Here is a 288358-nt window from a genome sequence, read left to right as displayed (position 1 = left end):
TGTCATGCAGGTAGGTAAATAATTTGTTATGTGGCAATTCTCACACTTGTCATGCACTCCTGTAATCATGAAAGACTCTGCTACATTCCTTAATGTGCCTATACCTGCAGGCAGCAACCTCTGTCAGTCTTCAAAAGGTGCTCCAGCACTGATCATCTTGATAGGTCATCTTCACACCAGACCACTGAGGCTCAAGCTCTCCTGGGAAAGCCCTAAAAGGGGCCTGGATAGGTGTCACTTTGAGTCCTTAATTTGAGTTCCTGCCTGCCTTTATCTCCTTGTGCAACTCTGATCTTGTGTAGATAGACCTCTGATGACCTGATGGGCATTGTGATGGGCTTGAGAGCATCTGATCAGGGTAGGTTTGGACTCCTCTTCCGCTGTTTCTCTGTGTACTTTTGTGGGTGTACAAACAAACTTTTTGTCACATAGTATGATACGTTTTACCATCCTGGTCTCTGTTTGGAGGCTCTGTCTCCCTTCTGATCAGGTACATGCTAAATTATCCAGAGGGAAAAATGTCACAAGTGGTATTTTCATTGTATTCTTCTACTTTAAGCCCTACCTTTTGTGAACTCATTCATAGGATCCCAGGGAATGTCTCTCCCCTGAGGTGTTTTTTTTTTTTAGAGGTGGATAATCAGTGAGATTTTGTGGTACATTCATGAATAGATAAATCTTTTCAGGTAATTTTGGAGGACTAGTTTATGGAAGCTTTCTCCAGAGCTTTGCTGAGGTTAAGGCAGATCATAAGAATAGTTAAAGAAATCCACCTTTTCTCATTTACCACCTAAGAGCACAAGTCTTGAGGGTATTGTTTTGTTATTTCATTTAACAAGGAATGAGTATGCATAAGCAGATCAGTCCACTAGACAACTGTCAGCTGGCAATGTCCTGTAGCTATGACAGAAAAGGTCACCAGCCTCTTTCTGCTAAGCTCCACAGTCAGGAAAGACCAGGTCTGATAAGTATGGGAAATCAAAAACCTTTGGAGGCACTGTGTTGACTTGAAAAATAAATACCATTTATCTGGAGAATAACAAATCCTTTAATCTGTTTTTAATCTCCTTGTTTTAAAAACTATTTCTTAAAAACTTTAAATCAACTTATTGCTTCATCAGTCTCTGGGTTCAGTATTTGGCAGGATCAGAGTCATTTTGTATATCAAATCTGGTGCAAGTTACACTGCTCCCATCTCCTGGCTAAGGTGTTGTGGCAGATAGCTGTATTAAAGGCTCACATTACTAGATCTCGATCTTGCTTTTTTTCCCCAAGAAATTTAACTCCCTTCAAAATCTCCCCTCATGACTTATGTCTTCTAATTGGTTTTTCTTTACTAATACTGGTGGTTTTTTTGCTTCTTAAGGGTAAAATATGCCTCTCAGAAATAACTGACCTGACTGCCTTCTCTGGCAAAAATATACTGGAAATCCTCTGGATTTTCTCTATCAAAGTTTCTTTGGACTATTCTGTGATGAATTAAGTGTAGGAGTGAAAAGAGCTGTCTTTCTATCATGGAAATCTTATTTTGACACTACACTATTGCATGTGATACTAATTTACACATCTTTTACCCCTTTTTTCCTTCCTTAGAGAATATGTACAGCTCCACTTTTTTCTTTTTTTTTTCTTTCTTACCAGGAGATAAATACTAATTAAACACATTTTCCTAGCTTCAGTCCATGCCAGTTTGATGACAGAGAAAAGTGAAGGAAGAAAGTTAAGGCAAGCTGCTTTTTTAGTTTTACTAGGGTGGCCGGTTACGCTTCAAGAATCATCAGAGGTACTATTTCATGGTACAATAATTTTCATCTAATGCCAGTGAAGTGATGCAGGTGGTGCCATCTGCCTGTGCTTTGGCACAAATATAATTCACCAAATGGATTGAGGAGGAGTCATAAAATGTCCACTGGCTCAGATGATTCCTGCACATAGGCAGTCTTTCTATGTTGACATAGTTTTACAGAAGATATGAGATAAACAGAAAAGCAAAATATTTCCATGGACTGAATAAAATTGATGTAAAATTGTAGGGCTAGGTCATCCCATGAGCATTGTAATTGCCTCAGGGACTAGGTGTGTAGCCCTCAGGGTGAGCAAACAACAAAATCATACAGGTATGCAGTCACTGCTCCTCCTGCTCCATGTGCCCAACAAGCAGCATTCAAAAGATGGGAATAAGGAAGAATGGTATTTAGATACTTGGCATGAATCATTTTGGCAAACTGTTTTCTTGGTACTTGCAATCCATCATCTTATTGTAGTCTTGAATGTTAAACCTGGGCCTAGCTCCAATATCTCTACCGAGGACAGTGCAGTCAGAAGCACCTCCCCTAAAGTATGTTATGAATGCTAATCAATATAGATAAGGTTATATTGCTACCAACTCAGTAATGACCGATCAGTTTTTAAAATAATAATTGATCCCATTAAAGACAGAACGCATGTAAATGAGTAATTGCAGTGTAACCAGTCTGAAACATTGGCCAAAGAGTGTGTGTGTTCACGTGCCCTCCTAGGCACCAGCTGGTGTGAGCGGTTGTCTACCGTCTCAGATCAGTCCATAGCTCAGTTGCTAGTTTGCTTATGTTCAGCTTCATTTGATTTCACAAGGTTCAAATGTTATAAGGTCTTTGGACCTTGGGATTGTGTAACTCTTTACAGTTTCAGATAGGGTAGTAAATTATTGTTCACAGCATCAAAAAAATCCACTCCCTTATAAAAAGGTAATCTGTGGCACTCTTTTTCTGCATAGCTTTTCATACTGTGACAGAGCATATATTTGAAAGAGAGAAGAATGGAGAAGTCCAGGAAAAAATTTACTGATCTCATAGACAAGGCAATAGCTACTGCTAACACAATGGATCGTGATGAGCTGCTTTTTTCTTACAAGGGAATTCTCTACCCTGTCACTTTTTGCAGTACTGAAGTTTTCAGAGCCATGGAGTCCTTCGAAGCCAGAAGTGATGATGTTATTTTGGCAGGATACCCTAAATCTGGTGAATATGACTTACTTTCTTCATAAATAAAGTTACATAATGACAAATAAGTAGGTTTATGCTAAATATATATATATGTTATATAACATGTAATATTATTTATTTTACTGAATAATAGTACTTAAAATTTTCACAGAACTCTGTAGAATTAATTTTGTTCTCAAAAACACAATGAAGTTAATTATGAAGATTTTATTTAGAGAGTTTTTCAAATGACTGAGAAAATGACATCTGATTTTATTTTCTATATCATGTAAAGACTTTATTATATTTACTTTTTGTAATTACAAAGTCAAATGCACAATTTGAGAGAATTAAAGTACTATTCTCACACCAGAGATAACCAGATGTCTTGATATTGTAGAATCTACTCTCACATTTGTATTTACAAAGTTAATAGCTTTCTATTTTCACCCAGAGTGGAGTTTTTACTACCCTCAGATGCCATGCTGCATATTCTTTGTTTCACATAGATGTCAAGAATACCAGAAATCCGTAAGCATAAAAGATATTTTTGTGTATCATTTGTGAGCACATTGATCTTTGGCTATTGGGAAATCAAGAGGAGATCTTTACTAGGGTTGTGAGTTTACGCTGTATCTTTGCACCTTCTGCCTGACAGCAGCCTATACTGATCCATATCAGATTTGAATTACATGCATCTCATAGCCATCTTAATGTAGCTGTTTCCTCCAGCAATTGAATTCATACTGTCATACAATAGATAGTCACAGGTGACAGGATTGCAGAGGTTTTGGTTTTTTGTCATATTTTCTTTTTGAAGAACAAAGTTATTAAGACTGTGGTGATCAAGATGTAGGAACCCAGTGGCCAGAAGTCAGGAAGTGATTAGCTAAAGATAGGATTTCTCTAAGGGCTCTTTTTAATGTTTTAAATAAAAATATAAAAAATGTGTATAGGAAACAACACCTTAGAGAATTTTTGTCTATCATTAAGGAAATTGGGTACATACAGAACACTTTCAGATCTAGTTCTGCTTCCGTGCTGATGTTCTGTAACTCATGTTTCCTCCCAACATAATCCTGTGGACCACTTCAGAAAATGCGCATCCTATTCTAGGTTTTGCATTACAGATTTACCACTCCAGTCTCTTTTATATTTGTAACTGTAAGAAATTATTGCATTGATGAATGCTTTCCTTTTTGAATCTTAGTGATTCTCCTCCTTTAATAGTTAATTTACAATGGACAAGTTAATTTAGGGTGTACTGAGCCATTTAAGTTGGAGAAATATATCTTTATAAAGAGCAAAGATGGGACCTTGAGAGTCAGTCATCCAGAGCTGTGATTCTATCACAGGAATGGAGACCAGTCAACTTACATGGTAATACTACCTACCTCTTGGCTTTGCTGGTAAATCATAGAATCATAGAATGGGAGGGTTGGAAGGGACTTCCAGATATCATCTAGTTCAACTCTCCTGCAGAAGAAGGTTCACCTAGATCAGGTTACATAGGAACATGTCCAGATAGATCTTGAAGACCTCCAAGGAAGGAGACTCCACAACCCCTCTGGGCAGCCTGTGCCACTGCTCCGTCACCCTCACGGTGAAATAGTTTTTTCTTATGTTTAAGTGGAACTTTTTGTGTTCCAGCTTCATCCCATTGCCCCTTGTCCTGTTACTAGCTACTATAGAAACTCAACCTTTACAAATTTATAAATATTAATAAGATCTCCCCTCAATCTCCTCTTCTCCAGACTAAATCTATTTCTGTTTATCCTAAAAGATTTACAAAAAAATCTATATTTTCCTCTTTTCAGGCACAAACTGGGTAGGTCAAATCTTAAATGATCTGATAGCCATATTTCAAATGAAAACACAGAATAAAGAAAGCAATGTGAATGATGAACTAGAAGAATTCCCCTACCTCGAAATTGGAGATATTGATAAATATAAGGTGAGTACAAAATACGTATGAAAATTGTCAACATTTTGTGCTTCAAGTACTGGATATATGGTTTGTGAAGTATTCCACTGTTTGATAAGAACTCTCTCACTTCTCTTTATATGGCATCTGGTCAGGATGAATCTCATCTGCATTACCCAATGCTGAGCGATAAATGAACACTTCAGAGGTCTTGAGAGGAACATATATTCATTAGTTATACAAGAACTGAAGAAATTCAATGTAGCATATTTTATAGTTCAGAAGACTTTAATGAAATGTCAAACACTCAAATGCTGACGCTTATCTCTCCTACTAGTTCTTCCTCCTCACTTCTTCTCTCTCTGAGATCATCCTGCTTTCAAATACCCCTAGTTGCAGAGTCTGCATCTTTAGGTCTAACCCCATGTCTAATAGAACGTTAAATTCATTATCACCGTGGAAAATTAGCAATGGATAATCTTTTCCCAGTAACATTCTTGGGGCTTTTTGAAGATTAGAGCTACCTAGAGCTGCCCACTAAGGTCCCAGGATAACATTCACTTCTACCACCCAATAACTCCTGATAAGTTTAACAAGGCAGTATTTTATCATAGGCTGATGGAAAGAATATGTGTACTAACTAAACTGTCCACGTTCCTCCTTCCAATTCTTAAAGAGAATGGAAAATTTACCTTCTCCAAGATTTATGTGTACTCATCTGCTTCCTGAAAATCTTCCCAGGTCTATCTTCAAAAATAAAGCCAAGGTGAGTGCTCATTTTAATATCTTGAAAGCAAACACTCCAGCATATTTTTTTTAATTATTTTTAAAAGCAATTTAGTGCTTTTCAGACAGATTTCAGAATCACTTATCCTTAATGCTTAAGCTGACTGTTTCTATATGCCTGTTTAACGCATGTCATTTAATAACACTCAACTGCCATTCACCTCAATCTCAGTTCATCCTTATTGATACCTTTGTGTTAGTCTCCACAAGCAACATAGGAGGCATGGAGAAAATCCTCCAACAATAAAGTGTATTTTGACACAATTTCATACAGGAGGCATTTTATGATGTTATCACAAGTGAGGGTGCTTTAGCATGTCAATTTTTTAGAGATAATTTGTATTTCTGTGATTTTTTCCCTACTACCTAAATGATGAATGATGCTTGTATTTCACAAAACATATCTACATTCAGCGTAATTGGTTTGCTTTGTCTGTAAAAGAGATTTTAATAATGATAAGTAATCATGTTCACAAAGTACTGAAAAAAGTGAAATACTTCAATATATAAGTGAACATAAGTGAATCTTACTTCAATACAAGTGAATTGCTTAAAATAGTAGAAAAGATATTAAAAGCAGTAGAAAATATATTAGAAATTCACCAAACTGCAATTATAAAGCAGATTTTTGTTTTCTTCTTATTCTAGTCTGTTATGTCTTTCTCTAAAAATAAAATATTTTATTTTTTTCTAGATATTGTTGCTGGTTCGCAATCCAAAAGACGTAGCTACATCTTTCTATCACTTTTGCAATGCTATGTCTCCTCTTCCCTCCTATGAGACCTGGGATGATTTCTTTATAGCTTTCATGACAAAGAAAAGTATGGTACATTTTTTTTGTCTATGTCAATTATTCAATGCTATGACTTGGCCTAAAAACCTTGCACTTTGTAAATCAGCTTCAGTAAAATTTTTTTGTTTCACAGTGCAAATGCAGAGATTGAAGATAGAAAGTTAGAAATTTAAACTAAAGTTTACAGTGCGTGTCTTACTGCTTTCACAAAGTGACACTTCCACAAACTGCTTTAACTTGTGCAAACTGATATTTTCTCTGGAAGAAGCAGTTTCTCCTTATCTCAGTCTTGGATCTGCTTTATCTCTCCTCTCCAATGTCCATGATCTTGTGCCAAAGCACATATCTGAACACCTACATGCCAGATTAGACCAGAGGAAAGATCTGGAGTAAGTTTAGTGCTTTAAAAAAGAAAGAACATAATCCCACTAACTCAAAACTACATAAATTCTTCAGTTTGACATATCACCTGACCAGAAGAAGAGAGGGTTAAACAAGATTTTAAACTGGATTAAGGGAGTTTGCAAGATGGTTGGAGTAGTGATAGCTCTTCAGTGTACTCACATCTGTCTTGAAATACTGAGAAGTTTTATCATACAGAAATTGTGTCATATGCCTGAGACATGTGTATGTCAGAATATCCTGCAGCAAAACCTCCAATTCACACAGAAGGGTGTAAACTCTAGTATAGACATGATTAATATTGCCTGTGGCTGAGAGATCAACATAAAGAATAAAAATTTTAATTTATGCTTCATTTTAAGATTATTTTGTTTTATTTAGTGCCCTGGGGATCCTACTTTGAATACCTTTCTGAATGGAACAAATATGCTGCTGATGAAAATGTTATGACAATAACTTATGAAGAGCTGAAAGAGGTGAAACTACCAATAGTTAAAAATATTTTATACTTCAAGGAGCATTTGTTTCTGAACCAATTAATCATTATATTCATATAATGCATTCAAACTGCATGATAATATATGAGATAGATTCTTGTTTTAAAGGAACAAAAGGTGAAATTAAAACTTAAAGCCTAAAAGTGAAAATGATTTCTATTTTCTCTTTAGCTGTGACATAAGTTCAAATTACTGTAAATCAAAATCCTGTAATTTTTTGGGGGAGAGCTTTTATATATTCAACAGTGCAGATTTTATGCAACTTTGAATCATGTACAATATTTTGTGGTCTATGAGAAGACAGTTAATATCTACTCTGAAATACTTATGGAGAAGAGAAACATGATTTACCACTCCAGTCCTACTCAACTCTATGAATATTCTATATATGTAACGAGCAGAGAGATGTATAGAAATGCAAACACCTTTGGAAAAGCAGTGTAATTTGTTCAAGTGTCATGTGATATGTTACATATCTATTTTCAGAATCCGGTCCTGGGTGTGGAAAATATAGCTGCTTTCTTTGGGATTTCCCTGACTGATGAAGAGCTTCAGAGTGTGGCAGAGAGGAGCAGCTTCAAGTCAATGAAGAAGAACTCACAGAAGACTCATGGGGCATTTGGCAATGTCCTCTTTCGCAAAGGTAGGAAGCTCCATAGAAATGTCAGACTTTGAAGAATTTGGGCCACTCATCCTTTGCTTCTTTTTTGTGCACATATTAGCACTACAGATTAATATCAAGTAGATTGTCACTGTTGTGCTTGATAAAACTAGTCAAGGAGCACTGATGAGGAAGAGACTGAGCAAAGATCCAGCATCAGACTGCAATCAGTAAAGAAGGAGCAACTGTACACACCAAATTTGGGAGGCCTACAGATGACTGGCAGGAAGGAGAAACTGTATTGTGTCAGAACTCCTCTCCATCTCTATAACCAAGATCACTGATTCTTCATCCATTAGAGGCAACCTGAGCAGACATAACTAGGCCAAACTCAGTCTGAGTGGCACGATCACACTTTTTAGCAGGGTGTAGGATCTCCTGAAGGGGCCACTGCCAAACCCCTGTTCACACTCACAGGTTAAAAGCAAGAATCAGGTACATAGAGAAGGGGAAACAAAAGGTAACTACTTTTGCAGTGTACTGTAGGTGATGCAGACATGAGAGAGACCACCTGTCTGTCAGAATCTGTTTCTGCATTTTACATTAAAGAACTCATCAGATAAAAAACCCAAGCTGCTAAGAGAACAAAGACCTAGCTCTGCTTCCTGCCAGATGATTCTTAATCAAGCCATCCAAATCTTCTACTGTGTAAATTGTAACTGACTAGAGTAGAGAGCAGCAGGGAAATAGGACTTTAGGCTATTTTTTTTACATAGTCACCTGATGAAGGGTATGTTCTTTTGCATTAAAGCAGTTTCACAGATCTGTAGCTCCATCGACTAAACAAAATTAGTGTAAAAATGAGTGAAGTTTTATCTTAAAAAATGGATCAACTCCATTTGGTTTACAATGGAACAAGAATGACACATTGATAGAATAAAAAATAATAAATCTATTTTTTTAAGACTTTCTTTGCTTCTTTGAAGGTGGTGTAAATGACTGGAAGAATCTTTTCAGCGAAGATCAGAATGAGAAAATGGACAAAACATTTGAAGAACATGTAGGAGGAACTAAACTGGGAACTAAGTTGAAGTATGAAGTGTACTGTAAAGCCTGAAGAGTAATGACATGTGGTTAGAGCTAGAGCTTTCCAATGTACTCTCAGATCATCTGACTGCTAGATACTAGGAAATAAGATCAAATGATCCAGACACTTTAGAATTGCTGTAATAATCACATTTCAGCAGCTCTTACATGACAAAGATGAATAGCTGGCTTTTGTTTTAAATGTGAGATCATAGGGTTGCTTTGACTGCACTCATTTGCTGAATAAAACAACAACTAACTATATTCAGATACATTTATTGACCTTATTTTAGTACCTGTCACCAGGAAAGAAATGCCCCTTTTTCTAGCCAAACTCAGTCTTTCTGTGCTACTTATAATTATTTAGTAGGTAGATTTTTTTTTTGTTTATTTCAAAAATGTTTCAAATTAGGCAAAGTCTTCATAGAAAAGACCACTAGCAAAAACTAGACCTGATGCAACTACAATAAATGACAAAGGATATCTTCCCCATACATGACTTCAGCACAAACTGGATTAAAGCTAGATGGCAGAGAATGAAAAGTGTCCTGATTTCTGCTGGGATAGAGTGAATTTTCTTCCCAGTAGTTGCTGCAGGGCTATGTTTTGAGTTTAAGCTGAGAACAAAGTTGATAACAGAAATATTTTGGTTGTTGCTGAACAGTGCTTGCACAGCATTAAGGCCTTTTCTGCTCTCAGCCTGCCTTGCCAGTAAATGGACTGGGAAGGCTCAAGGAATTGTGAGGGAACATGACCAGGACAGATGACCTGAACTAGCGAAAGGGATATTCCATACCAGAAATGTCATGCCCAGTACAGAAACTGGGGGAGTTGGCTGGGAAGGACAGATAACTGCTTGGGCATTGGTCATCAGGTGGTGAGCAATTGTGTTAGGCAACACTTGGATTTGGTGTTTATTTTTGCTCTCCTTAGGTTTTATTTCCCTCTCGCTGTTATATTCCTATTCATTACAATTATGATTATTAGAATATATTGTTATTGCTAATATTATTATATTTAATTTCATTTTAGTTATTAAACTGTTCTTGATTAAACACATAAGTTTTCCTTTCTTTTCCTGATTCTTCTCCCCATCTCAGCAGAGAGGGGATGTAAGGATATGACCAGATGGCTGCGTGGTGCTCAGCTGTTGATTGGGACTAAACCATAACAAAAGTGAATAAGGACCAGCATTCTTAGGGATTTTAATCTCTCTGAATGCCGAATTTCAAGATGGATTTCAGATCATAGGCTGGTGTTAACACACAAAATCACAGAATCATAGAATCCTTTCATCTGGAAGAGATCTTTAAGGTCAAGTCCCAGCTCTGTCAATCACCAGACTATTTCCCTAAGTGCAACATCCAGCCATCTCTTAAACACCTCCAGGGATGGAGACTCCACCACCTCCCTGGGCAGGCCATTCCAATGCCTGACAACCCTTTCAATAAAGAAATACCTCCTCATATTCAGCCTGAATCTACCCTGGCCCAACTTGAGGCCGTTTCCTCTTCTTCTATTGCTTGTTACTAGGGAGAACAGACTGACCCCTGCCTCACTACAGCTTCCTTTCAGGTAGTTATAGAGAGCAATAAGGTCTTCCCTGAGCTTTCTTTTCTCCAGGATAAACAGCCTCAGATCCCTCAGCCGTTCTTCATATGAGATGTGCTCCAACTAGCTTGGTAGCCTGCCTCTGTATTCTTTCCAGCACCTCAATGTTCTTGTAGAGAGGGGCCCAAAATCAGACACAATATTCAAGGTACAGTCTCACCTAAGCCGAGCACAGGGGAATAATCACTTCCCTGCTCCTGCTGACAACACTGTTTCTGATACAGGCCAGGATGCCATTGGCTTTCTTGGCCACCTGGGCACATGACTGGCTCATGTTCAGCTGTCTGTAAACCAACACTGCCAGTTCCCTCTCTGCCTGGTAAAAAAGCCATTCAGAGGCACTGCTTTTATAGAATCAGAGAACAGCTCAGGTTGGAATAGACCTCCAAAGATCAAGCTTTCATGGGAAAAGAGGACTAGATAACATTGAATTTTGAAAACCTCCAATGATGAGGACTCCAACACATCTCTGCAGAGGTTGATATAGTGAATGATTGTTCTCACTGTAAAGAATTTATTTCTCATTTAAAGATGAAACCTATCCAGATGAAGCACATAGCTGTTCCCTATTGTCTTCTCCATGTGCCTCCTTGTAAATAAACAGCATCTATTGTCTTTGTAGCTACGCTTTAATTGCTGGAATACGGTGATGAGATCCTCCCTGGTTGTTCACATCTCTGTGGCCCTCCTTTGGATCCCCTCTGGTCTGTCTGAATCTTGAATTGTGGTGACCAGAACTGGACACAATACTCCAGCTGCAGCCTAAGAAGGGCTGAGTTATAGGGTCATAGAATTGTATAATAGTTTAGGTTGCAAAATGCCTTTAAGATCATTGAGTACAACTGTTAGCACTGACATGTCAACCACTAAATCATCCCCCTAAATGACATATCTAAAAATATCTCCAGGGATGATGACTCAACCATTTCCTTGGGCAACCTATTCCAATGCTTGAAATTTCTTTGGTGAAGAAATTTCTCCTAATAACTGATCTAAACCTTTCCTGGTACAATTTGTGGCCATCCTCTTGTCCTGTCACTTTTCCTTGGGAGAAGACACTAGCCTTCACCTTGCCACAACCTTCTTTCAGGTAGTTGTAGAGAGCAAAAAGTTATCCTCTCAGCCTTCCTTTCTTCTAGCCCTGCCAGTCACACTATTTCTTCCGTTATTGGCCATCTTGGACATCTGGGCACACTGCTGGCTCATATTCACCTGGCTGTTGACCAATACCTCCAGGTCAGCTTTTCTCTGGGCAAGTTTCCAGCCACGCATCCCCAAGCTTGTGGTGTTGCATGAGGTTATTATAACCTGAGTGCAGGACCTGACACAGCATAGTTAGATCTGATACAATTCACAGAATCACAGAATCTAAAGGGTTGCAGGGGACCTCAAAATATCTAGAATTGGCCTCAGCCCATCAATCTAGCCTGTCCATATTGCTCTATAGAGCCTTCCTACCTTCAAGTAGACCATCAGTCCCACTCAACTTGGTTTTGTCAGCAAATTTACTGAGGATGCTCTTGATCTTCTTATGTGTATCATTGATAAAGATATTACACACAACAAACTCCAGCACTGAGCCCACGTGACCGGCCACCACTGGATTAAACTCCATTCACCACTACTCTCCAGGCTCTGCCATCCCTCTAGTTTTCACCAATTGAAGAGTACACCCATCTAAACCATGATCAGCCACTTTCTCCAGAAGAATGCTACAGGAAACAATGTCACAATTTCACTGAAGTCTAGGTAGAAAATATCCATAGAGTTTTGGCAGATCACCTTGTTTTGGAAGCAGATCAGCTTAGTCAAGCAGAACGCTGCTTTCATAAGCCAATGCTGACTGGCCTGACCACTCGAGTGTCCCTTATGTATTGTGTACTGGCACTCGAGTAGATCTGCTCCATAATCTTCCCCAGCATCAAGGTCAGATAGACAGGCTTGTAGTTCCCTGGATCCTGTCTTTGGTTTCATTTAGCATTTTGAATGCTATAAGTTACTGCTGCAATAGATTCCTGTTCCTTGTATTGGCTTCAGCAAAGACTCTATGCCACTATTGTCAGCCTCCAGACCTGTAATTTAAGAAGGACTTAACAGTGTACAGAGTTAATCAGTGACTTGTACCTTCATTCCTGAGTGAGCACAATACCTGTTAATATGTTACATAAAGTTAAATAAAGCTTTTCTGCATTGTGGAATGACAGCTTGGATCTTTTTGCCTGAAAAGCGTTCCACAGGGATACAAACATGAGTGGAAATAACAAAAGATTCACCAAAATAACAGAAAATGCTTTTTCACAGAATGAAAAGACTCCCTCTGAAGGTGCTCTGTTTTCCTACAGAGGTATTTTATACCCCTCTACACTTAGCAGCCTAGAACCTTTGGAAGCTCTGAAGTCCTTTCAAACTAGGAGCGATGATGTGATTCTGGTAGGCTATCCTAAATCAAGTGAGTGTTGTTTTCTTGACAAGTAGGCAAGTACACAATGCTGCAATCCAGAAGTTTGTGCCATCATTCAACACAGCAACAGTACCTGAGAAAAGCCTATAGTGACATCAGACATCATAGCATTAGGAACTGCAGGTTGTAAGGCATCTCTGGAGGTTAAATAATACAATCTCCTGCTCAAAGCAAGGGAAAGATCTAACCTTCAAAGTTAGGTTTGGTTGCTCAAGGCTTTACCCAGAAGAGTTAAAAACTTTGGAGGTGTAGTTTCACCACCCACTAGGAATCTATTGCAGTGTTTTCCCATTGTAGTGGATATTGGGGGATTGGTTTTGGCTTTTTGTTTATTTGTTTGTTTCCTTTTATACAGGCAGGCATCCTCTTGTCATTTGCAATATGCCCCATTTGTTATTTTCTGTGCAATTTCCAGAACTGTTTATGTGTCTTCATTAGAACCTTCAGTAGTAGAAGACTGCAGTGAGATTCTCCCATGCTTTTTGGATTTCTCCTCACTTTGGTGCAGGGTTGGACTTCCCATCTCACAAACACTTAAATAATGAACAGCTCTATGTTTCCTGGAGTGGTTTGTTCCCTTTGGCCTCTCTGGGGATAGTTAGGTAAGTTGGAAGTGGGAAGACCATGACTTTTGAATGGAAGGATCAGGAGAACAAAGCCCCTGCTGACCCTATTCCTAAACTATTGAAGCTGTATTTATTAAAAAATAAATACATTTCTCTTAAATAGATATGAGTTCCACACCCACTTTGCTGGTGTAGATGTCCTTGCTACATCTGTGCAAACCATACCCTGCAGCCTCTCATTACAACCACTCTTTTGGTATACCAGAAAAGCTAAGGAAGTTTCAACTCTGTCTGGCAAAGGGAATTTGGTGCCTTGGAAGACAGATTTCTCTTGATCTTCGACTCAACAAGGGGAAAGGGCTTCTAAACCAACATTTCTCACAGAAATTACAGCAACATGACTTGGAGAGATAAGCTGACACTCTCCTGCCCATTAATAGGCTAAGATTGGATTTGATCATGGGGATGTAACATAATGGTTGCACAGAAAGACCTCTGAAAAGCAGTCAAAACCTTAGATGGGAACTAAATACTCTTAGTCTGTGAAGACCATTGCTCCTTCACTAAAAAAAAAAATAAAATCAGAAATTGATGAATTACATTTCCTTTTGACTAAGTTGTTTTTCAAAATTGTTTTGCATTTGTTTCTACAGATATAGTCATCAGTCTTTTCTGCTTTGTGATATCTTATAGCTTCCCTACTGATGTTGCCCAACCCCACTTAAAGGATTTTCCTCTCCAGACTTCTCAGTCTATGTATGCTTATGGATATATAAGCTAGAAACTTTGATTATACTAAAACAGCACCTTCCTAAGACACACAACTCTTAATACTTTTTCTTGCTTCAATTTTAATTTTATTTACAGTCCATTTAGCTATCTATTTATAGTAAAATATTTGTTTTATATTTGTTTCCAATCCCATGAAAGAGAATGAAAAAATTGTCTTCCAGAAGATCAACAGGAGCGTCACATCCTGCCCAACTTGTGATAAGGTGAGTCTTCCTTTTGCCTTAAACTAAAACTACTGCTATTAATAGTTTTATTGCACAGATTAGTTTTCCATTTCTTGTATAAAATGTCTTATCTGAGATGTAGACTTTTGAGGGGTAATTACACATTTCTGAATGTGAAGTTCTAAAGAGCTATTTACAGAGACCGTAGACACATATTCTCTTGCAGCTGCAACTATAATAATTCTTAAGTTATTGCTGCTTTCAGCTCATCTCTGCAAAAGACAACTGATCCCTCAGATTTACTTGGGGAGCTGCTCTCTGGACTCTTTTATGCCAAACAATCCAGAGTCTTTAACTGTGAAAGGACCTTGAGTTATCCCAAACTTAGAGATGAGTCTACCTGGACTTCTTCTGTACAGTATACACATCATAATCACCCAGAGGTCTGTAAACTTCTAAAGTTTACTTCTAAAATTTTGTTAAACTTTTATTAAACTTCTAAAGTTGCACTTATGAGGACAATCAACATGTAAATACAGAAACTCATTTTCTTCTGAGTGTGAACATAATATAACAGACCTTTAAAGCAAATCTGCTTTCTTCTCACAGTTTTTTGTCTCAGGCCAGCAACATTTCATGGCATTTTGGGTTGCAGTAGGCTCCATGCAGGCTGAATATTCCTGAGAAATTTGAGCTAGTGTTGGCCCCAAAGGCTAGGCTTACTTCTCTCTTCTGACTGTAGTTGTCTGCTCCTTCTTTTGCATGAGCTCTTTTGTTTGTCTAACACCCCCAGCTTTTTGAAGTAGCATGAAACACACACTTTTAGTGGCAGAAAGCTGTCAGATTGTCCCAGCTGTCTTACACAACCTCACCCCTGGTGCCTCTGGGTCTCTAAGAAAGAATTTTTCTGTTGCTTCAGAGGCTTGGCTTTGTCATTTTCAGCTTCTTTCAGGCATCGCCTCATTATCTGCCCTTCCCACAGGCTTCCTGCCTGCTGGGTCAGGCGCCCACACTCCAGATGGCTTTCCCAACTTAGGGTTCTCCACCCAGAGAAGAGCAGGCACAGGAAGAGCAAATGAGTACCTGGGCAGCCACTGTAAAGGAACAAGGCAGACACTGTGCACACACTGACAGCATCTCTCTTCCTTGTACATGAAGAGGGGCAGCAATGCTAACTGATTGTAGATATGCTAGAAGTTATAGTGTTCTAAGCTAGGAGGGGAAACGACATGTTTCTGTAAAGGGAACTTTAGATCTAAAATCCAATGGCAAACATTTAAAGTTTATTGCATTCCCCCTGGTTGTTTTAGCAAGAAATACATTCATTATTTGAAAAATAATGAATTTATATCTTTACTATCAAGAAATGGCTTGATGGCAAAGATGTACATTCCTTTTTTTAATAGCATTGATGACTTTAGTAAATGTTATATTTATATATTTTCTGAGTATTTAACAGTTTTTATTACTAGTCACTCAGTTGCATAGTTAAGTTTTTTTTTTTTTCAGATAAGATCCAGAAGACTAGAAGTTCATCCATCTTTTGCTTCTACTTTTAAAAGTACTCCAGGGATGGCTACATCACAGCTTTATGAATGGGAGTGGTACTTTCCTTTTTCTAGAAAGATACTTTGATTAATAACATGTACAGGCAAAAATAGCTGTAGCTAAAGTGATTCTAGATTTTTGACAATGAACATGAATTTAGAATTTGGCCTTGTGTTTGGCACATATTCCATTTTTTGACACAGTTAGTTATGTCTTTCCACCAGAGAAATAGTTACGCAAACATTTTAGCCCTGAATTCTCCCAGGTTCTGAAATAATTCTCATGTATTATTTTTGATGTTCCAAAGAGACAGATGTGATGTGGTTCCACAGGAAACTTCTCTTAGCAAATGTCTAAACCAATGTTTAATGACAGGAGCTGTTTTTGTTCAATTGTTGGTGAGTTTGGCTTCTTTCCAGCTAATGAAGCACATGTTGACTGCTGCAGCTGGAACCTGGTGGAGCTGTGAGGGGACACCAATGTATCCTCTTCAGTGGTTCCTGTGCCCCTTGCTACCTCTCACCAACTTTCTGATGACTGGTAAGAAGCAGATCTGGGCTGCCTGAGCAGTCTTTGTTTGTCAGAGAATTGCTCTGATTGGACTCCAAGGGAAAAAGGAAATCTGTACTGAAACATCAGGACAGGTTGGACATAGTCCTCTAACTTCTTGTTTTCTAGGCCTTATTTGTTGCAGGCATAATTGGTAACAACCTGTGCAAAGCACAACATCACAGTAATCAGAGTGATTGTCTAAAGACTTGTTTTTATTAATAGGATAAAAAACCCAAAACCACAATAAACCCTGGTATCAAAAGAAAAAATTTCAAAAAGCTAAAATTGCTTTATGATATGAACAGTTTCATTTATTTCTCTTACTTGCACCATGGAGAAAATTTCAGCTACTTAATTTTGAGGGTTTGTTATTTACTGTTTCTAAATATTTCAAAGACAAGACACGTTGAGTACAATATTCTGCAAAAAATGAAACAAGAAAACTGTGGCTTGGCCTTTTTTGAGGAGAAAAAAGGATAACATGACAGTGAGAAAGACTGTTAAAATGAAAAAACACTACGTTAAAAAATACAGAGATCAAAGGTTCTGACAGAATATGTACTTACAGTTAATTATATCACAGACATGAATGCTAAAACATTGAAAGAATTAATTTAGAAGGTTCTTCCAGAACTGTAATATAATAAAGCACCTCTGACTATGTCTGTGCTATACAGAATATCTTCCATCTTATTCCTCCATCAGCAGTTTACTATAAAGAAGACTAAATACAGTCAAGGAGTTGGGAGCAATCCAGAGTTCAATCTGTTACCCATCCCATCTAGTGCCTGGACATTATATTTCAATGCTCCTCTGTTCCTTAATCCTTACTTCGTAATCCAGGTCCCATAGCTGAATATAAACCCAGGGTCATGAAAGGTAGTGGTGAAGAAGAAACTCTTTTTATTTTACATAATGAGTTTTTACATTCACTGTTACTGAATACTGTTTTCTCTTCAACAGTGAGTTAAGAATTGTGTCTTAACTGGGCAGATGAATAAAATAGGCATTTCAGTAACAAATATCTAAAGTCAATAAGCTATGAGGAATTGAAGAAGGTTCAGTTAATGTTATTTAAAGTAAAGCATTTTTCAACTTTTAGTCAATGTATTACTGAAATCATCTACAACAGGTCATAATGAACCATTGAGATCAGTTCAATGATGCTTCAAAATAGAAACAGTCAGGAAATTGCTGTTCCTGTAAGTGAAATTAAAAGAATATATATTTATGCAATACAGTTGCTGCCTTTTATTGAAACTTGGAATATCAAAAAATGTTTTTGGTAAAAAAAGGAAAATTGTACATAGAATTTTCTCCTTACTCAAAAAGGCCTTTCTTCTTGGAAAATATTTTGGCAGGAGCTCTTACCATATACATTGAAATGCATTTTGAAAGACTAAAAAATGAGTTTGGATATGATAGAATTCTAATTAAATGCTTTTGCAAAGAATTTTGCCAACTTCAAACAAACATGCTATAGAATCTAGGATTCACAAAGCACTTCTGTATTAGCAAGTCACATGTCCAGTGCTTTCTATAATGATCCTCAGCACCTAAAGTATCCATAAAAGTGTAAATCCCCAGTCTTTTGTCAGAATCAGGAGAAATCTTAGAGGTTTACTTCCATTCCTAAGTTATCTGCACAATGTTGGCCATGTATGAATAAAGTCAGTGGCCTCATTTTCAAAATTACAGACCATTTCTTTTCCATGGGTATTAGTAGACGGTGATAGCACGAAATAGCTGGAAAATCAAACCAGCTAATGTCATAATAACAATAAAGATCTAAATGTTGTCTTCAAAATGTCTGAAATAGAGAGTCATGTAAGGGATGTTAGTCTGCTGTTAGACAGCCTGATTTCTTAGCTCAATACCTCCTTGTCCACTGGGGTCAGTTCCCTGGGATGAGTGCTTTATCTTCATGGCCCTGCACCTTCCCAGCATGCTCACTCGTACAAATACAGATGCATGTAATCAACCTACCAGTGTTTCCTAGAAGCTAGTGATAGTGCAATGTGTCTTATGTGCATAATTTTGTATGGGCAAAATAACTTTGTATGAGGAGAAATCTCTACCTGCTGGTTGACTACCTATTTTCCCTCAGATTTCCTTAATGGAGCTGGGACCCAAAAACGTCTCACAGTAAGTCCACTCAGGGAAAAATGTGAAGTCTACAGAAATATTGTAACTCTACCAAAGGTATAGTCAAATTATAATTCTGTACAAATGTTGTATCAGAATCAGATGCCAGGAATGAGAAGCGTGGCTGAATTCCCTGAGTCTCCTTGACTGAGGGAGAATGAAGCAGCTGCAAAGAGCAGTTTCAAAGTTGTGAAAGAGAAACCTTCAGATATCAAAAAATATGTAGGATTTTTTTTTTTTTTTCCAGAGAAGGTGAGCTGACAACTCTTTTTAATTAGTAGCAGGGGCAGCACTGAGGTTACAAATTAGACATCTAGGCATCTTTCTAATGGAGAGAGGTGAGTGCTTGCAGCGGAAAGATCGCTGCTCTACTGCTAGACATCTGTCTTGGTGTATTATTTTCAGGGAGGATTCATTCTTCCCTGAGACTGTTTTACCCACTGAGAAGTCTCATTCAAAAAGAAAATAATTTAATTTTCATATATTTAAGAATAATCTGTTGAAGAGTTATGTTATGAGAAAATGGGCTGTTTTTAAATACAAAGTGTTGTGAACCAGAGCTTATCAGCCGAGCACTACTGATCAATTACTGCATGTTCCTAGGTTTTCCTCACTGAGGCTAAGGAAATGAGTGATCTGCTGTATTTGAGCTCATCACATTGAGCTGGAATCTTACAATTTCATCCACTGGTAAATATGACACAAAGTTTCTGTGAAGAAAAAAAATCACTTGGATTTTTATAATGTGGTGACAAATTCCATCAACTTTATGAATGTTATGCTTGCCTTTAGAAGAAGCTGTATATGGCTTACTGGACATGAAGAAGGATTTAATATCTTGAATTGAGTTTAAGCAAGATTTAAAGTACAAGAATGTAACATTTTTCATCCTGTAAACTGCAGCTCAGGTGCTGCCTAACCCCAGAGGTGAAATGATTCCATTTTTGTCTTAAAGGTCTCTGGACACCTAAATGCTGCTTCAAGATATGTCCAAGAACTCTTCTGTCTTAACAGGCTCTAATCCCTGGGGCTTGAAACTATATACAACTCATTTGAACTTCACAGTTAGATATCATCTTTCCCTCATACTCAGCACTTTTAGAATATGAGGGCTCTTTATGAGCCTCCATCTGGGCCTCTCCAGATGGAAACAGATGAAAATGCTAATCATTTAAAAAAATCTTTTGCAAAACATGTAGTCTTGATTCTCCAGAACAGAATTCTGTACAATAAAATACTTGCTAATACTGGTCTGCCTACACAAGCCCAGAAGAATGATCTTGGTTTTACTAAAGTTTTATTTTTAGCCTGTCACTTTTAAAATGCTTTCTTCACCTCAGAATTACTTGCAGGCTGAATGGCACACAACAGCTCTTCTAGTAATTGTAGCCTAGCTCAAAATTCTTGGCATTAGTCTGAAGAGAAATGTGCCAACCTGGGAAGCAGGGTCTTCTGGTGGCCTGAGGGGAAACATTGGCAGGAGGCTAAGGCATTGTTGAGAAGGCATTTGAAAGCTAATGGCCTAAGAAATAGTCTATATGTGCTGGTTAATATAGCACAGCATAATTATCTGTGTTCCATGTAGAAAGATTCAGGAGGGAAAAAAAAAAGGAAATTCTGATTTCTAGTAGCTTCTCTTCCCTGAACCTAAATTTACAGACTTTCTGCAGAAACTTAATTTAAAGGCCACTTCTATCTTTATAGTATTATACAGCACAAGAAGTGCTGGGCAGTTCCATACAAGAGATCTAGTTTCATCCTGTTTAAAGATTATCTGAGTAATATACACTGGTGCAACATCATAAGCCCTCTCTATAGTTATTGGAAAGAAATAAATCCCCCTGAGTAGCAAAGATTGAGTCTGATTTTAGATGGGTGGAATCACCTTTTTGTCTCAATTGGTGCTGCAACAACTGTGTTCCTACTGGAGATGTTGCAGATGCGGATGAAGATTGGGATGAGTTGTGTCAAACTGTGCCTAGCACAGCACTTCATTTGTCCTGTCTTCATCTAACTATGAATGAGTGATTTTGAAGTGAGTGGGTTTAAGCTACTGAGGTGAAAAGGAAACCAATCAATTCCCAAATGTATAAGAGGGCAGATCACAAACAATTTTGTTGTCAGGAGACCAGGAGTCGAAGCTGTATCTAATGGAGAAAAGGCTACATTGTAAAGGCTACACTCCCTATATATCCTTGTTTTTTGATCTTCCTGTGTGCCTTTTACAGTAGCTTACCTCTGAGAACAGATAAATAAGCAAATCCTATCATTCATGGGCTTATTCTTAACTTCTCTGACAGTACACATCTGTCTTGCAGCAGCACAGCATCACTTTTTCACCAGCATTCCCTGGGATATTTTCAGCTTACCATGAGAGATGTTCTTGTCTAGTTTTCTGCCTTTTGGGTGAGACAAAAGGAATAGGTGAAATATCTTTCAGCAAATGGTCAACAACAGCTCTCAGCTGCACACTAGATCAGGGGAAGTCACACAGTTCAGCTTGTATGATATACATATATACATTCATGGACCAAAAAGATGGTCAAAGACAAATAAATTCATCTGAAGAATCAGCTGAAATATATTACTTCAAGAATATTTCTTTTGAAATGTGAGTTTTTACACCACTGCAAAGCAACCCCTTGTAAACAGTCTTTAAAAACATGTAGTGCAAAGCCTACACATTGCACTTTGTCTATGCTTTCTTCTACTTTAGAGGCATTTAATCTGTACAACCTCAGAAAGTCTGTTTGTCAGATGTGCCCACACTTCTAACTAACAGAGGGCATGAGGACCTTACAGGCATTGTGTTCTGAGAAGAAGGGCTTGCTCCCTGCTTTAGCCACAGAAAATCTCTGGTGTTATATCATTACTAAGCCATGGACAAAATAACTTACCCCAAGGACATATATCTTCCTGGACATCACTGAATAGTGTTTGGCAAGAGGTTGAATTGCTCTAGAGCTTGTGCAGAAGCCAGCTTGGTAACTTAATGTTACACAGTTGAAAATGTCATTTGAGAGTCCAAGCTGGAATTGAAGGCCTGGGAAGACCCTTCTAGCCTCACATAGCTGTTTCAGTCTGTTTTGCAAGCCTAGACAAGCACAGATAGGATAATGATGCTACATAGTCTTTATCCAGAAGAACTGTGACGTTAACATTTTAAAATCAGTTTTAAAAATACCTCTGGTATTATGGCTTTCCAGTTTTTCCACATGGATTTGGTTTTCTTGCTGCTATAACTAAGTTTATCAGTTGAGAGCTTTCATGGCATTAATAAATCCATTTATTAGCAGAGATGGATGGAGTATTTAGGCAATGCAATTTTAATTTTATCCCAGTTTTAAAAGCCAACGGTACTGACTGAATACAGAAAGTATTAATAGAATTTAATTGGGATGAAACTAAACAGAGTCCCTAAACTAAACAGGAGAGTTATAGGAGCTATTGTATTGACTGTTATTTAAAAAGTAAGCCCTACTGAATTCTGCTACAAGATCAGAATTTCCTATCAAATGTTTGTAGAAAGAAAAATCTTTAGGATTTTTTAAGTTAGACAAAAGGGTAGATATTGAATCTAGTGGATATGACTCATTTCTACCTTAGTCGAAATGCAGAAAAAATTCATTTGTGTCTCAGGCATCTGCATTGTTCAGAAATGCAGAGACTTTCAGCATAGCTTCCAGATCCTACGGTGAGCTGCTAGCATTTTGATTTCTGTAAAGCTTTGCCTTTGCTGTACTCCAGTAGTAGCAAAATAACCATATATAACTGTTGATGCTTTTAAGAGACATTCTTGTGTTCTCAAATCTTTTGCTGCAATGTTTCAAAAAACACACCAGAGGGCAAGAATTACTAACAGATTTTCAGAGCCTGGCTAGTGGGAATGGATATGCAGAGTACTGCATGTCCCTTGCCAAGGTGTAAGCTGTGTTTTGAGTGATGCTGATAGGGCTGGTTGTGTTGTTTTGAATGGACAGGTCTCACCCAACCTGATGCTCTTGGTTCCTTCTGTACTGCTGCACTGGAGATCAATCCTTCTCCTCCTCCTCCTGACTAAACTCAAACTAGACTGTACCTCCCAAAGTCAACAAATACTTCTTCCTTTATTTAGCACAAGGGTAATCCATACGAAATGTTATAAATGCTAAATACAAAAAAATGGTATGACAAATGTAGTTCCAAGGCAAACAAAGTCACATGATTATGAAAAGTCTTGTTAGATATGTCTTGATAAACAACCAGGCAGCTTTAAATACCCTTACCAGGAGAAAAGAAATAAGAAGTACATTTTCCCATTGGAAGTTTTGTCAAGTGTAGCAATCACAGGCTGTACTATTTTTACTTACTTCACTAAGTATTTAACATACCTTTTTGCAAATATTTTATTTTTTTTTTCCTCCAAGATAGCTGTGAATGGACAGCATAATTGCTCACACTTTTGGGCACTCTGCAAAAACAAATATTGGAAAGGCTTTTGTATATATTCTCCTATTGTCTTATGCAATGCAATGCAACATGAGAGTAATATTTCCTGTGCCAAAAGAACTGAAAGGACTCTTCTGTGCTATTATTATCACCAAGAGTGTCTGATTCTGTTGTAGCAATGCAAAACGTAAAATATCAGCCATTATTGGTCTGATTTTTCAGTCTCATACTCAAGGATACATGTGAGGAAATATCGTGGCCATGTCTGGTTATCTCATGTAGCATTAAATGACAGAAAATGCAGCGCTTTATAAATCCACAGTACCTAAGCCAGTGGTTTTCTAGGGGAGAAAAGAGTTTCCTCAAAGTCAGACTTGTTCCTTTGGTGGCTGGTTGCTGCCACCCTAGAGATGGAGCTTGTCATTTGTGTAGCGTGTTCAGCCAAGAGCTGAGAAAATATCATGGATATTGTCTCATCTCCAGATGTTCTGCGTGGCAAATCCTTGACACAGCTCAAATGAAGCCCTTTGAGACCAAAGTATGACAATCTAAAGGAATGCTGCCAAATGTACAAAAATGTTTAATGTATTTTACACAAATACGAACATCTGCAATGCTCAAGGAAGATTTCATGGGGCTCTGTATATATTGTTACATGCAATTAGCTTCACAGCATGGGTGCATTGTTATCCCATTTTATGGCTAGGGAGATTGACACAGAAAAGATAAGCAATTAGGCCTTGGGAAACAAAAATATTTTTACGCCCCAGAGGGAAGTAGAACCCAAGCAAGTTAAGCAGTAAACCTGTCTGTCTCTTATTTTCCATAACATCACTTTGTGTAACTACTGTTTCTAATTTGGAGGAGATAGCAAAAAATAGTTCATGGCTGAAAAAGAGTGTTATACTTTATAGCAATAAAATGAGAAGGCAAACACATTTCTTCTCAGATCCCCTTCTCATAGGCACCTAATGGACATTATAATTCCAAGAACAGAAGGCATAAATTTATGTAATTCATTAATCCCTTCAAAAAGGAAGAGTATTTTTTTTTTAAGGCTGTGTGTTTTCTGTCAGAAGGGTGTTTCTCTCTTTTGCTTTCTAGTTTCTGATTCTGTATGATACACTTTAAAATATATTTTTAACTTTTCTCTACAACCACTGGAATGAAACTTTAAATCTCTTTAGGAAAGGAGCTAGGGTTTTCTGAAAAATGCGATTTCTATGAGGCTCATTATAACCACCTGGCTCAGTATCACAGAATCATGGGTTGGAAAAGACCTTTAAAATCAAGTCCAGCCACTAACCTAACACTGCCATAAACCATATCCTCAGCACCTCATCTCCATGGATGGCGACACCACCACCTCCCTGGGCAGCGCATTCCAATGCTTAACAACCCTCTTGGTGAAAATGTTCTTCCTAATATCCAATCTAAACTTCCCCTGGTGCCACCTGAGGCCATTTCTTCTTGTCCAATCATTCATCACTGGGAAGAAGAGAGCAACCCCCACCCCACTACAGCCTCCTTTCAGGTAGCTGTAGAGCCCCTCAGCCTCCTTTTCTCCAGACTGAACATCCTCAGTTGCCTCAGATGCTCCTCATAAGACTTAATCTTAATCCCTTTAAGACTTGTTTTCACTTTTTCTTCCCTTGGTTAGCAGAATAAAGATTTAAAATATCCATCTCACTTTATGAGCATCATGGAAAGTGAGAGTGAACAGAATCTTTCTGCTGCTCTTAGATCACATGGCTCTTAATGTTTCCAGCTAGGATGTCTGATGCAGGTCTTTGAGTTGTAGTCCACTGACTGACCAAGCTGGAGACATCTCACGTATACATAGCAGTCTCCCCTATCCCTGGCACACACTGCAATGCTCAGGGGGCAGTGATGACTGGAAGAAAAGTTTCCCTCTGAGATATCTTGGCAATCCTGTTCAGCAGGTCCAAGGCCTCCCAGCACCACCATTTTGATGTAGCCTGCTTGATTCTACGGATGCTATTGATGCTGTTTATATTTCGAAGTGGCATAATAAAAAAGGATATAAAATTTGTTTGGAAACTTTTGTCACCTGAAACTGTATAAAACTGAATGAAGAGTTGTGTTAGTCTTCTTGCATGGGAAGGAATGGTCCCATGGATGTGTCAAGACGTTTTATTGGTTGAAAGTGAGTGGGGTATCTGTGTGTTTCACATAGCTATATTAAATTTTTGCTTTGCTGCAAGGATGAAAAGCAATGAGGCAGTGCTGTGGGGGTTTTTGTCTGAATCCAGATCCTTCTCCACACATTTGTGTGCCTCTCTGACACTGCAGAATTGCCATGATGTGCCAACATAACCCCTAGGTCATTCTCAGTCCCACCACTGGCAACCAGAAACATCTCAAGCTGGTTGAGAGAAGGTGGTTACAAACCTAGAACAACTTTCTGAAGCCAGTGGTCAAAGAGCATGAGGCAAAAAAAAACCCCTTCTGAAGGGCTGAGCCCTGTTTTGGATGTGAGTTAGTGTATTCTATTCACAGTGTTAGCAGAGTGAGTAAATGCTCTGAGCACAGGTGAGTTTCACAAAAAAATGTCTTCTAACAGGTAGACATGGTTGCTCCTGTGAAATTTAGGTGAATAATAAAAGAGTAGATGCTAGATTCACAATCCATTTGAAAGAACACTACCCGATTTCTATATACTACAATATTATCAGAAGTTACTGATTAAATAAACTATGAAAGACATCAGTTCTTTAGGAGAAATTTTGTGGGGGGAAAAAAGTGTTTGCCATTCCAAAAAACTCCAACAGAATCAGAGGAAATGGCTCCTAACAATTGGAGATAGCGTGTTACACTAAGATTTTCCTTCTATGGAGGAGAAAGAGGCAGAATATGGTGAGGTAAATACCTGCAGCCCCACTGGGAAAAGATGGTGCCTTGCAGAGCAACTTTCCATCTCTTTCAGAAAAAAAAATGCTTGCTGTGGGATCTCTGTGACTGTATGATTTTGCATATAGGCCATAGTTGTCCTGCCTTAACCATTTTCAGGATACTAGCTGGCTGTTAATCCCAGGAAATGAAGGCAGCAAGCTGTGTGGTGGCTCCTGACTGTGTTTGTGGTGATTTTTGGACAAAGAGTAGGGAGACTGCTGGTTTTTGCCTGCTCTGGGCAGATTCCTGGTGGTTTGCATGACATGACATGGCAGCACTATGGAGACTGCAGGAACAGGCAGAAGGAAAACTGTAGAAATGTATGCTCAGGGCTGGCGTGGTGCAAACATTGGGTTCACTGCACCAAGAGCTGTGGTTGCGGATTCAGCAGTGCTTGTGCACTGAAAGACAGAGGAGACTATCTGGTTAGTGGCATCTTGCTTTTTGTGAAGCTTCTTCTTACTGTCCAGTGTCTGAAATACATAGTGGTAGCAAAATTGTGACTGAGTACAAAGTGAATCTCAGTGTAGTTTACTTTGTAAACTACATGATAAACCAAGTGAGACATAATCCAAATACTTCATTTCACATTACTGAAGACTGGATACTCTTTCAGGTTTGACAGCCTTTGAAATAAGATATTATAAGACCTGGATTCAGGCCTTTATACAATGCCATTTGGAAGGCTAGACCTTGAGAATGCTGTTTGAAAAGCTTCCCCTAAGCCAGGAACCCAAATGATGCTTTCAGCTGAGACATGGAAACATCCCAGCAGTGTCACAAAGCTGCTCTGCCCCTGGCCCTACTTAAAGCCTGCACTGCTTCAACAGAGACTGCCATACAAATGTTCACATTAAAGAGACTCCCCTGCCTGCTCACCACCCTCTACCTCCCCGCAGATCCAAAACCCTATAAATACAGTGGTGTGATTGCATTAATGATCTTGGCAGTGTTATTTACCGTTGTGCAATAATGAGAAAATATTCAAAACCTGACAAATCAAAAGCACAGGCTGTTATTGCTTTAAGGATCTGAGCACTAGGTGTCACTGCAGTCCGAGGAAAGGACAGCACCTCGCGGGCAACAGCAATGTCCAAGGAAAAAGTAACTTTTATTTTCACATTTGAGAAAAAGTAGGTTTTGATGGTGGCAGAGAAAAAAAAGAAAAAAAAAAAAACAATCATGTTACAAAGACAGATGTAAGTGTAAATAATAACAATTTTTTTATCTGGATAGAATCTTTTACTCAGAAGGGAAACATAATTTGTACAGCAACTTGCAGTCTGTTCCAATGGATCATCTTTTTAAGCACATACTGTTAGCACATATCCTCACCTTGTTTTAGCTGAAGATTCCTATCTTGAAAAAGTCTACTGAATCTGCTCAACATTATTTCCCTAATTAGCAGCATTTTCTGGTAACTGATATAATACAATTTAAGACAAGTGGGGCTCGAGAGATTAGGGGACACCAATGTTAAGTACAGAGCATGCTAATACAGAAATAAGGCTATGAGTAGACATCCATATCTCTCTAGCACCTCAAATGACCTCATTCACTCATCTTAAACATTTTAGCTTTTTCTCCCTATTCCTTTCCATCTGCATTCCCAATATCCTTATCTCCTCTACTATTCCAGTTGAAAAATGTTCTGAAATAATTGCAGATGTTTTGAGTTGGGAAAATGAGAGCAACAAGTAAGGAATACAAATTTATACTCAGACCAAATGAATCCTTGTATTTCTTCATGTCTGGATTTCATCATTTGCTGATTTGTAATGTAGAAGAGCAGTGTGAACGAGAAACAAAGTTTTGGCAATGTTGGTTTTTCTTTTTTTTCTTTTCTTTCCCTGTCTTTTGACAAATGATGGCTTCTGTCAAAATAACTCCCCATAAAAGCTTACATAGCTCTCTTGTGAGTTCTTGCTATGCCAATTAAGTTCAAATGAAATGTAGTGGCTTTTAATTTCTTTTTTTATTTATTAAATGTTTGGAGACAGCCTCTGGCTACCATTAGAAACTTGCAAATAAAACAAACAGCTTATTGATCTGCGTCAGCTCAGCTCAGGGTACCCTCCAGGATAAACCAGATATGTTCACCATCATGTCTTCAGGCAAGCGCCTGAGCAAACAGATGAGCATGAGTCCTGCCTGAAAAATCAACAGGTTCTGATACTCTGGCAGACCAGTTGAGGAAATTAAATTCACAGGTAGATAGATCTCCTTCTGATGAGCAGGTAGGAGGCATTTCTAGGCTGAAAGGCTGCTAAGAAGGACAGGTAAAAGAATAGCCCTGCTGATCTTATGCAATGAAAGAGAGGGGGGTCAGGAGGCAGTTTGATATCTGCTGTGGGTTCTCCCAGTAGTGGGCTCAAAGCAGAGTTCTGCAATCACTCACTGATAGGAACTTTCCACTAAAAGAGGTGGGTAATTACACATTCACAAAGGTTTCTTGCAGGGGTGAAGCTCAAAAGCTGGGGCTGTTGGTTTTGCAGTTGCAAGGAAAGGCCACAGATTGAAGGCACCAAGCCAGCTGTTCTTGATCCATCTTTGAGTAGAAGGGTTGAACTAGAGGCATCTTGAGGTCCCCTTCCCACTTCAGCTGTGCAGAGAATGTTTTCCATTTCTCATTCCTACATTCATAAGTTACATTACAGAGACAAGACAGAGAAGTGGTGATTCTATTTTATACCTTTGCAGAGGAGAAAAACAGTGAGTTCAAAGAGGTTACAATAGGATCAAAGCACTCTAAGAAAAGGATGTGACCTCATGGTGGCCTACCAAATTTTCTTTAGTTTACTTTAGAAACTTCAGCTCTTTTCACCCAGTTACTTCAAGGCCGAAATTACTCTGTTAAGAATGGGTGTTAACAGGTTAAAGAGCTGCAGATTGATAAATGTAGATCACCTCTGTCAAATCTGATGAGAGGCACTTATATGCCACAAGGGCTGCCAGCAGAACAATCTATCAACTCTGTAGGTGTCCAGACCACAGCTGAGGTAAGCTGGCAGATGACAGGCAATTATCCATAAACTATGAGATAAATTGGAAAGTTTTGGATTGTTATATGTTTTAGGGTTTAATAACTGCGTACATAATTATTAAGAGAGAATATCATATCATTAATGTGAATGCAGCTTAAAATAATGTTTTCAAAAATTGCCTGTGCAACTTGAAACTGAGCATTTTGCTGAATTCTCCTTCTGACATAATTACTGTAGAGTGTAAGTATGCTACTGTCTTCTGACTAAGTGATAGCAAGGTCTATTGTTTCTATGTCCATCCTTATACTCTTAGTATGTTTGGTGCCATCCCATCATTCTCCTTCTGGTTTCTGTCCTGTACTTCCTCTCCTCTCATCTTATTTTCTTTCACCTGGTTATGTTGATGTCTTTTGCATAAACTTCATGTGCTTTCCTCATGCATGTGCATGCATCATGGAAAAGCTTTGAAAAATTCTTGTTAAGTGTTTCCTCTGTTACTCTGTGTTCTTAGGCCCTTGCTAACAATTCAAGATATAAAGCATTCACTGTCATGGACATAATCCTCAGTTCACAGATAATCCACAGAAATACTGATGTTTTCACACTGATACTTTGTATTCCATAGTTTACTTGTCTGCAAAATTTGAACTTGATTGTGAGAGGCTTGTGGGATCATACAGCATGATTTCTGTTTTCTGGGTTTGATTACCAGGACAGACTGGAGAGTTGGGTGGGGAGAAACCTGATGAAATTCAACAAAGGCAAGTGTAGAGTCTTGCATCTGGGAAAGAATAACCCCACATACCAGTACAGGTTGATGAATGAACTCTTAGAGAGTAGTGTAAGGGAAAGGGAACTGGGAGTCTTCGTGGACAGCACGATGACCATGAGCCAGTAATGTGCCCTTGTGGCCAAGAAGGCCAATGGCATCCTGGGATGTATTAGCAGAGCTGTGGGCAGTAGGTCAAAAGAGGTTCTCCTACTCCTCTACTCTGCCCTCGTGAGACCACATCTGGAATATTGGGTCCAGTTCTGGGCCCTTCAGTACAAGGACAGGGAGCCGCTGGAGAGAGTTCAGCACAGGGCCACAAAGATGATGGGAGTGGAGCATCTGCCTTATGACAAAAGGCTGAGGAAGCTGTGGCTCTTCAGCTTGGAGAAGAGGAGACTGAGGGCTGCCCCATTAATGTTTAAAAATATGTAAAGGTCGGATGTCAGGAGGATGGAGCCGGGCTGTTTTCAATGATGGTCAATGATAGGACAAGGAGCAATGGGCACAAGCTGAAAGATAAGAGATTCCAATGAAACACACAAAAAAAATTTCTTCACTGTGAGGGTAATGGAGCACTGGAACAGGCTGCCCAGATGAGTTATTGAGTCTCCTTCTCTGGGGACATTCAAAACCCACCTGGACGAGTTCCTGTGTGACCTACCCTGGTGATCCTGCCCCGGCAGGGAGATTGGACTAGATGATCTTTTGAGGCCTCTTCCAGCCCTTGAGGGTCTGCAGTTCTGTTATTTCCTACAAGAATTATTGTACATGCATTTTTAAAAAATAGTCTCACAGGAGAATATTCAACTGACTTTACTAATTCCTTTTCTCTGAGGAATCATACCAGTAAAATGCAATCACTTTAGTGTTAATTTAAGGAAAGACTGAAATGTTGAAGGGAAATAGACAAAGGCATAAGCTTATGTATTTCTTTATGATTATAGAAGAGTCTTGAACTATTTTTTTCAGTTCTAATCTTCTGGAATTTTAAATAGTTTCATGAATTTGAATATGCCCACAAAGAAAAAAAATCTCCTTTTAGTTGCTCACAGAAATGCAATTTATCCTTACAGATTTCATCGGAGCTTCATATTTCAACTCAAATTATCGGCACTAGAATCTGTAGGACAGAAATAGGAATGCCATGGGTTTTTTCAAAGACTGATTGGTTTTCTGCTGAGTTCACTAGATGTACAAAGAAATATGCCAAACATCTCTGTATTTTAACCACAAATTTGCATTTTATCATTGCCTTATTCCAATTTGCTTATTTCTTTTTCTTAGTAGAGGTCAAATGACAATTCTTCACTTGTAAGGAAAGCGTACTTACCATCAGAATCCTTTAAAAGCTATCAAAAGAGAGAATTATAATGATAGTTAAAAAATACCTGCTTTGGTTAGAGAATGGTCTATCACTTGTTAACAGCACATACATTGAATTATGAACCAAAACAAATAACAAAGAAAACAATATTTTGAAGGTTCATTTGAATTTGACAGCAATTTTCTATGCATGCCAACAAATGCGGCTCTTGTAGTGTTGCCAGTTCACATAACTTAAGCTTTAAAATGTCAAAAGTGGGTGTTTTGCTGTGAGCTTGAGATTGGCCCATTTGCAAGTCTTAGGCTGAAATATCACCATCAAGTTGCAAAGGTCCACTGTGTGCACAAGTGCAAATTGTACAGTTTCTTCAGGATCACATAACAACCAGTTGAGAATAGAAGTTGGTATCAGATGACTCGGTTTCAAATCAAAGTAAACCAACAGTGAACACTTAAAAATTCCTAAATGGAGAATACTTAGTATTATATTTTATATTACATTTTATATTATTGAAAGCAGGAGTGTTAAAATCACTGGGTATGGCACTCATCATGAACAACATAGAAGCCTTGCATTAAAGAGTTAAAAAACCTCAAGACTGATTGCTTCATAAATGTGCATATGATCTATCTCTTTTCCCTCTGCAAGTCAGACTGAAGAGAAGAGGGAAGTCTGCACAGGGGTTTCTCTCTCCTTTAGTATAAAGATACCCATCAACCCTTCAGGTGGAAGGTCCATTACTAGAGCATGACAACAGCTAATGCACCTATACATTGAATGTTGTGTTATTAATGGCCTTGCTAATAGCTGGTGACAGTGAGAGAGTGAATTTCCACAGTTCACAGCCCTTTGTAAGACTTCTTCTGGAACACTTCTCTCCACTATCATCACCCAGACTCCCCCTCTGACCTCTTTATCAGTCAGTGAGTGGTACCAGAGGTTTAAGACACATAATCACAGCAGTGTGCCATGGGTGCTCTGCAGAATGGCATAATGCAGAGGGAAAAAATAGAGAGGAAAAAAAAAAGCAGCATTGTTTTAAAAAATACAAGTTCCTGTTAGTACCTTATGAAGTACTGATGATGCCATTTAACTTCACCTTCTCCTTTTGTGCTTAATAACTTCACACGAATTTCCATGTTTCATCTTCATATTCATAGCTATGCGACCTGATCTAAAATTCACCATGGTCAGTGAAGCCTTGGAAAAAGTCTGTATATATATGTTAGAGCTCTGTCTCCCTTGGCTCCTAGTCATGAAACTGGAATCTGAACCTGGCTTATCTACATAGCTGAAGAATTTAAAAGTAATACTAAAAGAAAATACTACTATATTTGATGCCACTTCTGCCTCACTTTCAAGAGAAAGAGAAGTAGCTGCTCATTTCAGTACATCTGCAAGTAAGGGTAAAATCAACAGCTACAGATTACAGTTCATTTCAAACATGCTTTGTGATCAGCAGACTTTAGAAAATGGAAATGTTTCCCTCCTGTCTTTTTGCTCCACAGACCAAGCAGTTGAGTGAGTTCCTGTTGTTTTGTACAGATGATGTTACACAGCTGTTGCTGAAGCACAGTACTGGCTCTTGAATTGCACTTGGTATCTGCAGAAGCACCTGGAGTCTTCTGTGGCCTTCGAAGTCTTGCACTTTTCCTTTAAAATGTATTTAATTGTGGTGTTGCTGCTGGTGGCTGTAACAGGAAGGGTAGTTGTAAAGTACTGCATCATGTGAGACAACAGAGGCATCAAATCTAACTGCTCCATCTCTTGAAGTTTTCAAAGCTTATTTGAGACACTTTGTTTACTGTTTGCACTATTAATGGTTACTGTACTTCCATAGAAAGCCTAAGTTGTAAGGTGGGCAAAATCATCTTGAATATCTTCTCTCTAACAAGGGACAACACAAGAACAATCCAAGTACTTGACTGGCAGTTTCTAGTAACTCAGAATCCGAGATTGTATTTCAGTTGTATAAAAAGGTTTAAAATACTCCTTTTTAATTTTTTTTTCATGAACATCAAGGAGTTTGTATTGCATAGCAATGTCCATGATTAAAAGATCAGTGAAGCTGTTTTCATGTCCATTTTACAGTAGAAGGAACTCCAATCTTTCTGTTATTCTTTGGGGTTTTTTCAGCCGATTAGAAAAACACTATAATTAATCACCTAGGGTATATTCATTTTAAAAAATAAGTTCTTAAAGGAATCTCTTATTTGGTTTGTTTCCTTAACAAAAAATATGTATATAATCCTCATTCAAACTAAGAGAAGCTCTTCTGTTAGCATCATGCAAAGAACTACGTTGGTTTGCACAATACTGCTGAAGGCTGGTCAGATAAGAAGAATTTATATAACTTTTTCTCTCTTGTTCCATGTTGCTTAATAATACCAATGGTAACTTTATTGTGAGTCCTGGGAACTAGAAGATACTTTTTTTCTTACTTTTCTCTCCCAGAAGTCCCAACTCTTAAGAGTCAAGTCAGTAGATGATGCACTTGTATTAAAGGCACACAGACTTTAGAAGTTGTTCTAGAAGCACTGAGGCCAATACTACCTGACTCCCCAATAACATGTCATACCATTGAAGATGATTCTGATATTTCAGCAGTTGGAGGATCTCCTGGCTCTTTCTCCATCTTAGCATCTATTTGTGGCCACCTGCTTTAATGAAATGTGGAGGATCTTAATTTTCTCAGATATGTCTGTTTCTATCAAATTGATCAATGTATTCAAAGGAAAAGGGGCAAGATGAGTGATGAGACACAACAAAACATATGCAGATCATGCTAAACATCTGAGTTCTGTATTACATAAGAGAGAAAACCAGCTATCATGTTATATTTTTAAAGAGTTTGTATTTCTGCAGATTTTGCATGGTTAGCGTACAAACTCCCTGGCAGGGAGAAGCCCAAGGCAAATAGTGATTTTCAAGCTTACCTTCTCAGCAGCTTCATGGGAAGACATGGGCAGCTGTTCTGAGCCAGCCTCTGCTTTGCCACAGACTAGACCTTGCCAGGTGCTTCACATGCTGGCCTCACTCCAGCAAAGCACTTAAGCACATGCTTAACTTTCAACACATCAATTACTCATAGAGAAATCAGGCCTGGAGAAGCTGCTGCTGCAGAGATAGCGGTGAAAGGAAATGGGGAGGTGGTGACCTTATTGCCTCTCTTTCCCAATGGATCTGTCTGCAGACATCCTTCAGGGCCTGGGGTAAAATGATCACAGAGGCTAATAGGTCAATGACCTGTTACTCTGTTGTTAGCCTAGCCCCGACCTTTGCAAAAGAGAGGGGAAGGGAGAGGGGAAGATCTGTACAGTTTGTCAGATGTTATCACACTTGATAAGACAAAGCTTCGCTTTCGGGAATTTTTCTTTCCTAGTTTGCTATGAAAAATGATGGCAACTCAGAGATCTGTGGTGGCAAAGAGGAAGCTCACAGTCTTTTGTTCTTGCTCTGCTATTCACATCTGTGACAGGTTTTTCTTTCTCCCTTAAGCTATTCCAATTTCTGGCTCTGCATGTGTCAAAATAAGTTTCCAAAGCAAATCACAAATGCATGGGGTAATTAGAGCTGTCATTTTGATGTAGGAGGAAAGCACTCGCCTCCACAAGAAGAATACACCTCCTGGTCAACAAGCATATTGTAGTGATAATGAGGAGTATGGCATTTAAGTCTTTGGGGTTTTTGTTGTGTTTAGTTTTTGGGATTTGTTTGTTTGGTTGTTTTTTTTCCACTTGAGCAATGAGATAAAGAGGAGAATTGCCTTATGTAGCTGTCCTACAAGCCCTTCCCTACTAAAAAACTCCATGCTGTTGAGGGGTAGACAACTATGCACAACTGCTAAAACACACAAAAGTGACCCTCGAGTCACCTCCTCAGAAATGTAGACATCTAGCTGAATTTAAAGAAGTCTTTAAAATGTGTACTCAAAAACAACATTGAGAAAAACTTAAATACAGGAAATTGAAGGAAAGGACTATACCTTTCAGATCTCCATCAGCATAAAATAAGTTCTTCTAAATGTTTGGAGGAGTATCTTTAAAAAATAGTAACAAACAGGAATGCGGCCCAGATCCTCACTCTTCCAGAGAGACCCTCAGGGACACATTTCAAGCTCACTTCACAAGATCGACACAATAACGACATTCTCACCAGGAATCTCCTCTCAGCTGTTCTCATAGTTTGTTCTTAATGTGAGCATTTTGTAATAATGACAACATATATGGAGATAATTATTTCAAAGGCTCCTTCTTTTCTTTGTGAGTGTTTGAGTGCACACAAAAAGAGATTCTTTTCCAAGCAAACTGCCTTGCTTTAATTCCATATTCCTGTGCCGTGCATGTCTTCCTGATCTTAGTAATATTACAGCTTGCTCCTCAATCTTCTCTAGGACACCTGCAGTACCTTAATCAGAGGAAATTTCAATCAGAAGGGAGTCAAAGCTGAGTTTTAGATGAGGAAAAAGTTAAAATAATTGGAAAGGTATCTAAAATGTGTAGTGCAGAATGGGGAAAAAGAATGGGTTTTCTAATCAAGATGCAGGGCACTTGTACTCAAATTTGCTCTCTTATGGCTGTTCGAACCACTTTTGGTGAGTCATTTGTTTTCAGTGCCTGTGGGTTCCACGGAGAGAATCACTATGATTCCTTGCTCCCATCTTTCATGCATATTTTGCAATATGACATTTTTTTTAGTGTGCAAGGAGGTTCTACTTTGAAATGCCAAGCACAGAGAGAGGGCTACTCTGAGAAGGGCAGTTCAGTGAAGCAGTTTTTTGGTGCCTTTGTTTCATCTGGGATCGAGTTAATGTTCTTCTTAGTAGCTGGTACAGGGCTATGTTCTAGATTTATGCTGAAAAGAATGTTGAAAACACAGGAAGGTTATGGTTATTGTCTGTGGAGCATCAAGGCCTTCTCTGCTTCTCACACAGCAAGTAAGGCTGGGGATGCACAAGAAGCTGGGAAGGACCAGGGCTAGGACAGTTGACCCAAACTAGTCAAAAGGATATTCAGTACCATAGGATGTTATGGCCCCTATATCAACTGTGGAGAGCTGACTGGGAAGGGCAGATTGTTGCTCTGCCATCTATCAGTGAGTGGTGAGCAACTGCATTGGGCATCATTTGGTTTTGTTGTTTTAAAATTTTTCCTTGGGTTTTATTTCCCTCTCTCTGTAATTCCTGTTCATTACAATTATTATTGTTGTTGCTATATTTAATTTCACTTTAGTTATTAAACCATTCTTATCTCAGCTTGTGAGTTTTACTTTTTTTTCCCTGATCCTCCTCCCCATCCCACCAGAGAGGGGGCAGTGAGCGAGTGGTTGAGTGCTTCTCAGTTTCTGGCTAGGGTTAAACCATGACAGCTAGTGACATCAGTTTAAGGACTCTTGCCTGTCTCATCTGCTCATTCCTACCTGTGTACTACAATTCACTGCCTTGTCAGTTGTTCCACTCTGAATTTTTCTGGAAGATGCTGAAAGAACATCAGGAAACTTACTTGGTTAAAAATAATTCTCTCCTAACCAACATAATTTCTCATGAGGGTCAATGCACCGATAAGTACAGTGTGGTCCCATCAACAGATCCTAGCACAAGCAAGTGGTCTGTGAGATATAGCACAGAGATGGGAACAAGATTTTGGAATTTCTTAAGTTAGTTTATCCAGTGTTTCATTTCACTGTAGCCTAAGTAAAACTTTTTAGGCTGGAGAATCATGAAGTGTGGTTGTATGAGTCTCTGCTTCAACTCCATCATGAAACTTTGCCCTGCTGCAGGATTTCAAACACCATAGTAGCGCTTTGCAAACATTAAGTGCTGTTGTCCCTACAACACACCTGGCAGGCAGATACAGTATCCTCTTATCAGATGGGCAAAATGAGCTACACAGTGTTCACCACTGGCCTAGCTATGCAACATGAGCCAATGCAAGAGGCAGCAAGAAGCAGAAAGTCCTAATAGCTGGACTGATATTTTAACTACTAGGCTTCTGCTGGAAACCAGTGGCCGCTGTCAGAAACAGCCAATACAAAGAAGCTTCAAGCAGCAATAAGAATGGGGTGAGGAGTAACAATGATATGACTTACAGATGGCTTTCATTAAATGGAGTTTTTATTGGATTAAAGACACAATTTAGAGTCTACAGCAGAATTGCTTGAAATACTTTAATCTAATCTTGAAGAGGATTTTTGCCCAAATCAAACATTTTGCTGGGAATTTTTTGACTCCACTGAAATTTCCTGGGGGATTCTTGGTTTTAAGCAACAACAACAAAAAAATCATTTTGAAATGGCCATGTTTGTTAGTATTACTCCTGAAGATGAGAGATATTTTATAGAAAATATAGAACAAATGTTCTTTTTGTCAGCTCTTGTCAGTAGAAACATTGTCATGGATTATGATGAGTGACTGACTAGGCTTCAAATACAGTAAAAAACAAAATGATTTTCTATGTTAAAGCACTAACAACAAAATATCTGTTCCATTGATGACACTACCATTGATTAAGCCTTCCTGAAAAAAAAAAAATCTTCTTTCATGTTATATGGTGTTTATCTTCAACCTTTAAAAATATCTCTTTTTGTGATAGTAAAATTTATCATCAGGGTTTTTGGGAGGAGAGGCTTAATAGCCAAAGAATAATGGCATTAAGTCAAGTGTTAGCATTTTCACATATAGCCCATATAGCCATATCCTAATAAAACCTCTTCAAGGCACAAATTGCCTTGATTTAAAACACGCAATCCAAATAAAATTAGATAAATGCTTATACCTCTACTTCCTGCTATATTCTCAGATGCTTTTGTGACAAATTCACGTAGGTAATCTCACAGACAGACACAGAAGTTATGAGTGAACAAGATAAGTAAAAGTTTGCCTTTGAACAGTCAAAAGCAGTAAAAGAATTGCCTTAGTAGGTTTTTGAGCCTACCTATGACTGCGTCAAAAACCAAAACAACTGAATATTTTAGCTGTGCTTTCCTTCTAGTTTTCAACTGATTAAAGTCAGCTGTAGAGTTCAGGCTTCAGTAAAATACAGACCCCAAATCCACCTAGGCTGAGTCCTAGAGATTCAGAGACCAGAGAAAGCTCAATTACAGTTTGTAAAAATAATTTTTTTTATAAGCATGGAAAATGATATTCATATTTTCATAAATAATGGGAACAAGTAGTGAGGGAGGGTAAATTAAGAAATGGGACTTCTGAATCTTTTGGGGGACTGTTGTCTTTATTTTTTGTTCCTTTGGTTTAGAATTGCAAGCTCCATCAGACCAAAACCAAATGTTTTCCAAATCTCCAAAAACCTTCTGGTGTGAAACAACTTCAAGTTTCAATGAGAGTGTGGTTAGCAATAAACTATAAATCATTACACATAGACATTTCTAACTGGCAAGTGGTAAACACATGAGGGCTGTTTCTCCATACTTTTGGCTTATTTGAATACATTTTTGAAGTTTTTCATAGGGAAACAAGATTGATATAATATTACTATATTTCTCAGCCCTTTCAATCATTCTGATCCCTACTGACTAACTCTAGGCCAAGCTGATGGAGGCTTAGAAAGACTGTGGTCTTAAATACCCTGTAAATGGCACTATGCAGGTATTGGAGAGGGGCTCAGATGGAGGCACAGAAGAGCTGCAGTGGGAGACTGACTGCACCACCTGACACCAGAGACACTGAAGAAGTGAGACCAATGGTACACGTACTGACAGCAGGGAAAGCTGTGGCTGGAGCTCACCTCTTACTGGCCGTGCTATGTTTCATCTGCAGAATTGAGACCAGAGGCAGTCTGCTCCTCACTGAACAATTCAGTATTTTATCATTGGTGATACCTGTGAAAGAACCTCTGTTCACTCTCAGCTCTCCTATTGTTTTGCTTTTCACTTTGCTCTCCTTTAGCTTCCTCTTAAGAACAAAGTTAAAAACAGGAGCTGAGCAAATACCCCTGAGTATGAAGGGATTTGGGCAGCCAGGAGATTTTGTAAATGTGATTGTATTGCTTTCTCCTTTACCTGCCAGAAATTTTGTATTCCACTGTGTTTTGACTCACAAAGTAAAAAATTAAGCATGCCCAGTGTCTGCAGCAGTCACTGCTCTGATAGTATCATGGAAGCCCCTAGGGAGGCTGAACTCTTCTCTGGGATTCACTGATTCCTCATGGGGACTTAAAGACTCCTGGAAAAATGTTCTTCATAATATTCCTCTCTTTTAATCTCCTGAGATAACATTTCAATCACAAGCAGGAAAAGACTTGTCTTCCAGCAGTGGATCTATGACTCATAGTGGCAGGAATAGACAAAAGTTAATGCATGAAAAGCAGTAACTATATGAGCTCTAAATGAGTCCCTGAGGATACTTCCATTAGGACCCATGAAAGTCAGAGTTCTCTCGTAATACCTGGTAAATCAATAATTCAGATACAGCCTATACATCTATGTCACCAACACTCCTGATTAAAACTGTCTTTGTTGCCACCTGCTGTATTGTGTGAACAGGACAGCACTCAGCACTGGTTAGACATCTGAGCCAGTCTTATTCAACATTTTCATCAAAAACCTGGATGAGGGGACAGGGTGTTCTCTCAGCAAGTTCCCTGATGACACCAAACTGGGAGGACTAGCTGATTCTCCAGAAGGCTGTGCTGTCATTCAGCAGGATCTCGACTGGCTTGAGAGTTGGTCAGAGAGGAACCTCATGAGGTTCAACAAGGGCAAGTGCAGAGTCCTGAACCTGGGGAAGAACAACCCCGTGCACCAGTACAGGCTGGGGGTTGACCTGATAGAGAGCGACTCTTTAAAGAGGAACCTGGGTTTTGAGAATAAACTAACCATAAGCCAGCAATGTGCCCTCTTGCCCAAGAAGGCCAATGGCATCCTGGGATGCATCAAGAAGAGTGTGGCCAGCAGGTCGAGGGAGGTTCTGGTCCCCATCTACTCTGCCCTGGTGAGGCCTCATTTAGAGTCCTGTGTCCAGTTCTGGGCTCTCCAGTTCAAGAGGGACAGGGAAGTTCTAGTGCAGTGGAAGACCACTATGATGACCAGGGGACTGGAGCATGTCCTCTGTGAGTAAAGGCTGTGAGACCTGGGACTGTTTAGCCTGGAGAAGAGAAGATTGAGGTGGAACCTTATCAACACTTTTAAGTACCTAAGGGGTGGATGTCAAGAAGATGAGGTGACACTTTTTTTTCTGTAGCGTCCAGTGACGGGACAAGGGGTAATGGGCATAAGCTGGAATGCAGGAAGTTCCATTTAAACATGAAGAAACACTTCTTTCCTGTGAGGATGAGAGCCCTGGCACAGGCTGCCCAGACAGGGTGTGGAGTCTCCTTCTCAGGAGGATTTCAAAATCCACATGGATGCTTTCCTGTGTGACCTGATCTTGGTAGACTTGCTTGAGCAGGGGATTTGGACAAGATGATCTTTAGAGGTCCCTTCCAACCCCTACTATTCTGTGATTCTGTGAAAAAGATGGCTATATATACTGATATATAATAAAATGAAGGTAAAGAGATGGGCAAGAGGGAAGGGATACTCCCTGGGAGTATTTGACGGGAACTCTGTATGGGGAGACAGAGAAGAAATTAGCCAGCTGTAATTGGTGTTGCACAATTAATGTGATTTGAATTTTGTTAATAAAAGAGGTCTCCCCACACAGGAAGTTCCTATCTCGGCCTGGTGATGTAGGACTAAGTGGTAATTGATATATGAAATGCCAAGCCCACAAATCTCTAATTACACCAGAGTAGATGCTCTTTGGGGCTTGTAATTACAGGGAGTTGGTGAACATACAGATTTCATCTTTGACAGAGTAAAGGACTTTCTGCTCTCTAGCCAACTGGGCCGCCTAAGCTCAGTGCCAAGTTGGACATACCTTCCAGAGCATTTGCAAAACAGTGTTCTGTTCTACCATAGACTCTTTCACTCTCTGGGTTTCTGAAAATGAACTAATAAAATATTTGCAATGGCACCTGCAGCAGTGAGGCATCTCGGAGAGAAAAGCCAAGTCCTGCCTCCCAAACATAGGAAAGCACAGTCAAAAAAAACCAATAGCTCAGAGCTGCGTAGGAGGGTAATAGGAAAGGTTTCATAACAGCTGAGGCACAAAGGATGGCTCAAAGACAGATGATATTCCTGGGCACTGCCCTGACTGAGGGAATAAGTTTGCTCTCTGAAGACATCCTAATGGTGTGGGCTTGGCACTGATGTACTGAACCATGGGGCAAACAGGGTTTCCCAGGCACTTTGTAGAGGGTCAGCATGCAGCCAGGGAACATTTGTGTAGCCTAGACCTATTGTAACCACATGTGGAAAGCCAGACCTGTCCTCTGTTTCTCTCTTCAGATTATCTCTGCACTTTTCCCCTCTGATTTGTAGTACGGGGATCAACAACACCAAGTCTGGCCTCAGTGATCTATGCTGACTGCCAAGGTGGCAGATGATCAGCTATCCGATATTTAGTTAGACTCTCCACATGAAATATGTGAAACCTGTAGGCAAAAGAGTTCTAATACTCTTTGGCCAAATTCTGCTCTCAGTTACACTAGAGGAATGTGACTGGAGTCAATATGATTTACAGGAATTAAGGACAGCATATGGCTTGGTTTTTATTTGAGGTGACATTTAGATTCTAGTTGCAGCTAATAAGGCTGGCCACAGACAAATCTCAAAGAAAAGTAACACTGTTGTTTGTTTTTCTTCCCTAACTCCAGTGTCAGCCCCAGTCTAACAAAGCACCCTATAATATTTGCTTAGGCACTGAATTTGTTAGCCTAACTTATTTTTACTGTTTATCCCACATTTCTGTAAAAATGTGTAAAAAAAACCCCAAAACTGTTAATGCCAAATGTTCTCAAATACTCTTTTTCACAGACATAGTGTACACTAGGAAGGGCTTGCAAGTATAGCTATGCTGGAATTTTTATATCAATAAACCCCTGAGGGGTGGTGCAACTCCTGGCAGTGCACTGGTTCCAGGGATGAAATAACACGTGCTGGCAACTCAAGCAGTTTTTGCCAACAGAGCTGCAAGACTTTTTTTTTTTTTTTTCCTGAGACAGAATACTAGTAAAAACTTCTTGTGAGAAACCAAACAGGGGCAAAGGTATGTATTACTGCTCTGCTCATGTCAGCTGCATCAAACCCGAGTCCCACGTCTAGCAAAACGTTTCCTCAATCCTGGCCCTCATGGCTGCCAAAAGATCCTTCTTTCCCTCTGTGCTCATCTGACAGTTCAATGAACTGGTGGTTAGGATGAGAGAGGGTCTCCTGTACCTCCAGACATCTCAAAACACCACCTTTTTGGGTGGCCTCAGGGGCAGAGCTTTTTCTTGCAGCTGATGTGCATCTGTGAAAAGCACGGCTTTTAAAAAGGTTGCTGTTTTCTGACACAAGCACCTGCATAATCGTATTTCAATGAAGAATTTCTGATCAACTCTTGTGAGCTCAGGAAAGGCCAAATGACCTAAGGGTTACAAGGTGTCAGTTACGGATAGTGTTTCACATTCTTTCTTAGAAAAACAGTTATGAAACTACTGGATTTTCTTTCCCTACATTTTTTCTGTATCTCTTCCAATGCAAAATACTTTTTTCTCCCAATCATTTACTAAATATTTAGTGTAATTCACATCCATGTATCTCAAGGAGGCCAGTGTTTACACTTCAAAAGCAAGAATCTTTCTTCTCATGCCATACTCTCTCAGTAGAAATAAATACAAAGCACAGAACCTGCACAAATCTTCGCTGAGGCACAAAATTTTAAACACCTTATGGATTAATGTTTATGGAGGCTGTCAGAGATTTAAAACCACAATGAGAAAGAAAGGTTTTCTTCAGCTCTGAGACATGAACCTTTTGCCTAATGTCAACTCTCCACTGAAAAAGTCTTGGCATGTTGTTTGTCTAAGCAGACAGGTCCTTATTCAATTGTTCATGGTGTCTTTCCACTTAGTTCTTCCAATAAATTTGTCTCTTTGCCACTCTCTTTACATTTACCTCAGTGTGCCTCAGAGACATGCAGAACCAGCAGCTCAATACTAACTCAACCTAAGGGGAAATGCTAGCAACAAAGACCAGCCTGCCAAAACTCATAAAACTTGTTACATTTTGCCTCACTTTAAAACAAAAAAATAATATTGTCTTTTCTCTAAAGTGGTAAAGCAGCATATGCCCAAATGAGTTCTTGACATTGCACTACAAGATTTTTTAAGGGTTTTGAAGAAACCTTGGCACTTACCAACACATTCTTCAAAAGGTATGATTGTTAATCAGCTTAGTAGTCAGTAAAATAATAAAAATAAAAAAGATGGCATGAGGTGCAAGCAGTGACTTTTGGTAAGGCACTTGGACATCCACAAAAATCATAGTCTCTGAAATACGGATAAATCCAGAAGGAAATAACTGATTGGAAGCAGAAAGGTAGTCACATCCACTGTTGTGATAGCTTCCTGTTTCACTGCTGCCAGCATATCTGTGAGAATGCACCTGTATTTACCATTTAGGACAAAAAAAGCTAATGAAACATGAAAAGAAATTAGCACTTCCTTTGAACTGTGATATTGTTTTTCTTGAAGGTTCTAACTGAGATTCTTGCATTATTTGTGTTTTTTTTTCATCCGTATGAAGTGAGCTTGATGAGAAAAGATGGCTCTCAATGGACTAAAAGCCACTTTTACTCATGGTAATGCCTAATTTGCCCAGGTCAAGTATAGCAATTTTTGCACAGGCTATAGCATGCCTATAATGTCACTTCCCCAACCTGCTCCTCTGCTTACCCTCAGAAGTATTCAAAACCTGTCTAAGGCTATGTGCTGCGGATCTACACCTCCCATAAGGGCCTGTTGGGCAGCTGTTCCTGCTTTCCCCCAATTGTATGATACTCCCCATCCTCTTGATTCCATTTCCAGTACTTCACATCTGCAGATGGGGCTGGTCTTTGCAGTCATGAATTACGTTTTTCTACCAAGCACAGATGATTTGTTCTCATTTTCCATGGACAGTCATTGAGGGCACAAAGGAGTAAATATGCTTTTCTTCTCCATGTGTCCATTATAAGGAGGAGGTAGAAAGGAAGAGGAGGAGTGAGGGACAGTGAGCCTATGTCTGTTTGTTTTCTACTTCCTAATTTCTTAAAAGGCATAAATGCCTGTGTTGGTGCCACAGTAATCACCCTGGAGACCAAAGCCCTCTGTTTATGTGTGTGACAGTGAGGGAAGGGATAAAGATGCTACCTTGTATGTTTGGGAGGATTTGCCTACATCCTGTCCTGAGTTGATCTCTGTCCGTGGTGACAGTGTGGCTCTGGCCTTGGGGCCATTCAGGCTTTGGGATCTGGCCTCGGTGTGGTGAAGGCTTTGCAAACACCTTGTGCCCATGGGCAGTTGGCTTGGGACCATGGAGCTTGCTTTACACAGGGCTGAGAAAAAGGCATGAGAATGTAATGGTTTTTGGTTTATGAATCTGAAACAGCAAGCTGGTACACAATACAAATGTCAATGCTGGGGACTGGAAATAAGAAATTTTCATGTACTTTACCTAACTTTTTATTCCGTGTTCAGAACTGTGTGAAATTTTGACTTCTCTTGTGAAAGTATTTCCATTTAACCCCACAACAGACCTCTTCCTATTTTCTGGAGAAGCAGTGCATATGGGATGCTGAAACAGCACATCTCTGACACCTGCCCTAGATCTTCCCAGTAAGAATTCCTACATCTTCATATTCAAACTCTTTGCTCTTTTTTTAAAAATTTTTATTGCAAGTATAAAGAACTTCCTCTGAAATATGATGATCCACACAGCAAACAAGTAGTGATATAAAAATAGTAATAACAACAACTACAAAAACAACAACAGATAAGCATAATCTACTTTTGTGCCAACTGATTTTGAAGCTATTTTGTGACTCACCCTTTCTGGCTTTATTTTGTGGTTTTATTTTCTATTATATGTCACTTCAGCTACTCCACTGGCTCTCAGAAATGCATTTTACAGCCAGTACTACACATCATGTAATAGCTGTTTTCCTATTTGATTTTCACGGTTGGTGCAAATCTAGTTACAAGCATTGGGGATGAATTTATTCCTCCCTAGACGGAGCTCCTCCCGCTGACATTCTCCACGCTATGGTTTGTTTCCAAGGCTCAGAGAATTGTGCAGAATCCTATGCTTGTTTCCAGATGATGAGACAGTAGACTGAGTTTTTCAGCAACATTTCCAAAAGGCTATTTTTTTTCTCTTTTTCTTTCTTCCTTCTTGCCTACATCCTTCTTGCCATCCCAGATGCTTCTTTAATTCAGAAGCCAGCTGTTTTTTCATGGTTTGATCCTGATCCCAAATACACTGTCCCAAGTCCTACATTTAGGTGAAAAAGGAGTGCCCCTGGCCACAGAGTTCTGAGGATCCATGAGAGTGATTTAACACATTATGGTCAGCAGTGAGTCAGCAGTGTTGCATCTCTCTGCATTGCAACAAGCAGCCTTCTCCTGAGAAGCCTGAAGAGTGTGCTGGTGTTTGGTGGAGAGAGCATAGCAGAAGTGTAGCTCTGACAGATGGGAGAAGAATTAGGCATTGCTCTGCTCTCACCCCACAAGAGGCTAGTGCATAGTTTTTCTGTTGTTGCCCTGAAGGATTAAGCCTTCTTCCTCATACTGACTGCTCACTGAAGTGTGATAAAACTCCATGTAGCAGGCTCCAATCAAGAAAAATACAACATGCTGAAACTGAAAAGTCTAATTGAAATATGATACTTTTCAAAGATATCTGTGATTCCCAAAGACAACCAGCTACACGTGGGCCACAATTTTGACCCGACTTCTCCATTCTGTTGTCCTCTTTCTAAAAGGTCAGTTTGATGACTTCATTTTTAATGATCAAACAATGTATAGGTCTTGGTGTTTTGAGATGACCCATCTATGTACTTCTCAAAAAACAGGATTTGGGTCCCTGGCTCACATATACGTTTTTAAAAATTCTGCCCCTTGTGTCATGTGGGGTTGCTCTTTGTGGGCTTTTCATTCATATTTACATTAAAGCCAAGGCCACGCACACAGAGCCACCAGGATGATCAGGGGACTGAAGCATCAGGGCACGGGAGAATCTTTCTTATGAGGAAAGGCTGCAGGAACTGGGGCTGTTTAGTCTAGAAAAGAGGAGACTGAGGGGGGATCTCATGAATATTTACAAATATCTAAATAGTGGATGTCAGGAGGTTGGGGCATCCCTGTTTTCTATTGTATCTAGTAACAGGACAAGTGGTAATGGAAAGAAGCTGGAACACAAAAAGTTTCATTTAAACATAAGGAAAACCTATTTTACTGTGAGGGTGATGGAGCAGTGGAACAGGCTGCCCAGAGGGGTTGTGGAGTCTCCTTCTCTGCTGGACACGTTCTGCACGTTCTAGGTGGACTTGCTTCTGCAGGGGGATTGGACTACATGAGCTCTAAAGGTTCCTTCCAATGATAAAATAATTTTATGATTCTAAAGCCACAGAAGGCTTTCCATTGATGTTGGTTGGTTGTGATTTAGTACCTTTGTTTATTAGAAGCTAAGTTATAATGCTTTACAAATAAATAAAAAAACACCCAACCAAACTTTTTTGTTATTATTTGCTACAGGCCCTATCAGTCTCTGTCATTGACCAGGACTTCATGATGGCCAGTAATGTAGAAATCTGGGAAAGGCAGTCCCTAGACACATAGCCAACAAATAACTGTTCTTCGCTTGTTTGCATGTTTATAAGTGCTTGTATATTCTCTAAGTATTGCAAGAACTCCTTGCTTGTCTTCTAGTATTATGTACCATTATTTTTTCAAACCTTAATTAAGCTTCTTACATACCTCAATGGAGGCTGAAGAATGCATTTGCTGCTTGACAAACAACAAACTTGAAAAGCAGGTGGGAGTCCATAGGAGACTATGGAATCCATAGGAGAAAAAATAATATCTTTCTACAGATTGCATTAAGCTCGAGTTGCTTTCTACAACAGTTCTAGAAAGATTTGGAGGTAGAGTAGAAACTCTAGGTCTTGTTACAAAAGCAGAAGTGTAGCATCTCAGGAAAAATGGGTACAATTCCTAATGTAGCAAGTCTGGACGTTGACCCCAACAAGTGACTCAGGAGATATCTGGCCATGGGGGCTGAAGGCTGTGCTCAGGATAAATCCACCTCTGACAAAATACACCAAGTCATGTAAATTTGCCTTCAGCAGTGTCTAAAGGCACAGATTGCATTGTGGTGAATGGACTCATGAGTCTTGGAAATGTCTCCTTTTTAAATGAGAGAGCAACATTTTTAAGGAATACTAACATGACTCATAGCTCTCCCCCAGCTATAATGAGGAAAACACATTTCTTTCACTTTTTAAATCTCTTCTTGAATGAGATTGGAAGTTCTTGGAGGCAGATAGGCTTCTTATCAGAATGTTGGTGGCTGGAAGATCTATCTGTTAAAATCATTGTCATTATAAAGCACCGTTTTCAGTTGCTTAAACATTGACAGTTTTTTATCACTCAATCTTATATTTTCACTGAAACATACTTATTTTAGGCTGAATTATCTTCTGGTATGGCAGGCAAAAAAAGGGCAGAAGAAATTTTAAGTGGCATAGTGACTTGGAAGAGGACTGGGAAGATGATTCTGGAGAGGTGAGACTAATTGCATTGACAAAGTAATAGGAATAGGTCTGATGAGGGGAAAATGAGACTACGTACATGGAGAGGTTAACTTTGACGTATGAAAGAGGCTTGAGTCACAATCACAAGATAAAAAGCTCCTGCTGGCCCTGACAGAGACATCAACATTGCTAAGCTTCACCAGCTCCCAGCTGAGAGGAAAGGTCTGTGAAGCCCATGCTGGTAAAATACCCTGCTCTGGTTACTGCAGCAAACTGCAATCTTCTAACTCTGTGTGAGATGCTGTTAGTTTTAGACTGATGGAGGTCTGCGTGGCACAGTGAAGGGCCTCAAATGTGCCCTGACCTGGGCAATGCTGTATGATAGTTTCCTCTTTTCCCATTTAAAAAGCCATGCATGCACACAGGTATGCACATCAATAATTCAATTGTTTAAAACAAAATTTTTGAAAGGGAGACTTTCCAGATTCTTGTGACTCTGAGTGCTCAGTTCTGACCTGGAGAAGCTGTGACTAGTTTGTTGGCTGCATGCGTTGAACATCATAGGATCTGGAAAAGTTAGTAGTAGGTCTCTCAACTAGAGCACCCAAGCCTGTCTGTAATGAAGATCTACCTCTGTCTTGGTCCACTGTGCGTGCAGCTACTGCTTCAACAGCATTGCTTCATCCCAAGCCCTGGCTGATGCTGCATGTGACTGCCAGGGTGTGACAGACCTGCAAGGTCAGGGCTGGATGCCTGCGAAAGTTGTTGCTTATGTGTCTCCCGACAGACAAGTGCCACTCTGCAGCCTTCCTAAAGGCCTTTCACACCCGAAGATGAAAAGCAAGCACAGATAGCTTCAGGCTCCCAGGTGGCACCACTGAACCCTGGGGATCTCTGCAGGCTGGCTGCGAGCTGTGGCTCTAAGGGGAAAAGTGGGGGGGGACTCCTCCATTGACAAAATTGCAGCAAAAGTTTCTTTGAGGCAGCAGAGGGAAGGAGAGCCTTTGGCGATTCACAGTAAGGAAATAATAAAACACCTCTACTATTTTGCTTCTAAAAGATAACCCAGAAAAGCGTAACATTGCGTGAAGGAAGGTGTCCCCTGGGATTACTGTCGGCGTGGCAGCGGCCCCGCAGCGACCCGCATGTCCCCGGAGTATCCCCCGCAGTGCCAGAGGGTCTGTCAGCCCCCAGCGATGCCCGTCTGTGCGCAACCTCTGCCCCTAAAGCACTGCTCCCCGGATTTTGGCTCCTCCAGAAATCCAAATGCCTTGGCCCTTGCTCCTGCCCCGGTGCGATGCCCGGCGGGCAGGGAGGCGAGAGTCGAGGTGCAGTGAGAGAGGGTCGGGGTACACCGGACTGGAGATCGGGGCGCCACCTCCCCCAAGGCTGCCGGTATTTGTACTTGTTGATCCATCAGGAGGTGGGGGGGGGCAGTACGCCCTGCGGGGGGGAAGCCGCAGTCCCCTCCACGAGCACCGCGGAGGGTTAATCAGAGAGGATCCGTGGGTCTGGGAGGAGAAAGCGGAGGCCGGGCTGGGAAGGGGGGAGGATAAGAGGAAAAGAGGAAGAGCGGCGGGGTGAGGTCGCACACCGGCAACCTCCGCAGCCGGCGCAGTGCTTTCCCGCGATTCCCCGCCGGCGGCGGACACCGGAGGGGTGGTGTGGGAGGGTCAGTCCTTCCCGTCCCAGTCGTTCCCTCCCGCTTCCCACGCCGCGGGGCAGACGAGTCTGGAGTGGGGGGGAAAGCAAGCGACCCCCCGGGCCCGGCAGCAGCCCGACCGAGGCGGAGGGACGGGCGGCGCCCCGGGGAAGGCGACGGGGTCCGGAGGATCCCCCTGGTAGTGCCTGCGCGGCGGGCGGGCGCGGGCGGAGTAGAGGCTGGGCAGCATCTCCGAGCTGAAGCTGACTGTCCAGGAGCGGAGAGAGGCAGAAACTGTCGCCTCTCTGCTATACTCCCGTTCCCAAATATCAAGGGGTGGGGAGAAAAGCAAAGAGAGGTCCGAAGCTGGGACCTCCCAGCAGGAGAGATTGAAAAGGAGCCAAAGCAGGCGTCGGAGAGTGAAGCGACATCGACAGTGAGAGTCCCCCTCCTCCGCTTCCCGGAGCCGCTGCGTGCCCACTGCCGCCGCCGCCTCAGGATGTGGGTGCCGCTGCTGCTGCTGCTGCCGGAGCTGCTCCCCGCCGTGCCGGCCCAGAAGCTCTCCGCCCTGACGGTAAGGCAACCCCGCCGCTTGGGCGATGTGCGCCGGGCGCCTGGCGGGTCAGTCCCCTGGAGCGCACCTGAGAGGGCTGCTGCCCTCGCCGCCGGGCCCGCAACCCTGTAGCAGCCGAGCGACGGGCTGCTCCCCGCCGGGGCGGAGGATGGAGCCCTCGCCGAGGCGGGGGGCTCCGGCAGCGCGGGGAGGGTAGCAGCTGCCCCAGCGCCCCGGCCGCGCGTCCCGCCGGGGAGGGCACGGCCGGCCGCAGCGCGCGGCTTCGGGACGACGTTCATGTCCCTGATAATGCTTTTTTAACTCGGTGAGGGATAATGCTGCAGTGGGGTCCGCTTCGGCAGCCGTCTTGGTTTGAGTGTTTTGCCTTTCTTTTTAAGACTACGCAAAACAAGCGTCTTCGGCTATTCCAGGCTCCATGATGCTAAACATGGAACTTTGAGTAGAGATGGGTGAGCCAATTCATTAGGCTTGCTAAATAAGCCATAACCACTTCTCTAGCCAAGACCTGAGGTTTGCAGCTAATAGCTCAGTTCAGTCTACTTGTAGAGCTTGCAGTGTTTGCAAAGCTATAATTAATGCAATCTGTAGAAATAAAAACGTTTTCCTTGAATGTGTTTTTAAACAAGTGCTTGAGTAAACATAACGGGCACCAGTACCCTTTTCAAGCTGTTTTTAAGTGTTTTGGTGAGGGCTGTGCCCTTTAGAATTTATTATGCTAAAGTTCCAAGCAGTTGCAAAGTGAAATAGACCCTGTTTTTGCCTCTGTCTTTCAGAAAATTTCCACAAAATACCTAGAGTTGGGTTTTTTCCTTTTTTTTTTTTTAAAAAAAAAATCCTTTTGAGTAAAGGGGGGATAAGGACAACTCAAGGAGAAATGGCAGTGGGGGATGGCTGAGCTCTTCATACCTGAAATTCTTCAGAAAAAGTTTTGCCTTCTTGTCTAGGTTTGGTGTAGTGTTTTTTTTGTTTGTTTGGGGTTTTTTTTTGTTTGTTTGTTTTTTACAATAATTTGTAGATTAGAAGCTGCTAATTGAAAACCTTAAAGGAATGAGTTTGCTCCATGATTTTTTTTAGCATGTAGAATCTGAAAGGATGACACAGATAAAGTCAAGTGATTCTCATAGTTTTCAAGAACCTCATTTGAAGCACTATTAGACTGTCAGGTGATATATACTATCCTAGTTAACAGGTTAACATTGCAATTGAATTTCAAGTTCACTTTCACAAATGTGTAAACAGACTGTACAAGAGATTATATGTTATATTCTTTTTTCTAGATATAAAAAAGTTCTAAATATTAGCATGGAAGTAAACTGTAAATGATTCCAAAACTTAATTTGTCCAAGTGTAAGATAAGAGTGATTGTGACTGTTCTATAATCTTTATACAGGACTCAAATGATGCCAAAGCATTTTAGTAGATGTATATAAATCACTACTGAATGTAACTGTCATTCAGTGAGTGGTTGCTTGCCACACAAAAGGCAAGAAAAATCCAAGGACGCTTGGGCAAACTCTTTAAAAATTAAATGTCATAGGCTTATGTAGGTGTGTTTGACTTCAGTGTTAGCCGAGAGATGTCTGAAGTCCCTCTGTTCCCCCTTTCACCAATCCACAGTGTGTATTATTCATTTCTGAACCTTATAGTAGTGTGCATCTTTACAAACCGTGACCAGAAAAGTAAATCCTGATGGAATCCTCACTCTCTGCTACCAAAAAAGTAATGACTTTGGAGACTTTATGCTTTTGGACTGAATTAAACTTGAACATTTTGGTAGGCATAGCTGGCCTTATTACTGAAAGTAGTGAGCCCATGCCAGTTTTTCTGTTGCCCCTGTGCCTGTTACAGAGATGGCTAGCCTATGTGAATGCTAGATTACATTAGAAATCCTTCCATAAAATGGGTAATGAACACGCAGGCACCCTTAGGAAGCGATCAGCACACACACTCGTGTAACTAAACTTTGAATGAGATAGGTTTATTTCTACTATTTGTGTACTTCCCTATCTAAACAACAAAAACACAGTGCTATTACATCAACACGTATCACAGCATTAAATCATTCTTTACTCGTACAGTCATTTTGCTTATAACTCACAGGCTGTATAACCCCTTCCCACATGTACTTTTCTTGAATATTCATGGTCAGTATTTGCATGATTATAAGGATAAAAAATCTCAGGCTGTGTAGAAAGACTGAGAAAATGTATGACACTTTTCACCTGCTGTGCCAGTGTATTACCATTCTTTTCTACTCATCAGCTGAAGATTTTATTTGTGGTTAGAAGAATAACAAAGAAAGTCTGGTGTTTTCATTAATAGCCAGAGGCCATGAGGATAGAATATGTTTCACTGTGGACCTGAGTTTCATGAAAACCGTGGGATGTTTACGGGAAGAGATACCACTGTCATGGGTCTATGCAGCTTGCCAGGTGATGATAATATCAGGGGCATGGTATCCTTAACCACAGTGGTAAATCCGCCGTAAGATGAACCTTAGAAACAACATGATAATAGAACTAAAGTTCCCTCTAGCAAAACTAACTCTAAAATTAAGGTCATTTTCCGAAAGACGACTCCATAGACCAGAGCCTTTTTCCTTGCCTGAATATTGAACGTCTCTGGGTTCCAAGTGACTAAATGGATGATGGCCGGGCAAGAAAGGGGGTATCGGCATCTCAGTTTTTCATGTGTTTGAACACATTAGTTCAGAAGCAAAGCAAGTGTTACTTTCAGAGAAGACTTTTAGTGGTTTACAGAGCTGGATCCATAGTTTACAGAGTTGGATCCCTGTTTAATTAGGAATAATATTTTTGCATTTCCCTTGGGCAGAAATACCCAGAAGAACCATCCATGTCTATGGTTCAGGTGAATATGTAAATTTCAGGTGTTGGAAGCTTGTAATAGTCCAATAGCAAGAAATTACAGAGTTTTCACACAAACACCTCCAAGAGACTTTTGATTGCCTAACAGTCATATGTGACTGCAGGTCTGCAAGGACTGATGAGCATATGGGTTCCTGCAAACTTGATAAGTAGCCATCAGAACAATTTCTGGCAGATGGATACATCAGAGAAATCAGCAGGTTGCTGAGATGCATCAGGCAGTCTAAAGTTCAGTTCCCTGGTCCTCATAACTATATCTAATATGAGTAGTGTTGTAACATGTCCCTTTCTACCCAAACTAGACCCAGCCAGAACTCACTTGGGTCCCTGTCTGTGTGTCAAGGTAAAGATGGAACAAGACAGGTGGATTGATGCACACCTGAATTGTTACAGGGGAGCCAGGATGTGCACCATGGTCCAAGTTCTTGTGGGTTCACTGGTTTAGAAATAGTCCAAAGATACTTGATTTGTAACCAATCTTGGCCTCTTATCATCAAAAAATGCTCTTTGCTAAAGTTATTCATGGACTCTTGTCCCCTGAGCAGGAGCATATTGAAATAATAGACAAAGTGAAGGGAAACATAGTATTCCATTTCTGAATTTCTAACTGAGCTATGGGACGCATGGGGGAGGAGGGCATTATTTGGTATTACATTTATTGTTATTTCAAATAAACAAACATTGGCAACAGAACAATGGCTTTCATTCTGGGAAGGTAGGCAAAAAGCTGTCTCATAAGAAACCATGAGATCTGGAGGGACTGTAGCCAATTTGGCTGCTCTTGTTTTTTCCTCCCCTTGTGTCAAATACTAATGCAAAACATTCATACATTCCAGAAAATATCTTAAGTAGGCTTGTCCTTTTACCTTGTTTATGGAAAGGCAGGTAATGGTCTGCAATTTTGGTAGTACGTTGTTGGAACACTTTTGCAACACTGTGTTTTCATTCATTCATTCATTTCATTTCATTTTTTTTTTCCTGGATGTATGAAACTGAGGATAGCTGAGCCATATTGGCATATTGTATTTTGAGGATATAGATATTTTTGTTTTGAAGCACAGTGTTTAGAAGAAAGCTCATTTTGTTTCTTGAATAAGTAAATTTATGATTGCTGCACTTATCACTACACTTTGGCTTTTTTGTTCTGTATTTTTGCAACCATCAGCTTAACTTTTATCTCAGTTGTGGTGTTGTGTGTACATGTACTTGTATAAACAACAAGACACAAGTGTTTCTTATTTTAAAATCTTGATGACTTATAACATACCACAAACTATTTAATTTTATTATTTCCAAGTCTTGCTGAACCATTTGTCCTTCTCAATACAATACTGATCTTAGATCTTACAAAGGAAGAAAGTTTGCTTGAAATTACTTCTTGAAATGAACACCTTTGCCTGTTAAAAGTTCCTTTCATCAGAAGCTGAATATTTCAGGGAACAATTGTTTTCTTTTTCTCCCTTGGCATATGCTTTGTGAGTATTCAATAGCATTTAATATGCTGAATGTCTTCCACAACACTCACCAATATAAGATGGACCACTAAGGTAGTTCACTGAGGGGAAGCTAAATGCAATCAAAGCTTCCAACTTAAGAACCCATTTGGATGGCGCCTGCAAATCCAAACATTTGGAAAAGTTACTCTAATTGTGACTGAAAAACCAAAACCATAAATAAAACTGTAAGTGGCTCCAGATCCTAACAGCATTGTTACTGCAAATGGGCATTAGTACAACCAAGGCCTCATCAGCTCTGAAAATAAAACCCTTTCAACAATGTATCCTTGCAGTAAACTCTCAAGACACTCCTCACTAAAGATTCAAAACCAAAACCTATGAAGTTATTATTGGAAGAATTAGTAAAACCTTTGATCAGGGGTTAATTTACTAAATGCGTTCAACATAAACTGTACCTTATCACGTGAAAGACATAGTGAAGATGGCAGGTTGACTGCTCACTCATATGATTTTAAAACTTCTTGAAGTGTAGAAGTGAATGTGGGTTGGGAGAGAACAGCAAGACAGAGGAAACAAAAAGAAGTAGATTATGTGTATTTTGGCCAGTTGTGATGCCCATTGAATACCTCGAGGAACAGCTGTGTGTATTCCTTGACAGTTGGCAAACCTCAAATTCTGGTTCCTTTAGAGAAGCCTCCAAAGGTTTAGCTGCTGTCCAAAACTTGTCTGATCTTTATTGGTTTGGAAATTGGGTTATCTATCTTTTCAAAATCTGGCTTTCTCAGGACTTTGCTAGTGTTTCCATTTCTTCAGCCAGACCAGCCTCACCACAGGCTCAGCCATTTTCACAGTATTTTGGTACTTCCATTTCCTGTCAGTCCTGAGACCAGGAAGTGCAGAGGTGCATGAAAATTAAAAACGGAGTAAGAAAGAGTTGGAATCAAAGGCAATTTGAATGGCAAATGAAAGTCTGGGTTTGTTTCAGGATGGCATTTTTTATCAGAACAAATTCATTTGTTGGGAAATTCTCAGAGTGAATGAAGGTTACATTTTGCAAAGCACTTGGGTTCCCAAACATTTTATATTTTCTTTAGGGTGAAAACTCAAATGTTTCTTAAGTTTCTGGTTGATTCAATATTGTGTTTTGAGGTAGATTTCTAAGTTCAGATGGTAGATTCATGATAAAGGTAATTGCACAGTGAAAAGTTGGAATGCTTTCTTCAGAAATGATACAGTTAAAATAATTTTTGACTGTGTAAATACTGTCCTCCCCTCCTCTACTCCTCTACTGTCTTCTACAGCAACATTCTGGTGATACCAGTCATTTTGGTCTCAATAGCCCCATGTAGTCTCATAAGGTACATTTCTGTTGACATACCTTTGTCCACTTCTGGTTATTAATTGATAATCACTGCCTTCATATATATCTACAGTAGTAGATAAAACACTTTCTAGTGCAGTATCGGCTTTGATCCTGAAAAGAGGAAGTACTTCAATATGGGTTTACAATATGCTGACATTACACAGAATAATTTATACCAAAGGAAAAGAAGGGGTATCTTAAGGTATAGCAAGAAATTGGCCTTAAGCACTAAGCAGAGAAGAGCAAGTGTAACATAAATAAGTGCATTTTTTCCTCCGCTTTTTTGATCTTTGCCTCGTTGCCCCATCTACTTAGGAAAATTGATCTGAATTACAGCCATTCACATAGAGCAATGGTGTGCACGGGATGCAAGAATACAGACTTTGGTTACAGGGAGGTAAAAGCTACCCAAAAGCGTAGGAACTGGTATTTAGATTGCTGTGGTAACACTTAATTATCTGAGGGTTTCTTAATATGACTTTACTGTATTATGAATGACCTTCAAAGAAGCAAAGTAAATGTAGCGTCATGTCTTACCACAGAATCCATGAAGTAAGTTTGTGCGGAGTCAGAAGTTTCAGCCAGTCCTTGCAGAAGAAATTGCCTTGATGAGTTAGTAACTGCCCTTCAGTGATTTTTTTTCCCCCCTTTCTAATTTATTAGCTTTTAAAAATGACCACGAAGTATTTCATCAGCTGCTGAAAATCCAGGCTAATAGAGAATGTGTCCTAGAATTCTCATCAGGACAGAAAGAGAAAACATTTCCTGAAGGCAATCCTTTCCAGCTCTCTCCCTGGCTTGCTCATTGTACTGCTAGAAAACTGGCTCAAGAACCTTTACCTCATGCCTATCCAAACCCTAGCTTTTTTACTTCATTTACTTTAGGGTACTTGTTCTGTCATCTTCTGAATCACTGAGTAAAGATCTTTTTTTCTTTTGTGTTACCTTAAATTTGTTCTGAGGATGTAATAGTACACTTTCCTGTCCTGTAGGTGTTCATTTTTAAACTGTATACAAATTACCTGTCATACATGAGCTATAAATCTTTGACTCTCTGTCCTAGAGCACCTAAACACTACTTACATGAAAACAAAGAAAAATTCCATTGGTCTGGAATGCTTTTTATTTACACCATGGCTGCACACTATATTTTACAGATTTTTGGGACACAATTGCTGTCATAAAGTGCTCATAGGCTTTTGTTTGGGCCAGATTTATCACACATTTACCAATATTCTGACCTGATATCAATATTCTGGCACTATACTCTCAGTAGAAAAGCAGTGTAAATGCTCAGGACAGGTCTGCACATTTTCGGAAACAAAAGTAATGTCAGATAATGAATCATTTTAATGGTAATCAGAGCTTGCTATGTTCTGTGTAGCAAGCTGTATCAGAGAAAACCTGCGGATTGCAGGCGTGTGTGGATGTCAGGGAGGGAAGGCAATGACTCAGTTTCATTGGCTTTCTCATGCTCTGACCTGGAGTTAGGTGGAGGAGTGGTGGAGTTTAGTCTGAGTAAAAGTCTGCCATTGAGTCTCATTTTTACTTTGAAGGAGGGAGAGAAGGGAGGGTGACGTTTTGTTGGACATACAAACCATCTAATCACATTTTAACCATAAAATGACTGTGCAAACAGAAATTCTGTTAAACCTGACCACATCCTAAAGTATCATAGAACACAAAGTGTGTGAGCTGCCTGGGATCTAGATAATGCAATTCAGAGAACCGATTCCCAAACCTTTTTGTTTTCTAGATGATGCTCTTTTCAGTGACATCTTTCTGATCATGGTGGAGCTTAAGGTCTGGGACCTTTTTTTGGAGAATATGGAAATGTCTCCTTGGCAGTGTATCAGAAAGGCAGGGATATTAAAATGTGGGAATCTCTTCTCAGCGAGGCTGATATGTGTGTGCTGGCTGCAGTGCTCTTCTTGCCTTATCCTGATTTTCTATAGGCATCCAAATACATTAGATTGCAATTTGGGACCACGAGATGAACCTGATAGTCTTCAAGAGAGTTACTAACAGAGGCAAGTGAACATGGTTTCCACAATGACTGTGGTTCAGTTACCTCAATTGATGTATTTGCCCTCATGTCCATCTGTGTAGGTGAATAATTATTTAGTGCATTTAATCACAGAGTTTTACTCAGTTCTCATTCACTTCAGCACCCACATTAATGTTACTTAGTGCAGCAAAAGGGATGTCAGTGAAGATGACCTGATAAGTTTATATTAGTCAAGTAATTTGTAAGTTTATATTTTTCATGTGCTGTGGTCACTGTATGTCACCTTTTTATACCAGTAGTGCTGAACAGCACTACTCAAGGACAGAGAGTAGTTATTATGTGGAGTGATGTGCCTGCTAGGGTGAATCTTAACTGTGCCAAATATAACATTTTAAAGCAAAAATTTCTATCAAATAAATAAAATCAAAGAAGTGAAACCAGGTCCCAAGTATGTTGGGTCGTAGTGGAGGATAGCACATATTCTAAAGATACCCTTGTCCCCACAAGAGTGTACAGGAATGAAAAAGACTGGCAACAACGAAACTGAAGAAGGCTTTGAATTGACCGTATGTTTATTTGTTCAGTAAATTATCTCTGGTCTGTAGAATGCATTAATTTTTAGAGGCAGCAAAAAAGCAGAATAGGGGGGTATGTGTCTTTACAGAACATTCTTCGTTTCTCCTGTCCATTCCGTTGGAAATACAGTGCCGACGGCATCCCTTGCACAGCATCCTCAGGGGCAGGGAGGCCACCTGTCTACTTGTCTGACACTTTAGGGATCCACCACCGGAGGGAGCGCAAGAGCAGCACCGTCTACTCTGTCCTCTCTGGGAAAGGCTGAAACTGTAGGGGAATCTCCTGTTTCTCTACTTGCTGCATAAATCTGGAGGTGAGGAGTGTGAAATTGAGGACCTTAGTTTTTCAGCGCTTGTCACTCTGTTGCCCATCAAATGGGGAAAAAAAATCTGGAGCGGAACAAAAAAAAATCTCATCAGAAACTATTGAAAGGTAGAAAAGAGTTCTGTAAAAACAGAGTGTCTTTAATGACGTGGCTTATCTTGATATTAATTAACCATTAGCACTCACAATAGCTCAGAGCAATCTGGTTTGGACAAGAGCAAAAACGTGACCGAATATGAGCTACTCTTCACTGGGGGTCCAGGAGGGATTCAGCCTGCAGAAAGCATGTGGACTGTTCATTTCAGTGTATGTATCCATATTGTTTCTTTTTGCAGCATTTATTACAGGAGTTCTGTGAGCAAGACAAAACAAAGTGGACAACTTATTTTCCACACTGTATTTAATGGGATTATGTTTCAGATCATGTCCTCCTGGGAAGGTAGTTTTAAAGCATGTCAAATTTTTGATGAATTTCAGCCTAAGTGGATTTAGTTGCAATTCTGAACTTTGAACAGGAGGTTTTATCTTTCCATCTTGTTTCCTTCTTGAAAGGTTCCATAAATTACATTTCTGAGAGAAAGGGAAAGATTTTTTGAAAGAAGTGTTCATTTGGTAAATTACTCTTCTGTTTAAGTTTCCCCTTTCCAGGTGCTGAATGTCTCCCAGAGCAAAAGTTCTGTCATTGCTTGATGATGGACTTCCATTAGCTTGCAATAAAATTACAAGGCAATATTCATGTACTGATAATTGATTTCTTTCTGAAGGAAGAATGGCAAAAAGCAGGGCTCAAATATCTTATTTATCTGTATGTAGTGCAGTTATTTTCTCCAGTGCCAAATGGATATCGGTGCTTACATTCACTAGACTTAAGACCAGAGAGGTGCAAAGCCATGAGAGAATCAGGGTTGGCAAAGCCGAATCTAAGATGAAATATCTGTCAGAGATTTATGCATCGGGGTGACTGACAGTGAACCCACAGAAGCACAGGAGATACAAGACTGTTGATTCGATAGAGTAACTGTTAAGATAATCATAGCTTCCCAGTACATGTAGTATTGAGGTGAAAACAAAGAGAAGAGCTAGCAGAAACCCTATTGGTAGCAGCTAGCCCAGAGGAGCTTAAAGCTGACATCCTTTGTGACTCATAGTTTTGACTAGGCTGCCTCTGGCCTGTGTAGACTTTGCTCCAACCTTCTCCTTCCCTGTACAGTTAATCTTTCCTTAGTTCATCTTCTTCCTCAGTGTTTGTGTGACTTGCCTATTTATAAACTATAAGGTCTTTGGCTTTGTACCATGTTTTGGGCAAAAGAGCCTCATTCTTGGTTGGCCTTCTTAGTCTATCATCTTTGTCAACTTCAGTAAGAAATAAGAGTAAATCTTGAATGGCACCTGCTTACAGATGGGGCTGAACACAAATAATGGAGTATATACAAACAGTGAATCAGACAGTTGTGGCCACAGTCTGGTTCTTTACACCTCTGCATAGTATCCAAGCTGGCTACTTTGTATAGACTGCCCTGGGTTTGGTGGGCTGCCTTTTTTTTTTGAGCCTAGTCTACCTTTTGTAAGGAGCTGGAGCAATCAGTTCAGCACTACAAGAAGAGATGAGTAAAAGGGTCTTTGCCCTATTTTTGTCATGCTGCCAGCCACAGGGTTCTGTACAGTGCAGAGGGCCAAGTGTCATCTCCTTGGTATTTCCTGACTTGTGAGAGCTTAGTGTTTCAACCTTATCATTGCCCTAAAGCTGAGGTTCTCAGGCTGTGGTATGTGTTTCCTTTCATGGTGCAAAACTCTTTCTCCCCTAAAAAGAAAAAAAAAAAAGCCCTGAACCAATTCAGCCTAATCTTTTCTGCAAAGAATAAAGGGAATGTTTAGAGGTCACTTCCTATTTTTGCATATAGCTCTGCATGAGCTGGAAGCTTCTCTAACCACTGCCTTTCCCTACCTTTTCTTGAGGAAGAAAAGGAGATGAGTCTGGATAAAAGATGCTTCCATTCTCTGGATGCAGACCAAAGAGCTGGAGCTGTTCTTGCTGCTACGTTCACCACTTCTTGAATGTACTCTTTTTCTATAGCAGTAGTAGTGCCAAGAACCCTCTGGGAAACCTGGCCCAAAGGCTCTCTTGACAACCTCAAAGAGATGTCAAGCATTATCAAAAGAGCACAGATCTTCTTCCTATAAGCAACTTGGTGCTTCCAAATCCTATCTACTAGTTGCAATAAATTCCCTAGATTGCCATCTCCTATCTTAAGTGTACCCCTTTCAGTCATATATGTGTATACAGGGATGGGCTGTATCCAATCCCATGCAGGGTTTTTCTTCCTTTTGTTTTACAGTGATGGTTGGAAAACCCCTATAAAAGCCTAAAGTTCTCTTGTAGAGGGGTGCTTTTTTTTTTTTTTGGTATGTGTTTGGTTTTGGTTTTCCCTCTAAAGTTTATGCAATTTGATCTGCCCACTTTGATCTGAAATTTGTTTGTTTGTGTGTTTAGGTCTAAGAAAGGATGATGTATATGAGTTTAGTCTTAGTTTTCATTTGACAAGATTTCTAAGTTAGGTTTGACTGTGTTTACAATGTCACAGGACAACTGTGTTTGGTAGTTGATAAATTTATTTTATCTGAAGACTGGAAAGAACACCATCTCCCTTCAAATCTCAGATCAGGTCCACTTCAGGAACTGCCTCAGGCAATAGTTGGTTTTGTTTTAGTAGCTCTCTTGGCTGTTTTCCTAAATGATGACAGGAGAGAGCTTTTACTGCTTGAATTTCTTATTATGGCACAAGCAATCAAAGTTACACAGTTTCTGTCCTAGACACAAAAGTAAATTATTTCTTTAAAATTGCTGTCCTGAGCCTTCTCTGTACATCTGAGGATGAGGAAACTCCAGAGTGGAATTCCTTTTACAGCCATGTCAGGAAATCACACTCATTTAAAACAAGTAAGAAGCAGCCAGAAGTGTTCAATGAAATTAGGTGGTTACAAATAAGACTAATCACATGTAAAAACTCACTATTTCCACCTGACAGCAATTAAAGCAATGTCAGAGATGCAATGAAATTCCCTCAAGGGATCTTCGTATAAATGAGCTAAACATTAGAAGGAGTGTGCATGATGGATGGGAGAGCTTGAGAGAAATGACAAGTCTATCAAAGCTGAAGGGGGGTCACAGTTCATATTCTACAGCCATTTTGTGGTATGCAGGATGTCTCTCAGGAAGAGCCCTGTGGTTATTTGCTGTCAGCAACAGCAAAGCAGGTGTGCATGTGTGTCTGAGAGAGGCAGACATAGATGCTTTCTATTTCTCATACCTGATGTTTCTTGTTTGAATGTAGGCTAGCACCTTTTAAAACTTTTTGATTGTTTTTTAAATGTTTCTGTTTTTTCTAGAACACTATCATTTAGTGGAGTGACATTTAGAAACTGTTAACGAAGTATAATTGGAGCTGATTACTTAATTTTGTATCAGTTCTTTGTGACTGTCAAACAGCCTGAAGGCTGTGTATGTCATATGCACACATTCTGTGTCCTCCATTGTTGAAAAAGTGGTAGGATGTGTGCCAGGTGTCTGCAAGAGGATTCAAATAATGGGTGATGGGAAGTAAGACTGTTTGCCCCCCTAGTAAAACGTTTTGAGAGATCAGAGGTGATTCTGCCTCAGTCTTTTCCGATAAAGAAGGGGAGTCACAACTGCAGCTTCTGTTGTGGCCCTCAGTAATTTTAATTTGCTTTTGTATAGCCTCATGTGACTTGGAGACCAGAAGTGCCTGAGACAGACATTCAACAGAATCAAATTTCAAGCTCTCCCATCATATGTCATAGATAGAGGAACTGTGGGTGCAGCTGTACCTGGGTGCCAGAGGGTTTGTATAATGGTAATTCAAATATTCCACACTTTATAATGGATGTGTCCAGTCTTCTCCACTACATCCTTTTGAATCCAGTGGGAGTTTGAGGAGGGCAAAATTGGACCTGTCTGTCTTCTTGACTCTGGAAACAAGGGAAACTTTATTTGTTCTCCTGAAAGGAATGAAGGAGAATAAACTTGACTATGGGCATCCCCTGTAAGGGCAAGACTATATAGAGGAGCTTGGAGATGATTGTAGTAACTGCAACTGATACTGTCCATGAGTGTGTTTGGAGTGTGACTTTCAGGTTTTTTTTTCCTTCCCCAAACAGTATGTTTGTTCTAAAATAAAATGGACTATAGATAAAATTGATTCATTTTTATGAAGTTATTTTCTTACAAGCAAGCTAAAAGGCAATTTCTAAAGGTTTCATATTCCATCAGAGTCACATGGATTATCTGCATATACAAATTGTTAAATTAGAGCTAAGGCCATGTGTGTGGGTTGTTCTTCATCAAAATCATTAAGAAAAGCCCCTGGAACAGGGAGTGCCAAGATACCTGTTATTCATTCTGACAGCATTATATAGGCAAGACTATTCAGTGTATGTTGGTTTCACAATACATTTTGTTTTCCAAGCTCACTTCTCCCCATCAGTCCTGCTGTCCCCTTGTGGCCTGGAATCCTGCCCAAACTTTATTGCAATACCTAAGGTGAGGCTCCTGCTGCTTACCTGTTGCTACCTTAGCTGAGAATCTGCCTTGTTCTCTAGAAGTGTTAAAACTCCTTCTGCAGATTGCATATGAAAAGATGCAATGTGGGAGTTTGTATTTTCCACAGGCAACCTCTGTCTTAGTAACTGCATGATGCATGAAACTAGTTAGTGTTATTTCAGTTAATGTGGCCAGTTACTCCCTCATCCATTAATGTGAAGCTGTGAATGGTGCTAGGAAATGAAAGGTTGGTCTTTCAGAGTACAGGTCACTTGCATTGTTGTTGCAGCATGTTGATCAAGGTTTTAAGATTTTTCTAGCCCACAGATCTCTGCTGTTTACTATTATACTTTCTCAAATAGCTATTGACGACATGCTGTCTCTCAGACTTTTTTCTTCATCACACTTTCCATGTCAAAGGTGAACACCATTTCATTTTCCAAATTGCATTAAGATCTGTGCCATGGGAATTCATTTAATTATTATGGTGTTGTTCAAATACGCTGTAACTTGAACACTTGGCAGATTTAGCCTGATGGACTGTGATTCCAGATGTTATCCTTCTTCTGCTCATCACCTAATAAAATACATACTGAATACATAATTACCCTGGGGATAGTTTACCAGCAGCACTCAGCTTCACTGTGGACACTTCCATTACCCTGCAGAGGGTGGTGGATCTGTCTGGTGGAGAAGTGCAGTTCCACTGTCCATAATAGGTTATTTGGGAAGTTGTCTGGGGACTCCTTCCTCCTAGAAAGTATATGTATAGTAGGGCTTGGGAGCTAGTCCTGAAGCTCTGGTAATAGCCGGATCTGTGATAGTGTATCTACAATGTGTCTCAGAACCAGAGGAGACAGGTTTGGTTCTGCTTTATTCCTAGGTGACTGGTAAATCACTGCTGCATTTCTGATTGATGGGTGAGTCTAAAAAAAAGCCCACATGCAAAGCACAGTTTGAGTTGCTCACTTCTTTCTGTTTATTTACCTTCATCTCCATAAAGTTTAGTTCTTTAGGAGACAGTGGAAATGGTGAGAAGGATGATTCTCTTGCCTACTAAAAGAATGTTTGTGAAAGGCCAAAAAGGATATCAACTATAAGATGGGCTGCAAAAATAAGGAGAGGTGTTTACATATATCCAAATGTAGATGCATAAATAATAAAAGTATGGAAAAAAGAGAAGTTTTTTAAAATCAATATCATATACAAGATAGCCATCTAGCTCCAGGCAGCATTGAGAAAATGCTTTCTTCTTGCCCAAGTCATGTGCATGCACGTACTGACTCCTTTGGTTTGCTTTTTTTTGTTGTTGTTGTTTTGTATTAAACTGATTTCCTTCTTTTATGGATAGATGGCTTTTCCTTATCTGAGATTTAAAAAAAATAATTGTTATCAATATAAAAACCAAACAAGTGAAACCTCTGCTAGCCAATCTGATTAGCTGAATGACAAAATGTTTTCTTTTGTGATAAGAATTATGTAAGCAAAGCCTGAAGTGATTAAAAATGGTATTAGCATAAAGAGAGAAGGATTAGAGAAATTCAGGCAATTTTTTACAAGTTTTTTTTAAAAGGCATTTTGCTTATGAAATGCTGCATTTTTAAAGAGAACATTTCTTAACAAACAGCTCTTCTGTTTAAAAGTTTTCTGTAAACTTTCTGGACTTTATTGAAATCCTAGTTTATAATGTCTTGAAGGGTAGAAGTAGACATTATATTGTGCTCTAGAAATGTGTAGTAATGCAAAGGAGCTGAAAGAAGATAAAAGTTCAGGAAATTTAGAAAATGTTAAGTGGAAGATGGTTTTAATGGGAAGTAACACCAAGCAGCTGTATTACTTCATACACAGTGTAACATGGATGCAACAACAGGCTACTATAGTTATGTGTATAGTTCTATGGTGTATCAGTAATAGGATATCAGCTAAACAGGTACTAATACAGTTTTTAAAGTTTCATGAATTGAATCTACTTCTGGGAAACTTTTCTAACCTGAAAGGAGTTCTTCAAAATTTTCAAATCCTTCAAGTCCTCTGACTGAGCTCCTTGTTAGCGATCACACCTTGTTATTTCAATATTGAAGATGATAAAGCAGTACTCAGTGCTGCTTTTTTTTCTTCAATTACCCTTTCGTCTTTTGAGAATTATACCATTTTTAATATGATGACATTTATGATAAAATATTTGGTATATATCAAAGACACGGCTCATTTAAAAAAATAGTGTATCAAGCCCTCTGTTCATAAATCCATAGCTTCTACACAGGGTGGCAAAAATGTCCTAGGATTTTGCAGATTTTACAGAGTATTTTTGAGCCTTGAAATGGCTTACAAATCCAAGCTTTATTCATGAAACGGTTGAAGGCATAATAAATGTGCCAATACAAGAGAATCAGGTACATCTCAAGTATGGACAAAAGTCACGTTTGGATTTTTAATTGTTATTTAACATGTTAAGACTGAGAAATGATGGGTCAAAGTGTTGATTGTTACTTGTTGTAGTGGTTTTGTCTGGGAAAGGTTTTGGTAGTGGAGGGCTACACAGGTGGCTTCTTTAAACAAAGAGCTGCCAGAAGCTTCCCCTAGAGCTGACAGGGCTAATGCCAAAAAATTCTAATATGGACCTGCAGCTGACCCTGGCTTGGCCAATTAGTGACTGAGGTAACACCTCTGTGAATAATGTATTTGAGAAGGGGAAGAAGTTGTTGTGCAGTTGCTAAATGGCAGCAGCAACAGGGAGTGAGAATGTGAAAACATATCCACAGACACCAAGGTCAGTGGAGAAGGAGGGGGAAGAAGTGCTCAGGGACTGGAAGAGAGATTCCCCTGTGACCTGTGTTGAGAACCATGGTGAGGCAGCTGTGCCCCTGCAGTCCATGAAGGACCATGGGAGAGCAGAGATCCACTCACAGCCCATGGAGGAACCCACACCAGAGCGGGTGGATGCCTGAAGGAGGCTGTGACTGCATGGGAAGCTCACCCTGGAGCAAGCTCCTGGCAGGACCTGGGAGCTCGTGGGGAGAGAGGAGTCCAGGCCAGAGCAGGTTTGCTGTCAGGACTTGTGATCCTGTGAGGGACTCAGGCTGGAGCAGTTGGTGCCTGAAGGACTGTTCTCCTGGTGTATGACCTACATTGGGGCAGGGTGTGAGGAGCTGCTCCTGTGGGAGGCCCCATGCTGGAGCAGTTCATGAGGAGCTGCAGCCCATGGGGAAGGACTCACACTGGAGAAGTTCATGGAGGACTGTCTCCCACGGGAGAGACCCCACAGTGTAGCAGTGGGAAGTGTGAAGAGGCCTCCCCATGAGAGGCAGCAGTAGCAAAGTCCATCTGCAATCAATTGACCACAAGCCCTATCCCCTGCGCTGCTGGTGGGGGAAGGAAGGAGAGTTCTGGGAAGAAGGAGGGATGGGAAGAGGTGTTTTAAGGATTGGTTTTACTTCTCATTTCCCTGCTCTGTTTTGATTGTTCATTAATAAATCAAGCTTTTTTCTCCCCAAATTGAGCCTGTTTTGCCCATAACACTAATTGCAGAGTGATCTTCCTGTCCTTATCTCGACTCACAAACCTCTCATTATATTTCTGTCTCCACTGTCTAGTTTAGGAGGGGGAGTGGTAGAATGTCTTGGTGGGGATCTGGCACTCAGACAGGACTAAACCATCACACTTTTGCTAACTTTGTTTATCAGGTATAATAACATCTCCACAGCTTCAGATTTACCCTTGGAGAAATAGGTAAAATACAAAAAAAACCCCCTTTGAAACTACCATCAAAGAAAAACTCTTATAAAAGAAAAGTATTTATTTTATTCTCATTGTTTTTCTTTTTTAAAAAATAGGTTTCATACTTCTAGTCTTCTTTGCATTACAGGTAAGATCAACTGTAGGAGTTTAAAGATGTGATTTGGGGAATGTCTCCAAAGATCCATTCTTCAAACATGCCTTTGAAAAATCCCAAACTATTTCACTTTCATGTTTTAAAAGGCATCTTTGGTGTTATATAGAAAATTATTTTTGAGGTTACTTCTTTTATTGGGTAAGCCAGTTTCTTCAGCTAAAGTCATATAAATATATCACTTGCATGATCTTAGTGTCACAATGACTTTACCCATATCAAAATCTTTAGTGTCAAAATAGTCTAATTTTACCACTGGCTTCTCTAATTACCTTAATTATCCAACGTCAAAACATCCCCACAACCCAGTCTAAATATATTTGGATCCAACAAATTAGCACATGTTAAGGATTTTTTATCATATTATTCAATTAAAAATGAATTCCCCTTCCTCAGTCCAAAGCAAATCATTACATATCCCTCTCAGGGGACCAATTCCTTTCTACTTGAACCACTACAACTGCCAAAAGCCTCTTAATATGGTAAAAAATGTAAAAGGCAAGCAGTCTACATCAAAGTGTCAGATGCTATGAGGACCGGGGAGTAGGAGTGATGGGGGCTCCACATGGGCAGCCAGAGCCTGTCCCAACTCCCAGCCAGGAGCAGGGCAGCATTAGGGGCCTGAGACAGCCCCAGCCCCGAGCTTTGGGTATCTTCCTGGAAATGGGCTGGTGTCAATGTGGAAAATCACTCGTAAGTTGAGGTCTGGGTCTGGATGAGCAGAGCCTGTGGGAGGCTGCAATGTGGTGGGAGCAGTGGGTCAGGCAGAGGCCAAGCAGCAAGAGTTTAAGCTGAAAAGTAGCTTTCATGACTTGGGGCAAGCCGCAGCTGGGATGTCCCCTCTTCAGCAGTGCCTGGAAGTCTCTCCACAGCTACATCATAGGAGAGGAGCTGCCCCCATCTGTACTCTCTCTCCATTGACACTGAGCACAGGCAGACAAACCTTTATTAAATGCATCCTCTCAGGACTTGTACAGGGAGATAGAACGTCATGATTGAGTGCTACAATTCAGAATGTACCCTAAAAATAGCTGTGTAATCTACCAAGTAATTCTTCCAATGAAAAAGCAACTAGATTTGTGATCTGGGAAAGGTGACTGAAACCAGCCTAAAGCAAGGAAAGGCCAAGCTAGTGTTTCCAGTGTTACAGGACAGAAATTGTGTTGCTTAGTAGCAGTGTAAGAATCCTAGTAAACCACCTCTGCATTCTAGTTGGCATTACGCAGCATTGTACTTTGTATAACACAGATTTTGTAGCTTTAAGTTGCTATTAAATACAAAGGAAATAGGGAAAATATACCTCTGATTTGCTCACATATGTTATGGTGAAGTTGCTTTATTATTCACAAGTGAAGACTTTTCCCTTGGAGAAGAATAATTACAAACAAGAAGTTAACACATTACTAAGCTTAAAGACCTCTTAAAGATCATCCCCAAAGTCATGAAAACAGAGACAAGACTGAAAGGAGAATCTAAGGACAACCATGGAAAAATGCAAACATCTGTATAGAGGACTGTCTCAGATAGACTATGGAAACAGTATGTGTCCAGCAGTCTTACAGCTAATCACCCAGTATGTCTAGGGAGCACTAGTCGTTGTAGGTTCCCACACCATATTGAATGTCTTTTGCAAGAGAGTAGTTACTAGACTGTTGACCACTTATGTTAACATATCCAACATGATAGGCAGCAGATAAAGTTCCCCATCCACTATCTCCTTGAGTGTGAGCTGAAACAAGCTATAACAGGAAATTAGAAAATTGTTTTCCACATTGCTTTCCCAGCTTTCCATACTGTGTAACCAAGAAGTGCAAGTAAACCTCGTGAAAGCAATGCCTCATGAAGGCTGCTACAGACAGAAGCTGTGGAGGTGACGTTCTCTGCCTGTCGATGTGCATGCTTGTGTATGTGTGTACAGGTGAGGGAAGCAGGATGGGTGATTTGTAACTGTTTCTCCTCTGTACAGCCAAGTATTGTGAAACAATCCTCAGCTGTAGGGGACCACATAGCTCAGCATAGCTGTGTAATCATGGCACAGTGACCAAGCTGCAATGGCTTTCAGAGCCATGCAATATTGAGTAAGCATATCAATCTACATCAGCACTAATGTGGCAGTACAGTTTTGCAACAGGTAGTACAGAAATGCCATCGACTACTATGCTTGTAATCATTAGACACATTTTTCAATGTTTTGAAATTTCAGAAGACTAAACTGAATATGCAAGTTGCAGGTAACAGCCATGTGACTTGGCTTCTAACGTTTAGCCCAGAAATGCCTTAGTGAAATCAGTTTCTATTATCTTGCAAGGTCTGGTCAGAAATAGCTGTAGGTCCACAAGAACTTTCCTCTCATGTTGACAAAAGATCAAATTTCATGCCTTGTATTTGCAATTATGAAACAAAGGGTGCTTGCCAGCATCAACTTTTCTAAGGCAACAAGAAAACACTGAAAGGCACTTTCTACTCCTACAAGAAAGAAAAAAAAGAAACCAGTATCCATTTCTCATTTATCCATTTCTCATTTCTTGCTCTGTCTACAAATTATATTTTTACTTTTGCATACTTACTTCACCGTATTTAGGATTTTTTTTTTTTTTACACTGAAAGTGTCTGCAAAGGTTTGCAGACTTTTCATTCATGGTTAATCTCTTTGTTCAGTTTGAATTAACAAAATGACAGAAAGAAATCTTACACTTGAAATTTTTTTTTTGCAAACTGACTTTTGGTGCAGAAGGCTTGTTTGACCTCCTTTGAAGTCTTGGGGAGAGGCATTAGCTCATGAAAGCATTAAAGGTTTTATACAGAAGCTACTTGGTAGGCATATATGTGGGGACAAAATTGTATCAGTAAGACCTGTCTGCCTTCACAGTAAATGTATTAACCTTGAGTGATCCATCTAGTTTCTCACTGAGTTTCTCTCTAAGTCATGCAGATTTAGTCACCTCCTTGAGATAGTCTTTTTTTGTTAACATATGTAGTTAAAGCATACTTTTTTATCAACACATATTTTTTGGTGACATGCCAAGTGGAGTGATGTTATGGATTTAATGGGGAAGGGAAGAGAAAAACCTATTTTCCATTTGCACCAGTTCAATTTCATGGAGATCTACTGCAGTTGTGCAAGTAGCTAGCCCTCTCCCTGATCTTTTTATAGCTGCTGGTGCCAGGGAATCTGGTATAGGAGCCTGGAAGGGATCTGGGTGAGCCGTTGTTAGAGCTGAGGTGCAGGGAAGTGGCTAGTCTATCAATGTATATTTGCCTCAATCCTGTGTAGAGTGTTGTCTCTCACTGTTTTGAACAGTTCTACTGCTGATAGAACAGACTGGGATTTCTCAGGTAGGCTTTCAATGGGTTGTTTCTCTGTGCCTGGCAGCTTGTATCTGTTAAGGGAGCAGCTTCTTTTGGTGCTAACATCATTGGGTAGTGCTTGTTACCTAAACAATCAAGGCACTATTTGATATGTTTGGATTTGAAGTGTTAATGCTAGAAACAAAATCTACTGGAGAGACTGTATTTAATGAAGACTCTTCTTAAGGTGATGCCTCTTTTAAAGTTGACTTTAAAAATAGTTATTTGCCTAATAGGAAAGGAATGGTGCCCTCCCTGAAATTGCTAGAGTTGGAAGTGACCTGGGTACTGCAGCTCTGAATCAGAGTAGTCTCCTGTTATTCTCATACTCTGCATGCTTTCCATAGGGGCTGCTTATGATCACTAGCAAACTCTACTTCAGGAAACATTTTAACTCATCAGCTCAAGGTGGCAGTAGAGAGGGAATTAGGAGGGTCAAAAAAGCATAATGTTTCTGTCCCGTAGGGGCTTTAAAAATATAGGTTTGAAGGCCTCAGTCCTTCCTTCGATGTCATAACTGTACAAGCATTGAGTAGTTATTCGAGCGTGAGGCTACTGCCTAAAGCTTTCTGTCTTTTTGCTACCTAAAGGGAAAGCCTTCCACAGAGTGAGGTTTTGGAGAGGACAGCGCCCTCAGCTAAACCATTGGAGCCACCTCCATGCTCTGTCCTGTTTTACATCTAACATCTTCAGGGCAAAGATCTCAAATCTCAAAGTGTATATGTGTGAGGTAACTTTCTCAAGCATGAGAATGAAAGTCCTGGAAGTGCCCATGAAAGTCCTGGAAGTGCTCTTATGAGGTGGTCTGTGTACCCCTGTATGGCAACAGTGTTGTCAAGGTCAGCTGTTGGTCTAGTTTAACGTGGTGGAGAGAGCTATTAAATCCTATTTGTGGGATGTGGAGGAGGCATGTGAATTAGTTGGAAAGAAGAGCTGAGGAACATCTTTTCCTCTCAGGGACTTCCAAACTAAATGGTTCTGTCAAGCTGTTTTGTCCTAGAGCAGAAAAAGCTTACAGCCATCTGGTAGCAACAACTGAGAATTGCTCTACTTCTTTGTCCAGAGGAAATTGAAATTTTTCAGCCTTATGTTTTTTGTTTTGGTAATCTGAGGTTAAACCTTTACTGCCCAAATAGTCTGCCCTCAGGACACACAATGGAATGGAGATTTGTTAGGCAGGTAATTGTGTCTCTCAATTTGAGCAACCACCTGGGAAATCTGAATATGGTGGTGAGGTGAAAAAGGCTGTGAAATAGAACTTTAGGATGGAGTTGGTACCAGCTTGCATGCCATAATGTACCCTTGGCACTCAGGGCTTCATAGTAGCTCTCAGAAAATGTAATTTTCCTGTACTATCTTTGTAAGGTTCATTCCACTACTTCGTGGTTGGAGGACCAAATGTTACCTCCCTTTCTAGGGATGGTGGGAATGGGAGCATGTGGAAAATGTTGAAAAGATGTACCCTAAACCACATAGTGGAATCAATAGAAAAAGGAAGAGTTACAGCTCAAGCCATTATATCCCCTGTGTATGTTTCTGTGAATTCACCCAAAATTGCTGTGGATGTAGTGCCAAGATACTTAGCTACTGCTGTATTTTGAAGTTACATAGTCCTTGCTGAATACTGGGGCGTCCTCAGTGAATTTGCAGCACATCTCCCAGAAGAGAACTGTGGGGAATTCTGCTAAGTACCAGCCCTTCTACATCTCTCAAGCTCTCCACCTTTTATTCTACTGTTGTGATTAAAAAATCTATTAATAATAATGTAATAATAATAATAATATGAGGAAAATTATTCCCTGTTATAGCAGTGAATCTCAAATTGAAGTGGTTGCACAGTTACAACTTGGAAGAATTTGATCTATAGTATTTACAGATGGGATCACAGTGATAGCCTAGTAACATCTACTATTTATTTTGCCTTCTGTGAGATGGTGCTGTGTTTAGTGATGATAAGCAGCAATTTTCAGTGATTCTTGATGTACCCATATTATTCAGCTAGTAGTCAAACAGTTCATCTACAAGGATGAAATTACAATAGTGAAAACACCCTAGAAGATCCTATATCAAATAGAAACTTCACCATAGGAAAAAATGTACAGTATTCTGTGTCTGCAGGTGAAACATACACCTTTCCTGAAAGGAAAAGATGGATGACACTGTATGGTCTGTATTTATGTTAGGATTAGGAGAATAATGTCTGTTCAAGGTTGTGTTACAAATGAGTCTTTGCAAAAGTTACTACCCTCTAGTTTTCTCATCTGTTAATAACAGAGGAGACCCACCGCCAACTGGCTCCTGAAAGAATGAAAATCTTACCTATTTGAGAAGACACCTTTGTTAACAGCACTTTACTGAGTCCTGTGAATTGGATTGAGTTCACCAGTTCACAAAAATGCTAAGATTGAGGAGCTTTTCTGTGGAGCTTTTCTATTACTTCAATCTAAAAGAGTAAAGCACAGGATAAAGTAGTAAATTGTTTCTTGATCTTAGGCTGCTAGGAAAATTCCTGAAGTTGAGCATATTCATCATGAATTCTATTACCTACCCTAAAACACAAAACCTGAAATGCTATAATATAGTTAAATAACTTTCAACTTCCCTGATAGGCTATCCTGATAGGTTCATGAAAATCCCAGGTGATGCCTGATAACAAGTTGCACAATAAACACAAAGAGGATTTTATTGTGAGGTTTTTAGAAGAGCAACCAAAAGTAGTTGAGTTTCTATGCGAAGTTCAGAGAAGGTTTAAATATCAAAGTGAAATGATGCAAAGTTCATTGTGTTAAGGTCTAGTTTTCTGCAGGTGCAGTATGTGTTACAACATATTTTCCCTATTAAATATAATAAATAACCATTAGTTTGGCCAAAAAACTCTAGCCATTGATCTCACCAGGAAACTTTAAATGCTTAATCTTGGAAAGAAATATCCTTGAGTTACCAGTGATGAAAAAGGGATGCTTAATTATCTTTGTTTATCCCAATTAATATGTCCTTGGAACACAGTGACCATTCTGGCTAATGATTTACACTTTAGAGAGTAAGATGGGTTTAAAACACTAGCTGCAAATCTCTGTGTCCAATGGATAATTGTACTTCCATTGAGACAATTGCAGAGTATAGGGAAAGCTGTCAACTTCAGAGGAAAATAACTCTTTGGACCTGAGTGTTTTAAGCACTGCTGATCTGAATTATGTAACTTGCAAGAAAAAGCAATAGCTGCATATGCTGATGTAGTTTACAATAGCTTGGAACAGAGTCCCAGTGTACATTTTCAAAGTGTATTGCATTCTTTCACTTCGATGAGCAATCTTACTTTCGGAAAAGAGGAAATACTAATTAGTTGTGAACATGTGTTGATCTAGTAACTGCAGTTACTAACATCCAACATGGTACTTCAATTTTGTGGTTTTTTATTGTCAGTACTACTTGCTGAAGAGGAGGATCTGGAAAGTACTGTGAACTGAAACTATGTATAGTGTTAAGAAAACTCTTTTAGATGACTGGATTGTCATAGCTCAGAGTGAAAGGGGAAACAAAGGCATATTCTGCATATTCCTGATATTTCTGAATTTTCAGCTTGGTTGGCAGCATATGCCACCTCTGAGAGAAAATGTCTGTGGTTGGAGTCAGCAGACCTTTAGCTTAATTTGAAAGCAGTTTCTCAAACTTGGGATTCTTGACCTAGACTCTAGGAAGGAAACCTCTTTCCCACAATTAGCTGAATAGCTGACATATTTTTGTTTGGACACTGACTCCCAAGTATGAGAAGAAAAGTTCATTGTATTACTGGATTAATTACTTATACAACCAATTTTAATACACACATTTAAAAAATGCACACTTTCAAATTCAGACAAATATTAGACTATTAGAGAATGAAGTATGTACACATTCATAGATAGATGAATCACTTCTAATTCATACTAGTGAGTACGTAAATCCATCTGATAAACAGCCTTTCTTTTTAAAAGCTGAATCTTGTTTGCATTTTGAAATTTTCTAACTTTAGCTTCAAGTTGGATCTTTGCCTTTGCTGGATGTTAAGGCAGAACCTTTAAATAAGAACGGTATTTTTCTTGTTTACCACTTTCTGTAAAGTTTGTTTGCATTTCAAATGATTTCAGAATATGCAGGTTCTGCTTTCCGATGTGTAAATGATCAATGACTTGCCCTATGAAAGGAAATGAAATTGCTACTGTTAATGACATTAACAGAATTCAGTCCCTCTCAAAAATATTTCAGCAAGGAAACAGATGATGTTGATGGATAATCATGATAGAAATAGAGTTCTAACTTCAAGCAGGAACTTGTTGTGAACCTATAATCATTTTTTTTCATTGGAAATGTTTGGGTTCCTGCACAGATGTCCCTGCTGCTTCACTTTGGAGTGAGTTCTTCTAATTACCACACTTTTGCTGATGTAGGAAGTTAATGTTCACATGTGAGTCATGGAAAATGGAAATTAAAATTTCCTGTTAACCTGTTTCTTTTCCATGGTTCTCTTGTTCTAGACCAGTACTCATTACTGTTAATGTTCCACAATTTAATTTACCAGTTACCACAAAGCTTGTAAAATCCAAAGTAGATGTTGATCTATTCAGTGTGATATATTAGTTAAAATCACAGCAAATTGTGAATAGCTACAATTTATGTAGACAAAGGTCTGAATCAAAATCTTGGATCTAAAACACACTGAGCTTGAGGAGGATTTGGATTCAGATCTAAACTCTGTGGTTTGGGTTTTTCTTTAGTCACATGGTGTTACAAACATCTATTTCATGTGTCTAAACTGTCCCAGCTGTGCAGAGCTTGAACATGTTTGACTTATTTTTACACAGATGTAAGTCAGGAGTAACTTTGCTAGAGTCAATGCAACTGATGCCAGTAGATAATGTGTGAGGAAAGGTCTGTGCATTCCACAGGACGTCTCTGTATTCTAGTAACATAGAAATGGCATGTATTCTTTGCATCAGTTTTGGGAAAAAGTCTATCTGCAAGGCTTTGCACGTGCATGAACATCGTGCAGATATGCTATCAAACCCAAACTACAAAGGAGCTGGAATGACAGCTCTCGACAATGGCCGTTTGAGAACTTTCTTTTAAGGTAGGCTTCAGTGCCACTGCTTTCTTAACTCATGAATTTCTTCCAGGCTCTGCTACCACCAATGTCTTCTCTTGACACTTTTTGTCCGTGTCATGCTGCCAGGGCACTGAATTTGTGATTGTGCCCTTTGCCTCTCACTTTTAAGGCTATTGCTCCTCAGGAATTAGGAACAAACATTATACAAGTATTTGAGGTGAAGAGAATATTAGAACTGGATCAAATATTGATTTCCGTTCCAACTTTCCCTGTTGAAATACATAAAATTTTCAACTGAACCTGAGCTGTAAAGAAATCCAAGGTTTTCTTTAGGTTGGACAAAGCTTGCAAAAATCATATAGTTTTGTGTTGGTCATTCCCCTTCCCTCCATCTTCATTATTCTTGCTGGCATAACTGGTTACAGTTTAAACGATGGCTGTTCCTGTGACATTTTTTTGTTCTGACCAGAATCAGGAACTCCTTGGAAGCATTGCTGCAAAATCCTATTGTTAAGTGTTCCTGTACGGTTTTCCAGACTTGCTGAATCTAACCTTTGTAGGTTTTCAGATTCACACTGGATGAAAATAAATTACCATTCCTTTACTAATGTCTTTACTTGGATGCAATTGCATTTTTCTATTTCATCAAAGAAGGGGTCTTGATTTATCTGTCCCAGTGAAAGTGGTCTGACTTGCACTATTTTACACCAGCAATGAGAAACTGCCTAACAGATTTTTATTTTCCAAAGATTGTATGTGGTCTCTTCACAGCTGCAATTCCCTTAGAAGTAGATGGTCAAACTTCTCATTGGGTGCTGTTCATTCTTACCTCTTCTAGCCAAGAACAATATAAACCAGGGTGAATCAAGGGTAAGATCCAAGCAGTTACCACTTCAATAATACTTTAGCAGTAAAATGTAGTCCACTAAGGGAGCAAGAGAGAAAACAATGAGGCCCATGAAACATTGCATACTCTATCAGATAGAAGAAACTGGTATTTCAGATAGCTCTGGGCCAGTAATAAAACAGAATGCAAGAAGATGATTAGCTTTACAAGCTCTTCTTCAGCAAAGGTCTTGGCTAATAGAAATCCTGACACCTCCTTTTAAGCTGCCATTGAAGTTTGTAACTTTGAGGCCGGCAAGGATGAGCAATCAGGGACTGCTCTCTCCCCCCACCTTCCCTTGACAACAGCAGTATTTCAAAGCTTGCAGACAGTGTGAGTCCTTTAAGGAACAGCAGGGATCTTCTTTTTTCTGTACAGAAAATGCATGACAAGTTAAAGCCTTTGGGAAACATATGCAAATTTTGTAGCAGTTATCAGTTTTTTTAAACTCTTAAAAGCAACTTAAACAGATGATAAAACGACCAAGTCAATTTTGTCTATATTTTTTTTTTTTTTATGATATCCATGGTATGTTGTATACCATTCATCAGAGGTGGATCATATTCAAACTGATGACCTGTTTATACTGTACCATAACACAAGTATATTTAAAAAGCAATCATCTTGCATATTACACAGAAACAAAAGGAGAACAGAACTGGGGAAAACTCAAAGGTAAAAGGCAATCCGTGGGGTGACTGGGGAAATTCATACAAGCCTAAAACTTTAAAGATAGGCAGTTTTATAGTGATTAGATAACAGTGTGTATTCTCGCACATCAACAGCTAAGACAATCCAAGTAGGGCTTAAAGGTTTAAATTAGAAGATTGTTCGTTGCTGGGAATCGTGTTTCCCCAGACTTATCATTCACTCTTTCCACTGGAATTTTATATATGCTTAACAGTAGATAACTTCTGGAATTCATCTCCTTACTGTTGGCAGCACCAGGACACCTGCTCCTTTATCTGGAGATCAAGATTCAGCATAAAACCTCATATTTGTCTGTGCTACTTCTGCAGGGATTGTTAAATATAATCTTAAAATTCTCTGGTTAAATGTATTCAAAGTATTTTTCTCTTCTTGAGTAACTCTCTGCCATTGCCAAATTCAAAGTTTTATTATTTTTGGGGTGCAACTTTACTATAGGCAAAGGAGACTATCGTAATTAGATTCTTTTGTAGGGTTTTGTCATCTTGGAGTGTCTTGATTGACACAGTTTTTAGGCATAGAAATAGGAAGAATGTTTAGCAACTGACAGAAATGCTTTATGAAGCTGTATATGCAATACAGCTACTAAATGAAAAAAAATAATGCATTTTTCTATTGTTTCTTCGGATGTTTTATGCACATAAAGGCATGATATGTTTCATTTCCATCTGTACAAGGCTGCTACGCTTTTGAGCTAGGGAGAAAGGAATAGTATGGCAAATGGAGCTTGCTGTGCCTCTTCGTATTTCCTAAAGTTTAGGACAGGGAATGTTGTTGCAAAAAGCAAAGCTTTGACTGGACTTACTTAAGCAGTTAGAGTGAGCTGTTCTTTATCATATTAATTTCCGTTGACTCATGTCTTTTCACCTCCCAAAACCAATCATGGTTGGTTAAGATTATATCCAAATCAGTCATAAGTTACCAATGAATCAGTAAGAGAATATTTTGGACTGGTATACAAAAACATCTCTTGCGCTGTATTTAGTTAGCTTGGATCCTCTTGTGGTTCAACAATGTTTTTAAGGAACAAAATATTCTCAACTTCAGGCAGTGTCTAGTTTCTTTAATAAAACTTTTAGTTCAATGAGGGCAAAGTGTTTAGCCAATTTACAGCTTCGTTCCTCTTAGAGCAGCTAAGACATACATCTTGCATTTTCTATGTTCAAGAGTTCTCCATCATTTATCTTGATTATCTGATATATGTTGAGATATTAAAAGCATGGTATGCAGCAGATAAATTGTGATATCAAGTCCTTGTCAGACTAATCATCTCTACTTTCCCAAATGGGAAATGAAAAGATTGAAGTATTTCAGTATGGAAGCTATGCTAAGGAGCATATCCTTCTTGGTTGGAGAGTGTTTTATTTTTTGTCAGGGAAACTTGTAATTTGGGTGAAATATTGCTGTTGAGAAGTGCTATGGCATAGCTTTAAGACAAAATAATGTTTTTCTTAAATATCAGTAAGGAACAATGTTGAGAAAAATCTTGACAAATATATCTTTGCCTTAACAGTATCAGATTGCTATAGAAACATTAATTTATTATCTTTTGATAGATATCTTAACAACTCTGTCATTGTTAATGTAGCCATCTGAAAACTGAGGTGTTCCTAGAGCTAAAATACCCACAAGCAGATAAAACACTATGCTGCGCTGTCATAGGAAGTCCAAGTAATCCATGCTCAGCAATAAAAAAATCCAAAAGAGCTACAGTGAAAGTTAAGTCTGTGGCCTTGTTCAGAGCCTGATCTCCTGGCTTTGGCAGTTACTTAATGTTTTGCTCTTATATAGCGTTTTTCATTCAAGGTTTATAAAATCCTTTATGAAAACAAATAATAATAGTCTGATTTTTGGGTGAAGACTAAAGCATCAAGACATAAAATGGCCCATGTGTAATTTATTCAGTTCATTGTAGGTAGAAATATTCCAAATATTGCTTTTGCTTTTAGGTAGAACTGATTCTTTTGAGTAAGGAATGTTGAGGGTATATACCTCTTAGAAACTAAATTTATTCTTCTTATTCTAGGCTTGGAAGTGGAGAAGAAATGTGTGAGACCTTGAATTCATGACTTGCACTGAAAGAGCTAAAAACCCAATCAGTACCATACTGTTTTTCAAAACCTGAAAGAATTAATGGCATGCAGAGCCAAAATGGCTCAGCCCATGCTTTTCTCTTGGAATATCATCCTAGATCCCATTAAGAATGACCTTCAGCAAAGATTTTTTTAAAGGAAACAATGAAGTTCATAATTTAGTTTACAAAACATTCACAAATGTTTTTAACAGGAAAATCTACATGCCAGTTTTAAAAGATTCATCCAGTTTCTCTTGCTATGTCCTTACTTTGTTAATGAGCCGTGCCTTTTTAAGCCATGGCTAAATCTTTTTGTAGGACATAATGTTTGGAAGGATGGTGCGTGTGGTTAAGAAACAGGAATGAGTTTCTGGAGTCTCGGGTTTAATTCCCAGCATTGCCACAGACTTCCTCTGTGACTTTGGACAATCCACCACATCACTGTTTCTAAATTCACTGGCTGTAAACTGATGCTAGTTGAGTTTCTTTTCTTTAGAAACTTGAGTTGTGAGAACATATATTTAGGTATCAATTGCAGCTGCAGAAGACTTAGGTTTTAAAACTTACTAAAATGTGTGAATACAAAAGAATTATTTAAAGGTTTGGCAATTTTCTATGGATTGTCATGATAATGGGAAAATGCCACAAAGTAACTGGAGTAATTTTTATCAGCAATCTGTGATACCTTGACACCTTATTCTGTCAGATAGCTTTGCAGCTGAACGTACTTCCTTACCTGGGAGCTTGAGTTCAAGCCAATGGCAGCAAGTCTGTGGCAAATATGTCAGAGAGAGCTAATGATGCAGCTCTGAATAAGTTGTGTCTGGAGCTGTGGTGTAGGTTGCAGTGGTGGACTTCGGGGAATTTTAATAAACCAGAAAGGCTTAGCCCTCAGGTGCTGTATTAGGTGGCTAGGGATATTAGCCTAGTGAATGACATCCAAAAGGTCAAATGGTAGACTGTGCAATGACAGAACATAGTCCAGGTACCAAAGACAATTTGTACTAGATCTGATGATGGACAAACTTAATTAGAAGACTTCTCCAGTAGTAAATATGAGCACAATGAATTAATGTAAAACCTTTCTCTACTGTTTTCTGAACAGTTAAACAGTGAGTTACATTTGCCAAGGCACCTGAAAAATGCCCTAGTCCAAGCTGTTCATCTTGTCCAGGCTGTCTTCATGGCTGAATAAGTTTATACTGACATTTGTAATTTATCCATATTGCTTTTTAATGTGGTCAAGCATTGTCCAGAGAAAGCATCCGTAGCCTGTAGTGGGCAGCTTGTAATTCTGCTTAGATGCTTGGCCAGTCGCTCAGTATGAGGAAGGGAGGTTGAAAGAGGAACTGCCCTTAGGCCAACCATCTAGTGCTCTTTTTCCTCAGGCAACAGTACAAGGGGAGGTGGGAATACCTCCTGTGGCATCTACTCTTCCTCCTCTCTGTTTAAGAAAGAGAGTAAAGTTTCTAAAAAAATGGCTTTGCTATTTCTTTCTCTCATATCAATTAGATTTTGTTAAAATTTGCCATTTTGGTGCTGGTTTTCCAGACTACTACACACAACAGAGAAACAAAGCTATGGCCGTGTTTGCTCTGCTTGAGCTCACAAGCACAAAAAGACAAAATATTATTTGCAAGAGTCTCAGACTCCAAGAAAGATAACAGCTTATGCCCAGGGGAGGAGGATGATGTGGAATTAGTGCCATGGAATTAGTGGGATCTGTGCGAAAATCTTTCAAGGAGCTATTTTCTGCAGTGAAATAGGAGAATATCTCATAGGTGTTACCCCTGTTCATGTTTTATTGGTCAGTTTCACTGCATATAACAATATCTCTAACATGGAGTAATTATATGCTTCTGAGAAAAGTAACATGAGAGTATAAGAGTCTCTGATTTTTGTAGTATGACTAGAAGCCACAAATACAAAATATTGCATCAGAAACATCGGACTCCGGAAATCTTCTCTCTTGGGTTATAAAAATAAGATGTTTAGATAAGTCCTTGGTAAAAGCTTAAACATACCAGGCCTCAATTCTTCCACTTTGTGGGGTGAGAGAAAATCTGATTAAAGTGAAGTATCTGTTATTTAGAGCCCTGGGGTTTTTTAACCTGTTGTATTTTTCCATGTGTTTGGAAGAGTTTTGCCACTAATATAGAGTGGCTAGGCTTTCTTAAGTATGCAAGAATTGGTTCTGATTGCATCCCATTTAAAAAAACCCATCTTTGATATGTGTGGTTTTTATCAAAGGATCTCAATTAACTGATACAGAATGTGAGAGATTCTTAGGGTTTTTCTTTTGCAAAGGTCCTCATAACAATTAGAAATACATGACTTGATAATAACTTTTCTCCTTTGAAAACAAGGGTTTAAATTGAAGGAAAAATGTTTTTGCCTAACATACATACAAAGATACAAGAGTTCTATTAAACCCCAAAGTTGGAAGGAAGTAGAACTGCCAGTGGCTTGAGAAAACCACAGGCAGGTTCTTGAGTCCCTATGGAAAGTTGGTTTTTTTCCCATTAGACAGGCTTGTTAAACCCTTGTATATTCCAAATGTGTGTTGTTTTAACTGTTTGCTTTTAGCATGATTTCTTCTTTTAAAGACATCAGTCCCTAGCAACATGCTGTTTTAAAATCAACAGTTTAACAAGAGAAAAATCTGCCTCCCAGACTCAGCTGCCTTCCTTCCTTTCAAAATACTTTGTTCTGAAGAAGCTGATGGCAGTGATAAATGTAAGGGAGTTAGAGCTCTGCAGTTATTGTCAGCAAGTTAGCTTTATGGCTTGGGGATTAGACCTTTGATGTCTTATCAAGTTTCTGCCCTGCGTGAATCAGTTGCTTACTTGATTTAAATTATAAAAAGAAATCCTGTGTTGTGATATTGTCTCATACTGTGTCTTCGTCATTTGAGATGCCCTCTGTGTTCTTTAGTTCCCCAGGAAGACAAGGCAACCAGCCATATGGAGGGTGGCCAGTTGCCTGCTGATCATGATAGGCATTGGAGTTGCATAGAAACTCAGATATAGAAAAGCCCTGTTTAGCTGAGCCTTTCTGTCCCCCCCACAAAGGCAGATTGTTCCCTACAAGTCTGTAGCACAACATACTGTTCCACTTTAGCTTTTGAGGAGTTCTCCCTTATTCCTTTAATAAATGATTTTCTTTTCTCTGAGGTAAGAGCTTCTTATCAAGTTGTCTTTTTGACATCCTACAGTGTAATTGCTGCTGGACCTCTATGGATAGCTAGTGGCTTCTTGGGCACATGGTGGGGAGAGAGCAGAGGTGAGCTGGGAAGAAGGTCTTCCTTTCATGATTGTAGGGAACAATGAGGATGGCAGTCTTACCCTGAAGATGGCTGTTTGAGACCATCTAGAAGCGAATTTTCAGGGTTTTATACATCTATGTGCTGTACCAGTGGATAAGGAGTTTTCTGGCCTTTGTGACAGAGGCTTGACCTAATACTTCTGGAGTTATGTGTCATTTGCTCTTAAGTTTTATTGTTTTAAGCTACCTTGGATACTTTCAGGATGTGTTTATTTTCTTTAATCCTAAAATGAAATGTTCAAACACGGAAATACTGATCTGACTTAGATCGTATTTGCATTTTTAAATATATTTTCAACATTTTAGAAGACAAAATATTTTCTGTGTGAGTAGCCTTTGAAGAAGATTAAAAAGAAAAATGTGTGTATTTTCCCAAATCGTAGCTATAGTTATCAAAGACACCAACCAGGCACATTAGCGTGTGTGAGGAAACTGGGTAACAGGACAATTGTGCTAGCCCACTCGTATTCTGAAAGTTGGGTCAGCTCTTGTGAAAAGCTTAAGTAAACTAGAGGATAATTCAATATATAGACAATGCATCCCACTGTTTCTCTGTTTATTTTCTCCCTGTGTGACTTCTGGCAACTCAGAAGAAACACTATGACAGCAACCCGCCAAAGAAAAGATTATGAATAACAATACCACAAGAATGAAGGGCATAAAGTTACCAGTGACTTGGGAAAAATGCAGAACACTGGATACATGACGTACCTATAAACTGTAGTTTGCAGTATGTGCAGGACAGAATACCTTCAGGTTAAAAACCCTTTCATTTTGAGTTTTAGTATAAATTGATGGTAGATAGTTTTGTCACTGGTAACCCAAGGTCTGTTTATCTGTAGGTGTTTTTTGACACTTGAACCTCTGATGCTGGTAATACTCTGAAACCAGAAGGAGTAATGCCACTGGATACAGTGAAAGAAAAACTAGATATTTACTGAAGAAAGAAAAAAGCTGAGATCTCTCTAATTAGCAGTTGTGCACACATATAAAGGACACTACTTTCCTGATAAGTGTCTATTTTTTCTTTACCACATTTTTATCGGTGAACCCTTCAGCACTGTACTTAAGACCATCATGCCTTCTATCCCAATCTACAATTCAATTTTCAGGCAGCACATAAATCAAGCTGATACCCTAATTTTGGATACCATTTTACTTTTTTGGTGGTGCAAAACAAAAAACTCCATGTGTTTATGTTAAATTGGAGTTCAAAATAAATATAATAAAAATCACAGAAAGATTTTCTGATCTCTTAAAAGCCAGGAAAATTATTTTTTGGAAGGAAAAAACCGTTGCATGTCTTTGCTGTGGAGCTCTTTTATTGCTTCTGAAGATGTACAGTATTAAATATGCAAGTTTTTTTCACCTATAGTGAATATACTAGTCTCAGTTTGTGAAAATGACTGAAATATGGAGGACACATAATCTTGGGAATGAATGTAATGAGATAGTAGGTGTTTTAGTGTCACTGATAGTGTTTAGCATATCTTGAAAATGAAGACTTTTATTTCTTTTTTAGCTATATGAGACCAATGCCAACAAATCATTTGTACATTGTTTCTCATGCTTAGACTTTGCAGCTTCTGGCATGACTCATTTGGAATGAGTGCTTTATGCCTTCAAAGAACTATACTGTAGCAGTATTCAAATAAATCAGTGAAAGATCCTTCTGAAAGGGTAGCTCACCAAGGCTGAAGGTTACTCAATAGGAGCTCAAAGCTGCTTCTATTGAAGCTGTATACTTATTTTAGGAGAGATGGAACCAGATCCTAGAATTAAGCTATTCAGGAGAATAGCCATTGAAGAGGTATGATTGCACTACCTTGAGGTTTCTTTTCAAGACAAAAACAAATGGAGGGAAAAAGGAGAAGATTTGGACCTCGTGTTTTTGTAATGCTTTCTAATGTGCAATACTCTGAATGCTTAAACAGCACAGAATGCTCTTTTGCTATAACTGCCCCTATGCCTCCAGAGACCAAAGCAATTCAGTCATTTTTTTTTAATCAAAACTACAATGAATAGAAGAAAAGCCTGAACAGTTGACACTTTTGAACCCCTTACCTCCATTTCCTCCCAGCTCCAAACCCTTTTCTAAACTGGTTTTGGTTCCCTGTCTCATAAGCCCCTAAAATAATTCATCCATGGTAGATTTGAAATACTAAAATACAACTAAACCACCAGATCGTCTGAAAACTCCTTAAGTTCGTGAGCTGTTGGGAGGACCATTTTTGTGATATGGTAATAATGAAGCTTGAGATTGCATGTGTAAATTGACATCCATTCTTTCTTCAAAGCGGGAAGCATCACAGAGCTTGCTTCAATTTCGGCTCAGTCCTTCCTAGTATACATGGTTGCATAACTGAGGTGTTTTGCCTTGTTTAGTCATTTGTGAAGCAGCAGTAAAAATAAGTGATGGATGTGCTTACATTCAGCCCTGCCTTCCCTCCATCAGTGCAGCAAAGTAGAGCTGCCTTTAAAAAAACCCAACTGTTAAAGCAATAAACATTTAAAAAGTAACACACCAAAAGCAAAACATATCAATCAAAGCCCAACCCTGTTTAATAGTCAGTTTTCTATTCTGGGCATAAAAAGATGATACTGTAATTTTGGCAGTAAGTCTCCAAGAATTCTACTACACTCTGGGCACTGAGGGAGTAAAGCACAACACTATTCCTAATTGATAGTAATTTGGAACTGACTTCAGGGTTATTTTTTTAATAACTCTTAGGTCAGTACCCAAAGGTGACAATTCCTAGTTTCTCTAGTCTATATACAACTAGCTCCACATTATGAAATCAAGATCATGGCTTGCTGCCCTGGAAAGTGCTGCAGTATTGTGTCTGGAATAGTATGTTTTGTATGAACAGGGATAAATTGACTTTCAAGAACAAATGTTCATTTTTGAAGTATCTGAGAACCTCATTGAAATCAGTAGTCTGCTTGCTTGTCTGGTCCTGAAATATAAAGGAAAGATTCTTATTTACACTAAGAACCTTTACCATTGAGAAGAGACACAGAAATGTTTTGAGGAGGTTCTTTGTAAGTAAAAACACCCTTGCCTACTGTAATAGCAGGAATGGGCATATTTGAACCCATCAGAATAGTATCTGATTAGTCCTGTGTGTGATGGCTTTCTGTGGAAATTTTTCCATGCAAGCAAGCCTAACATTGATGGTGATGTCCTATATGACTGGAAAAATAAAGAGGTCACAATTCAGAGTAAGCAGCTCTTAGCTTGTCCTTGAATAGTCATGAAGGATTGTTTTGCTTCAGTGGGAAAGTGCAAGGTGAACTAATCTGTCAAAGATGGGGTAAGTACAGCAGTTATACAGACTTGTCATTTTGAAAGTATCTTCTGATATTGTCCCAAATAATAATAAGGAGAACTTGGATTTTCCATACATTTCAGTATTGGTTGAATGCTTTTCCATGGCATTGGGATGAGAGTAGAGTTTGTTCTGTAAATGTACCTTCTGTTTCATTCCTTGGCAGAAGAGTGATGAAAAAATATTGAAAACCAGTAATGTTTTAATAAACCAGTGTATCTGAGACAGACTAGCTGGTTAGAGTTCTCTCTAAGGCAGACTATAGTATGTTGACATTTAAACATAATTGCCTTTGTCTGAGATAGATATGATAATACAACTTTACAAATTATAGCCTGCATATGTGGATGTGTATACACAATGGGGTGTGTGTGTATTTATATATGTACACATATCTATGTATATATATACACACATACATATGTATTACTATTGTCTAACTCACTTTTTTTGTTGTAGACAAGCCTGGAAAGAATAAAGTATTCCTAGCTTGGAGATTTCTACATCTGTCCTTTAGGCAGAAACAGCATGGCTACATAAATCACTATAAATCAGCACAATTTTCAACAGCACAAAGCTCTAAGCACAGAGCCACTTTGGAGCACACTGCTCCATAGTTTCTTTGTAGACCTCCCATGCCAGGAGCAGGGAACTCAGACCAATCTATTCAACAGCTTACAGTAACCAGATGCAGGATAAAGAAATTGCCTTTCAAAGCTGTAGTCTGCACTAGACTTTTCCAAGCAAAACAGTCCTGTCTAGCATCCATCTTTTCTCTTCTGCTTGTTTATCAGGCATTTTTGGCCCTCATTTCCCCAAGATGAGGTGTTATTCTCCTGTTTTGCAAGAGGTTTTGAATTTAACTTTAGATTCTGAATTAGTAGTTTTCACTTGATCAGAGGGAAAGTCTGTACATAAGTTATAAAGTGTCCACAAAAAGTAACAGAAAAAAACCCCTGTTGTCAGTCTGTTTGAATACCTAGTGTCAGTGGAGGGTATATAGGTCCAATTGAAATTGAAGGGGTTTATAAATTGAAAGAAGGTTGAAAACCTCTGATGAACAATCGAAATCCGTGAGTTTGAAGATCTTTCTTTTATCTTAGTGCTTGGACTCCAACTTAATTTCACAGAAGAGGATGTAGTTTCTCTCCACAGACAGGAAAGAAGCAGTTTCTGAGGCTTCAGCTACAGTAGAAAAACTTATATTAAGCAAAGTTTAAATAGGTTTAGCATAGTTAAACTTTGTTTGCAGCCTGTTTGTATTAAGGATAGCTCTACAAGACTACAAGTAAACTTTCTTAAAGTTAAGCTGGTCCAAACAAAAACACAAAAATGAACAAAAAAATTTGGGGAACATTCTCATATCTTGCTCAGGTGAAACAGACAGTGGCCTCTGACCTGAGCAAGGACAATCCACAGCTGTGCACTGTATTGTGAACTTTAGAGTTTAGCATTTCCCATTATGGTTTATAAGGCAGGATGCCAGATTCAATAACTAAGTCTTTACAAGTCAGCCAAAGTACACCTGTCATAAACTTCTCTTCCAACGCAGAGAGATGTCTGTGCTCCCCATGACCAGACTGTAACACTAGTTGGGACTCTTCTACTTTCTTGCACTGACAATTTGGCTTGCAGATGTATCCAGTTGTTGACTCCATGCACCATATTCTCCCAGTATACTCTGCTTAGGTGGAAAGAGTTGCTCTGCACTATAGATATGCATTGGAAATGCATAACTATGTGTGTGACGGTTTCATCTGAAGACCTAGCAGACTTAGCTCTAGCAGTGATGTGGTGTCAGAATGCAGACTAGAGGGAAGGATACTGAATCCCTGCATCATAGTGTAAGATAAAGACACATGTTATGCCATAGTGGTGAACAAGTTAATGGACATGTTATCTGATAAATGATTTAATAGCACAGTAAAGAAACCATTGAATCCCTACTCTTGAAGTATTGGAAAAAATTCCTCATGAACTGCAACATATTGCTTGTGGCTGAAGAAATAAGCATCCTGAGCATCCACAGGCCAAATGGGGGAACAATGATAAAAACAAAGCTGAAAGGTCATGTGGTTCAACAAGGAAAAGTGCAGAGTCCTGCATTTGGGGAGGAATAACCCCATGCACCAGTACAGTCTGGGGACTGACCTGCTGGAGAGCAGCTCTGCAGAGAGACACCTGGGAGTCCTGGTTGATAATAAACTAAACCTGAGCCAGCAATGTGCCCTCGTAGCCAAGAAGGCCAATGACATCCTGGGATGCATCAAGAAGAATGTGGCCAGCAGGTCTAGGGACGTTCTGCTTCCCCTCTACTATGGCCTAGTGAGGCCTCATCTGGAGTGCTGTGTCCAGTTTTGGGCTCCTCAGCTGAAGAGGGACAGAGAATGTCTGGAGAGAGTCCAGCACAGGGCCACCAAGATGATCAGGGGAACGGAGCATCTTCTGTATGAGGAAAGGCTGTGGGAACTGAGGCTGTTCAGTCTAGAGAAGAGGAGACTGAGGGGGGGAATCTCATTAATATTTATAAGTATTTAAATGGTGGGTGTCAGGAGGTTGGGACATCCCTTTTTTCTGTTTTATCTAGCAACAGGACAAGAGGTAATGGGATGAAGCTGGAACACAAAAAGTTCCATTCAAACGTAAGAAAAAACTTTCACTGTGAGGGTAAGGGAGCCCTGGCATAGGCTGGCCTGGGAGGGTGTGGAGTCTCCTCTGGAGGTTTTCAAGACTCACCTGGATGTGTTCCTGTGTGATGTGATATAGGTGGACCTGCTTCTGCAGGGGAGTTGGACTAGATGATCTCTAAAGGTGTCATAAAGTATAATGTTTTGGAAAGGCTGAAATAAGTGGGAGGCTGTAAAATATTTTACTGGTTATTGAAGTGTAAAGCAGAAGATAAGTTAAAGCAACTCCAGTTGAGGAGTCATGGCTGTTAATCTGCAGCAAAAGATCAAATCTGTAGTTGAAAACAATTTTATGAAACTTGACTAGGCTGATTTCCATGCCATTAGGGGCAGGAACACCTCTATATTAAAAGTGACTTGCTTTTTGATAGGGCTTAACCATAATTATTTAGTGTTGTTGTTCAAAATAGTTCCACCTCAGATTGATCAACTATCTTTGGTGTAATCTCAGTTGCTACCAGCATTTGTCAGAAATGCTGCTTTAAGCTTGCCTTTCAGTTAATTACATGTTTGTACAAAACCAGATTTATTTGCTAAATGAACTTAAAGACAGAAATAGATGAGCCAGTGTTCAGGGTGAGTCACGTTCTGGTCCATCTAGAAAAATCTTTCTCTCTCTAAACTGTCATATTTTAATAAAGGAATATTTTTACGGAAAAGTACATCTAAGATGTGCATCAGTATGGTCTCAGTTTTTGTATTACTGACTATTCTTGTTCCTCTTTAAACAAATAGCAGTATCCCACGAGAAATCCCATACACTTGCTTGTTTCAGCATTTCTATTAGTTCTGATGTATTTATCCATTCCTTTGGCTACAAGTGAGCAAGCAATGCTGATTGGGGCTTTTATCATCTTATGCTGCTGTAGTAAAGAATGGTAATGGAATATTTTCCAAATGTCATTCACATACTTTCTATTTTTATTTTTAAAGCACGTTTGCTAGTCTGTCGTGTATACTATCTTTTCTTGCAGTTGTTGCCTTTTTGTCCTCCCTCCTCTTAAATCCCTCAGTTACACTAGGTTGGTCGAAATTGTTTAAATGTACAACCAAAATTCTCTAGTGAGGTTTGGCTAACCAACAAGCTATTCAAGTGGTTTGGTCTCCTGGTATGTCTTCATCCTCTGCTTTTCCAGGTTGCTTGAATATCCTTGAACCCATAATTTACCCTAATGTCCTCTAAGGCTTTGAAATAATAAAATACTCAAATAAAACTCTTTGGATAAATGCCCTTTAAAATATAGCTTTATCTGTGAACTATCATGCTCTCAAGGGAGTAGATTTTGTTCCTCAGATGATTAAGGGGATTTTCTGTCCACTATGTTACTGTGGTTTTTCCACTGTGATCAGGCATAGCCATCTTAACTCCTGCAACAACTCAAAACAGAAAAGATGTGGAAGGTCTGGGAGAAAAATGGGACAGAAGCTAGACTGGTGCTGTCTGTGTTTTTTGTTGGGGTTTTTTTGTTGCTTTTTTTTTCCTCTGGTGCCTGGGTTTAGTTCCCTGATCTACCACATGATTTTCTGTGGGTCATGAAGCCTTCCTGTGCTTTTGAAAAATAATTCTCTGCTCAACAGAGATGTTGCTGAGGATAAATTAAGGGTGGCAGAGTGCCTAGCCATTACAGAGGGGTAGTCTTACACACAGAGAAAGGCTGTACTCAGGTCTGTACCTCACAAAATAGAACAAGGGAGATTGCCTGACTTGCCATCAACAAATCCACTGGGGCAGTTGGAGGCAGAGCAGGGGATTGGATCTTGTTTTTCTGCCAGAGGCCTCATGTGATCCATTTTGCCTTTTCACAGTCTTTTTCACAGTCATAGCTAAGCCTAAACCCAGAGTCCTACCAGACAGGAAAGGGTGACTTGGAGGACCTCACCAGGGTCCCCTGTGCTGCAGGTCATCAGGGCACCTGATCAGGCCCTGAAGACCAACATAACCTGGAGATTGGTCAGAGTGATGCTGTTGCTCAATTTACAGGTAAAGGAAGATGGCTTCATTTTTTTTTTTCCCCACTCAGGTCAGCTAATAATTAGTTTCTGTCTGCAAGAATGATCTGCAAAATAGCACCAAAGGGGAAAAAGAACATCTCCACTTTTGGAACTCTATAACTAAATTCCAAAAAGAAAGGTTTAAGGGTTTTGTGTAATTTGTGAGTATTTTGTGAGTAATCTGCTTCTGAAGCTAATTATTGTTAAAAATGAAAAATTGCTAAAAGATGTCAGGAAAGGGAATCTTTCCTTTTTATGTCATTGCACCAACAAAATTTAAAAAATCTAATCAAAGTATAACCACATGATTATTATTTTAAAGTGACACTTGTGAGATTGTCACTCCATTTTCAGGCATATTCTCCAGAAAGACGTCTGTATTTCCTCATCTTAAGTGACAGGAAATGCAAATAGACCACAGTGTAAGTATGAAGATTATGGAGACTTATGAATCTCTTTTATATTTTTTAATGATAAAATGCAGGGAAACTAAATGTAGCAAGTGTTTCCTCAATTTTTTAGCTTATACTGACATTTCCTGCTCAAATACCACTCTGTCCTCTTTTTTTATTCTTGAAATTTTCCTTCCAGTAGTATCAGTTTCTAATCTAAAGTTTAAAATTTTCTTTATCTGAAGTTTATGGTGATGAAGTAGCACGAATAAAGCCAGTGCTTTAGCTGGATGAAGATCTTTTCTCCTAATGCTTAAGAGAATTATTAAGTTCTGGTAGCTCTATGCCTTGCTTAATGTCATGTGTATTCAGAAACAGGAAAAGGACAGAGAAACCCATCTGAGAGCTTACTGAGTTCATCTCCTCCCTAGTCTTCGCTTTTAAGAAGCTTAGAAGATAAATTACTAGCTTTGGTTTTGGCTGGCATGCAGCAGCATCAGAACTGATTAGTGTTTTGGCAGCTTGTTTCCAGGTGAGCAGCTCCTGCTTTTTACAGTGCCAAGCATGATGACAAACTCATGAGCCTTGGCTGTAGTTTTGGGAGTGGAGGGATGAACAGTTAGACCAGGTTCAGTGTGGCTTCCTGGAAGAGCTAGAAAGAGGAACATCTGTTGAAATTTGTAATGGCAACAACCTAAATTAATTATTTCAGCTGATACCCACTTAGTGTCTTCTGGAGGAAACGAGATGGAATTTCTAGGAAAGGAGAAGGTAAGGGGCAATGGGCAGAACTGACAGGGTTTGAGTAGCAGGGGCCTTGCAGGGCTCTCTAGTGTGAGAGGAGAACAAGAACTGCTCTACACCAGTCCAGAAAAAAATATTGTAGCCCACAGGTGGCTTACACAGGTGCAAGGACACCCCCCAGAGACTGTGGCCACAGGCAACCCATATTGGTATAGGGACAACCCTGAGGCTTTTCAGTCATGGGCAACCCATGCCAAGGCTCATGGTCCATGGTCAGTTTTTATTCTTTGATGACAAATTAAATACAGTGATATGGTTCAAGATACTTGCACACAGCACACAGCCTGGTTCAGGTTTTGTTTTTTCTGCTTATCCATGGTGGGGCACTTTGGAATGCCAACTGAGACTCACAGAATCATTGAATTATTCAGATTGGAGAAGATCTTTTAATATTGAGTCCAACAATTAAACCTAACACTGCCAAGTCCACCATTGAACTATGTTCCTTAGCACCTCATCTACATGTCTTTTAAATAGCTCTGGGGATGGTGAGCAGGCTGAGTAGCCTGTTCCAATGCTTGACAACCCTTTCGGTAAAGAAACTTTGTCTAGTATCCAATCTAAACCTCCCATGGTGCAACTTGAGGCTGTTTCCTCTTTTTCTGTCACTTGTAGCTTGGGAGAAGAGACTAAGCCTCACCTCACTACAGCCTGCTTTCAGGTAGGTGGAGAGAGTGATAAGGTCTTCCTTCAGCTTCATCTTCTCCAGCCTAAACAATCCCTGTTCCCTCAACTGCTCCTCAGAAGACGTTTTTCTCTAGACCCTTCACCAGATCTGTTGCCCACCTCTTGAACACTCTCCAGCACCTCAATGTCCTTCTTGTAGTAAGGTGCCCAAAACTGAACACAGTACTTGAGGTGCAGCTTCACTGGTGCTGAGTACAGAGGGACAACCACTTGCCTGGTCCTGCTGGTCACACTATTTCTCATACAAGCCAGGATGCCTTTGGCCTTCTTGGCCACCTGGGCACACTGCTGGCTCATGTTCAGCCACCTGTCGATTAACACCCCCAGGTCCTGTCCCCACAGGACAGCTTTCCCGCCACTCTGCCCCAAGCCTGTAGTGTTGCATGGGATTATTGTTGCCCAAATGTAGGACTCCTTCAATGAGTGTTATAACAATGGTCTCTGGAAAAACTGCAAGCATATAACACTTCCCTCTTCAATCTCGGTGTGTGTTTTTATAGACAAGCATATGCATAAATACATATATTTCTATAAAATATATATGAATTTTTTGTTGAGGAGTCTTTGGATTTTGAGTATGAGGATTGCAAGAATAAGTGAACTATTATGTTGTATAATGTGCTTCATAAGATTCTCCTACCTTGCTCACTTTCTCTTCAGACCTCTTGCACTGAGACCATCAGACACATTATAATTTTAGATGAATATTAATGATGAAAGTATTATTTGGATCTTAGAGGAGACGTTTTGGCTTGTTATTGTAGAATAGTTAATACATAGCTAATAAAATAGGTAACTTTCCATTGCTGTCTCTTTTACTATGAAGAATGTTTCTGCCATCAGTATTTTTGCTCTGAAGACTCCAAGCTGCTGTGTTCAGCTTCATGGTGGCTGATGGTGATTCAGAGATTTCCTAATTGTGATAGTGGATTTAGTGTATGCTACAGAAATGTTACAGTCACTACCATTTCAAAGCAGCAGCTGAATAGCCCCAGATATGATGAATCAGCTAGCATTGGAATAGGCTAAAAGGACAGAGCATTCTTTTCAATTTTGAGTAATATGTGTATGTCTTCCCTGGGAAAGGGGATTACAGAGCAGTTTTTGCATGGGAATAGCATTCCTACAGCATTATTTTTTTTTCTAGTTTTTGAGAGTGGATCAAGACAAAGACAGAGAATGCAGCCTGGATTGTGCAGGTTCCCCTCAGAAATCACTTTGTGCATCTGATGGAAGAACTTTTCTGTCCCGATGTGAATTTCAACGAGCAAAATGCAAAGACCCTCAGCTGGAAATAGCCTACCGGGGCAACTGCAAAGGTGAGCAAATCAAAGTTTCTCTTGACCATAATGAAAAATAGTAGACTTGAAATAAGTTTTGAAAATGACAGTGTATTGAAAATGGGGAGTGCTATACTTGAAGAGTTTTCTAAAAGCAAGTAGGCTAAAATCCGATTAATTCTGTAACAATATGATACATAAAGCTAAATTAATCTTTATCCATCGGCAAAAATATTTACCTGATAATAAGTCACTATTAATGAAATTGCAAGTTTAGGTCCTTGTTTTGAAAGACTGTAGTATCGTCAGCCTCAGAGTAACTCTTGAGATTGTTATCTCCTGAGATGGTTAAATTCAGTCTTATGTTTCCTACAATTCCTGCAGTAATTTAGTTACTGGGGTGAAAAAAGGGAGAAAAAAAAGAATGGTTTTTAGTGCTTAGAGCCCTCACAGGCCATTCCTACCCACATCATTCACTGTTTTACTTCTCTGTTTAAAGAAACTAAAACATGTGACCCTACAACTTCAGTTCCAATATTTCCAAGTATTCAGTTAAATATTTTCATTTTTAGATAGCCTGATGTAGAGAATACAGTTGATTGAAGAAGTTTAGGGTTATTCCCAACATAATGTTCTTCCTTCTAAAATGTAAGAATAGCAATGGTCATGACGATTTACTTTCTGTTTCTCTCTATCCGAAAGAGAGGGGTGGAGGGGAAGAAAGCTGCAGGGACCACACTGATTCAACCTCTAGGAGGCAATTTTCCACATCATCTCTCTCCATTAGCTCCAACAAATCTCTGAAGCATCAAGACTGCTTCAAAGAGACATTCCGTCTCATCTTCTGCTTAGATGAAACACTATGCTAATTCATCAGCACTTTCATAATAAGCCATTGTATTAGTTGATGGATCTATTTACTTTTGTGAACAAGGATAACATAATGAAGTTACCTGAGCCAAAGCTTTTGTTACACTCATGAATGACAGAGAATTATTGTGCACTTTGTTCATTTTATACATTAGAACATTATACACTTTAAGGGAAATTAGTTTTGCGTGGGGTTTTTAAATTGTTTTTATCTCTTACCATATTGACAATGTCATCTGCAAGAAATTTTTTCCATAAAGATCTGTTGAATTAACGAGCTGAAGGTGTTCTTGACAATACTGGCAAATTTTTCTTCAGTCAACTACTATTAGGAGAAGTGGTCATTTACTGTTTGTTTTTTAATGAATAGTATGTCAGTACAATAGCAGACTTGGAACCAGACACCTTAGGCATCCTAAATATTGCATTCGTCATACCCTCATCAATTAGTTGCTTTTAATCTTTCAATTTAATGAATACAAACCTCACTCTAACGTTTAGATATTTTTTTCCTTTGATTTGCCAATAATATACATGGTCAATATCAGCAATGGACCAGTGCTGTTTCAAATGTTATATTTTCATAACATTTCTTTTTTACTCAAAGCAGTCTTAAATTTTGAAGTGACCAATGTGTTTATTCCTACCAATGGCTGCAATCATCAGAAGTATTTCAAGCTGTAAAAACAAGTTTTAGAAAAGAAAAAGATGATTCTTTGGCCTAGCTGAAATTTCAGTTTGAGCATTGCTACAACTACTTTTGGTTAGTCCCATCAAACATTCTTCTGAAAGATCTAAGAAAGTTCTCATATTAGAACCTCTTTTGAGCTGGTTGATTTTGAGTAGTGAAATTTGTTGTTGCAGGTGCTGCTTGATCAATGTGTAAAGAGTATTTTTATTAGTGCTAACCAAAAAGTGGTGATTCCGTTTCAGGGCACCTTTCAAGGTTTCAGAACTTACTTTCTTTCCATATTGGAATGCAGGCAAATCCTTTTGGAAGTGTCCATCTGTTCCCCTAAAAACCAGACACACATGCTCCCCTCTCAAAACATTGGTTTTGAAGCAGGTTTTGAGGTTGCTAATGCAGGAGAAAGGGAAACATGCATGTTTGCATAAGGAAGCTATGAAGGGAGAAAATATAATTCCTGGTAGAGGATTCATAACTTTAAATCTGTATCTGATCTTCATCCAACATTGATCAGAAAAGGCAGTCTTAATTCTATGTCTATCTTGTCCTGCCTTGTGTGAAAATCCGTGTTTACTTCGCAATAATCTTGTCTGAAAATTAAATACTTGAAGGTATCATTTTACTCTGTTGAAATCATGGTAACCAGCTTGTTGTTTGGTTCAGTCTATTTGCTAGAAACATAAACACCTTGTCAGTTTGTTGACAACTTTTAGAATAATTTTGAGTCCATTGCTTCCTGCTTATATATTCAGAACTGTGAATTACTTGGGCATCCATAAGGGAGATTGAACTACCATCAGGCTCATAGCTGCTTTATCCGTGTCTTTTTTTCCTAAGGAAGCAAAATTTAGTTTGGCTATCTTTTCTCCTTCTCACCTGTTCTCAACATTTGTCTCATCTATTTGGTTTTTGATCATTGAAATATTAAAATGACAAAGGGATAGTTTACTTTAAATGTACTTACTTTCAAGTTTCATTCACAGCAACATTGCTCTGTCCAGGTAATTCTTTAGCATTATGAAGGAAATCATTTTTAGATTCTGGATCTTAAAAACTAAATGACAGAAAGCTGGTAGAATTGGAACAATTTTATTTTCTCTCACTCCTGCCTTTCAAATTCCTGATCACTGCATCAGAGATCAAAACAGCTTAAAAAAACCTGAGAATGAATTAATCCTGAACATTCCCCTCAGTTCTGAAAAACAACTCACTTTTTACAAAACAAGCATCAAGATAGACTGTTCTGATAATGGGGTTTTCTGAAGACATGACAAAGTTTTATAATCCATTGCTAAGCTTGGAAATGCTATAAGAAATTACACTCTTGTAAAATGTTCAGTCTGCTTTTGCAGTTTCAAAGGTCTCAAATAATCTGTATACACTGTAAATTAATGTCTAATTTTTTTTTATACTTTTCCAAACAAAATCTGAATTGAGGTGCTGGAGATTTGCCTTGATACAGCATTTATCATGCAGTAAGATTATAAATCTAATAAATTGTGTTAGGGGCACCGTCAAAATATCATCTGTGCTGAGGATCCACTACACACACACACACAAATACTTCACAATAAATCTGATGAAGTATAGCCAAAGAAACAGAGATAGAGGAAGTGGAAAAGCAGCATGACTACTTTAAAACTGGTCATAAAGACACAGAGGCTGTATCTACCCTAACTCAAGCAGTACCAGGACACAGGACAACTGCCTTCTCAGGTAAACTGATCGAGTGCTCCCTGTTGCACTTTGAACAGGGCTCAGCTAGTGCTTTCTTGAGGGCTGTAACTACATGGGTCAGGGATAGGTGGGCCAGAGACTGTTCCTAGTAAACAGCATGCATAGAGTGACCTTCTTTAAGGCACTGAAGGCTGCTCCATCTGTGAGCTGACCCTGTCTACTCTTAAAGGATTGCCTTGATACGTGCTAGTGTATTCCTATGATTAATACAAGCTTGGGCAGGAGTCCTTTAGGACTCAGCCTTCTGCCTTCCACTACAGCTGGTGAGGATGGGACTGGAGAGCTTTGGATACCACAGAGGAAGGCTTTGTAACTTACAAGACCACAGTGGTTTAGCCCTGGCTGGGTGTCAGGCACCCATCAAGTCATAATATCCTCTTCCTAAACTGGACAGGGCAGATAGAAATATAACAAGAGGTTTGTGTGACAAGATAAGGACAGAGAGATCATTCAGCAATTAACATCACGGGCAAAACAGACTCAACTTGGGAAGAAAAGGCTTGATTTATCAATAAACTATAAGAACAAGGAGATGAGAAATAAAACCAAATCTTAAAACACCTCCCCTCACCCCTCCCTCCTCCAGGACTCTCCTTCCCTCCCCGCCAGTGGCGCAGGGGATGGGTGTGGCGGTCAGTTCATTACAGATGGCCTTTGCTGCTGCTTCTTCTCAGGGGGAGACCTCTTCACACTTCCACTGTGGAGTCCCTCCCACAGGACACAGTTCTTCATGAACTTCTTCAGCTTGGGTCCTTCTCATGGGCTACAGTTCCTCACAAACTGCTCCATCATGGGGACTCCCCTGGGGGCAGCTCCTCACACCCTGCCCCAGCGTGGGCCATCCACTGGGAGAACAGTCCTTCAGGTACTGACTGCTCCAGCCTGAGTCCCTCACAGGATCACAAGTCCTGACAGCAAACCTGCTCTGACGTGGGCTCCTCTCTCCCCATGGACTTCCAGATCCTGCCAGGATCTTGCTGTGATGTGGGCTTCCCACAGAGCCACAGCCTCCTTCAAGCATTCACGCTCTGGTGTGGGGTCCTTCACAGGCTGCGAGTGGGTCTCTGCTCCCCCATGGACCTCCATAGACTGCAGGGGCACAGCTGCGTCACCATGGTCTTCACCACATATCACAAGAGAGTCTTTCAGGGCCTAAGCACCCTCCTCTCCCTCCTTCTCCACTGACCTTGGTGTCTGCAGAGATATTTTCACATTCTCACTCCCTGTTGCTGCTGCCATTTAGCAACTGCACAACAACTTCTTCCCCTTCTCAAAACAGGTTAGAGGAATATTTTATTTGCGATTAATGGAGGGGGTTTTTTGAGTTCAGAAAGTTGAACAACTGTTCTCATTGAACAGCTTTTCATCTCCCATCTCAGCAACTTCAGGTCTCAAGTGAGAAAGTCTGTTAGCTGATTGCATCTCATTCAAAGCAAACAATATCTGTTTGCAAAAGTATGTCAATTTTTCTCACTAATGGGCTGTTAAGTGAACAGTGAGTAGTGGCCAGCAACAGTTTGGTTCATAGTTTCGCTAACAGCATGAGGGTGAGTTGGAACAGGTGCCACAGTAGTTCATCTGGAGTAGTTAGAACTTTAAGCACTCAAGCTCTTTATATGAATGTTTCCTGAGATTTAAGGCAGCTTGTCAGGAGGAAGCTGAAGAGCACGTGCAATCCTGTGACTGAATTTTGGATGACTGTGGCTATTGTTTCACCTGTACTACAAAGCCTGTATGTCCCGTGGAGATGTTCCTGTTTGTTAGAATTAGCTAAGAGGAGTTTTGTTGGTTTAACTCAAGTTTGCCCTGAAAGCAGTCTGCAAGCTTTGCAAGATAATCCGGTCAAATACCTTTTTTAATATCTTTTTTTTTTTTTTCCCTTTTAATGTTTGTAAAATAGCAGTAAGGATACTTCTTCCCTTGGTCAGTTTGATTTTAAGTGAAGATAGCAGGATTATAACTAGGGCACTGGAGACTAATATTCTGAATGTATTAAGTGGCTCTTGGTATTCAGATATTGTGATCAATAGAAAAACAAATTCACATGCACAATCCTGCCAATGTACCTCTGCCTCAAGATTGAGTTCTTGAAAAGACTCATTTGAGGCACTTGGATTTCACGACTGCTTTATCAATACTTCACGAGAATAAGACTTCTCTAATGGCTAGAGGTTTGATATAAACTGTTGATTGCTATAAAATTTCACTGTCAGCTATCATCACATTTCCTTACTTCACTGTCAGCATGTAACAGCAATCTGGGTTTACAGGCAAGTGTTAAACTAGACTTGGGGGACATCTCTCAGCAGACAGTAGTCAAAATGTCAATGTAAGGAACTTTACACAGCATATTTAATTCATGAGTGACTTGTCATTTAGTCTTGCTGGCAGTCAGAGTACGTATTCAGCATTTCCAGAGGTGGCCCCAGCAAGCCCTTGCTACTTCGTGAGCACAGCAAAAACTGTCACACACAGTAGTGTCATTGTTATCCTCCAACTATGGAGATCCCCTTTCTCCATTGGAAACACTAGATAGCTCTTACTTAGCTTAATTCATTTACGGTATCTTAAAGAGCCTGACTGTTTAAAAATGCCATTCTTTTATAGGCTATCATAGACATAACAAAAGGTACTATCTTCATTCTCACAATTCACATAAAGAACTGAAGCACATCAAAATATGAATGGAATTTCTCATAAAGAGATATTTTACTATTTGCTACTTACTTTCCTCAGAAACATTCAGTATTTGTTTCATTAAAATGGGGCTTTCAGCAACAGTGAAAAGTTTCACTCATTTGAGCTACTAGTATGAGTTTATGAATGACTTAGAATCACGCTTAAAGAGTTTGAAATTATATGAATTAAGTATCCTTTTTGTCCTTGGATAAACATACTGATTGGATTTTCCCTTTGTGAAGAGAAAGGACACATAACTCAGCCCTAGTTTGTTTGGGGCCTTAAATTAAGCTTGGACCCATAATTCATGAATCTAAGCATCATTTGGGGAAATGTTATGGTTAGCTCTTAGCTAAAGAATGGGGTTGGAAATGCTGGACATTGTTTCTGAATGCACACCTTATCCCATATTCCCATGGAGGCGACCGTCGAGCTCAGGTTTGCCTATGAGCTCAAGATGTGCTTGCAGTGCCTGAGCACATCCCTCTGGTCAGCACGTGAGCAGGAACATTGGCTTGGCCAGTCCACCTGTTTCCTGGAAGGCAGCCCTGTGGGCTGTGTTTTGGAGGTAGAACATGCTCCCCAGATGTCTCATTTGGAAACAGAAAGATGTAGTGAGTAGGTCTGGTTTTTTTCTGAAGTGAAATGAGTGAAAGTGGGACTGGACCAAGGTGTCAGTCTTTAAAATAATCCCAAACACACAGAGGGCTTGCACAGTCTGCAGATTGAAACCAGAACAATTTTCAGTTTTACTCACTTTTCCCTTTTCTCCTCACCCTTTTATTTCTCATCTTTTATGTCAAAAAACAAAAAACTAAAAAAACCCAAAAAAAGAGGTGTGCAGCATTTTTTATTATTAGGGAAAAATATATTAAAATGAGAATGTATTGAGAAGTGATATCAGTTTGGACTTTTTTGAAAATAAGCCTTCTGGGGATAAAAAAAAATGTTTATAGGGCAGATTTTAACATTAAAACATTTTTGGCTAGAAGCTGCCTCCTCCTTTTTCAGATGTATTTTCTCATTGTAGACACCATATTTAACCTGTAAGGTGACTGCAAGTTTCCAGACTGTAATACTGGCAATCCTGATATAAACCCTGTCCAGACCCAATCTTATTTTTATTTTGGATCTTGATTTATATGTCAAGCTATATTATATCAAGCTACTATTGTGGCTTGGCACACCTCGATGAACAAAAGGTGCCTTCATACAGAAGTTATACTTTATGTAGTTTCCGAAAGCAAGAGGAGTTTGCTTCTGTTACACTTTCTAATAGGTATTATGGATGAAGTTTTAAGCATGTTTAGAATATTTTGAGAGGAATATGACAAGTAACACTAAAATATTATCCTCAATTTGCTGAAGCTATGATTTATCTTTTTAAAATACTCATTTTTTTCTAAGCAGAATTTGCCCAAATCAGATGACACAGAAAAAAAGACACATAAGAGCATTCTTAGGCAGAAAAAAGGCATTTTTAGAATCAAATATGCACTACTGCACTTATATGACACTAATATTTTTTGTTTTGTTTTGTGGAGGTTTTATTTCTGCTCATTTGTTTTCAGTTTAAGCTTCAGATTTAATATAGAATGACCATCTTAAGGCGAGCTAAGTAGAAATGACTAGTGCTAAAGCAATAATACTGCACTGAAGACCAGAAACCACAAATAGTTGTAAACCTTCTCGAATTTTCGGTGCAAGAATCATGAAATGGCCCATATTAGACTTCTTCAAACTATCAAATCTCTGTTCCGCTCAGAAAGCCTAGTCTGGCCTTTGGTATGTAAAAAACAGTTTTGAGAATTAGGAAGGTTTAGTTTTTCTTGCAAATATTTGATTCAGTTCTAGTCAGAACATATCTCACCAACTGTGACTGTTAGCAAGTTGAGAGAAATATTGTTGTGCTAAGAAAGAATCCAGCAAAGCATTCCTTATTTTATCTTAAAGCTTAACTATCTAAACTGCTGGGTGGTTGCAAAATGTGAAGAAAGAACAACAAAAAACCCCAACAAAAAAACCAACAAAGAAATCCTACACTGCCTGCCTCTGTTAGATGCCAGTAGAGGAGGGTTTAGGCTTAGATTGCTCTGCTGTTTTCTTTGAATCCAGAATGCAAGCAATAAAAATAAATAGTGTAAGAGTCGTCCAGCCCTTGTCACGAAGCAGCAAGTCTGTTTTATGGCTGTGTCAGGCTACTTCTCTGTGCTGACATCCTTTCCAACCCAGGAGTCTAATAATCTCTGCACCTTTGAAACTGAAACTTTGAGCATGTATAGCTTGCTATGTGTTTCCTGTCACTGGAGTCCACAGCTATTTGTGTGCTTCATTGGTAGACACGATTAGTTCTTTGGAATATACATTGACCTAGGTCAAATATCACAGAAGATTTTCATGTTATGAGTAGTTTATGGGATAGAAACCAAATGGTGTCTTGTGCTCTGAATAAAATATTTTTGTGCTAAAATAGCTACAAATTAAGACCATTTGACTTTTATTGTATCACTACCAGTTAGCAAAAGGGTATAGCAGTGTGAAGGAAACGCAGAAGTAGAAAATAGATTCTGGCTCATTGTTAGGACAATTCAATAAAGTGCTCAGATGAATGGCTAACTTTAAAAGCTTGTTACACTGTTATATTTCCAGATTTAAAGGCAAGTAAGTGTACATAGGTACTCTGACATAATGCAGGAATAATAAGGGAAACCTACAGAGAAACAGTGAGAGGTGTTTGAAGTATGTGTGTCTATACTAGGTCTGCTTGTTCACATCTATGTGACTTTAGAAAAGCTTTTTCTTTAGCATAAAAACAGCTATGTATCTGTGGAATGCTCTCAAGGGAACTTTTTAGTTTAACACTTAATAAGTAGTTTTAACAAAGTGGTAGATGGTTTCTCATTGATTCAGCAGGATATTCCATCTATAATAAAATAAGCAAATAAACTGTGAAGTGCATTTTATGCGTAAATACATAACAAGCTTGTGTCACAAACAGTAATCCCTCTGAAAGCAAACAAAGTCTGCTCAGTGCATTGGGACTGGGAAAGGTACTTTTATTACTGAAATAAATAGCAAACCAAGAAATACCGGATGAACTGAACCGAAACCTTTGTAGGAGATTTATCTATTCTTTTGGCAAGCTGTTTACTTTTCCATGAGAGAATCTGGGTTAGATCTCCCTGTGGAGCCCCAAAATTGCTGTAAATTCAATTGTATTAAATGTCACTTTCGAGATGGTGTTTATACCCTTGATGAGTTTGTGTCATTGTTTTAAAGATAAACTTCTACTTTGCAGTAATAAACTTCTCTCTGTATGATATATTATTCAAGGATTAGCCAGCAGAGTTGAAGCTGATGGATGTTTTATTTTTTTTTTTTCCAAAGCTCAGTGTCTTCCTTACAGTACTTTTGGAAATAAGGCATAAAATGAATTTAGTTCCAATTCTGTCCTGTGTTGTTTATGAAACTAACTCTGTGTCCAGAATTTTCTTGAGTGCTGCAATTACCTTTTGACTTCAGTGCTATCTCAGGAAGACATGTGTTGCCAGGCATCACTGTGACAGAATCTGATTCTGGGTCCTGCAGTGGTTTTACAAACACCACTTGCAAGCATTGCCTGGAACATATAGAAGCTTCACACAGAATTAAGATGACTTTATATTTCATCTGTGCCTTCTGGACACTGGTCTCCTCTGTAATCCACAATTGCCACCAGGGCCAGTCAGAAAGACCTTCCTAAGCAGCCACAACTCTAGATCTCAATTCTGTGTAATTCTCTCCATTCCCATGTTCACATTGTTGTCTTCAGTTATACACCCTGAGGTGTATTTGCCTCCTTAAACCTCTGTCCTCTTTTGCAGTCCTGGTACTAAGTCACAATAGTACGATCAACACCCTGGCCAATATTTTGTGCTAAAATGCATTGACCCCTGTACCAACCCATTTTGAGAGCTAATACAATCCAAGTAAGCTAATTGAAGGTAAACACATGCATGTTCAGGCTCAGTTTCCATGCTAGGAGGCTTTCCCTGCCCACTCCCCCCCCCCTCCAGGTTTTTAGAATTTAAAAGCCCATTTACCTGGAGTTGAGAGACTGAAGTATAACTGAATTAGTCATTGACATAATGCAAAGTTACAGCTGGTCATACGTAACTGTAAAATTGTTTTTTCTCCTCGTCTGAGTATAGGAAAAGAAGGCCTCATTTTACCCAGCTTTGGTCTTAGAACCAAATCTTTTTTCCCCAGGTCATATACCAAATTCTGGCTTGAATCTGCTGCCTCCCTTATTAATACTGAAGTTAGGGACAGAAATAAAATGTAGTGGGAAATCTTATCAGAAACCAGTAAGAATTTCAAGCCCCTTACTTTTGTGCTAGATGATTCTAGAAGTTTAAACAAAAACAGATTTAAAAATACCCAAAAAACAACCCACAAATTTTTTTTAAAAAGAGATAGAATTCCAATATAACAACAGTGAAACAGGGCTGACTTGTTCTGGTGATGCACAACACTGCACAGTGCTTTTCATCTACATCTTGTACACTCCTCTGCTCTCCTGTTGTTTTTCACCAGTGTGATGCCATCCACCCCGGAAGAGTCTAGTTTGCTTTTGTCAGGATCCATGATGTTTGAAATCAGAGCTATAGGCTGATTAATCAGCACAGAGGTACCAGTCCCACCAGCATTCATTCTCAGTTTTCATTTCAAAGTAATCAGTGTTTTTCCTGATCTGAATTATTTCTTTTCCAGTTAAAGGGGAAAGTTGAATCTCTGTGTGAGAGACTTCACTGATGTTTCCTTAGATGTCAATATTGCTATAAAGCTCCTTGTGGCAAGTCATTTAAGCCTAGATGCATCTTACTAATTTGAGATTAATGTGAGTCATCTTCATGTACTCAGGGGTGGCCATACACAAGAGCTTGTCAGAGTGTACTCACAAGGCTTTGCACAGTGAGTCCCATTTTGGCTTTGCTGAGTTAATGTGAGCAATTGCCAGTTGGAAAGTTGATTTCCCTTTGGATTAGAATCTCACCCATCACTGATTTTTGACTGTTAGGAGCTGCAAGGTTTACCTACATCTATCTCTTGTTTGAGACTTTGATGTGAGCTCATGTTTGCAGCCTTTCTCCCAGTCATGGTAAGAATTAATTTTCTCATCCTTTTACAGCTGTTATTCTTTACACTTGAATTCTTCTTTTCTTTCAGAAAATTTGTTTGAAATTGCACAGTAGATTTAGAAGGTATAGCAACTAGGACACAGTGGCAGTTGCTCAGATGGTATAATCTTACAAGTTTATTATAAAAAAATATTATAACTCCATTTGACTATGGTGGTGTTTCATTTGGAAGGAATTTAGCTCCTCTGAATTAATAATCTAGTGTTCATTAGTATTCTGAAGAAGAATATTTTTACATGTCTTCTTTTTATCCTGACCACCCTATTACATTTCTTCTATCAGGTTTGGACTGCGTTTCTGTCATAGTTATTCCCCTGTGGTAATACCTCGGTGAAATAAAAAAACAGATCTGGGAATAATATTTTGACTATACACAGTTTCAGATGCTTAACTTGATAAGATATCTTCCTCATGGGTTTATTTTGGGTATACTGAAGCACAGTAATTCCCAACAGCTCTAAAATGTTTCCATGGTTATATAATACAAAATAACATTTCAAATGTGAATTTTATATTCTACTAAATTTGGTCATTGTTGATTTTAAAGACTATTAGATCATCCACAAATAGGAGATATTTAGAGCTTCAAGCGATTTAGGAACAGTGGTAGACAGTTTTGGAGAACTACTCTTTCTCCTTTGCATGTTTTTATGATAATTCAAATATTGGAGATAATTTACAACCCTGCTGGTACTATACCAGAGACCTTATGTGATGGAATTTATATCACTTTTCCTTTTAGACATTTAAACCACATGTCATTCTAGAGAAATGAGGACAGAGGTCCAACAAAGGAGTGATTTATTTTCAGTTAAAATACTAGCTACATTAAAAACACATGTTACTAAGTACTCTATAACCAAACCATGCTCTGAAGAAGGCTTACAATACTAAAGCTTGCTTAAAATGTTTCTTTTTAAAAAAACAAAACAAAACAAAAAAAACTTTGGCAGCACATACATTAAGAGACTTTACCTGAGCTTCACAGTACACTGGCTAGAATTTTTCTTTTGAGGAAACAGGTTATTAAAGTACAAATTAATTCAATTCCTTATTATTTTTCTCACATTTCTGGATGATTGAACTTTTCTGTCCATTTTAGGTAACATTGCATCTCTGTGAATATTCCTCCTGAAACAACATAATACAATTAAGGTTATTAAGAGTGAAACATAGTTTTTCAAAGTGAAACAACTTGTATTTTGGGCATCTTACAAGGTGAACTCTCATAATGCTCCTATTAGAAGAGCAAACTAATGCACAATAGTAAGATATGTGCATCCAAGATCAGAAGAAAAAATCAATATGAAGATTAGAAATAAGGAACCCTAATTTTGTTTTCAGAATGCAGATGCTGAGGAGCAGTTTCTGTCCTCATTATGCTACACTTCCACATGAGATTCCCTAGGATTAAAAGGGAGTTTTTTATGCTAATACTTCCAGATGAGTTGTCCAAAGCTCAGTGGAAAGGACCTGTAAAGGACTCATCCTGTACAAGGGTGTACCAACCTTCCATTCTGGTTCTGTGCATGTATGTTTGGATGATATTGGCACAGAGAGGATGCTAGAGGACTGGGAACTTAGCTGGCTCACCTGAATGGTCCTGTGGACTGTTAGATGCCAATCAATTGATGGAGTGAAAGTGTTGTTGTTTCACTTGATCAGATTCTGTTCAATGTGCAACTTTAAGACTGTCCCGGTTCTTTCTAAGAACTGCACAAACATTAACAAATCACCACAACACCCCTGTCTGACAAGTAATTACTGAGCAGTTTTAGCCCCAAAAGGGAAGTAGCCAGTTACAGTCAAAGACTCTTAAACCAAATAGGGATCAGAAGCAGCAAATTCCTTGCTTGTATGCTTGAGATCGTCCTCCTTCAGATGTTACAGCCACATCTTGAAATCATTAATACGACCTTAAGCTTGCCTGGTATTCTCATTTCTCCTGAAATTGCTTAGCTCAAGCAGATTCTGAAGTATTGATTCTGTGTCAGCAGTATGCAAAAATTTGTAGTGGCATTAAATAAAAAAAAAGATACAACAGCTGATGTTATATATCTTTTCTCAGCCCTTGGCTGCCTAATTGAAATAAAGAGTACATAGTAGACAATATAATTTGTTAGATAATAGAAACTCTATTGAATTAAAGCTATTTAGTTTGCTGCCTTATCTTCGATGGAGACCAGTACCAGCTAATGCAGGAGATGATGCAAGAAACCACATAGTGGACAAAAAAAGGATCATGTGCCAATTACAGGAAATTTTTACATAATGTGAATTAATCATGTTCAGAGTTATTATTAAATCTCCTCCCCAATAAGATTTTATGCTGTATGGTATATTTTATTTTTTTACCTGCCTGGCAGGCACACCTGTAGTCACATCTGAAATCACTGCCTAACCTCAGCAAATGGTGTGTAAAGTCAAAATGGAATACTGCCTGTTTTGCTTTTCCTGAAGCACTGGAAAGCTGGTACTATCACCAGCACTGAAAGAATATTGTGGGGCACAGTGTGGCAGCTATTGCTGTGTTCAATGATAGTGCCCTTTGGCTGCAGTTGAAGCAGCAAGACTTTATCTCCAAGCATTTCTCCATCTCTTGTCCTAGAAATTATTGTCTTCCATTGGTATTTCCTAAAAATAATGCAAACGATTGTACATTTTCACTGATGATAATTCTGATTCTCTTTACATGGATCTCAGGGCCTTCTCCCTTTTTCTTAATTTAGATTCTCACCTATCTCTCTTCATATTGCATCATCCAACTGACTTGTTTTCTATTTTTCCTTAGATGTTTCCAGATGTGTGGCTGAGAGGAAGTACACCCAGGAGCAAGCTCGCAAGGAATTTCAACAAGTGTTTATCCCAGAATGCAATGACGATGGCACATACAGTCAGGTTGAAAATTTTTCATTCAGTATCTTATGTGGCTGGAAAGTCAGAGTATGTGTGTTTGCAGAGGTTGAAGAAGAGACACATGTAACAAAGGGAAATGCAATTTCAAAATAAAATGTAGTTTGTGCTAATAATGATGTTACAAATAGAAGGAAAATTCATGTTTTGTGCCGAATCCATGTTCTTTTTTTTCAGAGTTGGCCAGAAAAAGACTCAAACATTGCCATTGTTCTTGTGGTACACTAGCTGTTCTTCTAGGCTGAGGCAGCTGAGTCGTTCTTGTAGCCCCCTGAATACTCATCAGATGGTAAAATGCTTGGAATTTCTGATCCATTCCTGATTTGAACCAGAAATCTTGTGAACAGAGTCCATATCTTAGTGCTAAAGCATGAATCATACAGGAATCTTCCCTGTTCTCAGCTGAATTTCTGCACAAGCATATGGTCCAAGACTAATATATTTAGGTTAGATCATGGAATTCAGAAGGGACTCAGTTAGAAACTTATCCTGTGATATATATTCCAATCAAGGTTGCCTCTGTACTGCATTTCAGTTCCAACGTTGTGCAGAAGACAATCCTTCTCACTTTAACTATGGTGCGGGAAGTGATATTGGCTGTTAGGAAATATAATGCAATTGATTTCTAAGAGGAATTCCAAGAGTTTCCTTTCTGACAGCTTGGGATATGAATAATGCTGGCAGAAGCACACTGTCCTGCTCCTTCAGTGGGTGGAACAATATGTTCTCTATGTGGAAAAAACTTGATATTGCTTGCTTCAGGAACAGTTTATGTGTCCCTTGAGGAACTTTGTTGTGAGTTTTTCATAACACCTGCACCTCACTCTTCTGAAATAGGGTGTAAACAACCACATATTTCAATAGTTTTGTCCGTCTTTGGATTCTGAAGGACCTACCACACTTTGCTTGAAAGAAACTCTTCTATCTGCTAAGGAATCATATGTAGGACTGAGATTAGGTTCATTATGGTTTACTGTTCTAGGTTTTGTCAATACAGTTTGCTGGACTAGTCTTTCATACTTATATGTCATGAACACTGTGGAATAACACACATATGTCTGACAAACATGGTTCATGTCTTTTCTGACAGGTTCAGTGCCACAGTTACACCGGATACTGCTGGTGTGTCACTCCCAATGGTCGTCCTATCAGTGGTACTGCTGTGGCTCACAAAACTCCCCGATGCCCAGGTAAGACTTGTCTGTCTGGACACGTTATGGTGTTGTCTCATGAACAGCAGAATTTATCTGTGGCATCTGATTAGACTTAAAGGAAAAAAGTGGAAGAGTGTTTCAGCCCAGAAACAGGTTCTGGTGGAAGCTGTGGATGCTGCATCCTTGGGGATTTGCAAAACTCAACTGGACACGGCTCTGAGAAAGTTGGTCTAGCTTTTAAGCCAGCCCTGCATGAGGTCTGAGGTCACTGCTACTCTAACCCTCCCTGTGATTCTAGGATCCATCTACTTCATTTGTACTATCATCTAGCTATTGAAGGGGGTATCTGCAGTGTTTTTTTGTACAATAATTATGCGTCAAAGTATGAAACCACATAACAAGCTTGCTGAGGTAGCCCTTTCTTTATGTTGAAACTTTCTTACGTATAAACTCATTGCAAAAAAATTCAAAATTCTAAGTATTTTGAATATAGAAAAAAACCTAAATGTGCCTTCCACAAATCTGGAGTGTGAGTGTCCTGATTTGTAACAGCCCAATGAAAGAACTTCCACAGCAAATCCCATGATTGACTAAATGCAAAGGAGAAATAAAAATTAAATAAAGCACGGAGAACATAATAGAATAATTGTCTGTAGAAATTAATTGGCAACTCATTGCCATGTGTACTGTTTTCTTGTCTTTCATCAAGACAATTAACATTGTCACTGTTTTTTTAGGAATTTGTTACTGACCCTATTTCATTGATGCTGGTAATAAACACAAGTCCTCAGTGCATGAACAGTTGCCAGTATTGCTATTCACCTTACTTGAGGCTGATAGAATTGAACAGAATTAGTTCAAAAAATACTGAATCTCTATGTATTACATTTCTGTCTGTGCCACAGCACTATTCTCTGTCAGAGGGCAGAAGGAAGAGCTTGAAAAGCTAATTTGGCAATGTAAGTGAAGCTGCAAAAAAAGTGAATTAGCACCTTGGAGGAAATTCACTTGGTCTGATATACTTCAATTGTCCAAGCACAATATTGATATTTTTAGTAAATAGGTGAAGGAAGAAAAAACTGAGAAGGTGTCAACAAAGATTTGAAAAAATTAATTCACTTTTAAGGTCTGTTCTATTTAAATGATTTGCAGAATCTTCTGTGCATCTTGCCTATAAGTGAGCTTTATCCAGAAAGAGTACTCTTCAGAGCAATCCTTTTGTTTCATTCAGAAATGTCACTATGGAATGAGAGTCAATTGTGAAAGTAGTATAAAACATTCGGTAGCCTTAAAATATATAAAATATACATTCATTTTAGCATAATTATTGTTTATAACTATGACAGATCTTCAGAAGATAAATGGTTAGGACAGCATGCTTGTGTTTCAATATATTCTTGAGTAGAGGTGCTTTTGCATGTACATAGCCAAGGCTTTTCTGAAAGTGTGCTTTCATTGCTTTCTCTGCAATACCGATTTTTAGTTTCCTCCTCTTCACTGACATCAGTGAAAAGGAGTTACACTGATACTGAAAGTTCAACAAGTAATTGCTTGACAAATATGTCACAACACATAGCATTATTTTTGGTTCAAAATCTTGCTTAGTTACTGAATTTTCACTTTTTCTATTTGTATTCAGTATTATTGAGGAGAAAGGTTATAATTCCAAATTAATTAATAGATTAATACAAGAATTATTCAAGATCTTCAGGAATCAAACTCTAGTTCCTCTTAAGGGTATATACCTGGCAGATATACTGACAGACTGCTTTTCAGTTCATATTTGGAGAGATGGAAAGCTAGTTTTACAGAAATGCTAAGGAGAAGGTGCTAGTAACTTCTGATTTTAATTTAGTAGCTCAGAGATAAATGGCTTGTTTCAGGTCTCAGAGTAGTACCCAGTCTGGTTATGCTCCATGAAAGATCATTGGGTAATTTTCCAATTTTTATGGGACCTATCGGGATTGTCTCTGTACATTTCCTCCTCTGCTGATATCAGTGCTCTCTCATTTTACTGCTCACCAATTCTCCTTTGTCACCCAGGAAAGAATTTCAGCTATAGCAGGACTTGCAAATAGATTTGAAATGCTAGGCGATTTTGCAGTGGTAGTGGCTAAGGACTCAGCCTTAAGAGGTCTGGAGAAACCTTTTCATTCCGCAGAGAAAGCAAATACAGATTTTCTCAGAAAGTTATGGGGTCTAGTGAGGCAAAACTTTGCTCTTATATGGCAGAATGAAAGCCTGCAGCACAACTGCATCATTCATCTATTTCCTAGTATATATTCAAACTTGCCATCTGTTTAGGATAATAAAGGGGTTTTTTTTTCCCCAGAAGGATTGTTGATGTTTTCCAGATCAGCATTGATTCCTTTTTATACCTTTTCTTTAGTACCAGTGTGTATGTGACTTAAAACATTAGATTATACTGAAGTTGAGTATACATGCTCTTGTTTTAACAATATTTTGGGATACCATTTCTTCTACCACTGTTGTCCCTCATCAGTCTAATACACTGTGTTGTTGCTAGCCTCGTTGCAGGCATTGCCTTGCTATTTTTTGATATTGCAGGCAAATCCCCTGCAGCAGTGACATCCTAACACCAGCATGTTTGTGTATTTTCATGTTCTTCTGTGTATTGTCCAGGTATGATGATATAGCTATTTCAAAGACATTTGTGAAAATTTCTCAGTTTGCATGTACTAGACCTTTCTCCCAGGATCCCTTTTGCCACCTTTTCTCTTTAGAGGAGAATGTATACAGACAGTAAAGATGTTACATGCTTTTGTAATGATTTTCTCATAGGAAGTGTGATACCATAGAAGGTGTGAAAATTCCTCTTTTTAATGAAAATGTTCAGTTTTTCAGTTCTAGGTTAGTTCTTCAGTAACTACAGTCTAATCAACTGTGTTGTTCCTAAACTATGGGATAATTTCTTCCCTTTCATTTTTTCTCAGTAGAGCCAGCTTTGACTTTGCTGAATATCCAGAAATAGGCAAGAAGAACATGGCAGCCTGGAAGAACTTGGATTTTAATAGAGTAAATATGGAATAGAATTTAGGATAAGCAGTTAGGAATTTGGTTTCCCGATTCCATATCCTATCCCATGCTTCACATTTACCTACTCTAGGTGGTCCTGTTCTGGCAGGGGGAGTGGACTAGATGATCTTTTGAGATCTCTTCCAGCCCTTAAGATTCTGTGATTCTGTGATATTGTGAAGCATAATGTTATGCTTCCTAAATCTGCCTCGTGTCCCAAGACAGAAAAGTGTCACGTGTATTTTTAATGTATTGACAATAGCTATATGAATAATTTTTTGCTTACTGTGTTGTTCTGGTTGCTCTTATTGAAACTGTCTTTTTCACTAGCGACACAAGTTATGGAAGGATGAAGTTTATAAGCAGTATTTAAAAATACAGGACTTGCCTGCTGTTTTATGTAAATCCTTTGCTTAAATTGCTACTTCTTTACCTGAAAGAGGCTCTTCCGTCTTTTCCAGTTATTCCCACACCAACACTTGGTACTGCTAAAACACACATGATAAATCTCAGAATGCCTTTCCACTCAATGGAAAGAATCTCCACTGTTGCAGGAGCAGTGGTGAAAAGAAGAGTAAATCAAACACATTCCCTTGACAGCATGAAAAAGAAAGTTCCTTAAAAATGATGAATGTCCCCCAATGCTCTCACTAAGGAACACCAGACACAAAAAAGACATTTTTACAACTCACTGACTCTTGTTATCAGCACTGCAGGGAACTGCAGAAATTCCATAGGCATGGAGCCCTGGGAAATGGGGCAGAAATTGAGAAACAGGTGTTTAATTATTATTGAAAAGTACAATGTTTGTCTATTGTAGGGTTTTTAATGCCCTATCAACTATCTAGGCTTCTGCCAGTGAGATCTGAAAGGTATAGAGACATGTTTTATTATTCTGTGAAGTAGTTTTATTACCTTACAATTAAGATGGTGGGATTATCTTTTAAGGCCAAAATACAGGTACCTTTAAAAATTCGTAACTCTTCCTCTCTGTGTAGTTTTACCATCAGGTAATAAGAAAAGGAATATATTTGGGAAAGCATTAATCTTTTAAAATTATCATTGTATTGCTTTTGTTACCTAGTAAAAATAACCACCCTTAAATCGTCTAGATTTTCTGTCCCTATACATAGTATTTTCCCCACACATACACAGTCAAATATATCCATACAGACATAAAGAACAGCATGGGAAGTTTACTTTCCTGTTTCTTGATATCTGCATTCAATGATTACATGCATATAATGATTACATATCAAATATTCTTTAGTAGGAGATCAGAAATAATTTTCTAAATGAAATAATAGTAGATTTTAACCTTGTCTTTTAAAACCCAGTCACATATGATCAGTACCTGAGAAAATGGGCACGTTAAAATCACAAACCGTAAAACTCATATCACAGTCTCTGAAAGATTTATTGAGCTTCAGAACTTGAGTGAAACTGAGTGGAATTGTGGGGTCTGCAAACCAAGGCATGAGTATTTCTGCTCTTTTTAAGTTTTAAATTCACCTGAATAATAAATGGATAGATGTCTAATCAAATGTAGAAGCTAGTACGGTACTAAATTCTTGTTAAAATAATGCTAATGAGTCTACTACTTGTCCTTGTCCTCTTCCATTCCTTAAGTATACTTATGTGGTGATTTAGTTGCTTACAGTGCACTGAAAACTTGAAAGCTGATTATATTGCCTAACTGTTAGAGAAGTTATAAGTTGTTATTTCTGTTTTTTGCCTAGCTGAAAATATGAGCATTCATCACGAGTGGAGGTACTTCTACCATAAATAGATTCAGAAAATGATAGAAAAACTGATACAAGCTCTTCACCTCCAAATTGGAGACAAGAAACATTTCTGCTGTATAAATTGAAAATTTCAGACGAAACTATGTAAAAAGCACAGATTTCCCTTTGTAAGAAATGTTGTGAATATTTGTATTAGCTTCCCAAGACTACTAAAAATACTAGTTAGCTCAGAGAACCTAATTTTCCTAGCATTCATCTAATTCAATATGCAATTAGATGCAGTGTGATAAAGTTAGCTTTTGTGAATCCTCCATCATCAATTTTCCATAAAAATTTAGGGTAAAAATGAAAATCATAGAGAAAATAATTCAGTTATTTCTGAATATCATAGTAATTATTTCTCACCATCTCAAATACAGTTGGGGTAGTCTGAAAACATCTTTGTGTTAATGAAATCTGGAAAGATTTTTCTGATTTTGGTTTAAGATGTGGAATATTACATATATTTCACCAGTGTGTTAAATTTCTTAGGTACAAATTGATTTTTAAGTTCCATTTACAATAAAGTTTCTGAACATGGACTTGCTGAAGGGATTTGCATGAAGTATGTAAAGCAAAGAAGAGCAGATTTTAATCTGAGACAAGACTAGGCTAGAGGCTAAAGAAGCCTCTCAGAGTAGCTGAGGTGCTTGGACAAGACACTGTGTGTAAAAGGGTGCTACCCTGCACAAATGGACCATAAGGGAATAGTGCCAGGGCAATGCATCTTACTACAGGATGTGTCCTCACTGAGTAAGTGGAGAAGGGAAATGTTGACATGCACTTGAACATGTTATTGCACTTGTGTCTATGTAGTGCTTAATGTTATCTCTTTCTCAGGTCCTGCAGTGGCCAAGATGTCTGACAGCAAATTGATCGCACGCAAATGCAGAAGTCAGGCAAAGATAAAATCTTTGGTTTTCAAGGGAAGAACTTGCTATTATTTGTTGCTGTAATGCACAAAAAAAAGAAATCATTAAAGCTGAAATGTGTCTCTTAGAAACCATATTAAAGGTGAAAATAATATTTCTCTGGTTAATTCCTTTTTCCACTTACAGGTTCAGTGAGTGAGAAGTTGCCACAACGAGAAGGTGCTGGAAAAGCAGGTAAATATCTTAGTTGGCCTTTATATAGAAATTAAAATAGCTGTGGAATATACCACTGTGATTTTAAATTATCAATAAATATGAATCGTGCATTATAGCTCTGTACAGAATATGTATACATGTGTACATGCTATTCATTTTCTGTCTGTGTTGTAGATATATAGTAAACTTAGCAGTGTAAATGTATATATATGTATGCATGTCTTTATTGATATAAGCATAGATTTTTTTTTTTTAGTATCAGCCATACTGAGTTTGCTCTTCTCTACTATTTGGAAGATATTTTTTTTTCCCATAGCTGTGCTCCAAAATATTTTCCCATACTGTTTGCTTGCCCTGGAAAACAGATTATTCTATCTGTTTGATAAAGACTGCATTCTTCAGTCCCAAAATCTCAGGAACTGGAGTCCTCACTTTATTTCCATGGCAATCAGTGCCTGAGTCATCTTGGACCCAGCACTTTATATTGTGATTAATTCATCTGATGGCTTACATTTATGGCCAGATGATTGTTGTTGTTAGAGATAGATCATGTTGTATATCTTGTTGGCAGGGTAAAGTAGATTTAAATGAAGGAGACATCCATGCTTTAAACAAAATGAAAGCTTACACTCTGCAAACACTTAGAAGAATTTTAAATTCATCTGAAAATAACATACAAAATATTGCTGTCAGTCACACTGGTGTAAATTAATTTTAAAGAAGTTATTCGTATTCCTGGTAATGCTAACAACTGTTAGGTCCACTGTGAATATAATTGAAGTATTTTTTTACAGGAATTTTTGCAGCACTAATATTCCTAACGTTTAAATAACGTATTGCGCTACCAGGTTAAGAGAATCAGTTCTTCTTTACAGGCTAATAATTACAAATTACTGGAAAATTGTTCCTTCATGTGTTTCCAGACAAATTGTGGGTTCCATTAATGTTAAGTTACCCATTTGCTTTAGGTCATGGTTTTCATTTTCAGCTTTGAACTGAATGAACTATCCCATATATAAAAGTTGTCTGGAATCTTTTACTTTTGTTTGTGACTGTGGTGACTGAGCTGCTGAACCTTGAATGAACAGAGAACAAAGTACTTAAATTAACATAATTTATAAAGTGTCTCTTCACATCACATATATTTATGTCTAAAGTGACACAGATGAATTTTACTCATGATGCTCTTATTCTCTAGCACAAGCCTACAGCACAAAGGGCCACTGACCTGGGCCCCAGGTGGTCCCTATTGGGCTCTTAGGTGCTGCTAACTTCCTCTCCCCACCCTTCTTCCATCCAGTCACTGCCTTAGGCTTGAAGTAAAGTCATGTTGTCAGAGATACCACAACCTTTTAGAGACCGTAACAGAGCAGTGAACAGTGTTAGCTGTTAAAGAACTGTGCTTCAGCTTTGCAGTCAGTGTAGTAAAAAGTATTTTGTAGCTCAGCTTGAAAGGGCTGTTTGTCTTTCCCCTGCATGTTCCTGTGGACTAAGCAGGAGTGCCTGGATGGGAATACCTGCTTATACTGTAATCCAGCAAGCTTAGGCAGGTTTATGATGTTTTTACTGCTGTAGAGGACAGGCTCTAGACCTTCAAGTGTGGTATTGAGGACTCCACTCAAGAGGCAGCATAGACTTAAGACTCTTCTTCCAAGATGTCTCACAGAGACTCACAGAAGATGACCTGTTGGGCCATACCTGTTGCATTTGTGCACCATGATTTCTCCAGGTATTCCAATACTGAATGAAAATTTCCAGCTGCAGATTTTGGAGGTCAGTAACACTGTTTGCACATTAAACCAAACAGGAATAAAACTTAAAAGGTAATTCCTAATGTATCTTCCCTGGCCTCACAGTTCCCTCCTCTATCCAAGGAAAATATTCAAAGTATCTGGAAAGCTCAAGGTGTCAGAGATGGGAACACATTCCTTTTTTTTTTTTTTTTTTTTTTTTCTGATTCTTAGCTTATTGCAGGACTATGTTCTTGGTAACAGAACCTTATCAGCAAACAGAATGGTTTCTGTTTAAATGTGTGCACTCATGGATGAGTATGCATGTGCCAGCCAGGAAGACTTATGCAATTAACCTCTGAGATATCTGATTAACACAAAGATGAACTGCTCTACAGTTGTGACTCTATTGTTGTTTTGAACCATAAAATGCCATGTGCCTCTTCATTCTTAACAGAAAAGGTTTTCATGATATGAATATGTACCTGACAGAGTGAAGAGAAAATTAGTGTGAATGTCTTCCAGGAGATTAAGGGCAGTTGAGGAACAGTTGTAACTCCTTCAGTTCTGGAGTGAAGTTAATACCTTTGAGATTATACAGATTCCCTATGACAAGTGTTTTTTTTCATTGATGACCAAAAAAACAAGCTTGCTTTTTCTTTTGAGTGGAGGGCACTTGAGGCCAGTCTTATGACTCAATCATTAAACATTAGTCATTTAAAAAAAAACCCAAACAAACCTCTTTTAAATGTTTCTTGAACAAAGTTCAAGAAGTTACTTTTGACTGTGCTGATAATCACTAAAATTGCAGCATTATATCTGAATTTCAGGTATAAACATAAGATCAAATGTGTCACAAACTGAAATTGTGTGACAAAAGGTGATTAGAAAAATGACATTTAAACCTCAAGCCAAGTTTCTGGCTGGACTCTTGATGATACTTACCTACTGTAAGCTACCCTCTGAAATTCTGAGTTTTCTGAATCACATACTGGTTGATAATATAACGAGTCATGATTTTCAGTACACTAGGATACTTGATGGCCTCACTGAAATTAATCAATGGTCTTATTCCACCACCCAGAGGACACCACAAAAATATCAGCAAAACTAATGAGAAGTGACAATCTGTTATGGCCTCGGAGGAACGTGTCCTGTCATTGCATTGACATGAGGAAAAAGCATACTTAAAAAAAGTCTCCTTGCTCTCTCGTTAAAACATGCTGCTATGAAAGCAAGTTTATGTTGCTGCTGATTTGATTTTGTGAAAAGCATGGAATTTAGTGTTGCATGGCATAGAAGATGCTGTTTATTGCAGGGCACCTTGGTCTTGGAGTCAGCTCCATACTACAGGAAACAGCCATGACTGGAAAATATGTGCTAGCAAAGTCTACTAAATCATATTTACAGAATATATGCAGTAATTTTAAATAATGAAAACATAATAAGGTAAAGATGAGTCTTTGAGTACCGCTCTTTCTCACAGAATGCTAACTTAAATGATTTTTATATTGAATTTTTCTTTTGTAGCACTACTTGCACTGTTCTACTGAACTTAAAATTACTCACGTCCTTTTAGCATTTCTATAATTTTTCCTCCCTCTTTTCTTGCAGTAATGGTTGATAGTGGTTGGCTGACCCAAGGATAAGAATGATGCACACAATATTCTGGTTCTTTAATCTGTGAATCTTACTGTGCCAAAAGAAACTTTCCTTTCATTTTAAGGTGTCAACATGTCTGCAGTCACTCATTTGACCCAGAGTGCTTTTGTTTTCACAGGTCTTACCCCTTCTATACATGTATCTAATTACTTTTCTGATGATACTGATTTGATTTGTTCAGTTATAATCTATATATGTTAATGTGCAGCATTATAAAGGAGACTTGCTGTCCAGAGAGCAATCTGACCACTTCAGGCCTCATCAAAGGCCCTGTGGTCATTTCTTCAGCCATAACCTCAAAATCCATCCATTTATTATCTGTAATCTGTAGTTATATCTCTGTTGTGTAGTACCTATAAATAACGTTTTGATTATTGTTTGTTTACCGGCCGGGGCTATGTGCAAATCATTAGTATCAATCATGTATGTACACTTATTTAGCTTACTCTCATAATTGTAGTCTCCTTGCAAATCTTTTCCATTCTGAATTCAGATGATGCCTCAGCTCCCGCGCTGGAGACTCAGCCTCAAGGTGATGAAGAAGGTAAGCAATGACAGGAACTTAACAGTTCAGTATTAAACTATGCAATATAAACCATATGCCACAATGTCAAATGCTGTCTCAAGAGTTAGGGCAACTGCTGGGGCAGTGTGAAAGAATCCAAGAAACTGAAAGCTTCTGTACCTTTTTCTGGATAAAAAGAGCAAGTAGAACAGAGTCTTTACTTAAAACCAACAAATTTCAAGTCACAGTTTTGAGATGAGACTGTAGCTATGTAGTCTGACATCAGCAATTTTAATTGTCACTGCTCAGGGCAGAGACAGGTTTTAAACTTGAGCCAGGATGCCAGTTAAAACTGTATGGCCAAATAAAGAAATTAAAAGGTAAATGCAGCCCCTTAGCATATTGCCTAGTAATATTAAGATTGATGTTTTTTGAGGCTTATTTGCCTGTAGAGGAATTTGGTCCTCTGTAAATGGAAAGCTCAAGTCCTACACAGAATCGTACTCTTCCATTGTAACTACCTTATCACTCACTACAAATCTCACAGAATGTGATCTGATGTCGTTATATATTTTGGGTCCACACTGGGAGATTTTTATTCTGCTTAAACACAATTTTAGTCTGAAAGCATTTCTTTCAACATTTTGTGTGAACAGGGTACAGAAGGAACTATTTAAACCTTTCTACGAATAAAGGTTTAAACTGTCCTAGTGCCAACCAATATGCCCTTTTTGGTTTTAGATATAACCACTTATCACTTACTATTTAGAGACTACTAACTTCTAAAAAATTATAATATTTACTACCTTTTTTCTGTTGTGTTGTTTTTTGTGGTTTTTTAAATTTTTCTTTGTTTTTTTTTTTTTCACCCTAGATATAGCTTCTCGTTATCCTACGTTATGGACTGAGCAAGTAAAGAGTAGACAAAACAAAACCAATAAAAGCTCAGGTAAGGAACTTATGTTGTCCTTACTTTGCAAACCTTCTGTGAGGAAATGCATTAAGCCTTGTTAAACCTAAGCCATTTAAGTGATAGCCATTTTAATAATCCTTATGCTTCCACTTTCATCAGGTGTTAACAACTTAATGATATGCATTGTGATGATTTTGTAGGCTCAATCATCATACGTTTCTTTTATATGGAAATATTTTTGGCCAGATTTACTAGGTGTAAATTGATGTTATTTCACACTGTGAGGGTGATGGGGCAGTGGAACAGGCTGCCCAGAGGAGTTGTGGAGTCTCCTTCCTTGGAGGTGTTCAAGACCCGCCTGGACATGTTCCTATGTGACCTGATCTAGGTGAACCTGCTTCTGCAGGGGGGTTGGACTAGATGATCTCTGGAAATCCCTTCCAACCCTACCATTCTATGATTCTGTGATAAAGGCTCTGGCTCACATCTGTTTTAATCTCTTAGTGGATCTGACCTTTGTTTTTTGTATCCTCTTTAATTCTCTACCTTCTTGTTATCTACATGGGGGTTTTTTGGGAGGGAGTTGTTTATGATGATGATGCTCAGATAATTATAGTGAGAATTACGCAAATTTCATTGTAAATCTTAGGACTCTCAAACCTGAGAAGAAGCAAACTTCCATTACAAACCAGTTGTCAGTTAACAGGAAATTGGAAAGACAGTGTTACCTGCTTTTTGCTCCTCGCAAACTGATCACCAGTTGAGTGGGATTGAATTATGGTGCCTTTTAATAATGGTTGAATTTTGACTTTCTTTTTTTCACCACTCTTCAAAATTGAGCTTTGTAAACCTGGACTAAAAATTTAGATGGATGTCCTGATACTGAAGGCCCTAAAACATTCAGATACATTCAGTGGTTAGTTAGACTATAAGCTTTGATGCCTTCCTCACTGTTCCTTCGTTTCAGTGGAATAGAATTTAGATAATTTTTTTGAGCTTCCTGGTTTCTTTTTCTCTGTAATAATGTTTAATTTGAAAGGAAACGTTAACAATCTAGGATATGATTCAGTAGACCTCCAAAAAGCACTTCAAGTTCTGTGAAAACTGAGATTGTGCTTTACTTTAAGTACTGTGTTTAAGTATTTTACTGAATTGAGACTGAAAAGGATCTAAAAAGATAAGGAATCATCATAAGAAAGACCAACATATCCTTATGACATATTCCTTTCTGTAAGCTATTTTTAACATCAAAGCAGCAATTATTAATACTTTTTCCTCTCTTTGATTCTGTAGTGGACAGCTAAGGGAAGTATCTTAAACTGAGTGTAGACAACCGTTTGAAGAAAACAGTTTCTGTGATGGAGATTTATTCTGTAATTTCTTTGGTCAGTGTTAGCAAGAACTGAATACCTTTGGAACTTCTATCATGTAAAATACCTGTATAGAAATATGTCACTTTTAGGAGTGTTTTACAGTGTAAGACACTAGATCTAAAGCAAGAATTCTTTAGTTTGCAGTGCGGCTGCTGGATGCCAAAGCTTCAACACATACATACAGAAATTAGAAAAACACCAAGGAAAAAGTGAATTTATTACTGGAAACTTGTAACCTCCAGTCTATCTAAAGACACATTTACAAAGAAAGAGAAAGCAGAAGCGTAGTCTACCTGTCTTGTGGTTGCTAGCCCATGGTGCATCAAAAACATGTTGGATTTCATGGCAACAGGACTTACTCACAACTGTACTTTGTACAGGAGATGTCTGGAGGGCTGGCAGATGTGGTACCATACCTGAACTAGTAGCAGTAAGTCAGTAGATGCTACATAGCCAGCCTTACTTCAATTTGTAGGCACACCTATTGTACCAGAAACGACCCCTGCAGTCTTTGCTGCTACTTGTCTAGTATAAGAAATGTGACACAGGAATCAAGGTGATCTAGGTGCAAAAGAGAGTGCCTTCACCAGTTGTGCTAGGCAGTACATCTCTGTTACAGACTCCAAAGTATAATGCATGTCAGTGACTATATATTTAGAAGTTGTTTTAATGGCTGACCCCTGATATTCAGAACACAGATCTTTTAAGCTCTTGACAAAAACAATACCTCTGAGAGTGGTTCCAAGGCTTTTGTGAACTGCCACAGAGAAGGAATTCTGAGCTGTGACATGTACAGAATATGAAGGACCTTGTGAATGAATCCACTGGATTGTAAACTAACCACCTCTGGGCATCCAGGCTTCAAAATTAGGGCTAAATACAGATGTCTTCTTTACTTAATTTGCTTAGCAAACTCTGATTCAGACTTGGTCATACAAACAGGAGAAAGCTTATTGAAGTGTATTTGTCTGAGTAAAATTAGAAGAATTTGTGTCTGAATATACAGACACAAATATATTTTGTGTTTATAAAACAAAAGATGAAACACAATTTATTCATAATGAGCTATATTTTCCTTTGTTGTTCTATAGTAACTCAAGTGCTTTCAAAGAAATTCTTTAAGTGCAAATAATACTGTGACCTAGTCCTGCCAGTAGAAAATAACTAAAGAAAAATAATAGTGCTAAAAACTTCAGGCTAACTCCAAATATGCTACTTAAAAGCTGACTATTTTAATTGGTATGGCTTTTATTTTTTCTAATTTTCACTTGAGTAAATGTCCTCATATGTCCTGATCAACTCATCCTGGACATAAACAGAATTGTCAATATCCTTAGGAGAATGTTTTTGAGAGTTAAAGATTACAAATGAATACATTAAATGTATTGTACTCATCCTGAAATGTTTTGCTTTTACTACTCTGCAAATGACTTGCCAGTTGCAATTAACCAGTAAAATCAACAGAAGCTTTTAGGCTTGGGAAGACAGAAAATAACAGCTCAGGAAATTCTGGTTTATATTAGTTGTCCAGTGCTTTCATTTGATTAAATCAGCATCAATTAATTTAGCACAGCGTAATGGCATTTAGGAGACGTACAGATGCAAGGCATGAAATTACTGAGTTAAATATCCGTGCTCTGTAATGACTTCTAGTACATATTATTGTTTCGGTTCAGAGAAATATGCCTTTGCTCTCACTAAAGACATTTGTAGAGTGGTATTTAATGTATTAACTTTTCATGACAAAATGTTTTTGCTGGCAAAAAAAGCCATCAACATTGGGACATGTAACAATAGCTTGATTTAGAGTGATGAATTTTACTAGAGACATCTCAATTTAAGATCTTTTTTGTATATTGAAGATGATTTTCAGAATTTTTTAAAAAGACTTTTTTATTTCCAGAATTAGGAAAGAAGTATGTGACTGTTTGATAAAGTGACAGTGTTTGCTGAGTTTGTGTTTTATACATATGCCTTGGTGCCTTTGTGGGCATTTCTCGAGTATTTTGTTTCTTCTGGATTTCTTTTTACCTCCACATTCCTAATTTCTTCCTCCAGTTCAGAGAAAATATCATAGGTTTGCCACATCAGATTGACACAAATAAGAATTATAGCAACAGCTAACAAAAATAAACAGAAATGCATTGAAAATACTGAACATGAAACTGTAGGGCTTCTGATTAAGACATCAAAACGTGGCAGTCTACAAGCTGCTGTGTGTATGTGAACTTATGTCTAAAGTCCTGCTGTAGTCTGCGGAGATGCAGTCGTTGTGGTCAGTGGATCCTAGAGAGCAGCCCACCTCAGCGTAAAACTGACACCTGCACTTGGCCGACTGACTAGATCTCTAGCCTATAAGAATGTTTTCTATGCTTTAGATGAACTTCATCACACCACAGCGTCTGTTTTACGTAGCTTTCAGGTAGTTTTATTTTAGAGCTTTTGTATTTTGTAAAGACCAGAGGACAGCAGTTTTTTCCTTGAAGATATTGGAAATTTTAGACTATGTCCTCTGCAGTTGCCAGTTACTGTGGCCTCAGGGCTAGGTGCAATCTTGATGTTGCACCTTGATGCAACCTCAATGGAGAACTCTACATGATACTGCAGATATTTTCCCATCATCTAACAGGGGAAACAGTTCCCCGAGGAGAGCTCAGCTTGGACTCTTAGATTCTCCTTCCTACATCTACTTTATCAGCAGTGTATATCCCTATGAGATTCTTGGGAACCAAGTGTGACTTTTTTCAGAGGTTGTATGCCCTTCTTTTAAGTTTGAGTATAGGCAAAGGAAGGGTAATTTAATCCTTTTTGCTACAGCCAGTAAAGTTTAGGATTCAATTTGTTAGCTAGAATTTAAGAGTGAATTTTTTCTTAATAGTCTATGTGGAAGCACTTCCTTGAAAGATAAATAGGATGAGCTTATCTGATGATATTGTTAATGTTCAAAAAAATATTGTTAAAGAACTGAGTAATTTCTAAGTACAAGCTGTCCACCACACAAATGAGAATAAATAATAGTTTAAAATGTCATTGACTTTACAAATGCGGCATGTGAAAAGTCATTCATAACCTGGAACGTATTTATATATGTACATAAGGTTTTTAGGGATTCTGTTGATAATATAATTCAAGTAAAAAGAACCAGAGTTAAATAACATATAATTGGCCAAGACACACTACAGTTTCGCATATTTACTATTCAGTTCTCTTCTCCTATTGTTAATATTTTGTATTCTGTTTCTTTAAAGATAAAATAGTATGGCATTATTAGCACTAATTATTCATATCTTATTTGACCAGTTCTGTAGTTTATTTAATAAGGATTGTAAACTGACTGAAAAATTGGTGTTTGTTTTGTTGATGAACTGATATGATTGGCAAAATGGAAGACAAGAAGAAATAGTGACATATTGTTGTGCTTTACTGAACTTGACTTTGATTCATGTGTTAAATTTTAAACACATGAAATGTATGGGTAGAAATTTAGATCCCATACAGTGTTTGAACTACCAGTGACTATATGCCACTAGTTCAACCAGTAGTTTGTATTTCATCTGGAACAGACATAGACACATGATGTAGTGCTTGTGACAGCTTTGTATTTTCTGACAGCTTTATTATGATATGCCTTTAGCAGTTGCTAGAGGAGAAGCCATACATGATCCTGCACAAATTAAGGTCGGCCCAGAGGAAACCTTATTCTGACATAAAGTCTGCTGACTAAAGGGTCAGGCTGTCAAAGTTCTTAACATGACTGTACAAAAAGTCATGTGATTACAAAATTTTTCATCCAGAACAAAGAATGCTAAATCAGAATTCATTGTCTCCTCAAACTATGGCTTTAGTGACTTCAAGAGTGCCCAGATGTAATGTAGAATCATCTTTTTTTTTTTTTTTTTTTTTTTTTTTTGCTTCGTGCACAAATGAAAGGAACAAGTAGCTTTTTATTTAATTTACTGACACAACAGTATAGTGTTTTATTGCTGCCATTTTACTACGGACCATCAGTTTCGTGGCTTTAAAAATCTGTTACAAGATTTTAGCAATTTACCCCAGAGGGCTCAATCCAACAGGTGTTTAATTCTCAAAACACCATCTGGGAGGATGCTGAAGTGCACATACAGTAATGTAATAGAGACAAGCTGCAAATGCAAATGATTAGTATAATGTCTACTGTGAACACATTCTTAATAGATTAAAATAGGAAATTTGAAGTGATAATGTAACTAGTAATTATGTGTCTATCTGTACCAAAAAGCTGCTTGCATTTATCTGTATAGTCTGAATGTGCTGGCAAAGTCTGACAGTGAGACTGACTGATGTGACAGAGTGACATTCTAAGATTTAAATGCAGTTTTTATTGCCTTGTCATCCGATTGCTTTAAAGCAGTTGCACAGATTTTTCTCACATGGAAACTATGTTGCTTGATAGTGAGGTTTCTGTTTTGTGAGCTTGCTTTGTTTTGTTTCTCAGAGACAGTTGTTCCAGTGAGATGCCTGTGCACTGATCATTCCCTTAAAGTCACTTTCTTACGAAGGACCAAGACAAACCTTGCTCCACTGCTCTTGTTCATTCCAAACTGAACCTGAAAAATCTCCTGCTATGCCTGTGCTGGCAAAGCTCAGCCCTGAAGTTAAAAAAGCCTGCATGAAAAACAAAAATAACATTTTCTTTCAAAGAAAAGAAATGCAAGAGTTTGTATGTGTGCCCGATCACATCAATTCTAATAGCCATTCCTTTCTAAGCATAGGAAAATTAATAATTTGTGGGAAAATGAGTAATAGCTCAATGACTTTCTATTTATTTTCCATAATTGTTGCATTTTCAGGATGTTGCTTTTAATATTGACTGAAAAGAAATTACATGCAGTTGAAGATGTGTGAGCTAGCAAGAAAAATACAAGATAAAGTTACATGTTCCCAGTTACATATTTCTTATAAATTAATTAGAAGTTTTCTAGAACTAATTTGAATGAGGCTTATTTCCCAATATGAAGATTAGAAGTAAGAAATCAGTTGTAACAGAAAGAAGTAAAGATGTCTATCATAACAAACTGAGGAAGGAACATAGGCAAGAGGAGGAAGAAAGTGTTTTAAAAGCTTGTTCCCTCTATTTTTTCAGTAGGGATTCCTACTAAGTCGTGTGTTGGCCCACAGAAACCTGGCCAGTCTTCCATTCTCAAATTTGCTTGGGTTTAGCATAAAAGAAGGCGCAGGTAGAGCAGAACATACATGTGTGTCCAAAGAGTCGTATTCATTCACTCTGAATGCGTTACACCTATATTGCACATTCAGAAACTGAGTTAAAAGGAATATATAAAGTAGATTTGCATAGGAAAATAGCCTGAATAGGAGAGGCTCATTAATTGCAAACCACTGAATTACATAAGAAAATCAGTGTTTTTTTCACTATTATTGCTTCATTTCAGCTCTAATGGCAATGTTTCCTCCAACAATTGTTGACAAATCAGCCACACTCATCATTCCCAAACTTATGTTACCATTATCTGTAGCTGGCAAAACCAAGAGCATAGGAATAAGTTGCTGAAATATAGACATCTCTTGTCTTTGTAGGATATCTACTATCTTCATGAAATCTCTAATGTTCTGTCATGTAAGTTTGAGGTCCAGTGTAGGTTTTCAGGTCCAGAATAACTGAAATGGCATTGAGCTGAATCCTAAGAACCTCAATTCAAGCCACGAAAGGAAGGAAGGTGGCGGAACTATTGATTTTAAATCAGTCTTCTATCATATAAATTGACTATTAAGTTCACACATACTCTGTTAAAGGCAGCTCAGCCTATTACAGACAGGCAGTCAGTCTCTGACAAACTTTGGACAAGTTCAAATACAGATACTAGTATTGTGAGTTTTACAGCTTGGGATCATCTGCAAGTCAACTCTCCACACAAGAAAAAGTACTTGCTTTTTCTCATAACATCCACAGCTGAAGTCTGAATATTTTATTGTGGCCACAGATATGGCTTTTGGGCCTGGTGAAATCTGTGGATAGTCAAAGACAACAGCTAGTAGAATATCTGTGAAAAACTATTTCACTGTGAGGGTGAGGGAGCACTGGAACAATCTGCCCAGAGGGGTTGTAGAGTCTCTTTCCTTGGAGGTCTTCAAGACCCGCCTGGACATGTTCCTATGTGACCTAATCTAGGTGAACCTGCTTCTGCGGGGGGGTTGGACTAGATGATCTCTAAAGGTCCCTTCCAACCCCTACTGTTCTATGATTCTATGAAGGTGTGCATGAAAGACAAAGAGAAAAGCATTGTGAGGAAGCAAAGTAAGAAACATTGATACAAAGGAGGACTCGAAGCTTCTAAGCACAGGCTTACAGCCTTCTCAGATTCTTTGGATTGGTTCTGGCTGCTAACTCACTAAGTGTTCCCTTTAGAGTTCCTGAATGAGCTGAATTATTTGGAGTGAACTGTAATCTGTGATTTGTATTTAACTATAAAAACAGCATTGTTAAGAATCCACTGGGGAGCGAGATATGTCAGAATGTCTTATTATATTCCCCACTGTTTATTTTTAAATATTTTGAAAAGCAGGATGTATTCTTATCTTCTTTTTTTTTCTTTTTAGTCAAGAATCAGAATAGTTTTAGAGTATTATGCTTTTATAATACTGCAGCTAAAAAACTAGTGGCTTTGAAACTACTGATTTTTCACACAGTTAGGGCCAATCAGTTAATGATTGACTTAGTTCCAAATGGAGAACTTTGTCTTAGTTTCCAGTAGCAATTTTAAATGCTATCTTATTCTTGATTTAGCTGTTACACAAAGAGAGTACCACTCACCCTCTTCACCTGCGAAGAAAATTACTCTTCAGACTCTTTAGTCCTCTTTTGCTGCCTTGCCTTGCTTTGCCTTTATTAGTAAAGGAAAATTACAGTTTATTTTCAGTTCTTTCAGTGTCTTCCAAGAAGATAAAGCTTTCCAGACCTCTCAACAGTGCTTGTCTATTACGATATATTCTTAATTTTCGGGCTGCTGGATCATGCTTATTATAGTACTGTCCTATCTTTAATAATCTTTTGCACAAACATTTTAATTTATCTTCATTTTTATTTTACATATTAGTTCATTTTTAAAGATCAAGCACTGACATCTCCACTTTTTTTCCTCCCACTAGAGGGGAAGATCCTCCCATCCTAAACCATTAAAAGTAAAGGTCTGTTTTACATCCAAATGGTGTTCTTTACACTCAGGATGTTCCAAGGTTTTATTGGACCCCCACTGTGGGGAGAAAAAAAAATAATAAAAAGATCTGGTTTATGCAAGGTTGATAATTTCTATTTTACTGCATGTGTTAAAACTTGATGCCAAAAGATAGTAATCTTTCCTGACCATTTTTAATTATATTACATTACTTTCTGCAGCAAGTAAATGACACATAGTTCTGCTGGAAGTTGTCCTTTAATTTTTAGACATGCACTCCCCCATCTACTCACAGCTTGCCATAGTTCACCAGACATGAGATTGCATTATCATAAATCATCAATAAGCTTCATACATCGTAAGAGGGATGCCAGGCTAACAGTCTATTTTAATGACAGATGCAAAAGAAGTTGGGTAAATCAATGCACAGAAACACATTAGACTGGATCATATCTAAAGACATAATCTTTCTGGCAAATTGATAGATCTGTCGGTTGAATCAGTCCAGATCTGTCTATGCTATGCTATGGTTGCTGGGTGTTATACAGAAGATAGGTCTTACATATTTTGCAGGCCATTAGAAGTCCAGCAAGGTTCACAGTAAGAGCTGCCAAGCCTTCCATCATCATCCCAATTACCTGATGGAATGAAACTTCCATGTTCCATGCAGAGATGCATTCCCTTCCCTGACCTCCCCAATCAAAATCCCTAGAAGCAATGAACACAGACAATAACCGTTGCATATATTCATCAGTACAATAAAAGTAAAGTTTTTCATGATTCTGATGCACTTTCTTGGGCAAGAGGTCTAGGTTGAGTGTGATCATATAGAATTAGGCATCTAAATTTGCAAACTTATATCCATACAATTGTTATGGCTTTTTTTTTTTTCTGAAATATTTGGAATCCAATACTAATGTTGAGGTGAAGCCAGTAAGAAAATCTATTACAAAATGAAAGAAATACAATGTCAGAGAGGTCTGAAACTCTTATTTTCAAAACATCAGCATATTGGTGGTTATGCTCTTGAGCAAGATTAAATCCTGTTTGGAATTTAAGTGGTGAAGAAAGATATTCCATTACCCCAAGGATACCCATAAAACTCTATTTCCTACATTTTGCAAGATTAAGAACTCTTTATGTGTTTATCTGCAAGCTGATAAAAAGCTCTCGAAAATGCTAATGATAAGAAAACCAAAATTTTAAGTTTTACTCTTTGTGCTGACCAAAGTCATCCAGTGAGCTATTCTGGCAAGATTATTCTAGTTTTGTAGGACAGACTAGACTGTTCTGAGGAAAGCAATTTTCTGTTTCTTCCATGAAGAATAAGTCAAATGACCAACTGTTTGCCTTTCCAATAATTGAGTAAGAAGTATTTTTAGAAAAAGCCAAAACCAATTATGGCAAAATATTACCTTGTTAACATCTTATGTGGAATTCTACTGCTTGATCCGGCTGTGTTCTGCACAAAAAACTCTGTTCCCTTAACTGCTTTTAATGGAAATATGGACTATGGAAGGACTGGTAGCCATGTAACATGAATCAAACCGAATGACTGAGTTTTACCTCAGTTTCCTGACGTGTAGATTTTTGACAGTCTGAATTAATTTCTAGATGTCCCCTGGTAGATCAGGTTATGGATAGTCACAGGGGTTTAAATTTGAAGGGATTTTTTAATGGGGTGATTTATCACATATGACTTACGACTCTTTTATTTGACAAATGATGTATTTTTGAACAAGCTTCCTAAAAGGACTGACAGCTCGTGCTACAGTTCATGCATAGCCTAATTATTTTCCAGGATATTCTTGACTTTTTTCTTAAGTCTTGAAAAAATTGCTATGTGATACAGGAGCTTTTTGAGGCTTCATCGGTAATTGTTGGTGTTCACTCTTTATTACAAAACCAAGACAAATTAACTCCTACAAGGACTTCTGTGGAGGAGTGGAGTTCACCCCAAAACGTATCCACTAGCCATATGACTGCAATGCAGCTATTGGATCAGTCCAAGCCTTTATGGCAGCATCTGCTTTTATGGACTGTTAAAAGTCCCAGGTTAATGCTGTCATCCGTGGCTCCTTTCCCCTAGCCTGCCCTTAATGCAATACGCTGACTTTTGTGTTTGGGACTGATGTAGAGTCTCCTTTCCATGAAAAGCCACACCAAGGGTCATAATTGGAACAAGAGAACTTTTTCTAGTCAAATGCCATTGCTGAAGTACGTTAAACCACTTTGAGATCTTTTCAACTGCAAGAGGCTGTATATACCCAAAGTATTGTATTATTACTGGCTTGCATTCTGCTTCACTCCACCCTGTCCGTCATGCTCTGTCCTCTCTCATAGCAGACTGTTCCAGATAAATGCTAGACACTATGTTTTCCCTGCACTTTGCACTGACTAGAAATAACATTAACTCTTTTTGCCATAATGTGCTAGAGATCTATGTTACTGGAGAAGAAGCAGTGGTTGAAGAGACAGGCCACTGCTTTTCATTAAGCTATCTTTAATACTTGTTTTAGTTTAAGAACAGCAGGCCAAATATCTACACTCAACCACAAATAAAACTGTGTTCAAATAAGATTAAGACTGTAAATTAGATTTCAGATCTTGGATTCTCTTGGTGCATTACAAAACATGAGAAAAAAGAGAGGGCAAAGCCTAATATACCAAACTGGTTTAATATGCAGCCTTCTATGGAAAGCACTGACTTCTCAGGGAACTTTTTTGAAAATACATGCTTTTTCAGAAAAAAAACCTCAAACAAACAATAATGTAAAAATCTTTAAAAAGCTGATTAGTTTGGGCTCAGAACTCAAAATCTTGATTAGTCATTGTAGGCTTTCTATATAACACAGGGGCAGGGGGTGTGATTAGTTGCAGAGGTCCATGACCATCCCACTCTGTCATGATGCAGTTCACCTTTCTTTCAGAACAGTGCTGTGCCCAGTTATTGTGGCTGAAGAGGAGGTAGGGACCTTTTTCTGTTGGTTTACTTACCTGTTTGGTTTGGGGAGCAGAAATGTAAGTAACTTCTGATTGTGGATTCTTTCTGGTGTTCCTAAAATTCCCATCATGTAGCTAAAACCATAATCTCAATACCCTTATTGCCTGAAGGTAATGAAAGAATCATTGTTCTCTTTGCTCTCCTGTTTAAATAAAAGCTACATCCTGCATAGCTAAGGGGACTTGTTTTAGTGTTCTGGCAGTTTCTGATGACTTTTAAAAAGCAATTTAAGATAAATTTTAGGACATGATTTTTAGTTCCCTTGAGTGGATACAACAGAGAAACAGCAAAGACAAAAATATCAGTATAAATGTTAGTCATTTCTCCCTCTTTCCCTACCAGCATCCCAAGTATGAAACAATGGCTTCTGATGTAGTCATACATCCTGTAGCTCATCACTTTAACTAAACAGTCTAATGTAATAACAGCAGATGACTTTAGGAAGAGGTGGTTTAGTTGTATGTTTCCTCTACATGGGGACAGGACTGGTGAAGGTGTTATTGCCTGTCTTGGAAACACAGTACACACTCATTTATTTAAGTAGCTACTGTGTGGTATATCAGTCTGCTGGACTGGTGATAATAGCACAGTCCACCCCAATCCTACTGCAGTTGCATAGCTGGAATTCTTCTTGATTTTAATGGATTGGTTTTTTTCCCTGTTCTGTTTCCAGTCCTTTCTTTGCAGTCTGCTTTCTCTTCTGCCAATAGCTGATCTTCACTTCATGTTTTTGCCAGGGCATCATTCTTCCATCTCAAATGCTGCTTTGAGCTTTCTTTATAACACCAATTTCTCATCTGTCCGTTCTTCCACCTTCTCTTTTTGTCTGTTACAGACAAAGGCATAAACTGGGAAAGTTATGAGGAGAATAAAGGCTGTAGATGATGCTATGAATTTGCAGGCTGTATTCTGAAAATGCAGTGATGCCAAAACCAAGCTGCAAGTTCTTAGGAGCAACCAATTGAACAGTACAATGGGTAGGAGAGAGAATGTGATTCCTAGATTAGGTAAGCATGGAAAGGTATCATTACCTTTCCATGTAGAATTTCAGAGACCATTTCAGGGATACCTTGTCCAGTTGTGATATCCATACTGCAGGATACTGAAGGTTACCAGACTGAGGGAGCCACTAGGTGTTTGATCCTAAAGTGTGGAGTGTATGTTTGGCATTAAACCAGTGCTTTTCTAAGTAAGAATGTTTCCATAGTCAAGGCTGTGAGGTTTGTTTTTTGGAAATTCATTTGTATTTTTTGAAACAAAGCTCAATGCAAGTGTTATTACATCAACACTGTTAGTCTGAATGACCAGTGCTTAGAGTCTTGGTTTATATTCTGTGCCAATTTTACTTCCTCAGGATGTCATTGGGGAGACTTAAGCAGCCTACACAGTACTGTATGCGAAAGCATCTGACGTCAGCCAGTGCAAGGAGACAGCGTGGTTTCATTGCTTACATTCAGGGCACTAAGCCAGGAACTCCAGGGCTCTAACCCTGGCTCTGCTTCTGGGAGGGCTGCTGCAATCTGGATTAAATGAATGCAAGAGAAGTAAAAGCTTCAGCAGAGAGATGGATGATATAGCGCCTAGCGCAGGACTATTGAATATGATATGAAGCTTTACAGACTTATATAGTACAGAAGGTGGAAGAGAAGAAAAAGATGTACTGACCAGTTGAAAGAATTGCACTTCTCTAAATAAATAGGCACAATCTAAACCCTTTCTCTCAGTTTCAGTTTTGCATCTAGACCTCCTGCCTTTTTTTTTGTTTGTTAGTTTCTTTGTTTCAGTCATGTAAATTGTGACATTAGATTTTCACTACTTCTCCTTGCAACTGATTTGCAACAAAGATTCCTCTCCTTTCTGCCAACTAGAACTTCTATTGCAAGATTGTAATATATATGTAAAACACAAGCAAAAAGACAATGCCCACACCTTTGGTACAAGGGAGCACCTATGTCCTCACGTCCATGTTCTCATGCATATATGAGGAAAAATTTTTAGAATTCATTGGTACTTGCTGTGGGACTGTACTGTAGTTATTCACAAGCATGACCCATGGCAGTCAGGTTTGTAGATACACAGGCTTTTCCTCTCTTCTTTAGCCCCTGTTTGTTCCTCCGGATTGATGAAAACAAGTCCCTTGTGGACTTCATTAATTATGCCAGTGGTTGATTGGTTTGGCCCAGAATGCTTTATAACAATAGACAGATTTAATCAGCAACAGCTCCAGTTGCAACAGCTTCACAACCTCCTGGGAGCATTACGGACAGAGTTTCCTTTTGCCTTATTTTCAAGTCATCAAACAACCTTTAATCTTCCCAAATTAAAAAGAAAACAAGGCATAAAATGTATAATATGTAGAAAGAACAACAGAACTCTTCACATAAGTGATAATAAAAACGTTTCCTTATTAGGTGACTAAATGCCAACATTGCTGTTTCCTGTGATGCTCATTATCTAGAAAAGTTAAATATTTAGAATCTCTTTTATTTGAACAGTGCTGCCAAAACCAGCGGGTCTAAAAGACTTGAAAATATATGTGAGAAACAAGCTAAGTAAACACTTTGAAAAATAACAATTTCTGAAAGATGTTTTTTACCATAACCCATAATGGATTATGGGGAAGTATTTATTCAAGGCTTATTCCTTTGATACAGACAATTTGTGTGGTACATTAAACACTTAAATAATCTTCTGAGAACTTAAAGTAACTATGGGTTGTAAAGGATGAAGGATCATTAGTCACACTTTTAAACTCTAATTCTATTGGTTCAAAAGCTCTTTGACTTTGCTATTATATGTCATTGAAGAAACCTTTAAAATTGTTCTGGATGTGCTAGGGGCTAACTTTTCTGTTGATGATCTCTACTATGTACAGTGGAGTGATTCCAGTTTCCAGGAGCAGAAATTGTAGCCTGAGATTTTCAGTGGAATAAGGATGTTTCACTATCACAACATAGCTGGCAATATCTGCACTTCAGATAACTATTTCAATTTGAAAACAGAGATGAAAGTGGGATGGAATTAGCATTTTTATTTCAGTTCAGTTTGCCTTTATTTTTCTCCAAAATTCAATGGTAAAGCCAGACCAAAGATTGGCTTTGCTTTTGAAACCAAAGCACAAGCTGAGCTGTTTAACCATGTCCACATGAGGAAAAAAAAAAAAAACCAAACAACTAAACTACAGAAAACTATTAAAACTTGTTGGAGCTGAAAGAAATATTCTTATTGGCTTTTACTCTTCTTTGGCTCATCTTTGTTGCACACAAAACTTGGCCAAAATCAGTGAGCAGTCTTCTATGTGAATCTTGCTTCACTCTGGTTACAAGTACTGACTTCCTATGTGCAATGTAAGTAGTGTATTTGGGATATAATGTCCTGGGGTAGAAAAGACCTATACAGTATTTAATGTAAGATGACCCTTCAGATTTGTTCAGGGTTAATGCAGTGCAGTTACCTTTTGACCAGGCTTTGTGTTGTGTTCATGTTATTTGTTGAATCTCATAGTGAGGACAACAGTTAATACATTCCGGGAGCAGTGTGACTCAACAGATGATAGCACTTTACAGAATTTGTTTCTAGCTCTGTTAAAAGACTTTTCATTGCACAACCCAGTTCTTGTAATTAGAGACATCAGCAATAATATGCATTCTCATTTTCCACCTGCTTCTTGCTTTCTCTGTTACAAGATGAGGAAAGAGCAAGTCGGTATAAATGTGGCCCCTTTTTAATTCATCTGTCATTAATAAGCTTTTAAGGGTCCAATTATATTTTCAGTATTAGTACAGTTGCTAAATATTGGTGTTTTTAAAATCAAGTAGGTTTGAAGGTTACATGCATATCTGAGAACCTTGGAGGTGGAATCATTCTGATTAGATACAGAAGAGGCAATGACAATAATGGTAACACAAACTTTTGCATTTATGACTGTCAAAGTAACACTCCCTAAACACTGAGGAAGAAAAAATAATTTCTATTTCAACAGCCTGTTTAATCTCTGTATTTCTACTTATTTCTGCTCAATGTCAGAGGGCCAAAACCTTATCATCAAATCTGCTATAAACTAGACAGAGATACATATTATATTGACTATTTTGTAAGATACTCTGAGACATGGACAACTGCCTAAATGCAAAATAATAATATCTTTTTTTCTTTTTCCCCTTTAGTATATCTGCATATTTTTCAACCATTCCTCCTGGCTCCTGCTGGCTTCTGTGACAGTTGTCAGGGTTCTGTCTGTAAGATGATTGGAAATGAGTCGTTACCTAGAAAATAAAGTGTAGGCAGAGTGCAGCCACCTTAGACAGGACTTAAGCAACAAGCAGCCTCTGAGGTTAAATTTACTTGGATGCCTAAGGTCAAGTACACAGAGTCATATCCAGGCACTGATGTAAGTCTCATTTTCCCAAATGGTGAACAGAAACAACTCCTGTTTCACTGAGGGGAGTTGCTGCATTGATAAACATTCCTGTAAACTGGCTGGCTTGTTTAAGTGCCAAAATATGAATTTAGGCACCCTAGTTTGCACATTTTGTTTTGTCATTTTTAGTAGAGCTATTCAAACAAATACTTACCCTCAGCTCACCTGGCAAAGACTTTCATTTTCACAGCTTTGTGGAAAAAGTGAAAAGGCTTTATTTTCACTTCAAATATTTCTTTAAAAATGAGAGATTTTTCCACTGGCAGAAGACTTGACATTTGCCAGTCAATAGACTCGTAGAGCAAGAATGGTAGCTTTGCGCAATGTTGTTTAATGAATGAGTCTTTAGATTGCTATAATAAACTAGCCAGTTAGTCACTGTGTTTGGGAAAATTCAGTGATTTTCATTTGCTGTAATTTTGTCTGGTGGCTTTTTTTGTTTGGTTGATTTTGCAGTTTGAATGCTATGGTACTGCTCTGCTTTGGCAGGGTGAGGCAGCTATACCTAGCAATAACAGGAACTGATATTTCCTCTTACGTAGGAAAACCAATTTTCATTCAGTTTGGCAAATAACTGCTTTCAGATGTAACCTTGCAGGACAGGGCAGACTTTTGGGCAGTATCTTCTCTCATTTTAGGGGAGTCAATTTAACAAAATCACACAAGAACACCTGAAGATGATAATCCATCCTATCTCCTGCCTTGTAATTGTGTGAATGTCCTCAACTCTTGAGCACAAGGGAATGGGAGACCTCATCTACTCTTGGTTCACTACTTTCTCACAATTTGTAGATGGTATAATAAATGCTTGACTCAGGATGTTCAGGATAAACATTTTGGCTTTAATGCAAAATGCATCTTTGAAGTAACTGAGGTTTATAATCTAATCATAGAATCTTTATGGTTGGAAATACCTTTAATATCATTGAGTTGAACTGCTAACCTCACACTGCCAAACCCATCACTAAACTAAACCATATCACTCAGCAACTCACCTGTGCCTCTTTTAAATATCTCTAGAATGATGCCTCCACCAGCTCCCTGGGCAGCCTGTGTTTCTCTGTCATTTATCTACAGCAGGACTAAATGATAACAATTAAACATATGGAGACAGGTTCTGTCACACTTGTAAATGAAGACTAGCTTCTCTGGGAATTTTCATTAAGTCAGTAGTTAGATCTCATGCTACTGTTTTATTCAATCTAAATGAGAATGGGAAAATATGTAATTACATTTTGTTTAAAAGAGGTAGCTAGTTTGATCCCATCTGATCTGTATGACACAGTGTGAGAACTAAGTGAATGAGAAAAAGGATTATGAGAATTCAGTAATTTAAACTAGTTATAATTCTGTGGGAGGAGAAATTTGAATACTTACATGATATTTCTCATCTCTTTAACCAAGATTTTGGGCTGAAAATTAAGCAAACAAACAAACAAAAAAAGCACTATTATAGCATGCTTTTGTGGCAAAACAGTTTTTTCTTTTACAGTGTTGTGGTTACAGTCTTCCTCACAGTACTCCTACTATTTCAAATGCTAAGGAAAATGAAGAATAGCAGAAGTGTTGCTCAAAAATCTTCCCTAAACCAGAAACTATTTAAAAAATTCCAGTGGACAAGTGACTTTGGATTTTTGTTAAAGAGCATGTAATCTTATTTTCATTTGAGATCTTTGTCTTGTAGGCTCCCAAACTTGTGCCTATTGGTAGAGCCAGAATTTGTATATTGCAGAAATCTTGATTTGGCATAGTGCTATTTGGCTGCTAAAATTTAGAGTAAAAGTTGAGAAAACTGTGATATATAAAGGTAGATTAGATGGGCTGTGATCTTATTCTTTTCAGGCAGAGCTAAGTGGGAGCTGGTGGTCTCTGCGGTTTGGGTATTTGTTTCAATGGCCTCCGTGAATTTCCAGTTGATCCCCTTTGTGTATTGCAATGTCTTTGCATACGAAACCACACAGATAAATAAGAGCATCTGTCTGTGATTTGTCCTGCTTTGATCAGTGGAGTAAAGTACATGAATTAATCTTTAGGTCTGTGTTGAAGCCAGGAATTTTGTATTTAGCCACAATCACCTACCCAAGCTTTATACATTGACAGCACTCTGTACATGAACACAAAGGGCCTTAAATGTCTGATTCCCACAAGTTTTCACAAAGAAGAAAAAATATAGGTAAATATGTTGCTAACTTTCTCCAGGCCTTGAGAACCTGATGCATATTGGAACCAAATGTACATGAAAACATGTGGTACCAGATGAGTATTAATATTGTAATTTAGTCCTAGGTTTTCTTTGCCATCTAGATGTTAGGACTAAGGTTGAATGTTTATTACTGTTACCTGTTCCTTATAATCAGTACATGGTTCATGAGCAAGTATTACATGTAACTGGAAACATACATGCATGTGAATATATTCGGATGAGACCTGATAAATTGTGCATTTAATTTAGGGACTATTTTTCCTTGGATTTCTACTGAGAGAAGATTGAGTCACTGTCACAGTTAAATCTGGCTGGCAGCTGAACGCCACATCTTAAACCCATAGTACCACCTCATCTATTTCTTCAGAGAAAGAATCTGTCATGCTAGAGAAGGTCTAAATGAAAGCTGGAAACTCTGAAAGAATGTGAAGCCACGGTGTTACGCCTATCCTTCATTAGAATGAAATAATTTAGGAACTTTTTGTTATTTGTATTAGCTGTGTTTATAACAGGAACAGGCATGATGGATTCTGGATGGTGAAATTGGTCAGCTACAGGTACAAAACTTGCTAGTTTACCTTGAAGATGCATGATTTCTGGAGTTAAAAATAACAGGGCTACAGCTGTAATGGATCATTTTGCCATCCAGTCAATTTAACTTCTCTGTAAGGAAAGCATAGCTTGCATAGAAATGATCCCACTGCCTTTCTAAAGTGAACATTTTGGTCATATGTGGAAATACAGTTTGGTGTAGTGAAAGTGGAAATCCAGTGAAACTTGAAGAATATGAAAAGGGGCTGAAAATATAAAACCACACTGTAATCAGTTTCCTTGGGGCCTGTTAACTTCACTGGTTCAAGGAGTGTTCATCCTAAGCAAATGGATCAAATTCCTGTCCCCACGAGATGTGAATTTGTTGGAGGGTTGTCTGAGTGCCAATAGGATGACTATTTACCCATTCTAATTATTAAGACTTTGAAATAAACTACCACAAAGTTTGTGTAAATCAATATTTGAACTATTGAAAAGGGGTGCCTAAATTAGACTTAGTTTACTGGATCAGACAGATGATTTACATAACTTTAGCACAAATTGTCATACAATTTAAATCTCTGTATAATGAAATTTGGACATGAATATATTCTGTCTGTATATTGTTTCAGAAACATGGGAGAACTGAAATATTAGCTGTCTCTAATGTTACACTGCACTCCTCCAGACCATGACTATCACTTTTCCAAGTATTTTTGTTCACAGGTTTCTTGTTACCAGCTTTCTATAGAGGATATTGAGCTTCAAGCCCTAATAAAAGATCTCTTTTCCTGTAGAAACCAGGCTATCTAAATTGTTCTTTCACAGTCCATTATGGTAATGAGAAAAGGAGGGAAAAAAAACCAACTGAGAGGAGAATTTCTTGGAATGGATTCTGTTTGTCATATATGCATTGTGGGGATAAGGAAATTGGAGGAAAATGCTGGTATAGTGGCAGGAAATGTTAAAGTAGCATGCAGATGCCTTTGTAATTTTCTGCAGATTTGGCAACTTATTTCTGCAGAACATGCTGAAATTTAGATCTAAATAAATTGATTTACATTTAAGCAAAAAAAAAAAAAAAAGTAATAATGAAATTCCACACGTTGGGAAAAGCTGTGATAAGACACAGCACAACAACTGACAGAATTTCTGAAACAAGAAGCTAAAACATATCCTGTTATGTGACTAACAAGATAATTACCATAACTCAGATAAGATGGTGCTTGGTGGTTTAGATGTGTTACAGGCAAATGCACAGTTACATAGTTTGTTTGAGATGACTTTTCCAGAAAAGCCACCTCCTTTCTCCTCTAGGACATCCCCTAGTAAACACTAAATAACTGTTTAGGTAACCCACAAGATATTAATAAACGGAGTCTTTCCTGAATAAGGAGTTACAGTGTTATACTCTACTTTTGAGGTATTTTTCTATTCATGTACATTATCTTGATTCATTGAAATCCAGACTGTTTTCTGAGGGATGACTGTCAATGAAATTTGAATATTTTATACAAAACATGAAACTTATCCACAGTTTGTGTTTTTCTCATTGGCAGAAGATTCAGCATTTCAACTGGTTATTTGTAATGGGCTGTGAAGTCATCTTAAACCAGAACAGGAAAAGAGTATTTAGTAACCACTATTTAAAGTAAAAAAAGAAGAAATGGAATAGCAATATGACCTAGGAAGAGCAGCATACTTTACATTTAAACAAAGTTTTAAAACTAATTCTTAGTGATGAACAAGAGTTTTATTTCATAATTCAAAAATTGCTTTTTCAGAGTAAGTAGATGGTTAATGAGTGGTGTATAGGCTCTGGGCAAAAAGGTATATTCAATTATATGATTGAAATTTATATGTTCAATCAGTAATGTTTATGAACCTGGAATAAAATATAGTTTTAGATAGGAACTGCAGGGAGGTTTATCAACTTGAAATTAAGGATCTCAACTGAGCTATCGTGTGGCTGGCTAACATAGTAGACTATGTGGAAAGCATTTTTCAGCCATGTCTCACTATTTATTGAACTAAGATGCTTGGAAAAGTGTCTCCTTTTTCCAGCAAAACAAAATTCAAGGAAATTTTGTTATTATTTAAGTAAATTAACAGTAATGTTAGCATATTTCCTGAAAAGAAGAAGCTGGAGTTTCAGTGCTTTTCCCAGAAGGAATGTTATTGTAGTAACACATTCTATAGAAATGTTGATGCATTTTAATGATTAAGGTATTTATCCTACCTTTACAGTGGCATAGATCTTTTTCCATACTGTTCACTTTATGAACTTCTGGCATCCATCTATTATGGTTCCAGATCATAGTTGTTGGCAGATTGCTTGGACAAACTGTCAGGCATTTTCTAAGTTAATGACATTTATCAGAGGTTCTCCTGGCAAATGAATGCTTGTTGACCATGACTCCTCTGACAATACAAAGGCAATTATTTGCAGGGGGATGATAACTCTGTGATAAGAGCTCTTAGTCATCAGAGAGCCACAGTTATATCTTTCCAGTACTCCTGTTTTAAATAATTGAAAGAAAAGTTTGAAAGGGAATGAATGGTTTTTTCAGAGAGGAAATTACATGGAGAGTTAATAGTCTGGGAAATGCAGGATTGTAGGTAAGCACTTTTTAGAGCACTTTTGCTTGATTTTATATAGGAACCATGTTCCAATGTGGAAAACAAACAGGTAAGTAGTAATGATGGCAAAAATGGTCATATTAAAAGCATATAAAAGCATTGGACTCTACAGAATTTACTCTCTTAGGCAGCCACTAGGCAGATTCTCTGATAGCTAACCTGAAGCTATTGTGTAAGGCAGGAAAATAATAAACTATTTTACACTTCTGGTGAGCAAAATGAATTAATTGTGTTCACCAGATTTCTGATAAGACTCAGTCATTTGGAACATAGAGAACTGACAGACATAGGGTCCATCACACTAATTTATTTTTCCAATTTGTCAAAAATAATCTATATTTTATCTGACAATTTAAGACTAAGAAATTCCTCATCTTGTTACAGTTTCTCATCTGTAGGGGAAGAGTAGGATATTAAATGTCCCAAGATGGAGAATGCCCTTTCTGAAAATGGCATAGCTTCTTTCTTTTTGTAGTTTTGGTTTTTTTCTGTCTTGAATGCCCATGATGATGTTGCTCCTTAGAGGCAGTCTTTTTGTCACCAGAACCCTCCCAGTTACAGGACTTTTACCGTGGCATTTGATATAAATCCTGATTTTTTTGGCTATTTTTCAGGGACTTCTGCCATTAAGAACATTCTTTTTTTTTATCTTTAAACCTTTCTTTTATTACCATCACTGGCTGTCCTCTTTCCGGTCTCACTTGCAATGTTAAGTGCCACCAGTCTTTTGACTGTTCTTCCTAAAGCCATAAACCACATTTGGAATCTTCCTTTGACATCACTCCTATAATACAGCTTTACTGTATCTCTGAGACTTTAAAACAGACATAAAGGAGAAAGAACAGAACAATCCTGATCTAATGTAAATTTCTAGCTTGAGCAGCAGCTTGAGAAAACCCAATCTCCCCAAGTCAGGCAGCAGAGTAAAGAAGATTCTGCTCCTAAACTACCAGAATGCACTGGCTTGTAACTCCAGTGGTTTTTAGTCAGCATTGCAGTCCTTTGCTGGTTGTTTCAATTAGTGGGAAACAGAGCTTCCCAGAAATTAGGTGGTCTAGCTTATGTTCACAGATGAAATAGTCCATATCTCTTCTGCACTGGGAATTATCCATCACACCGTCTCCATGCTGTTCCATTTTGTCTGTCTGGATGACCTGGCTATGCAGTCTCTATTCACCAGTGCATTTTCTAAATAAAACTGAGACCATGGAAATGTATTACTCTTCTGGGTTTATAAGAGATAATAATATCTGCATATCTGCCAGATTGTGTTGCTAGTTACAAGAATGTAACATGAGGGAAGGTCACAGTAGCTAGTGGAACAGTCCCAAAGTTTATCAGCATAAAAGACAAAAGAATGTAGTGAAGTTTAAAAGAGGAATAATGATTTCCTCCCTCTCACTGCAGCTGTTTTACCTTGTTTGCTCCTTTTTGGTTGATTATATACAAAACATGAAAAATGAGCAACTAAACTAACTGATGTATTTTCCAGGGTTGTTCTACCTTGCAACTTGATAATTGTCATAATCCAGATTCACTGAGGGAGAGATTTATTTTGGTTACTCTAAGAGGATTTTGGTGACCAATTTCTAATTTCTGAAACCATAGCTATTTCTGTGAAGGTTTTAACATGCAAATAATGGTTTATTTTCCTATTTTAACAGGAGCCTTTGTGTCCTCACTAAACTGATTCTTTAAATAGAGTTTATTATGTAAACACTGGTGCTTTGAAAGCTATTCAATCTCTGATTATGTCAATGGGTAGATCAAGACAAAAACATGCAAACTTTTTATCTAGCCTTAACAACAGGACAAAAAAAATCAACCAAAGAACTGAAAAAATCCACTCCATCTGTGCCTTGTAATCAAGTTAGCAAGTGATATGCTTGTTTTTTAAACCTTTTACATGAGTTAGAACAAAACACAGTGTTTTGGAAACCAGGGCATCGTGGAAATGAAATTGTGTACCATTTAAAGTATGAAAGTGTTTATCTTTCTGCTGGCTTTTTCTCTACAACATCCCTCTGCATTTGCAAGAATCTGGCAAGATGCAGTAGCATTCTGGATATAACTAGTGACTTGCTTTCAGTTTTTGCCTACAATTTTCAAAACATTTTCTGAACTCTATGGGTAAGAATTAATGAGATTAGCCTGAAGCTGAAAGTTATTACAAACACACTAGAAAATCCATTCAGAATTCAACTTTCTCTTCTACAGGTTGAATAGTGAAAAATCAAGAAGTAAATTGTGAGAGAGATTCAGAGAATAGGTGTGTCACTAGTCTTTAACCCACTTGAAAGGGGAGCAAATATTACCCACAGATTTTTGGTTTTTTGTAACATTCAAATGACTTTTATTAACTGAAGAGAACCTTTTATTGATTAAAATTCTAGTACCTCAGTTTTTTCCTGTTGGTAATTTGTGTGGTTTTAGAGTGCTTAACATTCTTGTTTTTCAAATATTTTTCTTCATTGGGTTAGTTTGGGAATTACACAGAGTCTGTTTTATTAACCATCTAAATTTAACATGGTAGGAGGCTGAGAAATAATGACTTGAATAAATAAAATGTCTCATTTATTTTCTCTGTGCAGTGCCACATATACCAGTTTAGTAGAGATCAAAAATCCTCAGCAGAGGTGGTGTTTACTAATTAGTGTGAACTGGCTGGTATTTTCAAGCCCTGAGGTTTCTGCTATTTGTCCCCAAGTTCCTAAAAAGGCTAGGAATATGTAGACATGTAAACTTTTCTCGCATGTAGATGACATCTGAGATACATTGTTAATGCTGAGATAGAAACTTATTACTTTTTCTTATGGATCTTTGGTCTCCAGAGCAAATGATACATCACCAATACCACAATCACCAGAAAAGAAGGCAGAAGACTGTTTACTCTGTTTAGAAGTTGTACCAAAACTGGAAAGAGAAAAATACAAACATCTAGATCAATATCTAGATTAATAAATTATACAAAAAATCTTAAGAAGTTGGATTTTTTCTTGTTCTCTCTGAAAAGAATTGATATTTTAGAGACTGTGGAATGGGTGAGGATTTTTTTTAAGTAACAGAGAAAGTATATCTCTTCAATACCTAGGAAAAGATATATCAATGTACCTATTCTCTATATATCTATAGATATATCTATTCTAGGAAAGTGAATGTCAAGATGCTATTAGGACTATGTGTGAAGCAGCTGCATGAAAAAGGAAACTAAATTTCCTAGCAGGTTACAGCTTTAGCTAATGTAGCCAACATTTGAGCCAATGTAGCAAGCCTCTCAAAGACAGTCCCTATATGCAATCAAAGAAAGATATAAAAACTGTTTGATAAATCTAGTAGGCCCTTTCTATATAGCTTCTTCAGTATTTTTTTTTCCTTCCAAAAGCATCATCATGTGACCAAGAACTTCAGTCAGCCCTGGAGGAAGCTAAACAGCCCCAGAAAGACAATGTGTTCATTCCAGAGTGTGCTCAGGGTGGCCTCTACAAACCAGTGCAGTGCCATCCTTCTACAGGCTACTGCTGGTGTGTTCTGGTGGATACGGGACGTCCCATTCCTGGTACATCAACCAGGTAAGGGAATATACATTTGGTGCTCAAAAGTTGTAGTGAGAAGATGCCTTAATGGGCATGTATTAGCATGTAGATTTCTATTGATTGTTTGAATTATGTCATATAGGTTCCTTCCACTATGAACTGAAATATTTCTGAGACATCAAAAGTTAAGGCCACACACTCTTTTACTGCAATGTCACAGGCATTTTGCTCCCCTAGTCCTCTTTTTTACTTCTATTTTGTGCTAGGGAGACAAAGCTTAGAGTAGATAATAAATAAGGGCAGAGTAAACCTCACACTCAGCCTGAATATGGAAGAACCAAGTAAGATGGTCTATGACAGAAACCACATCCAACCTCAGAAACGTTCAGTTATTTTTCCAGCAACCTCCTCAGCTGTTTAATGTGACTGACTTTGATGGAACAACTGCTTGGGAACCCATAGAGAGGAAATATCATTTCAGTGTGTTATTAATAGGAGCTTGCAGTTCAGTTCTCTCAGCTGTGCCGGATACATGTTAAAGTGTTGTGAGCCACATAGAGCAGATATAGGCAAGGCAAATATCAGGTTCTAACGGATGTTATTTAGGCTGGTTGTTGAGGTTTGGCCCTTGTAAGAATACTATAAAAGCTCATACAAAGCTGGCAGGCAGTATGAGTATCTTGATGCAATCATAAATGTTTTCAAGCTTAAGAAAAAAAAATGTTCTTTATCATTTCCATAAGGTTTGTAAAGAAACATTAAGAGCCACTTGCTGAAAAGTATTATATTCTTGGGGAATGCTTTTACATATTCTACAAGTGCCAATTTACTGATAGCTCTTTATACCATGGTCTATATGATGCCAATTACAGTATTAGCTGAAGTTAAACTAACTTACTGTAACTTATAGTTACTATTCTGCTGTTTCTGGCAAGTTGAGATGCATAAACTGCCAAAAAAGCCTAATCAAAATTTGGTCCTGAAACTGCAGGATGAGTATACCTATTGTGTGAGGACTTAGGGATGTCCTGTAGAGATGGAAAGAGTGAACATGTGAGTCTTTCCTAGTTTAAAGAAACAGGGTCTCATGCAAACTGGTGTGTGCTATCTTCCAGCTTTCCCTTGCAAAATACGAATTAGAAGAGTGGCTGTTAAAACTCTGCTACAGGAACTGATAGCATGAATACTTCTCGTAGGAAGAATGATGTGTTGCATTCTGAAATCTTTGGCAAATCTGGATCGAGTCACTAGGGGATAGGAGTGAAAGGACAGACAGAATAGCTTAACATTTTGCGTGTTGTTTGTTTTGAATATGTTAATGAGGATGAAATTTGTCATATCATCAGGCTCTGAATACCACAATAAATAGCAATTGCTTTAAATTAGACCTCCCAAATAAAGGGAAGTTGTTTATAGTTACTCACTTTCTAATGTCCTGTCATCTGAAAAAAGGTAAATCATTTATCAGTGAAGGTGTTTAAGAAAAAAAAAATCTCATTCCAGAATTAAAATAAAGATATGTGAATGAAGAATCACTCTAGGATATTTATGACAGTAAAACTCAAGAAATAGGTAAAGTTGTGGTCTATATCTGGCTTTTATGAAAGCCGAAAAGAAACATTCGACTAAAAGGACGTAATGCATTTAAAAGGTAAAAACAACTGTTCCCCCAAAAATCTATCAATATGGTCCTCACCAGCTGTCTCCCAATGCCTCTTGGACATAACATCATGATTCTTAGCTTTTTAACTCAGCATGGCCATGAATCTGTGTTCTCACATGTGGCTTTTTAGGAAGTAGGATCTATGGTTCTATGATTCTATGTTTCTATGATGATTCTTTCATTACATGTACGTTCATACAATGATGCTTGTCATAAAACAGTGCATTCTGGTCCCAAAACTATAATTATTTATATACACAATTTCGATATATTCAATACATTGACACATAAGGATTAATACTCCACTAAATGAGTAGTCAAAATTTCTTTGCCTAGCATTTAATTAGAATAATTCCGCTTACCCCTTCTCTGCCTTTTTTCTTTGGGTCTGGTTTAGGCTTAATGCTGGGGCCTGTTTTAACATATTTATCAGTAATCTGAATGAGGGCATTGGGTGCACCCTAAATAAGTTTGTAGATGACACGAAGCTGGGCAGGAGTACAGACCTGCTTGAGGACAGGAAGGCTCTTCAGAGGGATCTGAACAGGCTGGAGTGATGGACTGAGATCAATAGCATGAGGTTTAACAAGGCCAAGTGCTGCATCCTGCACTTGGGCCACAGCAACCCCAGGCAACACTACAGGCAGAGTGGCTTGAGAGCTGTCTTGTGGAAAAGGACCTGGACGTGTTAATTGACAGCTGCCTGAACATGAGCCAGCAATGTGCCCAGGTGGCCAGGAAGGCCAATGGCATCTTGGCCTCTATCAGAAATTGTGTGGCCAGCAGAATCAGGGAAGTGATTGTCCTCTTGTACTTGGCACTGATGAGGCTGCACCTCTACTGTGTCCAGTTATGGGCCTCTCTCTATAGGAAGGGCATTGAAGTGCTAGAGTGTGTCCAGAGAAAGGCAACAAAGCTGTTGAAGGGTTTGAAGCACAAGTCTTATGAGGAGCAGGTGAAGGAGCTGGGGATGTTTAGCCTAGAGAAGAGGAGGCTGAGAGGAAATATGATCACTCTCTACAACTACTTCAAGAGGAGCTGTAGTGAGGTGAAGGTTGATCTCGAGAAAGAACACGAGGAAATGCAGTAGGGGAGGTTTAGATTGGACATTAGGAAGAACTTTTCCACTGAGAAGGTTATTAGGCATTGGAATGGGCTGCCCAGGGAGGTGGTGGAGTCATCATCCCTGCAGATATTCAAAAGATGCATAGATGAAGTACTGAGGAATATGGTTCAGTTTAGTGGTGGGCTTGGCAGCATTAGGTTAGTGGCTGGACTTGATGTCCTTAAAGTCCTTTTCCACTGGTAATGATTCTATGATTCTATAGGCAAAGTAACCCCCAATCCATTTGCTCTAAACTTAAAAAAGAACATAAATCTACTGCTTCGTGAGGCTACCCACACTTTAGAATCCCTTCAAAAGCCTCCATCCTCTACTGATTTGTATGCTTCAGTAAATGTCAGTGCTTCCCAGCAGACTGATCAGAAGTATAAAGAAGCCTTCATAAGCCCTTGCCGACTTTAAATATTCATTGACTCCTAGGGATTCTTTCCCGTTTAAAATTCAAAAGAGTAACTTAGGATGTCTTTTGACTACATTTTTTTAACCTGACAGTGCTCCATTCTGACATATTATCTCTTTCCCACCCTCTCCCCATGAAAACTGAGGCAAGTGTGTTTTTCTTATCAGTTCTTAGAATGGTTGTTCTTATATGGTAAATTTCTAATGATTCATTTTCTTTCTCCAGTTGCTTTGAAAAATTAAAGTTGGAGTTTTCACAGCATTTTAATACCTATTGGGCTTTAACAGGTTTAGTTTGCATATGATGAATTATATGTGTATTTAACAAAAATATAAGCCAAAAGAGTAGAAGAGTAGAGGCCAAAAAAGAAAGTGTAGGCACAGAGCAGAAACAGTAATGAAAGAGGATGAGGGGAATGCAGAGCCAGGTATCACATTAATCAGGGACCAGGCTGGTTGCCAGGTACTGCATTAGTGAGTAGTGCTCCGAGATTTCCCTTTCACTCTTTTCTGAGCTGATTGAAGTGGTCATCCGTCAGGTATCTGAATCCAACCCATGCTATCAACGCACCTTCTATTCCTGCTGGTTATTAAGGAGAAAAAAAAGTGCCTGTAGCTCTCCCACGTCCATGAAAACAACATTATACCTTCTTGCAGCAGCCAAAATTTGATGGGCCAGTGAGCAATTTCATTAGGCAATATACAAATAAATTAAGCACTCAAAGGAAAAATGTTGTGGGTTTTTTTTTTTTCTTTCATTCTGATTGATAATTAAGGTCAAAATACTTAGGTATTGTCTGAGCTGGACCTAGGACATAACCACAATTAATGCTTTTAAAAACAGTGTTGTGTTCAAAAAATTTTGACTAATATATTTTAGTTAGATATTTTAGTATGCTCCTCAGTAAATGTCATTTTGGAGAACTTAGGAGAATTTAAGAAAAATGAACAGTTATATAAAATCTGAAAGAACCTAGATTCAGGGAACAGGTATGTGTGTGAACACATTCATGTGTAGAGACAAGTCACAGTAATAATTCCATTTAAATGAGAATTTAAACTTTTCCTGAAATTCTATGTGCCACATTCAAGTAGCTTCAGGCTAGGTTAGGAGAATGAGAAAGAAAAAATTCTCAGAGATTCTGTCAAACCAAGTGAAAAACCACCATGCATCAATAGTGGGGCATACAAAACAGAAGAGAGATTCATCCACAGATGCTCCCATGCCATCCAGTCTTCCATAAAAGATATTGCTAGTGATGTTGTGAAAGTGTAGTTGCTTGTTACCAAGCTACTAACAAAGTGGCTTAAGCTGAACTCGGAAAGCAGAGAGGAACCAGATTATTCAAGTAGCAGATAGGGATTCAATCTTTTTCACAATACATTTCAAGCAGTTCCTTCTGGAAATCCTCTCAGTTGTTCACTCTTGTTCAGAATATTAGCTGTTCTTAGTTAGCCCTTCTCATATAAACTAACTTTTTTTTTTGGAGAAAATACAGTAGCACATGGCTTTAGAGTAGCAGTAGTAACTAACTACAGTACCTGCCTTGCTATGATTTTGAAATTGCTTCTCCGATGTTTCTCAATGTGAGTACTGTGTCAGAAGTCAAAATTTGTCACATTGTTTATGGATTTTTGGTCTAGTAGGTGAGAGACTGATTTTGGTTTTGATTTGATGTTTTTATAAAAAATATTTTTTATTATGTATTATCTTATAGCAATTCCCTACAGTTTCCTCCTTTGTTTTTCATCCCTGTAGAATGGGCTTTGGAATACATCATGATTTTTTAGTTTAGTATCAGGCCCAGGAGAATAAAGATGTGCTTACTTCTTTGAAATAAGCAGCAAATGCATTGCCTCTTTTGAATGAAGCACAAGTTCATTCCCTGAATAAAATAAGGCACAAGTTTAAGTTGGACTACAGACTTTGAAATAAATTGATTATAAAGCAAATTAACCTTGTCTGGTTTTCTTCACCCCCTGTTTGTCCGTTAGGTATGAACAACCCAAGTGTGATAACGGTGCCAGAGCTCACCCAACAAAAACAAAGGATTTGTACAAAGGACGCCAGCTTCAAGGTCAGTGAAATAGTTACATTTGGTTTCATTTATTCCAATGCTTTGTTTGTTCATTGCAATAAACTAAAATGCAAATTTTTACTCTATATCAAAACAATGTATCTTTTAGATATGGCTATATTGATTTGCCAGTGATGGAAGTCTTTCACTTTGGAGCAAAGTATGTAAATACGGGTCTTGGGATGTTGTCAGAGAAAGTAAGGCTCGTATTTCTCACTAGTTTAAAGGCAGTCCATTTTACTCACTGGAATTATTCCTTGCCGTTGTCACACTGGACAAGTCAGGTAATATGTCCAGAATAACTTGGCATGTACTTCATAGTCTTTGTTCTAGCAAAATCTGTGAGAAGTTACCAAATATCTTCAAATCAGTCTAACAAATGTATCATGTACTTGTTTTTCTCCAAAAGTACCCCTGTCAGTTTACCTCAGAATAACATTATTTAATTCTTCACTGTTGTAGGAACAAACCTTGGTGTTTTATTAGAAGCTACATGCAAGTCTGTAGACTTGCTTAATTTTTGAACCAGCCGTTTAATATATTTGAATAACCTGAGGCGTAGCGGTTTAGTGATACTGCACATATTATGAGGCAATTATGAATCTCTGTCAGCTGTTGTAGAAAAAACCAGAAACAATTAAATAATATGGGCAGGTTTTTTGTGTCATGAAATATATTTTAGTTTAGCCATCCAGAGTGAAAAGTCTGACAATAAATCTGAAGAAAACATGCCTATTAGTGTTGAAATAGTTGCTGAATGAAGCACACATTAATACTGTATGTCATGAAAAAAATTTAATTATAAGATATAATAAAAAAGTAAGAAATGAGTGATATTTTATTATACCATATATAATGATATGTTATGTTCTACATAGAGAGAAGTCAATCATAGGATTAACTGCAATTACTGTGGCTGTAAAAATGCCAAGTATAACGCCAAAAATACCTAGCGAGCTGTGATAGGATAAACAGACAGGAACAGAACACACAAGCCAGACAAGGAAACAGTCATACCATTTAGATAGCTCTAGTATATTTTTTTTTCTGGATTTTGTCTGATGATCCTGGTAATCTGTGTTCAGGAAAAGGGGTACATAGAAGTTAGTTAGCATTAATGTATCAGGGAAAGCAGTTACTTTCCAAGAGAAGGCAGCTAGCAGTGCCAGGTCCAGAAGCAATATTGTTCCTCCGAGACCAAGAGGAAGAGAAACTGCTTTCCTCTGTGACAATTTGGTATCAGAAAGATAGGTATGAGCTACCCTGAATGAATGTCACCTAGGAGCTGTAAAATGTTTTCCAAATGCAAAAACACTGAGGGAGGCAACAGCCTTCTAAAGGACTAGTAAGAGGGCAGAAAGTCTGGTTAGTTTTTTAGGTAGATCTTGATTACTTTATGAAAGAGACAGTGAGATCGGGTTGAATGAGTGAGATGTTTGATACACATTATGGCTTATCACTTAATATACTAAACATGTACATATACTCAGAGAGGAAAAGCTGATTTACACTAAAAATTCACCTTGACTCATGAATTTCAAAGCTCTTACCAAATTGTCTCCATTTCTCTTCCTTCAAATGGAGTGTCTGACTTGCAGTTTGGCTGTTCACAGAGTCCAGAGTTCTCTTAGGCTTACTCTTGTCTTTCCTTCAATGATGCTGTTAATTACCCAAGTCTTCAACTGGCAAATTTCTGTCTTATCATATAAACACTACATTAACTAAAACTGCTGTTAGTTTACTTCATTTATTTAGATAATTTTTTAAAAAAGGGAGAGGGAAAGAGGACCTTGCACACATGTGGATAGTTGTTAACAAGTAAAATAGCACAAATATTAGCACATAAAATAGCACAAATAGCTAATACAAACAAATTTTTAGGAGAAATGAATAACCATTACAAAAAATTTCTCTATTATAAGAAGTGTTGCAAAGTCATGTTTGGCTTTGTGTCATCTAAGTTTAAACACAGTATCTGATTGCTGAGTGGTGCCAGGACTGAATGACAAATGTAGGTGAGTTGTGTACTTACTTTCAAGGAATAATCCATTTTTGAAAGGGCAATGTCTCCTAATTTGCAGCTTATATCCCCAAAAATGCAGTAGCCCTGGGTGAAACCACTGTGATTGCCTGCTATGTAAAATCGGGAAGATTCTAAACCAATTACTTTAACTCCTATGATCGATCCTAAATAGGACAAAACCCATTGGTGCATCTTCAGGTGGATTAAGTTGCTAGAGTTCTGCAGCTGTGCTGATCTATACTACCTGCAATTGTGAACCCCTTACATGTTAGGCCAAATATTTTTAGCAATATTTTTTTTAAAAAAATCAAGATGCAGTTTTTGGCAAACACTGATATCTTGTTGAGGCAAAATTGTACAAGGTAAGGGCTATTTGGAGTCTATGACAAAATTCCTGCTGATTTAAAATGAGCTAAGAATATAGCCTCACGTCCTAAGGGTAATTTAATGTAAAGTATCTGAAATTGAAGGCTAATCTAATGTTTGTAAGAACAATCCAAGCCACCTGTATCTGTTGGACTAAGCTGGGAATTATATAATAATAATTTTCCCATTAGTTTTTTAGTCATTTTTTAAAGACAAACCATTTTTCTGAGGTTTTGAACATTCTCAGAAACTAGATATTCTGAGATAATGAAAATCAACCCGAAAAGGAGCCTAGAGAATATCAAATACTGGGGAAACAGAAGTGGTTTTTATTTTTGCCATGGACAGAGATTTTAACTGTTCACATTCGGAACTTTTATTCTCCTCTGTGTTATACACTAAAATGGAAGCCCTGTGATGAACCAACATATTCTGTAAAGAGTAGTAAACAGTTTATTTGAGATATTTAGATAACTGATATGTTAAACAGAAATTCAATTTTCTACACAGTAGCATGTAAAAGAATATGTCATGAAGACTAGTTAAATTAAACCTTTAGTGTGGTTGAATGAAATGTAGATGTCTCTGTACTTTCACAGAATCACAGAATGGTAGGGGTTGGAAGGGACCTTTAGAGATCATCTAGTCCAACCCCCCTGCAGAAGCAGGTTCACTTAGATCACGTTACACAAAAATGTATCCAGAAGGCCCTTGAAAATCTCTTGAGAAGGCAACTCCACACCCTCCCTGGGCAACCTGTGCCAGGGCTTCCTCACTCTCAGAGTGAAATAGTGTCCGTGTGTTTAAATGGGACACAAAAAAGCATAAAAGGCACACAATCTTGAGAGAGTAACAGAATGTCAAGATGAATTTTCAGACCTTACTGGGCTTCTATGGTTTTGTTGCTTTAAATCAAACCATTAATTTCATTTACATTTCATTTAATTAAGTTTGAGTTTCTCCTTTCCTTCAACACAGTTTGTTTTTTGAAGTCCCCATAGTCATAATACTTCCTCTTATACAAAAGGATCAGTTTGGAGGGGAAACTCCAGTTTGGAAATGACAAGAAACTTATAAACTTTAACAGTAACACAGTCTACTGATTTGGACAAATGTTCAGCTTCATTAAGTACATCTACTAGGAGTCCCGAAAGTCTCCCTTTTCTATTTTCTCAAAATGGTATAGCTCCTCACTGCTGAATATTTCCTTTTACTGAGATGCTGATCTCAATTAACCCAGCTGGAATCCAGTAGAATAAATCAATTGCATTGAAGTTACTGTAGATTTCTACTGGTGAAATACAATCAGCATATCTCTCTTATTTTTGTCTTTTCTGGCAATCCAGCCTTCTGAAAAGCCTCACTTCAGATGCTTTTCGTTAAAATTTTTTCTCCTAGAGCATTTCTTAAAAAAGATGAGTATTTCTGGTTTTTTTCAGCATTGAGTTAATAAGCATCAGAAATATTTCAGTTTTTAATACCTAGGGCTTATTCAGTGACACAAGAAGATTTCAAGATTCAAAATCTTAGTTTGGACAAGAGTATAGTCCATTGCCCCCTCCTCCTCACAACCCAAAACTAAAAAACAGTGCTTTCTATATAGAGGCCTAACCTCTGTTGGTCATTATGTAGTTGTTGTGATAGTCTACTGTTAAGTCAATGCTCAGAATGTTAACATCTCACTTAATTGAAATGTCTTGATGCATGTCCTTTGTATAATCAACTTAGAAAGAAAATACCCTAACACTCTTCCTTAAATGTGTTCGTGTTGAACTACAGGTTGTTTTCTGATTTCACAGCCTACTAGTGACTCTGTTCTCCACTGTTGTTTTGTGCTAGAGATCTTCACAATCTTAGTCTAACCTTGGCATTTCTCCTGAAAATCATACGAGAGCTATTTAACTCATTTGTTTATTTCACATTTGTGTTACCTAAAAGAGAAAAAGGTATTCTAACTGTCCGATTTCTTCCTATTATAATAGTTTTATTTACTATGTTTCTGATGCGACAGTCCAACGTTGACCCTGAATACTTTATGTTTTGTGGAGAAAAACTGATTTATGGGTGAATTATGTGTGGATAAGCACCGTTTACTTTTAGTTGTTGGCAGTGCATCTTCTTTTTCCAAAGCTAAAAAGAAATAATCAGAAACATACAAACCATGATGATGCAGGATCCATAGCCAAACCAGCCATCATAGAAAGTCTCTTACTTCAAAGACATTTTTTAAAAAAAGAAGGTGATAGAGGCTTAGCTGTGTTTCCTTTTGAGATATGTTCCATTATACTTTTCCATTTGTTTGCTTTTGACTATGATCACATTAGATTCCATAAGGTACCAGACTATTTCTGAGTTAAAGTGATGAGATACCAACACTGATCTACCTCATCTTGCTTACCATTGTTTCATACAGTTCTTCGTGTCATCTGTGTAGTCCAATACCAGCACCAAGTACCAAATCATCTTATCTTACTAAGCATTCTTTAATGTTTGAATGACTGAAACTAAGGGTTCCATTAATTGAGTGTTTATGATCATAATGCAGATATTATACATATGACTATCTTCCCATGAGCTTCAAATTATTAGGTCAATTGGCATGTAACTTTCTGCCCTGAGCTGTGATTTAAGAGGATTATAGTTTTATGATGTAACCAGCTTTTTGGCTGCATGAGCTAATATTTAAAGTGTCGCTTTCTGCTAGTGAATCTTAAAGCTGTTTTGAATGAGCCTTTAGCTACGTCCTGAGCCTTATATTGCTTTATTTACCAAAAGATACTTGGCAAAAAAGCTCTACATGCAGCAGAGCTACTATCACCAGAAATATTGGTGCAAAGCTGGTGTGAATCTTCATGACAGTGATAGCAGAACTGAATAGCTGTGTTATGAGGATGGAGGAGAGGGTGGGCTGAAGCCTGGCAGGGCCTGCAAGGAGGAGAGAAGAGGTGAACCTCAACAGCAAGGTGTAGATGGGGTACTGGAGGGCCAAACTGGCCCCTCCTCAGTCCGGTAATGCTGGGGAACGCAGACCAATGGTTACTTTCCCTTCCGAAGCTGTAGCTATCTCCTCTAATGCGTGGAGCTGCAGGAGGAAGCCTGAGTTTCCAGCCCTCTGCTTTCATGAGCAGTTTTATGGCTTTCAAGTACTGTAGGCCTCATATAGGTTAGTGACAGCTCAGTGAAGGGATCTTTCCGCATGTTACCTCCACTACAGTTATCCTGTGCTGGCAACCTGAAACCGGGGCAGTGGGGAATGCTGAGCAGGTGAAGATGTGGTCAGCGAAGAGGAGATCTGTATGTCTGCAGTGCAGCAAGGTTAATGCAATGACAGCATGCTTGGTGGATGTGAAGAGGGGTGCATGCAGCACACAGTCTGAGACTACAAGCAGTGGCTCCATCAGAGTGCCTGTACTGTATCACAAAAGCTTATTTGCTTACTGAGTAGTGATGGCCTGAGGGAGGTCATTGGGCTAGGGCAGTTCTTCTCACAGCTGCATAGGTCTGCTGGTCAAACCTGCATATAAAGAGGAAGGTCTGAAACAGTGAGTCCTGAGTCCACTGCTATTGCTTCAGAGCAACTGAACTGCCAAAGAGGTCTGTATCTCTTTAACCTAAAACAATTTGCTTGAGCTTTTGGATTTAGTATCTTCAGTATTATTACCCTATTGTCTATCTACATGATCACATTATAGTCTCCCAGCAGGTAGTTTTGCAGGCAGGCCTGCAAGTTATTTTTCAAGGCTCTGCAGGTCACATTTATTTCATATAGATCCTCTTCTGTCCATCTCCCCATTCTATCTGTAATTAGTAATAGTCTGGCCACAGTTCTTCATATTGTTAAATTTTTACCTCAATTTGTAGTCATTTTTTAACAAAACAATACCTTCCTCTTAAAGCAGAAATATTAGTATCTGAAACAAAAAACCAAAACTGCTCAAGCACATAGCTTAAGAGCTGCTGTAACTTCCACTTATATGTGAATTTGTCTAAAAAAAAATTACAGTGAAAGCATTTGAGCTACTAGTAAAGTGGCAATGAAATATGTTGCAACTAGCAAAAGATAAAAGCTGGCTAATTAAACATGATGCTGCTGGCTTAGTAATAGCATTTCATTTATTGCTCTATTTAATATTAACCTATAATTTAATGTTTATTTTAAAGGGCTATGTTAGGACCAATAAATACTGGCTTAATTTGCTTCTCAGCATTAAAAAAAAATGTGAGAGACTATGCCAAAGAACATGAATTCTGTTTCTCACTTCAGTCGTTGCTGCCCTCTCTTTCCAGTCAAATCCCTTGTTAAGTAGAGCAGCCTTGCCTACTGTGGTGCTCTGTGCCATTAGGTCCTACTCTTGACCAGTAAGACACCTCTAGGGGACTTAGAAAGAAAGAATGTTGTCCTGTGTCTGGCTGGTTTCCCAGAAGGTTGTCACCCAGCAGATTTTCAGTCACTGTTTCTGCACTAGCACTCTCCAAATCGGTTTCTGATTGTGGGTTTTTGCCTTCCGGGCCAGAAAATGGTTAAGGGAGAGAACACTTTCCCCTAGAAATGCTTTTGATAAATCTGAGTGGACATAAGAAAAGTTCCACTAACCTTCGTGAAGCTGGGTTGGCTTAACTGTCTATGGTATAAATATGTAGGCAAGTGCTGCTTCCTGCACTTGGTGATTTTGCCATTGGTTCTGATAAAGATGGACCCTTTTCTTCTGTCTTTACTCAAGAAATTATTATAGTGGAGTGAATGTATATATACATACACAAATATATATACTTAAATACACATGCATTAAAAAATATTTGTTTTCCCCTCAGTGAGAAGTAATAAACTAAGTGAAACTTGTTCTTCTGTAAAACTTCAGAAAGGCTGTAAAAAAGACATTTCAGAAAAATATTTAAATTCCTATCTTAAATTTTTCTATACTTTTAAAGCCATTCGTTTAATCTGTATTTTATTAATATATTAATGGTATTCTAAATATAGCAATTAAAAAGCTTTGCTTGAACATATTTCTTTTTCTTTTAAAAAACAAAAGAGCATCATGGATAACAATCTTGTTATCATGAGTAACTCACAATGCTGATTTAGGTGCTTTTTGTTTGGGTTTTTTTTCCTTTAATTTTGCTAAAAAATTTCTAACCACCCTGTAAACCAGTGTTTATATCTAGCAGTTCCTTACCCCCACATGGTGTAATTTTGCTTGGATTTCTTGGAACTGTTTATAAGAAGGAGTGCACCCATTAACAATGATCAAAACAGTGAACTTCCTAACTAAAAGTAAATTAAATCTTTAAGGATGGTGAAAGTTGGGACAGACTTTATAATACCATGGCAGATTAGCCTGTAACAGGAAGATGTAATACATTGTCCTCCTGGATGAAACTCAGACTGCATTACTAGTCAAAAAACACTCTGGGGAGTAGGAAAATCTATCATAGGATTGCAGTCATCACACCAAAGAGGGTAAAAGAATCCTCCAGGCATTCATTCTTACTCATTCAGGCAAATGGTCATTTTTCTAATGTCAAAAGGTACAATAGAGATTTTTTTTTTTTTTAAATAAATATTCAGTTAATTTGTATCCTTATGCTAGAATTATGTCTGAGTGTCTCACTGGTATGTGGTTTAGGCTGAATCTCTTTCTGGAAGACCCTGTCTCCATTGATGGCAGAAAGATCAGCTATGACTAACATCAGTACTGGAATATATTTTGATAGGCCAAGTTAGATGACGTAATTGCCACCTTACCTGAACAGAGCATGTGAGACTTGGATTAGATGATCTCTAGCAGTTCCTTCCAACCCTTACCATGAAGAGACAGAGTGTACCCTCAGCAAGTTCGGTGATGGCTCCAAACTGGGAGGACTGGCTGATTCCCCAGAAAGCTGTGCTGCCATTCAGTGGGATCTCGACCAGCTTGAGAGTTGGGCAGAAAGGAACCTCATGAGGTTCAACAAGGACAAGTGCAGAGTCCTGCATCTGGGAAGGAACAACCCCACACACCAGTACAGGCTGGGGGTTGACTGCTGGAGAGCAGCTCTACAGAGAGAGAGACCTGAGAGTCCTGATTGATAATAAGCTAAATATGAGGCAGCAATGTGCCCTTGTGGCCAAGAAGGCCAATGGCATCCTGGGATGCATCAAGAAGTGTGTGGCCAGCAGGTTGAGGGAGGTTCTTCTCCCCCTCTCCTCTACCCTGGTGAGGCCTCATCTGGAGTCCTGTGTCCAGTTCTGGGCTCCCCAGCTCAAGAGGGACAGAGAACTTTTGGAGAGAGTCCAGCACAGGGCCACCAAGATGATCAGGGGAATGGAGCATCTTTCATATGAGGAAAGGCTGTGGGAACTGGGGCTGTTTAGTCTGGAGAAGAGGAAACTGAGGGGAGATCTTATTAATATTTACAAATATCTAAATGGTGGGTATCAGGAAGTTGGGACATGCCTTTTTTCTATTTTATCTGACAACAGGACAAGGGGTAATGAGATGAAGCTGGAACAAAAAAATTCCATTTAAACATAAGAAAAAGCTATTTTCCTGTGAAGGTGAGGAGCCCTGGCACAGGCAGCCCAGGGAGGTTGTGGAGTCTCCTTTGGAGGTCTTCAAGACCCTCCTGGACACTTTCCTATGTGACCTGATCTAAGTTGACCTGCTTCTGTAGGGGAATTGGACTAGATGATCTCTAAAGATCCCTTCCAACCCCTACCATTCTATGATTCCATGATTAATTTATTGAACTAACACATCTCTCCTAATATGAAAAGTTGTGGTAATCCACAAGCAGTAAGATACATCCTGGCTTAGTCTTTGCTGTGGTCGTCGGTATTCAGCTGAGATTGGATCACATAGCAACATTTTTTCTTGTGCTATTACATTCTGCTTTTACCAGGAAAAGAACTCTGACAATACTAAAAGGGTCCGAAAGCATCTACTTGGAAAAATGTCATTTTTTTCAGATGTTCCTTTATCTCATGTAAGACAAGTATTTGGAGTATTACCTATACTGTGGGTATCAGGCCAGGAGGGGGAGAGGAATGACTAATGACTCCCTGAAACCAATTTACTCTAATGAAATCTTAAATGTGGTTCTCCTTAAATGAGCACTCCATGTAGACTGCTCAGCCCTGCTTCCTGATGACAAGGCCTGAGCCTCTGTGCCTGGGCTGATACTCTGTACTTCAAGACATTTCTGTTGGTCAGCATTCATCTACTCAAAAGCGCACAGCATTGATCCCTCCCGGGGATAAACAAAGATGCTCTAGTATTGGGAGCTGAGAGTCCTTCCTTTCCACTGAACTTTATCTTTACTCTCCTTTTATCTCTATTCATTTTTCTAATGTTTTGACAGAGAGATTAGCCAAACATGAAATCCAAAAGAAAGTGGAAAATTACAGCTTTGTTTCTTTTAGCAAGGGCTCTGCAAAAAAAAAATATATTAAGAAAATCAACATACTTATTGTATTTTAAAAGAAGTCTGAAGTTTACAGTGAAAATACCTCAGATCCTTTTAAAACAGCTGCCTGTAAGTACATGACTATAGATACTGAGGTATTGTCTATGTCCAGTATAAAAGCAAACATAAACAGAGTGAAACTTTGATCACATTGGAACCTAAAAGGGATTAAAATATTTCCCCTTATTGAACAAACATTCATGCTATATTCCTACAGCACTAAGCTTCAAGACATGCATTTAAAAAAAAATCTTGAAATAATTTCTGGTACAGCAAAGATATGGGAGAGGTATCTCATAGCTTGGGGCAACCAGATTACAGTACTTGGGTGAGGACTAGAAAAAAACATCACAAGAAGAGGAGAAGATTTGTATAGAATAAGCTAAATGTTTTTTGCCAGTATGTCTGCAATCATTATCATCTCACAGTCTGAAATATGGCAGGAAAAGCTCATATGACTGAATGGAATATGCAAAAACCCTTTAATCTGCCAGGACTGTAATCATAATGAAAAATAACACCTGAACCTTATCATGACCATGAGTAGGAGTCGTATAATAGGACATTGTTTTGTCTAAGACTTATGGAATAGGCCTTCTCCTTTTTCATCTGATAGAGTATAAACTGAATAAAAACATGCCATTGATTTGTAAGTCTGTTCCTTGCAAAATGAATATCTTGTTTTCTTGCGTTTTCATACTTGGCTACAAGTTCCTGATTATCTGGCAGAAACACCTCTGATGTTTAATTTGAGGAAAGAGAAAAAGAAATATTTTCTTTTCCAAATGAATGCATATCTGCAGCTATATTTTCAAGAGGGAACAACAATAGTTAGGCATTTATTCTTTGTGTTTTGTCGTTTGGAGGAGTGTTCCAGTTTTCAAATAAAATGAGCACTTAGTTCCCAGTGAGTTCAGTGGGCAACTTTGAAAATAACTTATACTGATAATAAACCACCCTGGTAATTCTATCTTTTGTATCAAACAGTGACTTTTTGAAATCTAGGCAAAGTTAGGAGGTTAGGGCTTGTGTAAAATTAAGTCAGTGCAAGACTTCTCACTTTCTAACATTTTGAGTAAGCTGTTGTACAATACAGATATAACATCAGTTATATCATCAGGCTGTTGAGCAATGACTGAAAGTGTAAAGAAATTAGTTCAGCTCACTTCTCAAGGAAAACGAACAAGATGTAGTAAAAATTGTTCATACTCAGATTTCACATCAGGAGATATATGTTTTTCCAAAGAAAATATTTTTGTTTTAGCCTACTGCATTAATCTTTCTGTTTCATTAATTTTGAGAGAAAGGATGTCTCTGACAATCAGAGAACCTATTCGATGCTCATATTTTCTAGATACTAGATGAAAACCAGTGCAACTGATCACCATTGTAAGAGGCAAAATCAGTGTCACATGCTCTCACTGAAGTTGCTTTTCTTTTAGAAAGTAAAATATCAATACTAAGCAGAATTTCCAGGTGAGGTGCAAAGGTAGTGCCAGATTATGTCTTCCTAGTCGTGTGAGATCAAAGACATGATTGATTGCATGTGCTGTGTCTTGGTAAAGAAGTGCTGCAACCTTGGTGCAGCCACAGATAGAGGACAGTACACCTGCTACTGTTGATACGGAGAACCTGAGACAAGAGATGAGCTTTGGAAGTGTCAATGCTTAGTATAAATAATTGATTGTGTCACAATAACTTATGTAGTCTGGGATCCCAGTGTACTGGGCACAGTGCAAACACAGAATAAAAAGATGATGCCTGGAAAATTTGCAGTCTAGCTGATTGCAAAGCTGCTTGGACAATGAATGGACAGATGCCATCTGCTGAAGAGGCAGTGAAAATTCCTGCCAATTCCTCAAAGTGCTTCAGTCTGCCAACATGTGTCACCTCTGCTTCACACCAGATGAGCTTAAGCCAGCTGGCTTTCCTCCAGGTCCCTTTTTGCATGAGGTATTTAGACAGTGAAGAATGCATTTCTCTGGGCTCAGTGAAGAGATATAGAGCAAATAATCTTTTTCACAAAGGTGACAGTGGATATCTCAGTGGATTTGAAATGTATGAAGCTAGTGCTCTGATTCAATACAACTTCTAGGCTTTCACAACTGAGAGCCTTCGAGGAGGAAATAAAGTTACTCCATACAAACACCTGGGAATTCTTTCAAAAGACTTAGAATGCTTCACAAGATTCAGAAATTTGCTTCTCTGTAGCTCAGTGGGAGTGCTACTGTTCATAGATTCCTGATGTTAGCATATGGCAAAAATCCAGGGATTATTTTGAGAGATAAATTATTCACAAATTTTGTCCTTTATGCTTGTGAAGTTCTTGAATTAGTCTGCTATCTAGAAATGTTTTCTGGTAAAACCTCTTGCTCTGTAAACCATCCACAAGAAATTCATTGTAAATATTCCTAAAATACAATTCATGACCCATTGAACCCTGATCCTGCAAACACTTACCCACATTCTTCTTGTGATTAGTTCCATTAAAATCAAAGGAACTTTTACATGTGGTTGTAAAGTTAAGCCCTGGCATAAGTGTTTGTAGGACAAAGGTTTAGGTTGATTCCATAACCCTTGATATTCTATGATGTGCTCTATAGTCTCTGCCAAATGACATGCAGGCACTCTGAACCTGTGAGAAGTCAGATTTTTTCAGTCCCAGGGTATTACTCCTATTCCTTAACTGGAGAGTTACAAAATCCATCCTTATGAATCTGATTTTTGGGTTCTTTGAGCACATAATCCAGATTTGCTGGTAGTAATTGAACTTGAAATTAGCTTTAGAACACTGTTAAATGCAAAGCAAGTTTTTTTTTAACCAAATCCATTTAAGAATCAGAGTGAATATTCGTGGGTTTTTGTAATGACTTATTCATCACTAGAGCCTCTTTTGTGCTGTAAACTTTATAACAGGGAAAAGTATTGGTAAGCAAATTGTTCCTAGGTTTTGTAGCCATTCACACTTATAACAGAAACTGTTTACTAGATCTAGGCAGATTTGTTCACAGAAAATAAACCAGGAGTTTGAAAAAATGAACTAACTCTTTAAGTGAAACAGAATCTTAGAGAGCTAGCTCTCTAGGAGGAACACATAGGTATTGGCTGGCACATTCAGCTATGCAATTAGCTGTATTATATCTACTGTATATCTCGTGGTGAAAAGAATATATTGTATTTTGAATTTAATATATAAATTGCGTTTGGCATTCAATTCTACCATCTCATGATTATTCCTATGTGTTTCCCATTTTCAATGCTTTGAGCAGGAGAGCATCGTAAAAACCTCAGTTAGTCATGTGTGTATACATATATGTGGGCATCTAAATAATCACCAGTGACTAAAAAAAGTTACTCCTTCACTTATGCTAGAGATTTCCATCTCCTTAATTTCAGTTCAGAGAAGTAATATCTAAGTGGTCATAAAACAAGATCTCCAAACCACTGAAAAGAGAAGATTCCTGTTTTCCATAAAGATACATAGCACATGTTTCCACCCCCAGAAATTTTCCGGTATATCTGGTACCCAATCCTTTAGGCTTTGAGAGCAGATAGTAAATTGAAAGTTTTTTAGAGAGGTATTTCAGTAGTTGGAATTTTTATCTCTCGCTGAGATCTGTGTTGCTGAATTCATAGTGTTAAAAAAAGAGCTAGAAAGATACAAGAAAATAGTCCTAACAAAATGGTTTAAAACTCTCTAAAATAATTAAGCAAAAGACTTTTTAACTATTTTTTTTCGCCAAGTAACATGTACTTGTACAGGGGTTGTGAAAGTGCATTGGGGTATAGTTTCTGCTGGCATTTGTTTGGGGTGATGTGTTCTTGTAATTTACAGCACAGGAATAATGCATTCCTGATTTATGTAGATTAAAAGCTTTTCTATGATAGCTTATGTAGCTCTTAATATAAATCTATGTTTATACTAACATGCATATGTTTACACACAGAGTTCCTCTTATGCCTCTCACCCTCCTATGAAAAGGTCTTAAACAGGTTCTGTTTGTGAATATATTGAAGCCAACTCAGTAAAGAGTTTTCTCATGTATTGAACCGAGCTGAACCTGTTCTGTGAGCTGTATCTTATTTGTGCTGTTTTTGATGAACTGTTATGACGTACTTTAGAGAAAAAATCTACGATTTTCCTTAGCCCCACTCAAATTGACTGTACTATTCAAATTTAAGAAAACCAGCTTTGCTATAAAAATTTTAAAATTTTTAAACTATTGTCATTTAATTAAGAATAAGAAAAATAAGCAAATACATATTATGTCAATGATTCCTTTAACATTAATTGATATAATCCAGACTGTTATATAGGTAACTACTTGAAAGTAGCTTTGATATTGACTTAGTAAATAGTAGTTTATTGACGTGATTGCCAGTTACTTGCTCTAAAGAAGATTTTCGTTTTATTTACTCTGTAAAACTGTGGTTCAAATTTTTCTTCTAATTAATTGATTTGAAATGAAAATAATCTCACTATAACCAGTTCTGTTAGGATTTGAAATAGTACAAATGGCACTGGTAACCAGGACAGTATACCTACCAGTCCCTACAAATAGCTCAGTATAAAGTAGAGAACTCCAGTATTTTTATTTGTATTTCTATTGCTTTTTATTTTGCAGAAGTCAAAAAAAAGCAAGTGATGTTCAGTAGTAAGGGTTGTTAGAAGATTTCAAGGAGTGTCATTGTTACAACCGAGGCATCTCTCACAAATACTAACTTTTATTGCAGAGTGATGCTGAGACCTGAGGTTTAGATATTCTTCATCTCTCCAAATATCTGAACAGAGATTTGTTCCTCTGCTTCTGCTCTTGTGCTTCGGAGCTAGTTAGCTCAGACACTGGACTCCAGAGGGTCTGCATTGGTGAGGCTGATGTGACACCAGCTGTGTGCAACCCTTTGCTGAGACGAGTTGGGACAATCAACTCCTTCCACATGTGTCAGAGGGCATCTTGCTCAGGCATGAGTCTGGTCTGGGGGTGAGATGAGATGAATGAGCTCTTTCTTTTCCCTGTCAGTGAGACCTAGCAGGGGTTTTGAACTATTCCCCTTCCAGAAGTGGGATGAACTGCCCTGGCTAGCCCACCTTCCCTGTAGGCACATGTACATGCCTGCATTGTTTGCTTAGAGATTGTTGTGACACATTCCTCTGGGGCAGAAGGTTTACTCTATACTGTTTTAGTAAGATCTACAGCCTCAGGCAGTCAGGTTTACTGCACAAATGATGGGACTCCTTCAGCATATCCATACTCTCCATTTGTCAATGATTTCCATGCATCTTAAAGCTACTGAGTGGTAGGTTACCATGTACAGCATTAGAAACGGCCACATTTTTTCACCCCGTTATATCTGCTCTGCATACTTTTAGGTTTCTTGTGCAGATTTATTAACAAATTGGAGTCTACTTAAGCATGACAGAAATTATTACTTTCCAGCCCTTATAGCTGTGTCTCAACATCTTTTGTCTTTAAAAAGCAGGAAGATTTCTTCTGAAACAATATGATTGATGATTCTTATGCTTTACATAAATGAAAAGACTACTTTTTGTATACAGTATGTGGGGTTTTTTTCCCCCCTGGCAAGCCAGGACACTGTTAATTAAGAACTTTTGGTAAATATCTCTCTTCCTTCTTGATTATTTAGTGGAATCCAAGTTTTCCTATCTGCTTGTGTAAAGCATACTCCTGTGTAATTAGAGCACCAGCTGGGCCTTTAGAGATTTGAATTATCTAAGCTATGTAAACAGCACCTACAGAGTGTTCATGCTCTAGATGTCATTAACAGTGCCATATCGATTTGAACCAAAGTCATGGATAAAAATAATTCATATTAGATGTACAATCCCAATGTCAGATTTTGAAAGGAAATACATTTTTCTGACTGAACTTAGTCTAATTCCTACTGAATCAAATGAAACTAGTCTCTCATTAAAAAAAAAAAGACTTTATTTCCTGAATAACATTGTTACGATCTTTTAAACGAAACCCTGGTACATTCTTGTTGCAAAATAAGCTAAGTTTATTTTTTTGCAAACACTAAAATGCCAATATTTTATGAGCTGTTTGAAATCATGTTCTCTTTTCTGACTGTACATTTTTTTTGACACAATGCTGATTTCATTCTTTGTCTGCTGTGTTTCTTTTTCCCTTGTTCTTTCTTCTTAATTAAAAAAACCAAAGCAATTGGCCAAAACATCTGTCTCTCACATGTTTACAAGCCCATGTCATTAATTCTGTGAGCTGTGCACGATTTAGACACAGAATTTTCTGCACTAGATCTGTTTGTCAATAGGAAATGGGGATTACAAAAAAAACACTCATTTGAAGTTCCTATAAAAAATCTGGTTTCTTAGGACAGATATTTTGACCCCTGTACTAAAAAGGTGCATAGTTCTTTTGAAGTCAAGCTCATGGTTCAAGGCATGTATCACACAACCGTATTGCAAACTTGGCAACTGAATCAAGGGAAGAGATTAATGTGCAAGAGCAGTGGCTAAGCATATAAGGTCCCAGAATCAGGTTTTCATTTGCAGCTCCCTATATGGCTTGGTAAAAAACAAGACACATTTCTGTGGTGCTTGCATTTCCAATGTTTAGAAAAACAAGGCTCACTGTTTATAATAAGTTGGTTTTACTTTTGAAGTTCATTAATTTCTTTGACATAGGCAGGTGGCTTGGTGAAACTGGGGTTATTTGGGAAAGTGGGTCTCTTCTGGGAGAGTAAAAATTGTATGGTTTGTTCTACAGTGAAACCTTGTTTTGTCAAATTCCTCAGCTGCTTGGATGTTAAGATTGGAGACCTAGCTAGGCATTCGGGTGAATGCTTTGTTGTTGTTAGCTCTCATTTCTATCTGGCTGTGGGGTATCTTATGAGTAGACTTCACTTGACAATCGCTTTGTGTGGAAAGCTGTGGGGGAAGAAGGAATGTGAACAGATACATACTGCTCTGATTTTTTACCGTTCACCCAAGGAAATCTGCACTGGGAAGCAGATCACAAAACTCTAGTTTATGTGAGAGGAGAGGCATGCTTTTCTTATCATAAAACTGTTACCTGAATCAGCCTATTAAACCTGAATTCCTTGTTCAAAATCAAACTTGGACTTCTGAAGGAAGAGTGAAAAAAATTCACATTAGACCCACTGGATCTTACTGTAATTGTAATGTTATACCATTTTATTAATTCAGGAAGATAGGGCTGATATGAAGAAATTGATCTTGTGGTGTACAGTGAAATGTCTTGATGCTGAATTTTTTTCTTCTCCTACAATAATTTCTGAAATTGTTCAAGTGTGCAGAAAGAGAAGGCTACCATGTATGCCTTATAACTCAGATGGCACTCGTAAGTGAGCTTGTTTTCAGTCCTAATACTATAGGATACATTTATTTTATAAATATATTTTATATTAAAGTAAGCATTCATACCATGTGAATAGGCTCAAGCCAAGTTTCTCCTCACAGATTTGTTTTCTCTCTGTTTAGCTTCAGGACTTTCACTTAGTAACATTTGTAATTTGGAGAAAATTAGGAATTAAACTCCTGTCTTCAATGGCAAAAAAATCATTCCCCAACCTCTCTACCCTCAGTTGCCTTCTTTTTGATTTGTCTCTGTTTACAGATAAAACAGAATGCTGTAATACAGCACAGAAAAAGTGAGGCATTCTATACTCATTATATTTTCAGTGGAGACTACAGATAAATGCATATCATAAAAGAGCAATTTATGCTTAAAACTTGCTTTGATAGCTAGCTGGTTATATTCTTTTGCAGTGTTTCCTGGTAACCGTTTCAAAACAGATCAGTGGTATTAATGGAATCTCACAAATACTTGAGAGATGAAAAGTGATCCTTTCATGCAAAAAAACCCCCTCAAAACCAGAAAAACTAAAGGTCACTAAAAATTAATGCAAGTTCCAAGCATCCTCTCCTCTTTTCTTAATAGATGTTTCTACCTTTATACATCCATGAAATTCGTAGATCATATTGATTCTGCTCCAGCAGATCATAGGCATCAGAATGACCCAAGATCAACTTAATATTACCAATAATTCTGAGTGCTATACTAACTCGTCATTAAGCATAAAGTTTGGTAATGCCTTTGAAAGTAGTATGTGAGAACCATAAATTCCATTTCAATTTAAAATTTAGACAATTGAATTAAAACATTTTCATGAGAAAGAAAAAGGTAACTGAAATGAAGCTTTTACTCTGTAATATGAATGGAAATAAAACTCCTGAGATAGAACCACTGAAGTATCCTATGCTTTTTGTTGCCCCATGAATGACCTTTCCTTTTTTTTCCCCTCTCTTTCCTGTGATGTCTGAATATTTGATTCCCTCCAGCTCCTCTATATTTTCCACTGTGCTCTGAATTCAGTTTTACCCCACTGAAAGTTGTATCATCTACACTCTTTACGTCTCCTAAGTGAACCATTTATCTTGAGGAATGACAAGTTAAATACTCAATTTTAAATAGAATAGATTTAAAGTTACAACATAAAGTCCAACAGGCTTAATGAGTTTCTATATCAAACGACAAGCTTCTCTTGTGTATATGTACTGCTGAAAAAAAAATTAAACAGTGGCTTATAGTATGGCAGAATGATAAAGTGCTGCTTAAGCATCAGTTCCCCCAACTCTGTTTGGTTAAGGCAGAAAGCCTTGAGTCCAAAACATGCAAGGCGAAAACTTATTTACTGAAATTTCAATTCTTCAGTGTATGAAGTGCAGTGGCTTTGATGCAGCAAAGCACTGAAACCCATATTTATTTTTAATCTCATGAATTTATTTGATAGGCACTCTTGTTGACCCACTTGCCAGATTTTTTGAAAGACATTGGTTACATTTCTCTGCATCATGGAGGATTAAGTCCTAACTTAAAGAACATGCTGTCCAGTCTGATGCAATTCTTATTTTTTCTGAAGAAATGTTTTAATGTAGCAATAGAAATGGTTTCTGACACTCTTTTTTTCTGAAGAGTTTGCTCACAACAAGAAGAATTCTTCGTGGACAGACAATAGCTTGATGATTAGAGCACTCAGCTGAAGAGGAGGGGACCTAGGTTGAATTCCCTGATCCAAACCAGACAGAGCAGGCAATTGAACCTGACTTTCTAGTGTCAGAGATTAGGGTACTCCTCTGGGATAACAGCAAGCCAGGTTTCAACTCCCTGCCCTGTCTGGTTTGGATCAGGGAGTTGAACTTTACTCTCCCCCATCTTGGTGCCCTTATCACCAAGCTATTTGGCCAAGAAGGGGTGGGGTGTTTTGTTCTTAAAAAAAAAAAAAAAAGTCTTACTCTGCATCAGAGTAAAATCTAAATCACGTGGTGGAATTGTTCCCTCACCAGATGTAGAGAGAAATACTTCGTGGTCACATACCAAGAGCTCCAGAAGCAATAGGAAGATAAGAAAATCCTCTGTCTTTGCAAATGTGGGTAGATTGAGCCATGTTATCCACATGGCTTGGGTAGAAGCAGGGAAAACAAAACCACACAATGCCTACTCATGTGAACAGCAGAGCTGTGTCAGTGAACTACAGTTTTGTTTAGAAGAGAGTGGGTGACGAAGATTAATATCCTGTTAGTGTCAGTGCTGTCAGAGGTCTGTGTCAGAGCACAGACTGTCCATCTGAGTTAGCTTGAAACTTCAAGCAGCACTTTTGACCACTGTGTCCCTGCCTCTCTTCTCTCTCTTGATTTCTAGCCGATTCCCTCTAATTTCCATACTTCTCCTTTCACTACTTTTACCATATATTCATGTGCTTCTGTTTCCCATAAATAAATTGTTCTGGCTTAAGCTTTGGTCTTTGTGATGGCACACACAGTTGAACCCTGCTGAAAAGCCTTCTGTGAGGGTGCCTGTATCAGTTGACAGAAATGGATGGGTTTTCACTGTTTCTCTTGTCCTTGTAATCCACACATACATATTGAATTTCTTAATGTAATCCTAAGTATTTCTAAAGCTTTAAAGATTTTTTTTTCTTTCTCGTTACCTTCTGCTGATTTTAACTAGCAGTAGACTACCTATTGATTTTTTACAATCTAGCGTGTAAATGCTTTTATATCCATCTGCAGAGATCTTAGTTTAGTCATCTGAAGTTCATGGACTGAAAGTCTGTGTCTGTTGGAATTTGCAGTGTTTGGTATCTCTTAAGTATGGAGCATGGACCTCTAATTTTGAATAAGAGTGCTTTGCATTCATTCAGTTGAGATGGAAAATGACCGCCACTTACTAAATCAACATTGGAGTGTGCATATTTATACCAAAGAAGTATTCACAGGAGAGTTAGAATGGAAATGTGGAGTGTATGAATTATAATCAGAGTCATTATTTCAGTTCCATTCACCAACAGGCAAGCAGTGTTTCAAAATTCATGGCTGGATATCAAGTTATTATACATGCACAAGAGAGACTCAGTTTTCCCGAGTATGAACATTTAGGATGCTGCTGTTATACATTCAGATTGTATATTGCCCCATTCCCTGCAATGCCCAGGGCATAAAAATATAATGTGGTGCCTTGTTTCCATCCCTCTCCATTTACACAACCTCAGACAGCCTAATGCAAGAGGACCTCCTTCATATGTTTTGAGATTTTGTGGCCTGCTTCAGAAATAGGACACATATGCTCCTCTAATTTTGTATACATGCTCAGTCTTGCAGCAGTCCATGTAATCTCAGCCTATGTATAAACTAGGGTCATGTTTTTTTGCACATCAAGACTGATTACTGGAGGGATATAATAGGTATTTCTCTATCTCTTTGTTTCCTCCTGAGTCCCATGGTCTTCAATTTCCAGCAGTCTCTCAGCCCTATTGTATATAACCTGTTAATTCCAAGTGACTGACTGTGGGTAACCTGATTAGCATTAAGCTCTACAACCTCTGCTGCAGTTGACAGAGTGGGCTTCTGCACAAATGCCTTGGCATGACTGCAGGATATTTCCAGCTGCATTCCTGACCAAGTGCAGGACATGCAGGAAACAAGGGAAATGGACAACACTGTACACATTTAAATTAGCATAAAGTGTAGTGGTCCTGTGAGGAAACTGTCCTTATAATCCATAATGGAGTGCTATCATGTAATTGGATCTGTCTGCCATAAAACAACCCGAAACATTTTGTAATCAAACCACATGCTGTAAACTATTTTACATGAAGTTAGCTGCATTGCATCCTTCCTGGCAGATACTTTAGAACTATAATTATATTCATCTCCATCTTTAATTTACTCCATTGTGCTTCTGTCATTGCAGGATCTTTGCTACCAAGTGCTATGTGTTCATTTCCTCAGTGCTTATTGTAAATTGCAAATTAAGAGTGACATAATTTAACTCTGATTTGCCCTGCTTTCTGTGGGATGAAGGCAAGCTCATCATTACTTGAACATTAGTTTATTGTGGTTTAATGAGGTACACAGTATTATATTTGCCTTGGGGGATCCATTCCAGATAGAGGTCAGTTTGAAAAGAAAGTTGGTTTGGAAACCTGCTGTGGCAACAGAGACTCTGTCAACCCTGGGGAAGTGAGCTGGATAATGATTAATTAGGAGTAGACCTTCATTTTTTTAATTAAATGAATAATGTCTAATTAAGACCCGAGCCTTCATTCTGTCATAGTATGCCCACTTCCTGCAGCAGGAAATAAGGATGTTTCATCTTGCATAATATTTTACCTTGTAGAAGTTTCACACTGAGCCATTGTAAGGCTGTATTTATACTTTTGTATTAGTAGTTTTCCAGCTTTTTTTATTTAGCAAAGGATGAGACAGATTTGAAATGGTATTTGCAGAAGAAATCTGTCATGTTTCATGGAAATTGTCCAGCAAGGTAACACAACTGCAAATCCCAAATTAAATACTACACAGAGAAATAGATTTTCATGATGCCAGGTTTCCAAACCCTGGTTCATTCCATAGTGTTCAAGTAATGCTGTAATGGGTCTTGCTGACTTTTGTTTCACTTCAATTACTTCCAGGATTTCGATTTTATAAACTCTTTTAATCACTGCTGCAAAATTCATTCTGAGTTAAAATTCAGAATATAGCTCCAAGAAATAGCCATGCCTGCCTCCCTTTATTTTCAACAGCCCTTTGTATTAGAAATCTAATTTTGACATCTTTCATTTGCCAGTTATGGGCAGGAGAAAAAAAAATATCAGATAACAAATTATGTCCTAATTCAAATTTGATACTTGTAGGTATCTGTATAAACAAAATAAAGCCTAGGTAAAGGTTCCAATACTTCATCTGACTGCTTGCTATACAGCTGGATCTTCCATCTCCTTTCTGCTTCTCCCTTCCCCTGTCTCCTTTTCCAGATCATCTTCGCAATTCAATAATATGCTTTGTGCCCTTGTAGCAACAACTTATCTTTGTAATGGGTGGTTCTGCCGTTGCTTTCATTTCCAGAATAGAGAGATACCAAGTCACTACATCTGTAGGTCTCTCCATTTTTTCACTGCAGGCTGATGTTGCTCTATACCGTCTACATTTGGATTTTAAAAAAAGCCAAAGGCACAATGTTTGAAAGGTGCATTTGAAAACATTCAATATGCATGTAACACTCTTTGAGGGACTGAAAAGTATCTTTAAGGAATGCTGGCCTTACATCTCCATCCATCCTATGTTTTGACGGTGTAAGAACCACAGACTGGCTTCTGACCACATGTCTGCTGACTACATGACTGCTCTTCTCTCTGAAAAGCTGGTACCATTCTGTGGACAGACATTCTTGGAAAAAATAGCTCTCCCGTAAATCTGTGCTGCTGGGATGACAATTTCTAACTCATCTCTGAATTTCCTTCATCTTTTTACTTTTTTAATGACTATTGGTTCTTAGTATCTGAACAGAGACCTTTTTTATGGCTTTAGCTTAGAGTGAATTCTGTTAGGATTTTCACTTGATGCTTCCAATTGTAAAAGTCTGAGTAAGAGATATCCAGAAAGGTTAAAATCAACATCAGTTTGTAGAAAGGACTTTTTTTTTTTTTTAAACACATTTTTCCAACGAACAGACTGCTTAAATCAATTAAGTAATGTAAAAAACATCCCCACTAAGCAAGTCCCCGTAGTTCAATTTTTCCAGGAGGAGACCAGAATTATGAACCTTATTTCTGAGGTCACTTCCATAATTGCAACAACATACATTTTTTTATAGTAGCTTTTAGATTTTAATGGATATTTAAATATAGGTAGTTGAATATGATTATTTCATACCCACCTCCTGAGATGGAACATAACAGCATGATGAAAATACAACCAAACTGAAAGTAATAAATGTCTGCTAAAAAGGACTGCAATTTGAGTCCCTAAGTAATATTATTTGTTAATTGTTAAGAATCTCAGAGTGATAATGTGGAAATTCTGACACCTGCCATACTATCCAAAACTGGATTCCAAAATATTTCAATGTAATAAGCTATTATTACTGCATTACTGTGTTACTGCAGTCAGAACTAACAGCTGTATATATCGTGGTCAGGCAGTCATGAAACATAGTATGTAGAGCAGAAGTACAGCCTTTTGAAAATCAGATACAGTTGCTTTTCTGGACCTTTTCTTGGCCCCTTTCAAACCATGAAACTCTTCTCTCTGTGTCCTCATTAGTGGTCTGATTGGCTTGTGTTGCTGTGACAACATTTCGGTCAAATACATTGTGTTTTTCACGCTGGAGCTGAGCCCACGTGGCTATGTTGCAGATCATGTTAAATGAAAGGCAATGAGCCTCTAAAGCTTAGTAGTTTGCATTGGCACGGGCTGAATTTCAGATTCTTCTCAATATACTGAAATGTCTTTGGCCTTCAAAACTAGGGGAGAACTGTATAGACAGTGACTACCTAAGAAAAACATCAGCAGCCTTGTGTCATTAGGCAGTGAAGAAGCAAAACCTTATCATCTGAGTTTTCAGACCTTTTTGTTGTTCCCAGTCAAAATTTGAAAGGTAAGAGTCTAGAAAAAGATGTTTAAAAAAGGCAAATGAGATTCTTCTGAGGTTCTGCATTGAGTTTTGGATGGCATCTGAGAGGATTACAGTATTCTAGCTGATTCATCCTTGCCTGCTCTCACAGTGACACCTGAACTGTTAGCAAGAAATCTGCTTCTCAAAAGCCTATCAAAACTCTCACGGAGGAGAAAACCAAACTGAAAAGTGGTAATCAAAAGTCAGTAATTTCACATTGCTCGTATTATGCTAATGATGTTTTGATTCTCCTTTTCTTGCTTAATAGTAACATGACAAGAACTGAAATAGATGTACTGAGCAGTTTTTCCTATCAACGAATGCCCTAGCCTAACTTTGTCACTCACTTTGCCTGCAAAACCTGTTTATAGGATCATATGTGTTTCTGCTACAAACATTATCCCTTCTTTCTAACACATTTACCCAAAGAATAACAGAATAGTTTGAGCCCAAATGAACTTATAAAACAGATATATATATAGAGAGAATTAATTACAAGCAGTTTTACACTACCTGGGACTGTAAGTTAGCTGTCTGGGCTTCCTCAGTAGTTAATGGGGAAGAAGAGATACATTTGAAGGGAGATCCTATCATACACTAAGAAAAAGTCTATGGTAGTTGGTAGAATGCCTTCTCAATGAGTTCCTTTATACTGAGCTTAAATAACTGTTATGGGTGAGACATCTCATTTCAGCAAGCTCAAGTTCAACAAATCCCACTCAATGCACTTTGGTATGATATGAATGCTTGGGATTGAAGGGTAGGGCCTTGAGAGCCCATCCTTTGTTAAGTCTTGCTTTAATCCACTCCCTACCCACCCCCCCCCCCCCCACCCCCGAAATTGGAACAGAAGGCTCATTTTAAATAGTAAGTGAAAATAAAGTTAAAAATACGTGGAGAACTGAAATCTGCTTCCTGCCTTTCTCCAGAAATAATACTTCTTCCCTGTAAGACATAGAGATCTGGGACTAAAAAGCAATGCTTCTCCTTCAGCTAACATCTGTTCTATGCTGCTTTATTGTTTCTGAAATTTGAGTAAGCACATCTAAAAGAGAATTTTTCTCTTGAGTTTAACAAAATTCTTTTAATTGGGAAGAATATTTGGGAGAAAAAAAGAAAAAAAAAACAAGAAAAAAAAAAGCTTAATACCTGAGGGATGTTAAGGAGGAGAGATGATAATGTCCTCAACCCCTCTAGGATAGAGACTAAGAGGTAGATAATTACTGTTTGTGACAGATTACCAGAAGGTGCAGTGAGGGAAGAACTGCAATGAGCCATAAAACCACTGATCCTGTTGAGGCCAGGATTTTTAGTCTCCAGCAGAGTTACAATTTTCAGCTCCCAGACTCGTCATTTGAAAGGGTTTTTCTTTTGGAATGAGGCTCAGCAAGTACTCCAAAAAAATGACAAAGGGCCCTCAGCATACCTAGACAAACATCAATTTGTGATTTATGTAGATCAATAGAAATAAACTCATGAACTGTACATCTATGTGTGTATGGAATAAAAGTCCAAGAAAAAGTATTTTTCTTGTATTTTGGGCTCCCCCAGGATAACCAGTAGCACCGATAGACTGTAAATTCTTTTCTCCTGCATGCAGTTGTATTTCAGTGGTCAAAACTGCCAAAGAAACATAAGTAGTTCTAATCATTCTCATCTTTGGCAGATCAAAACTTATTTGTAATCTTCAGAAGTATTTTAGAGGTCATTGTATTTGAGTGTACTGCTAAGCCTGATTTTCGTATTAAGAAACAGGGAATAAAATAGAACCTTTAGGTTTGCTAATTAGAAGTTGTCATGAGTTTAGGTGCTTGAGTGACTAAGGCAGTTTCTTCTCTTGCAGGAAGATTAAACTCCCTTTAATTTTTTCTATCATATTCACATTTCTAAAGAAATGAACAAAATACTTCTCTAGCTCTGACTTCAGATGTGCTGTAAAAGATAATCTTCCAAGATTGACAGTAGTAGATTATTATCAACCAAGCAGGGAGCTCCAAGGCATTTGGGTGCATATTTTAGACAACTACCCTACAGATTTGACTGCAAAAATACATCCTCAGTGCTAAAGGTAGATATGTTTAGAGAGAGGAACACACGTACATATGAGATACATAATGTATAATGGCAATTCTTTGATCACCCCTATAATATAGCTGAAATGAGGTGTTTGTATATTCCCATCACTTGTGGTATGTATTTGTTGGTCTAAGGTTTACTCTGAGTAAAACTATCCTTAAAACAAACACTCAGCTCTATGTTACATCTCTGAACCTGTAGGTTAATTCCCTGTGGTTTCAACTTCAACCCTTTAACAGAAAATTATTATTTATGTAAGCTAACAAATCCACACAGGACAAGCAGCTGCAGAAGAAACTGAAGCACATAAACCATAGTGAGAAGCACAGACTCCCATAAGAGACTAGTCTTTCCCTTTCTGTATTTAGTCCAGTAAGAGTGAATTATTCATTACAATCAAGCTGAAGCTCCCCCAGTCTTGCCATTTCATCCACAAGCTTGTTGAAAATTAAAGCTCAGCATGAAGCCTCCAGAGAATTATTCAGAGTTAATAACACCTGCAAAGAACAGAGATTTCACTGTGAGGTAAATTGCTGTGTGATTGCCCACACATCAGCAAAAATTATAATTGGAAGAAACTGAATATTTTCTGTGTGTTTAACTGGTGAGGATTTTGTGGGGTGTCAGTTTACGTTAAGTAGTAGAGTTATAATTTAGAATGTTTCACAGCAACGGATTGTGTTTGTTTTAACAGTGAGATTTTTTTCTTTGAGATTTTGATAGTTGTCAGCTGCTATTGCAATACACATTGAGAAACCTTTCATAATCTTAGGGAAAACTGTCAGAGACAGGCTTTAGAGTATGGATTTTTTTTTTTTTTTTGCTGTGATCTCTTGTGAATTTAGGAGTTGATACTTTACCTATCTGTATCTCATAAAGAGGCAAGCTGACATGATGTCTCTACATCTGTAGCATATGAACAATCAGCAGCTCCCTGGACTGCAGTGGAAACTACCTAAAGCATATATTTTTCTTTCTTCCAGATATTTCAAGAATATACTCAAAACTAATATGAAAAATTCAGCTGGAGCTTTTAAATCAAATTGGATACTAATATTAATGTCTGTCCAAAAAAGGACAGAGAAAAAAAAAACTGGCAAATTGTGTTGTCTCCATATTGCACTGCATTGTTATACACTGAGGTGTTGTTGTCTGCATTTTCCACAAGCCCTGTATTAATTCACAAATCATGTTTGTAGACAGGTTCAGGCTTTTGCCTGAAGACAGTGACACGGTCCCAGCACAATATAGATAAAGCTTGTATCATTCAAAATAGTTCTACATGGAGAGCTTCAGACAGACCTCTTTTAGCTTGTCCTTTGATGAGAACCAAGTCTGGTCCACAAGTCAAGTACTCTTGCTAGCAAGAGGTAGTGCTGAGCTCAGTAGATGCTCAAAGGCTTAGTTGCTTGTTTCAGGCACATTGCCATGCTAACATGGCTGGATGTGCCTTCTGCATGGGAACTGTTTGGGCAAATATGCTTTAGTGACTTGTGAAGTTACATGGCTTCATTTACAATTCAAAGTGTACAGTTTACTTACACAATTGCGATGTCTGAGCCTTACTTGCTAGCAAGCCCATGGCTGCAGAGAATACACTTTTGAATTATGCACTGAACACTGCCAGGAACATGTTGGTATAGTCCTCTGTCTCTCACTTTTAATCTCTTGCCACATCTGATTGCCTTACAGAGAAAGCTTAAGTGCTTATCTCACTGAGCTCAAACTTAGGTCACTCATACCTATTGGGTCTTTTTTAATTTCTTTTTTGGTTTTGTCCACTTGTAACAAACAGGAAAAAAAAGCCTGGTTAAAGGCTAAGGGAAGAACTTGTATAAGTTCAAAAGGATGTTTTTCTATTCCTGTTCAATGCTACAGATGCATACCTGAATTTAGATGCTTGTCTTTCTATTCAGTTACGAACTTGTTCAAAATTTATGGGCATTTATGTACAGGGAATCACATCTATCTCTCAAGTTTGAACTACTGTAGAAATGTAAATGTTGTAGAAAACAGAAACAAGAAAATAAAAAAGCCCCTGTTTTTTCTAGGTTGTCCTGGGGCCAAGAAGAATGAGTTCCTGACTAGTGTTTTGGATGCATTGTCCACAGATATGGTACACGCAGTCTCTGATCCATCATTGTCTTCTAGTCGGTGGGTTTCAGATCCTTTTTTCGTCTTTTTTAAAGGGATTCTGTCAGCGGTGAATGAAGTGTTGAGGGCTTTGAGAAGCAATTCTTCTGCCTTCACAAAGGGTAAATTTCCAAGAACCTATCTAGGAGAGTTTACTTTGAACTTACCACTGCAGACTATGTCAACTAAGCAGAGAGGCACTAGGTATCTGAATTATCAGCAGCAGCACAGCTTAACTGTAGCTGCTGATACATCCATGTCTCAGTCTTTATTCTCCTCTCTTGATCAATGTGCTCTCTTCCTAATTCATATTTTGCCTAGTTGCTTGTAAAACAAACCAATGTTATCAGCAGTCACAGGGAGAATTAAAAATGCATAAATCCTGTCAGACTTTGGCTGTTTGTAGGTAAGGTGCTTGCCATATGAAGAGAGAGTGGCATTTATTGTTACAACTTACCCCAGAATTCAATATATTTAGGTGTTTTATCTTGAAGAGAGCCCGTCATGAGTCATAATTAGTGTTGCTGACTGTTGACCTATTTATATATGGTTATATTATGCATTTTAATGTGTTTGCCATGTATGGAAATGTCTTTTTCACTTTTATTTCTCTGTGGTATAGTGCTGACCTCCACACAGTTTCAGAGAGTTAACTACATGCAGATTTGAGCCCTTAGTTTAAAATTCAGGATACAGTGGCCAAATTGAAAAAAGAACAAATCACTTCAAGAGGCAGTGAGGTTTATGTAACGAAGCCTCTGATGGTGATTTAATTATTCTGACATAAAGGGATAAACTGAGAATTATGTATCAGAATTAAGACTGAACTCTTCTTTTCTGTTTCAGGGTTTCAGAGCCTGATCCAAATCATACTCTGGAAGAGAGAGTGGTCCACTGGTATTTCAAACAGCTAGATAAAAATTCCAGTGGTGACATTGGCAAGAAAGAAATCAAGCCATTTAAGAGATTCCTAAGAAAGAAATCAAAACCCAAAAAATGTGTGAAGAAGTTTGTGGAATACTGTGATGTGAACAATGATAAGTCCTTGTCAGTTCAAGAATTAATGGGCTGCTTGGGAGTAACAAAAGAAGAAGGTAAAGCAGAAACAAAGAAACGCCATAGTAAGAATCTTTTCTAACTATCATCTTTATTACTGGATTCTTGATGAAGTCTGATATTTGTATGTGCCAGAAGTATACAAAATAAAAAAATACACCTGTCTGTAGCTAAGGCAGCTGTTACTTTGGGCAGATGGCTTCCATGTAAGGCACATCATCACTTTGCTCCAATAGAATCATAAACATCTTGTTGATTCTGACCACTTACAGTGTTACAGTAGGAAACCTAAGAGGATACATTAACATTACGAGTCATTGAAAAGACAGTTTAATGTTATTACAGTAACATTCTGAATGAGTGAAAGTATCACAGCTGTACTTTTTGGATTCCTGCTGGGAAGGAAGCACATTGTTGAGCTTTCTAATGACTTCTCATTTATCAAATGTGGTTTAGAGATACAGTGAAGAATGTTTCTACCAAACAGGTGGAAAAACTGGTGGTACACAGCCACCTTACCTTTCTGACAAACTGATAGAAAGGGGAAAAATTAACTAAATAGCTACAAGAGTAGGACCTCATACTTTAAAAAACTGTAAAACATGCTAACAAGCTAATTGCTTTGTTTGGTTGGGACCTTAAAATTAAGCCAAGGCAAGTCAAACAAAGGTGTTACAGGAAATGAAAAGCAAGTCAAGTGGGGAATGCAGTCAGAAATAAAATGATTTCCACAAAATTGGTTGCATTCAAGTCTAGAAAAGTAATATTGCAGAAAGATGGAATAGCTCTGCATAGTACTAATATAGTAAATTGTCTATGTTTCATAGAAATAGATATCTCAAAACGAATGTATTGAATCCAGGATTTTTCTTCTGCATTTTTTGTGGATCTAATGAAAATAGCTCACAACTTTCACTTAGATGATGGAGGTAAAAAGTATATATATGAAGCATATATATGAAGGTTGATGACTGTTGTCTTCATGCTGTACATGTGGAAACTGAAATGTAACAACTTCTTTTTCATTTACACTATTTGGCAGACTAGTGCCATTATAGTCATTTCCTATGTTAACATCTGTTTCGAGACACTTTTGTCCTGCTACAGCTGGCACTCCTTGATCTCCCATTGGAGATGAAATTTGGGTCCAAAGTCATTGCCCCAGGGACATAAAGGAAAACTATAACAAGTTTCAAAGCAAACCTCAGTTTTTCCTATGCCTATACCAGTGAAAAAAACAAGATTATGATAAACTGCTTGTATTGGAGAAGAAAATTGTAAGATACATGAAGGTCACACAGAGATTTAGCTAAAGTAAGATATATGTTCACTACAACTGGAGATTTTTAACAGAGCTTCTCGAGAAAATGTAGTCAACAATGAGAACACTCATTTTTTTGAAAGGAAAAAATACCTCAGAACTTTTCCATTAAATAAATAATGGCATCCAGTTGGAAAAAAACTCCAAAAAACAAACCAACCAATTCATTTGGTTGCTTTAAGTAAAATTTGCTCTTGTTAGAATATCAACATTCTATTTCCCATGCTTGAAAATTCAAATTTTCTTTCTCATAATCTTTTAACTTGAACAAAAGGAATCAATTATCACTTCATTACAGCTAGAATTGTATTTCTAGGAATAGGTGATACCCTGTCACCTGAGATATGAGGGCTCAGTTAAGGAGGTGGCTCTGTATCATCCTGTGTGAGCCCCAGATATCTTGTGAGAACTGTTTGAAGCCATACAAAAGCCAGAGAGCTGCAAAACATACTTTCTCAGGAGAATACTAGTTGCTGCAGTATTTTTCAAGGTCCAAATTCATTCCCCCTTGTCCCAGTACAGCTTGATGGACTGAAAAACTGAAATGGAAAACTAAGACAGTGAGTTCCTTCCAAGCCTCCCAAGTTTGGTTGTAAAATTGAATGGGCCAGCGGACTCGTGTAACTAGGGTTTGGGTTTTGTTTTGGTTTGGTTTTTTTTTCCAGATTTAGAGCACTATGTTGAACTTTACCATTAAGAAACTTAAAAAGCAGAGATATTCTTGTTTTACAGATTAAATGTGAACAATGGCTTTGACTCATAGAGCTGTTGCTGTGTAGTACACTTAAGCAAAGTGAATGCTTTCCAGGCAGTCTGCTTGACCATGCTTTTTTCCCACTGGGGATAACAGGCTACATTTACTACTAAAGATTTAGTAAGTTTTAAATACTTGACACAAACTACATTCAATCTGTCCTAAGCAAATGTCACATATTAACTGGTAAGAAATACTGTGGCTCAACTTTCATATGTCTCCATGAAAGAAACATCTCCACTGAGAAAAGGAAAAAGTGGACGTTTCAATGGAAGATTTGAAACATTGTATCTCATTTATTGAAAGCTATGCAGCTGACCTGCTCTAAAAAATAACTTCAGAATGAGGGCTTCAGTTTTTGGGGATGCTGCATATAACTTGCAGACTATATTTATAATATTTTCTTTTCTCTCTCTCAGCAGCTCCTAAAACCAACACTGAGAGCATTTCATCCAGTAGGCAGGTGAGTACTGAGGAGAGCAGGATCTCTGTTTCTGCATTGCCCAGCTGAACTTCTTGGGGTTTTAGCAGTAACCATTGCAGCTTCAAACTGTATTCATCTACCATTCTGCAGACTTGCCAGGAAAAGTAGAATAGCATCCTGATTAATAAATTTTGACTTAAGTTCTAAAGAAGGCTGAATCCATCATCTACGGATGCAGAGTAAATATGCATAAATGCAAAGTGGATTAGGCCTACATGTGATTGTTCCTAGTAAAGTGTAAATAGCATATTGGTTAGTGATAATTAGAGGAGTGTAACTGAGCCCTTGTATGAGTCTTCGTCATTCCCGTACACTTTTAAAGGTCCATTGCTTTATCTTCATTTACTTTTTGATTTAACTGAATTACCTTAGCTGTTCTGCATGTCACACTATAGACACAAACTTATATCAATTGGAATTACTCTTTGTGAACAAACCTATGGATTTCCCCAGCCCTATGAAAATCTCTACATTTCACAAACCCCACTGTATTGTTATACTGTGACTTGAAACGTCTTTTAAAATATTAATGTAAAGAAAAGAGCTGTCACTTTCAAATGCCTTTGCTGGCTGAGGAAAATGATGCTGAAGAACTAGGATTTGCCTCAGTCTGTTGATGTACGTTAAAAGTAAAATTGTTTAGGTCTGCAGAATGATTGTACCAAATAAAATGGCAAGTGCCTTGACAACATAATCCATGGTTTGTTTTTACATCAATTTTCTGCAAAGACTTGATTTTGTTTTTTCGAAATAACACCAGTGTATATAATTTGTGGAATTTTGGGCACTCAAGGCATTCAGAGATACAAAAGGCAGAGAACCAAAGTTTTTAAATAAAGGAAAGATACACATTGAAAAGGAAGGACTTGAGTGACAGCTCGGGAAAAAATGGTTTAAAAAGGATTTATCATTTCTCTGTGTCTGCTTTTATAATCATTAATCTTGAAGATTTGGTTTTCTGGATACCTTCCTAGCCTTTTTTGCATGGATCTGAAGAAGGACTTGTGAGTCTGATGATTATTTTCATGGTCTAGTAAAAGAATCATCTTCATACAATTCTTGTCTAGAATAATTCAATGATTAATTTCCACAAAAGCATTAGTAACAAAACTAACATAAACATATTTTGAGAAAGCTCAGGTGACCCTGTAGCTGTAAATAAAGGAATTTGGCTAAAAATATCCCAAACTCATAGATACAATTAATGTCTTCCCGTCTATCAGAAAGCAAGATTAATTTGATAAAAAACTGAACCTAGGTTGAACCTTCCCCCAAGCCATGAGAAATCTTCCTCTGGTTGTTGCTAGTCAATTTGTTACTTCCTTTATCTCTGATTTGTTTGATGTTAGGTTCACGCTTCCTAAGGCAAGCTCAACATTGGTTGTGGCTTCTACCAGAGGCCTCCTAACTACCTTTGATGGAATAGAAAATATTCTCACAGCTAGAGGGATGTGATAAGTTTCTATTTATTTAAACAAATGTTTGTGGTCTTAACTTTTCAAGTTCCCCTCGCAAATCACTTATGGTTTAAACAAGACAGCATGAAAACAATTATCCTGTCAGAACTCAAAAACATTCAAAGGGGTTATTTTAATTATTTAATGGCAATTACTGGCACATGTGCATCGCACTTGAAGCGTGGCAAGCCCTTTCCCCTTTCTTGTAATCTGATCCTGACTTGCAGAATCTGTAATAAAAGTGTCCTAGAGTTTTTTAATTTTGTTCAATAATTTTGCTGACTCAGCATCAATTATTTTAAAAGCTATTGCTGACAAATGATGTCCTTGAATTAAGCCTGGCTCAGCAAACCATCTGTTGACAGTTTCATGCTCAAACTATACAAGGCTGCGAATGCAGAAGGTGGCTTTCATCACTGAATTTTTCACTTGAAAGGAAGTTATTGGAAAGCAACTGTGCTGGGTGGGAGCCACGCAAAGGAAATCTCTCTTCTATAAAGGAATGATCAGCTCTCCACCACTCAGGAGACAGGCACTCAAGAGCATATTTTATACTAGATTATTGTGGCAGATATGTATGTTTACATGTGCCTAGGCATGTATTCCTTAATATTTTTTTAATGTATATACACATCTGTATGCACATACAAGCTTACTGAAAGAAAGCAGATCTAGATATATATACTAATATGCCAACTGAGATGCAGCTGTGATTACTCTAACAAAGGCTAAATATATGATGGATCTGACAGAACTGGTAGTAACCAGGTATATTCCCCTTGTTCAGCTCCACTTTGTCCAACAAACATACAGGTACATGCACAAACACTGTCAATGAGACCCAGAGGGTCGTTTGCAGCCTAGCAGGTTTACAAGGAAACTATAGATTTTTCATAAGAAATTGGCTAGCAGCCCATTCCACATATATCACATGCCATAGAAAGGTATATTGCACCAGGGACTTGCCCAGGCAGTTGCTAAAACTGTGCATTTGACAGGTATAGATTTAAAGAGACTGTAGTTAAGAAATAATAAAAGTGTTGCTCATGTCCTTGTTCATAGATGCCATGAAGGACTACAGAGCTGTGATTTTTTTCATTCCCCATATACATTTCTGCAGAATTCTTGTTCTGATAGTGACATGTGGACACTTACAAAAAATAGAGATCAATGTTTATACTTGATTGCTTGAAAACATCACTAATACTGCAAATTTTTCCAACTTTCTTTCAGCAGCTTTCTAAGAAGCAAGGGTGAACCGCTTACTGACCCAAGGCAGATCTCTTTGACATGTGGGAGATTTCCTCACCAAAAGGCAATAAAAACAACTGTAGTATTTGCACTTTGTACTTAAAAATGTAAATTCACTTTGTAGAAATGAAATATTTAAACAGACTTTTTTTAATCTGTGAAAATGTAATGGCTAGTTTTGAAAAATTATCACATACAATGTATGTGTATTCCTTTGTTGTCTGAAATATGTAAAACATGTTGGAGATGTAAAAGTTTGCATTTAAACCATTTTTTAAAAAATAGCTTTTTGGCAAACAGTAGCATAGAAACTTGATTCTATGTATTTTGATTTCAATAGTGTGCCTTGTTTTCCTTAATCAATTCTGTCATTTAAGTAGAGTTACGCTGAAAAGTCTACTGTATTCTCAGTTTTGTCCAAGCAGTGTTAGGTGATTCAGGTTTGCAGGACTGAGGGAAGTGTGTCAATTTCTGTTTACTTGGTTCTGTAGTTTTTTAACTGAACAGATTTTTCATCGGTGGCAATATTTTATATCATTTTGGTTTTATTGTCATTATTATGCTTTCCAAAGATTATACAATGAAAACGCAACCACTAGTGCATTTCAAATCAGTCATTCTACAGTTGGGATACTTGTAGAAAAATGTATCCTTCTATAATTTTTTTAAGTGTCTTCCAATATATGTTTTGGTAGGATTTTTCACCATGTGTTTTCACTTGTTTTGTATAGTGCAGCAAACCAAAAAGGAGTAAGCTGTAAGATTGTAATGTTGCTCCAGTGCAAAAGTGGAACAGAGTTTATATGGGTCAGAATTGTAATTGTTACTATTAAGAGACAGAGAAGGCTAAACAGATTGTTCAACCTTTTCTTCCCTTACGCCTGACCATCCCATCAATGCTTTGGTTTTCCTCGGGGGTCCACAAGAGGTAAAGCAAAAGAAATTCTGAACATCAGGAGGGACTATTCACATCGCCCCTGCCTCAGGCTTTTTCCTTGCCATCTGAAAGAAGTTCTCACAAGTCTTCATACCTTCTCGTCCTCCCTGTATTTTTTTGTATGTGTGCCTGAGGAGGATTAAAACTTGCGGATGTGAATTTAGAGCATGGGACCCAAGTACAAAAGATTCAGCTCTTTAAAAACTGTGAGTTACAAGCAGCTGTGTAGCAGCTGATGCAGTGGTAGACAGACTGCTGGCATCTAGGAGATGATATGAAAAGGCAGGAATGTTGCAACAAGCAGCGATTTAATTCTGCTTTGTTTAAATAATTCGTGGGATCTGACATGTGGCTATCTAATCATAATAGCACCCTGGCTTGAGTTTGTACCTGGAAAAACTTCTTTTTTTGCAAATAAAAATGTTTCATTTCAATTTCAACGTATGCTAAAGTGCTAGGAAACACTGAATACAGTGGAGTTGTACCCCAGAAATTGTGTACTCCAAGCTTTGGCAGCAGGAGGAACCAAGATGCAACTGTGTGTTATCTTGTATTTTTGTTTTAAAAAGTATTTGTTATCCTTTTATACTGTTAAACTTAAAATTTAATCTTCTTTGTAGATTAAAGATCAGTATATTATCAAACTATGCCAATGTTTTTTCTTCTACAGCACAGATAGGTGTGTTTGGAAGCAGCTGCACACAAAGGTGTCTTCACCATTGCATTGACTTTACAAGAAACCTCATGATTTCACACTATGCCCATCTTCTTTTCTTCCGTTGCCTCTGTATTGAATTCTCTCCTAAGGTCATTCATGCCTTATTCACATCATTGCTTTCTCAAAATAGTGTTTCTGAGGCCAGATCCTTTGTTGCTATTATCTCCATATAACTTCAGCTTGCCTCTTCTCAGCAAAGTTCAATGTGAAAAAGCTAAAAAACACACCTTTTCCCCCTCATCATGAGTGTGAGCTGCTGAGCAACTGTCAACCTAACTGGAAACAATGAAAGGCAAACTCCGAGAATATGCAGCACCTGGTTAGATGGGCACAGGATGGAGAATAGAAACATTTTGTAAGAAGCATCTAATTCCACCCCTTCAAAGTTGTTTTAACCTTTGGAGACAACACAGATGTAGGCAATTAAATATTTTACCACCTCCATGATTTGAAATGGCAGCCCATTTAAACTGTGAGGATGTGTGGGAAGGCAAATTTGGACTTATCCCTTGATCTGTGCTAAATAGCCTTAAACACTTATCAAAACACAAATAGGCATTTTCTTAGGTATCCAGAGACTTCTACAACACAGAGTCATTTAATGACTCTACAATGACTGAAACATCAGGTATTTAATCTTTGTACATATTTTCATGTCAACACATGTATGGTTCATTTAAATCTGTAGCCATTACACCATTTGGCTATAAGCAGTACTGAGTTCTTATAGTTCCAGTTAGAGTCCAGATTCCTAGTTGGAACATACTAGAAAATCTGCTCAATTCATCTTCACTGTATCTCCTATATATCCACAAGACAGACTGTAACGAAGCATGGCCTTGATACTGAAAATGCATACATGTAGATAGGTTTTAGGCTCACAATGCAGTACTAGTGATTAATTAGTGAGACACTAATTAATTGTTTCTAATTTTTATCCTGTACATGTGCAACAATTTAGTTTCAATTTTCATTCCATTCATATTGAAAGCACAACTTATATTCTGCTTCTCATTGACCAATATTTGTTATAGTTCCAGTTATTACTGAACAATGTTTTTTAGATCTTTTTTAAGTTTTAAAAATGTGTACGTGTTCAATGATTTGTCCAGCCTGTTACCATGTCCATTAGTTAACAGATCACACAGTGAGAAGTTTTCCATGTTCTGTCAATATTTTGAATAACTTTCTCATCTTGTTCTCAGCCCTCAATTTAGGCCAACTTCATAGTACCAGTTTTACCAAAATCATTTAATTCTCATTCTCCCAGTCTAACAAAATACCTGCTTTCAGATACTAATTTTGCAGAACTTGGACCTAGATAATTGCTTGGAATGACAATTTTTCTTGCTAACATCATTTCAGGTAGTAAGAGATGAAAAAAACCATCAGTTCATATGAGTGCAAGGGAGCAGACTTAAACAAAATACTTACTGCATAAATCAAGGAATACACTGTACTCTTGTCTTCTAGACCAAGCTTTTGCTCCTCATAAGTGCCATACGCTAATAGAGAAAGCAGGCATTCCTACACAGCTGGAAAGAGAAAGAAAAATATGGATTGCATCATTAAAGACATTTAAGTGTGCCTCAGATTAATAGATTGAATTAATATTTTCTTTTTACAGTAGTTCTAAGATATGGATTAATAGAGGTTAAGAAATCTTTCCTGGCAAAGATAATTTAGTTGTCCATTTAAAATATTTACATGAGCCTATTGTATAACTAGGTTGTAGAAACCAGTGTGAAACAGTCTTTAATGGAGAAGGTGAAAAGTTTATTACCTTTATGTTAATGTCGAAAAAGTTCAGACCAATACGTTTTTCTAGAATATGCAATGAGGAGGAAGACAGGAAGAGAAGTCTCTGCTGTCTAGATTAACAATAAAAATAATGTAATATTTTGCCTTTCCTATGTTCACCTTCCCTATTTTGTCATACGCTTTGTCTTTTGACTAATGTCACTGCTGGAATATAAAGCCTATTGGAAAGAAGGATAGTAGAATGAGAGTGCATTCTCTCCATGTGAACAATATTTTACAGAAAATACAGTCTTCTGAGGTGTTCTTTCTCTAGAGGCTCTTGTTACTCTTTAATAGGATTGCTTAGTTCTTAACAAATACAAAACTTTTCTTTTCATAGGCATAGAATCCATTCTTGGCTAAATGAGTATTTTATGAAGAAAGTCTACATGACTGTAAGTAGAAGACTGCAATTTTGGTTTAGATTACAAATAAAAGTTCCTAGAGATTTTTTAAAGCCCACTCAGTACCTGAAGAACATCCATGAAGATGCCTGTATCTGTTCTTAGTCAGTTAGGATAAAAAAAGGGAAAAAAAAAAGAGTTGAATGAACTTTTTGAGAAACATTAAGAAACATCATTTTCACAAAACCATAACCAATTGTTTTCATGTGATTGAGGGTTTCCATGAAACTTCACTTTTTAAAGTACTTTTCGGTTTAGTGGTTATTTTTATGTTGAAATGTGTTTTCCTTTATATAAAAAGCATGAAGTGTCAACACTAAAAAGAGACATTTTAACAACAGTTTTATCCCCAAATTAGATACTGTGAAAGGTAGAAGCGTTCTCACTCTTCCACCATCTTTTTTTTTCTTTTTTAAATCGTATGTGTTGGAAAGAAGGCAGGCTTTCGAACAAAAAGTTCTCATGTTTCATCTTAGTCTCATTTTACAGTCTTTGAGTATCTTTCTATTCCTGTATGAGGCTAAGAAATGCTTCATTTTCATTTAGCAGGACTGGGGTTTGATAAAATGAAGCATTTAGAACTGTATGCAAATAGAATATGAAGAAAGCTGGAATATGGGTGAAGATATTTATGCTAGTTTGTATCTATGCGGTACAGTGGAAGCAGTGTGAATTAGTGACCTGCAGAATTATACATGACACTTTTCTACCTTTCAAAACAAGCCTGCCATGGAACTGAATGCAAACAACCTCAAAGGTAAGTAACATCCTAGCACATGACTATCTTTTACTAGTCATTTCACTGAAAGGCTGATGCATGCCAAACACCACTTTGACCACTAGCTGAGGAGCAGCTCTGGCTCCGTTGGTGTGTAGCTCCCCAGCTTGCATTCAGTCTTCTGAGATCCCAGTCTGGGATGCCAGTGGGACCAAGACCCAGAAAAAAAAAGAACACAAGAAAAAAACATGAAGACAGATACTGCAAATTACAGGATATTACTCCATAGCTCAGATTGTTTACCCTGGTAGGCTGTGATCCACTGAACACTTCCTGTATCAACAATGACAAACCCTAAGTTCTTGCTTCTTAATCTGTCAAATCTGTACTCTGAATGACAGAATGTCATGCTTCAACTGAGTCAATGCATGTCTCAGCTAAGGAGTATTTGAGAAATACTGTGACTTCTCAACAGATGCATCTACTTAGTTAACTCCCAGCTAGTAATTCCTCATTCTGCTCAGCACCATATGATGGAGCAGTGTCTGCACGCATCAGCTTTTTAATGCTCTGCAGATGGAAGGTGTGCTTCTCTCAGGGTGTAATATATTCTTTTGTGTTGAATGTTCAGCATTGAGGGACAAAGCTTGTTCTCTAGCCCATCTCTTACTGTTATCCCAGAAGCCTGAATTGTATTGTTACTGCTTTATATAGATTTCAAGAAACATTTTACAATACAAATTAGATGAAGGATGAGGTGCTGAAGTGGAAGAAAAAAAAAAAAAAAGAGTATGTTTAAAAAAGTCTAATCAAAGAAGGGCGAAGGTAAAAAATAAGCAGAGGAACAGGATGAGGAGAGGAATTAAAGTAGGATCATGGAGAGACCACCGGGGAACTCAGGAGGGTGGCCATAGCTCTGTGTTAAAGCCACATGTGGGAATGAAGGAGGAGCAAAGACTCAAAACAAGTAAGGAAGGAGAGATAGCAGGCAGAAATGAGAGGAGAGGGTGAAAGAGAAGAAAGAAGAAAGAGGAATTGAAACAAAGCAAGGATAGAAATGATAAATACAGAAAAAAGTGCCCTTAAAAATTCCATGAGGGAGAAGGGAATGTCTGAGGTACTTAGGAGAGAAAAAGAAGGGACATAGGTCAAAAGGACACCCCAAATTTCATCTTCCTGGACACAGCATCTCTCTCACCCAGCATCACTTTCTGACCTTTAGGAGAGGTCCAGCCTGACCTTGGACTTCTTCCCTGTCCATACATGACGTCTGAATTTTGTCCTCTGAATCCCAGTGGCTCCAGTGCTTTGTTCCAAGAGACATTTGCTTTCATGGCCAATCCCAAGGCTTCCTTTAGATCCAGGAAGTCTAAGCAACATTTAACGAAAATGTGAAAGCAGAAACCAGCATATTTCTAAATTAAGAGCAGATTTGAGCAGGATGAGGAAATCTGAACCACAACAAAGATAAATTTCCTTTTGTATTTCTTATTCAGTAAAGATGCAAGCAAAGTGTAATTAGATTTTTGTGTATGTATGTGTGTTTTATTTCATTCATTATACCAATAGATCTACAGGCTTGAGTGATACTGTACAGTTTAATGTTTTCTTGAATTAACACATTAATGGCAAACGATTACAAGAGAGAGCTGGCTTCTTGTTGTCTGTTCTTTTGTGGTTGCCTTCCTGTTCATTACTTGAATGGCTAAAAAATAGTTATTTGAATACTTCTCAAATCTTTAAAGGTTTACATCTGTGTATGAGAGAGAAAAGAGAAACAGAGTGCATTAAATACGTTCAAGAAAAATCTGAGGCCTATGGAAAATATCATAGATTCAGATAAGAACTGTTTTCAAGGTAACAAATGTGATAACCTGAAGACAATGAAGTTTGGCTTAATTAGCCTTGAGTACTCATCAGGAAAATTACTTGGAAAATAACTAATGACATTAAATGCCTCACATTTCAGATTTTCAGTAGCGTAATAGAGAAGGTAACGGTTCATCACATGCTGTCCTAATTCAAATAGCAAACTGATATAAGCTGGGGCAGCTCTCAGGAGAGGCTGGGAAGGGTCTTCACCTGGGCACAGCTGGGTGAGAGCCAGCTATATGCCCATGTGCAGCTTGAAGGGTGGGGGAGGGGGACCAGGAGAAAAGGAGGAGGCTGACACTGAGAGTGCTCATCTGACCTGTCTTACAATCTGAGCCTGTAGCACCTCTTAAAGCCTAGAGATGACTGTCCAGAACATACGTCCTGAGAGTAAGCAGCATAGTCAGTCCATATTGTGGTACTCGAGACCATTTTTGTCTGTCAGGATTTCATGTCAAGATAGGCAGTATGGCTAAAAAATTAAAACAAAAGATAACTGGCACAGATTTACTGGTGGCTTGCAATGTACATGGAATAGGGCGTGGGATGTTTGTGGGGGGGGTGGGTCATATGTGTGAAAGAAAGATGATTATAAATTCTGGAACATCTGCTCCATTTTACCTTTTTAAAATAGAAATAAAAGTTGATTATCTCCTAAAATCTATGGCATGTGAGTTCCTGGGGCTCAGCGAACTCTCACAGTGAGAAATATGGACCAGTATGCCACGTCTGGTTAATCAGAAACGTTGAGCATTGCATTTAACTAAAAGCTAAAAATACAAATGAATACTAAACCACAGAAATTCAATTATAGAATCATAGAAACATAGAATGGTAGGGGCTGGAAGGAACCTTTAGAGATCATCTAGTCCAACCGCCCTGCAGAAGAAGGTCCACCTAGATCAGATTACAAAGGAACATGTCCAGGTGGGTTTTGAAGACCTCCAGAGGAGACTCCACACCCTCCCTGGGCAGCCTGTGCCAGGGCTCCCTCACCCTCACAGTAAAATAGTTTTTCCTTATATTTAAATGGAATTTTTTGTGTTCCAAACTCTTTCCATTACCCCTTCTCCTGTCGCTAGATACAATAGAAAAAAGGGATGTCCCAACTTCCTGACACCCATCATTTATATATTTGTAAATATTAATGAGATCTCCCCACAGTCTCCTCTTCTCTAGACTAAACAGCCTCAGTTCCCGCAGCCTTTCCTCATAAGGAAGATGTTTCAGTCCCTTAATCATCGCATACTCACAACCTCCCACTTTTTTTTCTTTTAATTTAGCAATGTCACTTTTGATGGATTTTGCTTAATACATTTGTCACTATATCCTTAACCATAGAAATGAAACAGTAAGTTTCAGAGATATTTTCCCTTATAGGTCATGCTTTAGTTTGCGTTGTTAACATACAGGTCTTGTCATAGGGAAGAAGGCAGTGATGGATACTTTAGCAGCCTTTGTTGTTTGCAACTGTTAGCGAATCTTTTATTTTATTATTTTAGGTATTTTTTTTTCTTTTGAGCCTGAAACAATCTTTCACACAATGAAGCACCACACTTGTACCAGTTGCTCTCTCTATTGAATAGTGTTGCCAATCACAGAAACACACGGAATCACAGAATCTCAAGGGTTGGAAGGGACCTCAAAAGATCATCTAATCCAACTCCCCTGCCAGAGCAGGACCACCTAGAGTAGGTCACACAGGAACTCATCCAGATGGGTTTTGAATGTCTTCAGAGGAAGAGAATCCACAAGCCATCCAGGCAGCCTGTTCCAGTGCTCCCTCACCCTCACAGTGAAGAAATTCTTCCTTGTATTTCTTTTGAACCTCTTATATTCCAGCTTCTACCCATTGTTCCTTGTCTTATCAATTTCCCCTCGAAATTAGAAAACACAGTTGAGAGAGATTTAACATGACAGATCATGCAGCATCAGTATACTGGTGACAGTGCTTTGCTGGTAGTATTTTAACATTTTGCTTTTCATGCATTTAGATTATAATTAGCTTCCATCATCATTCTATTAATTACTACTTTTAAAATAAGAAACAATAAACCAAAAAAACCCTCCATCAATTTTAGGAAAAGCAAAACTAAATCTTTTACCAATGTTTCCATAAGCATAATTTAGCTTGTGCTGATCTACTACATCATTCTGTTGTGCTTACAGGATCTCACAAAAGTTCCCCATTGCCTGAGTGCCTGCCATAAATCCAAATGAATTGACTGTTTTTGTCCTAAGCTCCACGTGATTGCAATATAGCACAAAACTGAGATAACTGGATGTGGCTGACAGCCTTTGTTTTGAGCATAGCAAGAAGTGGAATACAAATGATCCAGGTGGAAGTGCAAAGCCAAAGCTACATGTGGAAACTTGTTAAATGCATTCTTGTGCTGTTCTTAAGCTTACCTTTTGCTTTTTTAAGCATTTAAGCATTTAATAGATAGTGAAATATGATACATTTGCTACAGGAAAATGCCTACAGATGTTTCTGCATATAAAGATAACGCCCTCTGCCTAACATCCTTTGTGAATTGCCTCCAATAAACACTCAGTGCTGCGGTTAATAGCGAAACTTATGTTTATGCAGACAACCTAACACAGGCAGATTTCTGTTCCCACATAAAGATCCCTACCTTTCTCTAAAATGCTGTGCAGACCATCTGTGCTCTGCTTCCCTGGAAACATTAAGCCAGTATTCAAGACCACTCTAATGAGCACAATGTAGATTTAAAGACTGAGATAGATTTGAGAGGGGAATGGAAGCATCACTTTACCGTGTTGCATTTCTGTAAGAGTCGACATACAAATATTCACAGGTAGTGAGTTAGGTGCTCTGAAATACTCTGAGGTCCCTGGGACCAGGAACTGTCAGTACAAGTGCAGGCTGTGAGCTAACCTGTTTACAAAATGCTGTTACCATTTCCCCTTCCATCTCAGCCTACAGTGCTGCAATTGTGTTACTCTGACAGTCCATTCACTGTGGAGTTCCTGCTTATGTGCTTTGCCTTAAAAACCTGTCATGAGAGTACTACTAAATAATCATCTGGTTAGGCGCCAAGTTTAAATGTGGTGCTTGTGTCCATTTTAAAGCAGGACTCAGCACCATCACTTCAGATCATGGCTTTGTGGGCTCAGACAGTGAGTGAGACTCTGGACAAGCCCCAGCATGAGCCATTCCAACAGATAGTGCCAGACTCAGAGCAGCCTTTCCATCAGGCTTAATAAGTATGGACATGAACAAAGAGATGCAACAGATGGGACCTAAATTATATTGCAGAAATACTGAAGGACTGGTTTCCATGAGTAGGGAAGAGAAATGGTCGTTTCAAGTTCTAAGTTAGGGCAATAATTAGTTCAACTTTAATTCACACTAAGACCTCAGACAAGGGCACCATTTGCCCCAGGGGTGATGGCATGTATCTGTGATATTGACTAACTTTCTGAGTAATGAGGAGTATATGAAATCAAGACAGAGATTTCAAGAACAAGGTAATGCTGGTTTTATGGATCAGATATGATTTTGTAAGTTTGATTTTATCTTTTCTCGTGGGGAAGCTAGGATCCAAGTATCTAATGTGTAATCCAGTCACCTGTACTGATGCAGTGGGTCAAGCTGTCATCAGAAGCAAAAATATTGATCTATGTATTGTGAAAAGTAAAAAAAAAAAAGTTTTTGTGAGGAATCTTAAGAAAGCTGAGTCAGGAGCAAGTGCCTTAAATCTAAAATTTAAGGGTCAATCAGCAATTTAGATTTGTCTACGATATCTCATGGTAGTTAAGATCTGTCCTGCTGAATTGAGCCACAGAAGTTATATGTAGTGCTTATGTCCTAGTTGAGTTTCATCATCTTTGTACAAGTCTTCTGAGAACCTGTTTCCAGTAACAGAACAAGGTTGGCAACCACAGCTATACACACAAGCGTTTCCAGGAGCAAGGCAAATCTGCAGTTTGCATCACAAAGGAGACTGCATGTGTTCTAGAAAGCCTTGGGCACTGATTATGAAGAAAAAATATTAATATGGGTTGCTTTATAACCGTTTTCATGTTTAATTTAGCTAGTTACTCTGAAAACATTTTAATTATGAAATGCTCAGAAAAGCAGAGATACTGAATGCTTACCATAAAGCTTTTTGACTGCATAGAGTTGTGGTGAAGTTTGTTGTGAAGAGAAAATTTGTTCCCAGAAAGCTAGGCACAAGTTCTTGTCAAGTTTTTCAAAGTTGTTGCCACGAGAAGACACACACACAAAAATCTAGAAAATAAAAATGAAGGATCATTAACTTATGTCTCAGCTGACCTGAAGCACGTTTTATTTGTCTGACAAGTATATGCACCACATGAGAGACTTGTATTTGATTATATATTCCTCATGTGGACTGGGAACAACTAAAATACAAGTATATAGCAGCAAGTTACAGGTAACTTTCCAGGTGAGCAAGTAGACTGAAACCTGAGATGTCGTTGCTAAACAGTAGAAGTTATTTCAACTGGGATTATCAGTGCATAGAACACATGTAAAAAGATAACTGAAGCAGAGGCATTGCAGTGAAAATGCATTTTCTTGCAGGTTTAGAAGTTACTCCTACTAATTCCATTGCACAGGGCAACGGACTGACATCCTCAGTGCTTATCTATTATCCTTCTAATTTAAGACTATAATCTACATTTCCAAGCATATAGAAACTCCCACCTGCTGTGGACACTAAAGCCATGGAGGATGGAACCTAGTATAATTAAGTCCAACACCACCATCACCACACAGGGAACACACTAGACTTGAGTCTAACGTCCTTGCACCAGAAAGTGTGAAAGCATGTTATATACTTATAGCTTTATGGTAAACAAGTTACAGTAAGAAAGTCCATATACTTCACTAGATTAGTAGCTCATATATGGATTCAGGCAGTACAATTCTTAATGGAAAATTTGTGAATGGAATTTAATCTAGTTGAAAAAATGCTATTTTTTCATAATCTTCTAATGCAGGCATTTTTTGCAATTTCTTTGTTAGTTCAATATCAATTTATTTTCTATTTCATAGAATCATAGAATCATAGACTGGTAGGAGTTGGAAGGGACCTTTAGAGATCACCTAGTCCAACCCTCCTGCAGAAGCAGGTTTGTCTACACTTGTCTTCTCTTTCAGGAGCTAACTGCCCTATTAACTTGCTAATTCAGGGAACGGGACAAGAGACTCCTCAAATAATAGTTCCTAACTTCTTTTTTCAGTTTGTAAATGTTTTTTCTTTTTTTCATGAGGTGTGTTCACTACTTGAGTCAATACAAAGTACCATCAAAAACTTTTTGACTATGTTTCATGGATTTCTTAGAAACAATCCATAGACCATAAGCACATACAGCTCACAGTTTGAGACTAACATTTTAGATAGAGAGTATTTGGTAGTATGAATAATACTACACAAGAATCCACTACAACTCATTTTCAGCTGCTAATGCTTATTCTTGCACATTGGAAAAGAAACAGTTCTGCCATAAGGTCTACTGGAAAATCTGATCTGTCCTAGTTTGAAAATTAACTCATACTACAGTCTGATAAATTTGCTGGTTTGTGTTTTGGTATCTGTAGCAGCACCACTGATTGCCCAGATTACAGTGTTTTTGTATGTAATTTTGAATCTATCTCTGTTCACATATAATGAGATGAAGGATTAGTCACAGCTCTGGAGACCAACCACTTCATCAAATAACATCAATGCAGAACCCAAAGAGAGATGTGCAAAGCAAATATAGCCAGGTTCCCCTATATTTCTTTATATTTGCTGAAAGTTTGTAATAGCCCAATGTTTAGGTAGTAATTACATAGGCAGGATGTGGGGGAAAATTTCCACATGTTTCTGTGGGGACAGAATTGAACTTCTTAAATCAAAGTTGTTATATCCCTGAAGATGTTCACTGACTCAGCCAGAATGCTGAGCCTGGAGCAGTAGTAACTGAGCTAGGGTCTATGTAGATCTCTGTGGCAGAAAGTCAGACTGTGGATTAGGTTGTTCTTTTCGCTCTCATGGCTTGTGAATTTCAAAATATCTGTGTAATACAGAGGAAGAAAGGTTAAGTACCTTTAAAGCCACATGTTTAAAATGAATTCTTCAACATAACTTTTACTTAGAAGTGAGATTAACCTGTAGGACTTGGAGCTGTCAAACTTTACTGATGTTTGTTTACCAGAGGGAAATACTCTCTCAAACACTTAGTTTCAGGCATGATACTTTGCATTTCAAGTCTGTTTCATCCCTTTTTAAGGTGAATAAAGATTAAAAGTTTGCACAATATTATGACACTTGGTTGTTACCAAAGCCCAAGGGTGGTTTTTTTGCTTGTTAGATGAAAACTAGAAATGAGAAAAACAAATACTAGCTGTTTTTGTTGACTGATACCATGAATCTTAAGTTTTCTTCTTGTTTTAACTGCCTTTGTGTAATAAGACGTAACTGTGTTGGGATAAAATGTTTGAGAAACTGGTTTGTGACATCACTGAGTGCCAGAGATGGAGTTGACTGAAGAAATCCTGCTTGTTCCCCTGCAACATGTTAATAAGTAGTCAGATTTGCCTGAGACACCACTACCCTGCAACTCAGCAAATCAAACAGAAATTTTACTGAAGCACTTGCTAGATGAGACACTCTGGGAAGAGCTTGCATATTTAAACAGTCAAGATCTTACATTTGGACTCATCCATGTGTGTCTAGATGGGAATCTCACCCCACATCTTACATTAACTTGTTTATGCATTTCCCAGGAATGCAAAGAGGTCCTGATGTTTGGTGGAGAAGTTTAAACAAGTTTCACAAAGCTAATTATATAAATAGATGTGGAACTAGATTTATACTGAAAGAAGGCTTATTAAAAAAAAAAAAAAGGAGTATTTCTGTGAGCAGTGGATAGGGACTGTTTTCTAATGATTTGCCATTTGGGATTGAATTGTTTGATATCTATTAAGGTATCACTTTAAAGAGACTTGTGGAAACAGTATCTTGAAGATTCTCATTCCTTCGTCCTGAAATTGTCTGAGGAGTTGAAGATTTATTAGGAATATACATAAATATATCACATTTGCTTAGGAGACTTGGCTAAAAATGCACATGGAGAAACAAAACATTTCAAACTTAGATACTTTAAAACACCTAAAGACATGCTGTGATGCTCAGATTTTCTAAGCATTTCTACAAAGTGCATAATTGAATGCTCTTTAAAAAAAATCAGGTTTCTTCTTGTGGTGCCTAGAACCACAAATATGAATTCTTTGTCCCAAAGCATAGCTAGCATTCACTGATTGATTTTATAGCAAAATATCAAAGCTCAGCTAGCCCTAGAGTGCTGATAATAGCATCTTTCAAAGCTTTCCTCCAGATGAAGCATCTGTTCCTCCACTGCTGTCCCAATGTCTATAAAATACAATATCACTGGCTCACAAAGGATTTTTATTGTGTAAAATGAAACCAGAAGTCTGTTGTGGTTTAGATTATGGTTTCATTTATTAATATACAGAACAATTTCACAAATAGGACTAATAAATGAGACCTGGCTTGTGCACTGTATCTGAGATTACTATTGTTAGTGCTGTAGGGGGACAGGAAGATAGCAGTTCTTCAGAGTTCAATCTGTGTTCAAACTGCTTAGGATCTTATTTTAAAACGTAAGAATTGCAGAGATGTTTGTAATGATTACTTAGCAACTCTGGAAGCCATTTGTTATTCTAAAGAAAAACTTTATTATTCATCTTTTACTACGAACAATCATATATTATCCAGGTGGCTCCATATTTTTCATAATCAACATTAACATACAATGTCTTCTCAGTTAACTGAAAAATAAAAATCAATTTCTTTTCTCTTCTTCTCTTTTCCTTCCCCATCATCTGACATATAATAGTCCATTTAGGTTAATAAAACATTCTTTCCTAGATTTTTTCAATACAACATCTAAACAGATCCCTGGAACAGGCTGCCCAGGGAGGATGTGGAGTCTCCTTCCTTGAAGGTCTTCAAGACCCATCTGGATATGTTCCTGTGCAACCTGATCTAGGTGGACCTGCTTCTGCAGAAGGGTTGGACTAGATGATCTCTAAAGGTCCCTTCCAAACCCTGCCATGCTATGATTCTATGATTCTACATGGGTTTTTTACCCCTAAAAAAAGAAAATCTGTTACTAGTATATGTTTAATGTTAAACCTGCAAAGATGAATGTTTCCTATGTGTGTACTTTCTATATACATCACCTGAAGAGACATCCTTATATCCAGCTCTTTGATGGAATATCCCATTCCTCTCCCATGGCAGAAGTGGGACCATGGTACAGGGCTGCCTTGGAGAGGTTTTAGTCATCTTAGAAGTATTATGCTGTTACTATCATAGAAAAAAGGAGCATCAGAATGATTATCTGTTTGAGGCTTAAGGATTTCAGGACTGACAGGAGATAAATGAACAACTTTCATCTCGTGAGAATCCATGAGATTTTAACAAGAACTTGAACATAGCTCTTCTACCTGGCCTTGTAGAGAACTGAGTTTCAGCTTGTGCGTTACATGCCTTAATCTTGTGCTAATTGTTTTGCTCAGTAGAGAAAATGGTCATTGGTTCCAATTGGAGTGAGATCTAGCTTCAAACCTTGCCTGTGTTAATTATGAAATGAACTCATCAGGGAGTTGGCTGGATTTGTTTTTCAGCTACAGCACCTCACAAGCAGCTTCCATATTTACTTCTGGTACACAAACATCTAACTGTAAACAGTTGTAGTTAAAAATCTCTTCTCACATCTTGTTAGGCTAGTGGAAATTACTGGTTTCCTACCATGCTACAGGTCTGAAAAATCAATGGTCATTTAGACTATATTAGTATTTCCAGAGCATCGCTGCCATGACTATCTTCCCTAGTAGCTGACATATTTGCCAAACCAAACTGAAGGGCATCTGCTCAGCTAGGTTATAAGAAACTTCAACTCACTACTACTATCATTTTGGTTTAAGGTACTTAGGCAGTGACATGAGAAACTTTTTCACTTGAAATGATCTGTCTTCTACATGCTGGAAGGCTAAGGCTTACTGTGAATTACCTCTTACTGAGCTAGGTTTGCTTTAGTCTTAATTAAAGCACTTCATCACCCTGCTGTATCAAATTTAATTTGTGAAGAAGAAATCTCATTTCTTGATGACCGCTAAGGAGAGATCCTATGCCTGGTAACTGTTTCAGTGACACTACTATTCCAGTGGAGAGAGAAGTCTCTAAATAGCAAGTACTAATTTCCTCTAAATGACAAGATCTGCACTTCATGATTGTCCCTTCAGTAAGGACTATCTGAGAACATACTTTAACAGAGTATGAAGAGAGGCTGGATGGCAGTAGCAATTTCAAGTCAAATCATGGCATGAAATTTGTGATCTTGACAAGTACATGTCAATTTGGACTGAAAAGCAAAGTATTTTACACCACTTTGGAATAAACCTACTTTAGTGCTTGAGCTAATGATGATTTTCTTGCTACAAACAAGTGATACTTTTGTGTCTTCTCTTTTTCCAAGCTTAATTCTATCACTGAGCACTAAGGACAATTTATCCCACAGAGCTGCCAGGTTTCAAAGAGTAAAAGGGCAACAAGCTTGACCCAGAGGAAGGAGAGAACCAGGTGTAGTTCATAGTGAGACCTGGTTTGTATGTGTTAGGTATGTCTGGCTAGACCGCAAACAAAATTTGATCCCTCAATATCCCCCAAGATGGAAAAGGTGGGCCTTGTCTGCATTACACACAAGGTGCTGTTCTTATGATTTTGTAATATAATTAACCAAGTGTACTCAAGATTTCTGGCACAATTTAAGTGGAATCTGCTAGGAAGTGAGTCCACCTCACTCACAAATTTTGCCCAGTCTTAAGGCAACTGAGTGCACGTAAGCTGAGTGCATTTAAAAAAATAAGCCCTGCAGCAAATCAGAAGAATTCAGTGAAAAGAATAACTACGTTCTGTACAGAAGCAAAGAATAAGCAAGCATTGAATTTGCCCAAAGAATGTCTGACACCATAAAATGAAAGCCTGGTTTTCTTTTGTCCACTTTAACTTCCTCCCCACCTGCGTATGTTTCTTACATTTCAATAATTAAGCACAGCTAGAAAATATCACTTTCATTCTTGAACAAATTATAATTATTAGATTTTGTATGTGGTTTACTTAATTCCTGCAAATAAATTTGCTTAGGGAGCAGTACACAAAGGAAAATTAATTTGTAACCATACTCTGCCTTAGAGAGAACACAGTATAATTATTTTTTTCCCAGCCAAAACAAACTTCAGGAAATTTCATGCTATCTTTCTTCTGTTGGGACAGAAGGATGATGAAGAAAATTATTCTTTCTGAGATCACCATACGTTCTTTCCATATTTTATGTTAAACAGTTTCCCTAAATCTTCTGTTGCTCTTGTGCTTATAATCTGCTAAGGCAATTTTTTTGAAAGACAGTAAATTAACTGCTCAGGAGCTTGTTTGCATTTGTGCTGCGAAGAGCATAGCATTTTCTCAAAGAAAAGAAGATGTCAATCGTGTTGGTATTATATTGATGGTAATCTTTTCCTATTGTGTATTTGCTACATGATCATCTACAATACATTTAGAGAGGGATTCATTCACAGTGTGGGATTTTTATGAATAATCTACTTAGAATTGTTCTGTTGTTATGGAGATACAATATATTTATATGAAGAACAGAGATCCAGTCTAATCTGAGAACTACTACTTTTTCACTTGTCTCTTAGGCTTGAGACAACCACCATAGAAATCAAAACCCATAGTGAATCAAATACAGATTTTGAGTACGAGAGAAATATTGTTCCATGTTTGCTCTCAAAGGAGAAAAGACAGTCACTTGCAAATACTGATCAGCTGAAGTAAAACCAGGTTTAATTTAACTGGGATGACATTGAACTCCTACTCTGCAAGTGTGCCAGAATATGTAACTGCATACCTAAGCAGGAATAAATCTCTGTTGTAGCATTCTAGGTTCTTTAATTCTTTACTCGTGTAACAATCAACAGATGATATATTTTATTATAATTATTAGGACTAGAGGAATACACTCTAGCCAAAAGAAAAGCCAATTAGGTAGTATTGTTATTAGTACTATCTGATTATGTGATCTGCAGAAATAATGGGTAAATTCTAAATATCTGGGATGAAAAATATTGAAACTTGAAGGCATGAAGTTAGCATCTAAATTAAAAGCCTGATTTTCTTTTTTTTGTAGAATGCCAAACTACTAAATGAAGCCAAACCCAGTAGTGTGCCAGTAGGCTAACAATCTACCACCATGAAAACAATTTCAGATAGATTTATGGTCCCTCTGTCTGAACCTTTCTCTTTGAAGATGCCTAACTTAACTGCACCATGGGTGGCAGGAGTGCGGGAAAGGGAAAAGCTGCTGTCACTTTCTTAGTCTCTCCTTCAAGGCAATAGCACAACACTGTTAGCCTCTGATGGCTTTCTTCGTAATAGGAAGAGTCAGACAATCTGGCTCCTCTTATTCTACTCAGAGCACTGGCTTCTTAGGGAGTTGTTTTTCCCTGCTTGAAATGTTACAAATAACAATATGGGACGTTATTTTATAATCTGCAAGTTTTCTGGGAGTGGAGGTGATATAAAAAGTCTTTCTGACTGGAAATTGAATTGTTTTCCCTTTTGCTATTGTAACTGTTAGAACAAAAGAAAGGAGAAATCACACTAGGGAAAAAAATAAAGTAAAAGATGAAGAAAATAATACCACAAACATTTTACTGAACAAGAAAAAAACCACAAAAACTTTTGGAGTCCTTGAGGTATAATTTGGTATTTTGTCTTTCTGCTGGAAACCCCAAAATAAAATAACTAAACAATTTTTTCATGATAAATGTTGGACAAAATACCCTTAGTAGCAGAATGATTACACTCAAGCTTTTTTACTAGTTCTGCTTCACATTTTAAAGGTATAGCCAAGCCCCTCATCTTTATTTCATACTTGTCAGGAACACAGGCACTCGAGGGAGAGATATTCTTGAGTATACTCTTTCCTTGGCAGTCATTCAAAACTGGTAGGAGGAAAACAGGCATCCTGCAGTGAGCCAGCATTGTCCTCTGCTTTCCACATCTGGCAGAAATCCCTGCTGCTACTCCCACCCCATCCTATTCTACCTCCCAGTGAAACCTATGTGGAGGGTTTGCTTTTTATCATTGCTGTAATTAATTATATATACTTCTTCCTCCTTCTGCCCAGATTTGTCCTTCCAACACCTGCCTAGTACTCTGAAAGTGCTGTCTGTGCCCATCCTTGTATGCCATCAGGGTAACTGCAATTATATTCTCTCATGAAGTAACAAAAGCAAGAGTCTTGAGTGTACATTGCACTGAGCCACTGAGAAAAAGTTCAGTAATAAAATTGTTTTATTAGCATGTTTATCATGGTTTATAGGATTCTTGACCAAATAAATTTTCTGAATGACCAAGAAACATTGTAGTAAATCTATCTAAAGGGTGAAATTCTGGACTTTCTCGTATTAAAAATTTGTGGTTTTTTTCGCACAGCTGTTCTGTAATGTTTAGAAGTTTGTTTTTCTTAAATTAAACACAGAGTAGGTAGAGTACCTACAGATCTGCTCTAATTTGCACTAGCTGCTTTTTTTTTTTTCTTGCTTTTGCCTAACTCCCTATAAATGAATCTGACATCCTCTAAAAGTCTGATGTCTGCAAGTTATGCTCTGGGTGGTTGGCTAGACAATTTCATTTGTGTGGGATCTCCTTGAACCTGCACCCTGCCTCAGCATGTTCAGGAAAGGTTTTGAGAACTGCTTTTTGTCACCACATTTAGGAAATCCACACATGAAAAACAGGTTTCTCTTCTCCTTTCATAGAGCATATATGATTGTGTCTGACTCCTCATCTTGAGGTGAAGCCCTGGGAAGTAATCTACGCTAGTGCCAAAAGAGATTAATGAACTGAGTAATCAACAATATTGCTAACAAAAATAACATCATGGTCACTTCAAACACTGACTTCTACATAAGCTGGAAATCTTCCCTTTTCAGGCTAATCGAAGAATTATAAAGTACTCAAATGAAAATAAAAATATGGAAGAAGACAAATAGCATGGGAAACAATTTTATTTTGTAGGAAAAAAAAAGAGATTTTTTTAAAACTTTCTTATCCTTATTTGAGCCAACTGGGGAAAAGTCCACTGAGAGAGGAAAAAGAGAAGTTTATTAAGTCATTAAAGGCATACTTTCTGGTTTTTAATGAAAAAACTTTATTAAAACTGAACTTAATTTCAATGCAGCAGCAAAATCTACTCAGAACTTTACAAAAATCAGACTTTTTTGAGTTTTCATTTTTTCAAGCAAAGCGTATTATAGCTTGCTTCTACTTACCTTAAGACAGACCTTTTTTGGTTGCTTGTTATTTGTTATGATTTATTTGTTTGTAAATTTGCAATGACTTTATCACCATGTTTAGACACTAGGGCAGGTTGTAAGTGATTTCATGACTTTAGGTAAAGCAATTGGATGAGTACAACTTTAATGTTGCTGTATGTGGCAGCAGCCTGGAAAAACACCGAACTTAGATAATGCTCCAGAATTTATCAACATTTAAATATACTTTAAGTCAGGTTATGGATTCAACGTAATGCATGATGCACTGATGCAAACGCTTCTTCAGTTAATTGAGGTCCTAGAGGTGACCTTTATATATTGGCAGTTACTGAGCCTGGAAAATTAGTCCCAACTTTGGCTTAAAAATGAAAAACAAAATATTGTTAAGGATGTCATTTCTCACTCTATTCTTCAGTTTCAAGCAAACGTGTTTTTTTTTCCTTTGGTGCTATTATGACAACACTGCTCTTTCTCAGTCTTTCCAAACAAGATACACATGCTGGTAACTTTGGATATCAAATGGATATCAGTGCAGGTTCTACTGTGTGATTTTAGCTGTTTCCATTGACAGTTATCTCAGGGGAAGTAATGGAAAACTGAGAATGACAACTGTTGTATAACAAACATTATAATCTTGGGAGAATGACTGGAGAAGAACATAATGAACAAGAGCAATATTACCTCAGCTTCTTTAAAAGGATTCCTTTCGTCATGAGTAACCAAAATATATTAAGCCAATATAAGAGGTGAGAATAGTTTATCTTTCCAAGTAGACAGAATATGCAACTAGAGATGAGATTTAGGTTTGTTTCATAAATATAAAAGGAACAGAATGACTAAGACGTATGTACAAAGTATTTCCATTTTTACCTTCCTGAATTTGAGTTTTCGCATTTATTGAAAAAATTCTGTCTACCGACATCCTTCCTCCTTCCCATCTTCCTCAAAATCATACAACAATGCCAGACACTAGTATCATGTAGAGACTGAAAAAACCTGGAAATACTATGGTTCAGGTTGATTAACCTGTTGAGTAACCTGTTACTCTGACCTCTCACATGCTGGCACTGTTACAGCCTTGCTGAACAGGACATTTATGTACATTCCATAAAGGGAATTTGATTCCTATAAGCACCAGAGCAGTGCTTTAAATTAGAAATATTTATATATTGTATAAAAGTACCATTTACATACATATAAATGTTTTCTATAAGTTTCCCTCTGTTCTGCTGCCTGTGCAGTGGATAAAACCAGCTTTCCAAAGAGTAACACACATGTAGTCATGCAAAACCATATAATTTTTCATGTATGCACAGAAGGACATGACTTGGTCGTATGGCCAAGACATGATAGTAATCAATTCTGAGTGAAATGTGATTGACACTTTCAATGTCCTTTGGGTATTTATTTTTTCCAAATGGATTTCCTACTTTTTCTTCAGTAAAAGCAAGCTGACAACAGCACATCTATCTAGTCAAAATATGTTGATTCAAATTTGAACAATATGAGAAGGATGAATGTTAGGTCTTTTGATCTGTAGCATAAACCTAAACCCCTTGAACTACCAAGCAGTTGGCAGCAGCAATATGCCAATACTTAAGATGTGGAGCAAAGCTGAACAACACATCGTGGGGGTTTTGTTGAGCAACAAAAGAATAAGTGGTAAAAAAAAATAATAGTTTCTACTCATGCCTCTTGTAAAGTCTTTCTAGCTCATTCTGTTTTGATTTGTTTTAGTAATTTTGTAAATGGGATTTTTATTAAAATGAATTAAAAGAATTTTCAGTAATAATTTAACCAATTTAACTTTGTAAACTCTTGAGGAGGGCCCCCATTGGAGCCTTCTTATAAGTAGGAAGACAGCATTAAAAAAACCCAAACAACAAAAAACAGAATTAAAAGAAATAGTAAATAAATTTTTATGGATGAAAGGGACTGAGGAAAAAATTACCTGAAGTTTAATGGTATTTTTTAGAAAAGAACAAAGAAAGGCTGCGGGAACTGGGGCTGTTTAGTCTAGAAAAGAGGAGACTGAGAGGAGATCTTGGTAACATTTACAGATATCTGAATGATGGGTGTCAGGAGGCTGGGACATCCCTTTTTTCTATTGTAGCTACCAACAAGACAAATGGTAATGGAAGGAAGCTGGAACACAAAAAGTTCCACTTAAATGGAAGAAAAAACTGTTTTACTATGAGGATGATGGAGTAGAGGCACAGGCTGCCCAGAGGGGTTGTGGAGTCTCCTTCCTTGGAAGTCTTCAAGACCTGCCTGGACATGTTCCTATGCGACCTGATCTAGGTGGACCTGCTTCTGCAGGGGGGTTGGACTAGATGATCTCTAAAGGTCCCTTCCAACAGCTGCCATTCTATGATTCTATGATATGCATAATAGTTTTGATTTTTTTTCAAAGTGGAGAGGCTAGCAGAAAGTGTCCTGTTTGAACTATTTTGGGGAAAGCGAAAAAAAAATAAAGTGATCTGAAGCACATGAAGCAAAAGCATCTGTTTGTATAGAAAAACAAACTTCCTATTAAAAGTAAAAATTATCTAGTGTGATCAGGTTTCTAGTTGCTGCCACAGAGGTGTGGTACAGCTACCTTGGTCTTCTCTGGTGAACATGAGGACTGCAACACAAGGAATGGAGCCTGTATCGAATATACCATTTTATGCTCTGGGAGACCTAATCTGGCCAGCAATGATGAAAGCAGATGAAACATCAGAAATAATACATCAAGCTGACATTTTCCAACAATAATATACAAATTCGCTATGTTTTTATGGCTCAAATTAAACACTGAAGCTTTCAGTATTTTTTTTTAAACTCTTTCAACCTTCAGCATAACTCTTGGAGCTAAAAGGCCCTAGAAATGAACACAGACACTAAGGACTTTTTGAATACTTTCTCATGAAGGTCAGTGTCAGTCCTTTGAAATCTCCATCACAGACTGGAAGGCTATGAATGGCATACTTAGCAATCTCCATATGGAATAACAAAATGCTCTTGAAACAGCCCTGCTCTTCTTTACATGACAGAATGGTTGTAACCAAGAAAAAATGTCTCTGAGCCCTTCTTTAAACAATATGCGCTACAGTCAGGATCATCTGTCTGTTTCTACTACCTTCTGCTACTTTAAACTGTTCCAGAAGTAAACCTCAGTCAACTCTGTTTGCAAATAGACCTGCAAGGTAAAGGGTTTGTTTTAATTGGCAATGTTGTCCTTGATACAGAAAAGACAATGTGAATGGGATACCAAGACACAACAGACCCACCACAGAGCATGTTACAGCCGCCTTGGCATTCACTGCCCTTGCTGCTGCTACCACTGGCATTCCAGATATTTTCCCCCATGTTTTTACCCTCTCTCTTTTTTTTTTTTTTTTTGGAAAGACTCCTTCACAAATACAAAACAATTTATGAATAAGGACACCCACAAATATTTACCAGGGCTGATAAACAATGGAAAACTCAGTGAACCATTGCAGCTCATTTTTATGAAGATGAAAAGCTGTTCATGCTTGCCAGGTCTAGGAGCCTCAGGCCATCACCATTAAAGTTACAAAGGCATCATCAGAATAAAAGAGACTTGAAAACTGAGAGCTCTGGACTTTGTCTCACAGCAAAATGCACCTTTTTAAAAGTAAATATATGTCTTTCAAACTGCATTAGTCAATCATATATGAATTTCAGGGTGGGCATTTATAATCTTGGTATAACAGGCAAATATGAGCCTCTGGGTGAGCTGTTTCTAAAAGGACCTTTAGCTTCTTGCCTGTGAAGATTCAGAGGTTGTATTATCTGTGTTTCTGATATAGATGCAGTTTGTAGGAAAGTAAGAGTATGTATGAGTATTCAAAGCTTTGAAAAGTCTTTTCAGAACCAGAGAAGGTGGATAAAAGAGTTTGAGCTGAATGCACATAAAATTACCTTGCAAGGAAGTAAACCGTATGATATTCTTAGACAATCCAAGAGAAGATAGAGAAGAAATTTAACTGTCAGGGGGTTAAAAAATGCCCAGCACTACCTTCTTGAATCTGTCAGGGTCAGGGCCTTGCAGGGTCACAGTGACTGCCCACTGGAGGACTGTCAGAGTATCAGAAACAAATAAAAAATATTGTAAAATATCTTATCTTAGTAGCTGATCTGTATGGACAATTGCCTAAGTTCAAATAAATCCAGGTAAATTTTTGTGCATCTATTGGCTCATGTTTGGACTTTAGACTGAACTTAAGATATATTCACATATGGTGTTGACCAAGTATCAAGTCATGAAAGCCTGAATTAATGCAGGTCTCTTAACACCATTTTTCATTAGGTCACTAGTAAAGACGTGGTCACCGCTATTGAGTGTCTCACTGGAAGTGTCTGACCAAGGAAATCAAGCAACAGCAACTATCAGCTATGTGCAGGAAGTCTGGTGAAATCTTAGGCACTACTATGGTGCTGGGGTGATTGACAGAATAGCTTTGTCTTGACCATGTAATTTCAAGGAAACTCTAGACAGATAAATGAAGCCATTGCCTGTATGATGTAGGGCTCTGACCTATCATGTGAGATGACATAGTTTACATGCATTTCTGTGCAAACTCGGGCAAGGAAATTATAGGCATTTAGAGAAGCAGTCGTTTCTAAAGCCAAATATTTTTCAGAGCTGGTAGGCACAATTACTGTATGGTAGCAAAGGAGCTGGCACTTGCCAAAAGCTATTCTTCAACTGACTGCTGTGTTAACAGGCTGCCAACTGGGTTAATGGGACCAGGAGCTGGAGGACTTGAAAGCTTTTTGGCCAGTCTTTCTGCAGCAATCTGTAAAGTTAGAATTGTCTCTGCCTTTGGCATAGCAGTAGTCATGCTACCACAAATCTTCCACTACCTGTTAACATCTATTTTAAAATGCCACAAGGGCTTCAGAATTTGTTTTGGGATTTTTTATGATTTGCATAATCATTTGACAACTTGCAAAATAGCAAATAAATACTGGTAAATTGTAAAAGGAGAAATAGGAAATGTTGTTTAAAGGGTGGATCTGATGATCCTTTGAGGTTTCTTCCAACCTGGACTGTTCAATGCTTGTTTCTAATGGGAAACAGAAAATTCGTGTCAAAAGAAGCCTGCAAAGACCTAAGGAAGAGGGTGCTTGAAAAAGAATAAAAAAATACTGTAAAAAGTCACAAACACACTTGCTCTGCTGTGCTGGTACATTTGGACCCTGAGGGAGAAAGCAGGTTTTGAAAAATTGATTCTTAAAGGTGTGAAATGGAGATCTTAGTAATTCATACAGTACTAGAGCAGCATATGAGACCCAGACAGCTTAAATACTACACTGACAACATGGTTTTCCCATGACCTAGAGACTCTACGCTGAAGTTAAAAATTTCATGCTGCTGCCCTGGGCATTTCTAGCTCGAGCTGTCAAAGGGACATAGAAGGACACCTCCATCTGATGTGCCTGGCATTGACCAGACCATCCATTGCAATACAGACAGGCTTGGAGTCAACAGGGGTGAAGTCGTCCTGACTTGTGTGTGAGAGACCTGGAAAGTCACTGTTTGAAGCTCACTTTAAACAAATAATATAAAATGTTTTTAAAGAGTTTTCCTTTGATTTCAACATCTCAACAGTACTTAATGAGTCAGAAGAACTGTTATGTTTTTTTTTATTTCTGAATAATCAGTTAGTCATTTCTCTCTTTAGTTTGTGTGTGTCTTTCAAACTACAAGGAGAGAAGGTTTGTTATTCTCAGGTTTTTTTTTTCAATAGGGAATATATGAACTTAGAACCATGAGAAAAATACCCAGCATAAAGCATCAGTGTAGTACCTTAAATTACTTATAGCTCATTAAATGAAAGTGATTAAACTGTAAATTGACTGCAAGGTGGATAGAATTGTATATATTTAGAGACTATGAGACTAGAAAAAAATGAAACATGACACTGATATTTTGTTCACACACTTAAAACATCACTGTGAAGGAAAACATTGTTCTTTCCTTCTGCCAATGAAAGGATCAGAAATGATAGACTTTACCTATAACAGGAAAAATTCAAGTTTGACATCATGTGGTGATTTGACCCTGACTGAATGCCAGGTGCCCACTACGCCGCTCTATCACTCCCCTCCTCAGCAAGCCAGGGAGGGGAGAAAATAAGATTGAAGCTTAGTGGGTTGAGATAAAAACAGTTTAATAAGGAGAAAACAAATTCACATACATGAGAAGCAAAGCAAAGCAAATAAATCTGCTTCTCTCTACTTCCCATCAGCAGTGGTGTCAGGTCTCTTCCTGAGAAGCAGGGCTTTGGTGCACATAACAGTTGCTTTGAAAGGCAAAAGTGAATCACACCTCCCCTTCCTGCTTCTCTGCCCGAGTTTAAATTGCTGAGTTGACGTCATATGCTATGGAATATCTCCTTGGTCAGCCTGGGTCAGCTCTCTTGGCCATGGTCTCTCCCAGGATGGTGCCCACTCACAGCTATTGGTGAAAATGGGGGAAGGAATGCTGGAGGGACGGCCTTGATTCTGTGCAAGCAGTAGCCACAACACTGATGTGCTATCAATACACATTTTTAGTTACAAACAGAAGGCGCAGCACTACAAGAGCTGCTGTCTAAAATCACCACCATCCCAGACCCACTACACACCACAAAAACCTCTCCAATAGCAGGGACAGTGAAGTACTAAAGATTGCAAGAGAGGCTAGTGCTTAGAATCTTAGAGTAGACTGTACACATTGTAGAAAAGAATCAAACATGGGTGCATGGATGACTCTCATCTGGGCAAGGGGATGAAGTAAATATCATATCATAGATCCTTTTATCTTTAATATTTCAGACTATTAGAGTTTAATTTTTGAGGGCTATAGAGATTTTTAATATCCTCCCTGCCCTTCCTTGAACAAACATGTCTATGTCCGCCCCTAGTCTCCTGCTTCTGGAATTTAGTGCGTATTGATATATGTTCCAGTTCCAAGATGACGTTGCTGACCTTCTCTCCAGAACAACATCTATATCACAGAATCACACAGAATCACGGAACCTTAAGGGTTGGGACCTCAAAAGATCATCCAGTCCAGGACCTCCCAGAGTAGGTCACACAGGAACTCATCCTGGTGGGTTTTTAATGTCTCCAGAGAAGGATATGTCATCATTGCAGAACTCTTCAAGAGCTTATGTAAACAAAGGGTTTTTTTTCTGCCAATATTTCTTTTTCTTTCCTAGTATAGTGCTGCCATTAGAGTGCTGGTCTAGATATAGCAGCAGCTAGGTCTGGAGCTTTAACATCTTTTCTATTCTTGTTTTCTCTGAGCATATTGACATGATGTAGCATGCAGTGCAACCTGGCATTACATCTGTTACAGAGCTCTTATCAGAGGAGCTGAAGCATCAGTAGTAATGAAGGAGAAAATTCAAAGGCAGATGATCTTAGTTCATACTAACAGCTGCTACAATCAGGTTCTTTTTACTTGCCACTAGAGTTGTAGTTGGTCCTTTCTGAATAGAGAAAATATTTTATTCTGTGCCTCCCCTCACAAAAAAAAAGAGACCCAACACAAACTAAACCAATAACCAAAACCCACAACCAACAAACCTGGCACAAAACCACAAAATACAAACCAACGAAACAAAAACCCCAGAATAAGGCCAAAGCCATTCTTGGATACATTTAGGACAAATAGGAGTGCCTCATATTTATTCTCCCTTTCTTTGCCCAGTCATAACTTTTCAGAGGGTATTTTAATGCCTGGCCTGTATGTTTTGGGAACACACAGTGTAATTGCCTGGGAAATTTTCATCCAGAATTAAGGGAACTGTGCCAGCACTGTGACTGTACACAAAGAAAGTCTGGCTTTTTTAACCAATTTGACTCTTGTTAGGAGGCAGTGAGAGGCAGAATTCCCCGTTAGTTTGGGAACTGTGGCATATCCATCACAATCAGCTCTCTGATCCTAAAATTGTTGTGAATTAATCAGGTTGCATTAATTTCCTCCTCCAAGCCTTTCACCGAGCCTTTCTCCCACAGAGAATCCACATGTACATATATGAACTTTTAAAGAAATATATACAGGACTTGGAAAAAATTGATTGTATTTTGAATCCTGCAGATGACAGAAACTCATTCAGCTTTTAAAATCTGTGAACTTTGCCACAATTTTTCATGTGGCTCACAATTTTAACCACTGTCATCATCTTCTAATCTGGAGCCTGTATGACTGCTTATATGGCAAAGCTTGCTTCTTCTGGGGACATATGAGAAATGTCACTTTGGTATTTTTCTAATTAGTATCATGAAAGAAGTACCTTGGATAAATTTAAACCACAAATACCAGGTACTGTAGGTGTTGACTTTTAATACTTTCATTAATAGCTCCCTTGAACACCAACTTGACATTTCTATTTCCAGTGAAGACTTTGTGTATTGCCAGTCATCTTTTATCTATCAAGAGTTGCTCACCTACTTACACTGTTGTCATAAATCCTAAGTAAAAATTCCTCTTCCACTTTGCATCTCCTCCTTATTTGCATCTAATTAGTCCCTCCCCTCAAATAACTTGTCATTTCCTCCCATTTTACCTTCTTTCTACTTTCAAAAAGTCTATGTTTCATAACACTAAAAGGCAGGCTGCTAATGCAACATTCTTTGCATACTCAAGTGATTTGCACATTACAAGACTTGAAAGATTGTTTTGGATGAAATGCAAGGCCACAGAAGACAATGAGAGTTTTGCTATTGATTTCAAGGGTCAAAAATAGTATTGTTTGTCCAAAGCATGTTTATTTCCCTCTTAATTGTGTAAATGATGTGTCTTCTTAAAGATTAATAATCTTAAATTAACTATATTGGTCTCTGAATGTTGTTTTTTGTCATGATACACTGAAGAAGGCATAAGATATGCCTCTCTTTCACTTCCTCTCATATTTTCCCTTCCTGACTTCTCCTGCTAGTTTTCCAGCACAATATATTAAGTTCTTTTACTATAATTGTATAATTTCACTGCATTTCCCTGAATAGTTCTGGTGCAACTGCAAAGGATGGCAGTTACCTTTTTGACTGTTGTTTTTTATGACTTTGAAGACAAATGAAATTTTGGGGCACAAGGGCAGACTATCTGTACATTTGTTCCAAAATTTACAGGAAAGATAACTCTCCCACACATATAGCCTAGGGTTCCCAGTTTTAAATATAGGCTCTGCATTACACAGCAGCACTTTCAGATGAATTCAGCATGTTATTGTCTGCAAAAATCTGTTCCTTGACATCTGTACATGAAAACATAAGTGAATTAACAGAAAGGCAGTGCATCCATGAAATGACAGTGGAAAGATCATCTGATGGGAAAGGACAAGGCATGTTCTTTTTTCTTCTTTCCTCTCTAGTTTATGTGGTGGTTTGTATCATTCAGAAACCACTCCAATAAATACATCAATAACAGGAAACTGTGGATAGAGGTGATGTGAACATGGGTCCCAGTGGTTCACATTGCAGAGACAAACATATATATGCCTAGTGTTAGATTATAAAGTATTTTAGACCAAATTAAATCCCCTTCTTTCTCTCCTGCATTTATTATTATCAGGTCTTTGACACAACTTGACCTACTGTCCATGGTCTGTATCTGCCTTTGTTTACCCCTGGGCTCACAGTCACCTTTGTTTCATTTCAAGATAGCATTGAAACAGAAATGCTGAGATAATCAGGGCTAATAAATACTTTGCTTCCTCTCAACATCCCTGTGTATTAATAAGAAAAAATTATAGTATTCTTGGGACATTTGGCTAGGCTATTACTAAGAGCAGATTTTGTAATATGGACTATCTTGTCCTAATGCAGTATTTTTCCTGTAGCAATTTTAAACCATTTAATACAGTTAAATACATTTTTATGCAACAGGAAGAGTGAGACACAAAGTCCAAGGCTGAAGAACAAATCAATGGAAGTAACAAGAGAATCAGGAGCAGTGAGAGAATAGGCCACATATTTCCTAACACAGCAGCAAGGATCTTTATGCGCAGCTTTAGAAGCAGTTCAGTTATATTGGTGGAGACAGTTTAAGCTGCTCCCTGCTACAGATATACATCTCTGTGACTTTCTTGACATTTTAAATGTTAGAAATGTTTAGACTCTATTTTAAAGACTAAGAAGTGTAAGTTTGCATCTCAATGTCAATTCCATATAGCCGCAGCTATTAAAATATAGCACATTTTTCATTACTTGACTACTTTTATAGAGAATCAAGCAATTAAAGAACTATTTTGCAATCTGTCCTACATCTTCAGCAATAATCACTTCTCTCTGTTCACATCTCTTGCACGTTGCAAAGAAAGAGTTTGAAATGCTTTTTTGCACTGAGGAATGCAATCAGAACTTCAACAGTATCCAAATGATTGTGGAATAAAGAGGATTTTATTTCAAAAGAGAAAAAAAAAAGTGAAATAATCCAGGAATAGGTTATTATGCAATATCTATGTGATTCACTTTTCTCATACAAACTTTGGACTAAAATAGTTAAACCAGAATTCAGACTTTATGTAGGTCAACTCCCAGGCTTCTACACTCAAAATATAACATATTCTGAAATAAAATAGACTGAAAAGATTTCAGTCTTCATACATTTCACTCTTACTTTACATACATTTCACTCTTAATTTATTCTAACGGATTACCTATTTGTAATTAAGACATCACTTAGACACTTCTGAAAATATCTTTTAACTCAAGAGTAAATACAGTCATCTAACAGAAATATACAGCTGCTGTTTTGTATGCTTGGAAATCAGTTCTGCTTTTGCCTGGCTGATTCAGGAATCCTGTGGGACGGCCTTCTTTACAAAACGTGGTTTGTGAGTTCTCTTCCTTAGTGACTATATTAGCTCCAGAGGTGTGCTCAGGAGAGCAAACAACTCCGCTTTTCCAAACCTCCTAATCTGACTTGTTCTGTGTTTTGGGCAAGTGGCCATGTAGGCTTTTATTTTATTAGACTTTGTTTATCTATTATTAACTGTTAGCTATAGATGAGCACAGCACTGTGGTTTGGGATTGTTGCTTTGTTGTTTTTTTAATATAAACAGCCTTTTGAACATCATGCTCTGCCTTCAGTGGGCTGGGGGTACAGAAGAAAATTAAACAAAACAAAAAATCAAAACAAAGAAACCACACCAATGAACAAATAAATAATGAAACACATGACGTTTTCTGTGTGGAACTAGCTGCAGACAAGTTCATTAATTAAATCATTCAACAAGAAAAAATTTAGTAGTGGTAAAATTTAGGCTAGTGGTAGTTTCTCACATTATTTGTCTTCCTTTATTTAAAGTATATAATCATTCTCAGGCACTCTTTCTCTCAGACTAGGGATTTTTTGAATAATGTATTCCAAATGACATGAAGTTAACTTTGGAAAACTAGCCTGGATCAGCCTGTGAGGCAGACATCCCTCCTAATCTGACTCCAAGGAAAATAGAGAATTCAGCAGGGCCTTCAGCTACCAGGACACAAACATAGACATTTAACAGGAGCCAGAATGTCAAACACCTTCATGGAGTAAACTGTTATGTCAAATTAAGTATTTACTGTCCCTCAGGTATCAGTACAGTACTTGCCACTGGCAGTTAAATACCAGTGGCAATGACAACCTATCCTGGAGGCTTACTCTGAAGCAACTGAGTGTGTAGGATTTCCACATCAGTTGCCAACCAAAACATGAAGGAAAAAGAGTCTGCTTGTATGGTTAAGAAAAAGGGAGAATCTAAACCAGCCTAGAAAAAAACCCAAACCCCAAATAGAAAATAACAATAATCTGGATGAACTGTGCATTGATGCAGGCAAGTTGTACTTAGCAAATGACTGAATGGCTGAAGGCTGTGGGAAGCTCGGGTTTGGTGGGGAGATAATTCAAGTTGAAAACCGGAGGTTTTCTATCACTCATCCCTAAGAATTTTGCCCCAAACCAATGGTAGCTATTGAGGTTTGGAGGCATTGGACACATGCAAGGACATAGTTCTGTGAGGAAACATCCTGTCATATGCAGGCCTGAGAGAAGCAAGAATCCCTGAGACTTTCATGAACAAATGATTAGGTTAACAAAAAGGTTAGACCCTTCAGAATGGTTTCAGGTAAGGGTTCAATTCTGCAGACTAAAGATGGAAAGCAAACCTTGTATTCTCCCCTATGAGAAAGTCTCAACAGCTCTTTCTTAATTTTCTTTGGGAGCTGGCATTTCCTTTAGCATGAAAGAAGCCAGAAATTCTGGAAGAGTCATTGCTGGAGCTCGGGGGTCCATGGAGATAGATTCCATGGAGATAGATGCCAGCTGCTGGGCCTCACAGACTCTGGCTGGTGCCCAAAGTATTCATTTTCCCCTGGAGTCTCTATGTCCTTCCACGAGGTTCCCTCAGTATTTTTGCACCACTTTGGATCCTCTGTCTAGCTCCTTAGGGGAGGCTTTACAGCATAAAAAAAGGTCAGCTTTACCTTGGCCAGACTCATAGTCTGTGAAGGGAGAGGCTTAAACACACCCTCCAAGGGCATATAGGATCTTGCAGGCCTGAGCACGCTGGTCAGGTTGGCATACCAATAAAGATGCTCGGCAAACTCTCTGCAGCCTATATCTGCGAGGAGAAGGGAGCACATCAAGGGAGCACAGCTCATTTAGAACACAAAGAAATGGGTTCAAGTTGCACCAGGAGAGGTTTAGATTGGACATTAAGAAGAACTTTTTCAAGAAGAGAGTTATTAAGCATTGGAATGGGCTGCCCAGGGAGGTGGTGGAGACACCATCCCTAGAGATATTAAAAAGTTGCATAGATGAGGTGCTGAGGGATATGGTTTAGTATAGTGACAGGCTTGGCAGTGTGAGGTTAGTGGTAGGACTTGATGATCTTAAAGGTCTTCTCCAGCCTTAAGGATTCTGTGATAAGAAGTGCTCTTAATTTCTTTGTCATAATTGCCACTTTTTTCCCCTGGTACCAGACTAATTCCTCAGTGCCCACTATGACTGAAGCTCAGATGGCTGTGGAGAGATGTCTGCAATGTCCAGCTGTGTACAAGCCCAGTGGGACTTGTAGGAACTTCCTCCCTTTTGCAAAGGACTTCTTCAGATGTGAGCTTTGAAATTTTGTTACCCTTCTTTCAAAGCTCACTGCAAGATGATTCTGCTGTAAAGTCCCATGCACTAGCTACCTCCAGCCTACAGAGAAGACAATGAATCTGACCGCAGCCTTGTTCTTTATCTGTATCTTCCTAAGATACTCCCTGCAGCTGATGATATTCGTGTTATTTACAGAGACAGGTTCAGTTCTGTATCTTTTGTAAGAATATGTGGAAAGAGAGGTTAACGACCTAATGCTGAAACATCTGCAGCTTTTTAGTGGTTTTACCTTTAGATTATTCAGCTCAGAGGTTTACAAAACAATAGATAGCTTGTCAGTTCTATTTGTGCTCTTATTCTCTCTGAGTCTTTACAGCCTTTCTTTAACTCTGTATTTGTTTTCTTACTGGTTTCTGCATATTGTTGTCATTGTTACATTGGCAGAAAGGTAATTTTTCCTGGCAATGTACCCTTTTATTTGGGGGCTTATGCTTGTGTTGTCTTCTGAAAAGATTTTCCATTCTGCCTAGCAATTTTGAGCTCTTTCAAAACTCTTTTTTTCATTTTCATCAAGAAAAGACAATTCTGTTGTGTAACTTTCCTGATCAGTGTACTGAAAAAAACAAGAATATACATAATTTTTTAGATATGTGCATACATATATACACACATAAATATATTTTAATATATATTATACAAATACATATATGTATGTAAACTCCTTATATGAGATATACAGACAATCAAGCTAGTGAAGTATCATGGGAAAGGTAATCTGCAGCTTATTTTGTGCAGGCCAAAAATTGCTGCCTTCAGTCCATTACTACAAAGATGTGCTGACAGCATGATTGTAAATGTCCTGGGCCTTTTTTTTCAGTCAGGGACTAGCACAGAACAACTATGTAATCTCCTAAACCAGAACTGCTCATTTTCCTTGAAGGTCACTCCTTTTTGAAAGAGCTCAGGGAAAAAGGTTGAATGTAGCAGTAACTCCCAGCTGGGGCTATGTAGTATGGGAAGGACTGGAGGAAAACTGGTTTGAGTGGAGTGAACTGAGAGCTGTCAGTGGGATGAGGTGATCTGTGTAGCTAATATAGATGCAGATAGATATGGAAGCATGCCCATCATCAAAATTGTATCTGCAGAGAAATAGGATGAGTAGATGGCACTACAAAAGTGACAGACAAAATTGACTTTTCATTCCAGTTTCATGGGAAATGGGTCAGAGCTAATGCTTCCAAGTCCTAGAAAAGATTACAATTTAAATACTTTAATAAGAGCTTTGATTTTCTCCAGAGTCTGAGCCACTCAGCTCCCATTGAAAACCCTAGCCAAGAATGAATGGACTTTTTTTTTAGCAAGACTGAGCATTCAGACACTACAATGACAATTGGAAGAAATCCTAATAACATTGGGGTGGAGAGGGGGAGGGGAAAGTGGTTTTCAGAAGTTGCTATTTAGTACCTCTGACAAAACAAACCATATCTACACTACTCACCCGAAACAACAAAATTCCTATGATTCATGCTCTTCCACTCTATACTCAGTCATGGGTGGCTTTTTTACACAAAATAGCAGAAAAACATTAACGAGCACAGCTTCGAAATTCCAGTAGACCTTGTACTCCCTAACTTCTGAGTCACTTTAGAAACACCCGAATATTGTTGTAAGCAGAGTTATAAGAATAATATTCTTCATTTACAGTTTGAGCTTGAGGTATGAAACACCCTAATAAAGTTCTTGTGACTCCTCATGTATGAGCTTATTCATAAAGGGAGAAGAATCAAGGCCTAAGAGTAAAGGAAGTCATAAATCAGGTCTCTCCACTTCCAATATCTCTGTGACTGTAAATGTTGTTTTCTTCTATAATCAGATTTTGAAAAAAATTGGTAAAATACGTTCACAACTGCTGATTGAAAAAGCATCTTATGGTGATATAAATGAGTCCATACGATGTACAGAATAAAATTATGAGTGCAATGAGTTTTTGTGGTGAATTTAAAGGCACAAGCCATGACTCCACTCCTGCTTGGTTCTTCAAAGCTCCCACAGTGCTCTGGAAAAGAGTACATCAGCTTCAGGTTCCCTGGATTTTTTTCCTGACTGATCTACTGACTTTTTGTTTGGTACTATTGCATCTCATTGCACATTGGTTTCTCAGCTGGCAAAAAAGGATGAAGATATGTGTCTCCCCTTGTAAAGCCACTGAGAACGCACTCTTGTAAAATATCAATATTATTACTGAATTCCATTCATGTAAGGATAATTGCAGAACTGGGGTTACAGATTCTTTGTGGAGTATTTAGATAACCATTAAAACCTGAACTGGTGCTGGCTGCTGCTGCCTTTATCTGCAGACAGATTGACTGTGTTTGCAAAGATTAGTATTGCCTGTGTGGGTTTGGACCCACTTTCAGCAAGGCCCTTCACAACCCACAAAATAACTGATTATCAGACATCTGCATGCTGACTTGTTGTCTTGTGATATATTATTAGAGATTGGTTCTTAAGGGAGGGGTGCAATGTGGTAACATTTAAACAACATTTCTGATATTGCCCTGTATATTCACCACAGAGACAAGACTAATAATTTTGTCACAGGTCATACCTTATTTTATGTATTCCTTATAGTATTGAGGCATGCAGCTCTGTGATTACAGTAAAATTGTTGCTGTCAACCTTCAAAGCCAGAGTTCCTTATTATTTGCAGAGAAAAGCTTACTAATATGAAATTAAAAGCTCAGAAGTTGGAAACGGTGAACATATCCCACTGCTTACATTGTTCATTCTGGTTTTAAGAAAGCTGGGAACTACTCCAAGGGGTCTCGGGAGCTTTTGGTGTGATCCTCAGCCCATCACTCAAGTTTCAGAGGTACACAAGCACCTAACACTCACTGGAATCCATCAGAGAATGAGTTGCCTAATCCGGTTTGAAAATCTGGGCTTCATTTCTTTTCTGCAAAGTGAAGACTGTGTACTGTTCATGTTTCATACAGTTCAGGAGAGTATTGAGATATGAAGCCTAGCAGTGCAGCAATCCTCTGGGAATAGAATATACGTGCAAAGAATAGAAATCCAGAAATTATGAACTGGCAAAAATGTCTTCACCGGTATATGATGGTAACTATGAAAGTCACTGTCTCCAGGGTGAGGAACAACCATGTGAGGAGACAGAGATTTTGTGTTTCCCCAAGTATGAATGAGAGATGCCCCAGGTCCTGTGTTGTTGGAGTACAAGCCAGTGTCAGTAGGATCTAACTCTTGGCCACATACTGTTCACAAATAATCTTTCTTCTGACATTTTCATCTGTTTCTTTACCAGTTGTGTATTAGACTTGAATCCTCTTTTTGTTATTGTCATTTTATGGACAGTGTATCTTTCACTCAATTTCTCCTCTACATTTCTGATTCCATAAAACTCTAACCAAAACCAAAGACAAGTATGTCTTCCAGTATAGTATGATGTATCGTGTATCATATCATTATCTTTTGGGTTTTCCTAACTAGCGAAATAATAATTCTTATCACTGGCACAGCAATTACTTCTTCAGAGCCCTTCATAAACATTGGCTAGTTCAGTGGTTCCCAAACTATGGAACATACACTGGGAGTGGTCTGCAGAGATCTGTTGCCTCATGCTGTTGGCTACCCATTTTTACAACTGCTGCACTGCATTAAAGACAGTTACATATATGTTTAATTCAGTGGCACAGGGTAGTAGACAGGAACTAGGTGGGGCCACCTGACAAATTGCACATCCTGTTGATAACTTTATACCTGGACCCATTTAGCCTGGACATGTCATGACTGTTGCTTACCCACCACAGTAAACCCAAATTGGTTCTCACATGAGCAAGTGTTCCAATAGTTTCCAAAGGTTTCCAAAGATTTCAGGGATCTTGTGTGACCAGGCAAATGTAGAGAAATGGTCTCTAAGACAACAAACAGGAGGCTTTTACTGCAGATTCCATCTTCAGATGAAACTGGGATAAGAAGAAATGGATTAAATCTCAAATCTCTCCAAGTCTTCAGGACACAAAATTTCTGCAGAGTTTATTTCTGCAGATATTTATTTAATTCATTGAGGACTCCATGAAACTTAGTCATCTTCCTGCAGACCTGGACATTTCTCTTTAGGTATCTAATCTCAAGTTAGAGCAGATGTGAGAGATTACAGCTTTGTCATACAATGGTCATACTTCACTGGTACTTAAGAACCTTTTCATTGGTCCTTTGCAAAACTGTGTTGCTTTAATTTGCAGCACGAAATAGCCTTTCTATAGCCTTGTTGTATATCCTCAAGATGAAAAGAATATGGCAACTTGAAACTATAAAATTAAACTGGAACTCTCAAGAGAAAAGAGCTGTTTTGTAAGGTTATTAATCCTTCCTGTTTCCACTCTGTCCAAAAAAACCACAATTTCAGTTTCAGTCACAGCATTTCAGCACTTCTTTCCCAGCCAAAATTTCAAAGTACTCAAATGCAAGAAAGGAAAATAATCAGAGGTAATGTCAAACTTGTATCCTACCTTTCCCTCTAACCCTTTTTCAGCTTTTCATACAGATCATACCCCTCCCATCCCCTTTTTCTTAGACTAAAGATTTTTTTGCAAATTAAATTTGATTCAGTAGTTCTAAGCTTTTATGCTTTGGGGGGAGAATAGATATCAAAAAGTGTAACTATTTATTTAAAAAAAAGTATTTCATAAAAATACACCCAGAAAATAAGATACAATTGGATGTTGCACTTAGGAAAATGGTCTAGTGATTGATAAGACTGGGACAAAGACTAAACTCGATGATCTTAGAGGTCTCTTCCAGATGAAACTATTCTATGATTCTATTAAACAGTTTAACAGAAACATTTTTATAGATAATATTTAAATAAATTCAAGGAAATGTGTATGGATTCAGTTAGCTCAAATCAGAAATATCATTCAATGTGTGGCTATAGTAGAAAGTCATTCAGTACAGACATTTTCAGAAAACATTTTGAAAAGATGTAAAAATCATAGTAGATAAGTGCAGTAGACAGCTTGAGGAAAGGTGTAAACAGAGGAGGGCTGAGTCTTTTTATCTTCAGTCATTGGACTTTAGTTTGTAGCAATTCTAAGCCTTGCAACTTTAAATTAATTCAAGTCTTTCAGCCTTGCATTTTGGTACTTTTAAATGGTGGTATTAGGAGCTCAGGGCTTCCAGAAATGTACTTTACAATACCATGTTGACAAATTTGTTCTAGCTGTCTAGTCCTATGTGTGAAAGGACTTTTTGTGAAATGTGTTAATTTTTTTCACTCTGGTTTACAAAAAATCCTTCAGAAATAAAGAGGATGACAGCTGAGGGCAAGTGTTTTCTTTCCTCATTTGTCTTACTATATTGTTGTTTATGAGAGGATAGTAGAGATCTTCTTCTGTAGAAACAGGAATACAAAGGAGAGGAGAAGGAACAAATAAACAGCAATAAGCAATCTACAGTATACAAACCAAACTGAAGTGCCACATAAACTAAGTAAATGGCAGAAATTCAAAAGTAACATTTCTCTTTAAAAAAATAAATAGTTTGTCTGAAAAGTGAGAGACCTTAAAGGGGTGGATGTGGGTTATAGACTCATTCTACAGCTGAGTGACACTAGATTTGGAGTCTGATGGACGTCGGACTTGGGACACCCTTCCTGCCCAGGTTAAGGTGGTGAGTTATCTCTGAAACAGAAGTTCTCCATGTCTCTTACTGGTCGCATTTGTTAATATGGTTGTTCGGTTGGCGAGACACGAGGCAGCAGCGAGGCTTGGTTTTTGCAACTGAGCGGCCAGCTGCAGTGAGCAAGGGGTTCCTGGAGCAGGAAAAGCAGAGCAGCAGTGAGGAGACCCACCAGGAGCCAGTAGCTCAGGTGGGGGGCCGGTCCTACCAGGAGGTGGAGTCGAGGCAATTGTGGGGGATTTAAATGGCCCTCGGGAAGTGCAGAGAGGTAGTTGGTGCAGGCAGGAGGAGCAGGGAACAACTCACTACTTGCACTGAGAACTAGAATCTAGGGCAGTGCTCCAGTCTCAAGCTGACAAGACGGTGAGCACTCACTTGAGAGATAAAGATAGGGCTAAGAATGAGAATATCCTGTGGAAGATCGATGCATCCACCCAGGTGGAGCTGGGTAGCAAGGATGCTTCAGTGCGGGTGGACTGCAGGGGCTGTTTAGGCTCATCTCCTGGTAAGGTAAGTATGTGTGATAGGTACCTGGAAGTCCAAGAGCTGCAGTATCAGGTAAAAGAACTGCAAGAAACTATTTAGCAGACTCTGAGGTAGTAGAGGAGCAGAGGAAGAGACTGACAGACGGTTCCCACAACCAAGCATCAGCCTCCACTGAAAATGAAATGCCTTGGATCCTGGTCACACAAAAAAGCAGGGATCTGCTTCACAGACCTTCCCTCAGTCTGCCAATCTAAACCAAATTTGAGGGAAGATTTAAGAAAAGCAGGCAAACAAGGTGAGGGGGTAGACTTGCTTTCTGCTTGAGAGAGCAATTACAGTTAATTGAGCTCTGCCTGGGTGGGGATGAGGAGTGGATTTAATGCTTATGGGTGAGAATTAAGGAGTGGGTAGTGTGGATGACAGTATTATGGGAGTTTACTACAGGCCATCTGATCAAGAAGAGGAAGTGGATGAGACCTTCTACAAATAGCTGAGAGCTGCCTCACCATCACAATCCCTTGTCCTCATGGGGGATTTCAATCTCTGATATTTACTGGCAAAGCCACACAGCCAAGTGCACACAGTCCAGGAGGTTCCTTTACAATGTCGATGACAACGTCCTGTCACAAGTGGTCGAGGAGCCAACAAGGAGAGGCTTACTGCTGGAGAAGCTCTGACTGGGGATGTGAAGGTTGGAAGCAGCCTTGACTGTAGTGACTGTGAGATTATAGAGTTCAGGATGCTCTGTGGAAGAAGCAGGGCACCAAGCAGAGTTGTGACCCTGGACTTAGGTGAGCTAACTTTGACCTCTTTAATAGCCTGCTTGGAAGAATCTCTTGGGATAGGATTCTAGATGGTAGGAGTGCCCAGTTGATCCTCAGCCATCACTTCCTCCAAGTCCAAGATCGGTGTGTCCCCACAAGTACAAAATCAGGAAAAGGGGGCAAAAGGCTTACATGGATGAAAAAAAGAACTTCTGAAACTACTCAAGGAGAAGAAAGAAATCTATATAATGTGGAAAAAGGGCCTGGTTGGTTTCCTATGCTTGGAAAGAGTATAGGAACATCACCAGAGCAGGCAGGGTCAAAACCAGGAAGGCTAAAGCCCTTTTGGAATTTAAATCTGGCAAAGGACATAAAGGAAAACAAAGAGGGCTTTTTCAAATATATCGTCAGCAAAAGGAAGATTAGGGACAATGTGAACAAGGAGGGTGTCCTGGTGATGGAGGATACAGATACTGAGTGCCTTCTTTGCCTCATTCTTCACTGCCAAGCCCAGCCTTTGGGAAGCCCCAACCCTTGGGGATAGTGAGATAGTCTGGAATGGAAGACTTTCCCTTGGCAGATGAGGATGAAGTTAGAGACTTGTTGGGCAAGCTAAGCACCCATAAGTCTACAGGACCAGATGGGATGCACTCATGAGTGCTGAGGGAGCTGGCTGATGTTATTGCTAAGGCACTTCCCATTGTTTTCAATCACGGAGAACTGATGAGGGGCCTGTGGACTGGAGGAAGGTCAATGTCACTCCGCTCCTAAAAAAAGGCAAGAAAGAGGACTCAGAAAACTATAGGCTAGACAGCCTCTCCTACATCCCTGGAAAGACAATAGGACAACTCATCCTGGATGACATCTCTAAACACATGAAGGAAAAGATGGTCATTAGGTGGAATTAACGTGGAATCCAAGGAGAAATCCTGCTTGACTAACCTGATAGCCTTCTGTGAGAGTGTAACTGGCTGGATAGATGAGGGGAGAGCAGCAAATGTCATCTACCTTGACTTCAGCAAGGTGTTTGACACTGTCTCCCAAACACCTTCATCAAAAAGCTCAGGTAGTGTGGTTTGGATGAGTGGACAGTGAGGTGGATTGAGAGCTGGCTAAATGACAGAGCCCAGAGGGTGGTGACCGTCAAGGGAGCTGGGTCAATTGAAAGCCTGTGGCCAGTGGGGTTCCACAGGGATCAGTTCTGGGGCCATTCTTGTTCAATGTCTTCAACAGTGACCTGGATGAGGGGACAGAGTGTACCCTCAGCAAGTTTGCTGATGACACCAAACTGGGAGGACTGGTTGATTCCCCAGAAGACTGTGCTGCCATTCAGCGGGATCTCAACTGGCTTGAGAGTTGGGCAGAGAGGAATCTCATGAGGTTCAATAAGGGCAAGTGCAGAGTCCTGTACCTCGGGAGGAACATCCCCATGCACCAGTACAGGCTGGGGGTTGTCTTGCTGGAGAGCAGCTCTGAGGAGAGAGACCTGGGAGTCCTGATTGATATCAGATTAACGTGAGCAGCAATGTGCCCTCATGGCCAAGACAGACAATGGCATCATGGGATACATCAAGAAGAGTGTGGCCAGCAGGTCAAAGCAGGTTTTCCTCCCTCTCTCCTCTGCCCTGGTGAGGCCTCATCTGGAGTACTGTGTCCAGTTCTGGTCTTCCCAGCTCAAGAGGGACAGGGAACTTCTGGAGACAATCCAGAGTAGGAGAATCAAGATGATCAGGAGACTTGAGCACCTTTCTTATGGCTGTGGGATCTGGGGCTGTTCAGCCTGGAGAAGAGGAGACTGATGGGGGACTTCATTAATACTTACAAGTACTTAAAAGAGAATAGGGCAACACCCTTTTCTGTAGTGTCCAGTGATAGGACAAGGGGTAATGGACAAAAGCTGGAACACAAAAAGTTTCACTTAAACTTCAGGAAAAACTTCTTTCTGATGTGAGTGATGGAACATGGGAAGAAGTTACCCAGGGAGAGTGTGGAGTCTCCTTCTCTGTATAGTTTCAAAACTTGCTTGGACACATTTCTGAGTGATCTGATCTAAGTGGACCTGCTTGAGCAGGGATGCTGGACTAGATGATCTCTAAAGTTCAATCTTCCAACTCCTACCATTCTATGATTCTGTTAAGTAAGTAGACAACTGAGCTTAAAATACTCTAGTGGGTTTGTGTGGCCAGGTTTTGGTAGTAGGGGGATACAGGGGTGGCTTCTTTAAACAAAAAGCTGCTAAAAACTTCCTCTTCTGTATCTGATAGGGCCAGTGCCAGTCATCTCTAAGATGGACCTACTGCTGACCAAGGCTGAGTCAATTAGCAATGTAGGTAATGCCTCTGTGTTTAATACATTTGAGAAGGGGAAGAAGTTGCTGCACAGATGCTGAACTGCAGCAGCAATGGAAGGGAATGAGAAAGGGGGAACAACATCTCCACAGACATCAAGGTCAATGCAGAAGGAGGGGGAGGAGGTGCCCAGGTGAGGCAGACTGTCCCTCTGCAGTCCATGGAAGCCTGTGGTGGAGCAGAGATCCACCTGCAGCCTGGGGAGGACTCCATGCCAGAGCAAGTGGATGCCTAAAGGAGGCTGTGAGTCTGTGGGAAACCCACAATCAAGTTCCTGTCAGGACCCTGGGAACCCATGAAGAGAGGAGCATATGCTGGACCAGATAGCTGGCTGGACTTATAACCCCATGGAGGGGGGTCATGTTGGAACAGTCTGTCCTGAAGGACTGTTTTCCCCATGGATGATCCATGTTGGAGCAGTATGTGAAGAGCTGCAGAGTTCACGAAGAAGGAAGAGGAAGGACCCATGCTGGAAAAAGTTCACGGAGGACCGTTTCCTATGGGAGACATCTAACACTGTAGCAGTGGAAAACGAGGGGGCCTCTCCCTGAGAGGATGCCTTGGCAGAGACCATCTGTAATAAACTGACCATAACCCTCATTCCTGGTCCCCCTGTGCTGCTGGGGCAGGAGGAAGTAGAGACCTGGGAGGAAGGGAGAGGTGGGGGGAAGTGTTTTAAGATACAGTTTTTATGTCTCATTTCCCTATTTTGTTTTATTTGTGTGTTAAAACCATTCCTCAACAAGTTGAGTGTACTTTACAAGTGATGGCAATTGCTGATTGATCTTCCTGTCCTTATCTTGAATCTCAAACCTTTTGTTATATTTCTCTCTCCCTGGTCCAGTTTAGGAAGGGGAGTGATAGAACAACTTAGTGGGCGCCTGGCACCCAACCAGGGCTAAACCATCACAAGCACTCAGTGCTAATTACTTTTTCTGATTGCTATCAGGGAGCATAATAGTAATGTAATCATTACAAAGCTTTATTGCAACAGCAGTATTGAGAGAATAAGAATCCAAAAATGCTAAATTTGATGCAGAGTACTTAGAGTGCCATAGGCCAGCAACAAGTGGAAGTAATATATCCATTTGGCATAACATGGATGTAGGACTCTAGGGACCTAAACAGCATGTTCAAGTTGTCAGTATTGTTGTAGACATTCATGTTACACACTGGTTTTAGTTCCATGACAACATTTATGTGCTTGAAATGCACAAGTGAAAGGAATTAAGTTCCATAGATAGGTGAAAATCTACATTTTCCTGGCTTCCAGGCATTCAAATTTTCAATCTAAGTCATAACTTACTAGCAACAACTGCTTAAAAAAAGTGTAGCACAGTGTATCTCAGATATCCCAGGATAGGCATGCGTTAAAGATGTACTATTTCCCCAACCAGCATATTTATCACGTGATCTCTAGTCTGTTAAAAGTCAGTCATCTTTTGGGAATAACCAAACAGCATACTAGAATCTAAAAGTACCTTTAAATGACCTGGGTGCATGCTAATTCACTTTCATTCAAAGTCTTTGGAACATTTCAAATATACCAAAGCCTAGATCAATTCCTTTGCAGTGAATTTTAGCTTCTGGATGTGGTGAAAATGAAGAGGTTTCCTATGAAATGTTCTTATCTGTTTTAGGACTTATGTGCTAATGGATTTAAGTTTTTAAAGAGATGTTCAACTGTTAAGAATAGACACCATAAAGTGCTAGCTTCAGCAGGCTTCACTTGACTAAAAGTGTGTATTTGGCAGTCCGTTGTCATCTCTGCTGCAACCATATTACTAGAGGCATCTCTCAAGATTAACATTACAGCTATGAGAAGCTGTTCAAGCAGCAAATACTGTCATTTTGTCAGTCAGCCCAACTGTGCATTTTCCTTTCATCTCCTTTGCAGCTGTCTTTGAAAACAAAACCTAATACCTCTTTCATGATTCACAGAAATGGATTATCTCTCCTGTGAAAATGCTTCATTGGTGTTTTGTATTAATCAGTCAATGATATCTCCTGTTCCCAGAGCTATAGCCAGCTTAGCAGCCTTTGGGAGTTCTAAGAGAACAGTGTTTTTCATCTATTGCTTTTAAAGCTCTCTATAAATGAGACAAGTGTCCTTTGGGTGTATCATGTCTTATAAGAAAAATGGTGAGGTGGAAGCTATGAACATTGGCAACTGATAGCCTTCTAAATTATCAAAAGGAAAAAGTCACAGTGAACAATAATCTTGTTGTAGGTATTCATAAAAATATACTTCTCATAAGTATTGAAGCAGAATTCAAAAGAAACAACACTCACAGTATATCAATGTGGTTTTGTTTCAATACTGAAGGTATAAAAAAACCTCTATGCAAGTTTAGTTCATATGCTTAACGATGAGAACCTATTCTACACATATAATCAGGACAGATTACAGGAAAATCTCAGAAAGTGACTAATGTTTATGTCTGCAAAAGGTTAGAAAAGACTGCAAGCTCGTTTTTATTTCCGAAGAATTTACTTCTCTACATGACTTATTGTGGTATACTTAAACAAATGGGCTGGACTATTTGTGGTTTCATCAGAGATGGTAGTGTTGTTCATTCTTGTCTGGAAGGGCTAACAGAGTGACTACAAATACCACCACTATTCATCTCTATAGTTATTTTTTTCACAGGTAGATATGGAGTTTGTTTCTGAGAGGACTCAAAAATCAGCTTCAGATTGATTGCTCACACTGTATGAGATTGTGCAAGACACATATTAGTCATATAAAATTACACATTCTGTGATCTTGTGTCTTGGCCAGCTTTCTCCCCTTCTCTACAGTTGTAGAGAAACTGAGAAACTATACAAATAAATAAAAAAATCTGTGTTAATTAACTTATGTGAAAATAAAAGCAGGTAAGAATCTGTAACAGAAGCCATTGAAAAACGGAGAGGCAATATGAAGAAAAAATGCAGGAAATAAAAAGTTATTTCCATTTTACAGAGACTAAAATTCAGGCATCTATTATTACACATTAGATAGCAAACTGAAAGTTTAAGGAATATAAATGTAAAGTTTTAAATTTTTCTCACTTTCTTCCGGTTCTATAGACCTATGTTTGGCCAATTTCCACCTAGTATGCAGAAACACTATTTGTGTACTCACATTTTATATACTTCTGCATTTTCATTTTTTTCTTCTGTCATTTGCAACCACAAAAACATGATGAAGAATAATAAAAATCTTAAAATCCCCACTCTTCACAAGTGGGGATTTTTAAAAATATTTTGCTTGCCAAGTGACTTATTAGCTATCTCTTTGTAAAATTATATCTTAGAAACTCTAAGACTTTAAGAAGACATGCTTACCCATGCTTTAACTGACCTCTTAATGATTAATTTTAGAACTATGTCAAACACAGGAATAAAACCATCTTTATTTCAGCTCAATATACTCTTATTTATGCAGTTAAGGAGCATGTTATTCTTTACCCATAGTCTTGCAATATGATTCATTTGCCATCATGTCTTGCAGTTGATCAAAGCCAGGGCTTTATGAGACCTTTTACATATTGATATAATTCTGAGATGCATTATTTGCTCTTAATGCATTATTTAAATGCAATATATTTAAAAACTGTTATGGTTTCCTTGTACATAGCTTATAAGGAATTCCTTCTTTCTTATCAGTACTACCAGTTGTATTTTGTCACCTGAAATTTTTCAGAAATTATTTCACAGGCTTCTCCAGCAAAGCAATACAAATGGAAAACAATTTAGTTCCAGGTCATCCTGTCTGAACCCCCACAGAAACCTGTTCACTCAGAGATGACTTCCTGTGAGTCGTTATATTTCAATTGCTACTCAGTTACTTAGTTTTCTGTTATAGTTTCCTTGTTTGTGGGGTTTTTTTTTTTTTTTTTTTTGGTTTTTTTGGAGAAGATGGAACGCATTTGCATGTCAAATGTTTTACAAAAGTTTGGCAATATTGTATAAATCCTTTAAATTTTATCCATCAAAATTTATTATGGTGAAAACACAAAGTCTCTTGTAAAAATCCAATTTTCCATACTGGTCATCTTAACTGAATTCTATTATATCACCTTCTCTTAAACTTTGTTAATTAAGTCTTTATCAGTTGTTTAGATAGTTGGATTAATGTGTGCAAAGACCGGATTCTATTTATCTTTTATGAATATTTGCACAACAGTAGGGTTTTTCTCTTCTATTGGAAATTCCCTACTCTTTCCAAACTTACTGGAAAATGATATTCACAATTTTAAGATATTCAAACAGCTCTCTTTAAAGTCTTGAATGCAATTTAACCTTTATTTACTGAATGAAATGTCAAGTTTTAGCAGTTTTTGTTTAGTATCTTCTGTCAAAGTGGAAACTATTTCATCAAACTGAGCTATTAGGGATTTGCCAAGAATAATTCATGCCTAGTTTCATTCTCAATCACAGTAATAGAACAGAAAAGACATTGAAGGTCCTGAACATCCTCCTTTTGATGATTTTTTTGACCATCCTATGAGGATTCTAAGGAAAATTTGTGTTGACTCTAACCTGTACACAAAATCAGATGGATAGCTGTTTCAGACAACTGTTAACAATGGTCTGAAGACAGTGAAAGAACATATCTAGCTGCACGTTGCCTTGGTTATAAGTTTGCTCAGTATTTTCTTGACTAACTGACCATCAGGAAGGAAAAGAGAACATTCTGACTAAATTTACAGTTGAAGGCTAGAATAGTAGGAAGAGAAATAAAAGTGATCTTAGCACACTGAAGAAATAGTCTGAAAAAAAGACTGGATGAAATTCAGTAGTAACAAATATAAGAAAAAATCAGTCACACGTATAAAGGACGAGGAAAAAAAAAACCAAAACAAAACAAAGACAAAACCTAGGATGGTAGCCATTTTTTAGGAGCTCATTTCAGCATTTGGGTGAATCATAGGTTGAACACAAGTCAGAAATGTTCTGATGTTGTGGAAAGGCTAACGTCACTTTGGGATGTATAAACAAGACAAGACATATGAAATAATCCTTGTGCTCTGCTTAGTGCTGTTAAAGAACCAGCTGGAGTTCAGTTTTGAGCAATACATTTTGAGATCGGAAAATATTGGAGGTAAGCCAAACAAGAATGACAAAAATTATCAGAGGTTTAGAAAACATGACTTATGATAAGTGAATGGCCATAGTAACAGTGCTTCAAATGCATGGAGGAATTTTGTGAGGATGAAAGGAATAATTAATTCTTGGTGACTCTGGTAGACTGGACAATAAAATGTGGAGCAAAAATTAAAAGATATTAGTAAAGGCTAAATGGGAAAAAACCCTATATGGGATAGAACATCAAAATACTATAATAGATGGCAAAGACAATAGTTTTCAATGCTGGAGAGTTGTAAAAGTACATTAGTTAAACAGCTGTCATGAAAGACAAAGGTATTTTTGGGATGATGAAATGGACTAGATAACCTCTTAAAATCACATCAAGACTTTTAAAATTATATTTTCTATGATATATCTAAAGTATTGATAGACCCTCTGTTTTTCTTCTGTGTACTGTATGTGGAAAAATGTTTAAATTCTCATTTTAATGTTCTGTTCAAGATTTATCTAATAGCATATTTCCTGAAAGGTGGATGGTTTGTTTTTTTTTTTTTTTCCATATTACAATGAACAGTTCTACCACTAAAAACTAGAAAACTACTTTAAAGCCTTTAGTTCCAATTTTAAGTCTTAATTTCTGGTTTACATGAATTTCTGCTGATTTACCTAATTTTCCAATAGTTATATATATTTTAAACAGCTGCCTTAATTTTTCACTCTCAATCAGGCTGATTTTCTAATCAATGTAGCCTTCCATTTCAATTATAGATTGCAGCTTCTTGACTAATGGTTGAAAATATTCTTAAGCAATACCTAATTATTATTCATACTTCTCTACTTAAAATTATTCCTATGAAGTGATCTTGTTCAAACTTTTATTTGGTATTTTTGAAACTGTTAGTGTTAAAGCCTCACATATGAGGTGACTGAGGACTGGAGAAAGGTCAATGATACTCCAATCTTCAGAAAGAGCAAGAAGAATGACTTGGGAAACTACAGGCCGGTCAGCCTCACCTCCATCCCTCAAAAGGTGATGAAACAACTCATTCTCAGTGTTGTTACTAAAAATATGAAGGATAAGATGGTTATCAGGGAGAGTCAACACAGCTTCACAGAGGAGAAATCCTGTTTGACCAACCTGATGCCTTCTATGAGTGCATAACCAGCTGGCTAGATGAGGGGAGAGTGGATGTCATCTACCTTGACTTCAGCAAGGCTTTTGACACTGTCTCCTATAACATTCTCATCAGAAAGGTCAAGCAGTGTGGCTTGGATGAGTGGACAGTGAGGTGGATTGAGAGCTGGCTGAATGACAGAGCCCAGAGGGTGGTGATCAACAGCACAGAATAGAGTTAGAGGCCTTTGGCCAGTGGAATTCCACAGGGATAGCTTTTGGAGTCAGTCTTGTTCGACGTTTTCATCAATGACCTGGATGAGGGGACAGAGTGTACCCTCAGCAAGTTCACTGCTGACACCAAACTGGGAGGACTGGCTGATTCCCCAGAAGGCTGTGCTGCCATTCAGCAGGATCTCAACTGAATTGAGAATTAGACAGATAGAAACCTCATGAGGTTCAACAAGCACAAGTGCAGAGTCCTGCATCTGGGAAGGAACAACCCCATGCACCAGTACAGGTTGGGGGTTGAAGTGCTGAAGAGCAGCTCTGCAGAGAGAGATATGGGAGTCCTGGTTGATAATAAGCTAAATATGAGCCAGTAATGTGTCCTCGTGGCCAAGAAGGCCAGTGGCATCGTGGGATGCATCAAGAAGAGTGTGGCCAGCAGGTCGAGGAAGGTTCTTCTTCCCCTCTGTTCTGGTGAGGCCTCATCTGGAGTCCTCTGTCCAGTTCTGGGCTCCTCAGCTCAGGAGAGGCAGAGAACTGGAGAGAGTCCAGTGCAGGGTTACCAAGATGATCAGGGGACTGAAGCATCTTCCTTAACGAGGAAAGGCTGTAGGAACTGAGGCTGTTTAGAGAAGAGGAAACTATGGGTGGATCTCATTAGTACTTACAAATATCTAAATGGTGGATGTCAGGAGGATGGGACATACCTTTATTTCTGTTGTATCTAGTGTCAGAACAGGGGGTAAATTGAAGAAGCTGAAAGACAAAAAGTTTCATTTAAATATAAGAAAACTCTGTTTCACTGTGAGGGTGAGAGAGCCCTGGCACAAGAAAGATAATCCTAGGCAGAAACAAAATCAGTCTGTCATCTATCCCCCCCTTACCACTCTCCCTCTCAGTCTAAACCAGGCCATATTGTGACTTCTTTGGTGTCATAGAACATGGCAAAGCAGCAGAACCAGTGCAATGACACATGGGCTGTACAGAGACACTGGCATTGGCAGTTCCTACACCTTAATGGAAACCCATTTTTAAAAAATATAGTACATTTGAAAGAACCAAAAGAAGGGAAAGAAGGGATTGTATTGCTTTAAATTGTCCCAGAAAGATAAAAAATAAATAAATAAATACAGCACAATCTCACCAAAGACTGAATAAATGTATTGGTCTGATTGAAGCTCTAGTATAATGAAGAGAGGTAAACACAGGAGGTAGGCTTGAACTCTGAATCCTAGAAAGCTATGTCTTGTGTCTTTCTAGGAAGATGCACAACTTTACCAAAATAATTCTTTCAGCAAAGGGGCCAAAACAAGGTAAAGTCCAATTTAAAGTTCCATTTCAAAGACAGGAGAAAGAAAGTGAGCATGTCTTGCCTGCGCATATGTTTAAATACCAGCTTAAAACCAGATGGTTATTCCTCCAACAAGAAAAGATATCTGGAAAAAACCCAATGATAGCTATACTACAGGATATTTAAATCTGTGTTTTTCTTTCTAGATTTTCTCACTCTGAAGAAAAAAGACCAGTCCTCCAAAACACTTATTTTCTAGCTATGTAAGAAACACTCCAATCATGTCCTAAATTTCATGAGACCTTTTACAAGAAAGGTCTCGTAAGTATCAGTTTTCACATCCTTATGTTTTCAAAACATAAGTGACTTTGTCAATTTCCTCCTTGGAATCACTCTGGAATTGGTTTTTACAGCTGACACTATTTGCACTCATTGAGAAAGAAAAAAACCCCAAATCTAAAAATAACAAAAAGGCCTTTCTTTTGGTAATGTATGGCTAAGATCTGTAGAGGTGATTGACAATTCTAAGTGCTGAATTTATTATACAGCCTCAAACACTGGATGCTCAGCATTTTCTGAAAATTAGGTAAGCAGAAAGTGCCATAAATTCAACTCCTCCAAATAAGTAGTTATTTGTCAACTGCTGACCTTATGGGAATTTTTAAGGACATATGTATTCATTCATAGAAATTTGATGTATAAACAAATTATGATGATATGGTGAAGTGGAAAAAATTTATAACCATTTATTTAGAGTGGCTATTTTATAGGATAGAAACATAAAAATAACACTGTGCCATATTTCCACATACACTATATTAGATACTGTAAGTTAGAAATGTCCTAATTAAATCTATTTTCTCTATTTCTTTCCCACAGAATAAAGCATCTTTACCTTAGAACTTTTGCTCTTGGTCTTGCTGTTAGACAGAAGAGAAATCTGTGACTCAGCAATCCAGGAAACAAGCTCTGTCTGTGGTTCAGGTGAAAGGAATCGAGTAACCGACTCTTTACGTGAAATGAAAATGGAGACCAATGTGAATTTAATTGAATCTGAGCATCAGATTTAAAGGACCTATTTACCTGCCCTTTGTTAAAAAAAACAAACCAAAACAAAATAAACATGTTGAGGAAGTACTTGATCTAAGTACTTATGAATTCTGAAGGAGGCTCTTTCTGAACGTTAGGGGAGTCAATCAGAGAGAAGTGTCTAGAGCATCAGTGAATTTTTAATTGACACAAGAGTCCTCTGCACTGATAGAACAGTACACTCTCTCTTTTAGATATTTCCAAAACAAAGGAAGCATAAAGATAGTCCTTACTGTTCAAACCATTCACAAAAGTCTGACAGAAACAAACAAAAAAAGATCCTGCAAACATTCCACCCTGTACTTCATCAAATCGAGTGTCTTTCTGTTCTGTACTAAAAGGAGCTTGCAGACCATGCCAGTGGAGTCAAAACCAACTTTAAGTCCTCCCTGTGATCCATGGTTCCTGACCTTCCACCTAGGCAGGCTGAGTTGCAGATGCCTCCTGAGGTTGCTTGATCCCTGACATTGCTGAGATTTGCTGCATATGCCTGGGTTTCATGCTCCTGCAGATGACACTTTCTTTTATCTCCCTGAGTTTCTTGTTAGAGACATTTTGTATTTGGTTCACAGCTTCTATGGCAAGGGGATTGTTATATAGCCAGAAATGGGACTTTTATACCATCACAGTGCTTTTACAGCATGAAAGAGCTAATAGACAGGATATGTTTGTCTCATCATTGCAACGTCTTCAAGCAAGGAGACAGTTTCTGTCTTCCATATGTCCATTTTAGCTTGAGAGTCTTAAACACTGGGGTTTCTATCACTTCTCAGAGTAGATTATATTTTTGTCTAATCAATATCCTTGCAATGGTAATAATCTTGCCCACACCACACATACTCTAAGATTTTTTTCTATCATTGACACAACCGACAGAAAGAGCCCTTGTGCAGATAGTCTCACTTATAAATGCCTATGTAGAAAAACCAGAGTTGCTGAACAGAGGAAAATGAAGTGTTGCATTTTTGGCAGTGACACAGAAAGACATAATGGCTTCACAGAGTTTTGCAAAATAAGGAACTCATTTTTGCAAATGATCACAGAACCAATTTTCTATTCTTTTTCAAGGCAGGCTGATCCAAATTTTTCTTTGCCACAACCCTTTGTGGCCGAAGAACAAAGGTTGTTAAATGTTTAATTACCCGGACGGTGCACGTGACTGATGAATTGAGTTGAATCAACGAAGCTGCAATTATTTCACCACAGTGTGGCTGACTAAGATTGATACTTGGCCTTCACTCAATGGTTTTCATCATTCCACCAGAAATAAACATAGCACAGACTATTCTCAATATGTTTATGCATCAGTAACTTATATTGCTTTTGGAAACTGTGACATTTATGCCAGTTGGTTGTAAAAGAAAGTATAGTTTTGATTTTGTCATCCTGCAACTCAGAATCAATGTGTGTACAATTTTCAGACTCCTTATATTACATGCTATTCCTAAGAGCTAAGGCCAATAAATAAATGGACATAATTACTTTTCTCCATCAAAATCATGAGTTATTCTGTCCCATTTGCAAAGATGAGAAATGGGTCTTGCAAAAAAAATAAGATGTGAGTCCAGGTCTCAGTTTCTTTGAACAAATGCATTCAGAATCAAACGTTTGACTAAGACCAAAGCAGGCTACTCTGCAGCAGAATTTGGATTTGGATGCTAAACCTTCTACAAAGTCGAGAAATATGAGAGCAAACGTAAGCTCCATCTTTAGCGCTGTGTGCTTGACTGCAGGACAGCTTATAGTAACAGTGCCATAGCAACAAGGGTATATGTCTTCCAGTTCAGGAATGGTTTATGTGCAGGCAGCTCAGACATCCAGCAATTGAAAGGGCTTTTATAGCGGAGTATCTTTCTTTATTTTAGTTCCCTGTTTGACTTTGAAATACAATACTCACTGCAGAAGCAGTAATGGAGATACTGGCAGAGATGTGAAAACAGTGATCTTTGTCCCTCCTTTACACCATGTCATCCAGCCCTGTATTGAGTAGGATGAGAAGAGAGACAATGAAATTGCAGTTGCCTTTTATATACCAATGTTTCCACTATGGCTACCTTCACGGCAGCTGTAGAAGTGCTGTTTCAGTGAGAAAACAGTTAAGAAAAATACTCAGTAAGGACATGACCACAGAGATACAGCAAGCTGTGAAATGAAAGCTAGAGTTCATTAAACCATCTTTACATACTTTTTTCAGACTAGTACCATATTTTTTTAAAGAAGCACATACAGTTAGAGTCAGAATTAGTTAATTTTAGTCTATTTTCTTAGTGTGCTTTAGATATATTAGTTCAAGTAAGGACAAGCACAAGTTTCCTGAAGCACATCTCTGACTTCCTGAAACAGGAAGACAAATTATCACTGATGTGAAGGCTCTGTATTTCTTTTTATTTGATTGATTGATTTCTCTGTAGTCTGAATGAAGCCTAACATAACACTTCTATTAGCTACTCCTAACAAGGCTATTGTTCACTGCCACATGAATACTTTCCATATAGTGTTTTTGTATTTACTTACCATGTTCCAAAAAAATCTCATTTATGTGCATCGGGTTAATTCTGAATCTGCTCTAAATTAAGAATATCGTGTGCTCCATATGTTTATGTGATTTTTTTTGTTTGATTTGGGATTTTTTTTTTATCATTGAGATTAATTCAAGAAGGCATTGGTATGCACAAAGCAAAAGAATATCATCTCAACTGGTTCATACTCCTAGCTGTCAGTCATCAGTGGTTTACTCAAATCAGTCAGCTTGAAAGCACAAGAGAAAAGAGCTGTCTGGTTTTAGCAATGTGATTGCTTCTCTGACATGCATAATACAAGTCATAGGACTAAGGAGAAACCTAACTACAGAAAAGACAAAGGCAAAGTAAAAAGTACTGACTATGGAAAAAAGGAAGGTTGTAGATGATTACAGCCTTTGGAACGTTGACATTAATATTTTAAATTTCTCCACTAAATTCCCTCAAAACAGTTGTTTGGCCACAGTACAGCACTAGTCCCGCCTTGTGAAGGAAAGATTTGCAGGTAATAAAGCCAAATGAACTTTCACAAAGAATGTGGTTGGCATGGATTACCATGGTCAAGAGTTATAGTCTGAGAGTGGAAGAATTACAAAGCTGAGCCTTGGTACAGATTTATGTAAGAGACAGCCTTATGAGGGATATGTCACTGAGCAATATCTACACAATTGTTTCTTTGTAGCTACAAAGTATTTTCAAGAAACTTATTTCACTGTGAGACTCAATAAAGGTACATTTTCAGTAAAAATGGCATAATTATTTCTGACTGCTTACACATTGGTATTAATAATACAGCAAATAAGTAGAACTGATAGTTCTAATAGTTATTTGCATGTGTAACATATCTCTGATTTTATAAAGGTATGTGCTTATTTGAGTTAGTTACAAACAGTTCCAAGTAGCATCAATAATGTGATGCAAGGGGTTAAAGTTAATAAGTATTGTTGTAATAAGCTGGTCTTGGTCAGTCTGAGAAAATGGCACAGAAGTATTAGTATAACTCTCTCTGACTTAGGTTTCAGAATACTTCGGGAAATTTTTTCCTTGAATTTTTCTAAAAATCCTGAGAACATATGTCAGTAGAAATTATTTAAACTTCCTCCTTGAAAACTACTGACATGTTGCACACAAGCTGCTTAAGCCCCTTTTAACACTGAAGCAAGTCTGTGATATGTAAATTAAATAGAAATAACTTTATAACTTAAAGTACTTAATGAAGTTAGTTGTTCATCATAACTCAGTTTAAGGAGATACAACTTAGCCTTACAGTTATAAAATACGTGGAGGCAACAAAATATTCTTGGAGCAAATAAAAAACTATGGACAATATGGAGGCTTTTTTCAGAAGAGGCCAAAATATGTTAATGACAAAGTAGAAGCAAAATTAAAACAAATAATTGAGGTATAAGCTTGTTTTACTTCTTTCTGTATGACACTTTTTTTTGGGTAGAAGATAGTGTGGATATTAAACAGCAAGTCTTCAGCTAGAATGTACCTCTCCTGTGTTAAGGTTGTTGTTCCACAGCTCTAAAACACTTTATCATTTCTGATTTAAGATGTGTCCATCTTTCACTTCATGCCACTCGCAGTGCCTTTATATTTCTCAATTTCTGTCAGTCTTCGTTTATCTCTCACAAGAACTGATTACAGGACATATTAAAAGGTGTGTATCTAACATTGAACAGATGACAGGAGTACCCACAACGGTAAAAAAAGAGGGAGTGAAAAAAAAAAAAATTACTATTTAATTTTCTTCCTCTTAAATTTACTTTTCTCTTTGTCTGAGACACAGAAAGATATGGGGAGAATATTTTTTTTTTCAACATTCTTACATTTTTTCAATCTTTTTCTGCAGATTGCCTGCTTGGAAATTGTAATTTACAGCATAAATAATTTAAGTCCATATCCACATTACATGTCCTCTGTTGCATATTTTAAACACTACTAAAATTAAATACTCAGTGCATTTCCTTCAGTGATTGCCTCTTCAATTCTGAGAGACATAAACCTGGAAATGTGAAGAATAGTATATAATTTAAGTCTAAATTTCCAGACTTTCAGAATAGTTTTCCTGGAAATACTCTGAACAAAGTGCCTTAAATAAATGTAAAGTGACTTGATTTATGACTGAATTGCCTGATATCTGCAATTTCTTGAATTTCTTTGCTTCTATTTCTGTTCACTGCAATCAAAGAAAAGAGAGTCTAATACAAGGAGACTTGATAAATCAATGTTGCCTCAGTTTATCCTGGTCTTTTATCACAACAAGTTTTACTCAAATTACTCAGAAGCTTCTCATTAAATAACTTTCTATAGTATAAAATTTCTTCCATGTCTGTTGCTATGATAACAAGTTGCACATTCTGCATAATTGTGATAATTTTCTAGAGATTAAAATTCACCTCTTCAGATATAGCAGTCATTCCTTGTGTAAATGTTCCTTATAAACAATAACTATTTTGTATGTATTTTTTATTATTAAAAATACGATCTGCACAGAACTAAATCTTACCTTCAAGAAGAATGAAAGCCAAGTAACACTTGATTAAGCAACTGTAGAGATAAAAGCTACAAAGTACAAATGAGAAGACTGTCTGGGCAGCCATTACAGTAGAGTATTACAGAGCTTTCCTCTGACTTCATTCAGATTTTTTCTGCTTACACCGTGCAGTGAGTGAGCCTAGTTGCTGTCACTCAGACCAGATAACAAAGAACTGTTCAATAGATTAACCTGAAGAGGAAAATAATTTTAAACTTTCGTTACTCTAACAGTGTTCAGAACAGGCTGTGGCTCCCTTTTTAAAATGAGTGGCAATATAAATCCTAAACCCATACACACTTCCAAAATTTGAAATACTTGGAGAATATTGAATTCCCCTTTTTCCGCTTTCCTTGCATTATCAGTATGAACAGCATGATCTACACTGAATTTGCATTTCTGATTTAACCAAATTTATATACTGAATTAGAGGAACAATAATTATCCTTGAGGTTTTCATTTGAGAATAGCTGAGTGCAGAACTGAATTTGCATAACTGTAATATTTAAGTTATTCACTCATCTGAATTGTCATTTCCATTTTGTAGTTAATGAAAATACAGATATCACTTCTGCTGAGAGATAATCCATAGTAATAATGTAACAATTGACAATAATCAACCATTCACAGTGAGGAATAAAGTGAACACTAAAGCAAGAGGCAGAGGCCTCTTCCTAATAAAGGGTGTTTGCTAATTAGTGAGTACTGGTAAAGATAAACAGGCTGATTTGGAAGATGTTTATTTGTTGCATGATCTCTTGCACTTCCATATCCTCATTTTGCTACTTGTTGGTACAAGATTTAACCACAGACTCAACTGGTAGTAATTTCCAGGTTATCCAAAGCAGATGGAAAACAGAGAATGAAGAAGCGTCTATTAATGTCTACATGATGTCTGAGACAGCTTGGGATTGTTATAGTGACTGTACTGGTGTACAAGCATCATAACTGCTCAGAGCAAACCAGAGGACCATCTAATTTGACCTTCTGTCTTGAACCATGCTGGTGTCAGCCATCTCAAATGTGATATAAACCCCTCTGACACAGAAAATTGTGTAATCCTCTGTCATAGAGGAAAATTATTCCTGGCTCCAGCTGTTGCTCAATTGTGTCCTGAAGCATGGGGATTAATGGTTCTTGTGACTTTTGTCCCAGCATGAATAATTGCAGAGTCCATTCTTATTCAGATCGATGGATAATTCTGCTCTGAACCTTCCTCATTGTGTTTTCTTGTGCTATTTTTTTACCTTATATGGCAGAAGATGTCACATCATTTTAGAAACACAACCCAGGCATATCCTGTCATGGACAAAGGAGCATATTCTAACTCAATGTGAAACTAAATTTATCTGCAGAGAGATATTAACTGAGATGATCAGTTATGCAATTATTGGGTCTCTGTTCCTACCTATATTTCACTCAGATCAACACATTCTGATGGCTGTCAGCCAGGTCGCAGAATCATAGAATTAGAGAATGGTAGAGATTGGAAGAGATCTCTCACATTCCATTATGGTCAAGGAGCTGACCTAGGGTAAGTGGGACAGGAGATGTTGGCCCAGGCTACTTGTTAGCCACTACCTGGAAGTTGCAGAAGATAATCATAGCTGACAAATACCATCAGCACTTTTAACAAGCCAGGTGAGCACATAATGCCATGAGTGCTGAGACATTCCCCTGCACAATTTGAATCTATATTAATGTCATGCCTATTCAAGACAGTACTTACCTGAAGAATCACTTTTGTCGTTACTTTCAGTTATTAAGCAGAAAAACACCTATTAAAGAGCTGAAATTGTGTCCATCTGATGATTTTTTTTAAAGGTACACTTACTGAAAAAGTAAGGGGAAAAAAGCAACTAAAAATGCCAGTGTGTCTTTGAGTTACTGAGGAAGCCTTCAGCAAAAGAGTTAGCTAGATCAGTTGTTATTAGGAGCCTGTGATTCCTGCCTTGTATAAGATTATTTTGCTTCAAGCAGAAGCAAAATAAACGAGCAAACTTTGTCCAAGAGTCATTAAAATGAACAGAAGAATTAGCTGAGTAAGTGCATTAACTGGTCGTGGTAGAAATAAACGACGGAGATATTTTTTGTGGACAGACCAAAGAAATTAAGCAAATGTCTGCAAAGACAACTTTTCTCACTACACAAGAAATGACTGTTGCCAAATATTTTTCTACTTGTGATGCATCAGCAGGTTTCTGGCAGGTGCCTTAAAGAAACAGTTCTGCACATTCTCTATTCCCGTTAGGAGGCACGGTTCCTCAGGCTGCCATTTGGGTTGTGTTTGGCAGCAGCAGTGATTCTCCAGAAAATGAAACACATTTTTGATTGTACAGAGTATGCTCAGGTCTATATACATGATGATTTGATCAGGAGAAAAATGGTAGAAAAGCAAGGCCAGATGCTCAGAGTCTTTTTTGGAGGAGACAGACTTCTGATCTGAAAAAAACAACCAAACAAATAAAATGTCTGTAGTAAATATGTCACATGAGAAACAGAGGAAACCTAGGGAGAAACGATTACAGCCACATAAAATTCATAGTTAGTTTAAAAGTATCATCACACATCTCTGATAGGACACAAGAAAGGGACCGAGAGCTGATATGCAACAGTATCCTGTGTAAATACATGTACATATGCAGAAGAAATTGAAAAACAAATAAACTTGTTAGTCATTCCCCAGCATGTATAGATAATTTGCTCACTCAAAAGTGGATTTTGACACAATCCTCATCCAAAAATATGGTTAAAATTGGAGAGTAGGAGAGACATGTGGAAGTTGCACACATAAATTGTATAATACACAAATAGAGAATCACAGAATCTTAAGGGTTGAAAGGGACCTCACAAGACCTTCTGGTCCAAGCCCCCTTCTAGAGCAGGATCATCTAGAGTAGGTGACACAGGAACTTGTCCAGGTGGGTTTTGAAGATGAGTTTAGTCATAGCCATTGGATGGAGTAAGGTTTTTTTCTTTCATTTTGAAATAGAAGGCCAATATTAGCTATGTCTGGAAGACAGGAAGATCTAAATAGCTTTTTAAAATTTTATGTATTATCACATTTTGTCAATGGTTTTCTGACAATATGTATGCTTATTTACTTTTCCTTACAGTCAAAATCTGGTCATTTGCTTTGTCTTCCTTCTGTGGTTCAATGTCCATTCTGAGCATTTGCTATTTGTGAGCAGTCTTTTCTACATAGGTTAAGAAAGACTCTAGCGGAGTCCAAATACAGGGATACTAATTTGCAAGCAACAGTAGTCTGATATTTGCTAAGCTAGTTTGTAAGTGATTTTGAAGTCTTCTGTCAAAAGGCTTCTGCTCCTTCCATGACAAAGAATAAAATGTGAGTGGGATCCTGCTCACATTTCTTTTAATGACTCTCAGCCCGTTAAGTACTTTTATTCTCTCATTTTAAATCTGTCTAACACCTTTTGAATTGCATGTTTTTAGAAGCCCTTCTCAACTGTTTTTGCCATCTTGCAAAACTTAACCACGCTGCCATCACATATCCCTATGCTAAGATAACCACAACCACAATCATTGCCCTTGTTTTTCCCTTTTTCTTACCAATCTTTTGGTAATACTTTGAGCAGAGCTAGTAAGATGTAAATTATCACTTCATTTCCATTCCTTGAGCTAACTTTAAAGAGACTATTCTCAGATAACATACTCACCACATGTTAAATGGATGTATGAGTTTCTGATAACCTGGGTTCTTTCTGTTCTCATAAACTGAGGCTGCCTTCTGTCAGAGGACTTTCAGAGAGCAACATTAATCACATTCTGCTCAAGCTGGATATGTTCCTCTGGATTTGAAAATACGTAGTACAGTCCAAAAGACCTAAGAGAAACTGAAGAGCTGTATCAACAGACGGTAATGGCGTGGGAGGGATTATTTGCTAGCAAAAGTTCAAAAATAGTAGTAGCTGAATCTAAATTGCAGATTCCAACTTTCTAAATACTCTGTAAATTTGATGACAGTGTAGGGGCTCCAGGTATACATAAATGTGGTTTATACAGAAAATTATCTCAACCAGGTTATATTGATTTGGCATGCATATAATGCAGTTATTTTCAATAGAAGTTAGTTTTGAGCAGTTCTAATTACTTTCAAATAATGCTTACTTTTTTGTTAGTTTACTTAAAACAGCATGTAATTGTCAAGTTTATACAATAAATATATTGTATAATCCATTGGACTAAAATACGTGCATAAATGGAGATAATGCTACAGCAAATGTGAAGAGGTTAAAATATGAATTTTATAAAACTAAATGAGAAAAATACTATAAAGCACTCTGAACATAGTTGTTTACATAACTGGTTTATAACTGTGAAGTGTTACGTGAGGTGTAGCACCAGCCATAATGGATCAGCTTCTGTCTGCTCTCACTGTTGTGATGAAATATTGCACAGCCCTTGACACAGCCTAGAGCTTGTAGAATAGACATTTAATTTTTTAAATTTTCGTCTGTAAATCGGTAGTGATGGTCATGAACACATGGTAACTCACATTTCTGGGACACTCAAAAACGTGGATGTTCAAGAAGCAGCTTTTCTGCCTGTTAACAAAGGGCACTGAGAAAATGCTATAAGGACAGAGACTCTGGCAACATGCTTAAATCTGTTTTTTATGCCCTGGAATAAGTTATCTTGAAAGACTCTCAGTAGCTTTAACCCTATAGCAAATAATTATTCTGTGTCTAATCTAGTTTATTTAAGGGTTAAACCTGAGGGAATATGCTCAGCTTGCATTATTTTGTTCTTGAGAGAACTCATTCCGGAGATGACTAAATAAAAGACCATATCCACAAACGTGTAACCCTTAATGAAATTCATGCTGATTATTATGTCAGTGGCCAGCCACAGTCACATGGGAAATTTTATTTGAAAGTTTCATTTGCCTGATGAAATCTCTTCATCCTCCATCCACAACCAGTGTATTGTGGAAAAAGGAGGAGGGGAAAAAATAATCCAGACACATTTCTATTTTGCATACTCGACAGAAAGGATGCATGAGAAAGAACAGCTCTCTGCTTACTAGAAAGATGGTTCTGCAAATCAAGGCTTCAGTTACGAATATTCCTTTCAAAGCCTATTTATGGAAAAAAAAATTAAAAAATCGCTGGTCAACAAGCTATTGCTACAGTTTACATGTGGGACAAGGAGGCCAACTATATGAGTACACATAAAACATGCAGGCCTCTCCCTGCAAGGCCACACAGACAAAAAACATAAATGTGTGTGAGTAAGCCAATGCTGAGCTTGTTTACACATGAATAAATCCTAATTAGAAAATGGAAAAATGTCTGAATCTAAATTTAAAGTGGAGTCTGTTCATGAGAATCATGGGTGACTAAAAGTAATTCAGGCCATCACTTAACTAAACACATGTGACAGATTAACCATGTGTTTCTATCTTTGATGTAGATTTTTTGTTTTGGATACATTGCAGTTTAAAGTCCTTTAATATTGCCTGAGATACATCTGCCATTATTTTCATTTGGTATATTTCTTGTTGCAAATGCATTTAGCACTGTCTGACATTTAGTTTGTGTAAACAATTGAAAGTGTTTACAATGAAAAGTACTTCTTCAAGCAAGCCACAGTACAAAGAAATACATTCAAAATGCAAGACAAAAGGCATGAAGATGATAGAATACATTTTCATGTTTCCCTTTGCACTGATTTGTGCTAGAGATGGATTTAGATAAAATTAAAAAAGGATGCACACTTTCACTCAACACTGTCCCAAAAAAATCATAATCTCCTTTTCCTCAAAAATATTTTATTTTTTATTTTGAGAACTTCTGATTTTGTTATTTCTAGCTCTGAAGAGCTCAGATGTGCTAAGTTCCTCAGAGTAATGCTGTTCCACTAATGCTTTCTTCTCTCCAAAATGGAAGTAAGAAAGAATGGCCGTTGTTTAAACACCTTCTTCTCCTAAGCATTCCAATCAAGATAACAAAGAGCTGCACAGAGTAAACATGCTTACATAACTACATATGCAGATGTACCTCTATGAATTAGCTTGCATGTTTCACACATACATTAAAGTTGGAGCATTTATGCAAGGCTTAATTCTCCTCCCACTACAGGAGAGAGAAATTATATATATGAATTACTCCACTGGTTTTAATATTGTGATGCTCAACTTACATATATGTGCATGAGAGAAACACTGAGCTCTGTGCCTCTGCGTGTCTCTGATTTCAGGCTTACTGAAGCAATGACAGGACTATCTTACACTGAGTTGTGAAAAAGTTAAAGATGAAGGATTTCATTCAGAACTGCCTAGAATCTCATTTTGTGCTAACAGGGCTTAAATATTGTGTTGCAAGCTGTGGCTTGCATCAGCTGGAGGAAACAATTGGTGAACTCAATCAGCTTTTATAGAAAGTTATAACTGATAATGCTCTTTGGCTCCAGGTTGGCCGGCCTATATGATGCTCCTGATCTCAAATAGTAAGTTGCCTGTGAGACGGGGTGATTGTAATTCTCTACCTCTCACAGTCTTATGTAGAAGCCACTTGTTCCCAGCAACTGGTTGAATCTTCACAGTGTGCTTCGAAATTTTTGAATTATGATCTTTTTTACCTCCTTCTCCAGAAGCTGCATTTAAGATGTAGTCTCTGTATGAGCATGTTTCAGGTTTTATTTCTTGGAAAGGATGAAAGCAATCATTGATTTAAAAACAAAACAAAAAAATTTTCAGATGTTTGTGATGAATACATTTCATCATGTTGCTCTGGGAAGTTCCATGGCATATACTGCATTTGTTCACCAGAGAGCTACTCATAACTTCAGGCTGTACATGCTGCAACCACACAGAGTCCTTCAACCTGCAGTTTTTTGAAAGCCAGACACCCGTGGTTTTCTTTGGACTAAATATTCCTGTGTATGAAAGAACTGAAAACAACAATTAGGAGAATGTATTCATGAAGTCTAATGTCAGCCCTGGGAACCTTGTCTCCTGAGATTAATTCCCTCAAGGCATTGATACTTCCAGAGGACACCTGTCTACTTCAAATAATAGAGTAGTTGATCTCCCTCTCCATAGACTACAAAGAGACTTTAAGGAGACAGACTTCGCTTACTGTTAGCTTATGTGTTTTGTCCACTAAATATTTTGTATACTCATTTATCTCTCGTATATAGAGTTTGAAATGCAGAGTCACACAACAAATGATGTCAACCAGCACAGCTAGAAAAAAAAAAACAACCCATAATAAAAGCACTAGGTCATTTTGTCTAACCTCTGCTTGCGTGGGACATGGTCCCACGCAATTCATGGATATGCCACCCATAAAGACAAGCGGTAACAGCAGCAACTGAGTCTGAATCACACAAACAAGGGGGGAGGGAAATTGTGTAAACTTTATGTAAATGTTTTAGTATAAGAAGAGGACATTTCAGAACACATCTTCAATCTGATAGTTCCTAGCAGCTGTAAAGCTTGCAAATTTTATCTCAGTGATTGAGAACACACCAGATGACATTGTAGCTTTATGCTGTCTCCTTTCGTGCTCACAGAAGATGGAAAGGAAAAGCCACAGCTTAGCTTTCAACTTACACAGGACAAGTTAAACAAACCCCAATAATTGTCATGGCATTCAAGCCATTGAACACCTATATACCATCTTGGTGATCACCATCATTACTTAATTCTTATTGCTTAATTCTTAAATCTATCTTCTGTCTATCTCCTATATTAATGGTTCCTTAAATATTTATGAAGATACTTTTTTTAATAGATTCTGTAGTATTGCATTAGTCTTTAGGTAGCCCACAACCTGTTCTGAAAAAAAATATTACATTTTAGAACTATACTATATAAGGCTCAGGTGAAGTTCTCATTTATTTTTACTAAAAATGCAAGGCCAAAATTACCTCTAATTTCTAGATAAGATTTCCTAGATAAAGGTTGCAGTATTTGGGTCTTCTTTAAGAAAATAAATACAAATGAATGTTTTAAAACTGCCTTTGCTATCTTTTGCTAAATGAGACATTTAACAGGATGAATTGAAGTACACCTTCTGACCAAGTCTGAATCTGGAAATGTAAATGTCAACACATTAGGAGTGTCAGAACTGCTACCTTCTGATTTTACATAGAATAGTCTTAATCATCAGACTTGCAAAAGAGGCAGAGAAGTCTAAAGCAAACACATCTACATAGTACCTGCTGATACAAATTGAGTTAATGCTTTATCTAACTGTTTATAATGTAATCCATTTTAGGTTACAGTACAAATACCTATCTGCATAATTTTCAACAACTGTTTTAAATAAACTAAAAAGACCTTTACAGATCTGCAAACCCTCATGGTATTGCTGCTTCATCTTACTTTACTGGAAAGCTCTCTTTTGGAGAAGATGGGTAAGGTGGGAGTAAAAAATGAAGACCTTTCAAATGTTTAAGAGAATGTGTTGGAAACTTCACCTGAATCACACATGATATAAGATGGTTTACTATTGACAGACCTCTACCTCTATATTCCTCTACCTGTTTCAGCTATCATTGGGGTGTAAATGCAGTTTTTCAGCTTTTAGTCTTTCTTGTCACTTGATAGCGCCTCAGGACTCAGTGTTGGGGCCAGTTTTGTTTAATGTCTTTATCAGTTATTTGGATGAGGGAACAGACTACTCAGGGAGGTAGTGGAATCACCATCCCAGGCGATTTTTAAAAGACCTGTAAATGTGGTGTTTAGAGGCATGGTTTAGTGGTGGTCTTGGCAGTGTGAAGTTAGTGGTTGGACTCAATGGTCTTAAAGGGTCTTTTCCAGCCAAAACAATTCTATGATTCTAGGATTGTAAATTCTCTCCAGGATGGTCTTTCTCTAGTGCAAAGAGATCCTTTCAGCTTTATGAGAATGAATCATAATATTAGCAATGAGGAAAATTGTCGTCTTGTCTTTCACATTTCACTTAAGAGGTAATTTACTTTTGAGTGATGGCCCAGATTTCTTTACATCCAGTTCCATTCATGCCTGTGAAAATATTTACTTGCCCTCTAGAAAAGAATGGCCCCTGATGTAAAGACAGAGTTGATCTCAGAGCCAAATATGTGGTCAGCTGTCTCTTCCTTCTGAAAACCATGAGAATTCGGCCCTATGTTAGTTTCAGAGCATGAAGAAGTGGAAAGTTTTCTACAAATCACTGTGTGTCATGTGGTTTGGGCTCTTCATGTAACACATCACAAATTCTGGTAAAGAACCATGGCCAGAAAAATGATAATATTTCTTACACTCTTCTACAGTTCACCCACTTTAGGGAAATTACATAACATATTGCTAAAACTCTCAATTTCCACAATTTAACCCAGGCATTTGAGATTGTTTTCTTTCCTTGCTAAAAATGCAATTATGTTCACTGACGAGTCTTTTTATATATTGTGAATTTTAACTGTAAAGCCAAATGGCATTAAGTAGCCAGGAAACTGTGCTGCGTGATTTTTGACGAGAACTTCTCATGTTTAATATCTAACCAAAAGCTGCTATTAAATGTGCATTATTGTGCAATGTTTATAAACTGACATCTTATAAAACACAGTGGACAAATATCAGCCATAGACAAAGCCACTAGCAAGAGGGTCCTGGCTCACATATCCTTGAGTGATAACAAAAGAGGATACAGGGCTTACTATTGTGTTGGAAAGAGAAATAATCACGTAATTTTGATTTCTGGAAGAGAAGATCTAAGATGTAAACTATCCCCTGGAATATCTAAGGATCTTGAAACAAAGGAACTCCAAAGTGTAATCTCCAGTAACTTCAGTGCAATTGGGCCAAAGAATATTTTAACTTAATGTTCTTAAATTCTGGTACATGCTTAATACTAGTTTTGTCAACAAAGCTAGAAGAAAAAAACCCTGAATCTCACACTGAAAGTACTGGCACATTGCGTTCCATAGTAAAAATAATTCTGCATGTACATTAAGTTTTTACGTAAAATGCATTGTTTATGCTTTGAAATTTGAATTAAGTTAGGAGAATTATGGAAAAAGAATGCTGTACTCTGTTGAAACTGCAGTGGAATAGTATTTTTTTAATTATTTCTTTCTTTTCTGCAACTCTCTGTGTGTTATAAAGCTCCTGCCATGTTTAAGCGCTTTGTGAGTCTCAGTACATCAGTAGAACCAAGTGAAAAACATTTCTAAAACAGCACTATAGTGTGCTCTGTTTCTAATTACTTCATCATGTATTTATTTTTCTTTGCTTTTAACATCTCTTCTTTACACATTTATATTTGTGCATGAAAGTCATTTATAATTACTCTGTTATATAGTCATATGTTTCACAACAGTTGAGGAGATGCATAATTAAAACTATGCTGAGAATCTTTGTGTAGTGGGGGCTGCTTGCTGTTAGCCAGCTTAAAGTATTTGTCTCTTGCAGAGCTATAAAGAAACACTTCAGTGAAATAACTTTGTGTGTGCCAGGTTCATGCTAGATGCAGATATCAATGGTGGACTTCATTTAGCCTAGAAGGGGCATCCAATCTCAGTTAGTTATTTAGGCTTCCTGTGAAAATGAAGAGGAGACATATACACCTTATAAGGACCATGTATTTTAGTTGACTATGTTATGGTGAAACAAACTGTTCTTTGAAGAAGGCCAAGTCTATCCTCTGATGAGAGAAGGCTTTTAGATGGACTAGTTTAGACCAGATATCTAAATTTTAGGCTGTCTAAGTTGGGATGATTTCTGTCTCATCTGTTTACAATTATTTAGTTGTGATTTTTGCCCTTATTCTCAAACTTAGTCAGTGAGTGTTTCTGGATAAGGCCCTGTTAGTTGTGCTGTAGCTTAGCGACAAGAGACCTGAAATGGTTACCTCAAAAATAAACACAGTAAATAATAAAATGAAAAAGACTGCATTCCAGTGTAGATCAGCAAGTACTCCCAAAGCATGGAAAACTTTGGAAACTAAGGAAAACTAAGCCAGAGGAAGAAAACAACTCATACGCTTAAATTAGTGCAACACTGGAACTATGTGTTACCCCAGTAAAAAGCAGCTCTGCATGGGACAGTCTCACGCTGCTCTGAAGGAAGGTGCCAAGTTCAAGTCTGTAGTCCTCAGTGAGCAGCTGACCCAGATAAACAATTACCAAACAGAAATCTTAGCTATATGCATACTTTTCTTTCTGGCACCTGCTCCGTTGGGAAGTGCTGCAACAAATCCAGCTTCTTCTGTAGATGTGGAAGGACCAGCTGTGATTTGGGCTGACCTCTCTGCCCAGCAGCCCAGGGTGACGGAGAGCCAGGAAGGGCAGCCTGAGCATTGTCCCCCATGCCAAAAGTGTGCACTGTCAGTGGTATCCTGGGATCGTGCTCCTCCAGGCTCCTCTGGGCACGTCCAGAGCCCCAGGCTTGGAGACATTTTGTTTCTTGGAAGAAGCTGGAAACTTAAAGGCATTTGCTGTGCTGCTGAGATGCAGTGAACAGCAGAATAAACTTTGGTGTAAAAGGGGCCATTTGGGTAAATTTGTCTCATTCCCAACTCTTTTTCAGAAACTCCTGTACACCTGTACCACAGTGAATTTTCAGAATATTAAGTACAGACCTTCCATTTCATATATAGATATGAAATATGTATAAATACATATTTTAGAAGCATTTTTTCTGAAAGCACTTGTGCTTTGAAAGTATAGATGGCTAGATCTCAAAAAATGATTTAAATGTTTTTCTTAAAAACAAGCCAAATATTTTAAAGGCATCTGTTTTTGGTGGGAGCACACTGATGGTTTTGTAGAATATTTATATATATCTTGATACTTACAGATTTTTTTAAAAGAAAATATTTATATTGTGGTTTCTGAATCAAACAACATTAAGTATGTAAATAATGAAAGACTAGACATTTCTTTTTCTTTCCTTTTTTTTTCCTGAGGTTCATTTTTTTAGAACTGGACTTTAAATAAAATGACTTGAATGCTGTCAAATGTCTGTAGGTACCTCCAGACCTAAAAAAAATAAAGGCTCATTTGTTAGTGAGAGATGTTTTATACAATTTGATTGACATTGAATTATAGGCCTGAATCTCCTTTAATGTTAGTAGACATAAATTAGAAGTTTTTCAGCTGAACATGGGACAGATGCAACTGTTAAACCTTAAAGAGCATGAGAATAATTAAACCTTTCTCAACTGAATGAATCGTGGACTTTTTTTTTAAAGCTCACAGCTAACTTTCTACTTCTTTCTATAGTAACTGGTTTGTCAGAGGCTTTTTGGTGAACAAAAGAAACACAGGAGGGATTACTTGCCTTTTTTTTTTCACATGGTTATGTTTTGAGTTGTCTTCATAATCCTCAATTTGTCCCAGATTTGTCAAAAAGATTTTCCAAATTTTGCCGACTCTTCAAATGAAGTCAGACTGCATTTACAAAGTATAGACTGACTGTCAAGTTAATCCTCTCTCCAAGCTCCACAGAAAGTTTACTGTTTTGGTCCAACTATGGAAAACTCATGATTATGGTTGAGTATTGCTTTGACTTTTTAGGTTTGCATGAGCCCAGGAACCCAAAGTTAAACTCAGTAAGTGTGTGAACTCACAGTAAATGAAAATTAAAAAAAAAAGAAATAAGAAAAAAAAAAGGGACTACGTTGAACCCTGGAGATTGAAAGCTGCCAAAATTGTCAAAGCTTCGGTATATGACAAAGAATGTTATTATAGCACTAGAAACATTCATGTCAAGAGAATGACACTATTTTCAAAAATAGTGAACTATCACATTGCTTTTGGAAAACATGTCATGATTTGGTAGCTCCAATTCTTTATATACAGATAATTCATTTAAACTCAATGAAAAAAAAAAGGACAAAAAAAGATTTTTTTTTTTCTAATATATATGGATTCTAAATGAGGTTAGTAATGATGTATAATTAAAGGCATGAAAAAATGTTGTACTTGGGTGCATTTAAAAGTTACGTTACATAGAAAATTCATAGCTTACTTTCTCTTTTAAATCTCACTGAAATACATGAATAACTTCATTTTATATATTTATAACTGAGCATTTTTCAGCTGTGACACCAGCTCCTGAATTCCCACATGAAGTGATACCATAATGACTTGTATATCTGCTTTTACAGGAGAGAGCAGATGAAAATTTGACCTTCAGTAATGGCTTAGTCTCTTGAGACTGTTAAATAGTTTTTCAGATGTTTTTGGTATGTTTGTACACTTTGCATCTTCTGACTGGGAATTCAACTTAATGAAAATACTCAGCCTCTAGCAACAGTTAGAAAGATGGCAAGTTTCTTTTACTTCATAAATAGGGCAGTAGATTTCAACTTGAAAAATCCACTTGAATATTAATACAGTTAAAGACTGGGGCTGCTTTCTTCAGTCTTGTCTCTGGGAAAGGAAACACTCTTAAATTAATGAATAAAGGGATTTCAAGGGAGAGGGGGTGATCATATCTGTAAGGGAGACAAAATATTTTGCAAGGAAAAATTAGAGTCATCTTTCTGAAGTATAACAATATAAATATTGAACTAGGTGCCATTTGAATGACTAGCAAACACTTCTACAGTAGTCTGTGTGTACTTGCCTGTGAGGTGGCTTTTCTTCCTTCAGCAAGTTGCTTATAGTGGTGGTTACAATTTGAAATATACAAAATCAAATAGATCAAGCCACTAGGAGGGTTCTGGCAAATACTTCCACTGGTAACAGATGCTTGAATGATTGTTACTTTCTTCCAGATCCCACAGTTTGTCCTCAACTCTGTCTGAATTCAATGGGAATTTTGCCTGCATCAGAGGGTGTTGGAGTTAAATCCAGTCGGTGGCCTGTCACCAGTAGTATTCCCAGGGCCCAGTATTGGGGCTTATTCTGTTTAATATCCTTATCAGTGATCTGAATGAGGGGATTGAGTTCACCCTCAGTAGGTTTGCCGACAATATAATGTTGACCAGGAGTGTAGATCTGCTGGAGGACAGGAAGGCTCTTCAGAGGCACCTCAACAGACTAGATTAATGGGCCAAGCACAACAGTACAAGGTTGAACAAGACCATGTACCAGATCCTACACTTGGGCCATAACAACCTCATGCAGTGCTACAGTCTTGGAGAAGAGTGGCTGGAAAGCTGTCCTTCTGAAAAGGACCTGGGGATGTTAATCAAGAGCTGTCTAAATGTAAGGCAGCAGGGTGCCCAGGTGGCCAATGGCATCCTGGCTTGTATCAGAAATAGTGTGGCCAGCAGAACCAGGGCAGTGATTGTCCCCATGTACTTGGCAGTGGTGAGGCCATACTTTGAATACTGCGTTCAATTCTGGACCCCTCACTACAAGACGGACACTGAGGTGCTGTAGCATATCCAGAAATGGGCAACAAAGCTGGTGAAGGGTCTGGAGAACAAGTCTTATGAAAACCAGCTGAGGAGACAGGGCTTGTTTAGTCTGGAGAAGGAGAGGTTGAAAAGAGATATGATCACTTCCTTCAATTACCTAAAAGGAGGCTGTAGCGAGGTGGGAGTTGGTCTCTTCTCTGAAGTATTGAATGTTAGGACAAGAGGAAATGGGTTCAAGTTGCACCAGGGGAGGTTTAGATTGAAGATTAGGAAGAACTTTTTCACTGAGAGGGTTTTTAGACACTGAAACAGACTGCGCAGGAGTGTGGTGGAGTCACCATTGCTGGAGATAATATGCATAGATGAGATGCTGAGGAGCATCCTTAGTGATGGACTTGGCATTGTTATGTTAGTCACTGGATTTGATGATTTTAAGGGTCTTTTCCAATCAAAACAATTCTATGATTTCAAGTACTGTAGGATTTGGCTTTTTACATTTCCCTAAGACTTTCAATATGATAAGAACCTGTCAAGAGAAAAAGACCCTGAAGAAGTTCTATGTCATTAAAAAAGTCATTGTATTTAGTTTAAGATAATCCTTCTGGAGAATTGAAGAGTACGCAGTAAATTTTGGGTGTAATACTCTATATTTCAGAAAATAATCTTTCAACACTGACTAGCAACATATCTTTTTATTTTGAAAACACTCTATTTTCTATCTTTCAGGTAATATTCAGCTTTTCATAAATTCAATAATATTCTGGGAATCATAAATTTCTAGACAGCTATAGTGTTTTCACATTTGGCACATAATAGAAAATACATGACAAACATAAATGATGATGAGATTCTGCTTAGCCATTTTTCACTGACCAAAGACATAGGCATATAGTCAAAGCCACTCTATGCACTATTAAAGCGAAAGGAAGAAGTGATTTCCTGCCAAGGTTGATCTAGTATTATTTTTCTTGTATTAAAGTGAGTGGGCCCTGACAAAATGTCTCTTTTTGTTTCCTCTGTCATAGGGAGAGTCTAGCTGATTAGCTTAGTCTACATATTTCAGATTCAGCTAATTATTTCTATCATGTCAACCTAAAAGTTTAAATTACAGACATTGAGCTTTATCCCTTGTTCTGGGGCACCTTGAATCCATAACATTACCGATTCACTTGTTCCTCTTTCCAAAGCTCTGCAATATCTCTGGTGCTTCCAAGAATGCAGACAGAAACCTTCACCATAAATATAGCATTTTGCTGTTAACAGCCATCTGTACCCAAAGCGGCCAGTGATAGTTTAACCACAGACAACTATTCACAGATATTTCATGCATTTTATGACTCCAAATTTGCTTAGAAATGGCCATGTTTTCTCACAATTTTTTGTGATTTTTTTTTTTGTTTGGAGGAAATTTATTCCTTATCTAAGTGATCTTTGTACATTTACAAGTATAAACATACAAAGTAGATAGCATTTTGATTTAGTGTCTGTGATACTATTGCATTTGTGTCATATGGGCATAAATGACAATATGGGATTTGATAGAATTAAAAATTTTCCTGTATGATTTTAGGCATCCTTAGACTTTTGCTGCAAGTTACAGAAATCTGAAGAATATTCATTTCCACAGCACTTACAAAGAGAAGTGCTCATGAAACATAATCTGTACTTTTTCATGCCTTAAAAAAAAACCCAAAAGAAGAGGAAAGAACCCTAAGTTAAGAAGTCAACTTGTCTTCATCAGCATAGTTCTACTGAAGTCAGCAGATTTACTCTAATGTGACCACCATTCTCATTTGATTTGAGGTTTGGATAAAAGATTGGTTTCAAATTTTTAATACTAGTTGATTAATTCCAGCTATCAGTACCTGTAACTAACTAATGAGATACATCTGCAATATATGGTGTCTTACTTTGTGACGTAAATTTATGTTTCCATGTCTCCTTTATTCTGTTTGCATAAAAACCATCCACAAGTAAAGCTTGACCGAAATACCTTCAATGTCTAATGATAGCTCAATTCTGATTTAGTGTACTGTGGAATTTGAAATTTACTTCTGTTTCAGGCCCAAAAAGAGAAATGTATGTCAGAAGTCGTTCTTTCTCACCCTACAAAATCAAACTCATCCTTATAATAATAGTAATGGTAGCAGTAATAATAACTCCTTCCTATTTCTCACTTGAAATTTTCTGTGTGTCCCTCCTTTGGCTCTCCTAACTGGAACAATATCCCTGCTACTTGTAACAGCAGTGCCTTAGTCCTATTCCACCATTCTCTTCTTTCTGATTAGGCAGAGGAGAATGACTTTGGAACTTGCTTGCTTGTGTGCACTCATGTGCCATTGTGAGGTCAGACGTACAATTTCATAGATGTGACTTTTATGAATATCATATCTATAATGCAAATCAGTTTAATCTTTCCTATTTATTTAATGAATGCAAAATGACTCCCAGAAACCAAGCACTGGCCTTTTTATTCTTCTGATTGTGCCATCTTTTATAATTGCATCACCTTTTCTCATGTATGTTTACTTTTCTCTAGTTAAATAGAGACATTCTGCATAAAGCCAAATTTTTAATTCCACATAATGGAAATATCGTAAGTAAACTTCATATGACATTTAAGGATTGCAGACCATGGGGTTTTTTTTCTGTTTTATATTTTGCAGAAATGGAAAGGGCTAAGACAGTTGTTTCCAAAGCTACAGAATGTTGATACTATTCCTCAAACCTATAATTTATCATAAACATGTTACTCTTCATATATGTATCACATGACCAAAACATTGTGAAATAGATAAAGATTATTTTTTCTCTTACAAGAAGTTTCAATTATTTGTTCCCTGATAAATAAATCTACGAATAAGTTTTTATGGAAAGGTTCATAAACAAAGCTCACTAAAACAAAAAAGACCTATGAAAACACAAACCAAATTCATTTAAAAAAAATGTTTTGAGGAAAAACTTTTTTTTAAATCAAATTTATTTAAAAAAAATAAAATAACTGTTTTTGCATTGCCAAAGTACATCAAATTGATACACTTAGGCAGGATTAAGGCTGCCAGAGGTAAAGGTTTTTGATAATTACAAGACTAATGGAGCTGAAAGTGAAAAACTATGATTGAATTGCAAATGGTTTTTTCAGTTGCATATGGTTTCATTCTCATTTTGAAGTAATGTATACATTAGGTAGTAAAATACTATTAAGATTTTTTTCTCTGAAACAATCTATTTAAAAAAAAATCTTTATCATGAAATTCAGTCAACATTATTGAAAATCCCAAAGGATTCTTTAAAATTAAAAAATGCTTCTGAATTTTTCTACTTTACTACTAATTTAAAATCTCTTTGATTTTTCCAGTCAATATTATTTTGTTTCAGTATTTAAGAAGACATGTCAGCACTAGCTGTTTTGCATGATACTGACACACTGACATGCTGTTACAAGACATAGCTGTTGAAAACGTTCATTTTAGTTTCACAGAACTGCTGCTTCATGCTGATTGAAACAGCTTTCGTTTTTGTATCACAAGAATACTTCTTGCTTGAATTATATTTAAGCAATTTACATTTTAATGCAGGTAATATATGAGTGGAAAAGACCTTCAAAAGAGAAGTCCCCGACCCTTCCCCTGAGAGTGTGAAAGACTCCAACTTTCATCAACTATACAACCAGAAATTGGTGAGATACACCATGTTAACACCAAATTAATTCAAAATTTGAAGAGGATATTATAAAATTACTGGCCATAATTCTGTAGTCAGGATTGAGTATCATGTTTATACACTATATTCACAGTCTTGAAACACATTAAAATCTGCAAAGAGAACACTGGGAACAGAAAGGTATATATTACAAATACCACTTCAGTAAATATAAACTGTTAAAGCTAATATATACATTTTACAGTGTTAAAATGGTCTTGTGGTTGAGGAAAGAAGTGATCTGGAGATCCTCTGTTCTCTCCCCAGCTCTGCTGCAGAGTTACAGCCTTACAGACCATGCCAGTATGGGTACTGATGTCTAGAAACAGCAGATTTCTGAAGCCTCAAAATCCCATAGAATGATCAAAGCACATAGGAATATAGTAGAGTCCCAATGTAGTGATAAGCACATGAACTCTCAACTGAGTGCTGCTGGACAGGCGGGTAAGTCCCTCCATTGCCCATTTGCAGCAGCCAGGCAAGAAAGCACCAGTACCTAAGGGAATTATGCCCAAGAGTGCAGTGCACAATAATCAAAACAGCTCATTTCATTTAGGGAAGTTGCTGGGTTTTTTAAAATTGTATTATTATAGTCAGAGGTATTCACAGAACAGTACTCTAAGAGCACACAGGGGTATCAGTGACGTGCCTTTAGCCTATGCCTGGCCACATCTACAGTAGCTGTTCCTTCCATGGTGATTAACCAAATCATGATTGTTAGTGACTGCTAGTAGTGACTCTGTCCTCACATGTGAGGAAAGCCACCATACCTGAAATGAAAGAGAGTACCAGTACCCAAAGACATTTAGTTTATAACATGGAAAAAGATCAGGGATATAAATAAAGGTTAGTTTGAGGTAACTGGGGAGTGAGTTTGCTTTATGGAATGAACTCAAATGACAGCTCTTCATGAGCCAGAAGGCAAATGTGGTATTTTTTCTTTATATAGAAGTGCTGCATACAGATTTTACATAAATGTGTTCTAAATATACATATTAATTAACTTTTTTCTGCATACATAAATTGAAGAATATAGAAATGAACACAAATGTTTTATATTTCTGTCCAATTTCCTAATCCTATAATATTTTAATATAGTTTGCAGTTTTCTAATATTTGGATATTTCTCAGAAACTTTCAATGAGCAGATTTTTACCTTCAAGGTATAAATAACTACAGGAGGAAGGAGACAGGTGTTTAAAAGAATTCAGAGTAGAAACTCTTCAAAGTAGAAAGTGTCTCTGATGAGAAAGCAACTTTTGTTTGCTTTATGGCTTTATCCTGAAGGAGATCAGAAAGCTGTTGAGGATTGTAAAGTATGTATACATAAGGTTATTCCATTTGATTTAGCATTTGACAGGGTGTATAGACATTCAAAATCCCTCAACATACTTTGAACTTCTAACTGAAAGGCAAAAAAATCTGCTCTCTTTGAGATATAGTTGCTCAGCTTAGATTAAAGAGTTCAACAGATTCAATAATGCAAAATACTTCACCTTTTTTTAATCACAATATGTCCAGCCACTAGTTTCAACCTGAAAAAAAGGAAATAGTTTACAGTAAGATATAAGTTAATGATGATGAAGAAATGAATCATATAGGGAACGTCGTGCCTGTTTTTTTTAATCTGACATGCCAATTCAAATAAAATATATAATCTCTATCAAAAGGTGATACATCAAGCCCTCATCACATGCTTAATATCAATATTTTAATGTACAAATTGACATAGTTCTTATAATATGTTAGCGCTTTCATAACAAAAATCACTTATCTGAATGCTCTTGCCAGTTGAAGTTTGAAGTCTGGATTAGAATATCATTACTTAGATCACAAAGTAATTTCTTCTTGTTTCTCTGTGAAACATTTATTTTGACTTCTCACCTCAGTTCTATGTTTGGAAGAGACAACTTCTTCATAGCCTACTTTTTCTTTTCAAAAGACATTGAATAGCTTGCCACATAATCTGTATTTTGGTCAGGTCACAGGGTATGCCTGATGAGTTTTCTCTTTCACTTAACAGTTTAAAAGAATCATTCAGTCAGATGTCACTAGCACAGACAATCAAGCATACTCCCTTGTCGTTTCTGTAAATCTGTATTTTCATGCCTTAGTAGTTAGCCTCAATTTGCACCCTGAGCTTCTGCCGAGACACTCTTACAATAGGAAGCTTTTCCTCACTAACCTCTGTCAGTAACACACAAAATTTATCTGTATTTAGTTTAAATGGGAAACTGCATCCTTGAATTCTTTTCCTAAGATTTTTTCTATGCCTCTTGTGGTATGTCCCTTTGTCAGGATGTCATCTACATTAATGCATCAAAAACTTTGATGATTAATGAAGCACCAACCCAGAAACCACGGATATTTTCCTCCCATACATGGTCAAAACTCAGGCTAACACCTTAGAATTGGCAAGTTGATTTATCAAAACTCATGCTCTACAGAAATATCTCACACTGGCCTCAGCACTATCACATCAGACACTGTAATCACTGAGCCACAGCCTCTTTCATGCCCTGCAATTAGAGGCAGGGTTATGGATTGAGCTGACACATCAGTTTTGGTTTACTTGGCATACAGGGTCACAGCAAGCAAAAATGTCATATCAGGCAGCTAATAAAGGTAGAGTACAAAGGTGTCATTTAACAAATTTAGCAGCTCAATGGCACTTTATTAGAAATCATACATCTTCAGTTGCATGCTGGAGGCTTCCCATACTAAACACACAGGCATTACACATAAGTGTGTGCAGAAATACACATCTAATTGCATGCCCCAGTCAGTGTGGTTATGTAACTTTGTCCAGGAAACGTTGAAAGGTCAGCTAAATGAACAATAAAAATTACTATTAAACCACAGAGCTTTCTTACTTCTGAAGAGCACGAAGACTGTCCCAGGACTGGCTGTGTTATCTGGTGAATTCATCTGCCTTTCTTTACTTATCCTTCTGCCTTGAAAACCACCGAGCAGATTCAGTTGATATTGTCACATCAGCATCCCCTAACCTTCTGTAGTCAATAGGAAATGATCTAAACAGAAAGTTGTGCCAACCTTTTTGGATCTAGGGGTGTCAGCAAGTATTCAGGCAAGCAGTTCACTGGAGAGGTCACAGAGAGCAGAAATACCTGGGGCAGTAGCCTGCTCAGCCATCACAAATGAAGCTGGAGAAGGCCACAACTCCAAAGGGTGAGGCTACTGCCTCTGCAATGCCTTGTGTGATCAATCAAAGTGCAACTCCCTGCGTAAGACACTCGAAACATGAACACTTGGTTTGAAACAGAAAGTGAAGCTGCTGAGCACTAAAGATGGGGAACACCGTGAGGGCTGTTGTGTTATGAAGAAGACAGCATTAGTCACAGCCTGTGTCACCTTATGAAAAGAAAATAGCACCACAAAATAGACAAGAAGTACATGGCAGAATGCAAGGAAAACACTCATAAGGATTAGCAAAAAGATGGCTTTTTCTTTGACAAGTTAGCCTCGTGGTTGAGGCATGGTTGGATAGGCAGACATGCAGGCATGCAGTCACACATAAATCTGTAAGCCACAAAATAGCAGCCAAGGCTCAGGAGTTGTCAGTGTTGAAACAGTAACATTTTAAAATACAATCTGTGAAATGGTTAGGATCAACATACTCTGCTGTAAACAGCTTGGTGTTATGCAGGCACTGTGGTGAAGGACACTTGACTCATCATTAAATTGCCTTCCTTTTGGAGCCTCATTGCTTCTTCCCACACTCCCAAATCTTTTCCCAGGCAGTGTAAAATTAGCTGCAGTTGGGACAAACTTTTCTTTTTCCTGTAGGCATGCATGTGGGTAACAACTATCCTAAACAAGCAGCAAGTTCCTCTGAGTCTCTGACCTTTGCCATGTGGGATTAGAGACAAATCAAACAGCAACCTTTTCCCCTTTCTTTTCTCCTAGTATCAGGCTTCCAGTTCTACATCAGTGTCTTGGTTCTAGATCAATCTTGAAGAGTAAAGGTCAGTCCAAATCCCTCATTGATTCATTCCTTGAGTTCTGTGGGGTTTTTTTTCTGATGGTGCTTACAAAGAGTGTTCATCCAAGAATGCTGTTCAGGTGGCCATTAGGAGCATCCTTGTTTTTTTACATCAGCTGCCAATCATATATCAATGTGACTTAATACTCTCCAACCATTGTAGAGAAGTATAAGTTGACATCTTTATGAAATCTATTCAAGTCACGCCTTGACTGTATGTGCCTGTTCTGCTGTATAGATGACAGCTTTGACATTCTCATACTTATTGCTTTGCTTTTTTGTACAATGGCAGTCTATTCCTCCAGAGTTCAGAAGACAAAAACAGGAATCAGAGTCAAAAAAAAGTGGTTTGGTGGGAGTTTAGAAGGCAGCCATCCAAAATGCTGCAGATGAAGATGTGAACTCTGGACATCTAAATGTGGCAAAGGTTTAGCAATAAAACCATCCAGCCTACACTTTTCATGCTATGTTTTGTTTATCATCTACAAGATGGAAAACAGATGGAAATAATAGGTTACAGAAAAATGAGTGTTGAGTGGCTAATTATTCCTGACCAACCCTGTGTGGTATCTGTCCTATTGCCTGGCCAGTCCTGTTCAGCCATGAGCCATTCTGGTGGACACAAACCCATCGTGTTCTGTGGTGTCATGATGTAATCACAATTTGTTTTCGTACTGCTCAAAAGATATATTTTAAACAAGTTGAAAAGAAATAAAAAGGTAAAGTAGTAAAAAAAGTAAAGAAGTGAGATAAATAAGTAAAGACGTTTGATGGTAGTTCTGTTATTTTTGTTATGGTTGAGTTTTCTGAAAACTGGATGCAGATTTTATCAGTTGTGCTGACATCTTCTGTACCAGAATTATGAACAAAGAGATTATTTGGATTAGTGTTCATTCTCTGTTTTTCTGTCTTTTCTCCCTCAGATTCACTGAGGTGTGGGCTGTCTGTTCCTGTGTCTGTAGAGTGTCTGGTGAGGTTGGGCCCATGATTGTATTAGCAGTTTAAATAACTTCACTTTTGCAAATGTTGACTGGAGCTATACACAGGAGAGGCCATCTGCCCTAAGTTTACTCTCTGGATTTAACTAATAAAATTAACTCAGTATTTTATTTCCAGCCTTCTAGGAGGGGTACATTTGTCTCTCCTTAACAGGTTCCAGGAACTTGATGTACCTCTTTTAATAGGATAGCTGCTTTTGTAAATAATGACAGTCATTTAACAGCCTTTCTCCTGTAACTGATTTGGTTATGATTGAGGTTAGTTAAAAGTGATGCTTCATCACTTTACATTTCTTTTAAGGAAAACTTAAAGAGCAATGCCAAGAAATACCAAATAAATTTTTTTCATGGCTATGTTTGAGTCTGCACATTGTAAATCTTACTTAAAAAAGATGGGTTTGGGAGAAAATAGGGTTTTTTTCCTTTGCTAATCAATAGGAATGCTATTTGAAGTATCTGCTTGATTCCTGTGCACTGAATAAATGGTGATTTAACCATTTAAAGCAAACAAGCAAATGCAGAATACAATGGGTAATATCACAGTTAAGAGTAACAGGATATTCATGGTCTGTAGATACTGATTTTCAGGAGTTGTTTTCTTTTTTTTCTTTTTTTTTTAGGCCTCCACGATAAACTTAAAACAAAAAGTTAAAAAAACACCTCAAACCAACCAATTTTTTATTTTATTGTTGGGAGTCAGGCAGCCATGTACCTCAGACAATCTGGGCCAGAATTACTCTTGAGGTCAATTAGTAAAATGCCTGAATAGTTCAAAAGGTGATGTGCAGGGTATAAAGTGGTATTTTAACATTCAGGATGGATTATCTAGTAAAAACTGAGAGTCCCAGAGAGTTTCCATATATCACCACAGGAATTCTGCCTGTGGTAAAGAAGAGCTGTTAATCATTAAATCTGTTTCTCTTAAAGATTATTTTTCTCTTAATAATACTTTCCTGTTTACTTCTGGACTTGGTAGTGCTTCTTTCAACCAACCTGCTTTCTACAGGAATGCCATTAATTTTTCCAGAGACAAAAAAGTTTATTTTTAAGTCTGGCCAGTAGGGACTGGTGTGACAGAAAGCAGGAAAGAAATGACAGCTTGAAACTGTCACTGATCCTTGTGTCCTAAGGATTTTACTATACAAAGCTGGGCTGCTTTTCAACTGTTCAATCTCAGATAGTGGGATACTATCCTGACTGAGCCCTACAGAGAAGTAAATTGAGGGCTTTTTTTACACTCATTGGATTTGAGTGTTACAGAATCTCAACCACTCTCTACAGTACTTTCAGGTGAGATCTTTTGCCAAACAGAAATCCAGTAGAAAAAGAAAGAGGCAAGTTTGCTCTTGCAGTGGCAAGTTAGTCTTATTTGGGTTACAGGTACAAGAAACTAATTTTCAGACTCAAAAAGCCTACGGCTCAGCATCTTACAAATTCAGGTCAGCCAATCCCCAGGGAGCGGAGCCACTCCTCAGATACCTTCCCAGCTCCCAGGGCCTCTCCTGATATTTGCCTCAATGTGAGTGAGGCAGGAGGATTTTGAGTTCCAGGGCAGGCTCCTGGTACAAGCACCCTTTTTCTTACCTGAACCTCACTAACAATGAAGTATCTGAGATTAACGTTTTCTTCTGTGTTGAGACTACACAGCCAAAAAGGCACAGGCAAGCAATTACATCAAAGACTGTACATCACACATAGACTTTTCAGTTAATTTGAGTTCAAACAGACTAGAACCAGCTTCAACAGACTCATTGCTTTTCCTCTCTTCCTGGTGACTTTTTAAAATAAAATGTGTTATACTACGGCCTGAAACAAACTGTACATTGACTTCAGTGTCAAAGTATTACTAGAAGGTTAGAAATGGATCAGCTAAGACCTGCTGGAACATAACTGCTGAAGACCTGCTGCCCTTGAGAAAAATATGTCATGGGTATGTAGGGTTTGTAGGTTAAAGTCTGTCAGTAAAGGTTGGTTTTATATTGAATCTATTGTACTGGGATTAAAACTGACCAAAACATTAAAAGTTGATCCTGTCTCAATTACATTTTATCTTGAGTTCCAAGGATTTGGATTGTTGTCTCACCTTTTAACCTTGGTTTGTTAAACAAGAACCCAGAAAGAACTGGGCTACATTTGTTTTCTTATTTTTTTTTCTCCTTTCATTCTAATTCTTTGAAATGTCTCCAGTTTATGGACAATAAAAACATTTCTGAAAGAATATACAGGAAGTTTTGATGTAGTGCAAATTTGAGAAAATTGAAAGAGCTGAATCAGTACAACTTGAAGGAGATAAAGAAAACACCTAAAAGAATAATAATATCTAAACAATCAATATTCTTAATGCATTTAACTGCAAAAATGGAAATTAAAAAGGCAAAAGAGCTAAATATAGTCCTTTAAATGTGATTTTGTCTTCCTAAAACTGCTGTATTCGTAAAGATAGAACCATTGTCTTCTTTTTTTCTGCTAACTCTAATTAACAAAGACTCCAGAAATGAGAAAGATTTCACCATTTGTTACACCTTGCCACACTGAACCACAGGAATATCACACTTCTTTTCTTTTTATTTCCTCCCAAATAGAACCCACGTGTTTTTTCTACAAAAGAATAATGACCAGCTGGCCATTATGTTGATTTTGTCATGAAGAAAGTAAAGGAACACCAACATTTCTGGCTAAATGTTTTGGTTTTGGGCTTCGTGACTGGGTTTCAAGAAGTCACTTCTTCCTGCTGGATTGTATATATTTAACATTTATATAAATTGTTCCCTCTGTATTCTCCTTGTTGTATATTACATGCTGTATTGAAATGGTCTTCCTGGCAGAGTCACCTGTTTCTGGATATGAAGGCATGTAAATCATCCTATATCAGGTCCCAGAATTACTGTTAAATCTCCTGTAAAAAAAAAAAAAATTAAAATTCTACACCCAGCTCATCTTTTCCTCTAGATGCGCTCCACAGTGTTTTACACCTGTATATTTTCTAATGCACAGCAAAATACCTCTCCTTTGTGTTAAGAAAACACAAACCCATACTTGAAATATTTGCAACACAGGAAGCCTTCCCAAAATCTACTAGGATTGACCTTACATATGGGACATCCACCAGCTGAGCTTATATGAAAGGCATAGATGTGCTTACACATCTCTCAAGGTTTCAGAGGAGCTAAGCAGCAAATCAAACTCCTTTATATGTGTTGGTGAATTCAGAATAGAACAGAAGAGTTCTCTAACAGTAGTATTCAAACGGCTCATAAAATCTAGAATTTTCTTGAAGCTGCAGAATAAAAATTCCTGCCCAATTATTGGGAGAACACATGTTACAAGGACACCTGCAATGGTAGAGAATAAAATCTCAGTTTGATGTTATCAGTTTGAAATGAATGATCACAGTGGAATAATTAAGAAGAGAGAGCAAAATCGCAGAGTTTTTTATTAAAATGTCAGTCAGTCTTTCTAGGCTGCATATGGCTCATCTAAAGCAGCATTCATATCAAATTTAGGCTATTTTTCATTTAATTTTATGTATACCACATTCACATGAGGTATAACAATTATGCACGTATGACTAGTCTTCATTACAAAACTTCTCCTCAAATTCTATCATAATTTACTTCAAAATATGTTACTTTTCTTACTGCTCTGGAAATTACTTGAGAGTCTCAACTGAATGTATCAGGGTATCTGCACAACCTACCTCTCAAAGCACAAAACCTAAAGTTCTCCCTTTGTGCAATAATCTAGCCAGTAGACTTCACACTGATGAAACTCACCTATGAAGAATCTCTCTGCTCAGAGCAACTAAGATGGATATGAGTGGCTATATTTGCTGTTTTGGTTAAATGGAAACATTGGTATTACTTTAAGCAACTTTCTTTTATTTGTATTTGCTAGTTTAGGAATATTAAGCTCCACTAACCAGTAAGAGTTTACAGGTATGGTCACACACACATTACATAACTTTGGGATTTACCAAGTCAAGAAGACACTGAATTTGTGTCAGTACAGAGCAAAAAAAGCACCCAAAGGAAGTCAGGACTAATAGCGGAGTTCCTGTAATCCATCTGCAAAATTAAAAGCTTACCTTGACTTTTAAATGATGTTTTTGAGCTTCAGATAGAGACTCTGTTGAGCCTATTCCCCTCAAGACTAAGCAATTTTAAGCAGGAGCTAACACTGAAGTAGCAGGGAGCAGTAGACAGAAGATAGACTAATATTCACAAATCTAACATGGAAGACAGGATGGTGTCTGGAGGAAGCTCAGGACAAAAAGCAGGCAGGGAGGTCTTCAATAAAAGCACTTTGAAGAATAATCTGGATCTCAGGGAGTCTGATAAGAAGCACCAAAATTTTATTTACTTTTACATATGAAAGTACAGTGGCAACATAATTGGATAGAGAAAACTCACTAGAATCAATATGTATGCAGAGTTTGTCTGAGAATGGAACATAGCTTGGTCTGCAATTTTGCATAAGTCATTGAAGTAGGAATAGCTTATAGGAAATTTGATAAAAACCCCAAAAATTTCTGCTCAGTTACATAGGCAGTGCCTCAAAAAATCTGTGCCTCAAAAAATCTGAAGGAAAGTCAGCCTAACTTTTGGAAAGAGAATTATGAAACAAAATTTTCACAGAATTCTTACATTGGAGCTCAAGAGTATTTTCTTTAGGTGGGCATAACTCATAGTTGCTGAAATAAGTTTATTTCTTTATCTGACAAGCTCCAGAAAATTAACCATGGCACAAAACAATGAACCTCTCGGTGGGGCTGCTGCTGGCATCAGAGAGTTGGAATGTGTCTGCAACACATCCATTGCAAAAAGTTACCAGTCCTTTGCTGAAAGCAGACGAGGTGTGAGAAACTACTGCACTTCTAATGAGGCCACTTCTACCTTTCTTAAATATAGTGTTTATCTTAAAGATGTTTTACGATAATTTAAAGTCAAACCAGAGTGTGAGTTCACCTGACATGAGAAAGCACAGCTGGGAGAAAGACTTCTTTCTCAGCAGTTTTTTTCTCCTTAATACCTTAACTCTGGGAATTTTAAATACATTTGCTTATTTGTCTTAGTCCAACTTCCTCTTCTAAAGTTTGTTTTAAAATCTTGAGTCATTAACTGTATCTTGAATAAATACTGAAAAGCAAATAGATAGCTAGAGACATCAAGCCCCAAACACCTTTCCAACTTTGAAGAGGTGAGTAAGAGTCATATCTAGCTCCACTTCACACTCCTCTGACACCACTTATCAATAGCAAAACATTGGGACAAATTTCAGTCAGACTTCACAACATCCCTTTTCCACTGAAGAGTTTAATATACATTCCACAGAAAGAAGAATTGCAGCAAAGCCCAGCTGAAAAAATATGTCAGCACTTACACAGCAAGGCAGCGCAGAACAGAGAAATAGATAGGGAGCTTGTAGCAAAGCCTATGAGCCAGCCCCTAGTTTAAGAAATGCTGAAATCATCCTTCTTGAGAGCCAGCAACTACTGAATACATTCAAGGCTTCACAAGTGCCCAGTGAGAGGATAAAGACTGCATTCCACAATATCACCTGTAACTTCACAGATTCTCCATGATTCCTCTGTATCAGTATGCTCTAGCTCCTCTTCCTCGCACTTAAAATATTGGTAGTCATTTTCTTAAAGCTGTAGCTAAAGCCTTGGATATTTCAGCCTAAAATTCATCAACTGCAATTTGGGTTTCATGCTTATCTGTACTTACACTCACTTTTTACAAAAATTAAAGTAGTAAATGTATCCACCAAAAATGTAAGCCCTGATCTGAGGCTCACTTTGATGATCCTGCAAATATGCACAATACTACCATATCATGGAAGGTTATATCTAATAGTTGAGAGACAGTAGCTTCTTAAACAGCCTTTCAGGTCAAGTTGTAATTTTATTTGAGGTCTTATTCTTCATTCTTTTCACTGTAAAGTGAAATAAGTTAGTTTAAATGACTAGAAGGTCATGAAAATCTTTTTTATTTACTCTCAAAAATGTAGGGATGCTGGTAAAAATGGCTGAGGAGAGCCTCTTAACTGGTAGTCTGAGTGCTTCTGTTATGTGTCCAAGAAAATTGTTGTCTTTAATGGCTTTTTTTCTAAGTGTTGCAAAGAGCAGGTACAAACAAAGTAGTCTAGGAAGCTCCCAGCTCTCTAGGATATTTGTAGGTACAGCTGTAAGCTGTTAAGGAGCTTAGCTAACACAGTGGGGAAGGAATAAATTCTTCAATGACCTTTCAGTTATAAATCTCTGAACTACAGAGTGATTCTGCTTTTTCTACATTCATAGAGTCTTAGTATTGGGGTTTCTTTCAAGAGATCCTTAACTCACAGTCCACTATGAAGGTACCCTTCCTCTGAACATCTTCTGCATGAATACTTTGGCAGGCTCTGTACTACAGTGATAGGACCATGTAGAACTACTTGTGAGATAGGTAATTGTATGAATGATGTTAGAAGGTCATTTGTTCTGGAAGACATGTGGAACGCAAAACCAGAAATATTAACTGCAGATTTCTCAAAAACTATTTCTTAATATCTGAATTGAGCTGTAGTGCTGGTGTGACATCAGGGTCCAAAGACTAGGAGGGAAGCTGCGGATTTATTGACACTGGAGTTCATTTAGTTTTTCACCATTAAACTCTTCTGAAGACTGCGTAAAACATTTTAATATAGAAAACCAAAGCTATGCAAAATGTTTACAGTGAAACCAAAACCATATTACAGATTTGGAATCCAGCATGGGATTGGTCAGTTCTTTCATGCCTTTTGTGAAAATTGCCTTTAGAGAAGTCAAGCCAATGGATGGCTTTGAGTCGGAATTATGGGAAGCAGAATGCTTGGCTAAGTTTCACATTGCATGCTCTGAGTTCATTTCAAACTGAGAATTATGTAAAATTGGGAGCATGGAAATTCATATGGATCAATACTGGGAAACACATTGAAGAACTGTTTCCATGATTCCTTAGAGCTTCAGGGCTAGCATTTGGTGTTGTTTAATGCACGGAAGCTGTTTGTGATTTTCATGACTAAGGCCTTCAGGAAAACTCTACTTTGATGAACTACTGCAGATCACTTTAAGATAGCTTCTCTACATTTGTTTTCTTCCTTCTCACATGTGACAGAAAGTTAAGTCTTAGTATAAGTGTTGACTTGAGTATATATAGCTGATTTAAAGTAAATCTAAAATGTAGATATGTATTTCTAGAGTTGAGATGCAAAGTGTGTTTAGAAGCACTGCAGAAATATAAAATGAAAATTATCTCCTAGCAAACAATCATGATTAGGGCCAGTCAAGAAGAAAACAAAAAGGTTTATACATGAAGCCAAGGGACAGTGGGGGTCGGAAAAGACTAGCTAGCTTCACATGTGCAGTGTAGTGTAGAGTTTGTGAGGAGGAAGAGCAAGTGTAACACAGAAAACAGATATTCTGTGAAGAAATGAAAAAGACCTGGAATACTTTGGGACCTAGATGGAAAAAGATGTGGCATTATGTTTTTCAAATGCATAGAGTGTGTAGGAGGAATATAAAAAACAACTCATAAAAATAAATGAAACTGAAAGAGCTATGTATTTTGTGTATAAAAAAGGTAATTCAGTGTCCCTTTAAAAATTCCCCTTTAGCACTAACCACTTAAGTTTGAAAATTCCATCTGTAGCTGGCCTCAGTACTGCAGGAACCCAGTGAAATTTACACTCCTTAAAAATGCCAGAGGCTCCAACTTCACAATGAATAAAAACTCACTAGCAGAACCATATGGTGCTGACTGGTGAACTCTCTGGGAGGAAGAATAATAGATACAGCGCTAATATATAAACAACTCCCTCAGTCTTGTTGCTTATTTGGAGGTCCAGCTGCTAGTGGACATAAAGGGTTAGAAAGAAAAAAAAAAATCCCACATTTCTCATCAAGAAAAAATACCAGTTGTTTATCCCTTTAAGATGGCCAAACACAAGGAAGAGAGGGAGCCCAAGTCCTAACAGTGACTTCCAGTTCACAGCAGAAGTAAAACAATTTCTCTTGAATGCAAGACCCAGCTGTCTAAAGCAGAAGCATAAAAAGGTAGAGTAGGTAGAGATACAATAACACAAATGATGAGGAATTTTCCATAATGGAAATAGTTAAAGGCCTGCTCATTATCTTGCCAACAGTCTCAGTTTTTTTTCATAAAGCTATGACTCCTTATCTTTAACTGTTTTTGAAGTACTTTTGTAGTATTCTTTTCAGGTCTGTATTACCCTAGCCTAAAGGAGATCATCTCCATTATGAGAATGACATTGTTTTGCATTTACCATTGTTTTAAAGAAGAGTAAAGTTTCTATTGATGACAAAAATTTCAGAGAAACAAATACTCTATTTCTTATCCAGGAGTTAACTTGAAATCTGTAGTAACAAATGAAGGACTCTTGTTTTTCAATGATCAGATTTGATTTTGTTTAGTACATGGAAGTTGTTCAGGACCAATAGATAACTTACCACTTCTTCTTACATTCCATCACCGTGGAGGGTGTTACTGTCATTATACAGATTGAATGAAGGAGCTTTGTGGATGGAAAGATCTGAGTCCTAACATTAAATTCAGATTACCATAATCTGCAATATCTCTTCTTTTCATCAGGAAAGCAAGGGAGCCTTTGCTAAGGGTAAGCATAACAAGGACAGGTCTTCTTGATGCAGGACTACAACATCTTTTGAATTGTTGATTACCACACCTATTTCTTTGGCATATACATTTTGAAGGGCTATAACTCTAGGAGGAAAAATTTTGAAACAACTATATCTCAGTTTTCTTATAAGAAGAGTTTTACATAGTGAAATGAGAACAAGCTTTGTGGAAAATAATTTGGCTTTTGGCCTTAAAAAACACTCCAAACTGGTCAATGTCCTAGCAGTTTTGACTGAAATCAGAATGTGTATGCATTTTAATTGAACAGATGAATTAGAAAACTGGGCATCTGGATTTAATATCAAAGGAGAATATTAGTGCACATTGATGGCTCCAGTTAAATAGCCCAAGAAGCCGGGAGTCTTTTTGCTTGAAGTCATTCTTAAATTTCCAGTCCAAGTAGTGGTAAAATAAAAAAATGTATTTCCTTTTTCTTATTAAATCTATCTGTTGTAAATGTCACCTAGCAGCTGTACAGCTCACTTTATCAGGAAGTGTGTTTGAATTTAGATAAAGTTTATTGTCTTTGTTGAAGTGGCCACCCTATGAGATAGCAGCAGCCCAGCGTGTTTGCACGACTAACAGAACATCTTTAACACATAATCCCTCTGTTCCTTTCGTTAAAACTTTAGAACAGAAAATTAGTTTTATTGTAAAATATCCTAAAAATAATTGAATTTGCGCTCTGACTGCAACAACCCATACCCAAAAACTGTAAAATTGCCAGGCAGCCTTGTACATAGTCCTAAAGAAGCATCAGGATATGTCTCAGCTACCTGTCTTGCACTAAAACACCCAGAATGTAGATCTTCGGCAAGAGTGTCAGTCAAAAATAGATGAAAAGTAATCGGTTCTGAGTGAGATGACCGGCTACGTTGCTGGTCAGATCTACAGTCTATCTCAGTACTGCTCATACAGTAGGGATTTCTAAACACTTCAAAATATAAGATTTTTCTTTTCAGGACATAGGGGAAAGAGAGTCTAGATGACTGATCAAAAAGCTAGTGTAATCAAGAAATTCCTTGTTAAGTCTGATCTCCTCCAGACTGTTTCAGCACACAGATCTATGAAGGCTCCAGCTCCTCATAAATAAGGACAGTTGTGTTGTGGCTTTCACAAAACTGTCTGTTTTGTAATCTTTATTGGAGATAACTTTTGATAAAGTTCATAAATTGATTAATATTTTTTATATTTTATCTCATATTTCACCTTTAAAAGGAAGTCTACATCCCCCTGCTCAAAACCAAAAAAAAAAACCCCACAAACCCATCACACTGAAAAACAAGAAGCAAAGGGCAAATATATTGATAAAGTACAGAAGTAATGAGCAAGAAATGAAAACTATCTCTACTTATTAACTACTCAGAACAGGCCAAAAACAGTCTACACAGTACCGCTTTCCTATCTACGTTATGGCATGGCTGAGGACAAATGGGATCTCTGATCACCAAATTTTCATACCACTTTAAATTAGAGAGAATTATGTATTCTTTTTTTTTCTTAGTATGAAAACTCAGCTTACAAATGTCTATATTTCTCACTGTGGCATCTCTGTTTCAGAAGAACTGTCTCTGAGTATATTTGAGTACAACAGGTGAAAATGAACTATATTACAAACCTAGAGAAAGTTTGCTTTGCAAACTGGTGTTCTACTAAAGCCCACAGTAAATTCTGTAGTGAAATCTAGTGCCACAGTATTCCTCAAACCATCTGTCACGTCAGGAGAGCTCTGAGAGGACAGAAACCTTAGGCGTTTCAGGGTTACAAAGGGCTGGCAGAATTAAAGTGAATCATAGACAAAGAGGCCAAATGTTTTTCAGACTTGTCAGCACATAACTGATGAACAGTTAATCCTTCAGTAACGGGTTAACCTGCTGCCCTGTTCTAACCATGAGAAATGTTCCTGTGAGGAGTTCCCTCACTTGTCATTTGGAATGTCAACCTGCTCTAATGAGTTCTTCAAAGCGCAAGCTAGCTTACATACTGAAACAGCACTAAAACAGCTAATTTTCTCTCTCTGCTGCAGACATTTTAGTTCCAAATCATTCTTCCCTTATCATCTCTCTTTCTCATATGCTTTCCCAGACCATGATGGCTAGTGGGAAAATTCCGCTTTGTGAAAACTACTAATGAGTGGAGGGGAAACAATCAGATTTGAAGGGGAATTAAAAAACTCTTGTAGTTTAGTACTTTGGATTTGGACAGATGTTAGTGTCTAGTTAGCAGTGTTGTAATTGTTCATTAAGCTACAATGCAGTTGAGATGGTTGCATACTATGCTTCATCTTCATATTAACATGTTTTAACCTTTCAGAATGTATCACATGAAAGAGTGCTTAAGGTATTTGTCTAAGAGTTGGGAAACTGTTAAAGGAGATACAGAGCACAAGTTGTAAATAGATTGCCTGACTCCTGAAAGGTTTGCATGTCCCAACTGTAAGTCTGTACCTCTCATAACTCTGAGTGAACCAAGCATATACTTGTTTGTCTTTTATTTGCTGGTGTGAAACATACAGGTGACAAAAATGTTACCCCAATTCTTTGGTAAATCACTGCTGTGCTGCAAAAAACAGAGCTGACCTGCGTCATCAAAACAATGATGAAGTATAGCTGTCATAGCAGAGGGGTATAGTTCTCCTTTTTCTTTTCAAATAATAGACCCAAATGCTGGAGGAAATACTTTTATGGGAACTTCCACCATAGATTTCAGATCAGACACTGCAGTGTTGGCATACCTTTTAATTGCATAGTCGTAGAAGAAGGAAGTAGGGTACACAATCGTGTATGTTGCACTAACAACACATGTGAGTAAAAGTAGATCAATAAACTTCAATGACCAGCTTTCTCAAGTACAAGTTCATTTGTACCTTAACCTGGAAGACATAGCCTATGTTTGACTTACAGATATTCCTTGGCAACATATTCTCACAACCTGGTAGAATTTGGTTTTTCATCTTTCAGTAGCAGATCATTAACTCCCAAGAAGCTTTCTGTATGACCAAATATAATTTTGCATAAGAAAGAGAGTTTCCCAAGTCCAAGAATTTTCAGCTAAATTTCTCCTTCACCTGCTAATGTCACTTCTGCTCTTTGCCAACTATCTGTTTGGATTCCAACCTCCAGTTGAGAGATAAAGGCATTTCAAGGATAAGCAAAGTAACTTACGAATACTGCTTGCAAATTTGTCTGGGGTGGCAGGCCCCATAGAAATATATGATTACTATTTTAGTGTCATTCAGCAGCATCCTCTATTCATTTCTTCCTCTTGGAAATATGGTGGAAATAATCTTCACTGTAAAAACTGTTGATAGAGTCTAGGGAAACAACCAGTACCCTAACTCATCTAGGAGAAGTGGGTTCTTATGTGAAGTCAGACAAATGAAAACGACAGTGAACACTGTTCATGTTTATTAACATTTCATTATGTCTCTTTTGCCAAAAAAATTTCTGAATCCCTGCCTCACATCTGCATGGTCATCTAAAGCTACTAACTACATTAAAACAAATGTTTGTGAAAATGGCTGTGTAGATTAGGCAACATATTCAATCCTGTTTGTGCAGTAGCACTAGATATTTAAACAATGTGTGTAGAGACCTTATGATTGTGGATTACTGGGAAATGGAGCTTAAATGAACTCAGAGATAAGCCATTATTTTACCAAGTGTGTTTTCTGGAAGGAAGAAGGAGGAGGTGATGATTTGAGTAAATATAGGACATGCCACAGTGACATATATGAACCTTCACAAGCCATGTAGGAACATGACTGGGAAGGCAATGTAGAACAAGGTGCCAAAGACAGTTGTTCTGCTCATAAAAAAAGAGACTTGTTCAATGCATCCATCATTAGCTAGGTATACAAGGTAGCTATATAGAGCTCCCGAGTGTCTCAACTGGAAAGATGCTGTTAAGTGTGGGTATGTGTATGTGTATGTATTGGTCTTCCTGCAAGGAGACTAAGGCTTCCTATGGTAAGGGGCATAAATAAAAGCACTTATTTCCAGAAAGCATCCCAATCCAGACAAAATCTGAGTAGCAAAGTGGGGAGGCAGGAATGAATATAGAGGGAAGAATTTAATTTGGGGCTTGATTGATCACAGCTCACCTATTTTTATCCCAAAGAAGTATTGTCTATACCATTCAATTGTTGCTGAATGGGGTCTGTTATGAATCCAGACTTGGCTAGTAAAATCTCTGCAATAAAAACATGTCTTTGATGTCCAGCCCAGTACATAAAACCCAAAAGTATGCTGTTACCAAGGTGAATGGGTGAATGGTTTGGGTTAACATCTGAGCAGTTACAAATGTCACAGTCTTGGATAGATTTAAAAAAACAATTGAAACATCAACTGAAGCCAGGTTTCTGTTTTAAATTTAAAAGAAATGAAAATATCTAATATATTTTATGGAGCTGTCAGGCATGAAATTGCATCTTTGAGAGTCTGAAAAACACTGAGAATTTAATACATGTACTATAAGTAATGACATAGTAATAAAAGAGATAGCAAACGATTCATGATGCTGAATTCATTATGCTGAATACCAGACTATGCAGCAGGGGCAATATATATCTGAAGATAGCATGTGGCATGATTAAGATACTGCCTTTCCTTCTGATAAATACATGCTAAGACAGAAAGAACACCTGACAGGCTTTCTCCTCATATGATGTAAACATGTTGCCAAACAACACAACCACAAGATTTAATCTACAGAAAAATAGTCTATAAAGCAAGATTTTAATTTTTTTAGATAAACACCTCCCCTAGGAGAAATTACAGGTTGTTGCTCTTGTCCTTTTCTGCTTAAGAAGGAAAGCAAAATTTAGTTGGACAGAGCCATCTCCTGTGTCTTCCAGAAGCCAGTCTGTGTCCTCTCTGTACGCTTCATTGACTGCAAGAAGAAAGCATGGGAATGAAAAGGAAACTGAACGCAATACATTGAAGAGGGGGATAAAAGAAGAAGAAAAAGCAAAATCTAATTTTAATTGCAAAGCACCATTCCATGTAGTAGTAGTTATCTTCCTTTACTTACTGGGAATTATAGAATACTCTTGAAGGGTTCAGCTTTAAGTTTCCATCGAAGCTATGTTCCTAGGGACTATTGCCACTCACAAATTAATGCATACACTTCATATTTTTCTGTATGAGGAGAAAAATGTTTTCATTGCATAGTTTTTAGGATGAAAACTTGAAACTCCACATGGAGATACGAATAGACTATCCTACATTCTTTGTCTTGTGACTCTAATATAGATCCCAGTGGTCACAACTGGTCAATGTTTTAGACATAATTTCCTTTGCACAGAAATGTCAAAAAAGCAAAGTCCAGCGTAATAATTCAGACAATATAAAAGGTCAGGTAAAGCAAAACTGTACTGAAAGAGTTCAGTAGAGCTTAAGAAAACCTTTGTTTGGCAGCGTCTGAAGTTTTTAAGAAATGTCAGTGACTGTAGCAGGAAGCCATGTGTGAGCTGTATGACCGTTTGGATGGCAATATTTCCATCTAGAAAGACAAAATGAATGGGAATGTTCTGTGGCATTAGTGGGAAGAATATGAGGAAACCTCAGACTCTTATTCCTTCAGGAGGCTTTATTTTTATTGTTGCAATCCTGAAATCTAGTATACACTTCCAAGTTGCAGCAGCTAAAAGAAAGATATATCAAACCAGAAAAGATAAGAGAAATAGACTATTTTGGAGCAGGAATGTGACCCAGCATTTGAGAAGACAGTAAAGTGAAAGTTTTGTAGATTTAGGCAAATTAAAATGTAACCAAGTCTTTATCATTATGGTTCTTTGTCTCCCTCTGGTGACTGAAAAGCTGCAGAGGTCTGTGAAGCTAATACAGCAAAAAGAAGGTGGCGGTGGCTGTTGTTATTATGTCAATTTTGTTTTAAATCTGGAAAAGTTGCAACTAATCCTGGACTATTCTTGTTGCTTCCCTGCTAACAAGCCATACAAGAATCTACTATTTCACAAGTGATTCTTGATAAACGTAGTCACAGGGTATTTCTGGCTAAGTGTGAATTGTCTTCTGTGCCTAATAGATCTCAATGGAGATAAAAGCAGGCAGAAACCTTCTCGGTGATCAAATTATTTTTCTCCAAATGACCCTTTTTCATGGAGTATGAGGGCAGTGGATATTAACATAGACAGGTGATTTTTCAAAATCATGTCTGCATTCATGCTTAACCCTGTGTGTTTGTGGAGAGCAGAGTGACACGTGCTTGTTCATGTTATGATTCAGAAGGAAAATTATGGGGTTCAGATCTTTTCCATGGTGTAGTTCTATTGTATCCATTTGCTAAAACCCCAGTTATTCTTAGTCACTTATTAAATCTCAGTGTATGAAATGAGTATATTATTTTATGAAAACACAGATCCATCTAACAGAGTATGTATTAATAAGGGATGACTACAGTAAAATACAGGGCTGAAGTTGTGCATGACTTCTAGAGATTTGTACACTATTGGACACTGCAACACATTTAGTCACTCAGGTATCCTAAAAATTGCAGGGAAGCAGAAAGTACTCCAGCAAGAAAGATAGAAAGAAAGAAAGAACGAAAGAAAGAGAGGAAGGAAGGAAGGAAGGAAGGAAGGAAGGAAGGAAGGAAGGAAGGAAGGAAGGAAGGAAGGAATGATCTGCCTTTCAGTATCAGTTGCATGGATGACCTAAATTCTCACATTTTCTAACCTCCCTATGAAAGTTAAATGCTCACATTTGCTCAGAGTTTACCACTGTGTTCTTTCTCCTAACGTAAAATCAAAGGCTGGTCAAGCCATTACTTGTCAGAAGAGGTAATAGTGGTATTAATCTTTTCTCCCCAGTATCACAACCTGCCAGAGACCTTCTAAAGTTCCAGTTCCTTCCTCTATTTGGTTCTATTACCTTCTCAATTGTTTGGCACTGCTGTATGTGATGGGGCTTATGCTCATTCAGCTTGCTGAAACTGTTCTAGTCTTCTGTAAAACATGTATATCAAGAGCAAGGTAACAACATAGCAACCCTGTGTTAGAAAATACACTTAATGTATCTGAAAAAATACTCATATATGCAAAATAGAACAACTTCCAGAGAAGATAACCACTTCCTCAGGTTGTGTTATGTTGCTGGGAGATGTGATGCTTAAATTCCTTCCTGCTTCCTTTTCGATTTGTCTGATATGAACCTAGGGATGCCTAACTTCGCCACTCATATAAACCGTTAAGCAGGGTAACCAAATAAGATTGTAAGCATGAGTATTGTTTGGCAGTCATGGGATCAGTGCTATTTAACTTCCTGCCCTCAGAATAGATGTAGTTCTAGTGCTGTCCAGTGAGAAAAGTATAGACTTGAAGGGCACCTTGTTGCCCATGGAACTTTGGTACCTTCTGAGTAAGGATTTTATTCTTTTCCTTGGTAGAGCTGTACATTGGGCATCTGAAGTGGCAATTATGAACCTGTTTTCCTTGGGAATTTGAACTGAAAAATCTGTTGCAGACAGTACTCTAGCTGGCATTGACTGAGTTAGTAGGTGACTTTCCACCTGCATTCAGCAAATAGTGTCATCTAGATCTCCATTAGTAACTGTAGATACTGTTTGAAAATGTTTTCAACCAGCTTGTTTACTGCTTAAACTGAAATTCTAAAGAGATAATTTTAGAATAATTGCATTTCTTATTACATGTCTTCACTCTGTGAATACTTATACAGAACTCATCCTTCAAATAGTCTGTTGTTGCATCTGTGTGTCTCAGTGTAAACATTCCAAAGAGTTCTTTTAGGGCACGATGTTCTTTCAATGTTTTGGGTTAGACTTAATTTCATGTATCATCCCACCATCACTAATATCATCCCACCATCACTACCATCAATATGTATGCCATGGACACAGTGCAATTATATAAATGGAGCTATGGCTGAAGCTAAAACTATAATTTCGGAACATACTTGTAGATCCTGGCTGGTGTCACAGAAAGAAATACAAAGGGCAAACTCTTACAGTTTTTGTTGTATTCACTTACACATTGAGTCAGGAAAAACCTGTACTACTACTGGGTTATTGTTAATGTGTCTGGGGCCATAATAGTCTACTTATTTGTCTTCTTATTGAGCCTAATGGAAGGTAGAATTGTACCTTCTATAGCTCCAAAGCACTGCTGCAAGTCTGTTTGCCTGTCTCTATATGACTGTTGTACTTTCTGAAATGACTGGAATCCTGCCAAATACCTCAAAGTATCTAACTATTGAGAAAGGTGGGAAGTGATAATGTCAAGATCCTTATGTCCTAATTACTGAACCTAGGAACATCCTTCAGATGCTCAATTTGTGACTGCTCAGGAAGGGTTAATTCTTCAGGAATGTTGGAATGATATATCTTTGCACACTCTTTGTGACAGCTTTGCCTTTTATTTATGGTAATTGAGAAGTAATGCTATTCTTTCAGGTCACCTGTGAAACATCTGGCTTCAGTTTTGGTAAAGTAGTGCATCAAAGGAGTTAAAATTTATTTGACTATGTTTGGCACAGTCAGAAAACATTTAGCTGTCAATACACCAGGTAGATTTATGGTTATGCATAGACAGAAAGAAAAAAATAGATTTCAGAAAAATAACAATGCCTTTTTCCTTTGATAAATCTATTGAAAATTCATTTGTGTTCCAGTCAGCTTTCAGGAACAGATGGAAAATGCATCTGGATTTGATGGCAAAGTACAGACTAATATGAACAGTCAAGAAAGCAAGTCAGAAAAAGTTGTTCTCCTGTTACTAGAGGGCCAATTTTTTGTTTTGTTCACCCTCCATACACTAGATAAATCAAAGATATTTCATGTCAATGCAATGCCTAAGCTTAAAGTCATATCTCAGACAAAACACTTTGAGTGCAATATTAATTTACTATGATTTGTTCTAATTGTAGACAGCAATTACAGAGTCACAAAACGGTTGAAGTTAGAAGGGACCTGTGGAGGTCACCTGGCCTAACCCTTCTGTTCAAGTAGGGTTACTTAGAGTTGGTGGCCCAAGCCCCTGTCCAGACAATTTTTTAATGTCTTAAAAGATGGAGACTGCACAGCCTCTGTGGGTAACCTGTTCCAGTTCTCTGTCACAGTATACTAGTTTTCTGATGCTTAGATGGAGCCTCCTGTGTTTCAGTTTGTGCTCTTTATCTCTGATGCCATCACCAGGGACTATTGGAAATAGTCTGGCTCAATCTTCACCCTTCCTTAGGAGATTTACATTCATTGATAAGATGTCTCTGAGCCTTCTCTTCTTCAGGTTAAACAGTCGAACTCTCTCAGGTAACCTACTTGTTCTAGTTTTTCACATTTTCCTTCATTCATCTTCTTCTCCCTGTAATATTCAGAGTAAATTTTATGTAAGAAATCTTTTATATTGGACTGTGTTTATTCCAAGTGAAAGTTATTCATTCTACTGCATCAAACCATAGGGGATTCCTTCTACAGGAAACACATAAAATTGCTATTTCTTCTTTTCTATTTCTACTGTATGCTCTATGCTGAACTACACTGCATTTTGAGCAGTATCTTCACACTGACATACATACCTCTGCTGCAGACTGATCCTGATGCTCTTGCCAAGTAGCCTTTCTAATCTGTTTCCTCATTAGTGCAAACTGAGTTTGAGGTATTTGCAAGTGTAAGGTATTACTGGGAAGTTATGGATGTCAAATGTACTTGAAAAAGATGAAGTGTCTTCTGACTAAAAACATTTAGCAGGTGTTTCCCTTTAGTATATCTGTATCTCTAGACTCATGAATAGTATTGCAAAGACATTTTGAATCTAGAAAATGTTTTGTGAAACGATATCATAGATTCATAGAATGGTAGGGGTTGGAAGGGATCTTTAAAGATCATCTAAACCAAACCCCTACCAAAGCAGGTCCACCTAGATCAGATCATACAGGAAAGTGTCCAGGTGGGTTTTGAAAACCTCCAGAGAAGGAGACTCCACACCCTCCCTGGGCAGCCTGTGCCAAGGCTCCCTCACTCTCACAATGAAATAGCTTTTCCTTCTGTTTAAATGAAACTTTTGGTGCTCCAGCTTCTTTCCATTACCCCTTGTCCTGACACTGAATACAACAGAAAAAAAGGGGTGTCTCAACCTCCTGACACCCATCATTTAGATATTTGTAAATATGAATAAGATTCCCCCTCAATCTCCTCTTCTCTAAATTAAACAGCCCCAGTTCCTGCAGCCTTTCCTTGTATGAAAGATTTTCCAGTCCCCTGATCAACTTGTTGGCCCTATGCTGGACTCCCTCCAGAAATTTTCTATCCCTCTTAAGCTAAGGAGCTCAGAACTGGACACAGGACTCCAGATGAGGCCTCACCAGGGCAGAGTGGAGGGGGAGAAGAACCTCCCTTGACCTGCTGGCCACGCTCTTCTTGATGCATCCCAGGATGCCATTGGCCGTCTTGGCTACGAGGTCACATGGCTGGCTCATGATTAGTTTATTATCAATCAGGACTCCCCAGTCTTTCTCTGCAGAGCTGCTCCCCAGCAGGTCATCCCCAGCCTGTACTGGTGCCTGGGGATATTTATTCCAAGGTTCAGGACTCTGCACTTGTCCTTGTTGAACCTCATGAGATTCCAGCTTCTTTCCAATCCTTTATGCTAGAATAAAAACAAGTGAAAATATTGAATTTAACTGTCATTGAGATGTATTCACTGAGCAAACTAGCAATTCCAATAGTTTTACACTCTCATGCATTTTCAGTTAAGTTCCCAACTTCAAATTTCATTCAGAACCTCTGTGAAGTTTTCACTACTTTTCATTACTGCAACCCTGTCCAGTTTATATACATGCAGACCACCAGAAAACTAAGGTGGCCATTCCTCTTTTCAGACAGGCATCAGTGTGCAGAAATGGCCTCTGAGAAGATGACATTAGTACTATCTCATAGTCCTCTGGAAGCAAGTATACCTAGCCTAGGTTTTACTCCAGCTCAGTCTTTTGACTCATCTTCCTGTGGCTAGAACAGGAAGTCCAAACAGACTCCATAATCTCAATCTGAACAACATACTACAGCATTGTCTGCCATGCCTTACCTTTACTCTCACATCAGTAAACAAATTTTTAAAGCAAGAAAAGGTCAGAATAGTAATTTTTCTTGCTTTCTGAAAAAAAAACCACAGTTCACTGAGAAACTTGACTCATGAAAACTAGTTCAAAATTTCAGAGTCATTTGAACACTAGAAATTTGATTTACAGTGACAGAAAGCAGTGAAAACTTCACAGAGGGTTTGATTGACATTTGTAGTTGGGAATTTAACTGAAAATACGTGACAGTGTAAAACTATTGGAATCTCTAGTTTGCTCAGTGAATACATCTCCATGTCATTTTCATTCAACATTTTCACTTGTTTTTGTTCCAGACTAAAGGACTGGACAGAGGTCCCCCTCCTTGCTCATTGTGAAGGGATCTACCACACAGGCAGCTTCTACAAAGTTAGTTGGGAGAAAAAGTCAGGAAAAAAGGACAAAAGGACCAGTTACAAAAGGATTCATAAACAGAAGCCCCATCAACAAACATAATAAATAGTTCAGATTACCACATTTACAACTTCAGAGAAGTAACTGCAGAGGTTCAGAGGTGTGAAACACAGCTTTGTTTTCCAAGATAAATACATAGGGCATTGATCAAGGGCAGTTCTAAGCAAAGTAAAAATGACACTAAATGTTTCATGGAGGCCAAACCCACAACTTTACAACCTGCAAAGGGAGGCATAAGACTTACTAAACACTCTGGCTAGAAATAACTGTAGCTGGAAACATAAGCTGATGAACAGGTTTTTTGCATTAAACCTTAAGCTGTTTGAAAGAGGGTGGTATGGGAATTAGGGCTAGAAAAATTCCCCTAAGGGAGAACAGTGATGGAAGAAAAGACAATGCTACAATTATTTGAAATAAGAGGAAAGTAACACAATTCAAAAGTGGAATTCTTTCCTTGAAAGGAATCTGCTTTGTGCAGGGAGTGATGGGAATGACTGTAGCTAGAGGGTAAGAGGTGGTGGCAGGGTGAGAGGGGGTGAAAGAAGAAGGAAGCATCTGGACACCTGGGCAGTCTAATAGGAAATAGTGTCAGAAGGCACTCATTATTTTCTTTGATTTTAACTTTCTCATATTCTGTGTTGCAACAGATTTGTATTCTGTCTGCTAGCACATTATTTAACACCTGTGCTATGTTTCTAGGGCATAAGAAGAGAATCTAACACATTTTGTATTTGCAAAATGTCTCTACACTTTAATGGATAGTCTGAACCAGATGGCCCTTAACTCATCTTGCAGACAGTCTTTGTAAGATCATAGGCTGATTTGTGTTGGAAAGGACCTCACAGGCTCACTAGTTCAAACTCCTGCTTAAAGCATCATCAGCTTTTAAGTCAGACAATGTTGCTCAGGGTCTTGCTGGTTGCCAGTCAGATCTTGAAATCCTTCAAAGGATGAAGACAACACAAGCATTTTGGCCAACTTTCTCTTCTTCTTGATGGCAGTTGTAGTGTAAAAGTTTTTCCTTGAATTCAGTCTGAATCTCTTCTTTCACCTTATGTGTGTTATTACTCATCGTTCTACCACACACTGATGGCTCCAGCTTGTCAATGACTTCCTCATATATACTGGGATTCCACTATTAGGTGCTCCCAAGTCATTATCCAATGATGAGATAATCCTAGCAATATCAGTGTTGCAATATCAAAGTCATAGAATCATAGAATGGTAGGGCTGGGAGGGACCTTTGTAGATCATCTAGTCCAACCCCCCTGCAGAAGCAGGCATCTGCGCTATACTTGTGCTTTTCCTTAACAGAGCAAGAACTTTCTGAAATGAGGACATAAAGAAAGCACTGCAAAACAGCCAGAGCTTTGGTCTTGATAAAACATGGTTTCTGCTTCAGACTTTCATAGTGCTGAAATGAAAATATCACAAGAACAAGTTTGCTTCTCAATTTTCTGTTACTTCTTTATTTTTCCTCTTGACATCTCAGCATTCACTTAAAACCAGATCGGTAAATGAGAAATATATAATTCAAGAAATGTAGAGAAATTTTTTTTACAGCTTAGTGTAGATTTCTGAGTCTTTATTTTTAATCCAAAGTGATTAATAATGCCTATCAAAGATGATCCAGAGACACATGAAACAGAGTCAGAACTATCTTTAGCAATTATTTCTACCAGAAGATTATCAGAGAGAAATTGTGTCTTTATTTCCAGGTTTTTAGCATCTACAGAAACTTTCAAAAAGTCACTTGTCAAGCTATAAGTGCTTTGAACATTCTTTTAAACCAAACTCAGATAACTTCTGTTAACTTTTATCAAGTATAATTTCCAATTAAACCTGTACTGAAAAAGATGAAATACCAAGCCTTTATCCAGAAACTTATGTTTGATAAACTTTATAGAAAGACAAAAATAGAAACTAAGGTTAAAGTTTGTAAAGAATTCCCTGGAAAAAGGGACCTGAAGGCTCAGAAACTTTTTAATGCCCAGCTCCTAGGCCAAAGCTCCGAACTAATATAAATAGGGAAAAAAAATCCTGTTAAACCCAATGTGAAGTACAAGTTGCAATAGGCTGTGATCCAGGTCCTATCAGGCATCCATAATACGTTAAAAAAAAACTTCAAAAAATAAAACTAAATGCTCTCAACTTTTTTTTTTTTGTAGCAAAGGTATTTTATCTTCTGCCAAAAATGCTTCATATTTCCTAGATCCCATCTGTGAGACAAGGACAGAACATAAGGCAAGGACAGAATCTGGTCAGGATATCTAAAGTTATTCACCACCTTGTAGTCTCTTTCACTGATAATTTGAATGAAAGCTGTTGGCAAGCAGGCTGGAAAAAATATGTCCCAAGTTGATAAATACCTAAAACACAGGACCTATCTCAGGCTACACAGATGAAGTTATTCAGATCATTCTTGTGAAAGCAAAGAGGAAAACAATGTTTTCTTACTATAAAACAAAACAGGAAAAAATCTGTGGTGTCAGAAAAAAAATAAGGTCAGCTTTTCTAAAGCAGAGATTTTGAGAGAAAGGATTATTTTTTATTCTCCACCATATTGCACTGACACATAGGACAGTATATAAACAAACACTTTCAAAATCACACTTGTATTTAAATATTTGCAAGGTCATTATGCATTTCAAAGTTCGAGTCCACAATGAAAGAGAGTCAAGCAATGACATGCTAGATCTCCATCCTTTGAACAAGAGTTTGTATCACGGGCTATAGACATATTTTAAAGAACATTAAAGAAACAGTTATATCCTTTTTAGACTTCTTCTAAGTTCAGGTGGATAAAGCAAAATGCTGAAGTCACAGTCCATTGTGAAATCTACAATAATGTGAACAATATGTATATGCTGGATTTAAATGCATATTTACTCGATTTCTTCAGTGATTTAGCATTTTATAAGTAGATGTGCAAATTTCTGTTAGATTTACACACAGATATATCAGCCTAAACCCACGGTTCCATTCTAGAAGAAAGTTTAAAAAAAAAGTCTGGATCAGAAGCAGCAATACTTTATCCACTGCACAGGGGCCTCTGGCAAGACAAGTCCTTATGTTTGGTTTAAGTTATTTTTACTTCTTCTGTTGTTATTACTTAAATTGCCACAGTGGTAGAAAATACAAAGGTATCTAACAGAAAAAGAGTGAAAATTCATTAATGTGAACAGTTCTTGTCAGAGAGAGCTTTTTATTCTCTCAATTCTAGAAATCTTTGTGTAAAAGCAATTGCAGTGTTTAAGATGAAATTGTTGATTGCTCAAATACCTACATAAACCATGCAAAGAAAATTCCAAATGAGTTTTCAAAAGATTGTAATGGCTAGTGCTGTTGCCAATAGGTTTGGTCACAAACATGATGTCTCTTTGTAGAATCAAACATGAACAAGGTTAGGAAAAAGTGAAAGGGTTTTTTGTCCTTTCCACCATGAATAAATATTTGTATTAACCTGAATGTCAACTTTGGCTGTGGTGCCATAATACACTCCCCAATTCCCTACAGTTGGTGAAATACAGTCCATTGCAACTTTTGTCCTGGCACAGCTGAGATAAGAAGAGCAGGCAGAATATCCTTGGTGTGTGGTAAGTACAGTGGCAGCACTAAGGTACAGGCAAGCTCCTCTTTCCTTTATGCTCTGGTCCAGTGAATGTGCCCCATACAGCTGATCCAATATGGGTGCGCAAGGTGTTGTTGAAGTGTGACAATAGCACTACCTTTCACTTGTGCGGTACTGTATGCAAACGCTGCAGCTCCCTGACTACAGAGACACCATTCTAGGGGGTTGGACATGATGCCACAGCCAAGTCTTTCCAATGATCCTGGGCAGATGGTTGAATCCCACTGAAATAACTGTCCCAGGAGGCAAAAGAGAATATGTGCTTAAAAAATGCAGCCAACTCTGGGTGTATTTAGTCCTGCTCCTGCTTTCAAGTCTCTATTATTGTCTCATTCATCACAGGCACCCCTTACTGCTGGATGAAATCTCTGCCTTCAGCTCCCTCAGCTCATTAGACAGCTATTCAATGTGTCTTCCTATTATGATGCCAATATTTATTACTCCAATATGGGGAAAAATATGCATGAGAGAAGGAAAAGAGCAAAGACAGTAGGGAAAAGATTATAAATACACTTTCTTAGCTTTTTGAACTTATTCTGTCAGAAAGATTCATAACTGAGCAATATAACAGTAGGATAATTAAAAGGCCATTCCTTTGGAATGTCTTCAGAAGCCCCTGCTTCTGGCATACTGCTAAAACAAAAGTCAACATGAAAACTTACAAAAGAGTCTATTTTTATTTTCACTCTAGTGATTATTCCCCCCTGCTATCCTGACTCAGATTTCTTTCTTCCTTGTGTGCAAAACTGGAGCAAATGAAGCACACATCAAAATACTTCATGTGAGAATAATCATTGAAAGGATCATTTCTTTCACAAGGATTGCTGACTTTCCTTCCATATTTTCTTCAACCATCTTAATTTTTCTTCTGAAGCCCACTATCTTGAGACAAAATTTAACTTAAAGAAAAAAGACCTGCAACTCATATATAATTAATCTTGTACCATTTCTCTACCATTTTGAATAAAATGGTTGATGATTTTTGGTTACTTTTGTGTCTTAAATGGACTTCCTAGGCTCATCAGATAATGCATTTCTAGTTTTATCTTATATATACACAGATCATCTCTCATGAACAGCCTATAGTTTGATCATTTTCTACTTCACAGAAGTCAGACTGAAGGGTTAAATAGTCTTAGGCGTTTTCACTTTAGTTGTTTGAAATAAGCCCACCAAATTACAGGACTTTTTTTGGTTGCTGTGTTCAAATAGTCTCATGTTGCCCTTGAAATTCTATAACTCATCATTTGAATTTTAAGAAAAAGTGTGATTCTCATTTA

At 38.0% G+C, this 288358-nt stretch overlaps 2 protein-coding genes across 8 annotated transcripts; both read left to right on the top strand.

Moving 5' to 3' along the window:
- Positions 1-2797: 2797 nt before the first annotated feature.
- On the top strand, positions 2798-9083 carry SULT6B1 (sulfotransferase family 6B member 1). The gene is made up of 7 exons (XM_010204748.1): positions 2798-2999; positions 4781-4917; positions 5564-5653; positions 6368-6494; positions 7250-7344; positions 7852-8008; positions 8953-9083. The coding sequence occupies exons 1-7, from the start codon at positions 2798-2800 to the stop codon at positions 9081-9083; spliced, it is 939 nt and encodes a 312-aa protein (XP_010203050.1).
- Positions 9084-49530: 40447 nt separating this feature from the next.
- Positions 49531-185775, top strand: SMOC2 (SPARC related modular calcium binding 2). 7 transcript variants are annotated; one of them, XM_061990203.1, is made up of 13 exons: positions 49531-50137; positions 93659-93830; positions 107737-107843; positions 108949-109048; positions 114891-114938; positions 118806-118856; positions 119692-119766; positions 144453-144639; positions 149784-149866; positions 177787-177889; positions 178715-178962; positions 181422-181462; positions 184177-185775. In XM_061990203.1, the coding sequence occupies exons 1-13, from the start codon at positions 50063-50065 to the stop codon at positions 184195-184197; spliced, it is 1311 nt and encodes a 436-aa protein (XP_061846187.1). In that variant the 5' UTR covers positions 49531-50062; the 3' UTR covers positions 184198-185775. The 7 variants fall into 7 exon arrangements, with proteins under 7 accessions (XP_061846187.1, XP_061846186.1, XP_061846185.1 ...); XM_061990202.1 differs by having other exon boundaries at positions 184174-185775; XM_061990201.1 differs by having other exon boundaries at positions 181419-181462; positions 184174-185775.
- Positions 185776-288358: the final 102583 nt, after the last annotated feature.

This window comes from Colius striatus, chromosome 2, assembly GCF_028858725.1.
Source record: "Colius striatus isolate bColStr4 chromosome 2, bColStr4.1.hap1, whole genome shotgun sequence".
Taxonomy (NCBI): Eukaryota; Metazoa; Chordata; class Aves; order Coliiformes; family Coliidae; genus Colius; species Colius striatus.
This window is presented reverse-complemented; position numbering and strand designations above follow the sequence as displayed.

Coding starts and splice junctions, on each gene's coding strand:
- SMOC2 (XM_061990195.1), top strand. CDS start 50,063: ATGTGGGTGCCGCTGCTGCTGCTGCTGCCGGAGCTGCTCCCCGCCGTG. Junction 107,844..108,948: donor ACGATGGCACATACAGTCAG/GTTGAAAATTTT, acceptor CTTTTCTGACAG/GTTCAGTGCCACAGTTACAC. Junction 118,857..119,691: donor GCCTCAAGGTGATGAAGAAG/GTAAGCAATGAC, acceptor TTTTCACCCTAG/ATATAGCTTCTCGTTATCCT.
- SULT6B1 (XM_010204748.1), top strand. CDS start 2,798: ATGGAGAAGTCCAGGAAAAAATTTACTGATCTCATAGACAAGGCAATA. Junction 4,918..5,563: donor GAGATATTGATAAATATAAG/GTGAGTACAAAA, acceptor CAATTCTTAAAG/AGAATGGAAAATTTACCTTC. Junction 5,654..6,367: donor TCTTCAAAAATAAAGCCAAG/GTGAGTGCTCAT, acceptor ATTTTTTTCTAG/ATATTGTTGCTGGTTCGCAA.